Source organism: Moschus berezovskii, chromosome 4 (genome assembly GCF_049115385.1).
Source record: "Moschus berezovskii isolate FMDL1 chromosome 4, NW_MosBer_1.0, whole genome shotgun sequence".
In the NCBI taxonomy this organism is placed as follows: Eukaryota; Metazoa; Chordata; class Mammalia; order Artiodactyla; family Moschidae; genus Moschus; species Moschus berezovskii.
Genome location: NC_142463.1, coordinates 10,760,805 through 11,040,853, shown reverse-complemented (window position 1 = coordinate 11,040,853; position 280,049 = coordinate 10,760,805). Strand labels below are relative to the sequence as shown.

At 43.0% G+C, this 280,049-nt stretch overlaps 7 protein-coding genes, 2 non-coding genes and 2 pseudogenes across 17 annotated transcripts in view; 5 read left to right on the top strand and 6 right to left on the bottom strand.

The window, feature by feature from the left end:
* The window catches only part of MAP7D1 (MAP7 domain containing 1), a 21,817-nt gene extending 18,480 nt beyond the window's left edge, over positions 1 to 3,337 (bottom strand). For 2 of the 5 annotated variants that reach the window (XM_088835137.1, XM_055402592.2), the window contains exon 1: positions 3,026 to 3,337. In XM_088835137.1, the coding sequence (XP_088691263.1) occupies positions 3,026 to 3,071 (46 nt within the window). In that variant the 5' untranslated portion in view covers positions 3,072 to 3,337. The remainder of the gene's footprint in view (positions 1 to 3,025) is intronic. The other 3 variants (XM_088835138.1, XM_055402593.2, XM_055402594.2) reach the window with 2 other exon arrangements.
* A 5,200-nt stretch (positions 3,338 to 8,537) lies between these two features.
* Positions 8,538 to 19,061, top strand: TRAPPC3 (trafficking protein particle complex subunit 3). 2 transcript variants are annotated; one of them, XM_088835136.1, is made up of 5 exons: positions 8,538 to 8,780; positions 16,824 to 16,921; positions 17,166 to 17,265; positions 17,655 to 17,837; positions 18,301 to 19,061. In XM_088835136.1, exons 1-5 carry the CDS (start codon positions 8,538 to 8,540, stop codon positions 18,418 to 18,420), a joined length of 744 nt encoding a protein of 247 aa, XP_088691262.1. In that variant the 3' UTR covers positions 18,421 to 19,061. The 2 variants fall into 2 exon arrangements, with proteins under 2 accessions (XP_088691262.1, XP_055259019.1); XM_055403044.2 differs by having other exon boundaries at positions 8,774 to 8,936.
* A 9,544-nt stretch (positions 19,062 to 28,605) lies between these two features.
* On the top strand, positions 28,606 to 53,640 carry COL8A2 (collagen type VIII alpha 2 chain). Its single transcript, XM_055403362.2, has 3 exons — positions 28,606 to 28,737; positions 48,590 to 48,807; positions 49,494 to 53,640. The coding sequence occupies exons 2-3, from the start codon at positions 48,606 to 48,608 to the stop codon at positions 51,410 to 51,412; spliced, it is 2,121 nt and encodes a 706-aa protein (XP_055259337.1). The 5' UTR covers positions 28,606 to 28,737; positions 48,590 to 48,605; the 3' UTR covers positions 51,413 to 53,640.
* Positions 53,641 to 54,792: 1,152 nt separating this feature from the next.
* On the bottom strand, positions 54,793 to 60,182 carry ADPRS (ADP-ribosylserine hydrolase). Its single transcript, XM_055403302.2, has 6 exons — positions 59,930 to 60,182; positions 57,680 to 57,776; positions 57,213 to 57,420; positions 56,928 to 57,112; positions 56,179 to 56,279; positions 54,793 to 55,597 (listed from the first exon to the last, which is right to left on the bottom strand). Exons 1-6 carry the CDS (start codon positions 60,147 to 60,149, stop codon positions 55,305 to 55,307), a joined length of 1,104 nt encoding a protein of 367 aa, XP_055259277.2. The 5' UTR covers positions 60,150 to 60,182; the 3' UTR covers positions 54,793 to 55,304.
* Positions 60,183 to 61,460: 1,278 nt separating this feature from the next.
* TEKT2 (tektin 2) lies at positions 61,461 to 65,900 on the bottom strand. Its single transcript, XM_055402893.2, has 10 exons — positions 65,761 to 65,900; positions 64,327 to 64,534; positions 64,117 to 64,242; positions 63,722 to 63,927; positions 63,055 to 63,198; positions 62,865 to 62,979; positions 62,589 to 62,696; positions 62,331 to 62,474; positions 62,114 to 62,193; positions 61,461 to 61,942 (listed from the first exon to the last, which is right to left on the bottom strand). The coding sequence occupies exons 2-10, from the start codon at positions 64,480 to 64,482 to the stop codon at positions 61,729 to 61,731; spliced, it is 1,293 nt and encodes a 430-aa protein (XP_055258868.2). The 5' UTR covers positions 64,483 to 64,534; positions 65,761 to 65,900; the 3' UTR covers positions 61,461 to 61,728.
* Positions 65,901 to 67,207: 1,307 nt separating this feature from the next.
* On the top strand, positions 67,208 to 68,218 carry LOC129541511 (dolichyl-diphosphooligosaccharide--protein glycosyltransferase subunit MAGT1 pseudogene; annotated as a pseudogene).
* Positions 68,219 to 71,027: 2,809 nt separating this feature from the next.
* On the bottom strand, positions 71,028 to 73,418 carry LOC148777980 (succinate dehydrogenase [ubiquinone] cytochrome b small subunit, mitochondrial pseudogene; annotated as a pseudogene).
* Positions 73,419 to 75,256: 1,838 nt separating this feature from the next.
* AGO3 (argonaute RISC catalytic component 3) lies at positions 75,257 to 207,431 on the bottom strand. Of its 3 annotated transcripts, none has more exons than XM_055402949.2 (19): positions 207,276 to 207,431; positions 177,473 to 177,644; positions 160,368 to 160,488; positions 155,105 to 155,313; positions 154,020 to 154,156; positions 130,106 to 130,240; positions 126,042 to 126,129; positions 125,770 to 125,917; positions 125,200 to 125,319; positions 120,385 to 120,507; positions 119,955 to 120,088; positions 113,222 to 113,406; positions 100,757 to 100,916; positions 98,653 to 98,743; positions 96,622 to 96,816; positions 96,157 to 96,291; positions 93,502 to 93,603; positions 89,100 to 89,299; positions 75,257 to 88,525 (listed from the first exon to the last, which is right to left on the bottom strand). In XM_055402949.2, exons 1-19 carry the CDS (start codon positions 207,292 to 207,294, stop codon positions 88,417 to 88,419), a joined length of 2,583 nt encoding a protein of 860 aa, XP_055258924.1. In that variant the 5' UTR covers positions 207,295 to 207,431; the 3' UTR covers positions 75,257 to 88,416. The 3 variants fall into 3 exon arrangements, with proteins under 3 accessions (XP_055258924.1, XP_055258925.1, XP_088691261.1); XM_055402950.2 differs by lacking the exon at positions 207,276 to 207,431 and adding an exon at positions 165,771 to 165,835 and having other exon boundaries at positions 177,473 to 177,608; XM_088835135.1 differs by lacking the exons at positions 154,020 to 154,156; positions 155,105 to 155,313; positions 160,368 to 160,488; positions 177,473 to 177,644; positions 207,276 to 207,431 and adding an exon at positions 146,413 to 146,501.
* Positions 138,974 to 139,077, top strand: LOC129541871 (U6 spliceosomal RNA). The gene has a single exon (XR_016037345.1). It is a non-coding gene; the product is annotated as a U6 spliceosomal RNA (small nuclear RNA).
* On the top strand, positions 181,944 to 182,016 carry TRNAD-AUC (transfer RNA aspartic acid (anticodon AUC)). Its single transcript has one exon. It is a non-coding gene; the product is annotated as a tRNA-Asp (tRNA).
* A 6,091-nt stretch (positions 207,432 to 213,522) lies between the features above and the next one.
* AGO1 (argonaute RISC component 1) lies at positions 213,523 to 248,634 on the bottom strand. 2 transcript variants are annotated; one of them, XM_055402946.2, is made up of 19 exons: positions 248,413 to 248,634; positions 243,296 to 243,479; positions 240,221 to 240,341; positions 239,593 to 239,774; positions 239,083 to 239,219; positions 238,724 to 238,858; positions 238,414 to 238,501; positions 237,603 to 237,750; positions 233,704 to 233,823; positions 233,229 to 233,360; positions 232,969 to 233,102; positions 229,710 to 229,894; positions 224,059 to 224,218; positions 223,789 to 223,879; positions 222,522 to 222,716; positions 219,789 to 219,923; positions 219,069 to 219,170; positions 218,542 to 218,741; positions 213,523 to 218,302 (listed from the first exon to the last, which is right to left on the bottom strand). In XM_055402946.2, exons 1-19 carry the CDS (start codon positions 248,435 to 248,437, stop codon positions 218,194 to 218,196), a joined length of 2,583 nt encoding a protein of 860 aa, XP_055258921.1. In that variant the 5' UTR covers positions 248,438 to 248,634; the 3' UTR covers positions 213,523 to 218,193. The 2 variants fall into 2 exon arrangements, with proteins under 2 accessions (XP_055258921.1, XP_055258922.1); XM_055402947.2 differs by having other exon boundaries at positions 233,238 to 233,360; positions 248,413 to 248,632.
* Positions 248,635 to 280,049: the final 31,415 nt, after the last annotated feature.

Below are 280,049 nucleotides of genomic sequence, written 5' to 3'. Positions count from 1 at the left end.
ATATGCGTGACTGCACATTAGGGGCTCATTAAGGCCTCATTACTGGGCCCACCAGCCCCAGGAGGGACAGAAGCTACCAGTGGGAGCTGCCAGCCAGGCTGGCTGCTATATGTGGAGAGGTGCAGAGGCGGCCCATCTTCTTCTCATCAGTTCAGGTCCATCTCAAACACCTCCTCTGTGAAGTCTTCCACAAGCAGATTCCACCAACCACTGCATCAACGGGAGCTCCCTGAGGGTGGTGACTGGGATTCACTTCCCTGTCGTCTGTACAGCCAGGACTGAGCTGGCACAAGGCAGGCATCAATATAGGTGCGCTGGATGGCTGCACCTACCCCCGGCTCTCTCTCCTATTTCCAAATGCCCCACTTCAAGTATGGGGCCCTCTGTTCCCCAGATACACCCCGGCTCATGTCTGTCTAGAACTCATTTCCACCTTGCTCTCTGGCCTACATTTACCTCCTGAAGTTCTAATTAATCACATCTTCTCCTCAGGCCTCCAAAGGAATTAAAAATAATAACAACAAAAATGAATAGCGTTTACTGAGCATTAACTATTTACCAGGGCCTCTCCTAAATGTCTTATGTATTTCTCTAATTTAATGATCCCAATGTCTCTATGAGATCATTTCCAGCATTATTATCATTTTACAGATGGGAAAATTTAAGACTTCAGCAACTTACATAAGTCATACAGTAGTAAGTTATGAAGGGGAGACTTAAACTGATTCCAGAGTCTATACTCTCAAGCAAAGGAAATCCCGACTCCTGCCCCTACTTTCTCCATATTTCGTACCTCCCGGCTGGCACCAGTTCTGATGAGCATGACCGCAGTAATGGTAATAACACTGTGTTGCGGGCATCCATGTGCCAGCTTCCTTTAGGTACATCATCTCTAACCTCTAACATTAACCCCACAAGGCTGATAACAATACCTCCATTTTCCAGGGCCATGAACTCTGTCTGGAGAAGGCAGGTCACTTGCTACAGGCCACACCTGTCCCCTACTCCATGCTGCCTCCTGGTAACGCTCAGTGTGCAAAGGCAGCTCAGAGAGGGCAGGGATCATGTCATATGTATTCAGTGTCTCAGACCCATGCCTCAGACTCTCACAGGGCACATGCAGTGGGCATCACCTTTACTCCCTGAAGGCTCCTGACTCACAGGGCCCTTGTCATCTTTAACTGAAACTGGTACAGACCAGCCACCATCCTGACCCCAGTTCTCATGTAACTCCATCTAGGTAGTCCCTGTGTATAGAAGCCTTCCCAATCCAGGACTTGGTGTGCAGGACCCAGTCAGGTCCCCCTAGCACAGCCAAGCATCCCACCCGTGCCCTCGCATTCAATCCAGATATCCCATTCAAGTGCCCTGCTTATAAACCAGCCACTCACTCCAGCCCTCATCTCTGGCCCAGTAATCACCACCACTCAGGCCCTGATGTACACACCGGTGCCAGAGACCCTCAGCAGCAGAGGGCCAGGAAGCGGATGGAATGGACACGGGCGAGGCCTCCCTGGGTGTCCCCTCTCAGGCTCAGCAGAGCCAAGACAGACCGAAGTGCCATTGTTCTGGCACAGCCTATAGACCTCCTGAACCACATGGGTCTGCTGGCCTCCCCCTGCATCCTCCAGCTCCCACACCCACAGGGTCCCCTCCAAACACCCATAAGGGCATGGGGTGGAGCCCACCCACAACCAAGCGGCTCCACCTTGTTCTGGGCTCTCTGCACCCACAAACACGGTTTCATCCTGGGCCCATGACCCAGGGGGCAGGGAGTTGACGTGGATTAGGCTCTAGGACTCTATGGAGGTGTGGGGTTGGGGCCACCTCCCCCCTGAGTCAGTGGGAAGAGAGCTTGGGTCCTCAGTAATCATGCTCCTCCCTCCCTTTCCAGGAAGAAAGAGAAAGAGAAATCCCTCCCTCCAACCCCAGGCCCAACCAGAAACCTGTCCCCACCCCCTCATCAGCTGCTCCCAGATCCGAATGGGATTTGCAGAAGTCCTGGGAACTGTGGTGGTTGGTGGAGTGAGCGGGGAGAGAGCTTTGATGGTCAGGGGCCTGAGAGAGAGGGAGGGAGGGAGGGAGGGAGTGTGTGAGTGTGTGTGTGTGAGAGAGAGAGAGAGAGAGAGTGTGTGTGTGTGTGTGTGTGTGTGTGTGTGTATAAGGGTAGGGGGGTGGGTATCAGAAGCCTCAGGCTGAGGAATGATGTGGCAGGTCCCTGGAGTGCCGGCCTCGAGCCTTCACACCATTCTCTGGGAAACACTCAGGCCCTGAGATATATACTTCTGTCTCCTTTCTCCCCAGATCGGACTGGGTGGGCTCCAGAGTAGGCCAGGCTGCAGGGGAATCGGCCCACTCCCCAGCTCCCGCCCTCTGCCCAAACAATGCTGCCTCCCCCTCCCCCTGCCTTTATCCGGCGGGTTACTTGGCAGCCGCAGCTAGAGACCTCCCCTCCCCTCCCTCCCCTCCCGGCCGGCGGGCAGCAGCAACAGGCCCTTTGCGCGGCAGCTGGAGGGATGGGGTGGGGGCGAGGTCTGGGCCAGGGCCTGGGCGTGGGGAGGCGGGGGGCGCCAGGGCCTAGGCTTCGGTATGCAAGGCTTCAGGCCTGAGAATCTGAACCCCCGACACACACGTTCAGGCTGGGGTCACATGTGCCCACCAGGAATGGGAGGGGGACTCACGCCCCAGCTCAGTAGACGAGGCCTGGGGTGGATCGGGGAGGACGGTAGGGGCCGGGCAGCCGAGGTGGCACTGGGTTGGGACGGAGGGGTCACCATCAACTCTACATTGGGGCCCCCGGGGATCCCGGCGCCCAGGACGTCCCGGCGCCCGGGGTGGGGGAGGGGCAGCTGTCAGAAGATGCGCCGGTGGCCCAGAGCCGCCGACGCCGCTGCAGCCTTTATTTTTAAACTTCCAAGTGGTCAGAGGGCGCGGCGGGGGAGGGGTCCCCGCCGCGCGGGCTGGCTTCATCCTCGCCCTTTCCGAGGCCCCCCGATCCCCTTCTCTCATCTCGCCTCTGGCATACCTGGGGCTGCGCCCGTGCCCGGCTCCGAACGTGAGCCGCTCTCCATGGCTGCGGCGTCACTGGGGGTGGGGGGGTGTCTTGGGGGTCTCAGCGGCGACGGCGGCGGCGGCCGGCGGCCAGGATAGGGGTCCCGCGGCGCATCACGCCCGGCCCGGCCCGGCGGGCAACGATTCGAAGGCCGGGGGAGCTCTGGCGAAGGTCGAGGCTGATTCGGCTGGTAGCCTGCGCGCTCGCAGTAGCCGGCCGCCCAGTGTCTGTCGGCTCCGGCCTCGATCCTTCTGCCTGCCCGGCGCCGGCCCAGTCGCGGCCACTGCCCAACCCTATTGTACCGCCCGGGCTGGGCCTGGCCTCGCGGCTGGCGCGTACCAAGTGCGGCGCGGGGAGGGCCACCCCCGCAGCGCCCGGGGACCGCGCTCCCGCCCCGCCCGCCGCGCCCCCGCCCTGGGGCTCCGGGCCTGGAGCCGGGGGACGCCTCTCCTGCAGCCGCGGCTGAGGGGACGCTACGGCTCCCGGAGGACGCCGGACGAGCTGCCTCCCCCTGCGGCCGCGCGTTGGTACGCGCCGCAGCGCGAGGCGACTATGTAGGGAGCGCTCGGGTGACTCACGCGCCGCTAGAACTGGGGGGGGAGCGGCGGGGATGGGAGCCCCCAGTCCCACCCTGGAGCCTGCGAGCTCCGGCTCTGGGGCCTTGGCGGCAGCTTCAGATCGGCAGTCATTCCCAAACCCACCTCAAATAAAATCCGCCCGAGGGACGTCGGGAGCCTTGGAGGGTCACAAGAAGACCCCTAAAGGGGCTATGCGCTCTCTCCCCTGGTGATGGCTGGGGTGGGGAGAGACCCGGCCTGGAAGCCTTGATGCGGCCCTTCCTGCATCATCCTACGGTTGGGGCTGTGTCTTCCCTGCTCCTCTGGGAGTAATTACAGGCCTGCACCACCGCCTTACCCAGGTCTCTAATCTGCTCCCGGTCTCTCCCGGCTCCGAACTGGGTGGTCCTGGCCCTAAACCTCCCCTAGACTCATCGGATGACCCCCTTATCTACCCGGGAAGGATTTTCTCCCCTGTGTTCTGTCCAAGGAGGGAATGAATTCCTTCTGACCCCCCTCCCCCAAGTAGTTCTGCTTCCCAGCCCGGGGAAGTAGATCCCCCAATCCCCTTGTTAGTGCCAACTGAGGTGGGCCTCAAGCCAAGTCAGCCCAGCCTGGGCAGAGAGGGGGGAGCTTGCTGGGAAGGTGGATCGATGCTGCTGCTGCAGGGACTGACGGGGCGGAAGGAGCAGGCGCAGCTGGGCCCTGCGCACCCTATCCCTGCCCTTTGTCCTGACCTACAGAAGGTCAGTTGTCTAGTTCTCCATTGCCCAGAGATTAGGCCCAGTGACCTGCTGTCCTCCTGCCCCCCCTTCCTGCCAGTGTCTTCTTCCTTTGAGCAACTCCAGAAAGCAGTCATTTATTTTTTATTTTGATTTTATTTATTTTTGGCTGCACTGGGTCTTGGTTACTGTGGGTGGGCTTTCTCTAGTTGTGGCAAGTGGGGACTACTCTTCATTGCAGTGCATGGGCTTCTCATTGAAGTGCCTTCTCTTGATTTGGAACTTGGGCTTTAGAGTGGGGACTCAGGAGTTGTGGTACATGGGCTTTGTTGCCCCACGACATGAAGAATCCTCCCAGACCAGGGACTGAACCCATGTTCCCTGCATTGGCAGGCTAACTACCACTGGACTAAACCAGTGAACTCCCAGAAAGCAGTCATTTAAGGTGAGAAGGTTGGGAACAAAAGGGTCTGGGTCTCAGGCAACCTGGGAGCAAACAGTCCTGGGAGGAGTGAGTAACTGAAGACCTGAACCCTCTTCCAGAGCCAAGGAGGGCCTTCCCCTGTTCCAAAACAGAAAAGGATGATGCTAGAAGACCTCCAACTAGAGCTGGTAACCTTAAGCTACTGTCTTAACTTTTCTGAAACCCAGTTTGCTCACCTAAAAAATTAGGAAAATAATAATACCATGAGCTATCATGGGTTTGCTGTAAAGGTTAAATAATGCAACATGGATGAAATGCTTAGCACTGAGCCTGGCACATAGGAAGTGCTTAATAAATAAGTATGATGGTGGGCATTCAGAAGTAAAAGCAGATTAGGATGAGGAGCAGAGCCCCATCTTTGTTGTCAGTCATCCTATCTGCAGCGTGAGGCGACCATGTGGATGGTAGAGTCCAGGTAGAGTCCTTTGTGAGGTCAGAGACCTCTGGGCCTGCATCTTCTAGAGCTTACCAGGCCCACACTGAGCCAGGCAGTGATTAGACTGAGAATTCATGAACAGAACCCAGTGTGGGAGAGCCATCTGGGTTCTGTACCCACAGTCTTGAGAGTACAGTAGGAACAAAGACATACATAGGTAGGAATTGTGAGATACCTTCATTACCTGGAGCTCAAGAATAGTAGAGGGGGAAACAGTAACTGAAGATGAAGAGATAGGCCAGGGATGGCCTGTATGAGGTTTGAGTGCCAGCTGGCAACATGAACTACATAATGTAGATACTGGGGAGCTGTCGAAGGTTCTTCAGAAGGAGAAGGGTGAGCAATGCTTTGGAACTGGAAATCTTCCATTGTGTCTAATGATCTAGGGCAAAGAGTCAGTGTATAGCATTAGCCTGCTCAGTGGTTCTCAACCAGAGGCAGATTTCCACCCCAGGGGACATTTGGCAATGTTTAGAGGCATTTGTGGTTGTCACAACTAGGGATGCTACTGGCATCTAGTACTTAGATACCAGGATGTTGTTTAACATCTTGCAATGCACAAGAGCACCTCCTGAACAGTCATCAGGCCCAGAATGTCAACGGTACTGAGGTTGAGGAACCCTTCCCTGGACTGAGGGTGGAGGCACCTGCACTTCCTAGCAAGATGCCAGTTGTTAGGCAACTTGATGGGCAGTTCTCCTGGCCAGCCCCAGGAGGCTTCCTACACACTTGGTGAGTCCACCGGAAGTCCTGAGAGCACTGGTGTCCTGTGACTGATGCAGTTGGAAGAGACAGATGGAGTGGACTCCTCTCCATTTGCCCCCTAACTGACCAGGATCCTTGGTGCATCCCAGGCCCTGGCAATTGATGGGATTTAGAGTGGGTATCTCTGAGTTTGGGGCTGGGTGAAAGTGTTCCATGCATTAGTGCCCCCCAAGCATTAGACATCCCAGAGAAGGAGCAAGCAGGGCACTTGCAACATCATTGGCGACCGAGAATGCCCTGCCTTCTTCAGTGAGGGGCCGGGGAACTCTGTGGTCTCCCAAGTTCCTCCCCTACGGCCCAGGGCAGTCCCCTCCCCCTTCACGGAAACAGGCTTGAATGAGCTGTCAGTCTCACCATGAGGCTGGGCTGAGGCTAGGAAATATGAAATATGTCCCCTTCCTGATCCCACTAGGGGGAGAGCAGGAGCAAGAGCATTTACAACCTCCTAGGTTAGGTGCGGGAGGGTCCAAAGTGGATCTGTCCAAGAGGTGAAGGAAATCACTGGGTGATCTGACAAAGAGATATGAATTGGGACCAAGGCCCTGGAGGCTGTCTCCACTCCTACACAAGAAGGAAGTAGGTGGGGCCTCATGGTGGGTGCAGCTTGAGAGACCAGACATCAGATTCTCACACCAACCCTACCCCCAAGGCACAACAGCAAGAAGGGTCTCTAACCCAGACCACTCTGCTAGGGAACTGTAACCTCCAGGGCTCACTCCCTGGGGCTGGAGGTGGGGAATGTCCTCAAAGGCCAGTGTTGTCACCAGCTGCAACACGGCTTCCCTCCCTCCAGATCTTGCAGAGGGGAAGTAACAGAGAAGGACTGGTGGGAGGAGGAATTCAGATTCGGGATTAAATAGGTTCAACCTGTTGGGTTCTCGGAGGGGGGGACTCTAGTGCTCCTGCTAGGGATGGGGGACTATCCCTGCTGCGTTATTTTCCTGGGATAAGGAGCCAGGGTGAGGCTGGGGAGGGGGGGTGCCTGTTGTTCTTTAATGTCCTGGCCCCCAAGAGGTGATGGAGAAGGACTGGGAGTTGGGAATGAGAGCCCTTGAAGAAATCACTAAGGAGCCAGGAGGAGATCTTTTAGATTAGCCTGAAATGGACCCCGCCCCCACCCTTGATTCAGGACTGGTGACTCTCTCTTGGAGGAGGAGTCCCAAAGAAAAAGAAGCCAAAAGGAGGAATCACAGGCAGAGAGGGGAAGAATCTCCAGAGGCTGTAAGATGGGCAGGGAGAGGCTCCGCCTTCAATCTCTCCAGATCCGCCTGGCCTGACAGCAGGCTGGGTGGGGTCGAGCGGCTGGCTGTGACTGTGACTCAGGTTTCTGTGGGCAGCCAAGGGCAGCCGGCAGGGAGGAGTCCAGACCAACAGACAGGCCAGCCAACTGCAGCTTTCACCTCAGCTGTCCTCTCTCCTGGGAATGCAGGAGGTTCTTCTCTAACTTTGCTGGCCTCTGAGGGCTAGCCCACCCCTGCTCTCTCATCCCCACCCCCAACTGACCCTCATGTTCCTTCCCAGAGCCCTCAGTCCAGGCACTGATACAGGACAGAGAGTCAAAGGTCACTGCCTCTAGGGAGGCCCCAGCATGTCTGTGCCACAGGCAGAAGAGCATAATAATAATTGGTTCTGCACCAAGAGGGACAGACTGGGGGGAATCTTGGGTACTGGTTTTCAGGCTGAGCAGCTTGGGCCCCCCAGCCTTCCCCAGCCAGGATGGCTCAAGTCTGGTCAGGCTGGTTGTCATGGTGAAGACTAGGGGCTAGAATGCAGCTGCCAGTCAGGCTACCAGGCCTAAGTCAGGAGACGGGGCTCAGGGACTCATAGCACAGTCCTCTCAGAACTGACTAGTCAGGCAGGGATGGTTGGAGCTGAAACCAAACAACTATGGTCAGGGACTGTAGGACTTCCCCTTGGTGATGGGTGAGGGTGTGGCCAGCTCATTCCCCTCGTATTTCTGGGGCCTGTTTGCTGGGCTGTGTTTTCAGAGAGTGGCTGAAAGAAAGGGAATGCCAAGTGCTCTGCATACATGTCTCACCAATCTTCACAACAACAGAGAGAGCCAGTAATTTGCCTAAAATGGCAAAGCTAGGATTAAAATCCAGAACTGGCTGCTACCAACGCCAGTGATCTTTCTTTTCTGGGAACCAGTCTCGTTCTAGGAGAGAGAGAGGGAGAAATTGACCTGAACTTTATCAGACTGGATATTTCATCAGGAGGCCACAGTGGTAGGATGCAGGTGCTGGCTGCCTTTGGGGCTTGGGGACAGATGACGGTTCAAAGAGAAAGTCACTGGTGAAATGCTTGCCACATAGTAGGTGGTCATCAAATATTTTTGTAAAGAAGAAGCCAGATCTGTGTAGGAGCCATGGCCAGTTTTCTGGGAGCTTCTGGCTCTGAATTGCAGCAACAGAGGAGGAAGCTAGTTTGAAAGAGGGACTTTCCAAGACCATCCCCGGCGGGAGGAATTTGCGGAGCATCACAGAGTGAGGGTTAGGCAGGGTGGGGAAGAATTGTGTAGATGACACAGGATTCCTGCAAGCTGCGGACGCCACCCAGCGGCCATAAACCAGGCGATAGGGAGCCATGTTCCAAGAGTCCGCTGTGCGCGGAGCATTCTGGGAGTTGTAGTCGGGCTGGACTAAGGGGCGGTGTTTCCAGTGGGGCTGTTGGGTGCTGTGGTCCGGCGTTTATTGGGCGGGAATTACCCTCGCCTGCCGGACTACGAGTCCCGTGGTGCCCCGCGGCCAGCGGCGCAGGCGCGGTGAGTCGGTGCCGGTCAATCCTTAACGCTGAGGGGGCAGCTAGCTGGGTCGAGCAGTGTTGGGAGGGGTTGCCGAGCGGGTCTGTGGCGAGGCAGGGTAAGGCGGCCGGCACCATGTCGAGGCAGGCGAACCGTGGCACCGAGAGCAAGAAAATGGTAACCGGAGCGTGTGACCTCGGCGGGTGGGGCGGAATGGAGGTGTTCTGGGGAAGGGGCCCAGTGCGGGGTGCAAGTCTCAACTGGAAAGGCGCCTCTACCAGCCCTGGGAGGGAGTGGTTCCGCTGGAGGGAAGGAAGGGGCTCATTGGTGGGTCGAGAGCGGAGATTAGCTCTGGGAGCGTCCCGGGTGCGGGGCAGGTTGGAGGGCCGCTGGAGAAGCTCGAAGACCTCTTCCCCCGCCACCTGAGTGCGATTGGGTACGAGACCAACAACGACGGCGACAATAAGAGTAGCTCCCACTGTTGCTCTCTTACCGCGTTAGGCACTGGGCCAGGCACTTTACGCCTATTATCTCATTTAATCCGCAAAATAACTCGTCAGGTGGATAATAGTATCGCCGTTTTAAAATTCAGAGGTTGCATAACTTGCCCCTATTTACAGCTAAGACGAGTTAGTATTTGAACCCATGTCTCTCTGACTTCAAAGCTAATGCTTCAGATTACTGGACTGTAATATCACCCACACTGTGCCGTGGGCATTGTGAGATGCTCAGGTTCTGATTTAACCAGAAAGCAAGAGAGTAAGGGGTGGGCCAGAGTAGGCCGTCAGTGGTCCCGCTCTGGTGAAGGGGGACAGGCTCCCTTCTTGTCCTGGAAGTAGTGGGACACTGTCTATCCTAGAAAGTTTGGTTGCCGATGGGGGCTGGGCCTGGAAAGTAAGGTGGATGATGTTTTTCTCCAAACTAAGGGGATTTCTTGACAGGTGTTTCTTTTCTTTGGCATCTTCTTACTTCCTCTAGAATTCCCCATTTGTCTTTATTTTCCGATTTACAAACTGAGTTATTGAAGGTCGCATGCAGGGCAGATCTGCGGCCTTTTGTTGACACTCTACAGAAGATGACTAAACTTCCATTACACCTTTGTATCTTACGCCAGGAACAGCCACCAAATATGGGCAGCAGGAGGCCCTGTTACTCCAGAGTAGTACTGTACTTTTTCTCTGTTGGATCTCTTTTGAAAAGTTGATAATAGCTGTGGATCTTCTCCCCAGGAATAGTAAATAGACAAACGTAAAATTTAGGGGGAACTTGTGGGCCCTCAATAATACTCTGTGAATCATAGGTAAAGAATTCCTGTTTTGGAGGAAATACGAAGAAAAAGGAAGAAGAGTGTTTTTCTAGGCAATAATGTCATGCAGGTTAGCGGTCCCCAACCTTCTTGGAGTTAGGAACCAGTTTCATGGAGGCCAGTTTGCTAGTTTTCCATGGGGCGTGGGGGTGCGGGTGATTTGGGGATGGTTCAAGCTCATTACATAATTGTGCACTTTATTTCTGTTACTACATCAACTCCACCTCAGATCACAGGCCTTAGATCCCGGAGGTTGGTGACCCCCAATGTATTGTAAAAAGCATGGATATTTGTTGGAATCCTGATTGGTCCTCAGTTTACTTATCTATACAATGGGGAAATAATGCCTTTCTAGGATTAAGTGAGATAACAGTGTAAGATGCAAGGGACATCATAAATATTTATTTTCCTCTTCTTTTCCTCTGTGAGCAGATATCAGAAGTCTTCCTGTTTAGTTTTCATATCTAACTCTTTTTCGTATCTTTTTTTAGAACTTGAAACCAACATTGAAACTTTTAATGCAGTTTTGGCAGGAACCTTCAGTCCCCACCCGGCAGCCCTCAGTGTTCATGTAGTTTTGATGAACTGAGGGAGTTAGGGACCGGCACCAGTGCACTCCTGCTTCAGGAGTTTTGCTACTGCTGTGGTCTCTGCTTGGACCCTTTCGCCCAGAGAGTGTCTAGCTCCTCCTCACCTCATTTACAGGCACCCAGAGGTCACCTCCTCATAACAGGCTTCCCTGACCGCCTGACTAGTTCTCAATCCTCTTACTGTGTTTCTCTTCAAGCACTATTTCATTTAAAATACTTCAATATAAATTATGTGTTTACTTGTTTATTTATAGTCGCCCCATGAGAATGTAACTCTACGAGAGCAAGGGTTGATTTGTTAACTGCTGGACTCCCAGCACCTAAAATGATGCTTGGCACTAGGCAATCTGTATTAACTGAGTGACATGAAGGCTTGGTGCATCCTGTCATTCAGTTCCTATTGGTACCCACCTGAGGCTTGTCACATGATCCTCTTTGTAGCCAACTGGTTTTGACATGCTCCCCTTCATGCCTTTCTGCTGGGGGAGCCTCCCCCTCTAGCAGTCCATTTCCCAATCAGCCCAGCCTTCTGCTAATTGCTGTGTTCCCAGTTAACCCTTCCAAAACTTAAATGGTTAATATGGCCAAGTAATTAGATCTCTGCTTTTAATCTGTGCAAACAGAAACAAACCCATTTGTCTAGCAAACTTTTCCTGGGTCCCAGCTCTGTGCAAAGCATTGTGGGAAATGCAGAGTTGAAGTCCTCGTCCCTAACCCTGAGAAGCAGTCCTCTATGAGAGAGGTTGAAAAATATACAATGCCAGGAGCATAGAAGTGTCTGGGATTGAGCCCTGGCTTCACTGCTTACTTGTGTGACCTTGGACAAGTGTCTTCATTGCTATAAACATCAGTTTCACTATCTTTATTTATTTTTGGCCACACCAAGCAGCTTGAGGAATCTCAGTTCCCCTACCAGGTATTGAACCCATGCCCCCTGCAATGGAAGCACTGGACCACCAGGGAAGTCCCGGCCTCCTTTTTCTTTTTGAATTAAAGTATAGTTTATCTACAACACTGTGTTAGTTCCATGTGCACATAGTGATTTGATGTTATTAGGTTGGTGCAAACATAATTTTTTGTTTGGACTGCGGTTTTGGACTGTGAATTTTAAATCATTATAACTAGGCTCAAACACATATTTATTATAGGAACCAACACATTTTTTGGTTGTACAATCAACACATTTTTGCCAACAAGAAATAAGCATGTTCATTCCTATAGCGTAAAAATCTGTGATTTGGGATTCAACAAACTCTTGGAAAGCATTTTCTGCCTGCCGCTGGTTGTGGAAGCATTTTCCCTGCAAAAAAGTTGTCGAGGTGCTTGAAGAAGTGGTAGTCAGTTGAATGAGGTCAGGTGAATGTGGCAGATGAGGCAAAACTTTGTTGCCCAATTCGTTCAACTTTTGAAGCGCTGGTTGTGCGACATGTGGCCGGGCGTTGTCTTGGAGCAGAATTGGGCCCTTTTCTGTTGACCAGCGCCGGCGGCAGGGGTTGCAGTTTTCAGTGTGTCTCATCAATTTGCTGAGCATACTTCTCAGATATAATGGTTTCGCCAAGATTCAGAAAGCTGTAGTGGATCAGACAGGCAGCAGACCACCAAACAGTGACTATGACCATTTTTTGGTGCAATTTTGGCTTTGGGAAGTGCTTTGGACCTTCTTCTTGGTCCAGCCACTGAGCTGGCTGTTATTGGTTGTGATATAAAATCCACTTTTCATCACATATCACAATCTGATTGAGAAATGGTTTGTTGTTGTTGCATAGAGTAAGAGAAGATGACACTTCAAAATGACGATTTTCTTGATTTTCAGTCAGCTCATGAGGCACCCAAAGTTTAAAAAATTAACCTTTGAGCTTTTTCACCTTTCCAGTTTGCTTCAAATGCTGAACCGTAGAAAGGTTGACATTGAGTTCTTTGGCAACTTCTAGTGTAGTTATAAAAGGATGAGCTTTGATGGTCCTCTCGGTTGGTCATTGTCGTTGCATGCTTGCTGGCCACTGCACTCCTCATGCTCAAGGCTCTTGTCTCCTTTGCGAAACCTCATGAACCATCACTGCACTATACATTTATCAGGTCAAATGTATTGTTGATGTTGCAAGTTGTCTCTGTTGCTTTATGACCCATTTTCAACTTGAATAAGAAAATCGCTCAAATTTGCTTTTTGTGTAACATCGTTTCCCTAGTCTAAAATAAACATAAGGGAGCTCCTCGGTGGTCCAGTGGTTAAGATTCTGAGCTCCCAGTGCAGAGGGCCCAGGTTCGATCCCTGGTCAGGGAACTAGATCCCATATGCTGCAACCAAGAGCTCACATGTTAAAACTAAGACCTGGTGCAGCCAAATAAATAAATATTTTAAAAAATAATAAAATAAACTAAACGTAAAACATCAAGAAGTGTCATTAGCAAAAAATCATAAAGTGAGAAATGCACATTAAAATGATGTATAACATAACCACATTTATTTAGAATGTATTCCAGTATCAAACAGCAGAGTTCAACAGTGTAAAACCACAATTACGTTTGCACCAACCTAACACTGTACACTACAAAATGGTCACCACACAGGCATTCTTATTAGTAAAGATATTAACTAACCTTTGTGTGTTTAGGCCTGCCCTTTTTTTGTGTTGTGACTGTATTCTCCAGAGCTCAGGTGAGTTACAACGTGAGTAGCAGCCCTCAGAACCTCTGTGACAGGAGGCTGGAGAGTGACGAAGAGGGAGGGACTCAGTCCTGTTACTGACCTTCCTTCCCTAGCATCTTGCGGGGCAGTCACACTGGATTATTTGTGTTGACAAAAATAGTAAGTATGACTCTTAATAAGTATCTTGGAACTTTAGTCCAAAGGTTAGCCTCCTAAGAAGTTTTGATGTTTTGTTTGGTGCACTGACTGCAAAGCTGCCTGAAAACCATCAATGCAGTAGTTTACCTGAGTGTAGGGCTTGGCTTAACTTACTCTGCACAGGGTGCCTGAAGTACTTGACTTTGCCAGCATGAAATCACTCCTGTGGTTTCTTGGTCTGCAAAGCATCTTTAAGTCACTATCTCATTAGACCCTCCCCTTCCATCAACCCTGTGATTGGCATGGCAGATTTCACTGTTAGTTTTTTTGTTGGAAAAGATTGAAGTTCAGCAGAGTGAAGTGACTTAGCTAAAGTCTTTCAGCCTGTGACAAGTCTATACTTAGAATCAGGTCTTCTGACTATAAACCCTGTATCCTTCTATATGCCTTACTAATTGCTTTAAAGTTCTTTATAGTGATTCAGAATCTCCCTCTTTGACCCTAGTTCAGAGTGCTTTCTGGCACCACGCCACAGAAAAGCAGTTTAAGAACAAAAATAACAACATCTACTCTTTTCTTTTGGTCGTATGTGGGATCGAACCCATGCCCCCTGTGGTGGAAGTGTGGAGTCTTAACTACTGGACTGCCAAGGAAATCCTACAGGACCTACTTCTTGAGTAGGTACTATGCAACAGGCAGTCTACACACAGTATCTCATTGATAATCCTGAAGGGCAGATAATGTTGTCATCACTGTACAGCTGGGTAAAGCTGATGTTCAGGTAGATTAAACAGTGACTTAGGATGACTTAATAACTTTACAGGACAGTGCTCAGCACTAAGAAGAGTGAGTCTCAGTTTCTTAACCTATCACCTGTAAAATGGGGATAAATAGTGTTTATTTGCTGACCTCTCATGGTTGCTGTGAAGATCAATAAGTAACTGTCTGTGAAGATACTCTAAAAGTTTTATAAATGTTAATGATCATTTTTATTAAACGTAATTAAAACAGTCTGAAAGTAGAAGTTTTGCACAAGAGATTCATGTTTCTGTTGGGAGGAAGAATGTGCTTATGTTCAGTGACGCAATGGGGCTAGTTGAATTATATGACCTTTATGGTACCGTGGAACCTTAAGTTATAAGGGTCTTCAGACTGCAGCCTCCTGTTATTTCTCTGAGTTCCTCTTCTGTTCTGTCTAGGGTTTGCTCATCTCTAGTCACACTGGCCTCCTAGCTGTGTCTCACACATAGCAGACACACTCCCACCTCAGGGCCTTACACTTGCTGCCTCCAATTTTTTCACCTACATATCTTCATGGCTTTCCCTTATTACCTTCAGGTCTTTGTACAGCCATCATCTTAATGAGGCCTTTTCTAACTACCCTGTCTAAAATTGACACCCCCCCATACACATAGAGGTGAACATAAATATTCACTAATCTTTTCTGCTCATTTTCCTCCGTGAAAATGAGCTCTTATACTGTCTGTCAAACCATTTATTTAGTCACTTTATTGCTTGTGTCCCTCCTGTTGGGTAGTTCCTGGTACATAGTAAACCTTGAATGAAAAGTTTTTCCTACACTACAGCTCATTCCTGTTTTTAAAATCTGAAGACCGTTTAAGTTGTCGCGCACAGTTTATGTCATGAGCTCTTCCACACAGGCTTGGTTCATAATTGAGTGGAGATAAACTTAGAAATTAAGAGAGGCTGTGGAGAGTCTGGGTCATATTCCATTCCCAGATTCCAGGCTTATTGATTCTGTGAGCACCGACAGATGTGTTTAGGGCCTTGATTTTTCTTATTGATAAATTGGGGGCTGCTGCATGTGTAAAGTACTTAATAACATCGTGATATGTATGTTACTTGGCATCATGGTGGGCACGGCTCTTGGATTCTCCATCCAAGGACTCATTAATAATGCAAGGAAAGCTCTCCTGATTTAATGCAGCAGCGCCAACTCCATGGACTGGTTACTGCTGGACTGTCTCCATCCATTCATGCCCAGGCCACTCTAATGCCAAACCCCTAACTTTACTAAAAATCATTCTCCTTAATAGCTCCCCTTTAACTGCCATACTTGGTAATATACGCTGATCTTAGAGATACCGTGATCTGTTTTAGTTGAATTCAGAGCGCTTACTTATTTAGAAGCTGATTCTCTTTGACTCCATAGTACAGCTCTCTTTTGTTTTTTTGTGGGGGCAGGTGATTAATACTGCAGTTGTGGGGAACAGTGAACAGAATGAACAGTGGCTTAGAAACTTCTGGTTTCTGTCCCCTCAATTACTTTTGTCAATAATTAGCTGTCCTTGGACAAATTACTGAACCATTCTGAGGCTCAGTTTCCTCATCTCTAAAACCAGATTAGTTCCTGCCCTTTGTGCTTTACAGAGTTAGTGTGGAGTGGAAACTGAAATAATGAAAAATAGAATGCAGTATGTAAGCAAAAGGCATTCGCATTACTATTCTTGCACTGACCTCATCACCAGGCCATGAGGATGAGGTAAGGAACAATGGGCCCTGGGAGTCTGGGCTTTGACTTTAGTTATACTTTCTTCCCCAGAAGACATGCAGACAGAAAGGTGCTCTGCTGCAAGTCTAACAAGCCTCTATTCAGAAGGGACTGGTTGGGTGGCACTTGATTTTCAGTCTTATTTCTATGTAAGTACGTTGACCCAGATGTCAACTCGTTTCTCACTTTGTTTAACTTTGATAATGCCTTTGCTCCAACCTGCTGCTTTTATTCTATAGTCTTGGTATTTGCTGTTCCTTTCACCTTCCCATCTCTCTTTTTTGGTAGGTAAGTGACAGGATTCTTTATCTGAGAAAGAGATTCTGTGATTCTAACTGTGGTTGTAATAGAAGCCAGTCCAGGTCAATATTGTGTTCCAGGCACAGAAAAGATTACATTTCCTTCAGTTACCCCTTTGCTGCAAACACTTTAGCTGAGTCAAGAGGAACATTAGTTTTTCCCCTGTTGGTGACTTAGAGGGGTCATCACTAGTGCAGTGGACTTCATCTGGACTTCATTCCTCCCCGCTCCTCTGCTGCTCCTAGATGAGGCCTTTGGAGTGCAGTTAGGCTTGGCAGCTGTGGTGAGGTCCTGGGTCAGCAGAAGTCACCTCGGTGTGTTGGAAGGGTGACTGCTCAGTGGATGAGGCACCTTTCCCAGCCCATTTTCTAGTGGGCCTGGTTGTAGCCCTGTCGCATTGACTCTAGGGAGCCAGAGTCTTTGACTGCTCCACAGAGGATGACGCTCTTTCCCACCGGACACCAGTAACCTTCCTTTGAATTCTGCCAGTTGCATTGAGGCTGATCTAGACTCTCACCAAACTTTCTCTTTGGTGTGGCTTGCTCCTGACTGCCTTTTCAATCTCTTTTAGAGCTCTGAGCTCTTCACCCTGACCTACGGGGCTCTAGTTACCCAGCTCTGCAAGGACTATGAAAATGATGAAGATGTGAATAAACAGCTGGACAAAATGTGAGTGAACTCCTCTGTGGGAGAGACAGCAATGGGACTCCTGAGCACACTGAATCTACGTGGTCCCTTAGAGCCCAGAACAGGGTCCTCTGTCATAGCCAACACTTCGGGTGCTGTTTCCACTGCTTATTTATTGGGAGGTTTGGGGATTGTCCTCAGTGTCCCGTGACCACCAACAGCATTACATTCAGACATAAGACATTCAGACCCCATAATATAGTCGGTTCTCTCATTTCTTTCCCAGGGGCTATAACATTGGAGTCCGACTGATTGAAGATTTCTTGGCACGGTCAAACGTCGGGAGGTGCCATGACTTTCGGGAAACTGCAGATGTCATTGCCAAGGTCATTATCCTGGGCCACCAGGCCATGCTGAAGAATTGTCACTGGAGGGCAATGCTTCCCACCCTCTCCCTTAGAGAGGCCCTTAGTATTCCAGAAGAATAGCGAGGCAGCTGTTTGGGCCAAAAAGCCTTCCTGGTGGTTTATGACGAAGGGAAGAATGGTTGGGAGCATCCCTGTGGATTAAAGCCCCACTGGAAGGAGGGGGGTGTGGAGTTGTGCACAGTTGCTTTTCCTTCTTTGCCCTGAATACCTGAAGGTTCAATGCCTTGTGGAGGCCCCAGTTTTTTTCCAGAGCCATTTAAGTCCCCTTTCTGGTCCCATCACATCACCTTCCCTGCTGCACAGCCCCTCCTGCTCTTCCCATAGTGCCATTGTGTGTCTCCTGACAGGTGGCATTCAAGATGTACTTGGGCATCACTCCAAGCATCACCAATTGGAGCCCAGCTGGTGACGAATTCTCCCTCATTTTGGAAAATAATCCCTTGGTGGACTTCGTAGAACTTCCTGATAACCACTCATCCCTTATTTATTCCAATCTCTTGTGTGGGGTGTTGCGAGGAGCCTTGGAGATGGTGAGTACAGCTCTTTTCCTTCTGAGACACCTGGAAGGTAGTAGGGTCTCAATAAATGTTTGAACGAACGAATGAGAGTGAAAAGAAGGCTTTAGAGCTCACCTGCTACTTCACTACTGGAAATGGTGATGCTGCTAAGCATAGGATCCAAGTTGGAGATCTCTACGTGATGTTGGTCCTCATTGCTTAGGCTGGGAGGTGGTGCTGTCAGCCCTCAAAGCCCAGGAGCATCCGTTCCCAGATTGGCTTATCTGGTGACAGTTTAATTTGCGAGTGTTCTTTGCTAAGTCTCTCCTGTTGGGTCGGGGCCACTGCCTTTTTCACAGGAACTAGCAACCTTGTCCTTGTGGAAACCAGCCCCCTTGTTTAGGCTGCTCTAGGTGAGGCAGTTATAGCTGCATCCCTAGTGATTTCAGAGGCCGTGGCTAAGCAGCTGCCCCTTCATTTTCATGCTGTCCCCCAGGTCCAGATGGCTGTGGAAGCCAAATTTGTCCAGGACACCCTGAAAGGAGACGGTGTGACAGAAATCCGAATGAGGTTCATCAGGCGGATTGAGGACAACCTCCCAGCTGGAGAGGAATGACCATCCCAGGACTTCAGCGTAGCCAGCAGGAGCACTTGTTGGATCAGAAAGCCTCAGTGCTCCTCCGGCCTTCGAGGATTCAGTGACTCTTTAACGGATGTTATATATTCTTCTAACCTTGTTTCCATTCTCCGTGTTAATAAAGAGCAGACTGTGATATAGTCCATTTACCTACAAGTGTGCACATTCAGGAGGGAAATTCTCTGCCCCCTTTCCCTTCAAAGGGGCTGGATGTAGTCATCCTTGGTTGGACTAGAAGGAGCTCAAACCATTTTACATTCCTGTTTGAATTTTCCAAAGCAGAAGCCACTTTGACCCCATTAAGAGGCAAACCTCGCACACCTATACCTGGGTCTTCGGAAAGTCATTGGTGAGTGACTGTAGGGAGTCCAGGACTCACTGGACAGGGAGGAGAAGATGGCGGGGGTGCGGGTCGGATTTGCTGGCTGGAGTGTGATACACTCTAGTGCTTGCCAGGAAAGGGGAGCCAGTCACGCCAGAAACACTGACTTCTGGGAAACCACCCAGGTCTCTCATTCCTCCCTGCTGTTTGGAGGCAACATCTCCTCTTTTTACAGAGGATCCATCTTTTTTTTCTTACAGATTCTTCAATAAAGACACATTCTTGAGTGAAATCCCAATCATGTCCTGTTTTCTTTCTGCTCGGCCCTGGGAAGTTTGTTACAATGGGGTGTGGAGACCTGCTGAGTCCTGTGCCCTACCTTGATTTTATCTAATCCAGGAATATACTTCTCCCTGTGGACCAGAGAGTCTGGGAAGCCTGGGAGCAAATGAGGCTCCTTCAGAATCATTTTTGAGTCCACTGTCTGTAGCAAAATCTAGAAGCAGACCAGTATCCCAGATGTTCCTAAAATGGGCTATCCTGGGCTCTTGGCCACCATGGTGGGGGATTTGGCTAGAAAGACCATGTAAACCTTGTTAGGGTGCCGTTTAATGAGTGCTTACCAAGTGTCATCACTGCACTGAACACTTCGTATGCATTATCTAATGCACAGTAATACCATTTTTAGAAGGCCACAAGTTGCCCAAGGTCATACAGCTAGTAAGTGGAGAAGCTAGGGTTCCAAGCCCCAGCCAGACCCCATAAGCCCCTTTTTTTTTTTTTCTGCACTGGGTCTTAGTTGTGGTACATGAGGGATGGAACCTGTGCCCCCTGCAGAGGAAGGTGGGTCCTCAACCACTGGACCACCAGGGAAGTCCCCACAGCCCACATTCTTAACCGTGATGCCTGGTTCACACTGGGATGGTGGGGGAGCAGGCCTGCGGATCCCTCTCTCAGTCTCACAGAGCTTTCAATTCAGTTCAGTTCAGTTCAGTCGCTCAGTCGTGTCCGACTCTTTGCGACCCCATGAATCAGCACGCCAGGCCTCCCTGTCCATCACCAACTCCCAGAGTTCACTCAAACTCATGTCCACAGGGTTGGTGATGCCATCCAGCAATCTCATTCTCTGACGTCCCCTTCTCCTCCCGCCCCCAACCTTTCCCAGCATCAGAGTCTTTTCCAGTGAGTCCACGGGTAGGTTTTAAACAGAGGGGTCAGAGGTCATCAGGCCATATTTGGTAGCACTCTTCTTGGGGACAGCCTCAGGCCTTGAGGTCCAGATACTCAGGATGTTGGTGTGAAACAGAGCCCCAGACCTTCCCCAAGGTTAGTGGACAAGCCTGAGATGAGGGGAGCATTGTGCTTGAAGTGTGTCTGGTCATAAAGTTCTAGGGCACTAGAACACCCGACGTGCCTCCTCCAGCTGGGTTAAGCTGCTGGCGAAAGATCACTTCCAGGGCCCATAAAGAAGGCTGAGCGCCGAAGAATTGATGCTTTTGAACTGTGGTGCTGGAGAAGATTCTTGAGAGACCCATGGACTACAAGTAGATCAATCAATCCTAAAGGAAATCAGTCCTGAATATTCATTGGAAGGACTGATGCTTAAGCTGAAGCTCCAATACTTTGGCCGCCTCGTGTGAAGAACTGACACATTAGAAAAGACCCTGATGCTGCAAAAGATTGAAGGCGGGAGGAGAAGGGGATGACAGAGGATGAGATCACTGATTCATGGACATAAGTTTCAGCAAGCTCCAGGAGTTGGTGATGGACAGGAAAGCCTGGCGTGCTGTAGTCCACGGGGTTGCAGAGTTGGACACGACTGAGCGACTGAACTGAATTGATGCTTCCTCTAGGAGCCCCTACTTCTCCAAGCCTCTTTACCTCCCCCTCCAGAGACATACAGTTTGGGGCCCCAGTGCAGGCACCCCATTTTGGTCAACTGCATCCTCAGCGCCCAGCATGGGTTTGGGGCAGTCTCACCAGGGTGGGGGTGAATGTGAGCGTGACTGATGGAGTGAAGGCTGGGGCCCAGATGTGGAAAGCGTGTGGTGTCTGGACCTGCCAAGAGAAGCGCACTGCACCACCCTTTCCTTCTCCAGGGGGCCCTCGCCCTTCCTCTCCTCCCAGTACCACAGCCTACTTTCCAGCAGCTGTTTGTATGGCGTGAGGTTTTGGATATTTCCTTTCCCAGAATTTAACATGGGCAGCATTACAGGGTCGGCAAGCTGTGGAGACAAAGTCCCCTTGGTAAGTCCTCCCAATTACAATTCCACAGTCGTGTGATGCGCACTCAGGGGCTGAGGGAAAGGAAAGGGCTTAGGACTGTGAGCTATTCAGAACATCACCTCATTCTCTCCCCAGATGAGCCAACCGTACAAGGCCCAGCTACCCAACAGCTGCTCCCCCCACCTCTGAAATTAATTAGCTGTAGATTACATTCCCCTGATTACATACCCCTTTGCTTTACTGTGGCTGAGGGTGGACCACCCCCCGCCCCACAACCCCCAGGCTAGGCCATTCCCCATTCATGATGTACTGGCACACCCTCCTGGTGAGAAGGGGCAGGCTTGCCTGGCTATATGGGAATGGCTGACTTAATCAGGTGGCGTTCCCTAAGAGCCTGGGTGACTGGAGCCACATGCTGGTGGCTTTGGGGCTTGGCGCTGGCTGGGCAGAGCGCTAAGGAAAGGCCTTGTCTGCAGCCTTTGGCCACCAGGGGTCTCCAGATCACCACTGTAACATCCTAGAGAGTAACCATGGGATCCCTGGTTTTCAGAATTTGCCAGAAGATGCACCTGATGGAGCAAATCTCAGAGGCTGGTCAGAGCCTGAAAGTGCCCCCTTCCTTTAGTCCCAACCATTTGAAAACAATGCTCCCATGGCTGCCCAGGGCATTGGAAAAAGCACATTGGCAAAGAAGTCTCTGGCTTCTATTCATACCCCATACTGTCATACTCCTGAGTATGAGACATCCAACCTCCTGAGTTTGACGCGCTAGCTCTGAGCCCTTGTCTAACCAACCCCCTCACTTCCTGAGTGGAGACCAGAGTACCAGCCCTCTTCTCCTGATGTAAGAGGGTCCTGTCCCTGCCCCAGCCCCCAACCAGTGACGTTTCCAGATTCAGGGTACCCCTTTCTCTGGCAGATTGGCTGCCCCTACATTTGTCCTGGGCATCCAGATCTGAGAAGGAGGTGGCCACAGAGGCCCAGGAGCAAAAATTGCATTAAGTAAAATTAAAGCAGTCTCCTAACAAGTAGTTCATTGTGGCTGCTAGGGGGTGGTGGTGCAGGAAAGGCATCCTCCGTTCTCCTGGAGCTTAAGTGCTACCATGTGCTGTTCCCTGGAAGCCAGAGGGCCGGTGGGAGGGAGGGGAGGGTGGCGGCAGGCGAGGAGCCTCGCTTTTACCAATCCCCAGCCTTTGATGTAGGGCCAGGTCTGACCCCAGGACGGCCGCTGGCCACTGCCAGGGGAGCTGTGGGATGCAGCGCATTCCTGGGGGCAATTTGCGCTTCTGGCAGAAGGAGAGGAAAGTTTCTACTGTGGGGAAGGGGGTGGAGAGAGGGCGCTGCAGCAGAGTTGAGGGGGTGGGTGCTGTAAGGAACAATGGAGGGAGTCAAGGCACAGGGCAGCCGCCTCCTGACTCAACCTGGCTCACTTAGCCTGTGAGCTCGAGGCCTTCTCCAGGAAGCCTTCTCTGATGGACCCAAGGCACGTGAGAAGCAGTACCCTCAACCCCCACCACACAGGTATTCCTTGGAGATGCTGAGAGAAGCAGCTGTTTGTCCCTCCTGGCTCTGGAGGCCTGGACCATCAGTCATGGGGGCATCTAGGACTGAGCCAGGCTGGAGGAGGGCTGGGAAGATGGCGTGATGAGCATGACAGCATGTGAGTGAGTGCAGACCAGTGTTATTCATAGCAACAGCTAATATTTACTGCAGAGTGACTCTGCCAGTGCTAGTCTAAGCACTTCGCATGCATCTCTCATTGGGCGTTCACAATACTCCTATCACTATTCCCATTTTGCAGATAAGAAAACAGAGATACACAGCTAATACATAGTAGATTCAGGACTTGAACCAAAACAGACCAGTATTGGACACCAAGCTCTTCTCCAGTATATTCTGGGTTGCATACGTGTGTTTTTGTATTTCACTGGGTGACTGTTTGCCTGTGTTCCTTGAGGATGTGTCTGTTATGTGAATTCCTTCATTTAATGAAAATGTAGCCCCGAGTTAAGGGCTGGAGACACGATGCTGGCAACTTTTATCCATGCGGAAGCAGCTGAAGGCGTGTATGGTGATGGGGAGGACAGGTTGAAGCTCTGCCACTTATTGGTTATGTGACTCTGGACAAAGAATTGGAACTCTGAGCCTCAGTTTTTTCATCTGGAAAATGGGGATAATAATGCCTACCGTGCTGTTTTGAGGACAAAACAAAATGAAGTACGTGTATTTCCTGGCCTAGGCTGAGTGTTCCCTAATCAGCAGTTATGATGAACATGATATTTGGGGGAATTATCTTGCAGAATTGCTGTGTGTGGATATATGAGTGTCTGCAGATGGTAATTTTGCAAAATCAGGGCCATGCCTCTATTGTTCATTGCTGTATCCCCAAGTGTCTAGCATTATTTTCAGCACAAAGCAGGTACTCAATAAATTTTTATTCACTGTAGACTAAGTGTAAGAATGGAGTAAGGAGGGCCCATAGAGAGAGGGTGGGTGGGCAGTGTGAACTCAGGGAAAAACGGAAATGCAGAGCCCCTGGTTCAGAAAAGATGACCCAAAAGAGCCTTAAACCAAGCAAGCCCTTCTGAACTGCATGCCCATGAAGCCAGCCCTGGCCTCCCCTTGCCTTTGAGCATCACCAGCCCCCAGCCCTCCCCCAGCCCAGCTGGGAGGGAGTATAAGGAGATTCCGCCCAGGCCGGTGCTTCCCAGGCTGCCTGAGGATTGCACAGTGCGAGTAGGCTAGGAAGGGACTCAGTGACCTGCAGACCTCTTCCCCAGGGAGCCCCTCCTGAGCCAGGCCATTCCTGAGAGCAGCCCTCTTGCCCTCCATCTGTCTAGGAACTTACCCCCCACCCCAAACCACCAACCAGGCCTCTGGGTGGTCTGGGCACATGTGGTCACATTTAGATGTTGATTGAAGCAAAATTGTTATAAGATTAGAATATTTAAGGTAACTTCAATTTCCATGGCATTACTGGGATTTTTGAGGACGGGGCTGAGATGTCCCCGGGGGCAGAAGTGAAGAGAACGGTGGGGGCTGCAGGAAGGGTCTTCATTACCCTAGTTCTGTAAGAGAGGCCTCTGGGGGCTGAAAAGAAAGAAGAAGGGCTCAAGAGAGGGAAGGTCTTCCCAGGAATTGTAGACCCAAGGGCCCAGTCCCCTAGGGAGTCGGGTGGGCATGAGGGTGTGCAGAATCACCAAGGCCCTGGGAGAGTAGGGACAGTTACCAGCACCCACCCCCTCCCCAGATGACTTGCACACCCCAGGCCACACATCTGTGCGAACGTCCCTCTCTCCCCTCAGTTTGCCTGGCAGATGGAAGGGATGGCAAGAGGAAGATTCCATTCAGGCCCTCCCCAGGCTCCAACCTCGAGTGCTTGGAGCCCAGAGAGTTTTCTTACTGACTTGTCAAGACAGAAATCTAGAAGGAATGGGAGAATCATGGTGACAGTAATAACAATTGCTAACATTAATTAAGTCATTACTACGTGTCAGGCTTGGGTTCAGTTCAGTTCAGTTCAGTCGCTCAGTCGTGTCCGACTCTCCGCGACCCCATGAATTACAGCACGCCAGGCCTCCCTGTCCATCACCAACTCCCGGAGTACACTCAAACTCATGTCCACAGAGTGAGTGATGCCATCCAGCCATCTCATTCTCCGTCGTCCCCTTCTCCTCCCGCCCCCAACCTTTCCCAGCATCAGAGTCTTTTCCAGTGAGTCAACTCGTCGCATGAGGTGGCCAAAGTATTGGAGTTTCAGCTTTAGCATCAGTCCCTCCAATGAACATCCAGGATTGATCTCCTTTAGAATGGACTGGTTGGATCTCCTTGCAGTATAAGGGACTCTCAAGAGTCTTCTCCAACACCACAGTTCAAAAGCATCGATTCTTCGGCGATCAGCTTTCTTCACAGTCCAACTCTCACATCCATACATGACCACGGGAAAAACCATTGCCTTGACTAGACGGACCTTGGTTGGCAAAGTAATGTCTCTGCTTTTTAATATGCTATCAAGGTTGGTCATAACTTTCCTTCCAAGGAGCAAGCGTCTTTTAATTTCATGGCTGCAATCAGCATCTGCAGTGACTTTGGAGCCCAAAAAAACAAAGTCTGACACTGTTTCCACTGTTTTTCCATCTATTTCCCATGAAGTGATGGGACCAGATGCCATGATCTTTGTTTTCTGAATGTTGAGCTTCAAGGCTTGGGTTAAGCCCTTTATATTCACTGTTTCTAAGAGGCCCGATAGCATGGTGGGAAAGTGGGGAGACTGGGGAGCCAGCCTGCATGGAGCCACTTCCAGCTCACCTACTTCCTAGCCAGGTGACCCTGGGTGAGTCAGTTAACCCCTCGGTGCCTCTGTTTTCCCATCTACACAGTGGGGACAATACTAATCCATCTCAAAGGATTGGTGTGAGGTTCAGTGAGTCAATCCATGAGAAGTGCTCAGAACAGTGCTTGGTATGGAGTAAGAGCCCCGCAAGGGTTTGCTGTTGTCATCAGGGGTTATCATTATCTCCCTTTTAAAGAGGAGGAGTTTGAGGTTTGAAGAAATGAGGTCACTTGCCCACAGTTACAAAGAGGCAGAACTGCAATCCCAACCTAGGTCTGCGTGACTCCTCGGCCCGTGCTCTGAACGGGGCAGGAGAGGCCATCATTGGCTCTGCCAGGGCTGTGCTAAGCAGGTTATGGGCCTCATCTGGTTCAGTTTAACCAACCATCACATTTCCTACCCCTACTCAGGCCTAGAACAGTCCTTGAATCCTTTTTTTTTGGCCTTGGATTCTTGTGGCTGAGGAAAATGAAGTCCAGAGACGGGCAGCAACTTGTCCAAGGCCACAGAGCAGGCAAGAGCAGGCCACCACAGGTCCTGACCCACTGATATCTGGGCACCACCAGAGACAGACCAAGGTTGAAGCCCCTAGCAGGTGGGATGGGGAACCGGCTGGGCGTCTGGCCTGGCTTAGCCCAGAGGTGAGCCTTGGCAGGAAAGTCTGCGACCTATGGCACACAGACGCTCATTTCCTGCCTTGAAGTTTGCTGGGCCAAGAACTGGTAGAACAGCAGTCGGCTATGGAGGGTCGTGGCAAGACTGTCTCAGCCTTGCTTTGGGGAGGGGCAGCTGAGGCCTGCCTTAAGGATCCAGTGAAGACCAGGGACCACAGGACAACAGGACAGGGCCAGACTTGGCCTCCTAGGCCCGGCTGAAAGGTGCGGGAGCTGGAGCCCTCTCTCCCTGCAGGGCCTTCAGCAGGGGGAGAAGAAGAGAGGCTGGGGGTGTATGAGGCACGTAGAACCAGGCTGGCAGGGGGCTCAGGAAAGTTTAAAGGGTGAGTCAGAAGGATCAGAGGTAGGACCGCATAGGGGACTAAGTGTGTATTGCAGCAACTGTGTGCGTGGAGCCCACGGGAACCCCTTCCCCAGCACAAGAGGTACCTTGACTGCTTGCTTCACCAGCACCCCATCACTGAACTCCCTCCCCTCATCCACTCCAGAACAGTTCACACTCAGAGCTAAAAACTCTACATGGATTAATGGATTTAATCCTCACAACAAGCCTGTGAGAGCTTTCCAGATAAGGAAACTGAGGCTTCAGAGGTTAGGCAACTTGCTCAAGACACACATTTGCTAGTAGTGGCTCTTGGACTTGAACCCAGGCAGTCTGACTCAAGTCCCTGCTGCTTAGCTTCCGCCCCCTCCCTGACCAGTCAGGCCCATCTGATCCCCATCAAGGGCCTGGTTTTCACACCAGCTTGGGGAAGGACCGCAGCTCTCCACCCCAGCCAGTGTCCTCGGAGGCATTCTGCCGCCCAGGCCCCCTCCCCTTTCCCCGGGCAGTGCCCTAGCCTGGTTCCCCTGCAGTCCCTCTGGGCTGGCTCAGGCCAGGAGGCCAGGCCCAAAGACCCCTTGCAACCCCGCCCCACTCTGAGGGCTAGGATAGGAGTGGGCCCACACTCTGGAGGTGGGCGAGGGTGAGAGGCCCCGTCTGGGAGTGGCGGGACTGGTGTGTACCTTGGCAGGGGGACAGCAAAGTGGGAGGCCCTTGGAGGGCAGGCGGTGGGGGAAGGAGGGGGCCATGGAGGTGGGCCCAGACCCAGAGACAGACAGCCGCAGGCCCTTGCTGCTTCTTTTCTGGACCTGTGGATGGTCTTTCTTCCTAGACCAGACAGACAGACAGACAGACACACCCCCTCACCGCAGCCTGCCTTCTAACGTGCCTCCCTGCACCCGCTGCCCCCACCCCCTCCCCAACGGCTGCTCCTTTGGCTCTGCCGCCCGACTCCTGTTCCTTCAGACCCAACCACCAGCCCCCGCCAGTCCCGAAGGACTGCGACATTTGACCCTGGGCCTCCCTGGCCTTCTAGAAACACCCTGCCTTTGCTTTCTGAGTCACTGCTCTCTTGGTTTTCCCCATCTCCCAGTCCCTCCTTCCTAGTCTCCTTTGCAGACTTCTCTTCCCCTGCACGTCCTCTTAATGTTAACGGTCCTGGCCTGAGCGCTTCTTCCCTGAACATCACTCCCATGGCCTCAGTTACCATTTGTCTACCACGGACTCCTAATCTCTAGCTCAGAACTCTGCTGGAGTCACGGAAGCCCACAGGGGTGCGCAGCTAAGTGCATCCGGCCATCTTCCTTCCGAACTACCCGCTCCCCACTGCCCAACCAGAAGCCTAGACTCTGACCTCATTTCTAGGTCTAGGTCCTTTGCCCCCACCTCCAAATCCTGCCTATTCCACCTCCTTGACTCTTCTTACCGTTCTTTCATTGTTTGTTTTTGGGAGCTGCATGCTGGGCATGTGGAATCCTAGTTCCTGAACAGTAGCCTCCTCCAGCGTCCCTGCCTCTGTTTTTCTTCGCAGAGAAGTCAGGGGACTCTTTCTAAAGTGCAATTCTGACCACCTCACTGCACTGCTCCAGAGCCTTCAGTGGCTCCCCATTTCCTTGAAGTGAAGTCTAACCAGCTTCTGCATGGCCTCCAAGACCCCACTGCCCGCCTCTGTGTGCACACAGGCTCACCTCCTTAAACCCAGAATGTGCAGGTCACCAGCGCCCCTCCTCCCGCCACCCCCCTAAGTCCTGGCCTTCAGGCTAGGTCACCATTGCCAGGAAGCCTTCCGACAACTGCTCACGTATGGCCCACCATCCCTTTGCTGGGCTTCCCATGTGACTCCATACTAAAGAACCCGCCTACCAATGCAGGAGACACAAGAGACCGCGATTGTGTTCTTGCCGTGGACAGAGGAGCCTGGTGGGCTTCAGTCCCTGGAGGCGCAAAGAGTGGGACATGACTGAGCCACTAAACAACAATCTCGGTGTTGCCCCTTCCCCACGCTGAGCACACCATGCCCTCCTCGGCGCCAGGTCTGGGTCTGTGTCCCCTTTCGACGGGTGGCCCCAGAGGGCAGGGGGCCCCAGACGCAGGCACAGTGTTTGTTGCATGAGGGTGCACGGGGGCCGCGCTGCGCGGGTGTCGTGGGGTGCGGGTTCCGAGTGGGTCGCGGGAGGGAGGCGGCTGTCGAGGCCGGGCGGGCGGGGTGCGGGCCCTGGCGGCGGCTGCGGAAAGAGGAGGTGGAGGCCCCGCCCCGCCGCGCCCCTCCCGCCGCCCGCCCGCTCGGCAGCCGCGAGGGGCGCCGGCAGAGCGACGCGGAGCCCCGCCGGCGCGGACCCCGACGACGGCCCTGCCTGGAGCCCGCGCGCCCCGCGCCGCCCTCGAGGGCCAGGAGCCGGCCCGGCGGCCGCCGCTGCAGGTAAGCGGGAGGAGGCGGCGCGGCTGCCGGGCTTGGGGTCTCCGAGGGCGAGACCCGGCCTGCGCTTCTCCCGCTTCTCCCGAGACTGTCGGGGACACCAGGGCCGGCGCCTCGGACTCCGGGGTGAGGACGGGATGGGGGCCTCGGGCCGGGGGTCGGCGCTGGCAGCAGGGAGCCCCTCCTCGCTTCCTTCCCAGAAGCGGGGGCTCCAGCTTCAGACAGGCCCCGGGTGGAATCCCTAGCCATGTGGCTCGGAGTATTCATTTCACCTCCGGGAGTCTCCCTTCCCACCTGCGAAATGGGACGACAACGCTTCCATCGCAGGGTCAGGAGGGAGCAGGGGCCTTAGACTCCCCCTCACTCCCTGACCCCAGGCTCTCCTCTCCCCACCTCTCTGCTGGTTCTAGTTAGCTGGCCACCTCCCGGTTTCCCGTTTTATTTTTTTCCTGCTTCTGCCCCCAAGTCCCTCCTATTTGGGGTGTCCTATGCGACGAGTTGACTCACTGGAAAAGTCTCTGATGCTGGGAAGGATTGGGGGCTGGAGGAGAAGGGGACGACAGAGAATGAGATGGCTGGATGGCATCACGGACTCGATGGACATGAGTTTGAGTGAACTCCGGGAGTTGGTGATGGACAGGGAGGCCTGGCAGTGCTGCAATTCATGGGGTTGGAAAGAGTCGGACATGACTGAGCGACTGAACTGAACTGAACTGAACAACATCCCCCAAACCCGAGACTGGGGTTTCGAGGGCGGTCTCTGCCAGAGGCTCAGCACCTTGCTGCAGCTCAGGTTTGAGACTTGCGGAGGGGTGAGGGGGGCTGGTGCCTGACTCAGAGGAGCTGGGATCTGGGGGCCCCAGAACTGCCTCCCCGGTGTCTGTCCTGGGGCTGGAGACATAGTGACCCTGGGATTCCCCTGGAGTTGGTGGGGCGCTGTGGGGAGACACTGTTCAGCCAGAGGAGCCTGGGAGTTGTAAGCTTTGAAGGGCAGACCCTCAGAGTTTGCTTGTTGTGTGTGTGCATGTGTGAGCCTGTCAGTGTGTGCCTTTGTGGGGTGTGAGGGGGACAGCGAGTGTCTGCCGGTATGTCATTCGTGTGTGTGTCAATCAGTGTGTGTTTATGTGAGGTCCTCGGTATGTGTGAGAATGTGCTAGGCTTTTGACACAGAAATACCACTGACCTCCCTCAGGGAACCCTGGCAACCTGGAAGCCCTTCCTCCTGTCTGCCGTCAGCGTCTCTTGCTAAGGTCTGTGCCCTTGTCTGGTGGTAGGGTTCACCCCCTCCTTGGAGCGCCCTTAGTGAAGGCAACCTCCCAGGGAGCTGCCTTGGGTGTCTGGAAGACCTGGGGTCGCTGGAGGGCTAGGCAGTCTGAGGTTTCTCTCTGGGGACTGACTCTCACTGCCTTGAGCAGATGGGGAGCCCTCAGGGAGCCCTCTCTAGATCCCAGAAGAGGAGATGTAGAGGGCAGCAACTCTGCGTGGGGAGTTGGTGGACTCGGGCAGTGCATAGCTGTCTCCACTGGCCTCGTGCTGGGTTGGTGAACACAGATAGGCCCTCGGACATGCAATCACCCCAAAACAATAATGAGGACACACCACAGACATACTCACAGAGTCACGCACAGCTGCACAGCTACACCCCCTCCCATTGACAGTCACACACAACCACACACCAGAACATGCTCTACTGAAACATACACCACGACAGATGCTGAAACAGCAGACAGGGCATGTGTCCGCACGCTCACACACACACCCACACGGACTCCTGCAGACACATGGCAGGCCCCACATGGCCCAGCCAGATGTCCTCAGACAGGACGACACCCACGTGCGTGCGCGCACACAAACTCACACTCTCTCAGTAGGGTCTCTCTCCAGTTTCACTCTGTCTATCACAGTGAAAATGAGTTTCCACTTCCTCTTTGGCTCAGAGGAAGAGGAGAGAAAAGTGGAGGTGAATATATCTCCTAGCAAGAAGAGGGCAGGCAGATAGCCAACAGGGCTGTCAGCCTGAGCACCCCACCTCCTCCCCTGCTCCGGGTCTGAGCAAGACTGAAGGCTGGTTGCCCTGCTGGCCCCCCAGCCCACTCCAGACCCCCAGTGGCAGGCATGGGGCTCCCCTTGTAGGAGAGTGGGGCCTCAGATGAACCAGTCCCATCTGTGGCCTGAGGCACTTACAGAGGCACAGCAGCCTCTCATATGGGGTGCAGCTGTGTCTCAGGGTGCCCAATGAGGTACATGGGGCGAGGCACCTTGTAAGCCAAAGTGTGTGTGGAGGGGCCATCAGGAGAGGCAGCGAAAAGGTGACTCTAGCTGGGGTCTTCAGGGAGAATGAGAACCTTGACAGGTGTAGGGGGAGGAAAGGGTAAATGAGGACATTGCGAAGGTGTGGCGGTGGGAAGCTGCAGAGTTCTCTCAGGGGGTGGTGAGTACTTGCTGGCTCATGGCTCACACAGTGGGGGAGTGAGGTGAAGGGACTGACAACTACTTTGAGGTCAGATTTCCTAGGACCTTGTTCAGAGAAAGGGTGTGAGCTGCAGAGTGGTGCAAATTGGGGATCACTCTGGTTGCTCTGGGGGGCAAGGAGGCCACTTAGGAGGCTGGACAAGAGTTTGAGGAGGAAGATGATGGAGGCTGAGGTGAGTGGTTGCCATGGGGATAAGAGGAAGGTATAGATGGAGAGGAATAAGGAGAGAGACTGGACAAACCTCAGTGATGCTTGACTGTGGGGGTGAGGAGAGGGTGGGCCAGGAACCGTGCTCTGAATGGCTGTGTTCTGACCCCAGAGGAGGCAGATCAAGGGGAGATGTGGGTTTGAACCCCAGGGTCTGGTATGCTTAGGTTCAGGGGGCTGACTGTGGAGTGTGGCTGTGAGTCTGGGGGCTAGTTAGTGTCTGTGAGGCCTGAGTATATATGTTTAGAAGCCTGAGTGGGTGTGTGAGGCCATATGTGTGCACAAGTGCTCCCAGACATCAGCTGGGGAAGTCATGGTCCCAGAAAGGGCATTTCAGGCCGGCTGTATTCTGAGGGCATTTCTAGGGTGGTGGGATGTGGACAGTGGGTCTGAAGTGAAAGCAGCATGTGCAGCGAGGGGAAGAGCTGATCTTGGGACTCAGATCGGGGTTACTTTCCTTGTGACTCTGACCTTGGGACTCAGATCGGGGTTACTTTCCTTGTGACTCTGACCTTGGGGGTCAGATCGGGGTTACTTTCCTTGTGACTCTGACCTTGGGGGTCAGATCGGGGTTACTTTCCTTGTGACTCTGACCTTGGGACTCAGATCGGGGTTACTTTCCTTGTGACTCTGACCTTGGGAGTCAGATCGGGGTTACTTTCCTTGTGACTCTGACCTTGGGACTCAGATCGGGGTTACTTTCCTTGTGACTCTGACCTTGGGGGTCAGATCGGGGTTACTTTCCTTGTGACTCTGACCTTGGGGGTCAGATCGGGGTTACTTTCCTTGTGACTCTGACCTTGGGACTCAGATCGGGGTTACTTTCCTTGTGACTCTGACCTTGGGACTCAGATCGGGGTTACTTTCCTTGTGACTCTGACCTTGGGGGTCAGATCGGGGTTACTTTCCTTGTGACTCTGACCTTGGGACTCAGATCGGGGTTACTTTCCTTGTGACTCTGACCTTGGGACTCAGATCGGGGTTACTTTCCACATGACTCTGAGTAAGGGTCTTCCCATTTCTGTGCCTCAGTTTCCTCATCTATAAAATGGGAATGCTAATGCTGGTCTCCAGGGTCCTTTTGCCTGCAGAGAGGTGAGGAGTAGTCCCAGGTTACACATGATCAGGGTGCAGAGCCAAGAACTTTCACCCAGACTTCTGATCAGAGTCTGTTCCACCCCTCTGGTTGGATCCTGGGAAGGGACGGGGAAGGGCCTGGCCCTGCTTCCATTCAGATTCTTGGAAAGTTTTGAACTGAGAGGTGACTGTCCCCACGCAGGCTGAGATTTCTGGCTCTTAGAGGGCAGAAGAAGCGGGTGGCAGAGGGTTACTGCCTCCTGGAGAGAGCCATGCCAGCACTGCTGGCTCATCTCCTGGACGGGATTACAGAGACTCAGAGAGGAACTCGCCGAGGGTCACACAGCAGCCAGTGGAGGAATTGAGCCCCGAGGATGGGACCCTGGGCACACACAGGCTTCCCTTCCTGCCGGAGGCTGTTCTCCCCTCACAGGGGCCATCCGGAACCTGGGATGGAGGGGACCTAGTCATCAGAGGTTCTCTAACTTCAATTCTTTCTGTCCTCTTGGGAGAGTAACAATAAGAGTTTACTGAGCAGCCACTATGCACCAGGACCTGTGTTTGCATATCTTATTTAGTCCTTATTACACTGCTGCAAGGCAAAGGTCGGTAGCCCATTTAACAGAGGGAGAAGTGGAGGGCTCAGAGAGGCCCATAACCTGGCCAAGCGTCCCCTTTGGAGTGTCAAGCTGGGATTCGCTCCCAGGTCCATAAGGATGTACAGCTCATGTTCTTCCCCGCTGACCTCCCAGGCTACTGCCCCCTCCAGGGCTCGGTTTGTGGGGGGAAGGGAATGGAAACTTAATTGCTTCTTATCGGTCCACCGTGTGCCAGGCACTGTCATACACAAGGTACTTTTTTGAGGAACAGGGAATGTGGGGAGCAGTTATCATGAGAAGGTCCAGCCGGAAGCACGGCTAGGACAGTGAGGGCTGGCACGGTGTTTTCTGGTATCTTGGGATGCGCTGTGGACCTGGTGGGCCCTGTGAGGGAGGGTGGTTTCTGGGAGGAAGGGGTCTGGGCCTCGGGTCTCAATTCTGCCACAGCAGTGAGCTTCCCCCTGCGTCTCCATAAGCCCATCCATGAGCTGGGCCAGTCATGCCTCCTCGGATCTCCTTGGAGCCTGTGATGAGGAGCAGTGTTGCTTGTGGGGTCCTTTCTCTTCTCCTGAAAGGCCCCAGGAGGCTGACTCTTCGGTCCCCGCCCGCCCCCCCCCCCGCAGCATCCACTGCCCTCGCTAACCAGAAGCTCTCTCCTGTCTAGCCTGCTGGCTGCCACACAGCTCTGCGTGGGCCCTCCAGGCCACACTCCCTCTGACAGGCGACCACGGCTCAGCTCGTGGCAAACATTCTTTTCATAGTTCCCGGAGCACAGCAAATCCGGCTGCTTAGCCAGGAATGCACAGCCCCCTCCTGCAGTGGCGGCAGGGGCTTGGGCAGCGGAGCCCCTGGGGGTCAGGCAGGAGGGGCTGAGGGGATGTGGAGGAGCCCCCACCCCCTGCCCCAAACCCAACACATGCACGCATGCATGCATGCTGGCCCTCAGCTCCAGGGAGCTGTGAGGCTGTCCTTATCATCTGTGAACTCACTGGGCTTGGGTCCCAATTCTGGCATCATTCATCACGGGCTGGCTGGTGGACCTGGGCGAGTGACTTGTCTCTGAGCCTCCGGTTCTTCATCTGTAAAATAAGGTTTCTAATTTAATCTCACAGGGATTTGGGGGAGGCCAATCATGGGGAGGGAGACAATAATAGCAAACGTATATTGAATGTTCCCTTAATGCCCAGCGCTGCTGGAAGTCGGCTACGTGAAATGAATGCCCTTCATCCTCTCCAGCGCTCTGCGAAGTAGAAATTGCTCCCACGTTCCTGACCAAGAAGTTGAGGCAGAAATGAATGAGGTCACTGCTAGTAAGAGGCAGGGCTGAGAGAGGAATGTGAGCAGCTGGGCTCCAGAGCGGTTCATACCCTGTCATGATTTTTTAAGCAGGACTCTTAGCAGAGGGCCAGCTCCCGGTAAGGGCTCAGAAAATGGAGACTTCTCCCATGATCCCCGCTCTGGGAGGAGTCGACTCTGCCTCCTGGCCATCAATCCGCACCTCTGTTTGGAAAGTTGGGATGGGGAAGTGGGCCTGGGGCCCTGGCCAGTGTCCTTAGGGAGCCTGAGCTCTCAGAAGATGGTGGGGTTCAAGGGGGTGCAGACTGTCCCACCCACCTCTGGTCTGGGATTTAGCTGGAGGCAGGCACTGTGCAAGGAGGCGATGTCTCCAGGGGAGGGGCTCAGGAGATTAGGGAAGGCAGCTGAGAGCGCAGGTTAAGAACAGAGTCCCATTGAAGCGGGCTCAGGCCCTGCCCTGGCACACCCACCCACCCCACTTTCCTATTTAGTAGGACTGAAGGAGCCTTGGTCAGTTGGAGTGGGCTCCTGGGGCCCGGGATGGGAGCGGCCCACTCTGTTGCCAGCCTTGCTGGTCTCTTTTGCCATCTGGATCGAGGCAGCACAGATGGGGGTGGAGGAGTGGGGATCATTACCGTGGCGGCAGTCTCCAGCAAGCCCAAGTGACCCCGGGTTTGGCCATTTGAGGGCTGGCAAGCCCCAAGGTTCAGATCCTAGCCCTGGTGCTTCACCGTGGAGAATGATGTCACCTCTCTGGGCCTCAACCCTCCTCCTCAAAAGAGTGCTAGAATTCCCGCCTTACAGGGTTATGGGAGAGCATGATTAAGACGCCTGGAACATACCTAGTGCTCTGTCTGGTGCATAAAGTGTGCTTGGGCCTTTTATTTTTAACTTTTTTTATTTTTTGGCCACACTGCATTTCGTGGCATCTTAGTTCCCTGACTGCGGATCGAACCCATGGCACAGCAATGGAAGCAGAGTCCTAACCACTGGACTGACAGGGAATTCCTTATACTTGGGATTTCTAGAGACCATTATTATTAAGGGCTAATGTGTAAAGGGTGTGGAGAGCCAGCTTTAAGCTGCGCTTGGGGTCTCTGATGCTGCTGTTGTTGTTCAATTGCTAAGTCCCGTCTGACTCTTTGTGATCCCGTGACCTTCACTATCTCCGGAGTCTGCTTAAATTCATGTCGTCGGTGATGCTGTCTGACCTTCTCATCCTCTGCCACCCCTTCTCCTTTTGCCTTCAGTCTCTCCCAGTATCAGTCTTTGATTCTGATATTCAAGGCATTTCTCAGGCTGACCTCAGCCAGTTCTCACCTCAAACCATCTGGATTTAGAGAGGTTAGGAGCCCAAGCTTTGGCACCAACAGCCTAGGCTTTACCCATCATGAGCTGTGTTACCTTTGACCACTTACTTAACCTCTCTGTCCCTGGGTTTCCCACTCTGTAAAAAGGAAAGACAAAGAGCAAATACTTCATCAGGTTGGTCTGAGGACTCAATGAGACAGTTCACGAGAAGAGCCAGAAGAGTGGCTGGCACACAGTAGGTGCATAATAAGTGTCAGCTATGATTAGTTAGTTCATTTATTTATTTTAATTGTGTTCACATGTTCATGCCTCCATTCCCTCACACATGCTGTTACTTTAGCCCGGACTGATTACCTCTCCCCACCACCACCCAGTTAAATCTGTGTTCGTCTTTCAAAGGCCCAGATCCAGTATAAGTCACTTCCTCTTCCTGAGCCTCATGGTGAGGGTGGGGACTGGGGCCAGAGAAGCCAGGGTCAAGTTGGGCAGTGAGAACCTCCCACCCATTCTCCGTCAGCCAGGCTGGGCCCTCAGAGACAGCAGCCTCATGACCCACCTCTGGGGTCACAGTGTCAGAGTGGCATGAATGGGGGCAGGGCTCAGCTAAGCGGGAGAGAGGGCCTAGGAGCCGCTGGCTCTGGCAGCTGGCTGCTTGTGCAGGGGGAGGGCTGGGATGTCAGAGTTTCCATGGGAGCGGGCAGAGGCGAGCAAGCAGCTGGGGGAGAGAGTGACGCGGCCGGCAGGCCTCCCTGCCAGGTGGGCTGGCTGGGCATCCCCTCCCCATCTACCCGGGATTCATGTCTGGGCTTGGACTATGGCCCCAGCTCTGCTGTGTGACCTGGACTAGGGCTTATGACAGTCAGGTGTCATGGTTGATTGAGACAGAAATGGGGACCTGGCCATCAAGGGCTGTAACCACATCATGTCCCCTGCACAACAACCATCCATGGCTCCCCATTGCCTCACAGAGAAATGCAAGCATAGCATTTAAGGCTCTTCACTAAATTGGCCTTGCCCTCTCAGCTCCTGCTCATCCTGTCAACCTCATGGCACTTCTGGACCTTCCCTGTATCTGCCAAGCAGCTTCCTACTGCCTGAAATTCCTTTTCTTACTTTGCCTGCCTGTCAGACTCCTACTCACCCTTCAGGATCCAGCCCCTTTCTACATGAAGTCTTCTAGGGAGACTCAAGGGAGGGCAGTATTCCCTGCTGTGTACTCCCATGGCCCAGAAACCTTGGTCAACTGTGTGATGGCCACTTGTCTGATGCCTCCAGATAGTTCAGGGCAGGACAGGGCGCTGAGCCTAGGAGCCAAGGCCTAGTCTTGGGTTCCATACCCAGTAGGAGCTTCCCCAGGTAGAACCCTAGTCTATAGTAGGGACCACCCCAGCCTATGGTCTGGCAGAGTGTAGGGACTTCTTCAGCCTGGACCCTGGCACACAGAAGGGGCTTCCTCAGCCTGGGCCCTAGGACAGGAAGAATCCCAGCAACTCAGGGCCAGGTCCCCTGTGGGCATTGCTGAGTGTGCATGGAATGGATGAAGTCGGTGGGGGAGCACACATCTTGGCTCCCTGAGCAGAGACTGAGGTTGGGGGCCAGTGTTCCAGCAGGGGCTCCTGGCAAAAAGCCCATGGCAGGCCCTAGGGTGGCTGTGAGTTCGGGCAGGAGGCTTCCCCAGCTCCTGGAATCTTCCTCAGTTTCCCTCTTTCAGTTCTCAGGCCTTGTCGCTGCTGGGACCTTCAGAGGTCCCTCCGACCTGAAAGGTAAGCTAGATTTGGGGGCAGGGGTTCTCCAATATCCCAGGCTGCATGAGGCCTGTGCTTGCTGCCGTCTGCTCGCTCCCCCCAGCTACTGCAGAAGCCCCTCCCCGACTCAGGGTGTCCTAGCGGGCAGCCCCTCTTGCAGGTGACCTCAGCTCCCTCCGGCCCAACTCGGAAGCAGCTTTTTCTCATTTGTGAACTATTTCGTCCCAGCTCCTTGGCGCGGCCGTGTTTGCTTGGCCTGCCTGGGTGCAGTGGCCTGGCCATGCTCCCGCCGGGCCCCCTCCCTGCCCAACCCAGCCTCTCCTGCCGACGCTGAAGCTGCCGCCACCACGCAGGGAAGCCGCGAAGGCCCAGGAATCTTGGCAGGCGTGCGAGGCAGCGGGCGGCGGGTGGCGCTCCGGAAAAGGCTGCAAATGTGAACCAGAAGGCAGCTGGGGGGGGAGACTAGCGGCTGAGAAGGCGGGGCCAAGCCTAGGGCCTGGGGGTGCCAGGGTCTGGTGGCCCTCCAATGTCCGGTCTCGCTCAAAAGCTCAAGGCCTCTTCTGAGAAGTGAGCAATGGCACCAGCTGAGGCCTGAGCCCCTGGCGAGGAAGGGCCGGTCCCCTGGCCACCTGCCTGAGGATACACGGCTGCCCTGGCTCCTGTCTGCTGCCAAGCTTCTTCTGGTTCATCTGCCCCTACCTGGCTGTTCCTACCTCCCTGGACACTCTGTTGCCCCCCAAGATGATCCTCCCCAGGGTAGTAGTGGGCTGGCTAGCCTCAGAGATGAGCAGAGACTGGTGGCCTGGGAAGTGGACCTAGTCGCCTTCAGGGAAGGAGGTCAGCCCAAGCCCCCTCCAGCCCAGAGCTGAGAAGGACTCTGAAAGAGCCACCAAGGAAAAGGGACCCTATGAGAAGCCATCTTGCAGGCTGGCAGGAGGTTGGAGGTGGGGTTGTCAGAGGCCAGGAGCCAGAGCACCCAGGCTGCAGACTGTACTGGGCACCTACTGTGTACTGAGCCCCAGCTAAGGATGAGATGGGTGTCGGGGAAGACAGGCCCTAGAGGAGGAGCTGTTCTGCCTGAGGGAGGCAGGGACGGCTGCTTGGAGGAGGAGGCATTTAACTGGGTCTTAAGTGAGGAATGATATGTGTGCCTGGAGAAAGGAAATGGCAACCCACTCCAGTATTCTTGCTTGGGAAATCCCATGGACAGAAGAGCCTGGTGGGCACAGTCCCGGGGGTTACAAGAGTCAGACATGACTTAGCAACTAAACCACCACCCCCTGGAGGAGAAAGAAAGAAAGAAAGGGCAACTCAGGCAAACAGGATCGTGCAGGCAAAGGCGGGCAGTGGGCACAGGGAAGCATCAAGAGGTTTAGGGTGTCTGAATTCAGGATCCTGGTGCTCCCCTCACCCCTAAACATGGGTGACTTCCCTATGGGTGAGCCCATGGCCCTCATCCAGGCTGCAGCAACACCACCAATGAAGCCCTGTTTTTATCTCCAGCCTATACTGCTCCCTTTCAAGTTTCAGACCCACAGGTTCTCTGCCTCTTAGATATTACCCATCCTAGAAGCCCCTCAGTCTTCTTTGCCCACTCAATTTGGAATATTCCACCATCTCTTGCCTTTATGGGCATGTTGAACTCTGATCTGTCCTTAAAACCTCCTTCCAATGCTGTTTTGCAAGTGAAGGTTCCCTGTGGTCTGAGGTCCTCACCTGCAGGGGTGAGGGGTGTTGGGACTCTTGGTGGAACTGAAACTTGGTTGTATAGACAAGGTGGGCAGAGGGCGACACTCCTGTCCTGCCATCAGTCTGGATGATACGGTCTTCTCCAGGCAGCCCTGTCCCGGCCTAGCCAGCCCCCTCCATCCCCCAACCCTAAGATTCCAGGTAGCTCTTTAGCTTCGGAACAGTCCTCACGCTTGCACATTTAAATTTGAGAGGTTCGGAGTCTCAGTGACCTGCAGGACGATGAGGTCATGGGGACTGGACCCTGCAAGTCTCCACCCAGACCTTATGGGGCTGCTCAGGGATCATCTAGGGAGGTCAGCCCCAGATCTGAGGTTAGCGTTAAGGCCAAAAATGCTGGCCTTGTGGAGGCTCCCATCAAGTGACCAGCAGCTAGAGAATTCAGAGCCTGGAACTCTAACAGAATCTAAGTATAAGGCACAAGAGAGCAGAGGAAGACAAACAGGGTGGGCGAATGGGATGGTGACACAGAGATAGGAGAGAGACCTACCAGGAGATGCCTCAGATACACAGGCAGGTGAGGGTCTGGATTCAGAGACACAGACGTGGCGGGCATGTCAATCACCCGCATGGTTCCCACTACAAGCTGGTTCCCAACCCCTCCTTACACACATAACTCTTAGACCTGGAGTGTGTCTCCCCACCAACTGTGGTCTCAGGGCCTTGCCAGCCTCACTCTGATCTTGTCATCCTCTTCGCTTTCTTTATCTGCATTACCGCTGAGTCTAAAGTACAGTCAGCCCTCTGTATCTGCACGTTCCACGTCCATCCTCAAATTCGGCCAACTCTGAATCAAAAATACTTGAAAATCAATTCCCCAAATTTCCAAAAAGCGAAATTTAAGTTTACCTTGTGTCCCAGCAACTACTTACATAGCATTTACATTGTATTCGGTATTATAAACGGTTTAAAGTATATGTGAGGATGTGCATAGGTTATATGCAGACACCACATCATTTTATATAAAAGACTTGAGCATTCATAGACTTTGGTATCCACGGGGGGTCTTGGAACCAATCACCCGTGGATGCAGAGGGATGACTGTATACCTTCTCCAATAAGCCATGTGAACTGCAGAATAACATGGGATTTATCACGTTGGTACTAGGGAGTCATTGGAGAATCCAGAGCGGGGAGGGCCATGGCAGAGCTGTGCCAAAGTGTGGTTCACATATAGGCAGCATTAGCATCACCTGGGAGGTTGTTAGAGCTCCACACTTACTGAATCAGGATCCCTGAGGGTATGGGCTAGGAGCCTGTGTTTTTAAAATCATGTGATGCACACTAAAGTTTGAGAAGCACTGTTGGAGTCTCTGTAGGATGTTCTGAGGAAAACAGAGAAGCTGAGGTTGAGGGGTGGGAGAGAACAGTTATGATAATCCAGGTGAGGATCTGGCAATTTAACAAACCTTTACTGAATGGCTGGAGTGTGCCAGGCTCTGGGCTGTGTGTTGGGAGAGTACAAGGTCTGGATTAGGACAGAGAGACTGGGGGAGGAGGGGAAGGAACAGAAGTGAGAGAAATAGAGGAGACAGCGTCTGCAAGGTTGGATTGGGGGTTTGGGGGCAAAGGAACGGGGCTGTCATGTACAGCTGTGCAGGTCGGTTACTGTTCAAGGACACGGGAAAGCCGATGAGGAAAGCCTGAGTTGGCTGGACGGAGGGGTAGCCTTTCCTACTTGTGCTAAGGCAGTGTATAAGCTAGAGAGATTCCACGTAAGGAAGGAAGGGTCAGAGGTGTCAGGAGTGATGTCCTGATTTCTGGCTTGGGCACCAGGGAGAAGCACATAATAGGGGAGAAGATAATGACAGCAGTTTGGGTGGAGGTGTCTGAGAGACAGCCAGGAGAAAAGGCTTGGCTCATAGTCGAACTCAAGAGTCTGGGGCTCAGGGGAGTGGTAGCTGGAAACAGACATGGGAGTCCCTGGTGCTGGGATTGGAACCGTGGGAGCTGGGGAGAGCTGGAAACTGCAGGAGAAACATCCAGAAAGAAGAGAAGAGGTCTGAGCCAGCTCCTTGGGGCAAGCCTGGGTCTGCAGAGTGGGCAGAGGAAAGGAGCAGAGAAGAATCTGAGGAGGAGCCTTTCCAGGAAGGAGGAAAGCAGGGTCACAAGGCGGGAGGCAGTGCTGGTGAGAAGGAAACACACGAGAGAGTGAGGGGTAGAGAGAGGTCTTTCAAGAAGCTTGGCTGAGAAGGGCTGGAGAAAGAGGAGGCTGGCCAGGGGCGGGCGTGAGGCCTGTATAGACTGGGATGCAGAGGCTGGGACTGGGGGAGGCATCCACAGACAGTGAGCACCCCCGCAAGCCCCGAGGAAGAGGTGTGGAGGGGCTGGGGGGACCCTGAGTGGCAGACAGGACCCCTTTCAGCTGAGACTCAGGAAAGGGGGATGGGAAAGGGTTCCAGATCTCTGCAAGCTGGGAGAGAGGTGGGGGATGGGGGGTTCAGGAACCCTGGAGAAGTGTGGAGTCGCGCCAGGCGGGGGCGGGATGGGGTGGGCATCATGCCCAGTGGGTGAGGAGGGCAGTTCCTCTGCTTCTTTCCAAGATCCATAACTCTGTCCTTGTCCTGAGCAGGCTGTGTGACCCCTAGTCAGCAGCATCTCAGGAGCGTTCAGAGAAAAGGCTGAGAAGCCCAAATAATGGACTTTTAGGGAACTTCACAAGGTCCTGGCCTTTGGCAGCAAGTCACCTGAGGTTTTCAAAGGTTGGTGGAGATGTGGGTTTGCAGCAGGAAGCACTAAGGTTAGACTGAAGGGAGGACTTTCTGGCCATCAGGGTAGGAGAACAGGGCAGCATGAAGGGGCCGATGGCTTAGACCATGTCAGCTAACCCTTTCACAAATGAAGACACTGAGGTTCAGAGAGGTTAAGTTACTTGCCCGAGGTCACACAGCTGGAAAGTAGCTGTGCTGGAATGAGAGGTCAGGGGCAGTCAGAATGTAAAGGGCCTTAGGGCCCCCCCATCCCGCCGAGGGCTGGATCCCTGATAGGGAGAGCCTCAGAAATGCTGCTCACCTGTTGAAGTGGCAGAGACTGGGCTTAGAGAGAGAGAAAGAGAGGCCGAGAGAAATGGGTCAGGGCCAGAGACCCAGGGAGAGAACAGAGCGCGGCCGAGGCGGTGGGGAGACAGGAGGCACCGGGGGAGCAAGCGGGTCAGCCGATCCCGCAGAAATGTCTCCACAACAGGAAGCGTCTCATAACATACCTGTGGTTTGGCCAGGCCCCGGGGCTGCCTCAGCTCCCCGCGGCTCCCTGAGCTGCAGCCGCCCTTCTGGGGCAGGGGGCTTGGAGCAGCAGGAGCCTGCGCACAGCCGCGCTCCATCCACCCACCGGGGGCGGGGGAGGCGGGGGTCGGCCAGGGCCGCACTGGCCACACCCCTGCACGCTCCGCCGGGAACCTGCGGCCCGCGCTCAGGCGCCCCTTTGCATCGCGACCTCTGAGAGCTCACGTGTGCAATGGGATGGGGAGGGGGCAGACCCTTAAATTCCACAGGATCACCTGCCCCCGCCCCCCGCCCCGGCTGCTGATCGTCCCTGGGACGGGACCCTCGAAGAGAGCACTGTTGGGAGGGGACATTTATTGCTGAGGCCCCTCTGCTCCTGAAGCCCTGTCCAGGGAGAGAGGGGTCTGTATTCATGCCGCTTCTTCTTCCTGCTGGGGTCCATTCCCTTTTTCCCCCTCATTGGTCTGAAGGACCCTGGAACGCTACCCTCTCCCAGCCAACCTCCTCTGCCGCCCCCAGGAGGCCCAGGCTGCCACAAAACGCTGACTTGGACAAAATGCTGTTTTACGGGGATTTGTTGAAAAGGGGGGAAATCCCCGTTAAGGACTTGCAGCTGTCCAAACACCGCGTCTACCCTGCTGCCGCCACCGCTCCATCCCCTGAATCAGCGTCTTCTTCTGCATCCCACCTCCTGCCCCTGTCAGCCCCGCCGCTTCCCGGTTGCCTCGGCTCCTGCCTTCCTAAGAGGTCACCAGAGAGGGTGACCGTCTGCCCAAGGTCACACAGCAGAGCCAGGCTTGAGCCTCAGGGCTCTCGCCAACCAGTTCCATGAGGGGAGACCAGGGGCAAGCAAGCAAGTGGATCGGCTGTTCCTCCCTGTGTGCCCCTATTCCCCAAGCGGGCAGCTCTTAGCTGAAGTTTCTTGATGGAGGCCACGTGAATGTCCCACCTGTTCCCTTTCTAGCTGACACATAAGCCCCTCTGAGGGGCTGAAGAGGGGGCTTCCAGGGTCGTGTGACACTTATCTGTGCAAGGTCCGAGTGATCTTTAAATCTGACAGCAAATTGAGTTCATCACACATTTATCTCTGTGCCAGCCAAGGCCTATGCTGGGCATGGAAGGGAGGGGAGGAGCGGGGAGAGAATAGAAAAGCCAAAGAGGGAGACGAAGCTGTGAGGGGGCCCTCCGGGTGTCAGTGGAGCCCAGGGGAGGCATCCAGAAGGCTTCCCGGACTTCTAAGAAGGAGTAAGAGTAGGAGGTGGGCACACAGTAGGGGAACCGCAGGAAGGAACACGTGCAGCGGCCAGAGAGCCTGGGGAGCCTGCGGCGGGGGCAGGCGGGGGCGGAAAGGGATGACAGTGAACCGGAGGCAGGGGCGCCTAGGCACCCTCGGCTCTGCTGGTGGCTGGCATGGGGGGCAGTCCCTCCCACCTGGGCAGCCAGGTGGCCCCATGCCAGGGCCATCGTCCTTTTTGCAGCCCCCTTCTGCGATGTGCACTTCCACTCCCAGCCCCTCTCTCCCCGCCCCCAACCTGGACTGGCATGGCCGCCTCCCCTTTAAGAGCTGGAGTAAGTTTTCCCTCCGCAAACCCACAGGCAGCTTGGAGTTGGAAGAGAGCGTCCCTTTCTCAGTCGGCTTGCCGCGCTATCTAGCTTGTGCTCTCTGGCACGTTCTCCCTGGAGGCTGTCTGTCCCAGCGGTTAAGAGCTCAGGTTCTTAACAGACTTCCGCTCAGACCCTGGCTGCCAGGGGGCGGCGCCTCACTCCTGCTTGTCTCCAGCCTCAGACGCCTCGCCTCATCTGTAGGAAGAGGAGGCACCGCAGCTCCTCTTTCCTGGGGATCAATCGCGAACTGTGACGCAGCACTAGGCGGTGCCCCAGCAGAGGTGTGAGCTGTCATCCTCACCCAGACACGCCTCCCTCCCGAGGAAACACCTGCTCCGGGGTCCCGCCCCACCTCCATGGAGCAGGAGGTGCCAGGATGGGGCAAGTTCAGGGAACCACGGGGGCGTAGGGTGGGGATGCTTCCTGGAGACCCGCCTTGCCAAGGAGGAGTGAGAAGTGGGGAGCTGGCAGGGGACCCTGCCTGGGCTCCTGCCTGGACTGGGGGGGCTCTTCCTCTGGTGCCCTGTGCCCCTCTACAGTTCTCCCCACCCCAGACTCCCTCCCAGCTGAGCCTCCATCAGCCCCGCCTCCGTGAGGCCTCACACAGCATGGGAAGAGGATCAAGGCTCCCCAGTAGTAGTAACAGCAGTACTGTTAGTTGCTTAGTCGTGTCCGACTCTTTGCGACCCCGTGGACTAGCTCCCCAGGCTCCTCTGTCCATGGGATTCTCCAGGCAAGGATACTGGAGTGGGTTGCCATTCCCTTCTCCAGAGGATCTTCCTGACCCAGGGATCGAACCCAGGTCTCCTGCATTGTAGGTAGATCCTTTACCATGTGAGATACAGGAAAGTCCTCCCCGGAGCCAGGGCTGTCTTGAGTCCTCCTGTGGGGGTGCCGTGATTTAGGCCTCTGGCCCACTCAGACCAGAACTGCTCACTGCCCTCCTTCTGCTTCCTGCTACAAGGTCTGCCCCTCTGCCTAACCCCCTGCACCCCTTCCAGGCAGAACATTCTGGCTCTGTGATGTGTGAGGATTCCCCATTCCCCCAGCTCAGGTGGCCAGGTCAGGAGGGTCTTTATCCCGCTCTCGAGAGGCCTCATGGTACAGTGGTTAGCGGCTGGGGCTTAAGAGTCAGACTGCCTGGGTTTAGGCTCTGACCACACTCCGGTTTCCTCACCTGTAAAACAGGGCTGATGAGCCTTGCAGGGCTGAATGTGGATAGAAAGTCAAACTTTGGGGCAGTGCCTGGCTGGAGCCTCCGTCAGCAGTTAACTGAGGGCCAGGCCTCCACAGGAGGAGGTCTAGCACCTGTCATGGTGCAGACAGAGCAGGTGGCCTGTGTTGAGGGCAGGTGTTCTGGGCAAGATTCTTAGTCTAAGCTTCGGTTTCTATATCTATAAAATAGGGGACAGTAATTGTATGAGCTGGTTGGGGGTCGTTGAGAGGGTTAGTGATGTGAAGCCAGGGAGCCCTTAGGTGGCAGGTGTTAATATTATGCTTGGGCTAAGGGAGGCTGAAGACCTGCCCAAGGTTACAGGGAGGTTGATGGCAGAGCTGGGTTGAGAGCTTTACCATCCTGCCCCAGAGCCCCATGTTCTTTCCTGCAAAGCCTGCATGATACTGAGTTTGGAAGAATACTGCGCTGCAGCTCCAGACTCAGCCCTAGGTGCATCCCTGGATGTGCACAGTCCACTGCCACACCTTCCTGCAGCCACACACAGGTGTGGAGAGCCCCTGGGTGGGGTGAGGGGAGCCCAGAGCAGGGGTGCCAGGGCAAGTGGGACCTCCCTGGGGTGTATGAAATGTCAGGCTAGTCCCCTATGCAGATATTGATGGGTACCCGCCTTGGGGTACCAAGATATCCCTGATCATCACAGCAATCCTGAGAAGCAGGTTGTTAGCCTAGCTTGAAAAGAAAATTCTATTTTTTTTGGCCATATCTCCAGGCTTGTGAGATCTTAGTACCCTGAACAAAGATAAAAACTGGACGCCCAACCCTGGAAACTCAAGAGTCCTAACCACTGGACCAACAGGGAATCTCCTAGCCTAGCTTTTTAATTAATTATTATTTTTTGCCACACCTTGCAGCATTCAGAACTTCCCAAATCAGGGATCAAACCTGTGCCCCCTGCAGTGGAAGCACAGAATCTCACCCACTGGACACCAAGGAAGTCCTAGCCTAGTTTTTAAAAAAGAAATTAATTGAGATACAGTTCACATAGCATGCAATTGGCTTATTTAAAGTGTAAGAATCCACATTTTTTAAAGGCACTCACAGAATTATGCAACCATCATCGCAATCAATTTAGAACATTTTCATCACCCCTAATAGAAAGCCTGTGTGTGTCTTATTCACCCAGTCATGTCCGACTCTTGGTCACCCCATGGACTAATGCCTGCCAGGCTCCTCTGTCCATGGAATTCTCCAGGCAAGAATACTGGAATGCATAGCCATTCCCTTCTCCAAGGGATCTTTCTGACCCAGGGATGGAACCTGGGACTTCTGCATTCCAGGCAAATTCTTTACCGTCTGAACCACCAGGGGGTCTCAATAGAAACCCTGTACCTATTAACAATCACCACCCCTGTCTACTTGCCCCAGCCCTAGGCAATCACTCATCTAACTACTTTCTGTCTCTATAGATTTACCTAATCCAAACACATCCTACAAATAGAATTATATGATTTTGTGCCTGGCTTCTTCACTTGCTGTGATGTTTTCAAGACTCATCTGTGTTGTGGCATTTATCAGTACTTCACTTCTTTTTATTGCCGAGTAATATTCCGTAGCCTGACTAGTCCACACTATCCATTCATCAGTTGATGTACATCTGTTGTTTCTACTTTCTGGCTGTTATGAATAATGCCAATATGAACATCCATGTACACGTTTCAGTGTGGACATGTTACTCCATTTTACAGATGAGAAAACTGAGTTCACAGAGTGGACACCTCTTGCTCAGGCTCCGCTACCTGGTGAGTGGAGGATTTAGCCTGGCTATCCAAATCTGGAGCCTGTTTTTCTTCCTAACCCAGTTCTTGTTCTTAGAGCTGAGCTAAATGTTGAGACAGGGCTAGGTCAGGACACTGGAGCGAGGGGTTGACTTTATAGAGGAAGGAGTGACAGCTTCCCTGGGTCTTGAAGGACAAGTGAGGGGAAGAACAGTGCAGGCAGAGAAGCAGCAGGTGCAAAGGCCCGGAAGCGTGAGGCTGCCTGGTGCCTGGGACAAAGGTATGGCGGAGGGGAGAGGCAGAGAAAGGGGCAGTAGATGGTGGCGCTGGAGACACAGATACTGATTAGATGATTAGAACACCAAGCTGGGAGCCAAGGACTTTTACAAAACTTATTGTTTAATTTATAATTTTTAAAAACTTTTTATTTTTGGGGGTATGCATGTAAGTTGCTTCAGTCGTGTCCGAGTCTTTGCGACCCTGTGGACCGTAGCCCACCAGGTTCCTCTGTCCACGGGATTCTCCCAGCAAGAATAGTGGAGTGGGCTGCCATGCCCTCCTCCAGGGGATCTTCCAGACCCAGGGATGGAACCTGCGTCTCATCTCTCCTGCATTGGCAGGCAGGTTCTTTACCACTAGCGCTGCCTGGGAAGCCGCCTGGGAAGTACTGGGGTATAGCCAATTAACAAAATGTGATCCAGTTCCAGGTGAACAGCGAGCGGACTCAGTCATACATATGTATGTGAAGTGAAAGTCAGTCCTGTCCGACTCATGGGCTCTATACCGTCCATGGAACTCTCCAGGCCAGAATACTGGAGCGGGTAGCCTTTCCCATCTCCAGGGGATCTTCCCAACCCAGGGATCGAACCCAGGTCTCCGGCATTGCGGGCAGATTCTTTACCAGCTAAGCTACAAGGGAAGCCCATACATATATGGGAAGTCATACATATATTTGTAATTAATTAATGGCCTCGAGGCTTCTGGGATCTTAGTTCCCCAACGAGGGATCGAACCTGGGCCACTGTCTGTGAGAGCCTCGAGTCCTAACCACTGGATAGCCAGGGAATTCCCACAAAGGACTCGATCCAGAAGATGGTGGGGAACCCCAGAAAGGCCTGGACTTAATGTGAGGTCAGACAGACCTTAGGCAAATCCCAGTGCTGCTTCCTAGAGACCTTTGCTTTAGTCTTGTCATCTGGAAAATGCGGATGACAGTAACAATACCTCGTTAAAGTGCTGGGAGGATTAAGTGAGCTCCCATGCTGGAGAGCTTAGCCTCATGCCTGGCAGAGAGCCAGTCCAGCACGTGGTAGTGGGTGTGTAATCATCAAACAGTGTCTGGCAGGGCTGTGCCAAGGTTAGAGGTGCTCTGGAAGGGCATCTGGCTGCCAAGTGAATGGTTTGGGAAGCTGTTTTCCAGGAACCTCACCCCCACCCCTGCCTGTACTGAGAGCTATGGGCAGGGTTAGGAGAGGCTTAGTATTAACTTCTGCAGACTCTTGAGACTTTGAGAATTGCTTATGAGTAATAATTAAATTTTCATCTTTTTCGTGAGCTCCTGGGCCTGGTGCCAAACCACCCACGGGCTGGCTTGATGGCCTCTCTCCTTCCTGCCCGCAGCACGCCCACGGACGCCATGCAGGGGGCTCTGACGCCCCTGTCTTCGCTGCCGCCAGCTCTGCTGCTGCCGCTGCTGCTGCTGCTGGGGTGCGGGCCGAGGGCGGCTGCCAGCGGTGGGGCCGCCGGGGCAGCGGGGTACCCGCCGGTGCAGTACGTGCAGCCCGTGCACAAAGGGCCCGTGGGGCCGCCCTTCCGCGAGGGCAAGGGCCAGTACCTGGGTGAGCATCGCCCCGCCTCGGCCCGTCCTGACCCCCAGCTCCCTGTCTCCTGACCTCCACTGGCTCTTCCCAGGCCCCTCTCAGCCACAGCCCGTGCATCCCACCAAAGACCTTCCCATCTCCACTGGTTTCTTGATGCGGGTCCAGGGCCCCCCACCCCAAGAGGGCCCCCCACCCCAAGAGGGCCCCCCACCCCAAGAGGGCCCCCCACCCCAAGAGGGCCCCCCACCCCAAGAGGGCCCCCCACCCCAAGAGGGCCCGGAAGTGGGGTGGAGCTGGCTGCCGGAGGTGGTCTCTGGGTAGGGGAGGGGCGGGAAGGTTTGTAGGGAAGCGGGAAGGGGTTGGGGCCGATTGGCTCTAAGGAGGGCTGCTGGTGCCACCTGGTGGCCATTCCACCACAGTTCCTCAGGGATGAGAGGCTGCTGGGGAAGGGAGGCCCAGCCTGGGTAGGGTGGGAACTAGGAGCCCTGGCTGTGGATACCCTGCAGCTCCCAAGACCACCACCAGACCACCCCTAAATTGCATCTTTTGTGAGAGTAGGGAGGGAGGACCAGGGTGGTCTTCATGAGCAGGCACAGAACCCTAACTTCTCGAGTTGCTCCCCATGCTGGCTAGGAAGTAGGAAGATGGGTCCCCTGGCCCCACTGTCCAGGCCCCTGACTGCCTCTTCTCTTTTTCTCTCTTAGAAATGCCTCTACCACTGTTGCCGATGGACCTGAAAGGAGAGCCTGGACCCCCTGGAAAGCCTGGGCCACGGGGTCCCCCTGGCCCTCCTGGCTTCCCAGGAAAACCAGGCACTGGAAAACCTGGGCTCCACGGGCAACCTGGCCCTGCCGGCCCCCCTGGCTTCTCCCGGATGGGCAAGGCTGGTCCCCCAGGGCTCCCAGGCAAGGTTGGACCACCAGGGCAGCCGGGGCTTCGGGGGGAGCCAGGGATTCGAGGGGACCAGGGCCTCCGGGGGCCCCCAGGGCCCCCTGGCCTCCCTGGGCCCTCAGGCATTGCTGTCCCTGGAAAACCAGGCCCCCAGGGGGTGCCGGGGCCCCCAGGATTTGGGGGGGAGCCAGGACCCCAGGGAGAGCCTGGGCCCCCAGGTGATCGAGGCCTCAAGGGTGAAAATGGAGTGGGTCAGCCAGGGATACCTGGAGCCCCAGGGCAGGGGGGTGCCCCAGGGCCCCCAGGTCTCCCGGGTCCGGCTGGTTTAGGCAAACCAGGTTTGGATGGGCTTCCTGGGGCCCCTGGAGATAAGGGTGACACTGGGCCTCCTGGAGTGCCAGGACCTAGGGGGGAGCCTGGGGCTCTGGGCCCAAAGGGGCCCCCTGGGGTGGATGGTGTGGGGGTACCAGGGTCAGCAGGGTTGCCAGGGCCACAGGGCCCACCAGGAGCCAAAGGGGAACCAGGGACCCGGGGCCCCCCTGGCCTGATAGGCCCTACTGGTTATGGGATGCCAGGCCTGCCAGGTCCCAAGGGGGACAGGGGCCCAGCTGGGGTCCCAGGGCTCTTGGGGGACAGGGGCGAGCCAGGTGAGGATGGGGAGCCGGGGGAACAGGGCCCACAGGGCCTTGGGGGGCCCCCTGGACTTCCGGGGTCTGCAGGGCTCCCTGGCAGACGTGGGGTCCCTGGGCCTAAGGGGGAGACAGGGCCTATAGGACCCCCAGGAGTGCCTGGCATTCGGGGCGACCAAGGGCCTAGTGGCCTGGCTGGGAAACCTGGGCTCCCAGGAGAGAGGGGGCTTCCAGGGGCTCATGGACCTCCTGGACCGACTGGGCCCAAAGGTGAGCCAGGTTTCACGGGCCGCCCTGGAGGACCAGGGGCAGCAGGAGCCCTGGGGCAGAAGGGTGACTTGGGGCTCCCTGGACAGCCTGGCCTGAGGGGCCCTTCAGGAATCCCGGGACTCCAGGGTCCGGCTGGCCCTATCGGGCCCCAGGGTCTGCCAGGTCTGAAGGGTGAACCAGGCCTGCCGGGGCCCCCTGGAGAGGGGAAAGTGGGGGAACCTGGCATGGCTGGGCCAACAGGGCCTCCTGGGGTGCCAGGATCCCCAGGACTCACGGGCCCCCCTGGGCCTCCTGGCCCCCCTGGGCCCCCCGGAGCCCCGGGGGCCTTTGACGAGACTGGCATCGCCGGCTTGCACCTGCCCAACGGTGGCGTGGAGGGAGCTGTGCTGGGCAAGGGGGTGAAGCCACAGTTGGGGCTGGGGGAGCTGTCAGCCCATGCCACACCCGCCTTCACCGCTGTGCTCACCTCGCCCTTCCCTGCCTCGGGCATGCCCGTCAAGTTTGACCGGACTCTCTACAACGGCCACAGCGGCTACAACCCGGCCACGGGCATCTTCACCTGCCCCGTGGGCGGGGTCTACTACTTCGCGTACCACGTGCACGTCAAGGGCACCAACGTGTGGGTGGCCCTCTACAAGAACAACGTGCCAGCCACCTACACCTACGACGAGTACAAGAAGGGCTACCTGGACCAGGCGTCTGGCGGGGCCGTGCTGCAGCTGCGGCCCAACGACCAGGTCTGGGTGCAGATGCCCTCGGACCAGGCCAACGGCCTCTACTCCACCGAGTACATCCACTCTTCCTTTTCGGGGTTCCTGCTGTGTCCCACATAACCCGTGCTGCCCTGGCCTCCTCCTCTTTAGCGGTAGAGAGACCTTCTCACTTACCAAGAACCTCCACTTAAAGAAAAAAACCAAAGACTGAAACAGAGGCGGGCACGAAGGCGGCCGCGGCCTCGGCCTGGGGAGCTGACTTGGATTCTCTCCACGCAGGCTGAGGTTTCTTCCTGGAAGAAGCTGGCCTGAGTTCCTCTCCCCGACGTGTCTGTGCAGTGGTGGGGGTTGTGCCCGCATTCCTGCCCTGCCTGGCCCCCTGGCAGGGCCCCTGGACGCTCGGCCCGGCTGGTGGAGACCCCTGCCCCCTTGTGAGTCCTGGGCTCTGCCGGGCGGTGCAGTAGGCTGCTTCTCGGTGAGTCAGCGGTGAGAGGGGGCTGAGCGCCCCTCTCCATTCCCCTGGGGAGACACATTCGCAAGCCCTGCCCAGCCTGCTGGCCCCCAGAGGGCACCTGCTCAAGGGATGGGGCGTGGCCTCCCTCAGTTCTTCGCTGGGGCTCTTCCAGTGGCCCTGGGACCTCCTTAGGCTGATGGATCTCCCGAAGAGTTTTTGTTTCTCTCCAGGGGAAGGGAGAGGAGGGGGACCGTGGCGGTGGCCAGTGTGGACACCCTGTCAGGACTGCAACCCTAGTGGTGGGGCTGTGGCTGCAGGCCTGTCCTGGGTGGGTACGGGTGCGTGACCGCTCCTGCTGGCTCCTGGGCAGTTCTGACCCCCACTCACTGCTCAGGCCGCAGCCACGGAGAACAGTGGCTTGTGAGGGGTAGGGGCGTGGGCCTGGAGCAGGATGGCCGTTCTTCACATTCATCTCCATCCCCAAGGCTGCCCCCACCAGCGTTGGTTTTGTTTAGTGTGAGGGCAGCCGCCCAGGCCCCTGGGGACCGCCACAGGTGGCACGAGGCAGGGCCAGCAATCAGCGAGCCTGAGTATTCCTCCTTCTCTCGCCTTTCACCTGCTGAGGGAGAGCTGCTTTACTCAGACAAAACTGTAAGGGGTGCTTGCCAGCCCCACTCCCAGTAGCCCCATGGCTGAGAGCTTCCTGTTCACCCACAGAGCAAGGCGCACACAAGCTCGTGGATGAAGGCAGCGCCCACTTCTCCTTAGTAAGAGCCAGATGGTGGGTGTGCGTCGACTCCCGGGGTTAATCTGCAGGGTCTTCCTCTCCTTCCACTCTGGTTCCAATTTCCTGTCCAAGGCAGGATTAGGGCCCAGAAGGCTGAGGCCCTGAGAAAAAGGGTGTCAACAGGCCCCTTTGGGATGAGTTGGACGTTACTGCCATTTCCCCCAGAGCTCCCCTCTGCAGGAAACAGGCAAGACCTCCTGCCCTCCCTGTGGCCCCTAGTTCAAGCTGAGTGGATACCACTGAGATGAGGACCCGGCATGGAGGTGCTGCAGCTCTGGCCCTCTCCCCGCCTGCCCGTGTTGAGGAAGGAAGTTGATCACCGACTTCCGACTTGTTAGGCTGTGGCTCCCTCAGGCCCCTGGGCTGGCCTCCTCCCCACCCACAACTTCTCCAAATCAAGCAGACCCTTTGACCGCTTGTTTTAACTTTCAAAAGGAGAAAAGAAAACCCAAATCTGCCCAAGTGGCACTTCAAGAGCAGGTTGGGCTAAGGTTCCTGGTGGGTTTCTTATCTATCACCACCATGGGAAAGTCTTAAATCATACCTCATGGGGCCACCTGCTCAGCATCCTTATTGAGTCAAAGCCACTGCCATTTGACCTGTTAGGAAGGGTTCTGATGGGTGGAAATGCACCAGCTCCCAGTAAAGTCCAGGGCCCTGAGGAGGGTACGGGGAGCCAAAAAAAAACAAAACAGTACAAAGGAGCTGTTTCACAGAACTGAGTTTCTGCTGTGTCATTCCTGAAGCCTTTGGGGAGAGGTGGGTGGTGCTTCCAAAATGTCTATGGGACTTTAGTTCCAGGTGTCCGCTTAACTGACTAGCTTTGATAAACTATGTCAGGTTTCAACAATGAAAACTACATTACCTTGTGCATTTTTGTATTCTAATTCCTTTTTTTTTTAAAAAGATTAAGGTTTAAATGTTTTCCATTAGTAATTTCATTTCTAATCTGGTATAGGAGGCTTAGTTCCCTACATAACTATTATGTGCCCTGTGTCACAGGAGATTCAGGAAAAATGCACTTGGGAATCAAAGAAAATGGAACTTCTTTTTGAAAAGAAAAACAATGGTATTGACTGTATTGACACAATCTCAATAAAGCCTGTTGTATAAACAGCACTGTGTTGAAACTGGCCTTGATACAGAGGTGTCTTGAGCCTCTGGATTTCATAAAGCACCTTGGGAGCTCTCCGGGACTCTTGTTCTGCACCTTCTCAAAGAGCATGCATTCTTGCCCAGCCCCCAGCCAGGGGTTCTATCACCACCGCGTCAGAAATGCTCGATTCTCCAAAGCTGTGTGGGCTCTAAACCAAGTAAATGCCAGGAGGCGTTTTAAGAAACCAAACTAAGGCAGTGGCTGGAGCTGGGGGAGATGGGTCAAGCTTCCCTGGAACATTCCTGCAAGCTCTCAGGGGTAGTGGAGCATGACAGCTGGCTCAGGATCCTGAGGGCCAAGTTTCAACATCTGATACACATTATGAATGAAATCAGGGATCTCTACTCCTGTGGGCGGGGCTGGTGCCAGGCTCAAGGCGGAAGGCAGGGCTTGGGAGTGGTCCTGGGAGAAAGCACCTGCCCCACAGCCTGCCACATGCTGGGGATCTGGACCGCAGACCTGAGGCCAGTCCAGGCCCCCAAAAGTCCTGGGGTTTTCCCCGGCCTGGAGGAACCCCATCCCGACTGAAAGGAGACCTGCCCAACAATCCTAAAACCTCAGGCTAGCTGCAGTGCTGGGCATAGATCTCTACCGAGGCTGGAAGAGCCCTCAAGTTTAAGGGAGGGTGCCCTCTCCATTTCCATTTTCCTTTCTTCAAAATGGATGGTGTGGAGAACTTCCCAGCAGGCCAAGGCCCTTGATGGAGGTCCAAGATGCAGAGGGAGGCCCCCCTTACCTAAAGGTCAGCAATCTGGTGATTCAAAGTTCCCTTCACACCCTCCCACAGGGTTCTGGTTCCTGGCCCAGTGGGGTCTGGGTCCTATCTGGGGGGCAACCTATTAAGTCGTCAGGTTCTCTAAGAGCAGTAATATCTGACTTCTTCCTGCCCACTGCCTGGGCCACTCTGAGGGATCTCCAACAGGAAAAAGCACCAAACTATGCCTGCTCTCTTCCTGGCTGGACAACTGGAGGAATTTGCCTCCACCACCCAGCAGGTGGGTCCCTGGCTCCTACAAGTGAGGCTCAGATAGGTGCTAGGCACAGAAGGTCAAGGGAAGGGGAAGAATCCATCCTTTATGGAGGAGAAACACAAGAAACGGTGGTGGGGCTTACCAAAAACTGTTTATTGCTGATTTTCTCTGGAAGCTGCTCACAAGACCCACGACGGTCAAGGGCCAGGTGTGCATCTCGACTGGCTAGACCCATGTGCCCACCTCCTGAGCCACATAAACTGAGCACTCGGGGCCCAAAGACAGGCTTCTGGCAAACTGGCTAAATCCCAACAAGGAGAAATGATGCTGCAGATCATTTCCATCTCCCCAAATCCCATGCCTTAGATAATCAAGGAAAACGCCACAAATACTGCTCCAAAATAAAACCTGCCCTGGTCCCTCACGTCTGACTGAGGAGCCAGGAGCGCCAAGGCTCTGCAGAAGGCAGGAACCCAGCAGCAGAAGGCACCCGTCCCTCCCTAGAACAGACTCTGGCCCCAAGGTACACTCTGCCCATGCGGCAGGAAGACCGGCAGGAAGCCGAGCCTAAGAACGCCCAGGGTTCCCAATGTGAGCTGTAGCTGGTCCTGCTGCACGTGGCAGGGCCTTAGCAGCGGAGGCCCTCACAGATTCTTCTGGAAGACCCGGTGCAGGCTCTGGGCCAGGACATCAGTCTCCTCATAGCCTTCACAGCTTTGTTGCCAGCTTTCTGGCACCTGTTCCATCCCATAGTAGGCGCCAGCGATGGCCCCGGCCATGGTGGCAATGGTGTCCGTGTCCCCACCCAGCGAGATGGAATAGACGAGAGTCCTTTGGAGGCTGTTGAAGGCAGAGGGGATCTCCGGGTCGGGCTCCATGCAGCGCAGGAAGCAATAGATGGCGGTGGGCACAGATTCAAAGGCGGCAATGCCATTTCCTGTGGGGAGGCCACAATATGGGAACTTGACCCCTATTCCTGTGCCCCATGGTGTCCCCAAGTTTCCTGCCATTTGTCACAAGTCAACTCTCTAGGCTTCAAGTTAGGCTGGGATTAAGATCACAGCCTGGATTTAAATCTCGGCTTGCCCACCTATTGACTATGTGATTCCTGTATCTTGGCTTTAGCTCCATGTGCAGAGAGGGAATAAAGTTAGGAAATTTCGCAGGGCTGGTGTGTGAGGGTGAAATGAAATCCTAGAGGTAAAGCACTCTGCAGAGTGCCCAAAACACAGTAAAAGTGCTATGTGAAAAAACATCAGTTATCACCATTATCTGTAAAAACAACTAACAGCCAGCTGCCATTTCTGGATGTTGCAGGCTGAGGGTACTGTTGCCCTAGAGAAGAAGGTGCTGTGCCCACAGCCTGCCAAGGACCCTCCAGAGTATGGTGATCGTGTTACAGCAGCCCCAGCAAAAGTGTAACGGTGGCAGGAGTGACTCCAGGTACCCCTCCCATCCCATCCATGAGCCCAAGACTAACCCTGAAGGATGATGGGTGGGGGACAGGGGGCTACCCACCTAGCTCGGACACCACCTCCTCTCTGGTCACTGAGTCCTGCTCTAGAAGCTCCCCGATCTTCTTCAGTCGGCTGGAGTACGGACGCTCCTCCATGCCCAACCTGTGGACGGGGGCGAGATTGCAGGGAGGTCGGAGCCAGCAGGGTGGAGACGGCAGGATGGGGAAGGGTGGGGCAGGGATGTGGTCAGGCTGATTCCCAGGCACAGGTGCCAGGGCAAGAAGTGGGAAGGGCTGGGTGGGAGCTGGCTGGTTTGTTCTCTGGGACCCAGAGAGCCCTGAAGCACAGCCCAAGGAAAGGGCTCTTCCCACCCCTCCTTAGGACCTGCAATTAAAGAAGGAAGGTTTCAGAGACTTCCCAGGTGGTCCGTGGCTAAGACTCCACACTCCCAATGCAGGGGGCCTGGGTTCAATCCTTGGTCAGGGAACTAGATCCCACATGCCGTTAACTAAGAGTTCAGACGCTGCAACTAAAGATCCCGCACGCTGCAAGGAAGATCGAAGATCCCTCATGCCGCCCCTAAGACCTGGCGCATATAATATTATTAACATTAACATTCAAATTAATAATACTTAATATTTAAAAGTTAGTACTTAATAGAAACATTTGTATTCATTAAATATGTATTAAATAAGTAGTAACACATATTTGGTAAATACATATTTTAAAAAAGAAGGTTTCCACTTGAGGCAATGCCACCCCACCAGCATACACACGCACAACAGACGCGCCCCCAGCCCGCCTACTCACTCCCTGGCATCCAACACGGACTGGGCATCACTCTCCAGCTCTTCCATGTGGCCCAGGAGCTGCTTGAGGAAGTGCTCACTGGACGACTCACCCTGCAAGGCCAGGTGCACAGCCAGGGCCTGCAGGATGGCACCATTGTAACCCAGGGAGGAGGCGTGTGTCAGCTGGGCCGAGAGCCGGGCAAACTAGGGCAAAGGCAAGGGAGGCGAACACCTGTGGTCATGGCACCCAGGCTGCGCAGGAGGGAGATGAGAGGGCCCAGAAGCCAGCCCACCCAGACTATACCTTCTGCACATCCTGGACGCTGCAATAGGCCAGGGAGATGCCGGCCACCCGCATGGCACCCCCATTGCCATAGGAACCTTTGCCACTAAACTGGGCACGGGCAGGCTCAAAGACATCCCGGCATTTGGGGCTTAGGAGCTTCCTGAAGACAGTGATCACTCCAGCACCGTAACCCCGGTCAGGGTCCTTCTTGTACTCCTGAGCAAACCTAGGGGCGAAAAGGCCACAGGATCACAATTTAAGAGATGCCCTCCACGGCTGGGAGAGAAGAAACCTGGCTGGTTTGGGAAAAGAGGAATCCTGGAGCTGTCACTTCTAGTTTGGGAAGCTGCCGAAGCCCAAGAGACGGTGTCCCGCTGCGGGGTCTGGGGGAGGGTGTCCTGGCATGCACGGACGTCGCCGCGCTGGTCAAGGGGTGCACCAACTCCGCCCACCCGCTTGGCCTCACCCTGGACCACTGCCCTCACCTGTGCGCCATGTCCACCTCGTCGAAGGCCTCCTTGGCCAGCAGGGACTGCACCAGCGCCCTGGCCATGGCTGTGTCGTCTGTGTAGCACAATGCTTCTGCAGGGAGGGCAGGGGGCAGAGATGGAGCTGCAGGGCTCGAGGGTGGCGGTGGCGGCCTCCTGTGCATGCTTTTTATGACTACTTCCAGAAGGCCTCAAGTCAGCCTCTCACTCCCATCCAGTTTCCCCAGCCATGGGATTTTCGGCAGTTCCGTATTCTGAGTTGGTCACATGTCCTGCTGATTTCAGATCTCCCAGGTCTTCCCCACCCTCCAACCTGGCCTATATGTGCTGCCAGAAAATTCTTCCTAAGAAGTAGAGCATCACTTTCATCATCACACTCTCCTGCTGAGATGGCTGGCTCTCGCCTTCAGGATGAGGTCCCAATTCACTGCCATGGCCATTTGAAGCCCTTCCTTCCTTACCCATCTTATAGCCCGCTGTTCCCCTCCACCTCCTCAGAACCAATCCTGGAGCCTGGGTCACGTCCTTCCCAGCTGGGGCTGCTCGTCTCCCTCCACCTGCCTCCTCTCCTTCCTCTAGGTGCCCGGGTCCTGTGCTCCGGCACTTGTAACACACATCACTGGTTTTGGTAGCTTCTCAGGCTATAAGCCAGCTAGGGACAAGGACTTGCTTGTGTCTGAAGAAGACACAGCTCTAGAGAGCAAAGCGCACTCCCTAATGAACCCCTTCTTATTCCTCACATCTGACATCTGCCCTCAGCCCCCAGCCGCACCCTGCTCTGGGAATCCCAAGCTCCAACCCTGCCCTCTCTTTCCCTTTCACTCTCAGGAGGCCCCCACTCTCTACTTTACCAGCAAGAGGTCTAAGGCTCCTACCCGCAGCCACACGCTCTAGTCTCCCCTCAGAGGGACTGAGTCTCTCCCGCAATCTACCCCCAGCCTAGTTCCTGGGGGACCGTGCATTTCCTTTGTCTCCTCAGCTTCTCCCTCTGTGATGCAGCAGAACCCAATCCCCATTCAACTGGTCCCTGGCACCCAGTTTTCCCCCAGGGAACCACTTCTCTCCCACTCCCAGCCCAGATGATAGGAGATGGAGCCCATGCCACCTCCAGCCCAGCCAAAAGCACATCCCGTGCCCTGGGTCAGGGATGGATGAATGGGTGACCTAAGCCAGGCCAGTGAGACCATCAGAGACTTCTGCTGGGGCTTCTGTAAAGAGAAACTTCCTCTGCTGGAGATGCTGAGCTAGGAACTGCTGAGGGCTACCCCGTGGGAAGGGTCTGTCAGGCTGAAGCCCACCCAAAAGAACGCAGATCTGAATCAGGAGAGGAACTGAGTCTTGAGGACTCCTTTTTCATTCCCTCCTGAACCCACTGAAATATAACTTCCAGGTTTCAACCTTCTACTGACAATGCTTTCCTAAATCTAGACTTCCCCCCTACTTAACTTCTCTGTAGCCTCACATCAGTAACCAGTGTCTTCATCTTGAAATTCCTGAGTTTCATTGTTACACACCTCCCGTGCTTCTCCGACAAACTTTTTCCTTCTCTAGCTCCTTTTCTGAAACCTGGAGAAACCAGGTTTCTGGGTGTGGCTCCTTTTTCTTACTGTTCTACGTGATCTCCCGGAAGAATCATCCTCGGCCGTGACACTGCACTGAGTTCTGAGTGATGAGCTGACCGCACAGGGCAGGGAGAGGCTGAGGGAACAGAGCTTTACAGGCAAAGGGACAGCAGTACATGCAAAGGAACTAGAGGAGGCACGCAGTGCCAGGAACCGCAGCACAGAAAGCAAAGCCAAAGGTGCTATAAGATGGAACTGGAACCGCAGGCGAGGGCAGGCCAAGCAGGGTACTTTAAGGTGTGACTCTGTCCTAGGGTAATGGACAACTACTGCGGAGATTCAGGCGCAGGGCGGCCTCCATAAGATCTGTTCTCAGAACTGCACTCCAGCTGCGTGGAGATGGACTGGTGGCGCAATGTTCTGAGAGACTAGGGTAAAACGGGTGAAACTGGCAGAAGGGTTAGATACTGGAGTAGGCGCAATCTAGGCAAGGCTGGGAGGACTGTGTAGCCGTGCCCCGAGACGGCGAACGTTCGGGGCGAAATGTGAACACGGGGCTCGGATCCTGGACACGCTGAGTCCGAGGTATCCCCCGTCGTGCAGACCGGGCCCCTCCGGCCGCGGTGCCCTCCCTGCCCGAGTCCCTCGCCGAGCCCCGGGTGCCCGCGGCGCCGGCCCCGCCCACCTGTCCGCGCGCTCCCGGGAGAGCCGGGCTCCGGCTCCAAATCCTGGACCTGACGCAGGACTGACGTCAGGTCGACGGTGTCGCGCGCCTCGTAGACGGCGCCCACGCAGTCCCCGAGCAGCGCGCCGGCCAGGCAGCCTCGGAAGCGGGAGAGGGAGCGGGCCGCCCCAGCCCCTCCGCAGCCCGCCGCCGTCATCGCTGCCGCCGCCGTCGCCGCCATCCGCGCGGACTCGCCCCCACTTCCGGCGCGGCGGGCGCGCGCCCCCACTGCGCGGCGTCCCCGGCCCCACAGCGCCGCCCCGCGGCCCGGAGTCGCAGCGCCCCCGCGGGAGACCGGGGGCGGTCCCCAAGCCCTGGTCAGATCGGGCCGGCCTCTGTCTTTAGCCCGTATTTCCCCGACTTGTAAGGGCTTCCCTGGTGCCTCAGATGGTAAAGAATCCACCTGCCTTCTTTACCATCTGATAGGAAGATCCCCTGGAGGAGGAAATGGCAACCCACTCCAGTATCCTTGTCTGGTGAATTCCACGGACAGAGGTGTGTGTGTGTGTGTGTGTGTGTGTGTCATGGACAGAGGAGTGTGTGTGTGTGTGTGTGTGTGCGCCTGGAGAATTCCATGGACAGAGGAGTGTGTGTGTGTGTATATTTCATGGACAGAGGAGTGTGTGTGTGTGTGTGCCTGGAGAATTCCATGGACAGAGGAGTGTGTGTGTGTGTGTGTATATTCCATGGACAGAGGAGTGTGTGTGTGTGTATATTTCATGGACAGAGGAGTGTGTGTGTGTTTGTGTGTGTGCCTGGAGAATTCCATGGACAGAGGAGTGTATGTGTGTGTGTGTGTGTGTGTGTATTTCATGGACAGAGGAGTGTGTGTGTGTATTTCATGGACAGAGGAGTGTGTGTGTGTTTCATGGACAGAGGAGTGTATGTGTATATTTCATGGACAGAGGAGTGTGTGTGTGTGTGTGTGTATTTCATGGAGAGAGGAGTGTGTGTGTGTGTGTGTGTTTCATGGACAGAGGAGTGTGTGTGTGTGTGTGTGTGTGCCTGGAGAATTCCATGGACAGAGGAGTGTGTGTGTGTGTGTGTGTGTGTGTGTATTTCATGGACAGAGGAGTGTGTGTGTGTTAGTCGCTCAGTCGTGTCTGACTCTGCGATTCCATGAACTGTAGCCCACCAGGCTCCTCTGTCCAAGGGATTCTCCAGGCAAGAATACTGAAGCGGATTGTCATTCCCTTCTCCAGAGAAGGTGCTTACAGGGAACAACTTAACAGAGGAGCCTGGTGGACTACAATTCATGCGGTTGCAGAGTCTGACACAACTGAGCAACTGACACTTTCACTTTTCCCTGGAGTTGTAAAGGGCATCACAGCCGGCTGGTCGGCCACTGAAGGGTCCTGGAGAGCTGGGCACCGAGCCAGACCTTTGGGTCACTGCCCCCCCTCCCCCGCATGGTCGGCCAGCTGTCCGCTGGTGGCCCCTACTCAGGCCTGGGTGCCCACCTCCAAGCTCTCCCCGTCCCCCTAGCCCACTCTGAGCCTCCTCTAGGTATGGAGACGGGGCAGAGCTGGTTAGAGGTCACACCGCTGGAGTCCAAGGGTGCTGGCTTTAGAGATGGTGTTTCCCATCTTTGCCCCTCCACGCACAGGAGGGTCAAGAGCCCTCTCCCCTGCTGGCTACGTGCAGGGGGAGCAGAGACCCCTCTGGACTGAGAACCCCGACCTTTATTAGATTTGTTCTCTCCGCTCCCCCCATCCCATTCCATTTTCAACCAGCCTTCCTCTCCTCCCTCAGCCCCCTGCCTAGGCCAGCTCCAGCTGGCAGGTTTTGAGTGGACTCAGGGTGCGGTTAGTGGTGCGGGTGAAGGTGTCCACCTCGGGCACAAACTTCTCAGCAGGCACGGTCAGCTTCCGACGGGTGTCCATGCACTTGGTGTCCAACAGCATGGAGTTGGCCTTGCAGGCGATGTCTGCCTGCAGCCGGGCCAGATGCTTGTACAGGGCATCCAGAGCATCCCTGGGGAGCAGGGATTAACAGCCCACTGCCCCCAGCATGAGGCTGAGAACTCAGAGCTGACTGAGCTCACCAGCCTTGAGCCAGGAAGCCAGCAGGGAAGCCCACAGGCAGCCAGGGACCCCAGTGGTGGGAGGTATCTCCCCGCCCCTCCTGCCCGCTCCCTAGACCTACTGTGCCTGCGCCAGCTTCTGCTTCAGGGCGGCAATGGTTGCCTCTAACTGGTGAACCTCGTCGGTGAGGCCATACTGTGCCTGGAGGCAGAGGGGCAGGTTGGGAGTCCCAGGTCAGCCATACTCGTCTTCTGCCCACAGGCCTGGGGAGTGGTTGCCCTGTACCAGCGCCCCTGCTCTTAGCAGGGGGCCTGTGCCCCTCTGGGGTGCCCTTTCACCTGGTCCCTGCAGAGTTCCACGTTGGGCCGGTAGGTCCTGGCCTCTAGCCGTGTGTGGCACAGCTTCAGGTTCTGTAACTTTCTGCGCAGGTCCTCCTCCAGGCTCCGGATGTCCTCCTGCAGCTCTGCAATCTCCTCCAGGGTCTGCGGGGACAGAGCGCCCAGTCTCCACCTGGTCACCCAGTCCAGGGCTTCCTGGCAGGGCTCATCTCACAGCCAGAAGTCCATGCCCCAGGAGACCACATGGAGAAGGCTCACATTCTTCTCTTGCCACTTGAGCTCACTGTACAGTTTCTCCATCTCCCGTAGCCGCTTCCTGAAGGCGAATTCCGTGGCAACCCTCTGGGCTTCCAGCTCGTTGTTGGTCTGAGGACAGGACGTAGGCAAAGCAATAAGCTCTGGCCACCTGAGGGTGTCGCTTAGGTGCGGGGAGGGATGCCATAAGACGGGGACTGAAAGACAAGGGCTTGTGAGTGCCCGCTGGGGCCAGCTCTTAGCCGTGGACGATCGAGGTGGTGGTGGTGGGAGACTCACCTCAGCAATAGTGAGGGCGATGGCCTCCCTCAGCTCGATGGCCTTTTTCATCTCAGCCTCTCCCCGGTCCTTGTTGAACCTACTGAAGTCATCCCACTGCTTGAGGGTGGTGGAGCTGCAGGCGGCAGGAAATAGTAAGAGCGTGGCCTCTGCGGGGAGGAAGGGAGAGGGAGTGAAACGTCCTTCTTACCCATCAGGCACCCGTGTGGGATTGATCTTCAAAGAGATGTTCGGGGACGCGAGGTTGAGAGAGAGGCAGCCTCGGTCAATGTCCAGTGTCTCCATTTTGCCACGATGGTCAGAGTTGAGCTGCTGTCGGGCTTCCTGCAGGAGGCTGGGGGGCAGAAGAGACTGGATCTGCGAACCGCCCCTCCAAGGCAGCCCTGGAACACAGTCCCCAACCCTGGTACTGAAGGGACAGGGAGGGATGGGAAAGCTGAGGTGACAGAGCTGCCGCTGCAGTTGAAACAAAGATGGACACAGCTGGATGAGCCCCTACAGACAAAATCAGGGCACCCAAGTGCTTGTACACACCCACAGGGCACACTCAAATAGCTACCCCCACATGGCTCATGTGCCCAGAAAGTCAGGGATGATGGCAAATGGACTCATCCCTCATGTTTCCAATCAATAGATAACGGCTGCCGAGAGCAGTGTCACGAGAAGTATTCTGAGACCATGTCCAGGTGGTGCAAAAATGCTATGATCAGTGAGTGAGTGGTTTCTGCCATGGACACAGCAAGGGGCAGAAGGCAGCCTGAGAACCAGTGACTAGTTACCCATGATACACAGGTTCTGCGTTGAAAACACAGCCTCCCAGGGCAGGGGAACATGAGAATGCCGTGTCTTTCTCTTACAAAAGCTTCTCAAAGGCCTGGCTGATCTTCTGTTGCAAGGCCTTCTTGGTGGCCTCAATGACCTCCACTTCTTTGTGGAGCTCCTCCTCCACGGGGTCCTTCACCACATCAATGTCACGCCGACTCTCCCGCAGGGTCAGGCATTCAATTGCCACATCCAGAGGCAGGTTCTTGGCCTGCAGGTTTTGCTCTGCTGACTCTTTCATCTAGAAGAGAGAGGGCACAGGGGGCTGGTGGGGCCATCCCACTGGGAAGCAGTTCTCATCACCACTTTAGCCAAGGGGACAGTGAGTGACTCAGATGGACAAGCCACCAAATACCCAGACCCGAAAGAGGGGAAGGAGAGGAGGTCGTCCTTGAGCAGGGTCTCCGGGCACCCTGCCCTGGCTCCCTGCCTGTGCCAGGGCGTCGATCTCCGCATCTAAATCCGTCAGACACTTGTCCAGCATCTCCTTCCATCGGTTGACAGTATCGATCCTCTCTGCCAGCCGCGTCCTGTTATCGTGTTCATCCCAAATGGTCTGGAAGAAACAGACACAGATAAAGAGGCTGTCGGGGGCTGGGAGCTATCCCTTTGCCACCCAGCTGGGCTCCGGACCCCCAACCTGGTTGTTGGTCTCGTTGCGGAGGACCCGGGCCTCCTGGCGGATCTGGTGTGAGGCATCTCGCTGGCGCTCAGCGTTGGTAGACAACAGGTAGCTGTTGGTCTGCCAGTCCGGCAACCGGAAGCGTGGACTGGGCTTGACGCTCAGCGTGGCCATGGTGCAGGTGCTGAAGGGTCAGGCCCCCAGGCCTGTTCCAGGACACCTAACTCTGCAGGAGGGGGCAAACAAGGTGGCAGGAGACCATGCAGGAGAGCCTCTCCTGGACTGCAGCCCCTCTAAAGGACATGTTCCTGTCCATTTTGCTTCAATTCTCTTCCTTCTGGAAGCCTGCTTGGGAACAGTTCTCCCTATATTCAATTTTGTTTGAGCCATTAACTAAGTTTCCTCCCACCCATCCATCTACAGACATAAACTGTGGCACCCTTACCTTACTGTGGCACCTTCACCCTGGAGCAGGTGAAAGGGGATAATGGGGTCCCTCTGGGTGTATGTTAAACCAAGTGCTTAGTAGGGCTTGCAGAGTGGGTGGGTAGCAGGGATTGTTGTTTAGCAGGAATTGTTGCTGTTTAGTCACTGAGTCTGGTCCGACTCTTTGCAACCCCATGGACTGTAGCCCTCTGTCCAAGCGGTTTCCCAGGCAACAATACTGGAGTGAGTTGCCATTTCCTTCTCCAGGGGATCTTCCGGGCCTAGGAATTGAACTTGCCTCTCCTGCACTGGAAGGCTAATTCTTTACCGCTGAACCACTAGCGAAGCCCTAGTGTTAGTTGCTCAGTCATGTCCGACTCTTTGCGACCCTATGGACTGTGGCCCGCCAGGATGTTCTGTCCATGGAATTCTCCAGACAAGAATACTGGAGTGGGTAGCCATTCCCTCTCCAGGGGATTTTCCCCACCCAGGCGCCGAACCTGCGTCTCCTGCACTGCAGGCAGATTCTTTACCATCTGAGCCACCCGGGGAAGACCAGGGAAGCCCTGGGTAGGAGGAAAAGTAGACCTTAATCCAATTTCCACCCCTACTTGCAGCAACCAAGTCCTGTGGATTTTCTTTTCTTTCCCTGCCCTAGCTTTGGGACAAGATCCTGAGGGATCGGAGAGAAGGAGCCCTGTTCTCCGTCTGGAAAAGACAGGCTAGTCTCGCCGGGGGCTACATGTTGGCTCCAGGGAATTGGGGGTGGGGGCGCTGGTCCCCTCCCCGTCACGTTCCTTCTCGCCGCCCTCTGCTGGAGGAGGAGGAGAAGGGAGCAGTGAGGGATCCCCACTGGGAGGAGCCGGGCTCTGTCTGGTTCCCAGCCCAACCCCTCCCGTCCTCTCCCAGGACAGTCATCTTTAGTTTATATTACTACCCCGGCCGACCGAAGACAGGAGCGGGAGGGAGTTCGGCCCTGGGTGTGAGCACCCCGCCCCTGCCAGCCCGGTCCCCACGTCCTCTCACCTCCTTCCCCGCTCGCACTTCCGCCTCTCTTGGCCAGCTCCTCTGTTAAGCGCCCCCGGTTGCTAGGCATCCCGGTTGCTAGGCACCCCGGTTGCTAGGTACCCCGCTCTCAGCGCGCCATTCACCTCCGCCCGCCTGTTTAGCTTGGCCACCGCGGGGCGGCGGCGGGCTTTGGGGCCCAGAGGCCTTCCAGGTAGGAAAGGGCCGGCGGAAGGGCTGGTGCTGCGGGAGGTGCAGCTTGGAGGGGAAGGGCGTCAGGATACCGCACTCACTTCATTGACAAGTTAACCAGTTTTATTTTGATAAAGGTCACCCACCGACATGGCAAAAAAATATTACCAGTCATCCTCAGGTTCACTCCCCAGTAGGTATCCTTCCAGAATGTGTATATATTTAACACTATTTACACACGTTCTTCTGATCCTATCTTTCCCAACAATTTCATCATCTGCGTGACGTCATAAAAGGAATGATCATTATTTTTGGAGAGAGCGCGTCCCTGGGAGAGGTCACTGAGGTTTTGGAAGTACTTCACAATTCAACCATTTCTTTAAAAAGGAGAAGGGGAAAAAATTCAACCGTGCCAGGACCGTTTTAGGCATTGGAAAATGTTGATCGTTAATGTACATAACTAATAGGTGAGGCAGGCATGACCCCCATTTTCGCCAGCAACTAAAGAGCCTGGCGAGGATGGCAAGTTTGGTCCCTAGGTCTGTCTTCTCTCAGTCACGACTCCACACTGCCTCTAGTGGTGGCGCTGGGCAAGAGGGTGGCAGCTGGGCAAGAGGCTCAGCTTGCCGGCCAGCTACTGGGCTGCGCAGAAAGATCCTAGGAGGTGGGTGCTCTGATCACCACCGTCTTACCGGCGAGGAAACAGGCTCAGAGAAGTGAGGAACCCTGTGCCCAGGGTCACATGGCTAAGTGGTAGAGCTTGGATCCAAACTCAGGCCGTCTGCTCCAGAGACTGAGTTCAGGTTTGATAGATGCAGGATAAGAGAAGAGTCCAATAGGACTCCTCAGTTTCAAAACAGCCGCGAGGGCGGGGTGGGGGCGAACCGCGTCACAGAGAGAAGAGAGGTTAGAGAACCCAGGGCTTGGTAGGCAAGGGGATGATGAGGTTGGTTTTTGAGTAGTTTGAGGTGATTGTCGAGGATCCGGTTCTGCAGTCTAGCAGACAGAGATGTGAGTCTGGAACTCTGCAGAGAGACTGAGGTTGGAAACATTTCCAAGACTTCTTTAATCACAAAATTTTTTTCCCCACAGAATATTTTCTAAACTCTAATACATGGCTCATAAGCCAGACATGCATGGAAATTTGTGATATAGCTCTTTATACAGGATTAATTAAGACAGAAAAATATAAACCCCTGGACAAATTAATTGTTAGAAAAAATGATCAGATTTTGGCAAAGATATTTGGAAACGTAACCAGAAGAAGTAAACAAATATGGAAGAATGGTGGTGGCTTCGGCGTGTATCTCTGACTGTGGTGGCCTTGGTGTTCATGACTCCTGAGGCTTCGGCACATCCTGACCAGGGAGAGAAGGTGCTGGAAGAAAAGGTCAGACAGCTGATGGACTGGACTAAGAGAGACAGAGTGATGAGAATGAACACTGCCGCGTTCAACCATTTTGTATTAGAAAAGCCAAGAAACTATTCTGTTATTGCGATGTTTACTGCCTTCCAGAGGTTTAGATCATGTGAACCATGCAAACTTGCTGTGGAAGAATTTCAGATCTTGGCAGGTTCCTGGCAATTCTCCAGTGCCTTCAGCAACAAGGTATTTTTTGCTATGCTGGATTTTGATGAAAGCCCTGAGGTCTTTAAAATGCTGCAGGTGAAGGGAGGTCCAATTGTCCTCCATCTTCCTGCTGAAAGTCAATTCACAGCAGATGACATTTATAATTTCCAAGTAAGGGACATCGCTGTGCAGCATATGTTCACATGGGCAGATGCGAGAACTGGCAGATGGATGGTCAATTTCACAACCAGACAGCCGATACATGTTCACTATCCCTTCAAGTTAGGCATATCATTGACTCTCATCGGTGGACTTGTGTGTGTACTGAAATGGACTAGGACATTTATTTTTAGCAAAAATTTTTGGGCAGTTTTAGCTCTGTGTTTTGTGATCTTGATGTCATCTGGTCGAATGTGGATTCATATACGAGGAGCCCCGTTTGCTGAAAGCAAAACTCACACAGGACAGACATATTATATTCAGGACATGTATTTCCTTCAGTATGTAGCAGAAATGTACATCATTTCTCTGTTTTATATGTGCATTACCCTGGGAATGGTGCTGTTAAGTACAGCTGCCACCTCTCGTATGAACATTAGAAGGAGGAAGATAATGTCCATGACTGGTATGTGTCTAGTTGTCATCTTCTTCAACTGGCTGCTTTCTCTCTTCAGACTTAAATATCGTGTCTATCCATTCAGAAGTCTCATGGACTAAAAAGGATCCTAGAGATGTTAAACAAGGAAGCAAGAAACTTTTTTTTTTAATGTGGAGACAAAAACATGAAGCAGAATATGAACTCATAACTTCTTTAAGTGATTGAGATTTAACCAAAGGAGACATGTGGTGCTTTGGTAATAACAAGCTGTTTTTTTTATTTTCCTCAAAATCTGTTATGGTATGTATCTCCTCTGTTCTCAATTTTCTCCTCCCAGTAAATGTCATATATTACCTTACTTAGTGAATTCCAATGACTAAGACCCTCAGAGTGTATACTTTTTCTCAAAAGAGGACCATGTTTTAAAGTCCCTTGATTAATACTTTGTCAGCTGATCTTATTCTAACATGAAGAATGTCTTGATAAGGTATCCATCCCCACGTCTAGTTACTGAAGTTATACCTGTATTACCTTTCTTGGAGGTGTGTATTTGCACAGCTTCCTTAGTGCGTTGTTCCCTGAGCCTTTACTTTTCTTTAGCGTGCACTTCCAGTGTCTAAGGCAGAGAGAGTATACTTGGTGCTCCATCTCCCGGGTCTTTCCTGCTGAAATACGTTCTTGTGCTTCTTGATGGTTGTAGATATTACAAACTAATTAAATACTGGGTTATTTATCCATGATTATTACTTTTTTAACCGGAAAGGGTTCAGATAAATTCTTTTTATTTTTCTTTCAAGAGGACAGTTTCTAACAAAATAATAGTTCCTATTTTGGTCTTGATGTGAGGTTGTTTTCGATTAAATCCAAGGGAAAAATAAAGACAATTCAGAGGATGAATGATGATTTTATTCATCCTTTTCTGTTTGGAGGCATGCTAAAATATCAGGTTATTTCCAATAAGCAGAAATGTAAAACGGAACATCTTAAAAGTGGTTCTATTTCAGCCTTTTTACCCTCTTAAGTGGAAAAACAAAGTACAAATTTGGAGATCCCCCTCCCCCACTGTTTAACTGTTTACCATTTTTCTGTTTTATATAGATAATCAAAGTTAAGTCCTAAATAGTTTATTAATCTTGGCAAATGACAGCCAAGTTGTATTTTACTATTAAACTCTCATCATCCCTCTGGAAATTTATATTTTAGAAAAGTTAGAACTTTGTGAAAATGTTTTTCAAGCAACAATTTACTGTTACATGAGAAGATTTCTGCAGATTTTCAAATTAATCCCAAAAGGGTCTTTTTTTGGAGTACAATAAATTTTTATTATACAGCAATTTTTTAAAAAAGACTTTATCATCGTAGAATTCATCTTCACATTAGAGATTCCCACAGTTAGGGAACAACTTATTACTTATAATTTTATATTTGTGGACAGATTATTTTAGGGCAAGTAAACACATTTGACTTTGGCCACCTCATGCGACGAGTTGACTCACTGGAAAAGACTCTGATGCTGGGAAGGATTGGGGGCGGTAGGAGACGGGGACGACAGAGAATGAGATGGCTGGATGGCATCACCGACTCGATGGACATGAGTCTGAGTGAACTCCGGGAGTTGGTGATGGACAGGGAGGCCTGGCGTGCTGTGATTCATGGGGTCGCAAAGAGTCGGACACGACTGAGTGACTGAACTGAACTGACTGAAACCCATTTGAGGATTAAGTCTTGGTTTAGCATCTGTAACAATTTGAAACATATCTAAAGGGACCTCTTCCCTCCATGAAACTTCTGTATATTCAGAGTATTCAGAAAATCTTCAGGCTCTTCTTCCTATGATTTAGAAATCAGTAATGTGAAATATCAGCATTTCTAATTTTAAAATTTCCCTCAGACATGTAACTATCAGTAACTAGTATCAACTGAACAGGGCTGGGAAGTTTGCAAAAACTAAATACTGCCTAACTTTTTGCAAAGTCTTTAGTCTTGAATTAACAGTCTTTCCCTTTCTCTACCATCCTAGGACAAGTATTGAAGTCTGATCAGATGCTGAGAGTAATAAAGCTGAATTCCCTTTGAAAGTTTGATAAATTAAAAGGCAAAGGCTCATATGTAACCTTTAGTTATACTGTGAGTCTTAAGAGAAGCTGAGAGATACCCCAATAACTCCCCAGCATACAGAACTCAGTCTGACAATTTCTTGGTTACAATGCCTCTCAAATCTTTCTTCAAAGATTAAATTCTAAAAACAAGCAGGGGACCTCTGTGATGGTCCAGTGGTAAAGAATTCGCCTTGCAATGCAGGGGATACGGGTTCAATCCCTGACTGGGGAACTAAGATCCTACAGGCCTCAGGCAACTGAGCCCACACACCACGATTGCTAAGCCCGTGTGTCATAACTAGAGAGTCCATGTGCCACAACAAAAGCTTCCGCATGAGGCAACGAAGATTCTGTGTTCTGCAACTAAGACCCGATGTGGCCAAATAAATACATTTTTTTTTTAAAAAAGAGATACTTAAAAAAAAAAAAAAACCAGGTTTTGGTCCAGTGGTTAATAATCTGCCTGCCAAAGCAGGGGACACAGGTTCAATCCCCGGTCTGGGTAGATCCCACATGCCATGGAGTAACTAAGCCCATGTGCCACTGCTGAGCCCACACTCCACAAGAGAAGCCACTGGAATCAGAAGCTCATGGAATGTAACTAGAGAAAGCCTGATCACAGCAACAAAGACCCAGTGCTGCCAATAAATAAATAATACATTTTTTTAAGTTACAAAATAACCAGGTTGAAAAAAAAATCAGGTGATTAAGAGATTTGTCTCACCAATGGACTTTTATCTATTATTGCCTTCTTATTGTGAGTTGAAGAGCATGACAGCAGAGGCAAGGAGGTGTACAATCAGTTCTCAAGGTATTTAAGTCTAGAAGGTCAGGGGTTCCATAGCATAGCCATGACTTCATAGATGCCCACATCATGATGGTTGAAATAACAAAGCCCCACAAAAGTGAAAGTTGAGAGCCAAAAAGCCTGCTGTGACAGCTTTCTGTGATGCCTCCACTGGAACATAGTCACAAATTGTCCAGTGCCCCAGTGACTGTGAAGAGGGAGGGCTGCAGCCAGTCCATCACAGAGCAAGGATTCAAACATGCTGCTGGAAGTAGGCCTCAGGGTGAAACTCTGACAGCCCTCTCACCAGTCCAGTGGAGAGTTGCAACCTTGAATCCAGAATGGTGGCTGCATGTTGGGTGAACAGCCTGTATCCCACACACCATCCTAGAGGTGGTCAGTCCTGGAGAAACACTGAGATATGCCTGGGTCTGACCACTGGTGTTTGGAGGAACAGAGCCTGTATTCCTAAGGCACCATAGAGGACACTCGGCCACCAGAGAGCTGCTCTGTCGCTCCTTTAAAGGGTCTTAACATAGATACTAGTAATATTTTTTAATTAAAGATTTAAAGCACATCTTCCAATATAGTAAAAAAAAAAAAAACTATTCAAGGGAATACCACAAATGGCAAATTTTTATAACCTAAAATCTTTGTAAGAGGACAAAAACAAATCAGAAAAATTAAACTAATAAAATGGTTCGGCAACTTTAATTTTACATTTGTATAAAAATATTACAAGTGGGGCTTCCCTGGTGGCTCAGTGGTAAAGAATCCACCTGCCAATGCAGGAGACATGGGTTTGATTCCTGGTCTGGAGATCCCACATGCCACAGAGCAACTAAGTACCTGCGCCACAACTACTGAGCCTGTGCTCTAGAGCCAGGGAGTCACAACTACTGAACCTACGTGCTACAACTATTGAAGCCCACACACCCTAGAGACTGTGCGCCACAGTGAGAAGCCTCCTCAGTGAGAAGCTCTTGCAATGCAACTAGAGAAAAGCCTATGCAGCAACAGAGACCCAGCACAGCCCCCCCGCCAAAAAAAATTACAAATGAAAACCATCCGAATGACGGTTGTGACTGAAATCCTGTTTAGTAAAGCATCGACACTATTCCGATGTTTTTGGTTTCAGTTTTTGCAACATAATGTGCAAATTCCGTCTAGCAGTCAAGAGTACTTTATGCTGCAGTAAAGAGTAATACAGGAGAAGGTGATGGCACCCCACTCCAGTACTCTTGCCTGGAAAATCCCATTGGGGGAGGGCCTGGTAGGCTGCAGTCCGTGGGGTCGCAAAGAGACACGACTGAGCGACTTCACTTTCACTTTTCACTTTCATGCATTGGAGAAGGAAATGGCAACCCACTCGTGTTTGCCTGGAGAATCCCAGGGTTGGAGGAGCCTGCTGGGCTGCCATCTATGGGGTCGCACAGAGTTGGACATGACTGAAGTGACTTAGCAGCAGCAAAGAGTAATACTGTACAGTTAGCAGTAGCAAGTATCTTTGAACTGGGCTGTTTCTGAGGTCAGTTAGTGAAAAAGTCTATTAATAATGTGTTTCAGTTGAGAAGCAGACGACATATAAAGTTTCATAATTCATAAGCCATGAATATGTCTGCTTTTCTTTTTAAATAAGTAACCCAAGTATTATTCTTAAAGGAAAATATTTTAATGGAGAATAGTATGAGAAAAGTGCTGCTCTATAAAGGCATCGCAAAGATCTTTATAGATTGTAGAAATTATAGAAGTAACAAAAGTGACAAGGTAGAAAAAAGTCATCTTTTTTCAATATTTAGATAAAATATTGAAATATTTTTCAATCTTTAGATAAAAACTAAAAGATTCTTGTCCTTTATGCGACGAGTTGACTCACTGGAAAAGACTCTGATGCTGGGAAAGGTTGGGGGCGGGAGGAGAAGGGGACGACCGAGAATGAGATGGCTGGATGGCATCACCGACTCTGTGGACGTGGGTTTGAGTGTACTCCGGGAGTTGGTGATGGACAGGGAGGCCTGGCGTGCTGTGATTCATGGGGTCGCGGAGAGTCGGACACGACTGAGCGACTGAACTGAACTGAACTGATGAAACATTTTATCAAACATTGTAAAAATGATCCTGTCCTCTCTTGGCACTGACGGATTAACCTAATTAATTTTCTTAAAGCAGCTGCAAGCTGTGCAAGTCTCAGCAGCCAAAGAATTTGTCAAATGATCAAAGACTGAAACATGGAAACTATGAGAACTTAAGAGTTCAAGATGTACGCCGCCCCCCCGCTACCCTGCAAATGAAAAACCACCTTGGAATTTTCCTTAGACAACCGCCTCACTTCTGTATGTCTTACTGTAGTGCTCTGAGCACCCTTTTCTCTGAAAAAGTTTCAAGCAGCTGGATTTTAATAGAATTGGTGACTTGTTCTGTCCACTTCAGCATGTCTTACTAATCAATCAGAGCAACTGGTTGATTACTGTTTCCCGAGATAACCGTCATGATTTTCTGGTACAATTGTGTATGCTACCAGGCTTCTCTGGTAAAGAAACTGCATCAGCCTGCAAGGCAGGAGACTCAGGTTCAATCCCTGGGTCAGGAAGATCCTCTGGAGAAGGGAAAGGCTACCCACTCCAGTATTCTTGCCTGGAGAATTCCATGGACAGAGGAGCCTGGAGGGCTACAGTCCATGAAGTTGCAAAGAGTTGGACACAACCGAGTGACTACACTTGCACTTTTTCACTGTTTACTACAGCCTGGCTTATCAGAGCATGCCTTATGAATCTGGCTATAGTTACTGAACTTATATCAGTGGTTTTGGGGCAGGACTGACATTAGAGTGATTCTATTTGTCAAACAGCTGACACACATAGTTAAAGAAACTCAACCCATCAGCATTTATTAAGATAACCAGTGCTGCTTCAGCATCAGTAACAAGATCCTTCAAGAACACAAACTGTACTGTTAGGGTTGCACAGAGTCTGGGGACATGGAGGTGGGGGAAGCCTGGGGTACAGGATACAGAATGGCAAGATAGCATCAGACTGAATTCTCTGATGTTCTGGAGAACATAAATAGGGTAAACATATAAAGAAGGGACACGTTTTTAATATTTAGGTTGGAATCCTTCAAAGTAGTGAGTTCCTCCTAGGGTTCCTTTGAGTCAAACATTTGCCCAGTGCAGCCTGGGCAAAGAGCAATGGGGGCTGTGGAGTCTGCTCCATCCAAAGGGGGCAGCCACTCCTGAGCTTCCCCTCGTGGCAGCTTCTGAAGCAATAATGAAACTGATGAATTGCTTAACCTTTGAAGGGATTTTTATGTGAGATCTTCTGATTTTTAAAATGTTCAGTCAATTCAGTCCAGTCACTCAGTTGTGTCCGACTCTGTGACCCCACAGACTGCAGCACATCAGGCTTCTCTGTCCATTGCCAACTTTTAAATGATCAGTTCAGTTCAGTTCAGTTGCTCAGTTGTGTCCGACTCTTTAAATGTTAGCAATCAATAAAAATATTTTCAACACCAAACAAAAATTATTTGCAGACTGAAACTGGCGGCCAACTTGAGACCTCCGAGTTTAGTCTGTTAACCTCAATTATGAAATGAGAAGAAATATAGCTGAGATCACGCAGCCGTGCCTGTTGAGAGCTGGTTTTCAAACTTTCAGTCCAGTGTGGTCTTGCCTGCCTTGCCTGGCTGTGTGTCCACCTCTGGGCCTGTGAAGATTTCTCCAGTTCATCTCTGTTTCTGTCTCTCCTACCTGTGGAGCTCTTTCACCGCTTGGCAGTTGGCAAGCCTGACTTCTTGCTTACTCCTCTTTCCACCCCGCCCAGGAAGGAGAGTCTAAGAGACCCAATGTCTTATTTAGATGGAGGAGAAAGTTTTTTAGTTGTATTTTACATCGCTTTATTTCCCCCCCTATGGAGTTCCAGACCCATCAGAGTTGGGTTTTTTTTTTACATGCATAACTTCCCTGACCAGGGCTCAAACCTGAGTACTCCTTGCAGTGGAAGCACAGTCTTAGCCACTGGACCATCGGGCAAGTCCCCAGGGAGAACCTCTTTAAGCCCTGAGTTCCATCTGCATGCCCAGCACTATCAAGTACTTTCCAACTATTAACTCATTGAATATCCCAACAGCCCTACTATTATTTAGAAGCATCAAGGAACGTGTCTAGAATCCAGGACTTTATGATTCTTAAAGCCTAAATTCTTTCTACTCTTTCATACTAACTCCCTTTACCTAAGTCTGTAGTGCAGTAATGATGAACACACACCAACAGAAAGTTTGGAGCAAAGCTTTTCTTTTTATTGCAGTTATTAGTGAAAGTTACACTTCAAACTGATGCTAAGCAACACTAAAACCATTAATATTTTAAAATCAAGGATTAAAAACAAATACAACATAGAACTCTTCCAATACACAGAATGGCAGAAAAAAGAGGAGTGGTTCTGTCACAGGACACTTTAGTGACAGTTTGGCTCAGAAAGAATCATGACAATTTCTTTAACATAAAATATTGTAAGTGACTGAACTTGCTTAAAAAAGCGGCTTGAAACTTCTCAATCTCAACCCTAGGTTTTTTGTAGTAAAGATTTTTTGGGGGAACATAATTTAAATACCCCCCAAGCATTTTTGTTTAAAAACTTTATTTGCCTTCTGCTCATCTTAATGACATACAGTCTTCAAGGAATTAAAATGACAACCATATCCAAAGCCTGGCCCCCAAGTACACAGTGATAGGACTCGACATTTGGTGTTTCTAATTATACAGTGATTACATATATATCATAGATTAGCTCCCACCCACCATGTAATCCAATTTCCTCTTAATAATATGCAGCCGTCAAGTTTAATATCAGTCAAGATTTTATCTTACAGCATATTACGAACTCAGACTCACTCCACTGACTCACTCCACTGTTTTAACTAATGTGACTGTGTAACCAAACATTAACAAAGGAAGGCTTACAGATAAACATTTTGAAATTCTGCAGTCTCTAAACTACAGTAAATTGTTCTTACTTATGAAAAGCCAACAAAAAAAAATGTAAGGCCAGACCGGGTATAAGACAGGATAGGGAAGATGAAGAAGGAGGTTTGAGTGTCCATCGTTTTACCATGCTGAAACTTGGTTTTGGTAGAAATATTTGGCAAGAATAGTTAGTGTGGAAAAGGAGGATGGAGAAAGAGGTTACTCTGATTTTATGTAATAATTCAGTTTCAAAACATACTGATATTAACCCCCCCAAATATTTCACATCTGCAGTACAAATAGGCACACACGGTTAAGATGGTTAAAAAGTAAAATTTAAAAAGCTATTTGTCCATCTGCAGGACATCTGCAGATGGCCCCACCCTCCCCACATGTCCTATATTTACATTTTACTTTTCAGAAAAGCCCCTTTAAAAAGAGTGCTATTTCCTCCTCCATTATTTTGTGTTTTAAAAAAAGCAGCAATTATCTAAAGTGGGAGCAGTTAGCCACGCTTTAGGGGTGTGTATCTGTGTGTAGTATAAATGCTCTCTAGAGTGAGTGGTCAGATTACACTGGAATGGTTATATTACAATTTTAGTCCCCCAAAACATTAAAGAAACACGTTTTTCCTATATAAACTTATGTAATACACAGTGTTATAAACATAGAATATTTACACAACACGCAGACACACACACACACCACTGCTTCCCACAGCCTATGAATGCATCCACATAGTCCACAAGAATGATCTTTATTCATAAGATACAGTAATACTTTCATGGGTCTATAACTGAAGACAGATATTAAAGCTACACATTATAGCAAAAACTGTTTAAAAGTATTCCTGAAATATCCAATGTTCTCAGCTATCTCACCCAGCAAGGTGGATTTTTTTTGTTCATTTTCCAAGCATGAACCTCCCCAACTTTTCAGTACTTGTAATTTTTATTATCCTATAAAACTAAGGCAGACATCACCCATGTTAGCGATGAGCTAAAAGCTCAAACTGCCTGCAAGAAGGGGAGATCAGCATCTATAGAGATAAAAAATAAATGTTGTATGCATTCATACCCTGTGTACCTCAAATGCATCCTTTATTTCTTAACAAAACAAACAAGCAAAGGAATTGCTTATACAACCTGTGGTGATGTGCCCTTTGTTTTTTTCCTAGAAACAGGAGCCCCTTACCCCCAGGAAAGTGGGTAAGTCTGTAAAAATGTAAGGTTCTGCCCACAATCCATAAAGATAACTGGGTCAGACACCAACAGGCTGCCTAAAATCACCTGCAGATGCTCAGAACTGAATTTAAATGAAGAAAAAAACCCTTTTAATATGATTTATTACAGGTACATGGTGATTGGAAAGCAAGGTCAACTCTGTGAAGTGTTAAGTGAAAGAAGCACACTTTCCTTCTTAAAACCTAACCCCATACTCCAAAAAAAGGTACAAAAAAATCTGCAAGAAACAAAGGAATAACAAATGGTTAACTATCTGGTTGTACAACAGCCTCTGATGCCAGTCCACAGCAAAAATGCCTGACGGCAAAAGGCAAAGTTAGTTAATTTTTGATTATCTGATGGTTTCATCACATTAATCTAACTCGAAATACAATCACAGCTGCCACAGCACCACTAAAAGGAGTTTGGTTTTTGGAGTTGCACTTTTTCCAAAAATGATTATATAGAAAAATTCCCCTGTGCGATAGCTAGCAGGGGAGAAATTGACCAGGATACGTTTGTAGGCGAACACCCTACCATGATAAAGCCTCAGTTTCTCTTACATTTGTTCGATAAAATGATCCAGGGTGGTAACTAAAGATACTTTCATAGAGGCAAACTGGAAATGAACACTTCGTACAACAATATTCTTTTATCTTGAACCTCTGAATCACTTTTCTTTTAGAGAACTCAAGCACTGTCGCAAATATCATCCTATTCTTAGAACTACTTTGTGAGGGAGGTGAGGCCAGGTATTATCAATACCATTTTACAAGAACCTAGGCATGAAGAGATTAAGGAATTTGCCTTAAGGACACAGAGCAAATTAGTGGTAGAGCTGACTAAACTCCAAGTCTCAGCTCAAGTTTTAGAGGCCTTTAAGATCCCTTGGGGAAGGGAATGGCTACCCACTCCAGTATTCTCGCCTGGAGAATTCCATGGACAGAGGAGGCTGGTGGGCTACAGTCCATGGGGGTGCAAAGAGTCAGACCCGACTGAGTGACTAACACTTTCAATACCCTCAAAGGCAACAAGTTCTCAACCATCTTTTTCCGGTTGTGATCTTCTAAAAGTTCTGGTATTCTAAACTTATTTTGCTTTCTCCTTTTAGTTCAGATTTGACTACAAAATGAATTTTAAAAAACTTTGGAACTTTGCACACACTAAGAGGCATATAGGTGAGAGATATATCTACAGAACTAAGGTCTGGAATAATATGTAAATTAAGAGGACATAAGAGTCTTAAGTATTCATTTAATATAATTTTTATATATTTAAGATGACAAGTCAGAATCAGTTACAAATCTTCTGATGTTTAAATCAGAGTCTGACTCATTAAAACCAGAAGCTATATTAATTTTCCTTAAGAATATGGGCACCACTGTTGCAAAAAACTGAAATGTTACTTTCAAGGATAATTTTCTCTATTACTTTGCTATAACATCCTATTTCAGATACATATTCTGTACACATTCTCACTCTACAGGTAGTAAAAACCTTTATGGACAGAGAGAATAGTTGCAGTACTAACAGTTTCAATCTTAATTCTCATACAACCAAGTTAGGATTTCTCTCTATCATTATTTACTAAAGTTACAGTCTAATGATTCTTACTATCTTTTTTCTTTTCTCCCTCCCCCTTTTAATAGTGTGTGTGTGTTTGTGTGTGTCTGTAAGGGGGAGGAGAGAGAAGAACTGCACGATTCATAAATGGCATAAAACACGGACAACATCTCCAAACAAAATGATGGCACTCAAGTAAATCAAAGAATGGTATGTCAAAGAAAAAACTTCAGAACCCAAACATGAAAACAGTATTCGGAGAGTCTCTCAATCAAGCCGTAACTTGTGGTATGTGATCTTTCTTTCCAAAGTATTTTAAAGACATTTACTCAAAGCAGAATTCTATATAAACTGCCTCTAAATCCTTATTCTTTCTTTTTTAAAGAGAAGGGTTGTACTCTGGGCTAAGAAATGAGAAAGCTCATGGAAAACTTTTTAAGAATCTTATGGGGGGACAAAGTATTAGATTTTGGTTAGTGCTTGCTAGACTTGATTTCTGAATTAGAAAAACAGAACATGCAGGATCATCAACATTATGAGATCACTCCCTTTCTGTGAAACAGGGAGATATTCGCAGTTAATCACCACCAGAGATCCAAGCCTGTTGCTACCAAAACCAAACATTTACCTGCTACCAAAGGTTCCTCTTGTTAAACTCCCTGGGATCAAACTGTATCCATTAACCTGGCTGGACTGTCTATGTTAGGCAAAATTCCCTCTTCATCACATCCTACCAGTGTTTTCCCCAAATCTTTTATCAAAAAATATATTTTTTTACAGGAAAGACTACCTTGTCTGGGAAGGTTCTGTGTTTTTTATATAAAGGGAAAAGCTGGAGAAGCTTTGTTGATAGCAATGTCGTGGCTCAATTTAATAAAAATACTTCATTTTAAAATTACAATTCAGAAGCAACGTCTCTAATGAAGACAGATGTACCTTTAGATCTGGAACAACAAACAACATAAAATACATTTAGTTTACAGAGACACTTTCTTAGGTTCAAATAACAAGAGTTCCTCTTTTACAGCGTGACTATGAGAAATAGGTAAGTATCAAACAATTTAAGGTTTCTGTCCAAAAGGATTCCAGCAAAGAAGCCTTTTCCTTTTCCTCATTTTCCCCCTACTACATACTCTCACAAACCCACTAGTCCATTTCTTCACAAAGCTCTCCCATCACACCTGCAACATCTTTTGTAGAAAAGTTCTTCCTTCTTTGGTTCTAAAAATAAAGGGCCAAATTAAAGGATTTTTGTTTGTCCTTCCAACTAAAGCTATGAAGTAAATAAAGCTGGAAAGTTTTAGGCATTAAATACCAGAGTAATCTCCCTCTCTAGTCTCTGGCACAGCCTCTTAAACTTATAACATTGTAGATTTGCATATAATCAATTTTTAGAAATAAAACATCACACAAAAAAGCAAAGTTCTAATGACCAATATTCCTATCTGTTTCCTACTCAATAAGACTATTCATGACAGCTCTAAGAGGTGACTGTAAGCTTGAGCACGTCACCCAGTATTTCAGCATGATAATTCAGCACTGATGCTAGGTACCCTGATTTATGGAGCCAACCATAAAGAACGAAATAAGCTCTATATGTCAGGTTTCTAAGAGCTTTTGGAAGGAAAAAAAGAAAATAAAGGAGGACTTCTACTTAAAGCTGCCTTAAAAATATTGGCCTACAAGAATTATATGCCTGCCAAACTGGGCAATGTTGAAGTATAATGAATAAAACTATTAAAATTATGACCACAACAAATATCCGTAAGAGGGGGGCATATACTTGGAACAAAAATATATCTGACTGCTTAAAACATATTTAGTTTTTTAGTATCAACAAATTCCTATAATCAGAATCAGTTTAGTTTAGTTCAGTCACTCCCCATGAACCACAGCGTGCTAGGCCTCCCTGCCCATCACCAACTCCCGGATACCAGCCTTCAATTACTACTTGATGTCAGGGTAAAGGAAGTAGCTTAGTGTATTATGAATATTTAAAAACCCACTGAAACTGGCAAAAATGTGGGGGGGAAGTGATATAACTAACATCTATATGAAATCACACGTTGATTCATTTTAAATTATTGTTTCACATAACATAAAAGTAACTTTTCCGATTATAATTACTTGAAACTTTCTCATTTACCCCTCTCAGTGAAAGAATATAATATGGCAAAATGTCATACATCAAACTCTGATAATTTAGAATTTAAAGCTCAGAGGATGGGATCAAGTTTATCTTTTAATTTCTTACAGAAAAAAAATGGCTTACCAAGAAAATTCACTGTGTAAAAATACAATGGAAATGTTTTACCTGTTTAAGAGAATTCACTTTTTCATATACCTTTATAAAAAGTTAATGTCAATACAAATAATCTTGATCTCTTCGTCCATGAGGTCACAAAGAGTTGGACACGATTGAGCAACTGAACCGAACTGATTCGCTAGGAAACTAAAGTGACTATATTACACTTGAAATTAATATCATATAATGATACTTTTAACTGTCCTCCAATTAATTCAAATTCATAATTATTACTTAAGTGTTTAACTAGCTCAAATACAGTATTAATCAGTCTTTATCTTAAGTTTAGCTACTTAAACTCTGTTTCTTCTTGATGAAGAAGAAACAACTTTAAAAGTATGGTAGGGTTAAAACAATTTTAAAAGCACAGTAGGAAAAAGATCAGGGTAGCAAATCTTCCATATAATATAATTATGGCAGGGGAGGGGACACCCCATTTCAAAGTCAATTATCACTGACTTCTGGATCATTTGCTATTTGTTTTCCAGGTCTATAAAAATGGTATCATAATCCTAATACTGAATGATGTAACCATATAAGCAGTTTCAACTGTAGCTGAAGTTAGAAAAAGAAGTGTAACAAGCTGGCCCCAATCTGCAGATCAGGTGAAATCAATCCAGTCTGTTAGTTTGATACTTAAGGAAAGGAAATCTAACTTTTAGGAATGTCCCACTTCCCCTCCACATTTAGAAATCTGTCTAAAGACTGTCTTTTTTAATGCCCACTATATAAACAACATTAAATATTCTAAGTTAGAAAATAGTGTTAATGGTTTATTGGTAAAAATCCAAACTCTAGAGTTTATGGAATTAGTAGTTTGGTTGGTATGTTAACATTCCATCTTAGCTGATATTATAAAGAAAGAGGAAAAGCTAGAAATATCTATAAAAATAAAATACCTTAAAACCAATATCTAAGCAAAATATAAAAGTTGCGCACAAATTGTCAATAAATATAAACATCACAATAGAAAAATTAATATTAAAAAAATAAACCCATAATTGCTATTATGACATTATAAAAAATGAGAAAGTTTAATGTGCATGTGTATTTGCAGACAGACATAGTACACTCCAAACAATCAATATAATTTCACTATCATTATTACATAATGCAGCATACAAGGTTACTGAGGTGTGGTGTTCTTTTGTCTGTTTTTTAAGTCTATCCTTTTCTGGAAGAGTGCTCACCAAGTTCACAAGCAAGAACTGGTTAGGTGATCATTTACTGCTGTTTACTACTTCTAGTTCAGGAGAAAATTGCTTTCTGATAGATTACTACATTTCCAACCAGTAGGAATAATTCTGCTATTAGCCTTCCTTTTACTTATTTCCTCCAAAGCCTAATTTTTACATATTCTATTTCTAATTAACCAATCGTATAGACGCACTGTCATCATTTCTCATCTATGCTAGAAAAAAAGAGGGAGCCATTTAGAATATATCTTGCAGCCTGAAAGAGAAAAAATTTCCCTAAAGATAGAGAAATAATCATTTTACTTTTCCTATTTCCTTGGTGAGTTGGCTCTATCTTTATATGCAGTCTTCTTTAGTAAAGAGTAATTAGAAAAGGCCACCAATAGATATTTACAAAAGGGTCAATATGCTGGAGGGGGGAGAATAGCCTATGACATAATTTCTGGCAAATTACCATTGACTTTGGGGGTTTACTACTATACTAGTACCCTTGCTAAAAAGTTAAGCAAACTCGCTGTTTTATGTGCCATATAGATTACCTTCAACACAGCTGAGAACTGAAAGGGTTAATTCTGTTAAAAACTGTGTTTTTAAACCTACAAAATACATTTGGTGAGCATTTACTTAGATACTTTACTGAGTAAAAGCTATATTTGGTTCCCTTGGACCAGATTCAGGACAACAAATAACATTATTTATATGAAACGGTCATACTCTTGGAGTTCTAAAATAATTTATCTTTTAAATTTTTAGCCGCATGCTATTTGAAAAATAAAAGTGTACAGCACCATCTTCTGAAAAGGCACTTTCTAAGAACCGCCTTGCTCTAAAAAACGATTTAAAAATTTAATTCTGCGTTTACCCTGAAGAACATCTTTGCTTTAATGATACCCTAACATAGACACAACATTAGAGTTTGGTTACCTCAGATATTGATTTCAAAAAGGAAGGGAGACCAATGGTTGGATGGATGATTCAATAGCATCTTAATTTTGTCATTCTGTTGGCTACCTGATACTTCAAGAGGGCTTCTCATTGGTAAATCTCAATCCTCCATATGAAATTTATTAACCTTCTATGTTTAATTCAAACTAAAATCTTTAGTTTCCATACTTCAAGAGCAAAATATTCTGACGACAATGTAAAAATACAGAGCACTATCTTTGATGGGTAAAGAAAAATAAAATTCAACTAGTAGTAGATAATATTAGCACAAGCTTTGACCACTGTATCTCAGTTAAAAGAACTTATTTTGATCAACATGGAAAACTATAAACTGAAATGTACCACTTTTAAAAGCAGGAAAAAGTAAAAAATATTTTTCCCTTTGAGGCTATATATATATATATATATAGAGAGAGAGAGAGAGAGAGATACTGAATTTTTCTTCCTGTGAGTCAGCTTAGGTTTCACTAATCACAGTATCATTTCTAGTCTTGCCACTGATCAAAAATGTTCTTAGGGTAAGTAGGAATTTTTTTAAAGAAAATTCTCACTTTCCCATTTATGTACTGATTTTACACATTATTCTTTGCTTGTTTTTCAACTCCTATAGAACCACAAAGTGCTTTATATGATCAAATGAGAGGAGAAAAGGAAAATATAGACAGAATCTAGAGTCAGGGTTATACTGCCACTCACAAAGGTCTCACGTGGTATAAAGTCTCCCAAGTATTATATTGAAGCTTTACGATATCCATGAATTCTCAAAAAGAATGAAAAGGATTAAAAAAGCCAAAATAAAGATACCAGTCCAATGGTGTCTTTTTACAGCTTGACTGATAACTCATAAAAGATAATTTAAGTAGCAAGCTACTGTTAGCGGCAACTTGTCTTTAAAAAGTATTCAATAGGAAAATATCTAAGAGGATGAGTTAAAATAACGATTTAAACCAGCTTTAATAATACTAAATAAAATTTACATAGACCTGTCAGTTAAGCCTCTTGGAAAAACATCACTATCAAGTTTTAATAGCAAGACTACAAAATATTCTAGCTGAATCCAAGTGGCGAGCTTCATGAATTTCATAAAAATCACTACCTATGGTAAATTCATGTTGGCCTCTGAATCAAATACCCACAAAATTTCTTGGATAAGAGTCTCTAATTCCTATTCTATAATTCATCAGAAATAGATCCTTCAGATTTATTACTGGCATTCTGAGTGTTCGCCTATTCCTTAAACATTGAGATCCTCTGCCAATCATTTCTAAGGAATGGCAACTCAGCTTTTACTTTCCTAGACATAGCTTAAGTCTGTCATGACTAAGTCTGTCATGAGGTCTGTCATACTAAAAGCCATTAGAGAATATATAAGTAAACTTTAGGCAGTGGTGAGTCATTAGAGAACCTACTGCAGTTTGGAAAACTAGTATAGGTGTTTAGAAGGCTAGGAGTCTCCATGCTAGAAGGAAGAGATGAATCTTTATCAAGTGCCTTCTAAAACACCCAGTATATTCCTACTAGAATCCCACCTAGACTCTCTTCAAGGAAGATAAATAAATTAATAGGTTATAACCAGGAAGATTTTCATAGACAAATACTTTTTCTGAGAAATGTGTTAAAAGGTAAACATTAAGAAAAAAATAAAGGGCATCTGTACGTCTGTGAAAATAAGCCAAAAACCAGTACTAAGGAGGCTGAGGTACCCTTTTCCAAAACTCCTAAAGTAAAAATCCACATTTCTAAAACAAAGAAAGAGTATCCTGACATTAAATTGAACCTAAATTGGCAGCACCCTTTGTTATCTTGATATTTCATGTTCTTAAATCTTATTTAGGAAAAAAAAAAAAGTTTAACACTAGCCTTGAATCCTGCTCATTTCCTTACTGTTTACTGCAGTAACTGTCAGACTCTACACTTCATTAAATAAATATAGCAGCTACAGTATTATAAATGCATGGTCCTCAATGCCATTAACTTGATACTGTAATATAAAACATGTATCAGCACTTTACATATTTGCCATCCAGAATATACATTAAGCTCCCAATTCTTCTTCACATGAAAATCTCTTACACCAGTTGCTGGGACTGACATTTTAAAATCACTCACATATCACAGAAAACAGCAGAGAGAAATTTAGCATTCACTGTATGTATAGTTAGTGAGCAAGGGCAGGAACAGAAAGGTCACTGTTGAGTTTCATGACCATTTAAACTCAAAACAACCTTTTTTTTCTTCTTTTTTTAAATAAAAAAATCAGTGATTCTACATCAGAAGTACAATAACAAAACAAATTTCAAAAAATATGTGCCATTTAGTCTTTTATCTTAAAATTCTAAGCACAAAGTTTCTTATAATTAAGTTTGATATACCAATTTGTTAGTAAGCAAAATAGAAATATACTATACATATTCTTTCAAGTTAACCAACTTTAAACTAGCAATGCTGAAACTCTAAGAGCACCCTATAAAGAACTCATTTCAAAGGTAAAGCTTTATGTTAAAAAAATTTTCTTTCCCTCTGTAAAATTCCTTCTAAATAGATTTAAATTGTGGGCTTTACTTTAGCACTGAGATTAGGTGCCTGAAATTAGGTAAACAGGGGAAAATTATCTAGATTCTTCCCTAGATCCTAAAGTCTCCCACAGGAATCTGTGAAACTCCCACTGATAAAGGAAGATGTTTTACTCATCCTGAGCAAACATACGCCATCAGGTTTTTACCATCTAAGATATACTATTTCCTTCTCCTGTCTATGTTCTGGATTATATTCAGTGAAATTTCAATGTAAAAAAAAATACAACCTTTATAGACATTTTTTGAAGGAGGAGAGGCGGTTGGGAGAAAAACATATATACTACACAAATATTACCTTATGTAAAGAGCTTTGAAACAGTGTTGTAAATTGCATCTCAGCAACTTCAATATAATAAACATACAAAATACAGTACTTGCTTAGTTTTCTGGCAGGGGGACAAAAGATTTCATACCTGTTGGAGGACATGGGCTCAGATTTTAGGCTCAAAATACAGTAAATTGGCATCACGTGGGTAACAGGTAAGAGAGAAACTAAAGAGCTAATCCATTTGTTTTCATGTGCAGATGGAATTCTGAAAGGTTAACAACAATGCCCACTGGAAACAATCTGTAATATCTACACTCTGAACCAGTGCAAAAAAAAAAAAATTTTAATGCAATTCTCATGAGTTACAAAGTGCAAAGCTCCCTTGAATCCAAGGTTACTGATAAACTCAGTTTTGACAGCTCTATAGTATTTTTTAATATCTTAAAGTGAAGTTAATAAAACAAAAGTTCTGCAAAAAAGTTTTTCAACATTTCAGTGATTTCACTCATTTCAAATGATCAAAGACCTAACTTCCTTTGTCACCATCTCCCTAATTTTAAAAGGAAAGTTACACTAGTGATGAATTAGCAAATAAAGTTTTAAAAATATCATTTTGTATTTTCCTGACTCATTTTAGTAAATGAAAACTGGCACCTTACCAGTATGATTCAATAAACACGAGCTCTTTTCAAAAATTTAAATATCTTCTATATCTTAAGCTAGTCATTGTCATTAATTAAATCAAAGTTCTTCAACTTTATTTCTAATATTCAAGGTCAAGACTCATTTAGGAAATTTAACTTCCTTCATTTTCATAATGATTTTTATAAGACATGCTTTAAACTTGAAAATTATAAAACTTTCCTTCTGAAATTAAGGCTGTATTACTTTGCCCTTTTAAAATTATGGAGGTGCCTGTTTGTTTCTCCCACGATTGGTGGTAAAGATGTAAAACAGACACAGCTTTCTTTTAAAACTGCTTATTGCACTAAAAGAGAGCAAAAACGAATTGTCAGTTCTTAAAATAAACATGATTATATTTCTATAAAAGATGTTGCCAATACGATCCTATTAAAGCACTATTCTAATAAATATAAAAGAAAAGAAAGCTATACTTCAAAACACATACATATATGTTTATATATACAACACATATATATAAAAATATATATATGAAAATCACATTAAGGTATGACAGGCAGCAAGTAAACCAGCAAAAAAAATTAAAAGAAACCTCAACAACCCCTTCTCTCTACCCAATTTCAGAGACCTCAACCCTACACGATTCCAATCATGTAAAACATTTACCCTTTATAAAAGCTTTAAGGGATTTCCATGTATAACACATAGAAACAGAAGGCTTTAGAATAGTAGCATCAGTTATAGAGTTACAACTTTTGACAAGTTTTTTTTTTTTTTTAATAGCAGCTTTAACAAATTCACTAAAGAAAAAGAAGAGTTTAGGTGCTACTGCTTATGTACACATTGCACAAATGGCAAATTTAAGTTGAGGGCTGCAAGGGGCAGACATTCACTCTCACAAAACCATATTTTATATATATACGTATATATAAAATAATTTTGTTTCTTAGGAAAGCAATACCAAGAGTTGAGGACTCAAAATTGTGTATGAGACAAGAGACAGGAGTAGGGTGTGCAAAATAAAGATCTAGTTTGTCATGCTTCATATTCAAATGAACCAGATACATGAATACTTGAATGTCACTGGTAGCATCAGGGGAAAAAAATGTAGGTGATAAAGGCAAGGGAGGTAGAAAAATGAAAGTGGTGGTGGGAGAATAATAAAAGGGAAAGATGGCTCCCGATGGAATGAACTATAAAATATATACAGAGATACATATATATCTACTATCAGTATAGATCTAGATATATATGCATATGCAGTATGCATGTATATATGTAAAATATACAGATAAATTTTACAAGAATACATGAATGCACATTAATTTTTTTGCACACATCATTGTGAACAATCACTTTGATTATTCATATAGGTGTAGTTTTTTTTAAAAAAAAACAAAAACAAAAACATCATTTTCTTTTTTTTTGCAAAGAGTTGTGCTGCCAAGCAACTTGAGGTAAAGGCATTAAAAGGGTTAGACTACAAGAAAGTGAAAACAAAACAATCGCGATACTTCCTACAGGAGACCGCACAAAAAAGCAGTTGGCTGGTTTCATATTGCATAATGGTGCTGTGTTCCTTGATGAAGTAAACAATCTTCCTGTATCAACATAAAGATTAGACCCTGGCCCCCACACAGTGTTGGTTTCTGTATGGCTGGAGGCGTCCTCACCCAGCTGACTCCACTGGAAACATAAGTTGCATGTCGATTCATCTTCCAGTTCTTCCTCTCAGAGAATACTCTTAGACTTTTTAAGCAAAGTACATTGTGCGTAAGGTATCTTGGTGAATCTGTACAGCCTTGGCAAGAGCTTGTGGATCTCGTCCATTGCTCTGTCCTGAAACGTGACTTCCTTCAGCACTGTAAGAAAAGTGACAATGAGCACAAAACCAAACCCTATTCTTATGTAATAATTCTGAAGAATATTATTTATAGAAAAATTTTTTAAAACTAAAAACAGAGGCCAGTGTAATGAACTTTGACATGTCTGTCATCTAGTTTCAATAACTATGACCTCAAGGCCAATTCTGTTTTACTTTTCTCACCTCCCCAGGATTATTTAGAAGCAAATCCAATACATCCTGCAATTTTGTCTGAATATATCACTTTTATTACCAATAATCTCTCCCCTGAACTAATGGTAAAGCAACAAAATCACTACATCACACTATTACTAATAAGCCTAGACTGCACATCTTAATAGGAACCCTCACCTTGGACAGTTAGTTCTATCAGTGCTTTTTATTTGGCTCATTGACTCTTTTACTAGCCTGTGGAATGTTAATTCTAAGTGGCAGTACTTTATGGCAAATAGAGAGGCACATATATGCTCACTTACACATAAACATTTTAAAAGACATTTTCCAAGAAAGTCCTAACACACAGCATATTTGGATTTGGGTGAGAATCTGTGCTTGTTACGCTTCTATATTACCTGTCATGTTCTTTGTCCACGAGATGATATCTGGCTCTAAATGCCACTAGGTGAGCATAATATGCTGGCGCAGGTATAGAAACAGACCGTGTACAGCGCACGTAAGTGTGGCAGAGCTGGTAAGTTAGCAGCTGAAGTTCATCTGCAGTAAAGCAGTTATCATCCCATAAAACATGATAGTGTGAAGGTCGGCTGGTACCCTATAGGAGGCAATGGAATATTCTGTTGATTTCTAAACTTATAAATAAATATTTAGCACAGCTTTGTACATTAATAAAATATATCTTAGTTTAATAATCCAGTGGAAAAAAAACCACAACATTTAGCTGATTCTGGGTATATCCAAAAGAAGTAAAAACAGGGACTTGAACAGATCTTTGCACACCTGGGTTCAAAACAGCATCATTCTCAAAAGCTAGGAGGTGGACACAATTCAAGTATCCACTTATGGCTGAATGTATAATAAGGGAGTGTGTGTGTGTGTGTGTGTGTGTAATGGAATACTATTCAGTCTGAAAAAGGAAGAAAAATCTGCCAGATACTGTAACATGGATGAAACCTGATGTTTCCGCACAGTTCTTTATATTTAAGTGATAAAGGTCAACTTTTGTCTGTGTATGTATGCTCAATCCTGTCCCACTCTTTGTGACCCCAATGACTGTAGCCTGCCAGACTCCTCTGTCCATGGGATTTTCCAGGCAAGAATACTGGAATGGGTTGCCATTCCCTTCTCCAGGGGAATCTTTCTGATCCAGGGATTGAACAGGCATCTCTTGTGTCTCCTGTACTGGTAGGCGAATTCTTTACCACTGTGCCACCTAGGAAGCCTTAAACTTTCATGATGTTATGCTAAAACCAGTCACAAAAGTACAAATGTTGTACAATTCATTTATATGCTGCTGCTGCTAAGTCACTTCAGTTGTGTCCGACTCCGTGTGACCCCATAGACGGCAGCCTACCAGGCTCCTCTGTCCCTGGGATTCTCCAGGCAAGAACACTGGAGTGGGTTGCCCATTTCCTTCTCCAACGCATGAAAGTGAAAAGTGAAAGTGAAGTCGCTCAGTCATATCCCACTCTTTGCGACCCCATGGACTACAGCCTACCAGGTCCTCCATCCATGGGATTTTCCAGGCAAGAGTACTGGAGTGGGGTGCCAGTGCCTATGAGGTACCTGAAATAGTGAAATTCACAGCAGACAGAAAGTAGAATGGTGATCACCATGGGTTGGAGGTAGGCGGGAATGGGGAAAAGTGAAAGTTGCTCAGTCGTGTCTGACTCTGCGACCTGATGGACCATACAGTCCATGGAATTCTCCAGTAGAATTCCACTATGGAGTGAGTAGCCTTTCCCTTCTCCAGGGGATTTTTCCAACCCAGGGGTTGAAGCCAGGTCTCCCACATTGCAGGTGGATTCTTTACCAGCTGAGCCACCAGGGAAGCCCAAGAATACCGGACTGGATAGCCTATCCCTTCTCCAGTGGATGTTCCTGACTCAGGAATCGAACCGGGGTGTCCTACATTGCAGGTGGATTCTTTACCAGCTGAACTACAGGGAGTTAGCATTTAATGAGAACAGAGTGTCTGGAAAAATGAAAAAGTTCCAGAGATAGAAGGTGGTATGGGTGCACAATAATGTGAATTACTTAATGCCACAGAACTATACACTTGAAAACTAGCTACAACTACATTGTATGTCATGCGTTTTTTAAAACCTAGAACATTTAACTGAGTGCCTATATATTAGTTACTATGCTACAGATTATGAATTGCAAAGAAAAACAAAGCAAACAAAGTCAAAGGTTTGTCCTCTCTTGGAAAACATCATTCAGTAGAGGAGTAAAGGAAACAGAGCATCTACAATTATAGAGCAACCAATAAGTGGTTACAGTATTATTGGTACTTAGTCCTATATAAGAATACCAAAGGAAGTAACTGTGAGAGTGAGCCCTAAGGGTTCTTCACCAAGAAGGGAATGAGGGATATTTGGCCTTTTGGGGGTGGGTGGGGTGAGCAGACAGTAGAGAGAATGAATGGCCTTAACAAAACACAGGGGGCATAAAACTCCATGGCAGATTTAGGGAACAGTCAATCAACGAAGATGAAGACAATATGGAGCCTACAGAGAAAAAAATGAAATTGAAATGAACATCTGGAATGAGACTGAATGATATGCTTAGGAATTTGAACTTTCATCTGTAGGCAGCAGGGAAAGCACTGCACAGCTTTGTTTAACAGGAAAGATTTTAGGTGTGATAAGACTGGGGGTTTATAAATTATCAATAACGCCAGTAGTAAGAAAGAGGATGGGTTAGAAACAGAATCACAATGAAGAAAACAGAAAATCTGAACAGACTGACTACTAGTGACTGAATCAAATTGATTTTGATGACGAGTAATCAAAAATCTCCCAACAAACAGAAGTCCAGGACCAGATAGTTTTCCTGGTGAATTTTACTAAACATTCAAGGAAGAATTAACACCAATCCTCCTCAAACTTCCAAAAAATAAGAGGAGGCAACTCTTCTAAATTCAGTTTACAGGGTTAGCGAGCATCACCCTTCTACCCAAGCCAGACAAGGACGTCTCAAGAAAAGAATTACAAGTCAATATCCCTGATGAATACAGACACAAAAATCCTCACAAAATATTAGCAAATCAAATTCAGCAATACATTAAAAGGATCATAAACCATGACTGAAAGTGAAAGTCACTCAGTTGTGTTCAACTCTTTGCAACCCTATGGACTGTAGCCTGCCAGGCTCCTCTGTCCATGGAATTCTCCAGGCAAGAATCCTGGAGTGGGTAGCCACTCCCTTCTCCAAAAAATAACAGGGGGCATAAAACTCCATGGCAGATTTAGGAACAGTCAATCAACGAAGATTTTTTACAGTCTGAGTCACCAGGGAAGCCCAGATTTATTCTAAGTTGTGAGGATGGGTCAATATCTGCAAATCAGTCAATGTGACTTGATCACATTAACAAAATTAAGGATAAAAATCATATGATCATTTCAATAGAGGCAGAAAAAGCATTTGGCAAAATTCAACATCCATTTATAATGAAAACTCTCAACAATGTGGGTATGGAGGGAACATACTTCCTTTTTTTCATGGACATGCTTTGCAGCATGGGGGGCCTGAGTTCCCCAACCAGGGATCAGATCTGCACCCACTGCAGTGAAAGCATGAAGTCTTAACCACTGGATTGCCAAGGAAGTCCCAAGACTTCTCTTTTTGATCTCAGAGAAGTCTGAAATTATAATAAATCTGGGAAGACATGTAAAGAATGGTCTCTGGTCCCTGTGAAAATTCCTGGTTATTTGCTGACTACAGTGAATTTTCAATTTGGTGTACCCCCAAAATACTGGTCCCTAAAGTTTCTGGTTAAATACATTGGAGAAATAGTCCTGGCTTGAAAATTCTTAATAACCATTTGCACGTGAATAGCATCCAGAAGTTCTAAAGTAAAAACAAAACAAAACAAAAAGCCCCCCACCTGTTTAATCAGCATTTCTAAAATTTACATGAACAGAGAGTCTTTTTTCCCTTCTGTTATATTTATTAAGGAGTTACAGCAGTAGTGTTCGGATACGTGGAGGGAAACATAAGGTTAAAATATATACTCAAATGATTTTAGCTCAGAAGGTACTTTTAACTTTGTTTTGTTGACTGTTACACCCACCATAAAAATATATCACACTGATTGTAAAGAGGAGCAGATATAAGAAATATAGAAATGAATGGGACAATAATTTTAAAGCCCTAAGAGTAAAACTGGGGTTAGTGTATGTGGAACATATAAAGCTTTAAGATATACAGTTAGGTGCACCTTCCAGAACTTTCTATTTTAATCAATAGCAAGTATCTAACATAGTTTAGGGCTACAATCTCTCAGACATCGTGGGAATGTGGATTCACTCTCTGTTGCTGAGCAATTTGAGAAGCACTGAATTACAGCTTACGTGGTACTAAGTATAGCTAACAAATTGACAAAAACATTTTCTGAAAATAAGAAAAGACTTAAAAAGTTATTTAACTGAAACTTAAAGTTTGTAATTCTACAATTAAACTCTCACATGCTCAATATCTGCCAATAAATGTCAAAGTTTTCTATGAAGTATTATTATTAAAAAGAATATATCAAAGGAACAGTAAGGTTACATTAAATTGAAGACCCAGTTTCGGGAGATGACTTCTATTAAACTACTTATAATCTGGTATTTTCATAGAAATAAGTCCTTCTCAGTGTGAAAAAGGGGATACGATTTAGTTACTGAGAGTTTCATCTAACTTCAGATGGAAACAATCTGAAGTGCGGAAAAGAATATTTCTTTCTCCTTTTTCTGAGATGCATAAGAATGTAAGTTCCTGAACTGAATTACTTCACCCAAAGTCTGGGCTTACCTGTATCCCAGCGTGACTACAGAGGTAAAAATCAAACTCATACGGGTGGGTAATGTCTGTGTCGACCGTTGTTCCAGCTGGGATATTGCCACTTCTTCCAACCTAGATTCATTTGGTCAAAATTTAAACAAACAAGTCAAAGATAAAGAATGTATCTGAAAGCACTTGTAAAAAAATAAAAATACACAGGCTGATCCCATGCTTCACTACTTCCAGCTTGAAATAATACTTGAGAAGGCATTAAGAGTAGACCTTATTCTAGTCCTAGTTCCTATTCTTAAAAGTTGCTAAAAGTGAGAGCTGATTAACAAAGTTTTATTCATCTCCATGGATGCTTAGCTGGTAGTTGATCTCAATATGGGTTGATCACTTAAAAAAATTTTTTTAGGAAGTAACTTTAAGTGCTCCAATTTATAACATCCATGCACGGCAGGTTCTCTGAATGTGTAATTCTTATGAAAATTAGCATTTTTCTCAGAGAACCCTATATTTTTAGAGTGAAAGGATGCTGACAATAACATCAGCTAGAGTCACCATTTGGTAGTTATTTATATGTCAGGATTTTACATACATTATTTCTAATTCTGATAATCCTGCAAGTTAAGCATTATTCCCATTTTGGGGCAAACTATGGCTCAGGAATGCAAAATAACTTGCCCAGTAGCATACAGTAAAGACCAGGACAGACAGTCAAACATGGAAATGACGACAAAGACCCTATTTCTTTTATTTCATATTAGCAGGTTCAACATTTTATAAGGAAATAGACACCATGATTGTATCTAAGTAATACATGATGTGAATGAAACAGGTAGAAGTTCCTGATAATGAAAGGCTCCTAACAAAAGAATTTAAAATGCATATATATACTTACCTCTACCTCCTTATCCCTAACACATTTAAAATCATTAATTATAAGTCAAGGTTTATAAGGCTAACAAATCAGAAACTATCCTACTGACTCAGATATTCTTTCTGCTGTGTGAGGGACACTACCAGGTGGGGGCTTGAGTTACAGCCTTGAGGGGCAGCCAGCTGCTGCTGCTGCTGCTAAGTTGCTTCAGTCGTGTCCGACTCTTTGCGACCCCATGGACTGTAGCCTACCAGGCTCCTCCACCCATGGTATTTTCCAGGCAAGAGTACTGGAGTGGGGTGCCATTGCCTGGGCAGCCAGCTAGCCTTCACCAAGTCACAAAACAAAGAAAACAGTTCATAGTTTTATTAAATTATGCCTATTCTTAACACACAGATCTCCTTATTAATACATATATAAACAGTTTTACTCTATTTACAGGGGCAGCAGAATGCCTGGGTTCATATCACAGCGCCACCAAGTTTCTAGTCATGAAATCTAGGACACAGTGTTTTCCTCTTTTATAATTATCTCTCATCTATTATCATTAGGAGGTATTGAAAGCAAAGGTGAAAGAGAAGCAAATAAATGAAGGAAAGGTACAATTAAACACCAGTTGCAAGAAATCATTAAATCTAACTCAGATTTTCCTAATCCAACTTCTGAAGAAAGCTTTGGTTTCCTAGGTATAGAAATGTAGCTAGTAATTTGGGGCAAAGGACTTTAACAACATGGAGGCCAAAATAAAACTACCATTACTGCTATGAGAGATGTGGTAAAGGACAGTATTAAGAGCACCCTGGAGCCAGATTGCCTAATAAGCTTGCCTAATTTGAGTCCCAGCTCTGCCCATTACTAGCTTTGTAACCTTGGGAGGTTATTTAACCTCCATGTGGCACAGTTTCCTCCTGTGAAAAATGGGGATAATAATAATAAAGTACCTCATAGTGTTGTTTGTGAGGACTAAATGAGTTAAACTTATAAAAAAGACCCAGACCAGTGCCTGTCATGCCCTCTTTCTCTATCACAACAACCATTACCACCATCCTACAACTAGTTAACTTCCACCGAGTGCTCAGCTAAGCACCGTTCTAAGTATATTACATGTTTTAATTTTTAAAAATTCTTTCAAAAACCCAAAGTAAGGCAAATATTAATGCTATCCAAACCTTGTTTAGAAAAAAAACAGGCACAGAGATTTTAAGTTATTTGCCCAAAGTTATACAATGGGTATAATCAAAGACCAGGTATCAAAATATATACCAAAGACAAGACACATTCCTCTCTTTCTCAGTCTTTTCTAATGATCCCCCTTCCCAAGAGGACACTAACCCTTGCAATCCTCAGATTTCTCTGCTCTAAGGTTTGCAAGACGGAGGCAAAGCACTGGAAATGAAAGCTAGCCTGCATGAATTTTCACTAATCACTCTAGAATGTCCCTCATTTGTAAAATTAATTTTTACAAGAGATTTTGAAACTAGGACATAACTTTTTTCTTCTGAACATTGAAGGAAAATATGAATAAAAAGAATAATTTTAAAACTCTAAATTTCTTCACAATAACAAAAAAGTATAATGGGATTCTGAACATTTGGAGTGCTCCCAGAAATTCTAGAAGGTTAAAAAAAAATTATCCTGTTTTGATGCTTCTATCTATACTCATAAGCAAGCTGTTTTGTTTTAACCTACTACCATATGTTAGAAATCCTGCTGTTGGCAGAGAGCCTTTGTTAAGCACTCTATGAACCATATGATATAACCTTTGCTCGGGACAATAAGTGTTATAACAGATGCAAGATTACCCTTTCAGTTCTATCAGCACAAAACAGTCGAGTGTGGTGTCTCTTCTGAACTACAATGTAGGTTATTCCAGGTTGATAGTCTTTCTCCAAACTGATGCAGGCTTCTCGAATTGCTAGGAGTTCATAATATAATACCTAGAGAAGATGAAATGGGAAGATTTGATAGTCAGTTGTTCTATACATACTTCAAAGTAAGATTCTGATTTAGACTCAGTTTCTTAACTCATTAATTTATAGCTAACTATACTTCTCTATTTCATCCTGACTACTACCAGAGCATGGTCTTAGTGATCAAGGCTTAAATATCCACAATAAACACTTTAAAAGGGAAAATCTAAGGAAGGGTCAAAATTTGACTGTAGGAGCTCTCAACTTAATTAAGCCTTCTAACTTCAGAACTAGACACCACATTATAAATATAGTACTTGATATAACCATAGTATGGGAGAATCCCTGGCAACCAACCTGCCTGAACTGCCCCTCTGAAACACCATCCCGATAGAAGATGATACGAGTAGGCTTGAACCGAGTTGACTTATAAAACTGAATGAGAAGTTCTCGGACCATGGAGGCGAGGTCCTGGATGATCTCCTGTCGGGGTCTCTGAACTCTTACGGTAGCACAGTATCTGCTTGGGTGGGCATCCATACTACCTACAACCTAGGTTGGAAGAAGTAAAGAAAAAAATAGAAATTAAGGTAATCAAAAGTGTATGAATATGAATTTTACCACAAAAAAATTGAAAAAAAGTACCTAGATTTCATTTAAATGTGTATTTTACTATAACCTTAAAAATCACTGTTCATTTTGAAAGTAATGAAACAAAATTCTGTGAAGAACAGAGTAAAAGACCCAGTCTAGGGTCGAAAACTATTTTCCTCTAAGTAGGCTACACTTTATATTCAACAATTTGCTTCTAGTTTACAGATGTTGCTGGCAAACCTAAATATTGGTAAAGATAGACAAAAAGATGTATATAAAGAGAATAAGAGGAAGAAGAAAAGTAAAAAAGAGGATCCATACAAACACCTGTGTTTCCCTGGTAGCTCAGTTGGTAAAGAATCCTCCTACAATGCAGGAGACTCAGGTTCGATCCCTGGATGGGCAAGATTCCTGGAGAAGGAAATGGCGACCCACTCCAGTATTCTTGTCTGGAAAATTTCATGGACAGAGAAGCCTGGCAGAGACCCCAGTCCATGGGGTCTCCAAGAGTCAGACACGATTTAGCAACTAAATCACCACCATTCAAACACCTGATTTCTCTTACAGTTTAGCAAACCATCCCAGAAGTCATACTCAGATGATTTTGGCATCATTTTTTGGGGGCTTCCCTGATAGCTCAGTTGGTAAACAATCTGCCTGCGATGCAGAAGACCCTGGTTTGATTCTCGGTTGGGAAGATCCCCTGAAGAAGGGTAGGCTAGACACTCCAGCATTCTCAGGCTTCCCTGGTGGCTCAGCTGGTAAAGAATCCACCAGCAATGTGGGAGACCTGGGTTCGATCCCTGGGTTGGGAAGATCCCCTGGAGAAGGGAACTGCTACCTACTCCAGTATTCTGGCCTGGAGAATTCCATGGACTGTATAGTCCACGGGGTTGCAAAGAGTCAGACACGACTGAGTGACTTTCACTTTCACTTTAAGAACTGCTATGCTTCCTAAATTTTAAAAGAGTTTTTCCTCTTTTACTGCAATACCCTAGATAAAAAATCCTGACGCTATACTCAGTCTTATTGTGTTGTATTTATGCTTTGTATCTGGTCACTAGAGAAGTTAATATTGATTTTGAGAGTAGCTATCTTAATTTTTTCTTTCTGTGTCTTAATATTGTTATGTGTTTGCAGCCCATGCATTGCAATTAGTGAGTAGCCCCCACTCACTGCAACTAGAGAAAAGCCTTTGCAACAATGAAGACCCAGAACAGCCAAAAATGAAAATTAAGAAATAAATAAAGGTAGGCAAGAGATAGAAGAGACAGATGTTAAGAGAAGCAGTATTAAAGAATTCAAGTGCAAAGTATTAAACCGGACAAAGGTGAAGATATTTTATACTGGAAAAAAAGCAATGCACCAAACTTGTATGTGATACATCTTTCTGTAACAATGACATGACTGAAATACACAAACTCTTCGAATTATAAAAAGTAACTGAAAACATGCAACTATGGAGAGGCCAAACAGACAAATTTCTGTGTAGGACACAGAAGAGTTGAGTAATACAATTAATAAACTTGATCTAATAGATATATATGGAACCTGTAGCCTCCGAACTAGAGAATAATCATTCTTTTAAAGAATCCAAAGAACATTTGAAAGTTGACTCTGGATAGATCTACATAAAGATGCATAATCTGCAAAACTTCACAAATGTATTTTTAAAACTTTATATATATTTACAAAAGCTATTTAAAAGAAAATGTCATTAAAATTCAGAAAGTTAAAACAAAAATGTTGATCTTCATGTAAACTTGAGATAAGATAAACCTGCCTGATACTCACAGCAGCAATAGAAGGCTTCTTCCCATCACCAGCTGGCGGATGAGTGACATCTGCTCCCAAAAAGATCACTGGTTGCTGGAACACAGAAGGTCTTAAACACATTTTTAACAAGAGTTAGATAAATTTTTTCATTATGCTTTTATCTGTCTCACACTAGGGCAGCACAATTGCAAGTTGTTGGTCTAGCACAGAGAAGATCCTTTTTAGACAGTTTCCGCCTTAAGCAGCTGTGCTGATGGTTGTAAAGGGCAGTTGCTGCTAGCATTCTTCATAATAGGCATAAAATGATAAAATTTCCTCATATGAACCCATCAATTTATATCAACCTTTCTTTAATCTACTTACATTTTAAGCCAATGTAATCTTGAAAGGAGATAAAGAATCATTAAACCATACCGGAAGGGATTAAGGGAGTCTACTACTCCCCCGAGAGTGAACAAAAGTGTAAAATTTGAGTAACATATATTTAATAGTCATAAAGTAGCTAGTGGTTCATTTTATTTTAAAATTGTATTCTTGAAAGTAAAGTTACTATTTCTCTTAGTTCTTGGGTTTAATAAAATTCTATATTCATCTATGAATCTCATATATATTTAATAGGGATGGGAAATAGAGGCAGTACAGAAAAACAGGAAAAAAAGAGCTTTTGTGTCAACAAGACATTTAACATTTTAGAGCCCTAGTTGCTTCAACTACTAAAAGGAAACCTACTGTTTAATTCTCCAAATAACATTATGCCTCTTCCCCAGCACCCTATTTCTAGGTCATCATGTCTCATACTTCCTAAGAGCTCTTAGACATGATGGCAAAGTAACAGTAACATCTGTTGCCCCACTGACCGCAACAATTGATATGACTTATTTAACTGATTTACTTAATTGACATGCCCCCTCCCCTAACCCCTGGGCTTCCCTGGTGGCTCAGCTGGTAAAGAATCCACTTGTAATGCAGAAGGATCCCTGAGTTGGGAAGATCCCCTGGAGAAGGGAACGGCTATCCACTCCAGTATTCCAGCCTGGAGAATTCCATGGACTGTACAGTCCATGGGGTCGCAAAGAGTTGGACATGACTGAGCAACTTTTACTTCACTTCACTTCTCCCCTAACCCTACCCCAAATCCCTAAAGGAGGAAGAAAGGCTTCCCTCACTTTCTAGGTGAGTAGCTTCATGACACCAGCTTGAAGATGACTACTGGACTTCCTTGGTGGCGCAGTGGATAAGAATCCCCCTGACAATGCAGGGGACACGGGTTCGAAAATACCACACATCACAGGGCAACTAAGCCCATGTGCAACAACTACTGAGCCTTCGCTCCAGAGCCCGGGAGCTGCAACTACGGAGCCCATGTGCTGCAACCACAGAAGCCCGTGCACACAGAGCCTGTGCTCTGCAGCAAGAGAAGCCACTGCAATGAGAAGCCCAAGCACCACGACAAAGAGTGGCCCCCATCCAACGCAACTAGAGAAAGCCCGCCGAAAAGCAACGGGGACCCAGCGCAGCCAAAAACAACAAGAAGGTGACGACCAAACAATGAAAACGTTTTACAAGCTGCATGCATCTGAAAAATAAAGTTCTCAACACTTTCTAGTGAGAGCTGAGGAACTTTGCGTACTAAATGAAAATGGGATTTTTCATAAAGCATTCTCTTAAATTTTGCCAATCAAAACTCTTTACTTTTTGCCAAAATTTCTACTTATCTCCTATGGCAGGAATCACCAAAGTTGTCTCTTACATAGGTCTTAGGTATGGCTGCTGCTGCTAAGTCGCATCAATCGTGTCCAACTCTGTGCGACCCCATAGATGGCAGCCCACCAGGCTCCCCCGTCCCTGGGATTCTCCAGGCAAGAACACTGGAGTGGGTTGCCATTTCCTTCTCCAATGCATGAAAGTGAAAAGTGAAAGTGAAGTCGCTCAGTCATGTCCGACTCTTCCGACCCCATGGACTGCAGCCTACCAGGCTCCTCCGTCCATGGGATTTTCCAGGCAAGAGTACTGGAGTGGGGTACCACTGCCTTCTCCTAGGTGTGGCAATACATAGAAAAATTAAGGTATGAAAATTAATGGAAAAAAATGAATATCTTTTTAGGTGATTAGCTTATCTTACCTTTGATGAGGTACAAGAATATTATTGATCCCTCCAAGTTTAACATTTATCTTCAGGCACAGGTTTGAGAGAGTTTGAGGGGATGTCTTTATTACATTCTTGACTTGAACACATTGTGTAGCCATACCCAAAAGTGTATCTCCGACACGTTTCACCTCCGCTAGGAAACAAATACAGACATCTCTAGTTAAAAAAGGTCAAATTTTACTGACCATTAAGCTGCTTTGTATGTTTCCCCCTGTGAAATATATCACTGTATTACAGGATACCCCAAATTATACCAATGCTAAAATAATGTTACTAAAATTTAAGGTATATTGTCTTTTTTTGGGCAACGCAGTGTGACTTGTGGAATTTTAGTTACCAGACCAGGGACTGAACCTGGGCCTTTGGTAATGAGAGCCTAACCACTGGACTACCAGGGAATTCCCTGCTGCTGCTGCTGCTAAGTCACTTCAGTTGTGTCCGACTCTGTGTGACCCCATATACGGAAGCCCACCAGGCTCCCCCTTCCCTGGGATTCTCCAGGCCAGAACACTGGAGTGGGTTGCCATTTCCTTCTCCCTGTACTGCCTTATTTGATTACATAAATGTGTAGTGTCTTGAGGGCATTCAAGAATGCAATTAGTAATATAATTTCTATCTTAAATGTTTTAAACTGATGTCGAGACAATTAAACTGGATCTTTTGAATTAACTCCTTCCAGGATTTCTGAAAACTCTGTTCTAAAATAGACAGTTATAAAATATGAAAAATACACCTAAAATTACTGCCTTGGAGATCCGCTTAAGCATTTAGTGATTTTTCCAGTTGTTTTCTTCACATATAAGAAACTATATTTTTGTCTTCATGAAAATACTATAACCACAACTGAAAAACCAGAGAAAATATATCATACATAGACCCTTATTAGTATTTAATTGTACTTTCTTCCAGTAATATTCTCATCTGTATTATTTTAATGTGGTTATAATCACAGTATACTTAGAGCTTTCAATCCTATTCTCCAAAGTTTAATTTAGAAATACAGAGGTACTACAGTATAAAGGCTTTTATCCTGTCCCTTTCTTTAACCTGTTTCCTTTTCCTATCTAACCATTCACACCATGACATATTTTTGAACTGAATATAGGTTTCTATTATATTTCATCAATAATATATCAAATAGATTTCTATTATTTCAAAGAATATTATGAATAACATCTTTGTATACTTACTTTTGTTTGGTTGTATAACTATAGCTTCAGGATAAATTTCTACAGGTAGAATTTTTATAGATACTGAAAAATCACCCTCCAAAAAGATTTATTAATTCATTTAACAAATATTTGTCGAGTCATCTGATACATGCTAGCACTGTGTGAAGTTCTGGGGATACAATGCTGAGTTAAGAGAGACACTGTTTTTGCCCTCACAGAATTTATAGTCTAGTCAGAGAAATAGGCATTAGTTAAATAATTTTAAATTGAACATCACAACTGTGAAACAACATAAAGGAGTGGTAACAAGGTGTTAAAAGACAATAAATGTTAAAGAATTTGACCTTGTCAGGGAGGTCAGGAAAGGGAAGGGATGTCTGAACTAAAAAAGAAAGTGAGTTTACTTGGTGAACGGTGGAAGAGAGTTATGAGAAGCAGTACAGGTAGAAGGAAGAGGGTAATCAAAGAGTTCCTGTGGGGAAAAAAGCATAAAGCGAGAAGATGAATTCTGAAAAGGTAAGAAGTCATGGTTTAGAACATGCAAACCCTTGGAAGATAATCTTAAATGTCAATTTTATCAATTGGATAATGAAAAACTACTGAAGCGGGGGGTGATAGGGAAGGTGGTAAAATCAGATCTGTACTTTAAAAACAGTACTCTGGACACTGGCTATAGCACTAACACGTAAAAGATAAGAAGTCATCACTTCCATCCACACAACAACAGAAAAAGCTGAACAAAACTGAAAATCAATGGTTTGTCTCTGTCTTAGATCCATCAGAGAAATGAGGTAACAAAGTGAACTGCCACCCCCGAAACAGGTGAATACAATGAATCACAGTCAAGATCAGCTTATTAGAAGCAGAAACTGATGAAGCCATTGACTGCAGGAACAATTAAACACTAACTCCTGGGAATTCTATGGCAGCCCAGTGGTTAGGACCCCAAGCTCTCACTGCCAAGGGCCAGGGTTCAGTTCCTGGTCAGGTTGGGGAACTAAGATCCCACAAGCTGCGCAGCGTGGCCAAGAACAAACAAAACAAAACAAAACACACCGGCACAAAACCACACACACTAACTCTTATAACTCAATAAGAAGAAAACCCAAGCAATCCAAATAAAAATGAGCAAAGGATTTGAATAGACATTTCTCTAAAGAAGATCTACAACTGGTCAACAGACACAGGAAAAGATATTCCACATCACTAATCATTAAAGAATGCAAATCAAAACCATAATGAGATACTACCCCATACCCAACAGGATGGCTAAAATAAACAACAAGTACTGGCAGGAATGTGGAGAAACTGAAACCTTGCTCATTGCTGACAGGAATGTAAAATGGTGCAGATTCTGTGGAAAACAGTAAGGCAATTGCTCAAGAAACTAAAACAGAATTACCATATAAGCCAACAATTTCACTTCTGGGAATAGATCCAAAAGAAGGGAAAGGAAGGATTGGAACAGAGAGCTGTATGCTCATGTTCAAAGCAGCATTATGGTGGAAGTAATCCAAGTGCTCACTGATAGACGGATAGATAAACAAAGTGTGGATATACATGCAATGGAATATTATTCAGCTTTAAAAAGGAAGAAAATTCTGATACATACTCTAGCATGGATTAACCTGAGGGACATTATACTAAATGAAATAAACAGTCACAAAAGGGCAAATACTATATAATCCATTTATATGCAGTAACTAGAATAGTCAAATTCATACAATCAGAAAGTAGAGTTAGGAAGGAGAGATGGGAGTTAGTGCTGAGTTTCAATTAGGGATGATGAGGAAGTTCTGGAGATGGATGGTGGTGATGGCTATACAACAACATGAATGTACTTAATGTCACTGAACTGGATACTTGTTAAAATGGCAAATTTTATGTTTTATACATATTTTACCACAAAAAAAAGGGGAATAAAATTCTTATACATACTACAACATAGATCAACCTCTAGGACATTACCCTAAGTACTGTACGAGTCCATTTATACAAGTTACTAGAATAGGTAAATTCATAGAGACAGAAAGTAGAATAGAAGCTACCAGGGTTGGTGGGGAGGAGAATTGGGAATTATTGTCTAATGGGTACAGAATTCTGTATGAGATCATGAGAAAGCTTTGGAAAAGAACAGTAGTGATAGTTGTACAGTGCTGTGAATATACTTCACGCCACTGAACTGTGTGCCCTAAGATGGTCAAAATGGTAAATTTTATGTTATGTCATGTATACACACCAAAACTTGTTAAAAAATAGTTAATTCAAGAACATCCTATGAAAACAGTATCTCAGAAAGAATGAAAACTCAACCAAAATTTGATGCCAGGGCATTTCTTGGTGGTCCAATGACTCCAGTGCAGGGGGCACTGGTTCCATCCCTGGCAGGGGAACTAAGTACCCACATGCTGCATGGCAGGGCCAAAAACAACTGACACCAAGCGACTGATTGACAGAGAGCCTCACCTATACCAAATGAGATAAATGCAGAGATTCCAGGGTTCTGGCCAAAGAGGGAGGGCTACAGCAGAGGCTGAAGTACAGGCAGCAGCACTCAAGAAATAAATATTAAACTTAAAGTGGCAAATCGATGAGTTTTTCTATGAGAAAAACAAATAGGATGAAGGCTATGAAGGTGCTGGTTTTGAAAGATGAGAATTCCAGAACAATTTAACAGTTGAAACTATGGGAGTGGATAAACTGATTTATAAGTAAGCATGAGGGAATATATATATTTTTAAAAGTGAAGGGGGCTTTCCTGTTGGCTGAGCGGTAAAGAATTTGCCTGCCAGTGCAGGAGACATGGGTTTGATCCCTGGTCTGGAAGGATCCTACGTTCTGCAGAGCAAGCAAGCCTGCAAACCACAACTGCTGAGCCTGTGCTCTAGAGCCCATGCCCTGCAACGAGAAGCCTCTGCAGTAAGAAGACCTCACGCCACAACTAGAGAGTAGCTCCCGCTCACCATAACTAGAGAAGAACCCACCTAGCGATGAAGACCCAGCACAGTTGAAAATAAATAATTTTTTTTAATAAAGAGGAAATACGACAAATAAGAACTAAGGGAATCTGTTGATAGTAGATCTGCCTGGAAAGAAATGATAAAAGTATGTTTTCTAGAGAGAAGGAAAATTATGGAAGTCCAGACCTATACATACAAAAAAGTCAGGGAAGGAATAAATAAAAAATAAATTTTTTTATATTCTTATTCTTAATTGAACTAATAGATAGTTGTTCAAAATAATAATGTCAACAATGTATTGTATGGAAACGAATGACAGCAACACTGGAAGGGACAGGAGGGAGAAATCAGGAATATTGATAACTCTGTTAGAAAGTATCTACACTATCTGTGAAGTGGTACGGAATTAGTGAAAGCGAACTTAAATTACTAGTAAATGTATACTGCAAACTTTAGGGAAACCACTAACATTTTTCACAAAAGGGTAATTCATAGAAGAGAGAAAACAGAATACAGAAAATACTCATTTAAAGCCATAAAAGGGAAAAAAAGGGGAGAAGATCATGGACTGTAGCCTGCCAGGCTCCTCTGTCCATGGGGTTTCCCAGGCAATAATACTGGAGTGGGTTGCCATGCCCACCTTCAGGGGATCTTTCCAACACAGGGATGAAACTGAGGTTTCCCACATTGTACGCTGATGGTGTCAGGGGCATTACCCTACTGTCATGGAAAAGTGGAGTGTCCTTGTGGTTACAGCTAAGGAGTAGCAGAAATATCTGCTCTAGTAGGCAGAGATCCACTTTGTGATCTCTTTTACATGGAATGTTACATGGAATGTACCAGAAAAAAACTGAGCAGACAGCAGGATTTGTGAGTCATCCCAACACACACAGGTTAAACCTACGGTCAGCCGGGTTCAACGTTTGAAAATCAATTAAAGTAACTGATCCCATTTATATGTAACCAGTCAATCCTAAAGGAAATCAACCCTGACTATTCATTGGAAGGAATGAAGCTGAAGCTCCAATACTTTGGCCACCTGATGCGAAGGGCCAACTCACTGGAAAAGACCCTGATGCTAGGAAAAGACTGAAGGCAGGAGAAGAAGTCGACAGAGGACAAGATGGTTGGATGGCATCACCAACTCAATGGACATGAGTTTGAGCAAGCTCCAAGAGATGGTGAAGGATAGGGCAGTCTGGCATGCTGCAATCCATGGGGTCCCAAAGAGTCGGACATGACTGAATGACTGAACAAACAGACTGATCATATTAAGAGAAAAAACAGAAAAATCATATGATCATATCAAAACATGTAGAAAAAAAATCTATCATCCATTCATAACACAAACTCTCAGCAAACTAGGATTAGAGGGGAACTTCCTTAACTTCATAAAAAAAAACAACTAGAAGGTTTACAGCTTTCATGTTCATTGCTGAGAAACTAGATGTTTCCCCCCTAAAGTCAGGAACAATGTAAGGATGTCTCATCTCACCACTGCTATTCAACATCATACTGGAAGTCCAAGCTATTGCAAGGAAAAGGATATAAAAGTATACAGACTGGGAAGGAAAAAATAAAACTGCCTTTGTTCACAGAGAACATGACTGTCTATGCAGAAAACCCCCCAAATGGACAAAAGCCTCTTGGAACAAGTAAGTGACTTAGCAAGGTTACAGGATACAAAGTGAATATACAAAAAATCAACTGCTTTCCTAAGTACTAAAAATGAAAAACTAAAATTTAAAATTAAAAGTGCAATACCATTTATACTAGCAACAAAACAAAAAATATATACTTCAATATAAATCTAAATGAGGAAAACTATACAACTCTGATAAAAGAAATCAAAGAAGCTTTGAACAAAGAGATACTCCTTGTTCAAAGATAGAAGATATCAATTCTAAGATGTCAATTCTTCCCAGTTTGATCTACAGACTCAATGTAATCCCAGTAAGTCTCAGCAACTTATTTTGTGATTACTGACAAACTGATTCTAAAGTGTATATAGAGGCAAAAGACTTGTATTGTCAGCTAATACAACAGGGAAGAAACAGGGAAGAAAAAGAGTAAAGTCAGAGAACTGACACTACCTGACTTCAAGACTTATCACAAAGCTAAATTAATCAAGACAATGAGGCGTTAGCAAATGAATGGACACACAGACAGATGAAACAAAACAGAGTCCAGAAACAGACACACACAAATATAGTCAATCTTGGACAAAGCAGCAATTTGATCTCTGGCTCCTCTGCCTTTTCTAAATCCATTTCTCCATTGCTTTAATGGAGAAAGATAATCTTTCCAACAAATGGTGCTGAAACCACTGGAATCCACATGCAAAAAATAAAACAAAAAAACTAGATATGACCTTATTCCTTTCATAAAAATTAAGTAAAAATGGATTATAAACCTACATGTAAAAAAGAAAACTATAAAACTACTAAAAGATTATACAAAGTAAAACTTAGAATATAACACCAAAAATGATATGTGAAAGAATATATTGACAACTTCATAACATTTTAAACTTGTGCTTTATGAAAGACATGCTTCACAGAAGACAAGCCAGAGCCTGGGAGAAAATATTTGCCAAGTAGGTATCTGATAAAGAACTTGAATCCAAACATACAAATAACTCTTAAAAGTGACCAATAAGAGAACATACATATCAATTAAAAAATGATCAGAAGACTGGAATAGACATTTCATCAAAGATATACAGATGGCAAAGAAGCACATGAAAAGGTGCTCAATATATATATATACACACACATATTTTGGCCATGCCACGCATGTGCAGTATCTTAGTTCCCTGACCAGGGACTGAACTCATGCCCCCTGCAGTAGAAGTGCGGAATGTTAACCAATGGTCTGCCAGGGAAGTCCTGGTGCTCAATAATATGTGTTATTGTCGTTGTTCAGTTCCTAAGTCATGTCTGAGGTTGTTGATATTTCTCCCAGCAATCTTGATTCCATCTTGTGAGTCATCCAGCCCGGCATTCTGCATAATGTACTCTGCATATAAGTTAAATAAGCAGGGTGACAGTATACAGCCTTGACATACTCCTTTCCCAGTTTGGAAATAGTCCGATGTTCCATGTCCAGTTCTGTTTCTCCGTGTTCTGCATACAGGTTTCTCAGGAGACAGGTAGGGTGGTCTGGTATTTCCATCTCTTGAAGAATTTTCCAGTTTGTTGTGATCCACATAGTCAAAGGCTTTTGCATAGTCAATGAAGCAGGAGTAGCTGTTTTTCTGGAATTCCCTTGCTTTTTCTATGATCCAACGGATGTGAGCAATGATCTCTGGCTCCTCTGCCTTTTCTAAATCCATCTTGTACATCAGGAAGTTCTCAGTTCACATACTGTTGAAGCCTTGCTTGAAGGATTTTGAGGACTTCCTTGCTAGCATGTGAAATGAGCACAACTGAACGTGTTCAAGTATGTATTATTAACAAACTTCAGAGTAAAATTACAAGATACTACTACATACCTATTAGAATTGCTAAAATCCAAAACTGTCAGATATTGAATGCTGAGTGAATAGGTGCTCTCATTAATTGCTGATGGGAAAATAAAATGGTACGTCACTTTGGAAGACAATCTGACAGCCTTATTGTTGTTCAATCACTAAGTCATGTCTGACCCTTTGCAAGCCTATGGACTGCAGTAACACCAGGCTCCCTGTCCCTCACTATCTCCTGAAGTTTGCCCAAGTTCATGTCTATTGAGTCAGCGATGTTATCCAACTTCTGCCACCCTCTTCTTTTGCCTTCAATCTTTCTCAACATCAGGGTCTTTCCCAATGATTTGGCTGTTTGTATCAGGTAGCCAAAGTACTGGAGTTTCAGCTTCAGCATCAGTCCTTCCAATGAATATTCAGGGTTGATTTCCTTTAGGATTGACTGGTTTGATCTCCGTGCTGTCCAAGGGACTCTCAGAGAGTCTTCTCCAGCATCACAATTCAAAAGCATTAATATTTTGGCACTCAGCCTTCTTTATGGTCAAACTCTCACATCTGTACATGACTACTAGAAAAACCATGGCTTTGGCTACATGGACCTTTACTGGCAATGACGGCTCTGCTTTTATTAATAAGCTGTCTAGGTTTGTCATAGCTTTCCTTCCAAGTGTCTTCTAATTTCATGGCTGCAGTTGCCATCTGCAGTGACTTTGGGGCCCAAGAAGAGAAAATCTGTCACTGCTTCCACTTTTCCCCATCTATTTACCATGAAGTGATGGGACTGGATGCCATGATCTTAGTTTTCTGAATGTTGAGTTTTAAGCCAGATTTTTCACTCTCCTCTTTCACCCTCATCAAGAGGCAATTTAGTTGCTCTTTGCTTTCTGCCATTAGAGGGTATCATCTGCATATCTGAGGTTGTTGGTATTTTTCTTGGCAATCGTGATTACAGCTTGTAACTCATCCAGCCCAGCATTTTTCATGATGTACTCTGTATACAAGTTAAATAAACAGGGTGACAATATATAGCCTTGTTGTACTCCTTTCCCAATTCTGAACCAGTCAGTCAGTCAGTTGTTACATGTAAGGCTCTAATTGCTGTTTCTTGACTCGAATACAGGTTTCTCAAAAGACAGGTAAGATGGTCTGGTATTTCCATCTCTTTTAAGAATTTTCCACAGGTTGTTGTGATCCACATAGTCAAAGGCTTTGGCACAGTCAATGAAGCAGATGTTTTTTCATAATTCCCTTGCTTTCTCTATGATCCAGCAAATGTTGGCAATTTGGTCTCTGGCTCCTCTGCCTTTTCTAAACCCAGCTTGTATATCTGTAAGTTCTTGATTCAAGTACTGCTGAAGTCTAGCTTGAAGGATTTTGAGCATAACCTCACTAGCATGGGAAGTGAGTACAACTGTCTGGTAGTGTGAACATTCTTTAACACTGTCTTTCTTTGGGATTTGGATGAAAACTGACCTTTTCCAGTCCTGCTGCCACTGTTGGGTTTTCCAAATTTGTTGACATATTGGGTGCAGTACTTTAACAGCATCATTTTAGGATTTTAAATAGCTCAACTAGCTTTGTTGGTTACAGTAATGCTTCCTAAGGCCCACTTGACTTCACACTCCAGGATGTCTGGCTCTAGGTGAGTGACCACAACATTGTGGTTATCCCAGTCAATAAGACCTTTTTATATATGTCTTCTGTGTATTCTTGCCACCTCTTCTGCCTCTGTTAGGTCTTTACTGTTTCTGTCCTTGGCAGTTTTATCATTTGATAAAACAATTGTGCTCCTGCTTGAGTTAGAAACTTCTGTCCACACAAAAACCTCATGTGAATGTTTGCAGCAGCATTATTCATAATTGCCAAAGATTGTTAAGAAATCAAGATATCCTCCAATAAGAAAATGTATAACAAACTGTAGTACTCACAGAATGTAATATTCAACATTAAAAAGAAATGACTTGTAAGCCACAAAAAGACAAGATAGAATCTTAAATATTGCTAACTGAAAGAAGCCAGTTCAGAAAAGGTTACATACCGTGTAACTCCAACTATACAACATTTTAGAAAAGGCAAAACTATAGAGATTTAAAAAGACCAGTGATTGTCAGGGGTTTGAAGAGATTGAGGGAGAGATGAGTAAGTAGAGCACAGGAGATTTTTAGAGTAGTGAAACTGTTCTTTGACACTGTCATAGTAGATAATGATATTATGCATTTGTCAAAACTCACAGACCTGTACAAAGAGTAAACTTTAATGTAAACTGTGGATAATATGTAATAATAATTTATCAATACTGGTTCATTAAATGTACCACTCTAATATAAGATGTTAAAAATAGGGAAAGCTGTGTACAGGGGAAAGAAGGTATATAAGCACTTTCTATATTATCTGCTGAATTTTTCTGTAAATCTAAAACTGTTCTAAAAAGTAAAACCTATTAGAAAAATCACTCACTGAACCCACTGAGTGAAGCAGTGTAGAAAATGGACTGAAAGTGAACTAAAGAGAACGCAGGCCAGAAGATCAGTGTGGAGGCCAGGATAGTATCAACTTCCTCTCCCAGCAACAGTGTATGAGAGTGTACTTACTCACATCTTTGTCAAAAGTAGCTATCATTGTTGGTGAAAAATAATTTATTCTAATTCACATTTCTTTAATGTCTATGAGGCCCAGCATCTTTTCATAGATAACTGACCATTTGTATTTCTTTTATGTCCTTTGTCTTTTTCAGTTATTTGTTCTTTCCTTGATTTACAAATTCTTTAACACCTTCTGTATTTTTTCTTTTTCTTTTATTTTTTAAATTATGAAACTATGATAGCACATTTACAGGAGAGTTGGAAAATACAGAACAAAGTTACATATAGTTCCACTATATATTACAGTTATTTTCTAAGTAGATAAATTAAAATTTTTAGTTGGAGTTTCAATATCAAACTCTCAAAATTTAACAGAACAAATATACAGAAAAGTAAAAGGATACAGTAGACCTGAAAAGCACCATGATACAATTGAACACAATGAAGATTTATATAATTTTCACACAACAGTAGGGTATAAATTCGATTCAAGATCCCATAGACTATAAACTAGGAGACACGAACATATCTGGGGACACAAAACAAGGTAAAACTTTCTGGATTTTATCACAACTTAAAAAATATCTTTTGACTTTTATAACCATCATTTTTAATTGCTACATTGGAGAGTCGGACACGACTGAGCGACTGAACTGAACTGAACTGAAACCGAACATATTATTTCACCACTAGAAACTATTTAAAACCAGTTGTTCGTAGTTTTTTAATGTCACAGATATCATTATGAAAATTTTGTGCACAGTTTTTTTATATTATGAATTCCTTCCTTTGAACATATTTTAGGAATAAGAAATACTTAATTTGTGACTGAAAACACATTTTTATACTTTCGATGAAAGGATATTATCAATTTGTACTGTCATCAGCAATATGTTAAATACTAGATTCACTGCATACTCACAATCACTAGGTATTACAGTATTTTAAATATATTTGCTAATTTAGTAGCCTAAAAATGTCCTTTTATCAATTTGTACTTTTCTTTATTTCGTTATTGGTATAAACCAACATATTCTCAAATATTTATTTGTTTTTTCTTGAGAAATTTTGGTTTACTTTCTTCATTTATTAATCTAAGGGAACATAAAAATTTTTTCCTTTGACTACAATAACAGATCCATTAGAATACTTTAATAATAAACTATAGCCTTTTGTTGTTTCCATTTGCTGCAAATATTTTTGATGTTCTATGGTTTCCTTTTAATTTCAGTTATACATCTGTGATATACGGAAAATTTAATATTTATGCAGTCAAATACATTTTCTTATGTCAATTCTATTATAAGCTTATATGATTATAGTCCATTCAGTAATTTGAAAACTATACTTTCTTTGTGTTTTTCCATGTTTAATTGATTTATTTTTAATTTATTACTCTCATAAACTTTACCTTGTTTACACTAATAATAGCTAACATTTACTGAGCATTCACTATACCACAGGTGCTATCATAAACCTGTTTACATAAAAGTGTTTGTGATCCCATGGACTGTAGCCCATCAGGCTCCTCTGTCCATGGAATTCTCCAGGCAAAAATACTAAAGTGGGTAGCCATTCACCTTCTCCAGGGGATCTTCCTGGCCCAGGGATGGAACCTGGGTCTCCTGCACTGCAGGTAGATTCTTTATACTATTTTAGCCACCAGGGAAGCCCTGTTTACATATGGAAATTTATTTAACCCTTATAGCTACCTTCTGAGGACTGAATATTTGTAGTACACCAATTTCACAGATGAGGAAACCCAGGCTTTGTGTAGTTAAGTAATTCAGGTAGTATCACATAAGTGGCACACCTGCCAATTAAGCAGCAGAGTCTGACTCTAAAGCCTGTGCTTTTAACATTACATTATACTGATACTCAAGTTATTTCAATGACATTTTTAATCAACAATTCTTCTCTTAATCATTGTTTTGTAATGCCTCCTTCACTGAAATTCTTTTCAGAGAGTCTTGGACTATTTAGTTTGCTCTCCTGATTTCTCTTTTTATAGTAACAATACATGGTTTTAAGGACTATAGTTATAAAATGTATTTTTATGTTTGAAAATTTTAGGATATGTGTTAATATAATTTTGAAAGGAATTTTTTTTTGCAAGCAGGATCTTCGATCTCTGACTAGGGATCAGACCCATGTCCCCTGCCTTGGGAGCATGAAGTTTTAACCACTGGATCGCCAGGGAAGTCCCTGAAAGGAATAGAGAGTACCTGAGGAAAAATGCAATCTTAATACGGTATCTTTACCATACACTGGCGTCTTCCCGGGCAGGATGACGATAATGAGCTGCAGCCCTGAGTAGGTGTTCTTGAGATGCCGGAACATGGGCTCCACGCTGTCTGCCCCCTGCGCGTATTTGCAGAAGCAAGGCTGGCCCTGGATGGGCATCCCTGCATCCTTGGAAATCTTCCGCAGCTGATCCGTGAAACCCCTGGAAGGAGAAATCACTAAAAATAAAACTTTTGTCTAGTTATCAACATCTAAAAAGTAGTAATGGAAAGTTTGGGAAGGGAATGGAAGACAAAGCAAAGATCTGTTTGCTGCATATAGCAAGAGGTCACCAGACTAGTGATGTGAAAGGCCAACAACTGGTCAGTAATCTATTCTGCAAACCAAGAACACTATTGTATGGTTATTTTGTAGTTTCCAAAGGATATCAGTAATAGAGTGTGCTGGTTAAGAGCTCAGCTCTAGAATTAGCATGACAGGTTCCAGTTCTAATTCTGTTACTTGCTAGCTATAGAATTTTAGGCAAATTTTTTCAGTTTCTCTCACCTGTAAAATGACTGCTTCCAATACAGGGTTCGTGTGAAGATTAAATGAGATAATACACATTAAGCACTTAGTGCACTGCCCAAGACCTGGTGTAAAAGCTTGATAAATTTAAGCTATTATACATTTTCTAATTTGATCTTGACAAGTTTCTTAAGAAGGTGGTAGGGTAAGGTGTTATTGCCATTTTACAGATCTGGAAATAGCTTCAGGGCCATTAAGTATTAGATCAAGGTCAAATGCTTAGATGAGTGGCAAGACCCAGAACTATGACCTAGTCCAGAATTTCTTTCTACAATAATACCTATTTGTAACGAGGATAGCAGGAAAGATTCTGTCCTCAGAAAAGATTTAGAAAAAAAAAAAAAAGAAAACATTAAAAAAAAGAGGTAGACAGCACTGTAATAATTCTGCACTTAGTCTGGATAAATAAGTAATAATATTGAGCTTTAACAATCACTGTACTTGGTTTTAAAACAAATACATCCCTAAGTCAAGGATTTGAATGGTCTTTGCTCAAAAACTCTGATTCCCTCAGGACAGAGATGGAGTTTGTAGGAATTCCCTCCTCCTCCTTTTCCTTATTAGTATCTAAGAAAGTATGAAGTTGAATATTTTCAGTTAGCCTGAACAAGAGCCATAAGCCCAATGATTATGAAACTTCTATCAAGCCATGAATAACAAATGTAAAATGAAAAGAGTACCTCAAAGCTTGAAAAACAATTGGAGGTGTTTTCTTTGGTCTCTGGAGGTCAAGAAAGATAATCGCAGCATTGTATTTAACTGTGCTCCAGATATTTTACTCGAAAGTCAGGGGATAACAACTTCGGAGGAAAAAAATATACTAAGTGAACCTCAAGACAGATATTTAGCGATCTGGAGCTAATAAAAAGGAGGTGGCACTAGTGGTAAAGAACCCGCCTGCCAATGCAGGAGACGTAAGAGATGCAGGTTTGATCTCTGGGTCAGGAAGTTCCCCTGGAGAAAGCCATGGCAACCTACTCCAGTATTCTTGCCTGGAGAATCCCATGGACAGAGGAGCCTGACGAGCTATAGTCTACAGAGTCGCCAAGAGTTGGACACGGCTTAGCATGCACACATGCATGAATAGAACTAAATAGAAAAAAAAATTTTTTCACATGAGGGAGGCAAAACAAATTCTGAATTGATACTGGGGTAAACTGATCTCTACATCACTGAAGAACTATTCATTATAGGCATATAGGGTCTGTTAGTGGACTTATATCAGATAATAATCATTTTTCTTAGGAAAATTAGATTCTAGAAAGGAGATAAGAACTTTACACAAATATTATAATTTTAATTTACACAGGCAGTGACAAGTACAAATGGAGAGGACATGGATAAACTACTAAGTTTACTATTATGGATTATTTCCAGCATTGCAAATCACAGAAGACTGAGTATTATTCAGAAGAGTAGAGATAGAATGGAGGCATTTCAGTAAAGAGCAGAATTAGTGGAAATGGAAAAAAACACCAGAGAGTTTGAGGGCATACAGTGTTCAGTTTCTGTGTCCAAAATATATGAACATGGAGAAAGGGTTTAAAGAGACAAAATGAAAAACTTGAAATATTATTCTTTGTTAATCAGAAGCCAAAGTTTTAGAATGGAGCTAATCACAAGTGGAGCTGGCACTCTCTTCACCATAGCATGACTCCTCAAACAGGAGTAACAGCAGAAGCCCTCAAGAGGGCCAGAGCCCCAAAGATTGGTGTTCCAAAGGAGAGGAGACAGAGGAGAAAGGAAACCAAAGTGATAAAAAGAAACCAGGAAGGCAAGAAAGGAGAGATGGTCAGTAAGACAGTCAATTGTATCTAATGCTGCACAAATTTTGAAAAAATAATGGTTCAGAATCAGTACAGTTGCTCAGTCATGACCGACTTTTTGCAAACCCATTGACTGCAGCACACCAGGCTTTCCTGTCCATCATCAATTATCGGAGACTACTCAAACTCGTGTACATCAAGTCAGTGTTGCCATCCAACCATCTCATCCTCTGTCGTCTCCTTCTCCTCCTGTCTTCAAACTTTCCCAGGATCAGCGTCTTTTCAAATGAGTCATCTCTTCACATCAGGTGGCCAAAGTACTGGAGTTTCAGCTTCAGCATCAGTCCTTCTAATGAATATTCAGGACTGATTTCCTTTAGGATGGACTTGTTGGATCTCCTTGTAGTCCAAGGGACTCTCAAGAGTCTTTTCCAACACCACAGGTCAAAAGCATCAACTCTTCGGTGCTCAGATTTCTTTATAGTCCAACTCTCACGTCCATACATGACTATTGGAAAAACCATAGCCTTGACTAGAAGGACCTTTGTGGGCAAAGTAATGTCTCTGATTTTTAATATGCTGTCTAGGTTGGTCATAACTTTTCTTCCAAGGAGCAAGCATGTTTTAATTTCATGGCTGCAGTCACCATCTGCAGTGATTTTGGAGACCAAAAAAATAAAGTCTCTCACTGTTTCCATTGTTTTCCCATCTATTTGCCATGAAGTGATGGGACCAGATGCCATGATCTTAGTTTTCTGAATGTTGAGTTTTAAGCCAACTTTTTTACTCCCCTCTTTCACTTTCATCAAGAGGCTCTTTAGTTCTTCTTCACTTCCTGACATAAGGGTGGTGTCATCTGCATATCTGAGGTTATTGATATTTCTCCTGGCAATCTTGATTCCAGCTTGTGCTTCATTCATCCCAACATTTGGCATGATGTACTCTGCATTCAAGTTAAATAAGCAGGATAACAATATACACCTTGACGTACTCCTTTCCTGATTTGGAACCAGTCTGTTGTTCCATGTCCGGTTCTAACTGTTGCTTCTTGACCTGCATACATATTTCTCAGGAGGCAGGTCATGTGGTCTGGTATTCCCATCACTTGAAGAGTTTTCCAGAGTTTGTTGTGATCCACACATTCAAAGTCTTTGGCATAGGCAATAAAGCAGAAATAGATGTTTTTCTGGAGCTCTCTTGCTTTTTCGATAAGCCAGAGGATGTTGGCAATTTGATCTCTGGTTCCTCTGCCTTTTCTAAATCCATCTTGAACATTAGGAAGTTCACAGTTCACATATGGTTGAAGCCTGGCTTGGAGAATTTTGAGCATTCCTTTGCTAGTGTGTGAGATGAGTGCAATTGTGTAGCAGTTTGAACATCTTTGGCATTGCCTTTCTTTGGGATTGGAATGAAAACTGACCTTTTCCAGTCCTGTGGCCACTGCTGGGTTTTCCAGATTTGCTGGCATATTGAATGCAGCACTTTCACAGCATCATCTTTAAGGATTTGAAATAGCTCAACTGGAATTCCATCACCTCCACTAGCTTTGTTTATAGTGATGCTTCCTAAGGCCCACTTGACTTCACATTCCAGGATGTATGGCTCTAGGTGAGTGATCACACCATCATGGTTATCTGGGTCATGAAGTTCTTTCTGTATAGTTCTTCTGTGTATTCTTGCCACCTCTTCTTAGTATCTTCTGCTTCTATTAGTCCATACTATTTCTGTCCTTTATTGTGCCCATCTTTGCATTTTCCCTTGGTATCTCTAATTTTCTTGAAGAGATCTCTAGTCTTTCCCATTCTATTATTTTCCTCTATTTCTTCGCACTGATCACTGAGGAAGTCTTTCTTATCTCTCCTTGCTATTCTTTGGAAGCAAAAATATTCTTTTGTTTATTCAAATGAGTATATCTTTCCTTTTCTCCTTTGCCTTTAGCTTCTCTTCTTTTCTCAGGTGTTGAGAATAGACCATTAGAACTGATAAGCACAAAGATACTTTTGTGCTTGAAATTGATTCCAGGAATCAATTTTAGTAGAGCACCAAAACTTCAAGGAAGGAGACTAAATGGAAGCCTAGAATCCTGAGAAAGTATTAAAGTAAAGTGAAGATTTGTTTTAAACTTAAACAGAAGATTGTTGAGGGAAAGAATCTGGAGAAGATGAAAAGTAGGTGAGATGGAGGCCAAATTTTGGAAAGTGAAAATGAGAATTTAAATGACTCTTTCAAGGAACTTAATTGAGAAATAAGGATGTTATTTAATTCTCATTCAGGAAATAAGTACTATTATCTCTATTTTCAAAAGGTAAAAATTGAAGCATAATAAGATTAAATAAATTATTCATGGTAATAAAGTTCAGTTCAGTTCAGTTCAGTCGCTCAGTCGTGTCCAATCTTTGCGACCACATGAATCACAGCACGCCAGGCCTCCCTGTCCATCACCAAATCCCGGAGTTCACTCAAACTCATGTCCATCAAGTTGGTGATGCCATCCAGCCATCTCATTCTCTGTCGTCCCCTTCTCCTCCCACCCCCAATCCTTCCCAGCATCAGACTCTTTTCCAGTGAGTCAGCTCGTTGCATGAGGTGGCCAAAGTATTGGAGTTTCAGCTTTAGCATCAGTCCTTCCAATGAACACCCAGGATTGATCTCCTTTAGAATGGACTGGTTGGATTTCCTTGCAGTCCAAGGGACTCTCAAGAGTCTTCTTCAGCACCACAGTTCAAAAGCATCAATTCTTCGGTGCTCAGCTTTCTTCACAGTCCAACTCTCACATCCATACATGACCACTGGAAAAACCATAGCCTTGACTAGACGGACCTTGGTTGGCAAAGTAATGTGTCTGCTTTTTAATATGCTGTCTAGGTTGGTCATAACTTTCCTCCCAAGGAGTAAGCGTCTTTTAATTTCATGGCTGCAATCAGCATCCGCAGTGATTTTGGAGCCCAAAAATATAAAGTCTGACACTGTTTCCACTGTTACCCCATCTATTTCCCATGAAGTGATGGGACCAGATGCCATGATCTTTGTTTTCTGGAAACAAAGAAATAGATGGTTTTCTGGAACTCTCTTGCTTTCTCCATGATCCAGCGGATGTTGGCAATTTGATCTCTGGTGCTTCTGCCTTTTCTAAAACCTGCTTGAACATCTGGGAGTTCATGGTTCACATATTGCTGAAGCCTGGCTTGGAGAATTTTGAGCATGACTTTACTAGCGTGTGAGATGAGTGCAATTGTGCGATAGTTTGAGCATTCTCTGGCATTGCCTTTCTTTGGGATTGGAATGAAGACTGACCTTTTCCAGTCCTGTGGCTACTGCTGAGGTTTCCAAATCTGCTGGCATATTGAGTGCAGCCCTTTCACAGCATCATCTTTCAAGATTTGAAATAGCCCAACTGGAATTCTATCACCTCCACTAGCTTTGTTCGTAGTGATGCTTTTTAAGGCCCATTTGACTTCACATTCCAAGATGTCTGGCTTTAGGTCAGTGATCACGTTATCGTGATTATCTTGGTCGTGAAGATCTTTTTTGTACAGTTCTTCTGTGTATTCTTGCCACCTCTTCTTAATATCTTCTGCTTCTGTTAGGTCCATACCATTTCTGTCCTTTATCGAGCCCATCTTTGCATGAAAAGTTCCCCTGGAATCTTTAATTCTCTTGAAGAGATCTCTTGTTTTTCCTATTCTGTTGTTTTCCTCTATTTCTTTGCATTGATCACTGAGGAAGGCTTTTTTATCTCTCCTTGCTATTCTTTGGAACTCTGCATTCAGATGCTTATATCTTTCCTTTTCTCTTCTCTTCTTTTCACAGCTATTTGCAAGGCCTCCTCAGACAGCCATTTTGCTTTTTGGCATTTCTTTTCCATGGGGATGGTCTTGGTCCCTGTCTCCTGTACAATGTCACGAACCTCCGTCCAGAGTTCATCAGGCACTCTATCAATCAGATCTAGTCCCTTAAATCTATTTCTCACTTCCACTGTATAATCATAAGGGATTTGATTGAGGTCATATCTGAATGGTCTAGTGGTTTTCCCTACTTTCTTCAATTTAAGTCTGAATTTGGCAATAAGGAGTACATGATCTGAGCCACAGTCAGCTCCTGGTCTTGTTTTTGTAATAAAGTTAGGAAGTGGCAAACCTGGGAATTAAATCTAACCTATTTGCCATCAAAAGTCAATGGTACTCCTGCAATACCATATAAACCAGTCTATTAGAATGCCTATAAGAACCAATCAGTGACTTGGATATGACCAAAAAATTAAGAATCTTCATCAAAGTACTGAGAAGAAACATTTTTAAAGGTTCATTGATTAAATATTGAGGCAATGCTGGTTAGAACATTAGCTGAATAATTTAAAATTGAAATACAAAATTTAAACCCAAAATGGTCCCAAAGTGAAACTAATGACAAGCCTTACTTCAATATTTCTTCTCTACACTGCCTCTGTGTGGCAAAACAAGCTATAGCCCACATTTTGATTTCAACTCCTGTGTGGAACTGTTTCCCTCGCATGTCCCATACTCCATGGCTTGGTGTTGCTACAGTCCGGTTCTACAGAGAAAGAGAAATAATAAGGCAAAAAAGAACAAACATTTAATATATAACTTATTTGAATGAGCTGAAAATAAGCATTTCAAATTGCTGGAATAGGTTTTTCTAAATCAATATTTTATATTTTTATCACAGAAAAACAAAAGTTCTACCAAGTTCAAGCAAAGACACTCATCTTGAAACAAACTGTTGGAATGAAAAATATTTTCTAAATTCTAGACTCAGCTAGGATGTCCTCCTCTCCAAACACAGAAACTGTATGTTTATAATTTAAACATGATATCAAGAGGTTTTACCCGGCCTCCATATTGGAGCATAGGTGCTGGAAGTACACGTCCGGTTACATGAGCCATTTCATCTCGAACTTTAAATTGAAACTCTTGAACAAATGGATCTGTTTCATAATTTGCACTTCTTACCTAACAACAGAAAAGGTTTGTAGTTACTTTCAAAATTCTCCTAATTTCCCTTTAATTTTTTTCTTCACTGTGTCAACAATGTTTTATAATAGGTCTAGATAATGGTACCCAAAATATAGAGCAGATTCTTAACCTGGGGACTACAGACCATGAGTGGACAGTAGGAAGTCTGTGAACTTCCTGTTCATTTATAGAATATTTAAATGTATTAGGTTGGATAATAAGAAATTTCAACTATTTATGACTCATGAAAATGGTAATTTTATATGGTTAAGTCTAATACATTTTGGGGAGGGTGGTCAAGAGATTGGGGCTTCCCTGGTGGCTCAGAGGTTAAAGCGTCTGCCTCCAATGCGGGAGACCCGGGTTCGATCCCTGGGTCGGGAAGATCCCCTGGAGAAGGAAACGGTAACCCACTCCAGTATTCTTGCCTGGAGAATCCCATGGACGGAGAAGCCTGGTAGGCTACAGTCCACGGGGTCGCATAGAGTCGGACACGACTGAGCGACGGAACGGAACGGTCAAGAGATTACAAGAGAAATACCTGACCTAAAAATGGTTAATTACTTCTAATCAGAGGATCTGGACATATACTATTGAAATTTTATGTAGAGCTTGATAGCAAATATCAATAATCCTAAGCTTTTTTCCCTAACTGATAACAAGTTATATAAAATCTACTTGAATATTTTCCGATAAAACATAGCAGAAGATAAAATTTACTTAAGAGATACACGAAACAGACAAGAAAGCCACGATGAGATGCAGATTATAATTTTTACATAATATACCAGTATATGCAAAGAATTTATTGTAATCTCAAAAGTGTAATTCATGCTCATAGTGTGCTATAATGTGTTTTTCAAAACATATTTTTTTAGTCTCAGGGTAAAGGTCAAATAAGGTTACAAAAAGGGCAACATTCAAGTCTTTGAGTAAAAATTTAGTAAAAACACTATATAAATCTACATATATAATCCCATAATAAGCAGGAAAAGTGTTCTAAATTATGCACTAATGATTCTTTTCTTCAAGCTTAAATGCCATTCATTTCAGTAAGATTACAAAAGAATAACAACTATTTACCAAGACTTGCTTGGTGATGTGCTTGGTGTGAAATGCTTTATGATTAATTTTTAAATAAGTCTTTTATACTTTTTATTTTACAGAGGATAAAACTAAAGCTTAGTAAAGTGAAATGACTGGTCTAAAACCATATAGATGAGCAAGTGACATATAATCTGAAATCTGTACATTCTGATTCTAGAGTTCCTACTCTCAGTCACTGTTCTAGCCTACCGGATGCTATAATTATAAATATAGTAAGGGACGGAGGAGCCTGGTGGGTTGCCATCTATGGGGCTGCAGAGAGTTGGACACGACTGAAGCGACTTAGCAGCAGCAGCAGCAGCAACAGTAACAGTAAGTGAGTAAAGAAGTTAGACTTTGAATCTAGAGCTGTTAAGATTCCAAGTGCTAGCCTGGCGGGCTACAGTCCACGGGGTAGCAAAAAGTCGGACATAACTAACTCTCAAGATAAGATCCAGGTGCCTTTATTTTTCACTTTGCCCTAATTCCATCGGTTTTATCATGTACTAATGTCTCTTTCCTCCCCATTTAGAATAAGGAGAGCTTAGAGACCCCATATAGAGAAGGAAATGGCAACCCACTCCAGTGTTCTTGCCTGGAGAATCCCACGGACAGCGGAGCCTGGTCGGCTGCTGTCTATGGGGTCGCACAGAGTCGGACATGACTGAAGCGACTTAGCAGCAGCAGTAGCAGAGACCCCATAAGGCTGGAGCTGTCTTATACTTCTTTATTCATCCTATACAGTTACCAGTGTCGATACTGGGGCTAAGCAACCCTGCTGCTGCTAAGTCACTTCAGTCGTGTCCGACTCTGTGTGACCCCATAGACAGAAGCCCACCAGGCTTCCCCGTCCCTGGGATTCTCCAGGCAAGAACACTGGAGTGGGTTGCCATAAGCAACCCTACTTGGTGTGTTAAGCTTCTCACTGTTGCGAGTCATAAAACCTTGACTTTCCTTTCATTTTAGGTGGGAGGTGATCAAAGACCAGTTCTCTAAACCGAAACATTAGTTCTGAGATTATCTGTTCTGAATCTAACTAAAGAGCTTGGGGTTAAATTAGAAGGCACGGAATGAAGCAGGGCAAAGGCTAATAGAGTTTTGTCAAGAGAATGCACTGGTCATAGCAAACACCCTCTTCCAACAACACAAGAGAAGACTCTACACATGGACATCACCAGATGGTCAACACCGAAATCAGATTGATTATATTCTTTGCAACCAAAGATGGAGAAGCTGTATACAGTTAGCGAAAACAAGACCAGGAGCTGACTGTGGCTCAGATCACGAACTCCTTATTGCGAAGTTCAGACTTAAATTGAAGAAAGTAGGGAAAACCACTAGACCATTCAGATATGACCTCAATCAAATCCCTTATGATTATACAGTGGAAGTGAGAAATAGATTTAAGGGACTAGATCTGATTGATAGAGTGCCTGATGAACTCTGGACGGAGGTTCGTGACATTGTACAGGAGACAGGGACCAAGACCATCCCCATGGAAAAGAAATGCAAAAGAGCGAAATGGCTGTCTGAGGAGGCCTTACAAATAGCTGTGAAAAGAAGAGAGGCGAAAAGCAAAGGAGAAAAGGAAAGATACAAGCATCTGAATGCAGAGTTCCAAAGAATAGCAAGGAGAGATAAGAAAGCCTTCCTCAGTGATCAATGCAAAGAAATAGAGGAAAACAACAGAATGGGAAAAACAAGAGACCTCTTCAAGAAAATTAGAGATTCCAAGGGAACATTTCATGCAAAGATGGGCTCGATAAAGGACAGAAATGGTATGGACCTAACAGAAGCAGAAGATATTAAAAAGAGGTGGCAGGAATACACAGAAGAACTGTACAAAAAAGATCTTCACGACCAAGATAGTCACGATAACGTGATCACTGACCTAGAGCCAGACATCTTGGAATGTGAAGTCAAGTGGGCCTTAGAAAGCATCACTACGAACAAAGCTAGTGGAGGTGATGGAATTCCAGTTGAGCTATTTCAAGTCTTGAAAGATGATGCTGTGAAAGTGCTGCACTCAATATGCCAGCAGATTTGGAAAACTCAGCAGTGGCCACAGGACTGGAAGAGGTCAGTCTTCATTCCAATCCCAAAGAAAGGCAATGCCAAAGAATGCTCAAACTACCGCACAATTGCACTCATCTCACATGCTAGTAAAGTCATGCTCAAAATTCTCCAAGCCAGGCTTCAGCAGTATATAAACTGTAAACTCCCAGATGTTCAAGCAGGTTTTAGAAAAGGCAGAGGCACCAGAGATCAAATTGCCAACATCCGCTGGATCATGGAGAAAGCAAGAGAGTTTCAGAAACACATCTATTTCTGCTTTATTGACTATGCCAAAGCCTTTGACTGTGTCGATCACAATAAACTGTGGAACATTCTGAAAGAGATGGGAATCCCAGACCACCTGACCTGCCTCTTGAGAAACCTGTATGCAGGTCAGGAAGCAACTGTTAGAACTGGACATGGAACAACAGACTGGTTCCAAATAGGAAAAGGTGTACGTCAAGGTTGTATATTGTCACCTTGCTTATTTAACTTATATGCAGAGTACATCATGAGGAATGCTGGGCTGGAAGAAGCACAAGCTGGAATCAAGATTGCCGGGAGAAATATCAATAACCTCAGATATGCAGATGACACTACCCTTATGGCAGAAAGTGAAGAGGAACTCAAAAGCCTCTTGATGAAAGTGAAAGAGGAGAGTGAAAAGGTTGGCTTGAAGCTCAACATTCAGAAAACTAAGATCATGGCATCTGGTCCCATCACTTCTTGGGAAATAGATGGAAAAACAGTGGAAACAATGTCAGACTTTGTTTTTTTGGGCTCCAAAATCACTGCAGATGCTGATTGCAGCCATGAAATTAAAAGACGCTTGCTCCTTGGAAGGAAAGTTATGACCAACCTTGATAGTATATTAAAAAGCAGAGACATTACTTTGCCAACCAAGGTCCGTCTAGTCAAGGCAATGGTTTTTCCCGTGGTCATGTATGGATATGAGAGTTGGACTGTGAAGAAGGTTGACCGCCGAAGAATCGATGCTTTTGAACTGTGGTGTTGGAGAAGACTCTTGAGAGTCCCTTATACTGCAAGGAGATCCAACCAGTCCATTCTAGAGGAGATCAATCCTGGATGTTCATTGGAGGGACTGATGCTAAAGCTGAAACTGCAATACTTTGGCCACCTCATGCGACGAGTTGACTCACTGGAAAAGACTCTGATGCTGGGAAAGGCTGGGGGCGGGAGGAGAAGGGGACGACGGAGAATGAGATGGCTGGATGGCATCACCGACTCTGTGGACATGAGTTTGAGTGAACTCCGGGAGTTGGTGATGGACAGGGAGGCCTGGCGTGCTGTGAATCATGGGGTCGCGGAGAGTCGGACACGACTGAGCGACTGAACTGAACTGAACTGAACCTTCATAGAACTCACTAAGATTTACCCCTAGACTACCACTAGAATACTTCCATAATCTTGTTTAATTCTGACAGCCCATGAAATGATAATACCACATGAGTTGATATGGTGGACATTCTTCTTTAGTAGCTCACCCTAATATGTTTTTAATTTCTATTTCTGAGGTTAAGTACTAACCAATCTGCTAATTTCCTCTTGTCTATCTGGTGCAGATCTTGCTGTGGCTTTGATCATAGTGGAGGTTTGATTGTCCGTTAGCTTCTTGATACATCGCTGCCCTGCCACAATATTACAGACCTACAAATGGAAAAAAGTTTTGTACTAGATATATATATCTTTCTTAAAATTGAGTGCAATTAAATGTAACATTTTAAATTTTAATTTATCTTAAAATTTAAAATCTACTCCATTAAGCCACTTCTGTTTAATATCATTTCAAGGAGAAAAGCAGTAAACAATACCGCTTCACAGTATGATTACAATCAGGTAAAATGGATAAAAAACACTGGATAAAAAGGCTGAAAAGTGTACCAAAATGCTAACAGCAGTTATGTTTAGAAGGGCAGGACTGTGGATGAATTTTTTTTCCCGTACTATATCATAACTGAAAATTCAGAATAAATAAGGAAATTTAAAGACAGTTCAATTTAAAGATAAATGTGAGCATATGAAGTAAGTTACAGGTCATTTAAAACCTTAACAGAATGATGAATAAGAGGATATTAATAAGCAGCCTAAACACATTACTTCTAGTGGCAGGTAGGTATGTTTCTGTTCCTGCCCCACTTGCAGACAGGGAAGGTGTGGGTACTTCAGCTGAAGAGTATACTTTTCTCTGAAATACTGTGCTACTGTTCTCTCCACAGTTTGGCCATTTTCTAACTGTAAAGGAAAGCTGGAAAAAAAAAAATCATACATTAACAACTCATCCCATTAGGAGCAAGCAAAACTGCCAATCTACCAACTAGAGTAAGCTGCCTCACATCATCTCTGTTCTGACAAACACCAGCGTTTCTTACGTTTGATGACTGGCAGGCCTTCTTGTTACATTACAAACACGGTATTTCCGTCTCATTGTTCCACAATGAGTCACTTCAACCTTCAGACCTGTTCCCAACAAGAAAAACTGAGGTTACAGAACTGTCACAAGTGACATATTCATAACTCTAAAGCCTGTTCACCACTATAAAAACTCAAAATTCTAAATAGAAAATCTGTGAAATAGGCGATATGATTAACAAAGGATTATATATATATAAAAAACATAGTTAATAATGGGTACAATCATGACAGACCTAACTCCAAACCATTTCCCTATTCTATCAAGCTATAAAAAATAGCATAAAATTTGCAAAGCCTTTAGATTAAGGGATAAAGTTCTTCATTAATAAAAAAAAAAAAGCCCTGCTTATATTGCAGGATTTTTTATGCTGGGAGAGGGAAGGAGCAACGGAAAGGAGGTTAACGATAACTCTCAAAACATTCTGTAACCTTCAAAGCATGTGATATCTCAACTCCCCAGGCATCACATACTGACTGAAGATCATAATTTCATAAAGCTCAAGAAGAAAGTTCTTCAGAGATTTTTAAACCAGGAAGAAAAAAAAAAATCCCAGGCCCTTTTTAATAGAAGTGGAGTGGCAATTTTGTTAAAGGATAATATAGTGATACAGTTCTTTCACTACTGACCATTAGAAATCAGGGCAAAATATCAAATGCAACCAAACTAATTCCTACAGCAAGTAATCCAGACCTTCTTATGGAATCAATGACCCCTTTGAGAATCTGATAAAAACAATAAATTCTCAGAAAAATGCAACATATACTTAATGTAGCATATGAATTTAGATGTTACTGGATCCATGAATCCATTTGTGGATCCTAGGGGTTTGAGGATCCCAGGTCTGCTTTAGAAGGTGAAGCTGTGGGCTTTTAAACTATTGGCTGAAATTCTTTGGGATGAATTTTCCTAAGCAATGGTGTCCAAAAGGATTTTCTGAGATGATACGATTTCTATACCTGTACTAAAATCACTAGTAATGTTCCTGAGCACATGAAACGTAGCTACTGTGACTGAAAATTTTTAATTTTTTTTTCCTTTTGTATCTATGTATCCCATAGTGCAGATGTTCTCAACCTGAGGTGACTCTGACCTCCAGGGAAGATTTGGTAATGTCTGGCGACATTTTTGGGGGGTTCTCTGATTGTTAAAACTGGGGGTGCTATTGGCATCTAGTGGATGCTAGATTTAGGAATGGGTGGATCCAGGGATGCTGCTAAATTATATTGCAATGCACAGAACAGCACTACCTCCCAACCCCGACCACAACAAAGAATTATCCAGCCCAAAATATCAATAGTGCCAAGGTTGAGAAACCCTGCTACAGTATAACTTATTTTACTATCTACTAACTGCAGAACCAAACACAAAGTTCAATCACAGTAATATTTTCTTATGACATATCAGCACAAATTAAGATGTTAAATGGACACAGTGCCACTATACCAGACTGGTATGAGGTTTTTTGAGAAGTACTCTTAACTGAATCAGTAAGAAGTAGTTTTTGTTAGTAACTATCTTTATAAAACTAAAATTTCAGGTCAATCAGAGCATTTATTATGCTTCTATATTATAAATGAAAATAGAAAATATTACCAAGAGAAGGTCTTTCAAGAAGGAAATACCAACTATATGAAGTAAACAAGATGTAAAAATACTGTTTTGGGGAAAACATGATAGAAAAATTTAAAACAAACTTCCATTATCTATACCACTTAGAAATCTGTTTTCAAATCTTCCCTTTGAATTAAAAAAAAAATTATCAGTAAGGTTCTATAAGCCTACTAAGTAAGTTTTTATCAAAAATAAAACTGACACTTACATACATATGGTACTTTTACCATAAACTTCCTCCAATATTTCTGCTATTTAACTATGATGAATTATTGCACAAAGAAACCACCCTAAAGTTACTATTAATTATTGAGGAAAAAGTTCAACTGGAACGAAATTAATATTGTACTAGGAAGTGTATTCATTATACCACAATTTGTACCATTATTAAACAGTTTTCATCAAATTTCTCATGCTGACTAAAAATTAAACTCAACTATATAGGATAAAACATGTAACTTTGATTCTCCTGTGTTACTTAGATAGGAATACATGATGTACTTTAAAGAGGTCTCTCTCTCTCTTTTAAAAGCCTTCTTGACTTTGAATGGAGGAAAAAAAGCATCAGTTTGTCAATCTGATCTAACTCATATTTTTCTATCCCAAATCTACAGTCATAGGTGCCTAAGGGTTAGATCCAAATTCAGGGGTTAGCAAAGAGTTGAAATTTTAAAAAGAATGGACTAGATAATTCTCTGCCCAGGTCCCTCCCCAAACCCTCCATCCAACCGAAAAATGTTTTTGGCTTTAATAAATCAAATATTGAACCTATAAACTTGGCTTTACCTTCACTATAACATCAACTTTATAATGCTTTCTAGTCATTTTTTCAGTCATTTCTTTGGCCCCCTGAGCAGTTGAAGTTAAGATCGAGTCCATGCTCTTCGGGCAGCAGTTGAATCCTTGTTCTGTACATCTTGTATTTTCTGTGATAGAGTGGTGATATGAGTTGATTGCATAGTTACCGCAAAATAATGTGAGTGACTTCATGATATCAGAGGTGGTAACTAAGCAGCAACTCCACTGGAAACCATGGCATTTAGATGATCACATATTAATGGTGGGTAATGCACTACCTTCCAACAAAGCTAACTGTGCAGTTAATATAGATTATGACAGGACAATGGTATGACTGCAATACAAGAATATATAACACTTTCTTACTCTGACAAGAATCTTGAGATAAATAGATGCTTATCTTCAAAGAAGGAGGGAAATTTCTTTAAATGTTTTATTACAATGACTATCTCACTCTTGGTTACTGAATGGCACAGAATAAATGATTACTGGAGCTAGCAGGATGTATTCAACTATACTAACTGATTTGGGGGACTGAAAGATGTTCAGAAAACAAACTTCAATGCTTCGTTTAAACCACAAGCTGAAAATTACCTGCAACAAATAGGTAAAACCTTAAAATTAAACAACATAACTACTTCTGACTATTTAAGATGTAACACTTATTATAAACAGAATTTATATTATTCATTCTAATTAGAGAATATCAAATTTCTCTTTGTGACTAAATAATAAAGAACTAAATACAGTGGAGTCACATCTTACATGAGGACTAAGTTCCAAAGTGATGAACAAGGCAAGAATCTTACATAATCAAAATTATTCTTGAAAAATCCCTTAAATTGCTGATAAAGTACACTGATATTAAATTAAATTGCTGATAAACCCATTGTATATGGGTTTGCACATAAAACTGTATATTTACATAGAAAGCTACAATTATATAAAGAATAAATATATACAAAATATAAATTTTAGAATATAACTGAAATTAATTTTTCATTTTTCTCTTTGGAAGACCATGTAGAAATGAATTTATATTAGTAAAATATATATATTATGTAACACCACTGTATAAATTTTAGTCCTAACTATAAAACAGGCAAGATCAATGGTCAACTAAATAATGCACATGAAGTTACTAAGTTTCAACTCTAGAACAACACATGAGACAGGCTAGTCCCACATCTATAAATTGACAAAGAAATAAAATATTCTGCTATCATTTCAGAAAAATAAAAAAGTCACTATATTAAAATATGTTCAAAGAATGGCTTCAGTCCTGAAATGTCAATGTTTTGGGAATAAATTTCCTATTTTAAACAGTATCATAGGAGCATTTTTCTGTGAGAGTACCTCTTTATGCCTTCAGCTAGTAAGGGAAAGTATCAACAAAATATGAGCTAGTATTAATTCCATTACTTGGTATTTCTTTCATTGAAACACTACCTAAGATGTTATGGCAATGAACTTAATGTAACATTTTAAAATTAATCCGTATTTTTACTGGTGATGTTACATGAACAGATTTAAATCTTAAAAAATTTCCATGAAAGTTTGTTATATTCATGCATTTTACAGTTAAGTTGTTCCAAATGCTAATTAACTCACCTTTTATCTCTTTGGTGAATTTTACCCGATGAGAATCAGTCAGAGGTCTTGGTTGCTCATCAATATTATGAATATCAAGAACTTCACACATGAACTGAATTACAGGTTGTGCTTTGTAGAAGGCAGTGGCAGAAACTGAGAAGAAAAACACAAAGGGTACAAATTAATGTTTCCTGAAAAAAACTCAATCTAAGGCTCCATGATAACTACTTATAGAGTTAAAATTACCCTCTTACATATACCTATATATCAATACATATAAAAATATTTCCAAAATTAAGCAGTTTCAACTCGACCTGTTTGACTACAAGCACAACAACAGAAAAACCTAATATTACAGTTTTTATAATCTCTTTCATCATGGGTAACTGAATCATTCCATTCCCCACTACATGTACAGAGCAGTGTCCTGGCTATGAGACAAGGCCTATAAAGGGACAAAGGCCAGAGTGCCTCAGAAGACAAGGTTAGGTATTATTTCTTAAACAAAGCCTTTCGTGCCACCCCAGATTGCTTATCTGTTCTAAGGAGAGCTTTCCCTGTCTTGTACAGATTTGAGAAGACAATAGTATTAAATGTTGCTAGCGCTAATCCAAGCTACAGGTAGTAACAATATTTGCCCAATGTTATCTAGCTACAATCAGCAGTCTTTGAGGAGCCAACTAATATGACTTCTTAATCCTGGATTTTGGAACTAGAAGAGAGCTTTACCAATAGTTAGTACATCACCATCATTCATTTCATAAATACTTGGGCTGCTATTATGTGCTAAAAGATACTGGGGGTACAGTGAAACCAAAACAGACAGTAGGCTGAAAAGTGAAAAGTGCTAGTCTCTCAGTTGTTTCCGACTCTGTGAGATCCTATGGACTGTGGCCCATCAGGCTCCTCTGTCCATGGAATTCTCCAGGCAAGAATACTAGAGTAGGTTGCCATTCCCTTCTCCAGGGGATCTCCCTAACCCAGGGATTGAACCCAGGTATCCTGCATTGCAGGCAGATTCTTTACCACCTGAGTCAACATGCTACCATTTTATTTCCCTACCTAACACACACATGTCCACAGTGGTGCCTTTCTCTTATTCTCCTTGGTTTAGGTTTAAATGTCTTCCACAAAATGTCCCTCATCTCTGGAAGGATATTTAGCAAAGCTTTAAGTAGTTAGGTAGTGAGACTATTGTGGCTATTTTTTTTCTTTAAATCTTTGTTTTTTAATAGTGAGCACATTTTGTATTTTCCTTTATTTCAGAAATAATATATGAATGAAGTCTCAGCATAAAAAATTTAAACATAGATATAAACAATAAAGACTTCTGGCCTCCAAGTATCTTTAAGAAGTAACCATTATTAGTAGCTAATAACTACTGCATGTACTAATTATGGGCACGGACCTACTACATGTCCCTAAAAATAGATAGCTATGTTGGTTTTGTACTTCTATATCTTGTTCTTTTAATATACACTTAGAGATAAAAATGGATATATAACTTTTAAAAACATGATATCAGATAATAAATGTTTTACGACTTGCTTTATTGTTTTATTGTTATTTTAAAACTAACAATGTCTTTCCATGTCAATAATTTCTTTTTAATGGCTTCATATCATTCTGTAGTTTGGGTGCATGGTAATTAAGTGAATATATATCGCATTCCTCTCTTAATGAAAAATAACACAAGTGATAAAACATTAGAAACACTACTCTGGGCTTTGATTTCTTTTCCTCGTTATGTCTCTCAGGGATGGATCTTATATGCACTAATATGGAACTACATCACTCCTTTTCACACTGCAGGCTATCTTACCACCTGGACCTACTGCACGTCCCTAACGATGGATAGCTACGTTGGTTTTGAATTTCCACCCAGAAAAACTTTAGAAATACCTTTACAATTTCAAGCTAACTAAAAGAAGAGAGACTGATAAGACTGTGCCAGCATTCTGGGTATCTTATTTAAATCGTATACATTAAAAAACTGTATACCTACATTCTTCTATTAAAAATGTGAGAGTACCGTTGCACATTAAAATGAGGCTGGCAGGAAATATATCAAATAAACATATACTGCTTCTGTGTTAATTAAAAAAATAAGTGGATAAAGGAAAATAAATATATGGTCATTAACATGCTTATTTTGTCTTTCCTTTAATCCTACAGGTAAACTTTCTTCACTGGATTATTATACTAGCACTCACAATTAATTCGTCTTATCTCACAGAGCTGAAACTACTAAACAAATATTATCCTGTTTAACATTCTATTAATTTTCCTTAGTGTTTACACTTTTAATCATTTTACTATTTACCATCTTCCCTACAGAAATGTAGGCATTTGAGGTGAAAGTTCTTACAAAAGATGGGATAAAATCAGTGAGTACAGCTGAATTAGGCATGAGTTTCAAAGAGCAAGGATCTGTCTCTCTGTCCCTAACATTTTATAAACCTACATATACATGCATTTTTTCCCTTAGTTCCCTTTCACAAATCAACTTGGTTTAACTGAACAAGTAATATTTACACTTAATATTTTAAAAACCTATTAACAAAATATACCACATTAAAACACTAAGGGGAATAAATGTACAATCATTTCTATAGATAATTGCTCTGAAAAAAGCATCAGATAAAATTCAGCACCGTCACTAAAACTTTCACAGTACCAGGACTAGACCATAAAGGAGCTCCCTTAATTTGATAAAAGTTATTCACGAAAATCTATGGTAAATTCAACTTAAGTTAATAGAGAGTGCTAGCTGGCACAGGAATGCAGTTAAAAGAAATAAAAGGACTGGAAAGGAAGAAACAAATTATTCTTCACAGTATGATTGTTGAGAGAGAAAACCCTCTAATCTATAGATAAATTATAGAATAAGAGAGTTCAGCAAAGCTGCTAGATTTAAGATCAACAGATAAAAATAAATTATGTTCTTATATAGTAGCAACCAACTTAAAATGTAATTTTAAAAAAGATACCACTTAAAAGATACCGCTTAACATCACAACAGAGAGTATAAGACACTTGGGATGAAATCTAAACAAAAGATGTAGAAGACTTACAGAAATAACAGGTGTCTTTACTACCATAGAAGATCTAAATATTAATAAATGGAGCAATATACCTTATTAGTATAAATTATTTATAAATTAATCTGTAAATTCAAAGCAATTTCAATCGAATACCAATAAGATATAACCCTCCTGACCTCTGGAACTTAAGAAGCTGATATTAAAATTAACAGGAAAGAGAAATGAAACCAGAACAGCTAAGAGAGTTTCTAAGAATAAGGTCTGCACTAACATTCATCAGGATTTGTTATAATCCTATTCAAGTCAAGAGACTGTGGGGACAAACACAGAGACCAGCAGAATATCCTTCAAAGTCTACCTTATACAGTATACGAAAGATTCCCATTTAGAGAACTGAACATGGAAAGAAAAACAGACATGTAAAGGAAAATACAGAACATCTTTATGACCATGAACGCAAGAAAGAATTTCTTAAGATACAAAAACTATTAAAAAAAAAAAAGTACCACAAACAAAGCTAAAAAAAAACAACAGGAAATGGGTATGCATAATAACACACAACAAATGATTACTATCCAGAATATGTAATGAGTGCCTATAAATCAAGCTTAAAACAGTAACAGTGCCAAAAGAGACATGGCTAGGTATTTCACAGAAGAGAAAATCTGAATGTCAAAAAACAAATTTTCACTATTTCATTTGTAATAAAGGAAATACATATAAAAACTCTATTGAGCTATCATTTTATACCAATCAAAATGGGCCAAAAATGTTACAATGGATAATACAAGCTGACAATAAGCCAAAGGAAGAATGAAGAATGAAAACTCTCATACAGTATGTAGGAATATAAACTAATATAGTCAAGAGCAAACGGTAATTTACAATAAGTTTGAAGAGCATATTTTCCAACTCAACAATTCTACTCTACTGGAATATATGCTCTACAAAAATCCTGTATCTGTGAAAGGCAACATGAATAAGAATACTTACTGTAGCACAGTTTATAATGATAAAAAGAATGGAAACAATCTAAATAACCATCAGTCAAATGGATAAATTTGTATTACATTCATATAAACAAAATAAATGAGCAGGTGCTAGAATTCACATAAATAAAATGGAGAAATAAAAAACTTGAGAGGAATTTGTACAAAATGAGATATTACCAGCTACTTAGATTGCTAGTATCTAGATATGTACAATACACAACTTAGGCAAAAATCATTCTAATTTCATTAAGGTTTTGTGGTACTGTATAACTCACTTAGTGATAATTGATAAAAAATTGTTTTACTGTTGGAAATGTATTCTCTTTAAAAAAAATTTTTTTATTTGGCTGTCCAGGTCTTAGTTGTGGTATGCAGGCTCTTTTTTTTGTTGCTGTTGCAACATGTGGGATGCAGCTCCTTGACCAGGAATTGAGCCCATGGCCCCTGCATTGGGAGATTAGAGTGTTAGAAACTGGACCACCAGGAAAGTCCCTATCCTTATTTTTTAAATTAGGTTTATTTTCTTCTTTTCATGGGTGGCAGCATTAGAATAATGAGAAAAAAAATAAGCTTGGAAATGAAACAGACTTTAATTCTAGATCTAGACTTACTAATTACCATTTTTCAGAATTTCCATTCATTCACATGGAAAATTAGCAAAACACTCATTACTTACAGTATTAGTGTGAAGATTCAATGTAAGATACCTACTTGTGCCCAGAACATGGCAGAAACTCATCAGAACTCTTTTTCTCATTTTTTTGAAGAATTGTCTACTCATGTCTTTTGTGCTCTGATTTATGGAGGTTTTAATTCTAGGCAAAATCATTCTGTCAATGTAAACTAACTCCTTGAAGAAGCTGAATGGGAGAATGTTCTATGAAGAAGTGATTAGGATTCTTTAGTTTGCACTTTACTGTGTCAAAACTGAAATTTTCTGTTAGGATGCAGCTAAAGTACAGATGTGAAAAAAATAATATTTACCATATTTAAGGTAATAAGGACTACGTGTTCCAAATTAGTCCAAGTCCAAATGAAGAGTATAAAATAAAGCAGTAAATAATGTTGGATCCAGGTAAAAACATAACTACAGTTATACTTCAACCTTCTGAGAGGTTATGTGCCTCAATTTTGTATGTTTACTTTCATGGCTCTGAAAGTATAAGAACAGAAATTAAGGTCATTTATTATACAAGGACTTCCCTTGTGGCTCAGCTGGTAAAGAATCTGTCTGCAATGCGGGAGACCCGGGTTCAATCCCTGGGTTGGGAAGATCCCCTGGAGAAGGGAAAGGCTACCCACTCCAGTATTCTGGCCTGGAGAATTCCATGGAATGTATAGTCCATGGGGTCACCAAGAGTCGGACACGACTGAGTGACTTTCATTTCATTATATGATGCCTTTTTATGGTAATAGTGAGCAATTTAGAGGCCATGTTAGACATCTTTGCATGTCTATCATTAACTAGCAAAGTATTACTGACATAGTACTCAGGAGATACTGATAAATCAAAGGGTTGGGTGTTTTTTCTTTTTCTGTTTTTAATAAAAAATATATTTACTAAAGGGTCACTAAAAGGTCACTAAATTATAAAATGAATACAAATATTCACATAACCAACACTCAGATCAAGAACTAAATATTGGTAGTATTCTGGAAACCGCTTCCCTGTCCCCTTCCCAACCTTAATTTACACTTCAACCCTCAAATCCTGGTTCTTATGGTAATCACTTTTCTTTTCAGAATTACAACATAAGTACAGATCACTAAGGACAATTTATTTTTTCCAGTTCTTCAATTTTGTCTAACTGGAAACATAAAACATACAATCTTTTTGAGACTTGCTAAACATTGTTTCTAACTCATTTAAACTAAATATAACTATTTTCTTCATTTCCATTGCTCTGCCTAACACTCCACTGAAGAAATACACAGTTTATCCACTTTAATGTTGGTGGACAGTGGACAGAACTTTGTGCTTTCACTGCCAGGGGCCAAGTTCAACCCCTGGCCAAGCAACTAAGATCCCACAAGGTGTCCTGTGGCAAAAACCAAACAAACAAAAGCCTGATTATTAATGGTGGTGGACTATTTATGCTGGCACTTTCCTTTGGTTATTAGAATAATGTTATGAATATTGTTATAGATGGCATTTTTGATATACATACACATGTATATTTCTCTAATAGAAAAGGTGGTATCTCAGTTGAATTGCTGAGTCTAAAGAAAGCTGAGCATCGAAGAATTGATGTTCTTGAACCGCGGTGTTAGAGAAGACTATTCAGAGTTCCTCAGACTGCAAGGAGATCAAACCAGTCAATCCTCAAGGAAATCAGTTCTGAATAGTCACTGGAAGGACTGATGCTGAAGCTCCAATCCTTTGGCCACCTTATGCAAAGAACTGACACATTAGAAAAGACCCTGATGCTGAGAAAGATTGAAGGCAGGAGGAGAAGGGGACAACAGAGGATGAGATGGTTGAATGGCATCACTGAATCAATGGACGTGAGTCCATTGATTTGAGCAAGCTCTGTGAGTTTGTGATGGACAGGGAAGCCTGGTGTGCTGCAGTCCAAGGGGATCACAAAGAGCTGGACATGACTGAGCGACTGAACTGAACTAAGGATGTGTATCTCTAACTTTCCTGGATAATGCCAAAATCTTCCAAAGTGGTTTTAAGAACTAACTCTCTCACAAGCAGTTTAAGAATTTAATGTTAGCCTTTCCGGGGATGTGACATCTCATTTAAAACAACTATTTGAGGTATAACTTACGTACAATAAAATGTATTTTAACTGTATAGCTCAATGATTTTGACAAATGTATACCTCAATGCTATTTGTGGTTGTTGTTCAGTTGTTGAGTTGTGTCCAACTCTTTCCGACTCCATGGACTGCAGCATGCCAGGACTCCCTATCCTTAACCATCTCTTGGAGCTTGCTCAAAGTCATGACCATTGAGTCAGTGATGCCATCCAACCATCTTGTTCTCTATGCTATTATCACTCCAATTAAGACAAAATATTCATCACCCCCAAAAGTACTTTCCTGCCCCTCTTTAATCAGCTTCCATCACATCTGCTGCAGGCAACCACTGATCTGATTCCTTTCATAATAAATTTGTTCCAGAATTTTACATAATGGAATTATACGGTATACAACATTTCGTTTAGCTTTTTTGCACATCATACTTGAGACTCGTCCATACCATTTTATAGTTAGTTTTTTTAAATTGCTGGATAGTATTTCATCGTGTAAATAAATCACAATTTGTTTCTCAGTTTACTTGTTGCTGGGCATTTGGGTTGTTTCCAGATCCTAGTTATTATGAACATATACAAACCTTTGTATGGACCTATTTTTTCATTTCTCTTGGGGAAAGACCTAAGAATAGTTAGGACATATGGCAAGAAAATATTTAAATTTTAAAAAATCTGCCAAAATATTTTTCAAAGTTGTTGTACAGTTTTATACTCCTACCGTTCCACATTCTTGCCAACACTTTACATTGCTGGGTTTTTTACTTAAGGCTATCTAGCAAGTGTGAAGTGATATCTCATTGTGGTTTTTATCTGCATTTTCCAGATGACCAATGATGTTTAATATCTCTTCAGGTGCTTATTGACCATTCCCATAATCTTTTGTGCAGTGTATATTTTTGGCCACTGTTAAAAATAGTTTGAGTTATGCAAGTTTTTCATATATTCTAGACACAAATCTTTTGTACAGGATATATTATGCAAATATTTGAAACTTTTTCAAATTTCAGTAGCTTGCCTTTTTCATCTTAACAGTGTTCTTAAGAGATGGTTTTCACTTAGATTAGGTTTCCAACATACAAAGAAATCTTTGCTTACTCCAAGGGCATGAATATTTTTCCTCTTTTCTTAGAAGCTTCTCAATTTTAATGTTTTTTTGTACAAATACCTAACTGTTCTAGTATCATTGAGAAGACTATTCTTTCCCCATTGAATTTTGGCCCCTCTGTCAAATATCAATCAACCACATAAGTGTTTATAGCTATTCTAATTACTTTTTAGCTTTTTGGCTAGGATCAAGTGTAGTATCTGCAGCCATTCTGTAACTTGATTTATATGTCCATCTTTACCCTCAGTATCACAGTTTTGCTTACTGTAGCTTTACAGCATGTCTTGAAATCAGGGATTATAAATCTTCCAACTCTGCTCTTCTTCAAAATGGTTTTAACTGTTCTAGATTCTTGGCATTTTCAAATAAATCTTAAAACCAGCTTGCCAATTTATATGTATTTTTTAAAAAGTGAGATTTTTGGTGAGATTCTTGGATTGTATTGGGTCTACAGATCAATTTGGGAATAATGAGCATTCTAACAATTTGAGTCTTCTGTGCCAAGAACATGGTCTGCGTGTGCGCTAAGTCACTTCAGTCGTGTCCGACTCTGTGATCTCATGAACTGCCAGGTTCCTCTGTTCATGGGATTTTTCAGGCAAGAATACTGGAGTGGGTTGCCATGCCCTTCTCCAGGCGATCTTCCCAACCCAGGGACTGAACCTGGGTCTCCTGCATAGTTCCGTTCCGTCGCTCAGTCGTGTCGGACTCTATGAGACCCCGTGGACTGTAGCCTACCAGGCTTCTCCGTCCATGGGATTCTCCAGGCAAGAATACTGGAGTGGGTTACCCTTTCCTTCTCCAGGGGATCTTCCCGACCCAGGAATCGAACCCGGGTCTCCCGCATTGGAGTAGTAGGCAGATTCTTTATCATCTGAGCCACCAGCGACATGGTATCTTTGTTTATTTATCTTTCATAAGAATGTTTTATAGGCTTTCAGTGTAGAGGGTTTGTGTACACATCTCTTTTAAAATCTATTCTTAGTGCTCGCTTTGGTACTACATGTACCAAAAGTGGAATGATACAGAGATTAGCATGGCCCCTGTGCAAAGATGAAAAAAAAAAAATCTATTCCTAAATATTTTAAAAATATTATGAATGGTACATGTGTTTTTCATTTTCCAACTGCTGAATGCCAGTATTATTTATTATACTGCTAGTATTATTAGGCAACTAGTGCCTTGTGATCTGCTTAAATGCATCTATTAATTCTAGTAGGATTTTTTGGGGGGAGTAGATTTCTTAGGATTTTTTTATGTAGACAATTATGTCTTTTGCAAACAGTGATAGTTATATTACTTCCTTTACAATATTACACCTTCATTTCTCTTGGGCACCAGCACAATGTTGGATAGAAGTAGTGAGAGTAAGCATCCTCCTCTTAATCTTATGGCAAAGTCGTTCACTCTTTTTGACACTGAGTATGATGATGAGATGGCTGGATGGCATCACCAACTCGATGGACATGAATCTGGGTAGACTCTGAGAGTTGGTGATGGACAGGGAGGCCTGGCATGCTGCGATTCATGGGGTCGCAAAGTCGGACACGACTGAGCGACTGAACTGAAGTGATGATGATGCCTGCATGCTTTTCTAGATTCTTTGATCAGGTTGGAGAAGTTTCCTTTTACTGCTGCTAAGTCACTTCAGTTGTGTTCAACTCTGTGCGACCCTGTAGACAGCAGCCCACCAGGCTCTGCCGTCCCTGGGAGTCTCCAGGCAAGAACACTGCTAGTGTGTTACAAATTTTTATCATGATAACATTAAAATGTGTCAGATGATTGTTCTGTCTGTTGAGAAGATTACATTGTTTTGGTCAGGTGTCAGATTCAGAGGAATACAATCTCATAAAATTGAGTTGAAACCCCCTTTTTCTTCTGTTTTCTGAAAGAATCTGTGTAAGATTGGTATCATTTTTTCTTAAATGTCAGATAAATTTTAGCAACAAAATCAACTGGGATTGGAGTTTTCTTTGTTAGAAAGGATTATGAATTCAATTTCCTTAACAGATAGAAGGCTATTACAGTTTTCTTTGAGCTAACTTTTTAACATTGTGTTTCATTTATCAAATTAATTAGTATAAAACTGTTTCTAACATTCCCTTATCAACCTTTCAGTTCTGAGAGATCTTTAATGATAAACTCTTCTTTAATTTTTGACACCAGTAATCTGTTTGGTTTTTTCCTTTTTTTTTTTATTAGCCTTCCTAGGAGTTTAAAATTTTTATTAACTGTTTAAAAATAATCAACTTTTGGTTTTACAAATAATAAAATAAGACTTACTCATCCATTTAAATATTCAAGTATCTACTATATCAGGGACTCCTTTGTGGGTTGGAATTTAAAGATGAACCAGGCAAAGCCTCTCCATTTTAAGAACAGATTCTGGTCAAGCAACTCAGTTCATTCCTTCCCCAAACTCCACTAAAACTCAGGTAAGAAATTAAGGAGGAAAAAAAAGCATAAATCTAGAAGGAAGGGAGGATCAAAAATAGAAAATGTACCATTTTAGAAGATGAAAAACAAGTAGACAAGCTGTAGCTGACAGAGCAGATAGAATTCTCAAAAGGTGTGAGAAATGGCAGCATCAGGTACCTCTGAAACCGGTGATAAAAGAATGAAGGTGGTGCAGAGAAATTTAAAAAGCTGTTTGAGAAGCAGGTAGAGTCCTAGATTCCTGTCCATTCACATTGTGGAACAACTGCCTCATCTTTATCCTGGCATAATCTGTAAGTCTATTCTCTGGAAAAAGTAAAAGACTTTTAGGAGGGATGATGTCAGGCACAGCTGAGGGCACAAGACTGTACCCAAAACAAAGAACTAAGTGACCATAAATATTAATTCCTGAATGCAGACACTCCCCAAGCCAAAATCCCCAACTTGGCTTCCAGAATGCAGGTAACAAGACTATTACCCTTCAGGCAGGAGTCTGGAAGTCTCATCTCTGGGTAACTGACCAACTAAGAGGAAAGACCTAACTAAGATCACTAACATTATAGGTTCCCCAGGATCAGCCCAATAAAACCACTCTATGATAAAGCTCAAAGTCAACTAGTCCCACTAATGAATTCAAAGCATCGAGTCAATGTTTTAGATTCCCACTGCATCATGAAGAAATAATCAAGGACACCATATACTTGAAGGAAGCTTCCGAAATGGAGGACCGTAATCAAAACAAATAAACAAACAAAACAGAATGTGGAGGAAGCATAAGCATGTGCAAGAAAAAGAAAACTCTAAGATAAATTATCTTCAGTGAGCACAGAGAAGATACTACCATATGTGAAACAAGAATAGCATGCTATTATAAAATAACATTCAAGAAATAAAAAAATGATTAGAAATTAAAAGCATAATAGCAAAAATGAAAAAGTGAAGAGGTTTAGAGGATAAAGGTAAGTAAATTTTCAAAAAAGCAAAGTAATATAAGGGAAACAAAACTTCACCAAAGCTATTTAAAAAGTGGAACATCACTTTTAAATTTATGAAGGAAAAATTATTTCCAACATAGAAACCCAGATAAGCTTTCATTTAGGTTTGTTGATACATTTTCCAATGTGTAAGGCATAAAAAATTTTTGCTTCTTGTATACCCTTTCCTCAAGAAACTTCTAAATATTAAAAAATGAGGGGTAGGGAGAGAAATGGATACAGAGAATGATGTTTGATCCCAAGAGGACAGCTGTGCACCAAATATGAAGAACATACTCAATTAGCCTGAAGCAGTATGAATCAAGAAACAGATTTGTTGGAAACTGTCACTGAAATTCCTGCTGGAAAATACTTTTTCTAAAGTGAGGTTAGACTAAATAAGCCTGATACGGGTATCTTTACTTGGCTGAGTCTGGCCAGTGTTGATAAACCTGCTGCTTGCCTGTTTCACCCTAAAGAAAGGTTCTGTTTTGTTCTGCTTCTGGGGACTAATTTGAATACTATAAAAATCAAATTGTCAACTTTCACTTTCACTGAGGGATCTTATACCTGAACTTAAGGCAATCATATGAAACAAGCAACACTAATATTGTGATTAATAAATTACTTATTGGAAATCTGTTTTCCTTAAACAAGCATATTTAGTGTGAACTTCTGATTTAAGCAGAATAAATTATAATTATCAAATTCTGCTTATATACTCTGACCATTTTCTTCTAGCAGCAAAACAGATAGTGAATATTCTATAGAAACCTACATTTTACTGAAAAGCACAAAGAAGCAAATAAAGTATATAAAAATAAAAAAACATTTCTCAACTCAGATGTCCTGGGTCAGAGATTTGTCCTGTCAGGAAACTTGCTTCTTAAAGGATACAGGAAAATGCTGTGAATATTAAGAGCATAAGTTTTGGAAACAGAAAAGTTGACCTCTATCACTTAAATGTAAATGACTGTGCCTCTACACTTAATAGGTTACATTACATATACAGTAATATAAATATAAAATACAAACTATGTGATCTTTAGAGGGAAAAAAGTCACTTTAGAGAGAGAAAATTTAGAGATTGTGTCTCTAAACTTCAGTTGGGGGTATCACCTAACTCATACAACTGTGATGAAGTTCAGATGAAATACAGTTGTCTCTTGGTTCTTACGGAAGATTGGTTCTGGAACTCCCTTTGTACATCAAAAAGCGGTGGATGTTCAAGTCCCTTATACAAAATAATGCATTACAGTTAGCCCTCAGAATCCATGGTACCCAGGTAACAAGGGCTGACTGTAATTAATGTAAAATGTTTAGCATTCTATCTGTGACAGGTATCTTCAGGGAGATACAACTAATAAATATCAGATTCTTTTTTTTTTGGCTGTACTGTGACTTGTAGGCTCTTAGTTCCCTGACCAGAGATTGAAACCGTGCCCTTGACAGTGAAACCATGGAATCCTAACCACTGGACTGCCAGGGAACTCCCTATAGTTACTCTGGTACTCTTTAAATGCATACTTAGAAAAACAAAATGCAAATTGCAACTGAGTCTGGCCTAACATAAAAAAGTCTACTGTATTTCACTGACTCTAAAAGCCCGATTACGGTAAGGTACATCAGTACTATATTTGCCAAATTTTCCAATTAAATTGTGACAAACCATCCACTGCAAGACATCTCCCAATTTCAGAGATGATGAAATGTGAAAAAAAAATTTTTCTTTCTTGGATTGGTAAAATTCATTAAATTTAGTTATATAGTTGAGAGTTAAGATATTATATACCATGAAAACAATCATTTTGAAGACAAGATGAAGTCACACAATTAGAATTAAATTGCTTGCTTTCTTAAAGTACTCTTCCATGTTTATCATCACCACAAATTTTACCTAAGCTCCCAATTGTCACTTCCTCAGAGAAAAGTTCCTTTAACACTGAGACTAGAATGGATTCCTTTGTTGCACAGTCCCACTGTATTTATTACTTGTCCGTAATACTCATCATATACTGCTCAATACTAATCTTTCCAGTTGATCTCAAGTTCAATAAAGACTATTTTGTTCAGTAAAATATACCAAGTGCAAAGGTTGCAAAATCATACAAACGAGAAAGGAAACATAAGCAAGTAAGGTGGTCAGTGCAGTACATTCCCTCATGATTTTTCACAGCACCAGTACATATTACTGACAGTTTAAAAACAAACCCATTTAAAATTTTAGGCTTTATTTCATTTCATTAAGATAACAGAGAACTTTAAGAAAAATCCATGTTGATGTACGTATATTTGGTTCATTCATTTAACTTATATATAATAGTATATACCACAATATGACAATATTTATGTACTCATTCCAATTTTGCTTATTCTGTTATTCACAGGAATCAGGATGCTTCTAATTTTCTGCTACAGCAAAAAATATCTCGGTATGCAAGATACCTCTATGGTATATTAAGGGTTTTAAGATATGCTCAATTTCATTTTCACTTCATCTTTTCTAGATATTGAAAACTGCTCTCCAAAGTTGTATCAAATCATACTCGTACAAACATTGCATAAGATATTTCCTTATACTTTATCCTCACCAACAGCTGTTAAAATTTTATAAATCTGATAGGTGTCAAATGGTACTGATCTCACTTGCATTTTTCTGACTAATAATGAATTTGAGAATTTGATTTTCATGGGTTTATTGACCATTTGTGTTTCCTCTTTTGTGAATTAGCTATTTTTTTTTTTAAACTGATCTCCCTGTAAAGTTTTTGGTTATATATACTGTAAATACTCTCTTAGCATTTTAACTTTTTTTATGATTCATCAGTAACAAATAAGTTTTAAATTTTGATGCAGCCAAGCTTATCAGTATTTTCTTGACAAGAATTTTAAAGCTCTGCTTTTCAAATTTTAGATTATAATCTACCTACAAATAAATCTGGGATATGATATGAGATGGATTTAATTATTTTTTTCTTATAGTTAACAACTGTATAAATACCATTTATTAAATATTTTACTCTTTCCTCAGTGATCCAAAATGCCAACTTAAAATTAAATTACATTGATTTTTCACAGTCACTTATTTTTCCAAATAAATCTTCATACTGACTTTTCAAGTTTCACTATATGCCCTACTGGGATTCTACTTAAAATTCATTTACAGATTAATTTTTGGAGAACTGACACTTTATCAAACAGAGTCTTCTCAATAAGCTTAATATACTTAATTCATTCAGATTTTTGCTTATATCTTTCAATAAAGGTTTTTACTTTAGAGACCTCTCAGAAATTTTTCATTCCTGTGTATCCCCCTTTTGACCCAAACTCCTGATGTCATCACATTTACAAAAGCCCAGCTAAGATATCATTTACTTCTACAAATATTTTCCTAACTTTCCAGATTCAATTAGACACTCCTCCTCCATGTTCTTAATTTTATTTATTCATTCTTTACTTAGTATGACCAAGAGTTGTGTCAGGCACAGAGGCTATATATATACCGGTGAATAAGGTAGACAGTCCCTAGCTTCATAGAGCTTCATTCTAACAGGAGACAAAGAATAATAAACACATTCGAAGTGACACATGGTATTACCAGGGAAGTATACTGTGCTATAAAAATACTTGAGAGAGATATGTAACTCTTGGGGGATGGTTGGAAGCAGGGGAGATGGCTGGATGGGGGGGAGAAGGTGTCAATTACTGCTTTTCAAGGAAGTAACATGTAGACTGAAACCTGTAAGAAGAACAGAAGTTTAGCAAACACAATAGTGACTAAATATCATGGCACTGACATCCCTGTCTTACTCTTGATTTTACTGGAAGAGCTCCACTGCTTAACTGTGAAATCATCTATTCTCTGAATATGTTTCCTCCCTTGACACCATTTCTTGGCTCTAATACTGCCTACAATAATCATTAATTGCTCTCTGGTTCTTCTTTCTTCCTTAAATGCTAGCATTCTCCATGGCTCTCTCCTTTTCATTTCTTTTTTCAATCTAAATACCATTTCTAAAGCAAATTTTCCATTTTCAGAGTTTCAAATATGGATTTATGTACTAAGGACTCCCAAAACTTTTACCTTTACCTCACTCCACTACAGATTTTCACATGTGCATTTCCAACTACATACTAGATGACTCTCTATATGTTCCACAGAATCCTCAAGCGTTAGACATATTAACATTTGATCTTTTTAGACATGGTATAAACTTCCAACTAACCAGTGAAAGCAGATCTCCCTCCCACATTCAGAATCATCATTCATAATGATATGAATGAGTCACTATTCTGAATGTATGTTGGTGAGTATGCTCTTCTTGAAAACCAGTTTATAAAATAAATGCAGTTACTAAAGGTTTAGGAATATGAAGGTTGTTTCAAAGACTGAATAATCACAGAATTTTTTACTATTATTATATTTTTAACCATAGAATTTTATAGGCCAGGTATGAGTTTATTTTTAAATTTTTTAATATATAAATATGGCTAGGCTACTAGTTGCCATTCAATCAAACACAAATCTAGATATTGCGGTGAAGGTATTTTACAGATATAATTAAATTCCATGATCAGTTGACTTTAAGTAAAGGAGATTATCCTGGATAATGTGGGTGGACCTCATTCAGTTAGTTGAAAGGCCTTAACAATGGGGCTGAGATGTCCCTAAGAGAGAAAAGAAACTCTACTTATGGACAGCAGCTTCAGCCCACACCCATTCATTCTAGCCTACCCTTCCTGATAGCCTACCCTAAGGACTTCAGACTTGACTAGGTTGCCCCTACAACTGTGTAAACCCAATCTCTCTCTCTATATTTTCTTATGTCCAAAAACCAATTCCTTCAAAAACCTAGTTAACCTTCTGGTCTATTCGTTTCCAATCAGTTCCATGTACCAGTGACTACACCCAAACTTTTTTTCTGGACATGGTTTTTAAACCTATTTTTTCATCTTAATCTTATAATATATTCCTTCCTCTCCATCCCACATTAGACCATCACCATCTCTTACCTGAACTAGTGATTGAAAAAGCCTCCTAACTGGCTTCTCAGATTAGATTTTTTCTCCTCTATCTATTCTCCACACTGCTGCCAGAGGTCTCTTTCTGGAAAACAAATATGATCATGTCACTATCCTTCTTTAAAATTTTTGAAGTCTTCCTATGTACAGGATAGAGGTAAATTTGTTTTCTATTTCATTAATTTTTTAAAACTCTTATTTCCTTCTATTTTTTTTTGCATTTAATTATGTTATTTTTCTAACTTATTAAGATGAATATATAGGTCATTGATGCTTTTCTCCCTAATAGAAGGTTTTAAATTCTCTCTAAAAATTGCTTTAGCTAATCATATCAATTCTGGTATGTACTATTTTCATTACCCTTTAGTTTAAAATATTTAAAATTTTCTTCGACCAATGAGTTATTTAGAAATTTCTGTAATATCCAAAGCAGAACTTTGTAAGTTCCAATAGGAAAATAGCAGCAGTTTATTTCCAAAACTTCCCACTTTCCCCCTAGAACTCATTACAGAGCAACAAAGATAATCTGAAAAGAGAGAGTGAAAAGAAAAGAGAAGAAACCCTATATCTTCAATGAACCTAGGAGACAATTAAAAACTGAAAGTGCCAAATTGTAAGTAAATACGGCCCAAAATACTTGGGATTAGTACTAGTAGAACCTCTGCAAGGGAGAAAGTCATGAAAGATGAAAGAAAGTCTAGTGGGGCAGCAGCAGCAAATTTTTACTCCAGAAAGAGGGTCTTATCCTAAATGGGACCGCAATGTTCAGTACTAAAGCTGAATGGGGGTCTCGGAAGGAATTAGAGCAGAGTGCAGGAAGGGTCACGAGTGCCAACTGAGGGAGAGCTAGAAGCGACAGGCCTCAGAGAGGACTCCCTTTTAAAACCAAAGCATGCGTTTTCCCTCTGCAATTTCAAACATGAAGAAGTGTTAAATGAATAGTACAGTGAACTACCATACACCCTTCACAGATTCTTTAACTGTTAACATTTGAGCACGCACTTTAAAAGGCAAGAGCTGAATTCCTTGGTAGCAGAAAGTCCTTAAACATACATGATTGAGAGGCAAAGGAGATGTGGCTTTATTCTGAAGAAAGAATCCATCAGAACAGAAGAGAATAGAGGTCTTGAGCAGAGAAACCTGGAAAACAACCTTGCTCCTAATGTCCTGTCCCACCTCCTTCTCCCACTCCAGTCTCTTCTAATAGGTGGTTTGAGAAAACTGATCTCTTTCAAATACGAGTAACAAAAGTGGCAAGTATCCATACAAAAATACCATTTAAAAAATGTAAAAAAGCAGCACAACATCCCAGACAAAGAAAACTCAACAGAATATACCACCACAAAATAGATAAAACTATAACACTACTTTTCAATATGAATTTGAAATTGCTTAATGCAGCTATGAAGAAAGATCTCAGCGCAGAAATTTAAGAACTCAGGCAAAGACAAACAGGTAAGAGGAGAAAATGAAATAAGCACTGCAGAACTCATGAAAGAAAAGGAAGAAAAAGACTTTTTAAATTAAAAAAATGAAGACAAAACTACAATGAGCAAATGGTAAAAATTATACCATAAAAGAAACAGTAAAGAACAAGCAAGACAGAATTTTTTTAAAAGAAAATAAAACGACAGATTAAAAAAAAAAGATAAGAGTTGAACCTACATCCTCAAAGGGGATCCCATGTTTTAAATAAAACTGACTCAAAATAGTCAACATTGAGTAAAAAAATCTAGCAAAATAATTGTAAAAAATATTTTCAGCAACCAGACAAAAAAAGAAGGTACTTATAAGGGACAAGAAAATCAGCTGACATCATAATTCTCTACTGCAAATTCAGTGTCAGAAGACAGTGGGAAAGTATCTATAAGAAACTCAAGAAAGTATGATTCAGATAAGCCATAATGGAAAAGAATATTAAAAAAAAGAATGTATCTATAGCTGAGTAACTATGCTGTACAGTGGAGACTGGCACAATCTGTATATCAACCATACTTCGATAAAAAAATAGAATTAAAAAAAAAGTGTGATTCAATCATTTTATGTCTAACCAAGCAGTCCCCTTTAGAAATAAGGCTATAGACAAGTGGTTTTCAATATGCAAAAACTCAGTTCTTACTCATATGAGCCCTTCCTGAAGTAACTTGAGGACAAACTACAACCAAGGGATGACAGGAAAAATTTCAGCAAAAGGACTTGCAAGTAGCACCAATACACATAACTGTAGATTTAAGATGAAAACAAATACACATACAGGTGACAGAATGGAATGTAACTGTTACATGCTCAAAAGCCATGGGAATAATAGTATATACAAATACATGAAAAACAGAACAACCATAAAAAGTAGAATAAACTTACTGATTGCACACTTTACAGCAACAGAGTCAAAGTTGAGAGTCAAGCAGTAAAAATTTAAGTAAAATCATAACGAACAATAAAATAATGCTATATTGGCTAAAACTAGTTAATAAAGGAGAAGAAGGGAAAGAAGAGAATAAAGTTAATATAAAAGTTACTTGTTAAGAAAAGCAAAAGATACTGCTTTAAAGAGGGAGAAAGATGAGTATTAAATGAAAGTATGAAGGTAACCACTGATGGGGTTTTAAAAAGCACAGAAAACAGACCACATGGATTGTAATCCTTCTGTTAAATAATGTAGACTTTTGGCCCAAAAAGTACAAAAAAAAGTCACTTTATCATTGTAAAGGTATAAATTACAACAAAGAATAAAGATAGGTATACATATGCTCCCAATACTATGGTAGCAACATTAAGAAAGTGGAAGTATAAAAAGAAATAGAAACACAATAGGAAGTTTAAATTTATTTCTCCCATTCTGAGACAAGTAAACAGAAATAAATAAGGAAATAGATGATGTAAACAACATAATCAAAAGTGAAGAGCTGAATGATATTCATTTAACTCTATCCTAAAAAATGACTGTATCTTATTCTCAAAGAGCTACTGAACTTTCATTTCATAAATTCTGATTATGTTAGGTTACTAAAATAAAAACCCTCAATAAATTCTAAAAACAGAAATACAAACTACATTCTGATAAACAACGCAATGAAACGAGAAATTTACAACACTATCTGAAAATAAAAATATCTTCAATCGAAAAGTCTCTCAAACAACATTGGATAACAGGGGAAATGAAATCTGTGGTGTTTTGAGAAAATAATATAATCCTGTGGGATGCTAGTTCCTTGACCAAGGACAAAACCCAGACCCTCAGCATGAAAGCATGGAGTTCTAACCACTGAATTGCTAGGGAATTTCCAAAATAATCATTTTAAATTCTTTTTTCAATGAGAAAAATGAAATTAACTGAGTCACTGCTATAGTTCAAAAAGTTAGGAAAGGGACTTCCCTGGTAGTCTGGCGGTAAAGAATCCGCCTTCCAATGTAGGCAATACTAGTCTGATCCCTGGTCTGAGAACTAAGATGCCACATGCGAAGAGGCAAATAAACCCACACATGGCAACCAAAGAGGCCCGCTGAGCCACAACGACTGAGCCAGTGTACTCTAGAGCCCACGCGCCACAACTAGAGAAAGCTGGCGGGCCACGAGAAAGACCCAGTGTAGGAGAGAAAAAAAAAAGTTACGAAAAACAACTAAATTAACTGAAGAAAAGTAGAGGAAAAAATTTATTAAGTTAAAAGAGAAATTAAGGAGTCAGAAGACAAAGCCAGAGAGCTAAGAAAAAATTTCATAAACCTCTTTGGCGGAGGCAGGTGGCAGAGTGAGGAGCAGAAAACAGGTTGATTAAAGTACTACCTCTCCTAATTAAGAGTAAAAAGGACAAAGCACAAAGATTAAAAAGAATCAAGGGGGATAAACCATGGAAATAGATAAAAATTTAAAAAAGAGACTACTTAGTAAAGATATAGATAAAATATATAATTTTCTAATAAGATATAACATACCAAAACTGAATACAGAGAGCCTAAACAGACTGACTTTCACAAAATAAATGAAAGCTTTAAAAGAACTATTCACTGAACAAAATGAAACAAACCAGGCTACAAAATTTCACATGGGAATTTCATGAAATCTTAAAAGAGCTGATAATTTTAATGCTATTTAAAAACTGCTGTACATTTTAGAGCACAGGCAACTTCCAAATTTTTTGTGTAATTAAACATTAATACCAAAACTTGAAAAAGACTGCATAAAAAAAAGAGAAGATTGCAGATCAGATCAATCTTGCTTTTTTTTTTGCAACTTGATTAAAAAGGTAAACTGTTAAAAAACAGAATTCAGCACCACATTAAAAGAATCTAGAAACACAAATTTAGTTCAGTGTTTTTTAAAAAGAGGAGAAAACAGCATATAAAGAACTCCCCAGATACTAAAAAGACAACTGACAAAAAACATACATTATTGATCGAAAGTACTCAATAGAAACCAACAGAGGCTTCTAAGCATATACAAACATACATGCACCCATCATACTTAATGCAGAAACACTGAAGCATTCCTTCTAAAGTAAGGAATCCAAAGAGGATGCCCACTACTCCCTAACAGTTAACACTGTTCTATCTAATTAGTCAATATAACCTGATAAAAAATATTAGAGGTGTAAAAATCCAAAGAGGTAAAACTATCACTACTGCAGACAAAATGATTATAACCTAGAAACTGCAAGGAAATAACTTGAAAAGTTAATGGAATTCAATAAGGCAGAGAGAAAAAAGTTACTATATAGAAATTAAAAGACTTCATGTATATAAACAATAACTAGTTGGAATATAAGTTCATTCAATAAGAAAAAAAGAGAAAGAGAGAGAAAATATCCAGGAATGATAAGAAACGGCAAATTTTATGTGAAAGTGGTAGTCACTCAGTCGTGTCCAACTCTTTGTGATGCTATGGACTATAGCCCACCAGGCTCCTTTGTCTATGGAATTCTCTAGGCAAGACTACTGGAGTGGGTTGCCATTCCCTTCTCCAGGGAATCCTGCCAACCTACGGATTGAACCCAGGTCTCCTATATTGCAGGCAGGCTCTTTACTGTCTAGGGAAGGAAAACTTTAAAACACTCCAGAAGGGAAAAAAAGTAATCCTGAACAAATGGAAAGGCACAGAATTTTCTTGGACAGAAAGACTCAATAACTTAATTAAAAAATATAATAGAGTCAAAGTAATAGCTCATCCTCCCACACCCACTACATCTGACAAGGTGTTTCTAAAGCTTATACAATGATATACACAAGAACAGCCTAGAAATCTTAGAAGAGAAAAATGACACCAGCCCTAGTTGATATTAAAACTTACAAAAGAAAGGATCGACTGAGACACACACCTGTCACCAAAAGAAAAATTTCTACATGACAAAAAGCAAAAATAATATCAAAGATTAAAAGACAAATAACAACCCAGGGATAATATCTGCAATTCATACCACAGAGGGCTAATCTCCTTGATTTAGAAAGCTCTCTCAGTAAATAAGACCAAGAATTCAACAGAAAAAAAGGAGCAAAGGACATAAAGAATTAATTTTTTAAAAAAGAAATAAGGTGATCCAAACATATGAGAAAAGATGACCAAATGCAAAATAGTACATAAAGAAACTATTTCTTCCAAATTTGATTGACAAAAATCTAGAGTTTGATACATCTAGTGGCGAAGGTACAGGGAAACAGGTAGCCTTATTTACTTATGCAAAATATTTACAATCTCATTGGATGGCAATCTAGCAGTAACAATCAAAATTAAAAACATATCTGTCTTTGACCCATCAATCTCATCTCTTGGAATCTATCTTAAAAATACAAATATATGAATGATGTTCTGAAATGGAAAAAAAACAAAAACATATCTAGTATAACACCTAAATGAAAATGAAATGTTGGTTGCTCAGTTGTGCCTCGACTCTGCGATCCCATGGACTGTAGACCGCCAGGTTCCTCTGTCCATGGGATTTTCCAGGCAAGAATACTGGAGTGGATTGCCATGCCCTTCTCCAGGGGATCTTCCTGATCCAGGGATCAAACCCTGGTCTCCTGCATTGCAGGCAAATTCTTTATCATCTGAGTCACCAGGGAAACAGTCAGTATACACCTAAAGATGACTTTAAAAAAATCTTCTCAATACATCTTCACAATGGCAGATGCAGCTGAAAATGATGATGAGACTATGCACTGATGTGGAAAGTTCCAGGGATCCTTGGAGGAATGGCTGATGCCAGGTACAGAGGAAGAAATATAGGATGAATCTGGAACATTCTGCTGTGCCAAAAAGCAAGAAAGCTATCAAAGACAATGAATTACCAACAAGACAATGTACTTTTCCAAATAGGAATTCCATCTAATGCAAAAGGAAGAACAGTAAGAAAAAATTCTAGTTGGTAATCCCCACTGAAATAAACGACTCAGGTGACAATAGTCAATGAATGGAGGATCAGGAACTGAAAGACTGATTGGCAAATGCACAGTGGAGAGCTCTGGCGTACTGATCTCTGGACACACTGATCAATCTTAGTTACCAGTGAAGCCGGATCTACTACATACTGGGTGCCTCCTAACCCAATGCACGATGGAGCACTTATCAATCAGAAGTGAATCAAGCTTCAAGCACCAACTTCCATTTCCAGGGAATATAGGAGATAAAGGAACAAGGGAATGACACTACAAGAAAACAAAAGATAAATCCAGATTTTTGGATATTCTAGAGGAAAAGTGAAAGTTTCTGCAACAAGTCAATGACATAAAATAGGAAAAAACAAAACAAGAGGAAAGGAAATGGGACTACTACATTTTTAAAAGGCTAAGTAGCCAAATATGATGTGTGGATTTTGCTTGCATCCTGATTTGAACCAATTAACTACAGAAAGATACCTTTGAGGCTATCAGGGAAATCTGATTATGGACAGGGAATTAGAAGCTATAAATAAATGATCAAATTTTCTTACATACGATGGTGGCACTATGACTGTGTAGGAAAACATCCGTATTTTCAGAGGTGCATACTGTAGTAGGGACAAAGTAACATGCTGTATGGGATTTGATTTAAAATTACTACAGTAGAGGAAGAAATGTATATAGTTTAAGCAAAGGTAGAAAAATCTGGACAATCTCAATAATGGATACACATAGCAGTTTATCATACTAGTCTCTCTACTTCTACATGCGCTTAAAAACATTCTTTAAAAAAAAAACAAATAAACCTAAAAATGAGAATACAACTAGCGCAACATTAAACATCAGTGGCAGGCATAATCTACAGGTCACGAAGACCAGCAGTCTTCTTCTCTTCCTTTAAAATATGTATTTCATAATGAAATACTGACATCTAGTTAAGGACAAAAATGAGTTATAATAGCTCAGGTGATCATGTCACAGCTTTTATATTTGTTTTCATTTGTTTACTTCATGTTTAATAGCATTCCAGGAGGAGTTCTGTATAAATGTTTTCTAAATGAAATGTAATAAAAAATAAAGGTTTTTCTTAATATATGTTTGTCTTAATATATGTCCAAATATTAAGTCAAGACACCAGTACGTATAATTATATATAAAACGTATACACACACACACAGACCATACAGAAATCAACCACCCAACACAGAATATGGTTTAAATTCCCTTACCATCAATATTAAGCATCATTTTCCACATGGCAGGCCGAACAGACTGATGAAATCCAAACCAAACTTCCCTGCCCCCTCCCAGAGGGTGGTCGTATCCTTCTGGAGCTGAGAAAAAGGAACGTCCCACAGGTGTATATCTACAAGAATTAAAATGGCATATTCAATCTTTTCCTTCTCATTAAATATTTAAATCTGAAGAACAGGTGAGTCTAGAGTACATAATCTGAACTTATCATAGTAAAATGCCAAGCATTATGAATATATGAAACTAAATGTTTTCCAAATTTGTGAAAGCAAAAAGCAGCTATTCAAAATGAAAAAAATCCCTCACTGAAATTCTCTATACTTAAAACTAACATTAGTTTGAGTAAGGCTTAATTTTATTTAAAAAGTTTTAAACAATAGTTCGAATCTTAAAAAATGCCACAGAATAAACAATCACTGACCAAAAAGCTACTTCGATAAATGTGTTTGTAAGACAGTATTTTTCTTCTTTGGCCGCACTGTGCAGCATGTGGGATCTTATTTCCCTGACCAGGGATTGAACCCGCGTCCCCTGAATTGAGAGCGCAGAGTCTTAACCACTGACTGGACTGTCAGGAATCTCAAGACAGCATTTTTCTTTAAAAAGACACACTGATCTTTTACATACACACACAGATACATACATACATGTGTGAGATGCTAATGAAATTAGAAGAGTAACAATTTCAACATAATTTGATACTGTTATAAACATAATGAAATCACCTTTAAGACAAGGTGATTTAACTAAAATACTAAAACTGAAAATGTATCAGTTACTCAAGATGGATAGCTCCTAAGAAAAAGGGTTAGACATTTTTTTCTGAAAAATATCCAACAGAATAGCTAAGCTAATGATGTACACTTACTTTCATAAGTCAGAAAATTTTATGTAACTTACTTCTGTCATCAAATTGGTATGGATGCTATTCCTCAACTGAGATAATCAAAATATACAACATCTGAAGGTTAGCCAAGGAAAGACTGCAAGACCTATTCTTGGGAAGACAGCTTTCCTACTTAAAATCTAAAGAGGAAAAAAAAAAGCCAGAAGCACCCACTTCATGGAAGGCAGATGTCGTAGCACCACGTCAACGGCATGGACAGGGTTAGTGCTGATTGGCTTGTCTAATTCCAGTGGTTCGGGCAAGGTCCGTCCTGTCAGTACTTCATGGAGTAGGTGCCAACTCACCCGAGACACAAATTTGATTGACACTTTGAAAGGTCGATCTTTTCCACCTTCTCCAGGTAAAGTAACATCTAAATCTACCTGTTGATGGGAAAAGAGTCAACTGGTAAAAGTTTTAAAAGATAAATATAATTATTTGTAAGTTTAACGTATAAAAATATTTAAGAGAAAAGGCAAATACAAAAAAATAACCAATCTCAATGTCAAATCAATAGACTAAAATGTCAGTAAGTCATTTATGCTAGCACTCTTTGTCACTGAAAAACATGGAAATGACTTAAATGCCCATTTAGGCATTATAAAAAAAAGAATGAGGAAGGCCTGTTGGAACTCCTATGGAATAATTTCTAAGCAATATTGTTAAAAAGCAAGTACAGAAGATTATAAATAGTATGCCATCTTTTGCGTGAGAAAGGGGGAAATAGAAAAACATTCATGTATCTGCTTGCTGCTGCTGCTGCTAAGTCACTTCAGTCGTGTCCGACTCTGTGTGACCCCATAGATGGAAGCCCACCAGGCTCCCCCGTCCCTGGAATTCTCCAAGCAAGAACACTGGAGTGGGTTGCCATTTCCTTCTCCAATGTATGAAAGTGAAAAGTGAAAGTGAAGTCGCTCAGTCGTGTCCGACCCTTAGTGACCCCACGGACTGCAGCCTACCAGGCTGCTCCATCCATGGGATTTTCTAGGCAAGAGTACTGGAGTGGCTTGCCATTGCCTTCTCCGATGTATCTGCTTATTTCTGTAAAAAGAAACAGCAAGCATGAATCAGAAACAAGAAAAAGCAGCTAACTTTCAAAGGATAGGAAGGAAAAGACTGGAAGAAATAAGTGAGGGATCAACAATTCTGAGCATATTTTCCAGTGTAGTTTTGATTTTTGGAAGCATGTTAAATTAAGTTCTACAACAACAAAAAGTCAAATAAGGATGGATGGGAAAAGATAAAATTGAATAGATAACAAAATCAAATGAAACCAATGCAATTCAAACAAATAACAGCCAGATTGAAAGAATACTAAAAAAAATAAAAAACACTAATGCAAAACTTCTGAACATAATAACATATGTTGACTACACTTTCAGTTAGAGGTGTGGGAGAGCAGTGAGTGGGAAAGAACTACATACAAAATAGAACCTTAAATTCCTACTATCAGATTTGTTTTCTATAGTGACATCATGCAGTAATTCAGAAACTATTTTATATGTACTGTATGAATGAATAAACGCGTAAAAGTGGTGATATTTTGCGGAGTCGGGTTTAAAGGAAAAGAAAGTTACAAATATACAATGTAAGGAGTAAAGGAAGAATCCAGTGGGGATAGATTAGAACTAGTAGAATCAGTTTGAACTCAGCAATGAGCACATCCAGTAACCAGATTTTGACTTCTAAATTGAATTCCTCAACTAAAAGAAACCAGTGCACCTTTGAGATATGGCTAGTTGTAGGACTATCAGAGGGAAAACATAAGATGAACCTGGAATATCTTGGGTCCAAAAGTAAGGAAGTACTCAAGAAAAAAAAGATGTATCATGACACACCAATTTAAAGGGGCTCCTGAAGGACAAATCTGGGACAATCTGGGCAAATAAATAAGGATAAATAAACAGAAGAGAAGAAAATGTGCTCCCTTACAGTAGAATAGCAATTATTAATGTAGAAGGAATGACAGAATTAGAAAAATAACCACTGTTATATAATAATAATCCTTCCAAGCAAGAATCTTCAGTTAATAAAAGTCTAATGAGAATCAGGATTCTTGAAAGTATCTCCCTTATTAATTAAGTATCTTTGTAAGTTTAAAGATAATCAAAAGAAACAAGCTTTGAGCACTTCAAGCACTTTCTATAAGCGCTTAAAAATATCTCCTTTTCTTAAAATTTTGGTGCAAAGAATAAAATCAACATAGTGAAAAAACAACCTATGGAATATGAGGAAATATTTTAAAACATATATCCCATAGGAATACATAAAGAATTCCTAAGACTCAACAACAAAACCAAATAACCCAATTAAAAAATGGGCAAAGGAACTGAATACACATTTCTCCAAAGAAGATACAGAAAAGGCCCATAAGCATAGGAAATGGTGTTCTTCATTAGTCATTAGGTAAATTCAAATCAAAACCATAATGAGCTATTACCTCACACCCATTAGGATGACAGCTATCAAAAACTGACAAACCCACAAATGCTGGCAAAGGTGTGAAGTATTTGGAACCTTTGTACACTGTTGATGGAAATGTAAAATGGTATAGTTTCTAAGACACTATGCTAAGTAAAAGAAGCCAGAGACAAAAGGACAAATACTGTATGGCTCCACTTATATGAGGTCCCTAGAGTAAATCCACATTCAAATGGGAAAGCAAACCAAATGTCCATCAACAGATGAATGGATAAGTAAAATGTGGTATATTCATACAATGGAATACTATTCAGCATTAAAAAGGAGGAAATTCTGACACATGACAAGATGGATGAACCCTGAGAATATTATGCTGAGTGAAATAAACCAATCACAAAACACAAATACTGTATGATTTCACTTAAATGAGGTACTGAGAGAGGTCAAATTCACAAAGACAGTAAGTAAAAAGATTGTTGCCAGGCACTGAGGGAGGGAAAATGGATAGTTAACTGTTTCATGGGTAAAGAGTTTCAGTTTTATAAGATGGAGATTTACAGTGGCAATGGATGTGAATGTACTTTGCCATTGAACCATATCTTAAAAATTGCTCAGATGATAAGGTTATGTGTGTGTGCATGCGTGCTAAGTTGCTTCAGTTGTGTCCAACTCTGCGATCGCATGGACTGTTTGTTGCCCACCAGACTCCTCTGTCCATGGGATTCTCCAGGCAGAATATGGGAGTGGGTTGCCAAGCCCTTCTCCACGGGATCTTCTAACCGAGGGATCAAATCTGCGTCTCCTGCAGCTTCTGTACTGCGGGTAGATTCTTTACCACTGAGCCACGAGGGAAGCCCAATGTTATATCTGTTCAATGTTCAGTTGCTCAGTTGTGTCCGACTCTTTGCGACCCCATGAATCGCAGCACGCCAGGCCTCCCTGTCCATCACCAACTCCCAGAGTTTACCCAAACTCATGTCCATTGAGTCGGTGATGCCATCCAGCCATCTCATCTTCTGTCATCCCCTTCTCCTCCTGCCCCCAATCCCTCCCAGCATCAGGGTCTTTTCCAATGGGTCAACTCTTCACATGAGGTGGCCAAAGTACTGGAGTTTCAGCTTCAGCATCAGTCCTTCCAATGAACACCCAGGACTGATCTCCTTTAGGATGGACTGGTTGGATCTCCTTGCAGTCCAAGGGACTCTCAAGAGTCTTCTCCAGCACCACAGTTCAAAAGCATCAATTTTTTGGCGCTCAGCTTTCTTCACAGTCCAACTCTCACATCCATACATGACCACGGGAAAAACCATAGCCTTGACTAGACGGACCTCGGTGGGCAAAGTAATGTCTCTGCTTTACAATATGCTATCTAGGTTGGTCATAACTTTCCTTCCAAGGAGTAAGCGTCTTTTAATTTCAAGGCTGCAATCACCATCTGCAGTGATTTTGGAGCCCAAAAATATAAAGTCTGACACTGTTTCCACTGTTTCCCCATCTGTTTGCCATGAAGTAATGGGACCAGATGCTATGATCTTAGCTTTCTGAATGCTGAGTTTTAAGCCAACATTTTGCCTCTCCTCTTTCACTTTCATCAAGAGGCTTTTTAGTTCCTCTTCACTTTCTGCCATAAGGGTAGTGTGATCTGCATATCTGAGGTTATTGATATTTCTCCTGGCAATCTTGATTCCAGCTTGTGCTTCTTCCAGTCCAGCGTTTCTCATGATGTACTCTGCATTTAAGTTACATAAGCAGGGTGACAATATACAGCCTTGACGTACTCCTTTTCCTATTTGGAACCAGTCTGTTGTTCCATGTCCAGTTCTAACTGTTGCTTCCTGACCTGCATATAGGTTTCTCAACAGGCAGGTCAGGTGGCCTGGTATTCCCATCTCTTCCAGAATTTTCCACAGTTTATTGTGATCCACACAGTCAAAGGCTTTGGCATGGTCAATAAAGTAGAAATAGATGTTTTTCTGGAATTCTTGCTTTTTCGATGATCCAGCGGATGTTGTCAATTTGATCTCTGGTTCCTCTGCTTTTTCTAAAACCAGCTTGAACATATACTTTACCACAATTATAATTAAAAAAACAAAATAAAACTCTACTCCCCACAAAAGAATGAAGAATAACTTCAAAGGAGAAACCTGGCAGATACCAACTTTACCAAGTGATCAAAGTTAACCTCACCGTTAGTGAAACAAATATATATTATGTGCCTCCTGATATGATACACTATAAGGAAAGAACACTTATGCAATTTTCCTGCCCCAGAACCTCAATCAGAATCTAATCAAGAAGCTCCAGAAAACCACAGAGGGACATCCTACAAAATAACTTGGCTGTAATCTTCAACCATGCTAATGTCATAAAAGAAAAAAAAAGGCTGGGAAATTTTCCAGAACAAAGAAGACAAGGCATCTAAATACATTCAGGTATGGCAGAAACCAACACAACACTGTAAATTTCCTTCAATTAAAAATAAATAAATTAAGAAAAAAATAAATACATTAAGGAACTTGGATTGGATTCTGTACCAAAGGGGAAAAAAAATGCTAAAGGAAATCACTGGAACAAATGACAAAACTGGACTAAGGGCAGATCAGACAAAAATTTACCAACATAAAATTTAGGGAAGTTGGTAACTGTACTATGGTTTTTATCCTTGTTCTTAGGAAAAACACACTAAAGGGTATAAGGTATGAAACCTACTCTTGAATGGTTCAAGAAGAAATAAGTATGGATATGTATCTTTATATATAGCTGTCTCTATAGACACAGAGAGAGCAAAAGAAAAAAGAAGAATGATAAAACAGCAAACTGTAAGAATGCAAATCAATCTGGGTATATATGAGTTCTCTGCATGAATCGTACAACTTTAAGTTTGAAATTATTTAAAAATAAAATGTTAAAACTGATAAATGATACATACAGACCATAACAAAATGGTCATAAATGCATTTAAAAGACACTGCAAATGTACAGTTTCCTGATAAAGGAATGCATCTTAGCATCTTACCCCTGTAGTTGCCACCGGAAGTGGATTGGCTGTGTAAAGGCTTCTTTTTCCATCATAAACTGGTCTACGGTCCCCAAATATAGTCACTTTAAAATGCTGAACCATTGAGTCAACCACCTCCCTAAAAAAGGGGAAAAAAGCATTCATATAATCCTCTGCATGATGAAATACAAAAATCTTAACTAAAGTAGTTTCTTACACTATTTAAAGCTGTCACAAAATTCTAAAAGATCATTATATATGACAAAGATTTTCCCTTCTGGATTATAGTTTAGGATACCAGAAAGACTGATTTCTGGGAATGATTCCAGTGAATCATTTAATTATTCTGGGACACAGTTGACCTGCAAAATATTATCCTTATAGATGATCTAAAGTCCCTTTCACCATTTAGGCACTAACTGACACATTTATCAAAGAATATGGCGCTCAAATAGCACCTAGTACATATACCTTTTAGAACACTCACTTCACTGTAGTATTGGTATTATATACTTCTACTAGACTGTGGGATTTTAAGAGCAATAAACACACCTGTACTCTGTACCCCTCCATCCCATTCCAATGGTATCCAGCCAACAAAAATGTTTTGAAACCTCTATTTTTTACCCAGCAAATATTTTTATCCTATATAGTTACATGGAAAGATATTTTAAAAGTTTCTTTTTGAGACATTTAAAAAAATTGCAGACTATAGAGAGAATAACACCAAATATCCACAAATCAATATTTATCTTTACACACACATAATTTGCAAAAGCAGCAGAAATATATCTAGAAGGGTATGTACCACATAGATACAGTTGTTAGTTACCTCTGGAGAAAGAAGTGAAGAAAAGAATGATTTTTTATTTTGTTTATATAATCTAAATATATTACAATGGCAGTATACTCACATAGTACTAATATAATTTATAGTACATTTAAAAGAATGAGAAAAAAATTTTCAATTCTAGCCCAGTCAAGTAGAAGAGAAAGGAGAAAGAAGCATTTTCTGGAACAAAATTAAGCTGATTTGACACCCAGAGAAACTTTCCAAATGCTCAAAGTTTCTATTTCCCTCAACTTTCAATTTTATTTTGCAAGTATTTCTTGCACCACTCTTTTACTTTCTATTCCAATTACCGCCAACCTAAAACCTCATGTCCTACTACCTGGATTATTTTAATTTTTAGGCCTTTAATTTTTTCTTCTCCGGCCCAACTTTTATACCACTGCCACATGAGCCTCCAAGCCTCACTTTTACTCTCCAGATACAAAAGGTTAAGTTAATCATGCTCCTCGGTTCATTGCCACATTATCATCATTCATCCATTAAGACCCCTAACTCTCTTCTCCTTCCATATCCATTTCCCTATTCCTATTCTTCTCAATAAATTATTTTCTCTAACATGTTTGATGAACATCCTTCTGTTTGTATACATTCCAACTTTACCCTCTGCATAAGGTTTTTAAAATCTATTTACATTGCTGTGGGCCACTTGGTTCATTGTTTCTGACTGATACTCTTGGACTGCAAGGAGATCCAACCAGTCCATCCTAAAAGAAATCAGTCCTGAATACTCACTGGACGGACTGATGCTGGAGATGAAACCCCAATACTTTGGCCACCTGATGCAAAGAACTGACTCATTTGAAAAGACCCTGATGCTGGGAAAGATTGAAGGCAGGAGAAGGGGACAACAGAGGATGAGATGGTTGGATGGCATCACCGACTCGATGGACAGGAGTTTAAGTAAGCTCCGGGAGTTGGTGATGGACAGGGAAGACTGGCATGCTGCAATTCATGGGGTCACAAAGTCGGACACGACTGAGCGACTGAACTGAACTCTACATGTTGTTTATCTGGTCTCCCAGCAATACAGACTCAGTATCTTTAACAGTTAGCCACCAAGACAATGCATTATCTCCTTCTATGTCCCTTTATGAACTTGTGTGAGAATAATCTCTGGCTATATACACTGAGGCACAGAACTGCTAGGTCCAAGTGAATTTTATCAACTAAATGATGAAGGACTGCCAAACTGCTCTTCAGAATGCCTGCACTAAACCATCCTCCTGGAGGTTCCTATTTCCCTACTTCTGTGAACTCCCTGTTTATTTCCTCTGCTCATTTTCCATTGGGTGCCAGTCTTCTAGCTGAACTGAAGGAGTTTCTTTGTTATTCTAATATTATTTCATTAACAGGTTTAGTTGTTGCAAATATCTTCCCCCCAAATGTTATCTGCCTGTTAACAATGTCTATGTATTTACTGAACTGAAAACGTTAATGCTGTATCATCAAATGAATCGTTTTCTTCAACTTATGGTTTCATTTTTTAAGGATTTAAGAAATACTTGTTAATATTAAGTCACAAAGATGTATTATGCTTTATTAACTTTATAATTTTATAAGTTTTCCCACACTGTCTACTAAACAGTCTATACTTAACTGATCAATTTTAATTACAGTTTACCTTAAGTTCTGAACTGAGTTTTCTATGTTGTGCCAGCGGTCTACTTGTCTGTTCCTGGACAAGTATCATACGCTTCCATGATTACTGGGGTGTTTTATTAAATTATAATGTGGGGCAGGGGAAGTTCCTTTTCTTTCTCTAAGTTAACTTGGATATTCATGGAAACATTTATCAAAATAAATCTGTGAAGTTCTCCCCAAACTATTAATACAATAAGCAAAAGAAACATCTAGCACCCTACATATAATAAGCAATCAAAAAATATCTGTTGGTTAAGAAACTCTCAAATGATACAAACACAAGAAAGGCTAGTATGCCAAAAACAAATTAGTAATGTTAAAAGCTACTGACAAACTGCAACAATAAACAAATGAAGATGAAATATAATAAGGGTAACTGTAAAGTCGAAAAACTTATGTTTGAAAAGTTCAATGGCAATAAAAATAAATTAAAGGATCTGAACTTATCTACTGCTTTCATGCAAAAGGGCTTTGTGCCCTGCTTAGTCACTCAGTTGAGTCTGACTTTTTGCGACTCCTTGGACTATAGCCCGCCAGGCTCCTCTGTCCATGGGATTCTCCAGGCAAGAATACTGGAGTTTGTTGCCATGCCCTCCTCCAGGGGGTCTTTCCAACCCAGGGATAGAACCCAGGTCTCCTGCACTGCATGCGGATTTTTTTACCGTCTGAGCCACCAGGGAAGCTTTAGATGACTATAAATCCAAAATCAACTAATATTGTGATGTAGTTTCTTCAAAATTAAAGTCAGGTTGCATATATTTAAAAAGTCAGTATAAAGCAGGTAACCTTCCCACCATCTATTACACAGGTCATTCCATTCAATTTGGAAAAAACCTAAGACCATAAAAGATGAAACACAACCAGAAGAAGATAATTGTGATAGAATCTCACATAATATAAATAAAAATAAATCAAAGTAAAGACTCTTAGTCTGGAAATAGGAAGGAGTCAAAGGAAATTAGAGAAGTCTTCAGTTATTTTGACAGACTGTCATGTGAAAACCTGAGTATCTTCCTTGTATGGGAGGACAGAAATCAGACAAATAGTTGGAAAATATAAGGAGCAGTATTTTGGAACAAAAATTTCCAACATTTTCTAACCACCAGAGTTATTCACAAGTGGTTTACACTATCTCATAAAGTACCTGAGTTCATCCTTGCTAGAACTGTTCAAGGAGCTGTTATGCCAGGGAAGATACCAACTAGAAGATCGAAATGAATAATGTCTACAATCCCCTCTAACAGTAAAATTTAATTAAGAGAGTATCAAATATGAAATTGTAGATTTTATCATAGTATAAGATTCAGAGACTCCTTTATGTGTAATTACACCAAAAATTTATTTGAACTCGAGACTTCAGAGTCTTTACAGAATGGTATTAGAATTATAGATACATTGAGCAATTTTAACTTTAACCTTTCACTAATACAATGTAATTTGACTTTTAATGGAATTTTATTGTTCAAGTTAACAAACTGACAAATCCAGGGACTGCAACTTTTCGTTTTTTATCTCAAATGATACAGTGGCAAAGGGTAGTTTATCAGAATGTCCATCAGGAAGGGATGTAAAACTGGAGGAAAAGCTCTCCAATATACTAATTTATCTAGAAGTCATCTAGTCAGCTAGAGCAGCAAAAATACTCACTGAATTATGAAGAAAGTCTGAACTGAGAAACGGCCAATTTGAAAAATCTTTATAATATGTGGTAACATAATTACTGGAGAAAAAATAAGCAGACAAGAGGTTTTAGTCTCATTCTGCCATTAAATTGTTAGGAAATTTACTTGGCCTCTCTGAATTTAGTTCCTTTATCAATAAAACTGAGGTAATAGTCTTGGACTGTTACAGGGATGACGTGGGATATCAGTGAACGTACCTTGGGGGAAAAAAGTAAATATGAATGGTATTATTTTTATATAAAAATTTAAGCATAATTACCTCAAAAACGTGCTTCAACAATTATACTGATGTACTGAACTCTTCCAAACAACTAACAGATACATTATAATGTACCAGCATCAAATACTGTAAATAATACAAAGAATGAATGCTGGTAATTAACAGAAACTGTGAATGGAATTTTCTCCATAGTGTAGTTGGGGAACACTAGGCAATGGCAGCCCACTCCAGTACTCTTGCCTGGAAAATCCCATGGACAGAGGAGCCTGGTAGGCTGCAGTCCATGGGGTCGCAAAGAGTCAGACATGACTGAGCGACTTCACTTTCACTTTTCACTTTCATGCACTGGAGAAGGAAATGGCAAACCACTCCAGTGTTCCTGCCTGGAGAATCCTAAGGACGGGGGAGCCTGGTGGGCTGCCGTCTATGGGGTCGCACAGAGTCGGACACGACTGAAGAGACTTAGCAGCAGCCTTTTATTATAACAACTGGGAGGGGGGTGTCTTTTGTTCAAATGTAGAAATTTCAGAACAATATTTTAAGTGTGTATTGTTAAGCCAGCTTCTTAGCTTACAATAAAAAGTAAAGCTGCTGCTGCTGCTGCTAAGTCACTTCAGTCGTGTCCGACTCTGTGTGACCCCACAGACTGCAGCCCACCAGGCTCCTCCATCCGTGGGATTTTCTAGGCAAGAGTACTGGAGTGGCTTGCCATTGCCTTCTCCAAAAAGTAAAGCTACAATAACCAAAATACATAAAATATTTTAACTTCTAAAACAGCATGCAGGAAAGAAAATCTAAATAACTGGGAATAAGAATTTCTAACCACTTTTCAGTGGCTTCCTTTTACTAATAACCTTAGTCTGAAGAAGGAAGAATTCTTGCAAAGAATAATATGATGCACTTCTGATGAACCTCAGGATACAATTTTTAAATTCTGAAGAATATCTGGCAGTCACTACAAAGATGGAACCTACCTGAGTACATTAGGTCTTACAAAGGGCTACAGCCTACCTTCCCACTCTTACCTCAACCACCACTTCCTACATTCTGGTACCAAGTCTTTTGATTCCATCATGCTCTGGTGCACAGACTGTAAAGTAAAATTTAATATTGGTTTCAGTAAGTTCCACTTTATCACCTGACTCATACAACAGAAAAATGGTAGGAAAGGGAAACTTTAACATAAAAAGGAGGAGAGGAAATTATTTTCCTTTCCTGTTAATTGTTACTATAAACTCACAGACATCCATCTTCATTCATCTCATTTTTAAGTACCTCTTAATTCTCTACTCCCTAAAGGTAAAATGGGAACTAATACATTAGTCTTTAGGAGAAGGCATGAAACAGTATATTCCTCTAAAGTGACTTTTCACCTTAATTTCGTATTCCCCGCTAATAAACTAATCTGTGACTACAGCACAGACAGCATAAAGGAAGATGGCTAAAGTATGTGCTGTGCTGAGTCACTCAGTCGTGTCCGACTTTGTGACCCCACGGACTGTAGCCCTCCAGGTTTCTCTGTCCATGAGGATTCTACAGGCAAGAATACTGGAGAAGGTATAACAATACTGCTAAGATACAACAAGATGCTGAAATCACCTAGTGGTTTATAAAACACAATGAAAACAGCTCAAAAGTCTCTTCTAGTATCCTTCCAACTTCTAATTTAACTTCATACCTCTGTGCTAAGTAGCAGAGAGGGTAGCCAATAAATACTTTTGTGTCAAGATAAAGTTTAAAGATGCAGAGTAGAGTTATACTTTAGATCAAATTTTTAATACTTTACAAAATTCATAGTACATCAGAGCATTTCAGCATAAACTATCTTCACTGCCAGTTCACATGGGTGTGAATTCTTTCATAACCTTATACAACCACAATAGTTAATTTAGTAACTACTTCTAGTATTCACAAATGATTGACAGAATAGATTGAATAATAGATTTTTAACTCAAGGTGGCTTACACTAACAATTCTCTTCTAGAACACTCTCCTTCAGACCACCACTGACTTCTCCAGACACAGTCTCTTTTCAGTCTCTATATTCCTGGCTTCTTTGAGCATCTGCAACTGTGATCTATCCTTGAAAATCATGATACTTGACTTACTTTCTCTGAAACACCTTCTACTTTGTCCTGGTTTTCCTACCTTTCCAAACTCCTAAGTGTCTTCATTGACAAACCTGAGTCTTATCCCGGGAATCTACTCTCAGTCTTCTTGACTCTATGCACTCTCCCTAGCTTTTAACTATCACCTCGTTCCTGGTGGCTCAGTGGTAAAGAATCTGCCTGCAATGCAGGAGATGTGAGTTCGATCCCTGGGTTGGGAAGATCCCCTGGAGAACGAAACGGCAAGCCACTATAGTATTCTCACCTGGGAAATCCCATGGACAGAGGAACCTAGTTGGCTATAGTCCATGGGGTTGCAAAAAGTTGGACACGAATTAGTGACTAAACAGCTGCAGCAGCAGCATAAAATATTAAACAGTTCAGCAAAGAGGACAGCATAGGGAATTATAACCATTATCTTTTAATAAACTATAATGAAGTATAATTGCAAAAAATACTGAATCACTAAGCTATACACCTGAAACTAATGTTATAAATCAACTATACTTCAAATTTAAAAAAGCAAGTACTAGAGGTGCTAGGGGGTATGCTGGAGTATGAGAAAAAATCGTTAGAAGTATTAATATTTAATTTTCATCTAACAATTACTAATTAAGATGGACTAAAATCCTTGAATAGAGATTGACACGGGTGCCCTCACTTAGTCCACATGAGATGGTCAGGTGTAACAACACATGTAGGTACACAAGAAATCCTAAGGGAATAATGGGATTTCTGTAATGTGGGTTAACAGTGAAACGCTCACTCATTCATTCATTTTCAGCAAGCTGTAACTTTTTTCTGTTCAAGTGTGTAGCACATATTCTATCAGGTTTCTGGTACAGAAATCAGAACATTTCAAATTACTATAGTCTTAGTTTATTTCAAATATTGTTTCCCACCTTTAATTTTTTGATAGTTATGCAAAGTTAGAATAGTAGTATAATTTTTTTAATTAAAAATTTAATTTCTGTGTATAAATATATATGTTTATTTATTGTTGAATGAGTGTGTGAAGCCACTCAGTCGTGGCCGACTCTTTGCGACCCCATGGACTGTTTGTTGCCCACCAGGCTCCTCTGTCCATGGGAATATGGCTCTCTACTCTTTCTGAATTCACAAGCCTTAGCATGGATTTAAGATCCTTCATAACCTATTCCCTGGTCAACTTTTCAGACTCTTTCTACTCTATTTATACTGGCCGATTTCTGTTACATAAACATGTTATACCTTTACTCATGTTCTCAATATGGAATATTCTTTCCCCTGTTCCACCAGGTAACTATTCAGCTCAGATAGCATGTCATCTACTCTATCTGCCTCCATAACCAAAATCGGGAATCAGAACTCTTTTATAAAAAGCATACACCACACATCTCACAGAACTTGTCACTCAACACAGACTATAAAATCCTTGGCAGGAATCATGTCTTATTTATCTTGTTATCTTCAGAGCTTAGCACAGTTCCTGACACAAAACAGAAGCACAATACATTAAACAGTTAAGAAAACACAGGGAAGATTTTTTAAATGATCTTTAAGTTTTAAAAGTTACTGTAGGATTTAGAATTATAGTACTAGTCAGATCCATAAATGTTGAAATCTAGTACCAATAGCATTCTTAATTGGTACAATAATATAGCACATTCAGATAACTGCTTTAAATTAACTCAGTCTAAGGAAAAAAAGGAGAAGGCTAGAAGTAAACAATCAAGGCACATCCTACACTGTAATTTAATTAAATCTATATAAATGGATAGATGTTAAAAATAAACCCTACCTACTAGTCCCTATGTTTAGACATATCTTTATTTACAACAGTATCTTTGAAAAGTACCTTTGAATTTCAAATATAGGAACATCAGCCAAAAGATTAGTGAGTAATTTATTTAGATGCTACTTTAAAAGAACTTTGAGATTTGAAATATTCACCATCTATTAGCTTTCTTATCTTACAAGTGACTAACAACTAACAAGGCAAATAAAACTTGCTTTTAAAAAATTATATATTTTGTATGGTATAGTTTCCCCAAGACAGCAGAACATGCAAAACTAAACCATTTAATTTTCACTGGTAGTGTTTTTTGGGGGTATGACTTCTAAATCATTTTAATCAGAAGCATACCTCTCAAAACACACTAAAAGAAAGGCTAACAAAAGAAAAAATAACTAGACTTCATCAAAATAAAAAATGTGTTTCAAAGAAAGTGAAAATGCAAAAGGAATAAAGCCAACATTTTACTTTTTATGGAGTATAATCTATTAAATGCCAAATCATTATGTTGTACATCTGAAACTAATATAATATTGTAAATCAACTATATCTCAATTTCAAGAAAAAAGAAAAATTTTTTAAGGGAAGTAAAAAAGGCAAGGTGCAGAAAAGGAGAAAACTTTTGCAAATCATCTTATCTGAGAAGGTATAAAGAACTCCTACAACTTAGTAACAAAAAAGGCAAATGATTTAATTTAAAAATGGGCAAAAGACTTGGACAGATATTTCTCTGAAAATATGCAAATATCCAATAAGTACACAAAAAGATGCTCAACATCATTAGCCATCAGGGAAATGCAAATCAAAGTAACAATGTGATACTACTCAACACTTACTAAGATAGCTAGTGAAAAACAGGTAACAAGCGTTAATGAGGATGTAGAGAAATCGGAATCACCACACAGTGCTATCAGGAATGTAAAATGACGCATCCACTTTGGAAGATTCTGGCAGTTCCTCAAAAGATTAAACATCGAGTTACTACTTGATTCCACTCTTGGGTATACACTCAAGAGAAATGAAAACATGAATGTGAATAGCAACATAAATCTTAAGAGCCAAAAAGTGCAAACAACTCACACGTCCATCAATAAGTGAACAGAAACACAAAACATCCATATAATGGAATATTATTAAGTAATAAAAAGTAATGAAATACTAATAGATACTACAACATTAAGGGACTTCTCTGGTGACTCAGACGGTAAAGAATCTGCCTGCAATGCAGGTAGACACGGATTCAGTCCCTGGGTTGGGAAGATCCCCGTAGAAGGAAGTGGCTGCCCCACTCCAGTATTCTTGCCTGGAGAATCCCATGGACAGAGGAGACTAGTGGACTACAGTCTGTGGGGCTGCATAGAGTCGGGCACAACTGAGCGACTTACACTCACTTCTTTCTGTTACAACATTATGTGAAAACATGTGAAATGAAAGAGGTCAGTCACACAAAAGGCCACATACTGTATGATTCCATTTACATTGAAATGTCCAGAAAAAGCAAATCTACAGAGAAAGAAAGTAGGCTAGTGTTTCCTCCCTCCTCCCAGGGATGCAGGGAGGGAGGAAATGGGGAGTGACTGCTAATGAGTGCGAGATTCCTTTGGGAGAGGACAAAATGTTCTAAAGTATGACTGGGGTGATGGTTGTACACTATTACTGTAAACATACTAAATAACACTGAATTGTACATTTTAAATGAGTGAATTGTGTACCATGTGAACTGTATATCAATAAAGTTGTTATTTAAAAAAAGAATGTCCCTTTCTTGGAACACTACCCTAGTATAACACTGTCAATAATATTCCTAATAACAAAAGAGAGTTTCTTCAAACACTCTGACTTGTGATGATTTCTACATAAAAGTCAAAATCTTTTCAATATAGATTTATTTTTTCCTTCTAAAATTCAACCATCAGAATTATATTACATCTGCATGCGATATGCACAAATATTCAGCACTATGTCATTAATCGTAATAGAATAGTAATGAGTAAAGAATCCGCCTGCAATGCAGGACACATAGGAGACGCAGGTTCAATTCCTGGGTCAGGAAGATCCTGTGGGGAAGGAAATGGCAACCCATTGCAGTATTCTTGCCTGAAAAATCCCATGGACAGATGAGCCTGACAGGGTGGCAAAGAGTCACAGCTGACACGACTGAGTAAACACAATCATACTAATATAATGACTGTAAGATATTTAATTTATGAAAGGAAAAAAATTTGATCACTCTATTACCATTTCAAGATTCCTTCAAACCTTTATACAAGTAGATCTTGCATTTATAATCATGCTGCATATACAATTTTCACACCTATTTCACTATTTAACAACTTTGAATAAGTACACTGACAGTCTACTGAGGATTTACCCTGATATATATTTAGTAGTTGGACAAACGAGCATAAAAATCTCAAGTTACAGATTTGACGCTCTAGGTCATAATACTTCTAAAAATTAACTTTTAGTTATTAATACCATTCACTTGTAAAAAAGCACATAGAAACATGTGAAATCTGCTTTACTCTTTTAACCAATGATGATTTTAAAATCAAATAATTTAATAGAGAAAAAAAGAAACACATAGATACACACTCCGCAAAGAAGTGAGGGAAGGACAAAAAAAGCAACAGAAAGAAAATCTAAGGTAGAAAAATTGACTCACAAGATGATTCACAAGCATTTCCTGCATATTTTGTCCAAGAAAACTCTTCTGACTAAAGTGGAAACTTGCTTGGCTGCAATACATCATTCTACTAGTATGATTAATGCCATAGTTCCAAATATTTGAGCATGTGGCATATGGACAAGAGAAACCTCATATGTGTTGACTTAAATACTGCTACATTTTGGCTCATAACTATTTAGTTAATATTGAAAGGGAATTGTAAAATTCTATTCAGTTTCTTTTAACTTTTAGAATTCTAGTTTTTGAACTGAACCAATTTAGGAAGCCCATTAACAATTTTAACTGACTAGTTGTATGTAATACTGCAAAAAGTGAAAACAAGAACTAGTCTCCTGAAGAAAACAAAAGGAATAAGTTTTGTGGATGTTGACATAAAATTAAGTCAATATTATTAACAAAGTATAAAGTTGGTTAATGCCAATTTTAGAGTTCCAAAGAAATCCTCTAGCTCCTGTCAAAACTCAAATAAAAGGTACCTGATAAAAAAAATTTCCATTTGGAAACATCTTAATTACAGATCCTCTACTTCTACTGACAAATAACATAAGAAGACAAAGCAACATAAAGATGAAATACAATTAGGGATGTCAACAGGGCCGTAAGTTAAAACCAGAATGTACCACACTAATTTATTATATATATGTTCCTCTCAAATTTAACCAACATGTTGAAACTCTATGGTACACAACTTCATATACACACATATAACATGTGATTATTCCTTTACCAAAAAAAGGTAGGAAAAGGAACAAATCTAATATAAACAATTTTGATCTTTTTTACCCAATATTATTGCTACTGCCTCAGTCTCTTATGAGACTCATCTGAAATACTAAAAAAAAACCTTAACTGACATACCTCTAAGTCCCAAGCCTCCAACTCCTATCATTCCCTCAATTCCAACCCATTTTGTCTTCAGATGATTTTGTTGTTCTAACACGGTTGTTGTTCAGTCGCATAGTCGTGTCCAACTCTTTGCTACCCCATGGACTGCAGCATGCCAGGCCTCTCTGTCCCTCACCATCTCCTGAAGTTTGCCCAAGTTCATGTCCATTGCCCTGGTGATGCCATCTAGCCATCTCATCCTATGACGCCCTCTTGTCCTTCTGCCCTTAATCTTTCCCAGCATCAGGGACTTTTCCAATGAGTCAGCCGTTTGCATCAAATGATCAAAATACTGGAATTTCAGCTACAGCATCAGTCCTTCCGATGAGTATTCAGGGTTGATTTCCCTTAAGATTGACTGGTTTGATCTCCTTGCTGTCCAAGGGATTCTCAGGAGTCTTCTCCAGCACCACAGTTTGAAGGTGATCTGCCTTCTTTACGGTCCAACTCTCACAACCGTATGTGACCACTGGGAAGACCATAGCCTTGACTATATGGACCTCTGTCGGCAGAGTACTGCTTTTTAACACACTGTCTAGGCTTGTCATAGCTTTCCTGCCAAGAAGCAATCATCTTCTGATTTCATGGCTGCAGTCACCATCCACAGTGATTTTAGAGCCCAGGATGAGGAAATCTGTCACTGCTTCCACTTTTTCCCCTTCTATTTGCCATGAAGTGATGGGGCCAGATGCTGTGATCTTAAGTTTTTTTAATATTTAGTTTTAAGCCTGCTCTTTCACTTTCTTCCTTTACCCTCATCAAGATGCTCTTTAGTTCCTCATAGCTTGCTGCCATTAGAATGGTATAATCCAAATATCTAAGGCTGTTGATGTTTCTGCCGCTATCTTGATTCCAGCTTGGATGAGTTCATCCAGCCGGGCATTTTTCATGATGTGCTCGGTGTACAGGTTAAACAAACAGGGTGACAGCAGACAACCCTGTCCATATAGGGTTCTAACTGTTGCTTCTTGACCCACAAATAGATTTCTCAGGAGACAGGTAAGATGGTCTGGTATTTAGCTTTCCACAGCTTATTATGATCCAGACAGTCAAAGTCTTTGGCATAGTCGATGAAAGAGAGACAAATGTTTTTTTTAATTCCCTAGCTTTCTCTATAATCCAGCAAATGTTGGCAATTTGATCTCTGTTTCTAATGTTATCATTATATAATTTTCCTATTCAATAAATAACATATAAGAATTCTCCACTATATATTGCTAAAGTTAAGGATAATTCCTTCAGGCAGGGCAAGGTGGAGAAGCAATAAGAAATTCAGCTAAGAAATATCTGCCTTAGACATTCTATCGGTTAAGAGATTTCTTTAGATTAATAAACGCCTTTAAAAAATGTAAACATCTACCAAAAAGGTAAGGATTATCCTTTGCTCAAATTTACACATCAACACCTTAGTTTTGAGAAACAAGAAAAAGGGAATTTGAGAGTGCAGCATGAGATGGGTGATCCCTGTAAGCACAAAGACAGACAGAAGAAAAGGATACTATGATAAAGACTAACCTGCATATTCTAGGAGAGAGGATAGGGCACTGAACATCCATATCTAGGCATATGAAGCCCTCTATAATGTCCAGTTCTCTTTCCTGTCTCTCACCAATACACTCATCCCCTTTTACTTTTATAAGCACTTTGTTCATTTTATTGAGTATTTCAGTCAGTTCAGTTCAGTCGCTCAGTCATGTCCGACTCTTTTTGCGACCCATGAATCAGCACGCCAGGCCTCCCGGTCCATCACCAACTCCCGGAGTTCACTCAACCTCATGTCCATTGAGTCGGTGATGCCATCTAGCCATCTCATCCTCTGTCGTCCCCTTCTCCTCCTGCCCGCAATCCCTCTCAGCATCAGAGTCTTTTCCAATTAATCAACTCTTCGCATGAGGTGGCCAAAGTCACTGGAGTTTCAGCTTTAGCATCAGTCCTTCGAGTGAACACCCAGGACTGATCTCCTTTAGAATGGACTGGTTGGATCTCCTTGCAGTCCAAGGGACTCTCAAGAGTCTTCTCCAGCACCACAGTTCAAAAGCATCAATTCTTCGGCGATCAGCTTTCTTCACAGTCCAACTCTCACATCCATACATGACCACGGGAAAAACCATAGCCTTGACTAGACGGACCTTTGTTGGCAAAGTAATGTCTCTGCTTTTTAATATGCTATCTAGGTTGGTCATAACTTTCCTTCCAAGGAGTAAGCGTCTTTTAATTTCATGGCTGTAATCACCATCTCTCTGTGCCAATCACTGAGCTAAGATCAAGGTTACAAAGATGATGATAAAGAATATAACTTTTCATGAAGAGGTTATGCTGAGAAAAGAAAGTAGCAACAAATATTGTACTAAAAATATTATAACAAAAGTGCATACCAATCAAGTACTACAAGGTCATAGTAGAATGAGCTGGCCTTTTGGCTGGAACCACCATCCTCCAGCATTTTTCCAAAATGACCAACACGAAGGGAAAGAGGAGGGGTACTCGCTATATGTTCTGCGGTCTTTTAGGAAACATGGAGTTGCTCCTGTGGCTACATACATCACGCAAATCAATAAGAGAGGTGGTATTGTAGATAACAAGGGGAGGGCACCATGCGTGACAAGGAATGCCCCATAAATGTTACTGTGGCAAAAAAACTGGAAGAGTTTGCAGTGTTACCTAGCATGCTGTTGGCATCCGTGTAAACAAACAAGTTAAGGGAAAGATTCTTGCCAAGAGAATTAATGTGCACATGGACCACATTAATCAGTCTAAGAGCCAAGACAATTTCCTGAAATGTGTAAAGGAAAATGATCAGAAAAAGAAGGGAGCCAAAAAGAAAAGTATTTGGGTTCAGCTGAAGCACCAGCTTGCTCCACCCAGAGACACACACTATGTCAGAACCAGTGGGAAGGAGCCTGAACTGCTGAGTCCATTCTCCATGAATCTGTGTCACAATGGCTACAAAGAAAATAAAAGACCTGGACTGTATGTTTTTCCTGAGTAGAGTGTTGTGTCCCTTTTCCCAGAAATATTTAAGGCACGTTTTAATGATGTCCAGATTCAGTGGGTGATGTCTTTATTCTTCAAATCTAACAGTTTTTCTTCCTGAAAGATGTGAGGGAATTTGTTGTACAATATACTCCATCGATTAATAAACTGCCAGTTATTTTTTATTTTAAAAAGTGAACTACCATCTGACAATGGAGTTCAAAAGGTTTGTCTTGAAAAATAATGGAAGTTTGCCAGATAGATAAAGGCAGAGAGGGCATTTCAGGTAGGAGTTGCAGAATATGAATAAAGATAAAGGTTAGAGCCTAACTAAGAAGAGCATACTATCCTAAACGTGGGATGCTGTTCTGTAGGCAATAGGCAGCTGAACGCATTTAAAAGCAGGGGAATGAAATAATGAGATTTCTTACTTAAAAGGGTAACTATGCCAAAAGTGTAGATATGTAAGGAGAATGGAGAGAGAAAGAGATGTTAGGGCAGACAAGGTCATTACAATAGTCTAGGCAACAAATAAGGGTCTGAAACCAAGGAAGCAGTAATGTGGACAGAGGGGGCCAGATTAGGGAATAATTTCTGAAAAAGAAGCAATAGGACATGATCACCAATAGGAGGAAAAGGAAGTTCTAGTTTGGGAATTTAGGTAGAGAAAAAGAATACAGCAACATGACCAGAGTGTGGGGAGGAGGACTCAGAGAATACGTTGTTTGAAGTCCTTTATAGACAGTAAGGTGTCAGTCCAAAGCTCAGGAAAGAGGTGGAGGCTACAGCAAGGTGAGGTAATCAACTTCTCACAGATGGCAAGTACTGCAGTAACTGACTAGAACCTCCCCTTTAAGCCTGGCTTAGTTCAGTACACCTGGTTCTCCTCAACTGCCATACCTTTGTTGCTGTTCAGTCGCTAAGTCATGTCTGACTCTTTGCGACCCCATGGACTGCAGCGTGCCAGGCTTCCCTGTCCTTCACTATCTCCTGGAGTTTGTATCTTTGTTACTGCTGCCTTATCTTAAAAAAAAAAAAAAAAAAAAGTGCTTTCTTTACTACAGCTATCTGCAATTCTACCAACTCTTTAGATTAATTCAATCCCTTCCCTTCTTGGGTTACAAATTATTTCTTAATGACTATCAAGTCAGGATTCTGGAGTTCTGGTCTCACATTTGCTATTAGCAAGCGTTGTTGAATAAGCCTCTCAACCTTTCTGGATTTCAGCTATAAAAAAGGTATCGGGGGGAAAAAAGGTATCAGATTAGTTGATACCTTAGGTTTCTCCACTTCTAATACTCTACAATTTGCTTCTTGACCTCAGAAAGAACTCTGTATTACATGTTAATTATAACACTCATATGACAGGGGTTTTCCGTTATATGTTTTTACAAAGTTTCTTAGTACTAATTTATTTCATATTTCTTATGGATCTTATCTCACAGGAGGGGGCAAGGAGAGGGTGGTACAAACTGAGAGAGTAGCACTGACATATATACACCACTGTGTGTGAAACAGACAGCTAGGGGGAAGCTGCTGTACAGCACAGGGAGCCCAGCTCAGTGTTCTGTGATGACCTGGAGGGAGCGGGAGGTGGGTTCCAGAGGGAGGGAGTATATGTATACTTATAGATGATTCATGCTATTGTACAGCAGAAACTAACACAACATTGTAAAGCAAGTATACCAATTTAAAAAACCTCATTTGTGGTATACATCATGTCATAAATTCCTTTCACATTTCCTATATTACCTAAACCATATCCACATCCATAGTGTTTGGAGGGAGTGAGAGAAGCTTATTAAGAGCAGACTGCAAATCTTTATATATCATATATACTTGTTACTATATAACAGTAGGGAACAGTTAGAGGAGTTGAGGATGGGAAGGCATAAAACCATGACAATCACCATCGTCTTAAAGGGAACATTACAGAAGGGGTAAATAAGTTCAAGGTGGGTGGGAAGTGAAAAGAAAGCACAGATAGATATTACCTAATAGCAAAGGAAAAAAAAGCTCAGTCTGATTTTCAGAGCATGTAACAGTGAGTTGGACCTTTTCTATTATCACAGAGAAAATATATGAGGTTACTATAACAGAAAAATTTCAAGACTATTTGGAGATTTCCCCCATTATCACACCTCTGAAGTACAGTCAATTTCCAAGAAAGTTACCATGTGTTCTTGGTCAAACTGTTAGACATTAAACACTGCTATTTAGACATACAAGATAAACATAATTTCTAAAGCAAGGACAAAAACCAACAGCAAAAGATCTCTGTGACTTCTTGATTCTTACCTGTTCACTCTCCTAGGACACTTGTCTGGTTTAATATCTACCTCATAGAGGTAGACATCAATCTTTGGAATTTCAACTTGAAAACAGTTAGCCAGCAATTTAATGGGTTTGCCCATGGTGCCATAGCCAGGTCTTCTGGGCACCATGAGTAGGGGCTGGGCCCCAACGGGTCCTGCCAGGGAAGGGAAAAAAAGAGAGACAGAAACACTGTTACAAGCTGCGTTTGATAATCTTGTCAACTAGAGTAGGTTAGAATTTTAAGTACAGCTGATAATGATTAAAGCCTAGTGCTGAAAAATGACGTCAATTCTAAGACCCCTTTCTTTCACTCCAATTTACTTTCTTCATTAAAACATACAGAGAAAAAATGGGGTACCTCTGAAAAACTGTTTTGGAAGGGGTGGAAAAAACAATCACACAAACCCAGGTGAGCATAGTTCAGTTCAGTTCAGTCGCTCAGTCGTGTCCGACTCTTTGCGACCCCATGAATCATAGCATGCCAGGCCTCCCTATCCATCACCAACTCCCAGAGTTCACTCAAACTCATGTCCATCGCGGAGAAGGCAATGGCAAGCCACTCCAGTACTCTTGCCTAGAAAATCCCGTGGATGGAGGAGCCTGGTAGGCTGCAGTCCATGGGGTCGCTAAGGGTCAGACACGACTGAGCGACTTCACTTTCACTTTTCACTTTCACACATTGGAGAAGGAAATGGCAACCCACTCCAGTGTTCTTGCCTGGAGAATCCCAGGGACGGGGGAGCCTGGTGGGCTTCCATCTATGGGGTCACACAGAGTTGGACACGATTGAAGTGACTCAGCAGTAGCAGCAGCATGTCCATCGAGTCGGTGATGCCACCCAGCCATCTCATTCTCTGTCATCCCCGTCTCCTCCCACCCCCAATCCCTCCTAGCATCAGAGTCTTTTCCAGTGAGTCAACTCGTCGCATGAGGTGGCCAAAGTATTGGAGTTTCAGCTTTAGCATCAGTCCTTCCAATGAACACCCAGGATTGATCACAAATCCACAAACCACTCGTATCCAAAGAGTGTGTGACCAACAGCAGAATAATCTTATAGAAGGGTAAGGACAAATGAACAAAATAAAAAACAATATACAAAAAAAAAAAAAAGGATCAACAAAGGACAAAATCAATTACTTGAAAAGATAAATAAAGTGATAAATTCCAGACAATACAAACTTTCATAACATGAGAAAAAAGGTTGAAGTAACCAATATAAATGGAAAAAATGTATTAGACAAATACCAAAGACATTACAAACACTGTTAATAAATTTGAAAGTTTGATGAATTAGACAAAATCCTAGAAAAATACAGCTTACTAGTACACAAAAGCAGATAAAATTGGAAAAATTGTTGATAAAATGTAAAATGGTATAGCTACTTTGGAAAACAGTAGAGTGGTTCCTCAAAACATTAAAAGCAGACTTATCATATGAGCCAATAGATCTATTATCTATACTTCTGGGTATAAACCCAAAAGAACTGAAAGCGGGCTCTTGATAATTATATACCTATGCTCATAGCAGTACTATTCACAATAAACAAAGTAAGTGTGTGTTAGTCGCTCAGTCATGTCCAACTCTTTGCGGCCCCATGGACTGTAGCCTGCCAGGCTCCTCTGTCCATGGGATTTCCCAGGCAAGAATATTGGAGTTACCATTTCCTACTCCAAGGGATCTTCTTGGCTCAGGGATTGAACCGGCCTCTCTTGCACTGGCAGGTAGGTTCTTTACCACTAGCGCCACCAGGGAAGCCCCTAACCACTTGCTCTTTGTTACACAGTTAATAGCCCTTAAATTCTACTGCCTGATCTATAAAACGGAAATAATATCTAATCTGCCTCTTTTTCATGAATCTTGTCAGGATCAAATCAGAACATAAACAATAGATAAAATTTACCAAGCTCTTACTACGTTTTATAATAATTTTTCTAATTTTTTAAACATTACTGCAGTACAGTTGATTTACAATGTTATGTTTAATTTCTGCTTTACAGCAAGGTGACCCAGTTATACATATATCCATTTTCATATTATTTTCCATTTTGGTTTATCACAGGATACTGAATATAGTTCCTTGTGCTATACAGTAGGACTTTGTTGTTTATGCATCCTACATATAACAGTTCCCATCTGCTAATACCAAACTCCAGTCCTTTCCACCTCCAACCTGCTTCTCCCTTGGCAACCACAAGTTTGTTCTCTATGTCTGTAAGTCTGTTTCTGTTTTCTAGACATGTTCATTTGTGTAGTATTTTAGATTTCACATATAAGTGATATCATATGGTATTTGTCGCTTTAAAAAAAAATTATTTATGTTGTTGTGCCAGGTCTTCACTGTAGAATGCAGGATTCTTTTAGTTGAGGTATGTGAACTCTCAGTTGCAGCATGTGGGATCCAGTTCCCTAACCAGGAATTAAACCCAAGAGATCTGCATTGGGAGAATGGAGTTTTAGCCGCTGGATCACCAGGGAAGTCCCTGTCTTTTTCTGACTTGACTTTGCTTAATATGATAATCTCTGGGTCCATCCATATTGCTGCAAATGGCATTATTTTGCTCTTTTTAATGGCTGAGTGATAATATTATGTTACATATATGTAACACATCTTCTTTATCCATACATATATAATGCCTTAGTAATATTCCATGTATGAAGAAGTGAAGTAAAATGAAAGTCACTCAGTCACGTCCAACCCTTTGCAACTCCATGGGCTATACAGTCCATGGAATTCTCTAGGCCAGAAAAGTGGAGTGGGTAGCCTTTCCCTTCTCCAGGGAAATCTTCCCAACACAGGGATCGAACCCAGGTCTCCCGCATTGCAGGTGGATTCTTTACCAGCTGACCACAAGGGAAGCCCATATATGTAACTCACATCTTTATCCATTCATCTGCTGATGGACATTTAGGTTGTTTCCATGCCTTGGATATTGTAGATAGTGCTGCTATCAATTAGGGGTTCATGTATCTTTTTTAATTATAGTTTTGAGCGGGTTCTCACCCAGGACTGGGATTGCTAGATTATATGATAATTCTATTTTCAGTTTTTGAGGAACCTCCATACTGTTTTCCATAGTGGCTGCAACAATTTACATTCCCACCAATGCTGTAGGGGGGTTCCTTTTCCTCCACACCCTCTCCAACAACGTGCAGGATGGCCATTTTGATGATGGCCATTCTGACTGGCGTGAGGTGATACCTCATTATAGTTTTGACTTGCATTTTTAATTAGTGATGGGGAGTATGTTTTCATGTGCCTGTTAGCCATCTGTATGTCTTCTTTGGAAAAATGTCTATTTAGGTATTCTGTTTTTTTTTTGAGTGGGTTTTTTTTGTTGTTGTTGTTATGGAATTGTAGGAGTTGTTTGTATATTTTGGAAATTAAGCCCCTGTTGGTTGAATCATTTGCAAATATTTTCTTCCAGTCCATAGGATGTCTTTTTGTTTTAGTAGCAGAACTGGGATTGGAACTTACTCTGCTGTGCTATTTTGTTTCACTGATATATCTATCCAGATTTTTGTCAATAACATATGCTATCTTGATTAAGATATTTTACAGTAAGCTTTGAAATCAGGTATTGTCAATCAGTTCTGTGACTTTAATCTCCTTTAATATCATGTAGCTCTTCTGGTTGGAGAAGGAAATGGCAACCCACTCCAGTGTTCTTGCCGGGAGAATCCCAGGGACAGAGGAGCCTGGTGGGCTGCGTCTATGGGGTCGCACAGAGTCGGACACGACTGACGCGACTTAGCAGCAGCAGCAGCAGCAGCAGCAGCTCTTCTGGATATTTTTGTCTTTCCATATAAACTTCACAATCAGTTTTTCAATGTCCATAAAATAACTTGCTGAGATTTTGTTTGGAATTGTGATACATACATAAATCAAGTTGAGAATGACTGAGATCTTTATGATAATGAGTCTTCCTACCCATGTATCTCTATTTAGATTTTCTTTTGGAGAAGGAAATGGAAACCCATTCCAGTATTCTTGCCTGGGAAATCCCATGGACAGACGAGCCTTGCAGGCTATATAGTCCATGGGGTCACAAGAGTCGGACACAACGTAGTGACTACACCACCAAACCACAGATTTTCTTTTTTTTTTTAAATCAAAGTTTAGCAGTTTCCTTCACACACATCTTATACATATTTTGTTAGATTCATACCTAAGTATTTCTTTTTGATGCTAATATATAAGACTACAATAATAGAAATAGTGTAGCTTTCATTAAAAAACAGAAAAACAGATCTGAGGAACAGAACTGATAGCCCCAAAACTGAACCACACAGTCAACTCATGTTTGACAGAGGAGCAAAGGCAATTAAATGGAAAAAGGACATTTTAAAAATACGGTGCTGTTAAACAAATGGATATCCACATGCTAAAGAAAATAAAGGAGAAAAGAATCTGGACACAGATCTAAAACTTTTTTCAAAAACTAACTCAGGGTATTCCTGGTGGTCCAGTGGTTAGGACTCTACACTATCACTGCTGAGGACCCAGGTTCAATCCCTGGTCAGGGAACTAAGAACCCACTAGACACTCAGTATGGTAAAAAACCCCAAAGAAAACAAACTCAAATGGCTCGTGAACCTCAATGTAAAATGCAAAGCTATTGAACTCCTAGTTCAAAACATCAGTGACCTTGATGATGATTTTTTTAAATGTATTTATTTTTAATTGGAGGATAACTGCTTTCCAGTGTTGTGTTGATTTCTGGCATACAACGATGTGAATACATATGTATACATGAAGTATACATATATCACCTCCTGTTTGAACTTCCCTCATACATCCTATCCCATCCCAGCCCTCTAGGTTGTCACAGAGCACTGCACTGAGCTCCCTGTGTGATACAGCAACTTCCCATTAGCTGTCTATTTTACATATGGTAATGTATATTAAAAAAGACACATGTACCCCAGTGTTCATTGGTGATGACTTCTTAGAAGAAGCACACAGATACCAAAAGCACAATACATTAAATAAAAAATTGGTGTTTTCATTAAAAATAAAAACCTGTTTTACAAGAGAATGAATACACAAGACATAGATTGAGAAAATATATTTGCAAAACACATATTTGATAAGGGGCTAATACTTAAAATACATAAAGAACTCATACAACTCAACAGAGAAAAAAAATCCAATTAAAAAAATGGGCAGAGGATCTGAACAGATATTTTTTCCCAAAGAAGACATGCAAATGGACTACAGGCACATGAAAAGACACTCAACATCATTAATCACCAGGAAAATACAAGTCAAAACCACAATAAGACATCACCTCACATCTTAGAATGGCTAGTATGAAAACACAAGAAATAACAAGTGTTGGCAAGAATGTGGAGAAAGGAAACCCTTGTGCATTATCGGTAGGAATGTAAACTGGTACATGTACCATGAAAAACAGAATGAAGATTCCCTTAAAAATTAAAACTAGAAGAACCACATAATCCAGCAATTCCACTACTGGATATTTATCTAAAGAAAAGGAAAACACTAACCTAAAAAGACATATCCGCTCTCATGTTCATTGCAGTATTATGTACAATAGTCAAGATATGGAAACAACCGAGGTGTCTACTGGATGAATGGATAAACAAAATGTGCTCTATATACCGGAGAAGGCAATGGCAAGCCACTCCAGTACTCTTGCTAGAAAATCCCATGGACGGAGGAGCCTGGTGGCCTGCAGTCCGTGGGGTCGCTACAAGTCGGACATGACTGAGCGACTTCACTTTCACTTTTCACTTTCACACAATGGAGAGGGAAATGGCAACCCACTCCAGTGTTCTTGCCTGGAGAATCCCAGGGATGGGGGAGCCTGGTGGGCTTCCACCTATGGGGTCACACAGAGTTGGACACGACTGAAGTGACTTAGCAGCAGCAGCTCTATATACAAAATGGAAAATTATTTAGTCATAAAAAGGGAAATCTTGCCATCTGAAACATGGATGGACCTTGAAAACACTATGCTAAGTGAAATAAATCAGACAGAGAAAGACAAAGGCCACATGACCTCACCTGTGTGTGGAATCTAAGAGAGAGAGGAAAAAAAAAAAAAAAAAAAACCCAAGCTCACAGATAACAGAGAAGAGACTGGTGGTTGCCAGAGGTGCATGCATGCTCAGTTGTGTCCGACTCTTTGTGACCCCATGGACCACAGCCTGTCAGGCTTCTCTATCCATGGAATTTTCTAGGCAAGAATACCAGAGTGGGTTGCCATTCCCTTCTCCAAGGGATCTTCCCATCCAAGAGATCAAAGCCAAGTCTCTTGCCTCTCATGCACTGGCAGGCAGATCCTTTACGACCATGTGTGTGCTCAGTTACTCGGTTGCACCTGACTCTTTGCAGTCTCATGGACTGTAGCCGTCCTCTGTCCACGGAATTTTCCAGGCAAGAATACTGGAGTGGCTGCCATTTCCTACTTCAGGGGATCTTCCCAACACAGGGAACAAATCTGAGTGTCTTGCCTCTTAAGCACTAGTAGGCAGACTCTTCACCACTAGCGCCACCTGAGAAGCCCTCTTTACCACTATGGGAGTAGGCAAAATGAGTGAAGGGGATCAAAAGTACAAACTTTCAGTTACAAAATAAGTAAGTCTTGGGGATGCAATGCACAACATGATGACTATAGTTTATAACACCGTACTGCATACTTGAAAGTAGAAAAAAAAGTGGATCTTAAGCGTTCTCATCACAAAAAATTTCTAACTAAGTATGTTGACAGATGTTATTACCTCCTTATTGTGGAGGTAATATTTACAAATACTGAATCATGTTGTACATCTGAAACTAACATATATCAATTATATTTCAATTTAAGGAAAGAATGCAGTAAAATGATAATTTTTAAAAAGCTCATCTATTTGTCATGTACTACTCACAAAATAACTGTTTATACCCAACCATATTAACTATCGTGATCAGGAAAGATGTTCCTAAGCATTTTACATCTTAACATGACACTCTGATCGATGTACAGATATGTTAATAGACTTTAGTTAGTTGTTACTGTTCAGTTGCTAAGTCATGTCCAACTCTTTGAGACCATAGATTGCAGCACACCAGCTCCTCTGTCCACCACTATCTCCTGGAGTTTGCTCAAATTCATGTCCAATGAGTTAGTAATGCTATCTGACCATCTCATCCTCCGCCGCTCCCTTCTCCTTTTGCCTTCAATCCTTTCCAGCATCAATTTCTCATTTGGGAAAATCAGTTGAGGTTAGGCCAATATCTAACACATTATACCTTTTCCCATTTAAGATAATGGCAAACAGTCTCCCAACTAGTGGTTGTGACGCAGAATGTCTGATTTTCAGCAACATATTCTTAATTATTCCATGCTTTTAAGAAGACATTTTGTTCTATTTCAGATATTTTAGTTTTCTTTAGTGGGAGTTCTGAGCCTACTCTATACTGAGAAAATTCTATAGCTACTTAACACCTGTATTTTCATATAAACTGAGTGATCTGAGGACAGAGTTTGTGACTGATTGATATTTCTATCCCTAATACTTATGAGTGCCTCATATTAAGCCCCTTTTCCTGATTCCACAATTACAGAGCAATCTTCTAATTATTGTCTGGATGCCCATATAGACCACTGGAGGGAGAAAAGTTTGCTGCCTCATGACTAGTCAATATGAATCTGCTTGTTGCTCTGGAAATAATATTTTTCTTTGCAAATGATTAACTTAACACTATGATTTATATATCAGTTTCCTGTGAACTTTGGTTAGCATCAGTCAGTTCCTCATGGTGATGATGGTTTCTGGATGCCTGGCAAGATGAAGGGTCAGGATCTACAAAGTTAGGGACTAGACTTTGGACCACAGTGACCCTCTGTCAATGCCGTTGTTTAGTCTTTAAGTTGTGTCTGACTCTTTGCGACCCCATGGACTGTAGCCCACCAGGTTCTTCTGCCCATGGGATTTCCCAGGCAAGGATACTGGAATGGGTTGCCATTTCCTTCTCCAGGGATCTTTCTGACCCAGGGATCAAACCCGTGTCTCCTGCTTGAAACTCAATCCTCTGTCATATACCTTGTAAATTTGTTTCAGTAATCTGAATTTTCAAGTTTCACAGTAGCAAACACACTGTATATTAAATGTTATATTCTGTTCCCATTTAATGTAGCATCATGAGCATATCTTCATATGTTATTGTGTAGTAGCTAAGTTGTGTCTGACTCTTTTGCGATCCCATGGACTGTAGCCTGCCAGACTCCTCTGTCCTCAGGATTTCCCAGGCAAGTATACTGGAGTGGGGCGCAAAAATTTCCTTCTACAGGGGATCTTCCCGACACAGGGATTGAACCTGTGTCTCTTACATTGGCAGGCGGATTCTTCACCACTGAGCCATCAGGGAAGCCCAAGGTCTTAATAACCATAATTTTAACAGCTATTTAATAACCCATTAAGTTGATGAACTACAACTGACCAAGCTTCACTCCAGGATATTTAGCTTGCTTCCAGTTTTTGACTATTATAAACAGTGAAGCAAGCAACTGCAGTGGATATTCATAAGACTGCATACCAAGCACAACACCATCCTTTCCCTCTGCCTCATGGCTACTCTCTTGAATACTGTACACTTTCCCAAGTACTGCAGGATTACCTGCAGCTGATACGTTCTTACATGAATTTGCCCCACAATTGACTGGTCCAGGGACAGACACCAGAACCAAGACAAACTAATAAGCAGTCCTTCCCCTGGGACTTTTTTTTATTTTAACTTGGGACCTAAACAACCATCAGGCATTTCCTCTTCAGGGACTAAATGGCTGTGAGATATAACAGCCACTGGAGGTCAAATGTTCTGATATGTAGAAAAAGCCAATCAACAGTAGGATAAAATGGAAACTACATATAGTAGAGCTACATGTACAGTGAAATCAAAATAAGAGATGGAGTAGTCTGATACCTGGAGTTTCTAGTTCCAACTGCTCCAGATGTGAGCCAGTTGCAAATCTTCCTATTGCTACTCAACCTTCCTTAAGATTCCCTGAGTTAATAAACCCCTGTTGCTTTAATTAGTTTCAGCTGGATTTCTGTTATTTGCATGGATAAGTCTGAAGGGCAGTAGGCTAAACTCTTAACATATAAAAAGAGTAATATATTAAATTACTTCAACTGAAGTATGGTCTCAGATCTGAGTTCAAATTTCAGATCTAACGATCAGGGAAAAGGCACAACCTCTGACTCACTTGCCTATTAATTTTCTAAATGATATTTACAGCATACAACATGATAGTTTGATAAACCTGTACACTGTGAACAGATTCTTCCTACCAAGTTAATTAACACATCCATCACCTCACATATTCACCTTTTTGCAAGGAGGGGAGGATTTAAAACACTGAAGTTCTAAGCTCTTAGCAAATTTCAATTACGCAACACAGTATAATGAATTCTAGTCACTATGGTATACATTAGATCCCCAGATCTTACTTATCTTATAGTACGATCTTATTCATCTTAAAGTATGTACACTTGTACCAACCTTTCCCTATTTCCCTCATCCCGTGACCACCATTTTTCTACTTTTTTTTTAAAGACTCCATATGTAAGTGATACCAACCTGTATCTGTCTTTGTCTTATTATACTTAGTTCACTGCCCTCCAGGCTCATCCATGGTCAGAAATAACAGGATTTCCTTCTTTTTCAAAGGTTGAACAATATTCCTCTGTGTGTGTGTGTACACACATACCACATTTTGTTTCAATTCATCCAATGATGGACATTTAAGATAGTTTCCATACCTTGGCTACTGTGAATGCTGCAATGAACAGTCAAGTACAGATACTGCTTCAAGATAATGAAATGGTTTCATTTCCTTCGGATATATACTCAGAAGTGGGACTGCTGGGACATATGGCAGCTCTATTCTTTGTTTCTTAATATTGGAATACAGTTGATTAGCAAAGTTCTGTTAGTTTCAGATTGCAGAGTTCCCTGTGTTATACAGTAGGTCCTTGTTGGCTATTTTAAATAGTGGTGTGTACATGTCAATCCCAAACTCCCAATTTATCCCTCCCCCTACTCTTCCCCTGCTGGTAAAGGAGCATATGGTAGCTCTAGTTTTAATTTCTTGAGGAACCTCCATACAGTTTTCCACAGTGGCTGTACCAGTTTATGTTACCACCAACAGTGTATAAGGGTTCTCTCTTCTCCACACTCACACCGGCATTTATCATCTTGTCTTTTTGATAAAATGTCATCCTAACAGGTATGAGGTTATATCTCATTGTGGTTTTGATTTGCATTTCCATGATAACTGGTAATGCTGAGAACCTTTTATGTACTGGTTGTCCATTTGCATGTCTTCTTTGGAAAAATGTCTATTCCAAGTCTTTTGCCCATTTTTCAATCAAGTTATTTTCTGCTATTGAGTTGTAAGAGCTTCTTGTATATACTGGATACTATGGCAACCCACTCCAGTGTTCTTGCCTGGAGAATCCCAGGTATGAGGGAGCCTGGTGGGCTTCCGTCTATGGGGTCACACAGAGTCGGACATGACTGAAGTGACTTAGCAGCAGCAGCAGCAACCCTTTATCAGATACGTGGTTTGCAAATATTTTCTCTCATTCTATAAAGTTTCCTTTTGTTAATGATTTGCTTTGCTGAGCAGAGACTTATTCTGATATAGTCTCATCCACTTATTCTTGCTTTTGTTGCCTTTACCTTTGTTTTTGGCATTAAATTTAAAAAAAATCACTGTCAAGACCAATGTCAAGAAGCTTAGGTGCTATGGAGTAAAACTTCTAGGTGTTTTATGGTTTCAGGTATTCTGTTAGTCTTTGATCCATTTTAATTTTTATATATGGTATAAGCTAGGGTCTAGTTTCATGCTTTTGCATATGGCTATCCAGTTTTCCCAACACCATTTGTTGTACAGACTACCCTTTCCCCGCTGTGTACTTTTTGCTCCTTTGTCAAAAACTGAGTAGATATGCATGGGTTTAATTCTAGGCTCACATTGATCTATATGCCTCTTTTTATGCCAATACCACACTGTTATGATATTGCTTTGTAATATAGCTTGAAATCACGAAGTGTGATGCCTCCAGTTTTGTTCATCTTTCTCAAGATTGTTTTAGCTATTGCGGTCTTCTGTGGTATTGCTTTTTCTATTTCTGTAGAAAATGCCACTGCAATTTACTTTTTTGCCATTGCAATTTTGATCTGGACTGCACTGAATCTGTAGATAACTTTGGACAGTGTGGACATTTAAACAATATTAATTCTTCCAATCCATGAGCATAGAGTATCTTTCCATAAGCTTTTGATGCTACTGTAAATGGGATTTTTAAAAATTCTATCTTTTTGATAGTTGTTAGTATACAGAAATGTACTAGGCTTTGTATATTGATTTTGTATCGTGCAACTCTACTAAATTCAATTATTATTTCCAACATTTTTTCACAGTTTAGCGTTTTCTATATATAATAGCATGTCATCTGCAAATACAGTTTTACTCCTTCCAATCCAGTAAGAATGCCCTTTCTACTGTTTTTCTTACCTAATTGTTCTGGCTAGGTTGTCCAGCGCTGTTGTTATTTTTAAAGGTATAAAAGTCAATTTTCTCTTTTGCTTATTTCTTTGTGGCTATGCGGGGTCTTTGCTGTTTTGCTTGGGCTTTCTTTAGTTGCAGTAAGCAGAGGCTCCTTTTCACGGTGTGTGGGCTCCTCACTGTGGTGGCTTCTCTTGTGGCGAAGCACAGGCTCTAGCCACACCGCCCGCGGCAGTTGCAGCACACAGACTCAGGAGCTGTGGCTCGAGGGCCCTAGAGTGTGCGGGCTTCAGTAGTTGTGGCACGTGGGCTTAAATGCTCTGCAGCATATGGAATCTTCCTAGACCAGGGATTAAACCCGTGTCCCCTGCACTGGCAGGCGGATTTTTATCCAATGCGCCACCGGGTAAGTCCCCAGCACTAAGTTGAAAAAAAGTGTTGACAGTAGGCATTCTTCTCTTGTTCCTGATCTTAGAAGAAAAGCTTTCAGTTTTTCACACTGACTATGATACTAGCTGTGAACTTCAGCAAATATGGCCTTTATTATGTTGTAGTACATTCAATTACCTTATTTTAAAAATGAGATAAAATGATTTATATATTCTAGATGTGCCAGGCACAGAAGTCACTAAAGAAAGCAGTAGTTCTTCAATAAATATTAATAAACTCCTACAACATGTCATATAAATATGCTAAGAAAATTTCTCTGCATTAAGCACCTACTGTTTTATTTGGGGGAACTAGAGAGGGAAACTGGCATATAGAAAATTTTCTCTCAGACAAATGTCAGAAATAGACTTACCACCAGGTCAAAGGACAGGAACAGAAACATATTTCTGACTTGGTATTTTCTGCCAAACTGGCATATGAACACATTACTATCATTAGATTTCTTTCTCTCCTATGCCCTCTCTAGCATTAGGCATTACAACTTTTGAAAATATTTTATGTGTTACAAAAAAAACACATCTTCTGCTGTTTTATTTACATGTGATAACCATCAAGATTGGCTTAAAAGTGTTTTATTATTCTATATTCATTATTCTCTCATGAAACTCATTGCACCCACAATTTTTTTTTAAAAATCAGAACTATAAAAGGTCATTTATCTATTCTATTTATTGAACAAGTATTATGTTCGAGGTTTTATAGATACATGAGTTAATAAGTCACAATTACTTTACTGAAGTAGTTCATAATATAATGGGGGACATCCCCAAATTACAACAATAATAACAGAAACATATACAGAACATTATACATGTGATATACATTTGGTGATTTCTTACAACGTAACTTTTGAATCAGATACTATATTATAATGAGGAAACTGAAGCACAAGGAGATTAAAAAAAAACATGTTCACAGGAAGAAAGTGGCAAAGCTAGGATTCGCAAATAAGTAGTCTGATTTCAGAGCCTGCAGTTTTTATCAGTACATTACACTGCTGCTGCTGCTGCTAAGTCGCTTCAGTCGTGTCCAACTCTGTGCGACCCCATAGACGGAAGCCCACCAGGCTCCTCCGTCCCTGGGATTCTTCAGGCAAGAACACTGGAGTGGACTGCCATTTCCTTCTCCAATGCAGGAAAGTGAAAAGTGAAAGTGAAGTCACTCAGTCGTGCCCAACTTGTAGCGACCCCATGGATCTCAGCCCACCAGCCTCCTCCGTCCATGGGATTTTCCAGGCAAGAGTACTGGAGTGGGTTGCCATTGCTTTCTCCGTACATTACATTACAAAATAACATTTGCTAAAAGTCTATTATTCATCAAGTCATTTATTTGCTGACTCATAAATATGTTCAACAAATATTTACTGTATATTAAGTGCCAGGCATTGTTCAGGTTAATAATAATTTTAATAAATATGATAAAGACCTGATCCTCATGAAGATTTTACAGGGGTGGGAGGATATATTATACTATATTTCTTTTTTGCCAGTTAGGTAATAATAACTGCTATAAAAAATGTGTGTGTGTGTGCTCAGTTGTGTCCGACTCTTCACAGTCACATGGACTGTAGCCCACCAGGCTCCTCTGCCCATGGAAGCTATACAAAATAAGATGGGTTAAAGGGATAGACAGTACATGTGTGGTAGGGGGTAGCTAGCCATATTAGGTTTGTCAAAAAAGTCCACTTTGAAAAGGTGACAAGTGGGCAGAAAACCAGACGGTCAATACCAAAATCAGATTGATTGTATTCTTTGCAGCTACAGATGGAGAAGCTCTATACAGCCAGCAAAAACAAGGCCAGGAGCTGACTGTGGCTCATAAACTCATTGCCAAATTCAGACTTAAACTGAAGAAAGTAGGGAAAACCACTAGACCATCCAGGTATGACCTAAATCAAATCCCTTATGATTATACACTGGAAGTGACAAATAGATTCAAGGGATTAGATCTGACAAAGTGCCTGAAGAACTACGGATGGAGGTTCATAACACTGTACAGGAGGCGGTGATCTAAACCATCCCCAAGAAAAAGAAATGCAAAATGGTTGTCTGAGGAGGCCTTACAAATAGCTGAGAAATGAAGAGAAGAGAAAGGCAAAGAAGAAAAGGAAACATGTATCCATCTGAATGCAGAGTTCCAAAGAATAGCAAGGAGAGATAAGTAAGCTTTCCTCAGTGATCAATGCAAAGAAACAGAGGAAAACAACAGAATGGAAAAGACTAGAGATCTCTTCAAGAAAATCAGAGATACCAAGGGAACATTTCATGTGAAGACGGGCACAATAAAGGACAGAAACAATATGGACCTAACAGAAGCAGAAAATATTAAGAAGAGGTGGCAAGAATACACAGAAGAACTGACCTAGATAAGCAGGATGGTGTGATCACTCACCGAGAGCCAGACATCCTGGAATGTGAAGTCAAGTGGGCCTTAGGAAGCATCACTACGAACAAAGCTAGTGGAGGTGATGGAATTCCAGTGGAGCTATTTCAAATCCTAAAAGATGATGCTGTGAAAGTGCTGCACTCAATATGCCAGCAAATTTGGAAAACTCAGCAGTGGCCACAGGACTGGAAAACGTAGGTTTTCATTCCAATCCCAAAGAAAGGCAATGCCAAAGAATGCTCAAACTACTGCACAACTGCACTCATCTCACACCCTAGCAAAGTAATGCTCAAAATTCTCCAGGCCAGGCTTCAACAGTACGTGAACTGTGAACTTCCAGATGTTCAAGCCAGATTTAGAAAAGGCAGAGGAATCAGAGATCAAACTGCTAACATCCACTGGATCATTAAAAAAACCAAGAGAATTCCAGAAAACATCTATTTCTGTTTCATTGACTACTCTAAAGGCTCTGACTGTGTGGATCACAACAAACTACGGAAAATTCTGAAAGAGATGGGAATACCAGACCACCTGACCTGCCTCCTGAGAAACATGTATGCAGGGCAAGGAGCAAAAGTTAGAACCGGACATGGAACAATGGACTGGTTCAAAATTGGGAAAGGAGTACGTAAAGGCTGTATACTGCAAACCTGTTTATTTAACTTATATGCAGAGTACATTATGCCAAATGCTGGGGTGGATGAAGCACAAGCCAGAATCAAGATTGCTGGGAGAAATATCAATAACCTCAGATATGCAGATGACACCACCCTTATGGCAGAAAGCAAAAATGAACTAAAGAGCCTCTTGATGAAAGTGAAAGAGGAGAGTGAAAAAGCTGGCTTAAAACTCAACATTCAAAAAACTAAGATCATGGCATCCAGTCCCATCACTTCATGGCAAATAGATGGGAAACCAATGAAAACAGTGACAGACTTTATTTTCTTGGGCTCCAAAATCACTGCAGATGGTGACTGCAGCCATGAAATTAAAAAACGCTTGCTCCTTGGAAGAAAAGCTATGACAAACTGAAACAGCATATTTACAAGCAGAGGTATTACTTTACCAACAAAGTTCTGTCTGGTCAAAGCTATGGTTTTTCCAGTAGTCATGTATGGATGTGAGAGTTGAACTATAAAGAAGCTCAGTGCTGAAAAATTGATGCGTTAGAACTGTAGTGTTGGAAAAGACTCTTGAGAGTCCCTTGGACTGCAAGGAGATCAAACCAGTCAATCCTCAAGGAAATCAGTTCTGAATATTCATTGGAAGAACTAATGCTGAAACTGAAGCTCCAATACTTTGGCCACCTGACGCGAAGAACTGACTCATTGGAAAAGACCCTGATGCTGGGAAAGATGGAAGGCAGGAGGAGAAGGGGGTGACAGAGAATGAGATGGTTGGATGGCATCACTGACTCAATGGACATGAGTTTGAGCAAGCTCTGGAAGTCGTGATGGATAGGGAGGCCTGGTGTGCTGCAGTCAATGGGGTTGCAAAGAGTTGGACATGACTGTGTGACTGAACTGAACTGAGGCTGAAAACACAAGTGAGAGAAAAAGTCATGTATTATAGATAGCTGAAAGAGTATTCCAGGCAAAGGAAAAATCAAGTATAAAGCAAAAAGCTTGCCTGGTAGTCAACGAACAACAAACAGACCACTCTGCCTGGAGCAAAGTGAACAAGAGAGAATAGCAGGAGATGAGATCAGAAAGATAATGGGAGATCAGATCACACGGGATTTGCAAGCCATGATGAGGTTTGGATCTGATTATGAGATATGAGAAATCAACAATGGGTTCTGAAACTATAAGCATTATGATCTGACTTAAACTTTTCTAAACAATCACTCTAACTGCTGTCTGAAAAATGATGTGTAAAAGCACAAGCAGGGAGACCAGTTAGTAGGCCAGTCGACTTTCCAGGCAAAAGATAATGTTGGCTAGGGCAGCAGTGGTAGCAGCTATGGGAATGATGTCAATGTGGAAAATATTTAGACAAGAGACCTAGTGGGAACTGCTAATGGATTAGGTGTGGGGTATGAAAGAAAAAAGCTCTAAAAGCTTTTTGGTCTAAGCAACTAAAAGAATTTGAAATGTCACATACTGATAGGAAAGACTCAGGAATAACGGAAAGCTCTGAGAAGAAATCAAGAGGATTGTTAGGACACTTTAAGAGGTATAGGGTGGAGATGTAGACATGACAGTCCTTGGCATATTAGTGGCTTTTGAAACCACTGAACCAGAGGCGATCACGCAAACTGTGGCAGGATACAGAAGAATATTAATAAATCCTGACAATCTCCCAATGTTTAGAGACTGGGGAGATGAAGATGAAACAGCAAAGGAAGAAAAGTAATAGTCAATAAGGTTGAAGAAGGACCTAGAGAATGTGGCAGCCAGGAAGACAAGTGAAAAAGCAGTGTTTCAAGAAAGAAGCAATGTAATCAAATATGGTTGAAGAGACAAAATTAAGATTTGGGAACTGACTAGTGGATTTACCTGGCTTCCCTGGTGGCTCAGATGGTAAAGAATCCACCTGCAATGCAGGAGACCTGGGTTCAATCACTCGGTTGGGAAGATCCCCTGGAGAAGTGAAGGGGAGACAGCTACCCACTTCAGTATTCTGGGCTAGAAAATTCCACGGACAGAGGAGCCTGGCAGGTTACAGTCTATGGGGTTGCAAAGAGTCAGAAATGACTGAGTGACTTTCACTGGCCTTAACGAATAATTTGTTGACTTTGATAAGAGAAATTTTAGCAAAGTGCTGGGAACTGACTACAGTTAAGTTCAAAAAGAATGCTCTGGGGGGACTTCCCTGGTGGCCCAGTGTTTAAGATTCTGTGTTCCACTGCGTGGAGGTTCAATCCCTGGTCAAGAAACTAAGATCTCACATGCCACAAGGCGTGGGCAGAAAGAAAGAAAAAAAAAATGCCCTGAATCTGATCAAGCTTTTAGGTCCTGGTTCAAAATTGAGAAAGGAGTACGTCAAGGCTGTATACTGTCACTCTGCTTATTTAACTTAAATGCAGAGTACATCATGCAATGTCAGGCTAGATGAATCACAAGCTGAAATCAAGACTGCTGGGGAGGGCATACACACCGAGGCAACCAGAATTCAAAGAGACACGTGTACTCCAATGATCATCGCAGCACTGTTTATAACAGCCAGGACAAGGAAGCAACCTAGATGTCCATCTGCAGACGAAAGGATAAGAAAGCTGTGGTACATATACACAATGGAGTATTACTCAGCAATTAAAAAGAATACATTTGAATCAGTTCTAATGAGGTGGATGAAACTGGAGCCTATTATACAGAGTGAAGTAAGCCAGAAAGAAAAACACCAATATAGTATACTAACGCATATATATGGAATTTAGAAAGATGATAACGATAACCCTGTATACGAGACAGCAAAAGAGACACAGATTTACAGAACAGTCTTTTGGACTCTGTGGGAGAGGGCGAGGGTGGGATGATTTGGGAGAATAGCACTGAAACATGTATATTATCATATGTGAAACGAATCGCCAGTCCAGGTTCAATGCATGATACAGGATGCTCAGGGCTGGTGTGCTGGGATGAACCAGAGGGATGGGATGGGGAGGGAGGTGGGAGGGGGGTTCAAGATTGGGAACACATGTACACCCGGGGCAGGTTCATGTCAATGTATGGCAAAACCAATACAATAATGTAAAGTAATTAGCCTCCAATTAAAATAAATAAATAAATAAAAGACTGCCGGGGAGAAGTATCAATAATCTCAAATATGCAGATGACACCACCCTATGACAGAAATCAAAGAGTAACTAAAGAGCCTCTTGATGAAGGTTGAAGAGGAGAGCAAAAAAACTGGCTTAAAAGTCAACATTCAAGGAACGAAGATCATGGCATCTGGTCCCATCACTTTATGGCAAATAATGGGGAAACAAGGGAAACAGTGGCAGATTTTATTTTTGAGGGGCTCCAAAATCACTGTGGACAGTAACTATGGGCACAAAACTGAAAGATGCTTACCTTCTGGAAGAAAAGCTATGCCAAACCCAGACAGCATTTTAAAAAGCAAACACATCACTTTGCCAATAAAGGTCCATATAGTCAAAGCTATGGCTTTTCCAGTAGTCATGTATGAATGTGAGAGGTGGACCATAAAGAAGGCTGAATGTCGAAGAATTGATGCTTTTGAACTGTGGTGTTGGAGCAGACTCTTGAGAGTCCCGTGGACAGCAAGGAATTCAAACCAGTCAATCCGAAAGGAAATCAACCCTGAATACTCATCAGAAGAACTGATGCTGAAGCTCCAATATTTTGGCCACCTGATGCGAAGAGCTAACTCATTCGAAAAGACCCTGATGCTGGGAAAGATTGAGGAGCAGGAGGAGGGAGCAACAGAGGATGAGATGATTGGCATCACTGACTCAATGGACATGAGTTTGAGCAAACTCTGGGAGATAGTGAAGGACAGGGGAGTCTGGCGTGCCTGCCGCAAAGAGCTGGACTCGACTTAGTGACTGAACAACAACAAAAGTTTACAGTAAACTTGGAGAAACATGTTAAATTACACCATGAAGACAGAACTAGCCAAATCCAGACCATGAGTAAGTCCAGAAGAACAAACAATCTATAAATTGTAAAGGGGAAAAGGGTAGAAACTTTACAAATTAAGAAATACTTAAAATATGTATCAATCATTTACAACGTGGGGAATTTATTTGGATCCTGATTCAAAAATGAAATATATTTTTAAAAGGCAAACTGTTAAGGAAAAAAAGTATAATATCTGAGACAAGCTAAAATTTGAACACCGACTGGATATTTGATATAAATGATTATGCTGTTATTATTCTGCTGTAATAACGGTACTGTGGCTTATTTAAAGAGTACATACCTCTCATTTTTTGGCTGCATCTCACAGTTGTGGGATCTTATTTCCCCAACCAGGTATTGAACCCACGTCCCCAACAGTGGAAGCCCAGAATCTTAATCACCAGGGAAGTTCCCTCTCTTTCTTAAAAACAAAACAAAATTATTTATTTCTTTTTGGCTGTGTTGGGTCTTCACTGCTTTGTACTGGCTTTCTCTAGTTGGGTGAGCAGAAGCTATTCTCAGTTGCAGTGCACGGGTTTCTCATTCTGTTGGCTTCTCTTGTTGCAGAGCACGGGCTCTTGGCGTGCAGGTTTCAGCAGTGGCAGGTCTTGGGCTCGAGAGCACGGGCTCACTAGTTGTGGAGCACACGCTTAGTTGCTTCGCAGCATGTGGAATCTTCCCATAACAGGATCTGAACCTGTGTCCCCTGCACTGGCAGGCAGATTCTTTACCACTGAGCCACCAGGGAAGTCTCCTGTATCTCTTATAGATATACTTAGTTCAGTTCAGTTCAGTTCAGTCGCTCAGTCGTGTCCGACTCTCTGCGACCCCATGAATCACAGCACGCCAGGCTTCCCTGTCCACCACCAACTCCCGGAGTACACTCAAACTCATGTCCACAGAGTCGGTGATGCCATCCAGCCATCTCATTCTCTGTCGTCCCCGTCTCCTCCCGCCCCCAACCTTTCCCAGCATCAGAGTCTTTTCCAGTGAGTCAACTCGTCGCATGAGGTGGCCAAAGTATTGCAGTTTCAGCTTTAGCATCAGTCCCTCCAATGAACATCCAGGATTGATCTCCTTTAGAATGGACTGGTTGGATCTCCTTGCAGTATAAGGGACTCTCAAGAGTCTTCTCCAACACCACAGTTCAAAAGCATCCATTCTTCGGCGATCAGCTTTCTTCACAGTCCAACTCTCACATCCATACATGACCACGGGAAAAACCATTGCCTTGACTAGACGGATCTTGGTTGGCAAAGTAATGTCTCTGCTTTTTAAAATACTATCTAGGTTGGTCATAACTTTCCTTCCAAGGAGTAAGCGTCTTTTAATTTCATGGCTGCAATCAGCATCTGCAGTGATTTTGGAGCCCAAAAAAATAAAGTCTGACACTGTTTCCACTGTTTTTCCATCTATTTCCCATGAAGTGATGGGACCAGATGCCATGATCTTTGTTTTCTGAATGTTGAGCTTCAAGCCAACCTTCTCACTCTCCTCTTTCACTTTCATCAAGAGGATTTTCAGTTCCTCTTCACTTTCTGCCATAAGGGTAGTGTCATCTGCATATCTGAGGTTATCGATATTTCTCCCAGCAATCTTGATTCCAGCTTGTGCTTCTTCCAGCCCAGCGTTCCTCATGATGTACTCTGCATAGAAGTTAAATAAGCAAGGTGACAATATACAACCTTGACGTACACCTTTTCCTATTTGGAACCAGTCTGTTGTTCCATATCCAGTTCTAGATATCTTTAAATGAAATATTATGCCCAGAACATACTTCAAAAAATACAGGAGAGAGGAAAATAGAATGGACATGACTGGATACGGGTTAATGAATGTTGGGTTTGGGTGATGGATATATGGGTGTTTATTACAGTTCTGCCTATACACCCTCAATCTTCTAAAATAAAATGTCCTAAATAAAAATAAAATTAGGAAGTGAAGAATGTTATTTCCTTTGCATACTGAATCTCTTTACTATGCCATTATACAGATCAGGCGGAGAAGGCAATGGCAAGCCACTCCAGTACTCTTGCCTAGAAAATCCCATGGACGGGGGAGCCTGGTGGGTTGCAGTCCATGGGGTCGCTACGAGTCTGACGTGGCTGAGCGACTTCACTTTCACTTTTCACTTTCATGCATTGGAGAAGGAAATGGCAACCCACTCCAGTGTTCTTGCCTGGAGAATCCCAGGGACGGGGGAGCCTGGTGGGCTTCCGTCTATGGGGTCACACAGAGTTGGACACAACTGAAGTGACTTAGCAGCAGCAGCATACAGATCAGGAAATTAAGGTTAAGGAAGATTAAATGTACTACCCCAAATCACAGCTAATTCCTTTTAACAGACTTTATTTTTTTAGAGTAGTTGTGTGTTCACAGTAAAACTGAGCAGAAGGCAGAGATGGCCCATATGCCTCCTACCCCCACGTATGCACAGCCTCCCCAACTATCAATATCCCCACACCAGAGAGTTACCTTTGTTACAACAGATGAACCTGCAATGGCACATCATCATTATGTTAATTTGAGAACCAGGATTTGTCTCCAAAATCCATGCTTTCTACACTATATTACTGTCAATTTTATTCTCCATTATCATTATTTTGCTGATACTTTTTATACAAACTGGTAAAAATAAAAATTCTGTTTCATGAATAAGCAATGCAACAGAACTCTATTGACCATAAAATCATCAAAGTATTAAAAAGTTAATGTATATTAATGGAAGAAGTAATTCTGTCAACACAATAAATGAAACTTCCACTGAACCATATTTTAGTTATTTAACAAACACATATATTGTCCACTAGAGTTGAAAATATAATTACATAGACATAAAGAGCACTGTCAGGAATCTCTACCCCAAACTTTTCTTTGGTAGCTATATCAAGTACTGGCCAAATAACAACTAACCACATGAACCTCAAACTACACATTTTCAAAGCATACGTGTGTGGCGTTCACTGACCTAAGAATTTAACACGTTCTAAGCGAAAAGCAAAGGAGAAAAGGAAAGATATAAGCATCTGAATGCAGAGTTCCAAAGAATAGCAAGGAGAAATAAGAAAGCCTTCCTCAGCGATCAATGCAAAGAAATAGAGGAAAACAACAGAATAGGAAAAACAAGAGATCTCTTCAAGAAAATTAGAGATTCCATGCAAAGATGGGCTCGATAAAGGACAGAAATGGTATGGACCTAACAGAAGCAGAAGATATTAAGAAGAGGTGGCAAGAATACACGGAAGAACTGTACAAAAAAGATCTTCACGACCAAGATAGTCACGATAACGTGATCACTGACCTAGAGCCAGACATCTTGGAATGTGAAGTCAAGTGGGCCTTAGAAAGCATCACTACAAACAAAGCTAGTGGAGGTGATGGAATTCCAGTTGAGCTATTTCAAATCTTGAAAGATGATGCTGTGAAAGTGCTGCACTCAATATGCCAGCAAATTTGGAAAACTCAGCAGTGGCCACAGGACTGGGAAAGGTCAGTCTTCATTCCAATCCCAAAGAAAGGAAATGCCAAAGAATGCTCAAACTACCGCACAATTGCACTCATCTCACACGCTAGTAAAGTCATGCTCAAAATTCTCCAAGCCAGGCTTCAGCAATATGTGAACCGTGAACTCCCAGATGTTCAAGCAGGTTTTAGAAAAGGCAGAGGCACCAGAGATCAAATTGCCAACATCCGCTGGATCATGGAGAAAGCAAGAGAGTTCCAGAAAAACATCTATTTCTGCTTCATTGACTATGCCAAAGCCTTTGACTGTGTGGATCACAATAAACTGTGGAACATTCTGAAAAAGATGGGAATACCAGAACACCTGACCTGCCTCTTGAGAAACCTGTATGCAGGTCAGGAAGCAACAGTTAGAACTGGACATGGAACAACAGGCTGGTTCCAAATAGGAAAAGGAGTACATCAAGGCTGTATATTGTCACCTTGCTTATTTAACTTATATGCAGAGCACATCATGAGGAATGCTGGGCTGGAAGAAGCACAAGCTGGAATCAAGATTGCTGGGAGAAATATCAATAACCTCAGATATGCAGATGACACTACCCTTATGGCAGAAAGTGAAGAGGAACTCAAAAGCCTCTTGATGAAAGTGAAAGAGGAGTGAAAAGGTTGGCTTGAAGCTCAACATTCAGAAAACAAAGATCATGGCATCTGGTCCCATCACTTCATGGGAAATAGATGGAAAAACAGTGGAAACAGTGTCAGACTTTATTTTTTGGGGCTCCAAAATCACTGCAGATGCTGATTGCAGCCATGAAATTAAAAGACGCTTGCTCCTTGGAAGGAAAGTTATGACCAACCTAGATAGTATATTAAAAAGCAGAGACATTACTTTGCCAACAAAGGTCCGTCTAGTCAAGGCTATGGTTTTTCCCGTGGTCATGTATGGATGTGAGAGTTGGACTGTGAAGAAAGCTGATCGCCAAAGAATTGATGCTTTCGAACTGTGGTGTTGGAGAAGACTCTTGAGAGTCCCTTGGACTGCAAGGAGATCCAACCAGTCCATTCTAAAGGAGATCAATCCTGGGTGTTCATTGGAAGGACTGATGCTAAAGCTGAAACTGCAATACTTTGGCCACCTCATGCGACGAGTTGACTCACTGGAAAAGACTCTGATGCTGGGAAAGGTTGGGGGCGGGAGGAGAAGGGGACGACTGAGAATGAGATGGCTGGATGGCATCACCGACTCTGTGGACATGAGTTTGAGTGAACTCCGGGAGTTGGTGATGGACAGGGAGGCCTGGCGTGCTGTGATTCATGGGGTCACGGAGAGTCGGACACGACTGAGCGACTGAACTGAACTGAACTTGTGAATCCAAAGCTAAATTACAGCCTACAGCAAATATGACTGATGAAAAATAAGCAATGAAAAACAACAACAACAAAAAATAAGCAATGAACAAATCAAAATCAATTATAGCCTATTATGATAAATTCCTAGAAGCAGAATTGTTAAAATGAAGTATCCCATGAATATGGAAGTAAGAGTTCCCAATGAAAATCCATAATTATCAAACTCTTACTTCCATATTCATGGGATACTTCATTTTAACAATTCTACTTCTAGGAATTTATCCTAAAGCAATCACTGGACCACCATACAAAGATGCGTATATTAGGATACTTACCAAAGTTTCAGTTAAAATTTTATTTTAAAAATGGAAAAAAATCTAAACACCATCAGTTAAGACTGACTAATAATATAAAGTTAAATGCTAGAATTCCTTGGTGGTCCATTGGTTAAGACTGTGCTTTTACTGCCAAAGGTTCAATCCCTGGTCCAGGAACTATGAACCCATAAGCCAAATGGCATGGCAAAAAGTAATAATAAAAATTTAAAATTAAATGCTATACATTAATAAAAATTATATTGCTACATAGATATAAGTAATGATAAGGAAAAAATATCCATGATACATAACTGAGTAGAAAAAGTAGGGTAAAAACAATTAATATGATGATGGATAGACATATAAGAAAATATACAAGAAAAAATTAACAATGGTTTTCTCTGGATTATGAGATCATATTATTTTCATTTATATTCTAGATTTTCCTATACTGTTTGCTTTTTAAAAAAGAATAAACATATATTTTTACAATCAGGAAAAATTTTCTATTTTTGTTTTGAAAAAATAAATATATTGCGTTGACTTCAAAACTTGACATAATTAAATGTCTGTTTACTAGTTAAATCCACAAGGCATGAGATTTTAGTAACTTCCTGTCTACTAATTCTACCTATTTTTTCAATGAACCTGTACAAACACAGTGTACTATATCAGATTACATTTACTATATTCACTGTAGCTAAATCAGCACTCTAGAACATTCAGACTGTTCAGGGTTAAATTTCTCAGATGCCATATGGGGAACCATTTTTTCAAAGACATTCCCCCACCATGCCCTCCGCCACTTCAGAAAACATGCAGTCAATGCACTATGGAAATGCCTTGAGATTTAGTTTATAATTAAAGTTTGGGTAACTTTAGAAAAACTTATTATCACCCAAGCAAAAATTTAGAAAAATCTGGGTAATTTTACGTCAAATATACAGATAGATAGCAAGTCCCAATTCAGAAGCTAGAAGTTTCTTCAAACAAAAGGACTTCACTGCTAAGATACAAGACTATTTTGCAATCTATTCTTCAACTTTTTTAAAATTCAGAGATACACTACTGAACTTCTGCTGTTAGATTTAGAAATCAGTTAAAACATCAAATATTGGTAATGACTCAAAAGGAGCATTATGTAAGCCTACAATTGAGAACATTTTCTTGCAAAAATGAAAACTACACAAATATCTCATGTCTATATTCTATAGATATATTCTGATTTCTCAAGAACTCAATAATTTAGAAATAATGCAGAAAAAACTGGCTGATATAAAACAAAGAATTCTTCCCTATGATTTCATTAAACTAACATTCTAGATTAATGTATATAATATTTTATTGCAACCAAATCACAAAGAGCCCACATTTAAGATATAAGAGAAAGCATCATTTTTTTGACAAGATTTTGCTCTCAGCAGTCTTTTTTTTTTTTAAGCAATGGGTAGCCAACGAAAGTCATTAATATTAAAAACACAGATAATGGCAGAAAACTACAGAAACTCCAAACACAGAAAGGCTGTTCATGTATCCTAACAGCACAACCACTATGGTTGAAACACCACACAATATTCTTTCTCACATCTGTTTTGTTAACGAGCCAAGAATGAGGGTCTATTGAGTATCCCAGACAACTGAATGAGAAGCAGGAATGTCTGGTGAATGCTGTTCATCCCAACAAACCAAGACTACACAGGTTTGGAAGGAACACTTTTCTTAAATAAATTATCTTTTTAGTTTTACCTTCCTGAAAACAGATCACTTGTCTTTTCCTCCCAATCCATTAAAACAAAACAAAACTACACATAAATTAGTTAAGATCCTAGTTTTAAATATTATAAGAGAAAACATGTTACTTTCTTTTTCCAGATTCATATAATTATTTAATGACTTTCAACTATGTAACATGACGAGGCAGCCCTCTTTTTTTTTCTTTTCTAAAAAATTTTGTTGGGGTATACTTGCTTTACAAGACTACAACTTTGTTTCAGATTATGAAATATTTAATTCATCTTTCAGGGAGATCCTCAAATATTTTACTTAAGACTATGAACCCAATGTGAAGAAAGATGGCTGTGATTTAAAATAACATAGTATTCAATTAGAACCCAAGATTATGACAATTTGACAAGAATTTTATCCTGAGGCAGGGTTTTTCCATATACAACAGAGAACTTTTCCAGAAATGTCCCCTTTACAGGGCCTCTGGCCTCTCTGCATACTATCGGATCAGGCATATAGAAACAAACAAATGTAATGTTCCCACTGGAAAATAATAAATTAAGTCTAAATTATCAAATTATTACATACAATTCTCTGAAGGAGCAAAAACAGCATTTAGAAACCATTTTATTTATTCCAACCACTTTCCTAAATTACTCAGCTAAAAAAAAATCTTTAACACATTTATTAACTTGGAATTTGGTTTAAAACTTTAAAGAGTGATTATACCAAGGTGATGAAATCAAGGATAATTTTTTAAAGTCTTATCATGTCAACTGGATTACATTTGAAGATTTCATATGTTTCCCACCCCCCTTACTTTTAAGTCTTTGTTTAGAAGAAAACAGTTGTTTCTTGTTTCCTTTTCAGTATTCCCTCAGGGTGTTCCATCACTGTCAGAGGAATTAAATTCTAAAACAAAAATCAAAATAATCTTGTACATTTTTATAACTCCCAATAGCAGTCAAGAGCAGCAAATACTAGGGAAAAAACATTACAATGGCCACTTCAAAGCAGCACTGGCTAAACTTTTCCATATTGCCTCTACACAGAGCAGCATTTTATCTTCTTCAAGACAAAACTCTACAAGTGAGAAAATCCATATAACAATAAAAACATTTCCCAAGCAATTAAAGAAATACTAAACTGAGAACCTAATGGCATTGTATATTTCAGTACTTTGAATCCACAACTTTTATTCATCTTATTCAAACTTAGCTTCCTTTATATCCTTTGAAATTTGTTCTCAAATGACTTTTCTTGATTTTTATTACATAAGAAATGCAGAGTCCTAAAACAACTACATTCAAACAGGAAATCAAGAATATAACTAAGAAACACAGTCTATTCACTTCTGCAAGATTGTATAAAACAACTACCAAACTACTTTGTATTATTCATTTAAGATAACAGAAAATGTTTTTCTTCCAACTCTCTATGCCTTCAACACTGGTCTGATTTTACCTAAAAATACAGACTAGAATAGTGCAGTCCTAAAAAATAGCTACCCAGGAGAACTGTTATCTCAATGAACATTTCTACTTCTTTTATTCCCACTTCATTTGGAATGAAAATATAACATATACAATCTTAGACCAGCTGTAATTAAAGCATAAAAGAGTTTCATCAGAAGTTCCCTAACTCAGGAGTCCTACGCACAGATGTCAAACTATTATCATTATTTAAAAACCAATTGTGCCTGGCAGCTTTTTGGTTAAATCAGAGTTCACACAGCACTATGTCAGTACATTGTACAGGACACCCTTTAAAAAATCACTTAAAATACTATATGCCTTAAAGAAGAATAGACAAATATTAAGTGTTAGTGAAGAACATTCACTAAGCAGCACATATATAGAATTGATATCTGAAGTCCTTTCATGTAAATAAATTTAAGTTTTCTATGTATCCACCTAACAACTAGAATTCAATACATTTTGCCATAAGTCAATTCCTGAGAATCTCAACAAAAAAGAAAAACTTAGAATTGGAGAGCCAAGATCCAACACTGACTCAATAGACTATCAGAGAATATATGCATCTAAAATTTTCAAAAAAATATACATCTGTCAAACTTGATTTTAAACTTTGTTGTACATTTTTCCCAACTATGCTTTTAATTTCACATGCAGCATAACAATTACATGAAAAAAGTCTCAGGAAGAATGAAAATTCTGTTTTTGATGATGACACTCTTAAAAATTATACTTTATCTTATTAAATTACAGTCAATCATGTATAAACTGCACTGAAGAATAACCTTTGTGTTCCAAGATGTCCAACTATATGGCTGATAAATCTAATTATACCTCCACAGATGTGAAGACAGTTAAATGGGTATATATTTCAGCAATGGCCCATGCAAGAAGTAAAACTTATCTATAGCTCAAGAGTTCATAGGAGAATTTACTGAATCATACTTGGCAAGTTGGATCCACTGGCTAGGTCATTTGACTTCAGAAGTATTTTCTAAAATGTTGTTTGTGTATTTGGGAGTAATTTCATTTGAAAAACCCAATGATGAAAAAGAAGAAAACCTTAAATTTTTAAATTCTTTTTTTTTTTGAGATTTAGAATAATTAAGGAAGTATTTAAATTCCATGCTTGTTCTCCAAGCTTAACAATGAACAATTATGTAAAAATTATGTATATCTCCCAAATCATCACATTCCCTAAATACTGTATTAGAAAACTGAAAAACAAAGAGAGGACAGTTTTGGAAATATACTAATCACTGATCAAACCAGAGTAAACCTCTTCACAGTCTAGACAAACTTTCCCTTTTCAAGAAGACATGAAAAGGAAAAAAAAAAAGATGGAGCATGCAAAAGAGAAATGGTAGATATTGATTAGAGAAAACTCCATAAAATAGTAATAAACCCTTCTCCCCAGTCCCTCTCTACAACTTCTGTTTTTCGCATCTACTTGACAATTATACTCCTTAACATAGCCAACAAAATTTTTATTGTCATTATGTCACTGGTTTCTCATGTAAGCTTTTCTTATCTCATATTCAGTTGCCTCATCAATTGACAAATGCGATATGAAATTCAGGGACTTTTGGTATTATTAGTAAGAAGACACCAACCACTTTATATTTTCAAAATTACTTTATAAATCTGTGACTGGATGAAGCATACTTCCAAATTTAACATACCAAATATGATCATTTGGAAAGCAAACTGTTATGTAACACCTACTTTATGTCCTTCAACTAATTACAGACCACAAAGAGTGCTTTTTCTTTTTTTAAATATAAGCATTGCTCATGTTGCAATTTTTTTCTCAACACTATCATTTTTTTCCCAAGGAGAGAAGCAGTTTTCTTAAATCCTAAATTTTCAAGAATATGACAGCCGATTCTCTAGGGAATAAAAAGGAACAAATACATATATAGTCAGCAATTTTAAGATCTACCTCCTCACATATGCAGTGATCCAGGCTGATATGACATTTCCAAGATACTCAGGAACTGTATACCAAGCTGCCACGAACATCAGACGAGAACTCAGGGATGGAAGAAATGCCATCTTGCATTTGACGTTGCACTAACATCTATTTCAAATTCAATTCTCATCTGTTATCTTAATGTATCTTCACAACTACCTTGAGACAGATAAGGGAGAAAGCTGGCCACCCACTGTCTCTACGGGACACACTACACAGGTAAAGGACACACACCCGTTATATCTTCAACTGGAATAACGAAAACGATGGCAAACCCTTCTAGACTCCGAAGGGAAGAGAGTAAGACCGCCTAAGGAATCGCAAACTTCCATCGCTAGAGCGGCGCCCCCTCCCCGCAGCGTCGCCGACTCCGGGGCCCCGGGGAACTGCGGCGGGGCTGCGGGGAGGCGGAGGAAGGGCTGGGCGGGGGGCGGCGGGGGCACGGCGCAGAGCTCGCGCGCCCGGGCCGGGGCGCCGGGGGCGAGGATGCTCTGGGGCTGCCTGCCCCCACCGGACGGACCGGCGACTCGACTCACTCACCTGCGGAGCCGATTTCCATTCATGGAGCTGGGGGGAGTGCTTCGAGCGAGAAGGGCGCCCGCCACTGAGGGCAAGGAGGCGGCGCAGGGGGCGGCGCGGCGCGACAGGAGCCCTGACTCGGCCCCGAGACGGGGTGGTGACGGCTTCTCCTCAGCCACCGCACGCCGAAAGCTCCGGTCAGGACGAGCGGCCGTCGGGAGGCAGCGCGCGACTAGGAGAGAGGAAGAAGCGTGAGGCGAGAGGGGAAGAGCTCTGTGCGGAACTTGCGTCGCCCACGGCCGCTTACGCGCCCACTGCCCCTCCACGACTGCGGCGCCGCCGCCGACCTCCCCGGGGGCCGCCCCCGGAAGCCCGCTGGCGTCAGTTCCGCCGCGCGGGCTCGCCAGACGTCCAGGCCTCGCCTCTCCGCCCCGACCGCTCGGGCGCGACGTCGGTGCGGGCGCGGCCGGCGCGGTGGACGCAGGGGACGTGCCGCGCCGCGGGCGCCGAGCCTGGGCGGAGTCTGCGGCGACCGCGGCGGCGTGCGACCCGGGACGGCGAACCGGACCCGGCCGTGCCGGCCGGAGACAACCCCAAGGTGCTGGACTCCTCCCGCCGCCCCGGTGCAGGGCCGTGCCGGCCAGAGGCGCAGTCGTGGAGGGCGGCCTCGCTAACCTGGACGAGAGCCTCCTTGGAGTTTGGCTGGTTTGAGGTGCAGGAGCTGTGAGCGCCCCAGACTGATCTTGTCTTGGGGAGAGGTCCCACCTTCTTCTTGAGGCCCTCCCGCCACGCCCAGTTGGGACCACCCCACGAGCCCCCTCCACTGCAGGCGGTCGAGTGACTCCACATTTGTAGTTGTTTTGACAATTTCTGGGGACAATATTTCTCGTACAATCTAACTCGAGAAAAGATGACAAAAACGTCAGATCGAATAATTTCCATGTTAAAAACTCTTTAATAACGCCTGGTCACACTAACGCCCAAACTCCATTCCGGGGCCAAGCTAGAGGCCTAAAGTGAGGTTACCTGCCTTTCCCTTCAAGCGAGACTCTTCCTCATCATTACGCTACAGCTACCGTGGCCTGCTTACCCCACACTGGGCAAAGCGCTTCTCTATTACACTTGAATTTTCTTGACCAGGCGCCCTCTCCTTTCTCAGGCTTACCCCATCCCCTGTGCCCGCCAATCGCTCTTCATAACTCAAAGAGAGTCATTTCAGATGCCTTTCCTGGACATATGGTGAGGCCTTCCTGTATACTACTACAATATTTCCTTAACAAACCCTCTCCCAGTCTGCAACTTGTTTACTGTTGTGCAGCCCATTAGTGTTTGTTGCCTTACAGAAATGATAACTATTTCATTCAGGTTGAGAAATGATTAATGATCTTTCCCTGTCCCTAGTATCAGCAACGTTTAGACTGTTAATAATCAAAATAAATAAATAAATAAACCCTGGGACAAAGAGGAAAAGGAAAAAGATATCCTGGAGAAGGGAAAGGCTATCCATTCCAGTATTCTGGCCTGGAGAATTCCATGGACTGGACAGGCCATGGGGTTGCAGAGTCCGACAGGACTGAGCAACTTTCACTTTCATCATATCTTTAGTGCCCTCCCAATCACTATGGGGCTTCAGATCAGTTACTTGAGCCTCTGGGCTTCAGTTTCCTCAGTTGTGAAGTTAGGGAATGGGCATAAAGCACTGAGAAAATCCTCCCTAAATGTTAGTGAAGGTATTTATTAGTTATTTCAAAGCACTTATTAGATGCATCTACTATACAGCAGACAATAAATGGACGGGATTCAAGCCCACATCTAACTCCAATTCTGCCTCACTTCTTCCTTCTCATCCTTAGCCCTTTCACTGAAAATTCCCTGGATTTTACATTATCAGATGTCACTAGTTTCTAAAAGTTATTTTCAATCCACTATACACAAGTGCTTAGCAACATTTAACGGGGATTAATACCAACTCTTTTGCAACAGCCTTTCACACCCTCAAATCCCTACAACTGGCTCCCTAAATGACTGCAGGTCTCTTGGGTGTCTCCTAGAATAAACACAGTGATGAACCCTGGAAGCGGGCCACTGTATTCTTTGTTGACATGGATGTAACAGGATCTGGACCTTCTAATTCAGTCCAATATAATAAATGTCAATAATACTTTCCCATCTACTGTTATCTAGGGACCTCACATGTGAGTTCATAGCAAAGGCTCATGAACTGTAATATCAGGATGTAGGAAGGCAAAAAAGTTTGAATGATTCTGCCAAAAGCCAAACTGTATGAGGCTTTCCCAACCACACGCATTTCCTAGTTCTGGATAACCTTATTCCCAAATGAGTCTCTTAAGGGCATAGTGCAGGTTTTTGTGTATCCTAATTGTCATAGCCCCAGTGCCTAGAACAGTTCCAGTGCCTGGTACATAGCAGCATCCCATCAATATTTGTTGGGCAGGTGGACAAAGAGAGAAATAAGTGAGCTTCAAGAATGGTAACTCTGCCCTCATCCCTTGTGGTACTGGCTGCTCTCAGAGGAAGAACTAAAATAGTACAGAAATCTCGGGGGCAAAGAAATCGGTGCCCTCTGAAAGTTGCTAGAAAAAAAAATCAATGAGGAAAGAACTGGGTAGTATCCTTTCCTCTTGAACGGGCTTGACACTTGAAATCTCTTCTAGATAAGCAGTTTTTACGCAGCACGAAGTAAGTTACTCTGTACTGCAGCAGAACACAATATAAAACATACTGGCTTTAGGGACAGTCAGAACTGACACCGAAGGCTTTTGCTAGTCACCTCTCTGAACATCACATTCCTCATCTGTAAAAACCAGCTCACCTACACACAACACTGCTGGACGCCTAACCGGCAGTCCTTATCCCTTCTTGCCTAGCAAACACAACTTGTCTTTTTAATTCACATGACTCATAAGATAACTTGGAATTAATCTAAGCCACTCATGATGAATGATCTCATTTGCTTTGCCAGTGACAGAACAGTGGAAAGATGACCCATTTCTAGCAGATGAGACATTAGGCCAGATCTGTTGGGGCTTCCAGGGATTTCCTTTCTTTAAAATGAAACACTGGGAAAAATTACTCCCTCTTCTGCTAGACTTTGTCCTGTCAGCATTTCCTTCCTGGAATTATACAAGCAGTCTTGGGATTTTGAGGTGAACAAACATGAGGATAAGATAACACAAAGGATAGCAGAGCAAGAATCTGTTATGTTGGTATTATTACTGAGCCATTGAAATATCCAACCTTAGAGCCACATAAATCAGCATTTCTTGTCATGTGATAGTTTCCTTATTTAAACCAATTTAATCAGGTACTGTTACATGCAGTTGAAGGTAACAGATAAATTACTTCATGTGAATGCTGTGAAGATGCAACCAAATTATAAAGGATACTGTACAAAACACCTGACCAAGTACTTCAAAGTACCCACTTCCTATTCCTTTTCCAATTCACCTCCATTCAACAACCCCAAAACCTGCCTTTTTTATAAGGATAGCTCCTTGCCTATGGAAGGTGAGGAAGGTTCCTAGAAAGGTTCCTCAAAATTTCTTTGTCCCCAAAAGACACTGCCAAGAGGATAGTGGTGAAGCTGCTACAGTCCAGAGTAAGAGGACAGTGGGTTCCTGCAGGGTAAGCCTAATCTGGTACCCTGGGAAGGTAGTTATGGTACTTAAATGGAGAGCTTCCAAATACACCTCATCCTCAGCAAGTCCACTTTTCCAGCTACTTCACATTGCTGCTTTAAGAGTGCTTCTGTCAAAAAAAAAAAAAAAAAAAGAGTGCTTCTGTCATGCTCTGTGCACTGTCTAAGCCTGCAAGGTTTCCTCAGCTTATCGCCAAAGGAATAAAAATCTTGAAAGCTAGGATCAAAAACAGAGCTGATTTTCCAATTCAAAGCTACTTCACATTCAAGCAGTATAGCCAGTAGTCTGAGGATGCCCCAGGCTCAGAACTTGAAAATATTCTTCTTTTTGCACTATAAAACCCTTTCCTTTAGCTGCCAAACCTACTCTGTGATTCTGGGGTCTGTTAAGCCAAGTGATACCCAACAAATATACAACCTCAGTCTATCTTAAAGGCACTTGACTGTAGTGACAGAAAAGTGCTACAGTACATTCTGCCAACTGAAAGAACAGAGGGAAGGCTGCTCAACCACTCCTGAAAAGGGATATCCACGGGTGCTAGCAACACCTGAGTAGCAACCATCAGCCAAATCCTGAACATTTTTTTAACATCAATCGTTTATGGCAATGAAATTTATGGTCAAAATGTGGTATAATGATCATCTTCTCATTTACTCTGCTAAACACTTGCTACTTCATTAATGGTCTTAAGTTTAAGTCTTGTTTCAACTGGGAAACATTTCCTACGTGTTCCAATTTGCTCTTCAACTCCAACCAACCTCACTACTCCATGCTGCAGAAAAGAACCATGGGTTTGGCTGGCTTGCTTCCAAGAGAATCTGGCAGGGGTAGCCACAGGTTGGCACTGCAATTTGAAGTCCACAACACTTGGCCTCCAGAGGAATGAGAGGCCCGCTTTTGTACGTTCTAGCTGCCACTGAAATTTCTCACTGGGCCCTGTGCCAGAATCCTTCCCTGTGCCATCTTCTCCCAGTACACAGAAATAACCAATGCTCTAGGAGTACCAGGGAGGAATGCTGAACTTACATGCTTGATAACTGCACCAAGAACTTAAGGCATAAAATCACAGACCCTCAAGGCTAGAGTGAGTGAGAAAAGGTGATGACAATCTGGTTCAAAGTTTCTGCTTACCTGAAGATTCAGGAATGCTGAGTCCATCCTGCAGACTCAATATCACTTCTTGAGTCTCCCCTCTGTACTCAAGAATCACAGATTTCTAGCTCATTTCAATCCTAGTCATAAATACTGACCCCTCCTGATATACACTATGGCCCTGAGAGGAAAAAAAAGAGTCGTCGTTTCTGTGGCTAGGAGTTCACAGGCTCTGGGGAAAACAAGTCATAAGATAAAATAGAGCAAGCTGCTAAGTGCTACCAAGTGCACTGGAATACGATCTAGGACACTGGATAGGAACAAAATTAGGTTTGTTTATTTTATTGTTTTACAAGTATCTCCTGAGGATAGGAGGAAGCTGGAGGTGGAGGTAGTGGTGGTGGCTGTGAACAGCTTGGAAGTCTCAGTCTTAGCCTGATTTAAGTTAGGTTTTCCAATGCTCATTTTCAAGAAAAACTGGAGAATGACCAAATAGTTACAGGATCCCAGAGAAGATGGAGTGAAGGATGGTAAAATAAGTAGAAAATAATACCCTCCCCCTCACCGCAAAAGTTTTCCTGCTGTTAATCACGTCGTTGTTGAATCCTATTCCACTCTCCTCACTACTCTCCCACCTCATTAAGTCAGTCAAAACCATACAAGCTATCTACGAGTGATCTGACAGTCATCTTAGGTTCTATTTCCTGATCTCTTGTTTCCTAGAGTTGTACACTAGGTTTCTCTTGCCCTACTCTTTCCTAAGCCATCCTGTTCATTCCTATGCCTTTAACTACTATCTCTATGATTATGAATCTCATATCTGTAACTGCAGTTTTGGAGTCTTCCCTGAGCACCAAAATATAAATGTTTACTGGAAACCTGGGAACCTCAAAACTCAGTCTATAAAAGGCTAATGGTCTTTCTTCACAAAATTCACCACCTTCCTTCTATGGTCTCCCTTTCTCCCAATCTTGGCTTAGAGGAATGTCCCAACATACTCACTTGCTCCAGCCAAGTGGATATTAGCCTCTACTTCTTTCTTCCCATTCCATCATCCATTGAGTCCTATTAATTTTACGTCCTGAGTGTCTCTCCTATTTGCTTTTTCCTTTCTATCTTCATTGCTGCAGCCTTATAGCCTTCTTCCCAGTCCTCATAATCTAACTGGTAACAAAGAACCATTTGGCTACTCATATCCCCAACCAAACTTTTTAAGCTCCTTAAGGACAGAAACACTGTTTTCCTCATTTTTGAATTGTGCCTTCTTACTCCCCAACAAAACTGCTAGACACAGTGCTTTACATTTTTGCTGAATGAAGAATAAATGGAAACCCTGTGAGATGATTACATATAATCGGCAGGTTCAACACTCTGGGATTTGTTTTACCCACTTCACTCCTTTAGAAAGTGATAATTCTGCTCTTCTCACAATCTATTATTCTAATGTAAAATCTATCAGAGACATAATTAATCCCAACGGTTTGCTAAGAAAAAAAAAAGAGAGAGAGAGACCGCACTTTAGAAATAGAAGCCACTGTTGTCTTTATAAAACACAGAATTGTGCTGCTGCTGTTGCTTGCTTCAGAAGAAACTGTACATTACAGCTGCTGGGATAATTTTACAATGGACTGGACAAGGTACAGCTCAAAGCAGGACACAAACACAAGTCTCATAGGGAAACAAATGCAAACAAGTACACAGCTGTGGGGCTCCAGGGACATTTCCCCATCCATGCTGGACTTGAGAGGGATAAAAAGTTTAGAAACTAAAGTGAAACCCAGAGTAGTCACACATGCCCACCAGATGGCTGCTAAGTGCAACATCACACACCAATCAGGCTGGACTGTGTGCACAGGAAAGTCATTTCATTTTTCCTTATTGCTACTACACCAGGGGAGTCAGTGCATTTGACACATTGTCTTTATTTGCACAATCCTTGGAGGGTTTCCTATTTTCCTTTTTAAAGAAGGAAATCTGCCTTTCCTCACCTTTTTCTATTTTTTTTTTGTTGTTGTTGTTGTTTTGAGCCCATTGCCTCCACCACCTTTCTTGGGCTCCCGAACAGCAGCCAGAGGTTCTAAGTCAGAAGGAGTAGAGTAAGGGGAGAGCACCAACCTAGCCTCTCTCCCTGCCCAGGGAGAAGGCAAGTCCTAATATATGGGAGAGAAGAGAAAACCAGAGAATCCTTTCTCCCTGATCGGCTTAGAAGGCCAAAGAGGAAAGAGAGCCCTGCAAAACCCTGCCACAATCAGACTTTAAGAAGGAAGGCATCCCAGCTACCATCCAGGATTGGCCATGGCCCAGCAAATATAAAAATAACTTCCCCCTGATGTAGTTTCCAAAACTGCATCTTAGTCAGTTTGAGATGACTTTCTACCCTGAAGGGGAAGGACCATTCACCTTTCTTTGTTACACATAATGCCAAGTCTAAAACACTGTCCCACTAGCCTTGCAGATATCCTATGGGTCAGCTGAGAAATCACTGTGTCCCCTTGGCTGCCCATCTTGCCAGCCTCATTTACAGAATTCTGGACAAGAAAAAGAAAACTATCCAAAAGCATCAATGTTTAGCCAGAGGAGGCTACAGAGGAGCTACTGAGTAGATGGGAACCAGGAGTTTTTTAGGGAGGTTTCACACTTCTAGTTACCTTCTTTTTCAACATTAATTTAAGCCTAAGTTCCCAGCAACAACAGCCTCATGCTTACCCCCAGAGGCCAGCAGTAGCACCTCGGCCCCAATGAGTCAGGCTGGACTGGAAAAGTGATCAGTGAGCAGGGCTCTCCTTTCCCATGTTTTAGCCAAATTCTCTCCATTCTCTTCCCATCCCTCCTTCCCCCATGTCTATCCCCTAACCCTTCAACCCTGGATAGCCAAAAAGGTCAATGCTAGGACATCCTCAGAAAAGGGAAGCCCCAGGTAGAGAGAAATGAAACCAGATCTAGAAAAAGCAACAAGAGAAACCAACTCCAGAGAGTGGACAGATGTGGAAGTTGCCAGAAGCCTTCCTGATTTCATGCCAGATGGGCAGGCCTTCTGCTAAACCTTCACATAAGTTTGAGGGCGGTCCAATCCAGGAAGGACATCACTAGGCTTGGAAAGCAGATTCTTGGTCTTCTGCAGCCAAGGAGCTAAGCCTGACCTTGCCAGCTAACAGTGGGATCATTGTAGCCATGCAGAGAATTCATCATCACATAGGCAGATAGGCAGGCAGGTCAGCAAGCAAGCTGAATGAAAAGAAAAAAATAAAACAAGGCCAGGGAAAGAGAGAGGAGGAAAAGGAAGGCAAAAGAGTAGAACAAATGGACCAGGAGACTTGTCTAAGAGGATGAGGCTGGGGTCTCCCCAGCACTTCCTCTGAGCTTAAGTAAGAAGCACCACTTTAACCAAATCAAAGAAAGCCAAGCTTGTTGCCAACACCACTTCTCAATCTGCATGCACCACCTTTCGAAGAAGAATCCTCAAGGTAAAGGGTGTTTTTCAAGTCTCAAAGATAAAAAGAAAGAAAGAAAATCACAGCAAGATGTCATGTTCTTGCCATTGCCCAAGCTGTTTCTTTCATTTATTAAATGGCACGTAAATGCCTAAGGGCTAAAAAATGCCAAGCCTCAGCTCAAGACCCAACTGGAGAGAGTGAGGCAAAGAGAGAAAAAGGAGAGAACACAAACTCGTTGCTGAGAGTAGGTGGCTGCCACCAGCTCTCAATGGACATTTGCAAATGCTGGTGAATGACTGGACCTTCTAGGAATACTGCCCTGATCCTAGCCCCAAAACACACCCAAGAAGAAAACACTCAGAGCCCACTGTCCCAAGAGAGCTCCTCTCCCCAAAGGGTGACTAAACACGAAGTAGACAATATATGAAGGCGATGGACAGGGCAGATGGGAGTGTTGGCATCACTCTCTTAGGCACTTGTGTAAGGAATGTAGGCTCTCCAGTGAGCTGCCTCCTCCCAGAGCCCTCCATTCTGTTTTCAGCTGGGCTGTGCCCACAGGGCACCCCATATTGTAGCCAGTAGGAAAGAAGTAAAGGAAGAGTTACTCAACAGTCCTGATGCCTTCTCCATAATCAATGTTTGTGCTACGTTTTGTGAAGTTGCTGAACAAAGTAGCCAACCAGAACAGAACCTGGGATAGACTGTTTTGCATAGCAAATCTGGGTCTGTACAAGGGCTGCTGGGGAGGGGAAATGGTAGCTCTACTGCATAGGCCCATATTCAGACCGGCCTTCTGCTGGCTGGCCTTGAGCCTGAGCTAGGTCTAAAGAGTCATGGCTTCATCACCAGATTGGGGTAAACCCAAGCCCAGGCTCCTCAAAAAGAGGAATTTCCACACTGAAGCTGCAACTCCTCATCCCAAGCAGTGGGACAGGAAAAAAGGAACAGTTGAGGAAAGAGGAAGCCTTGCTTCAAGGCCAACAGGCCCCAAGCTAGAACCCCCTACTTTTCCAGTTCTTCAAGACAGCCAAACCCCATCTCTACCCAGGAAGACAGGAAAAAAAAAAAGAAAAAAAAGCCCATGCCATCCACTCACATGCCCTAGTGGGAAATCAGGAAAAAGTCATTTGTGTAAACAGAAGCAATAGGGAGCAGCAAAATCCCCAAGCCTATCCACAGGACACACTGAAATCTGGGATAAGCCAAGTATCAGAGGATAGTCCAGAGGAAGGAAAGATGCACTTGCAGGAAAGAGTGCAGGGCAGTGCAGCAGAGGTGCCTGCAGCAAGAAAAGGGTACTATTTGCACAAAGGGTGGAGCCTGAGCCCCACTTGTGGAGATAACCACACCCTACAGAGCCAAGCCAAAGCAGGCCAAAGAACAAGTCAGGTACATAGTTCCTTTGATGGCTCAATGTTTCTGGGATGTAAACTCACTGGGCATGGGAGGGATTTATTTCCAGATTTTGGCAATAGACTCAGGTTATGGTACAAAAATAACATTTAGTTTTTGCTTTTTTCCCCCCTTATTTTAGACCTAAAGATCATCTGTTGTAAGTCACCCCAGTTAAAAAATATTGAAACATAAAGAGGCTTGACCATCAGGGAAAAGCAGCCAAGAGTGAGAATGCTATGAAAGTTAACTCCAGACCCAGGCAGGTGGGGAGAAAGCGGGGACAAGAAGAAAGGAAACATAAGTGGAAAGGCCAGGGGCCAGTCATCTCAGCAGCTCCTAGACTTGTCATGTCTGAAAGTGCAAATGTCAATGGATTTTAACCATCTTGAGGTCAAGATCTTTTTAAAAGCTCAATGAATGTGGAAGTCAATTCCTTCAAATGCAAAATAGCTGGCGCTCTGGCTGGAGGCGTGTTGGGTACAGGGTATTTCATCCCAACCTACCTCCTCTCCCACCCCCACCCGGTCCCCACCCCCCAAAAGGTACAAAAGGTTGCAGTTCTGCAGCATTACCATTACAGGGAAGGCACTGGTTACCCACCAGCAGGCGGAAGGAAGACAGGGTCGTGTCACTTCAGAGCTAAGTGCCATAGTGCCTTAAGTCTTACTAGGGGCTGGATGTCTGTCAGGTGTAAGGTGCGGTAGAAAAGGTAGAGAAAGAGGAATAAGGGAAAGGGGGGGGTGGCAGCTGGGGGAGGGGCAACCAAAATCATTAGCATTAAAAATCTTCCTACAAGCTGGATTCTCAACCCATTAAAACATCTAGTATCCTAAAATATTGATCTGCATCTGATTTCGTTTTTCTTCTTAAACAAATCTAGACCTTTTCTGATTAAGGCTCCTAAAAAAATTCTTCCCTCCTCCCACCCACTTCCTCAAGCCCCTCACTTTTCCATCTAAAGTATCAAACCCAAACCTACCAGCTTTTGTCCGCAGGGCTGCAGAGCCGACCTTACCAAGCTGTCAGGCATGAGTCTTTAGCACTGTGAGCCACATGAGTCACCTGTGTGTATGGTGGGCACCACTGCTGCCTCTCTTGGTCCAGTGGGTTCAGGGCCAGATATAACAAGATGGGATGTGGGGTTGAGGGCATGAGGTGAATATCAGAGATTTCTGGCTGGTGGTCTGGCTTACTGGCCCTGTTCCCCACCCTTTTAGCCCCCTCTGCAGAAGGAAACAGGGCCTTCTGCATTCCTCCCTACCCCACCTCCCTCTTCCCTGCTTCCTCTGGATTTGGGCGGCACAGCTCTTGGGGCTTGGAAAGCTTTCTTCTATCCAGTGAGGTAACAGCGTTCTGCCTTCAAGCGAAGTACATGGTGCGCAGAGTATCCTGGTGAACCTGCACGGCTTTGGCCAGGGCCTGGGGGTCCCGCCCATTGCTCTGCCCCGATATGTGGCTCCCCTCTCCACTGAAAAGGAAAAATGAAAGAAGTCCTTCCTGGTGAACTGAGCTGCCACTAACCCTTCCCCCACCCTTAGGGTGCCAATTCCCATACCAGTTAAGAGAAAACCCCAACCCAGATTTGGGCTGACAAGCCCCAGGACACCAAATTGGACAATCCTCGTTTCCTTCTACCCAAGGAAAGTTGAGAGGGTCTGGTACCAGAGGCTGAAGCAAAAAGGAAGCCAGCCTGATTCCAGGCCTCACCTGTCATGCTCTTTGTCCACTAGGTGGTATCGTGCCCGGAAAGCCACCAAGCGGGCATAGTAGGCAGGTGCTGGAATTGAGACGGAGCGTGTGCATCGTACATAAGTGTGGCACAGCTGGTACGTCAAGATCTGGAGCTCATCCGCTGTGAAACGGTTGTCATCCCAAAGGACATAGTAATGGGATGGTCGGCTGGTGCCCTGGGAAGATAGGAAGGTGAGGGGCCCCAGGTTGAGCAGACGGGATGGCTGACAATAAGGAATAGGATTACCATTATGAGTATGGCTGGGTTGGAAGGCCCACCCATGAAAAGGCAGACACAAAGCCACCTTTGTCATAAAGCACCTATTGTCTGGGCAACCTGACTAAGATGTTGAAAGTACACTTATGTTCAAGTGCACAAAGGGCTTATTAAGAGAACAATCCTGATTTGAATGCCACTCAATGATGAATGATATATTCTAGAGGCAATGGGAATGATCAACTATCTTTGACCCACTGGATACCCCAGGACATAGCCCAGCTACCTGGATGCCTGCGTGGCTGCACAGATAGAAGTCAAACTCAAATGGGTGGGTGATGTTGGTGTCCACAGTGGTCCCAGCTGGGATGTTACCACTCTTCCCAATCTGTATAGAAACAAAGACAACCAAGATCCCAAGACCTGCCTGGCCCTAACTAGGGCCCCGACTCAATTCTAACCTGATTCCATCAGAATCCCAAAAGTAAAGTAGAAGTTGCTGTTCCCAGAGAGAGTACTGGGCCTTGAAATAACAGGCTTCTAAAGGTACACAGACCTGTGTTTAAATGCTGCTTTCACCATTTATTAGCTGTGAGATCTTAGCAAGTTATTTAACCTTTCTGAGGTTAAACTGGATTTAATAACAGTACCTACCTCACAGGGCTGCTGTGAGGAAGACGCCGTGCACAGTGTCTGGCACATAGAAGTTCAATAAATGGAAGTTCCCTTTCCCATCTCTGGGAGCTGGTCTATATATGGGGTCTATAGGCCAGGGAGCTAGGAGGAGGGAGATCAAGTATAAGGGAAGAAGGGAAGGAGGGGAGAAGAGGGAAACAAAGGAAAGGAAGCAGCAGAGGAATGACCACAAGAGTTAGGGGGAAGAAAGGTGCCAGGGGCAATGGACAGGCCAAGGACTAAATCCCCAGATTTTATTTCAACAGCTTCTTTCATACTAAGAGAAGGGAGACAGATAAGGGTACAGTGACTTCCTCAATCCCTCACTCACTCGCTCATTCTTGTCAGCACAAAAAAGGCGGGTGTGATGGCGTTTCTGCACCACAATATAAGTGATTCCGGGCTGGTAGTCCTTTTCCAGTTTGATGCAGGCATCACGAATGGCCAGCAGCTCATAGTGGAGGATCTAGGCACAGGGTGAGGAGGGAGACAAAGAGACATACAGCTCCTCTTGAGTTCATCCATCTTTCTGAACTAATGGCTTGCCACTTGTAATACGGCTTTTTGTTCAGCCTCCCTTACCTCAGAAATATTGCAGGTTAAATTCCAGACCACTACAATAAAGTAAGTCACACGAATTTTCTGGTTTCCCAATGCATACAAAAGTTATGTTTATACTACATTGTAGTGTATTAAGTGTGCAGTAGCATTATGTCTTAAAAAAAAAAAAGAAACAATGTGCATACCTTAATTTTAAAAATACTTTATGGCTAAAAAATACTAACCATCACCTGAGCCTTCAGTGAGTCATAGCAGCAACATCAAAGATCACTGACCACAGATCACCATATCAAATAATGAAAAATCTAAAATATTGCAAGAATTACCAAAATGTAACACAGAGACATGAAGTAAGCAAATGCTCTTGGAAAAATGGTGCCGACAGACATGATGGATGCAGGGTTGCCACAAACCTTCAATTTGTTAAAAATACAGTATCCGTGAAGCACAAGAAAGTGAAGAGCAATAAAACGAGGTATGCCTGTAGACAGTTTACCTGATATGTTCCTATAAAACCTAGCTGGGAGGCTTAGTATCAGCAGACAGCACTCACCTGGTTCCTATGCATAGTGAGATCTAACATCAAGACATAGAATCAAGGTTCACAGAAAAATCATAATGCCCAAGGTAAGGACAATTTTAGGATTAGGAGGAAAATGGGCGTTCCCCATAGGAGCAAACAAGGTTGGGGCCACCACAAAAGAGTAGACACAGAGTTCAGGAATGGCTGCAGAGGGAGTAGATAAATTCAGTTCTAAAAAAAAAAAAGCAGTATCATAAGAAAACAGACTCGTTAAAGAAGCCACAGGTGAAAAACCATAGGCAGTAGCTGCCTTGTGGCCTTGGATGTCAGATATAGGGAGTAAAAACTATATGGTAGAAGTAAATAGAATTTAGAATCAATTAGAACTAAGTTTAAACCCCAAGCTTTATCTAATTTTATTACTTTGAGCAAGTTGCTGCTGCTGCTGCTAAGTCACTTCAGTCGTGTCCGACTCTGTGTGACCCCATAGATGGAAGCCCACCAGGCTCCCCCGTCCCTGGGATTCTCCAGGCAAGAACACTGGAGTGGGTTGCCATTTCCTTCTCCAATGTGTGAAAGTGGAAAGTGAAAAGTGAAAGTGAAGTCGCTCAGTCGTGTCCGACCCTTAGCGACCCCACGGACTGCAGCCTACCAGGCTCCTCCATCCATGGGATTTTCTAGGCAATAGTACTGGAGTGGCTTGCCATTGCCTTCTCCATTGAGCAAGTTACTTAACCCCTTTAAGTCTCATTTTCTCCACATTTACTAAAGTTACTAATAAGATCATCCTCACAAAACTGTCCTGAAGACTAAAACAAATAATTAAGTGGAAGCATAAAAAACCTAATAGGGGCTTAATGACTGCTGATTGCTTTAAATAAGCAGTTTGAATTTTAATCCTAGGCTACCTGAAGCCACAGGACATCTCTGAACAGATACATGTTATAAATTTATCTGGTACTTTAGGAAACATTGTATGACTCGGAGGAAATTGAACATAATAGTTAAGAACATGAACTCTGCAATCTGACCAACTTGTCTGAATCCTAGCTCCACTGCTTATTAGCTTGGATGACACTGAAGAAATCATTTAACATTTTCAAGCCTCAGTTTCATCATCGATCAGGTGGAATAATAATTATTTCATAGGATTCTTATAAGCACTGAATAGAGCACAAAGTGGTTAGCACAGTTCATGGCACATAAGAGATACCCAGTAAATGGCAGTTATACTACTTTTTATTAAATGGTAGAAAAGGAGATCAGTTCAATATATTAGTCTAAACAATAAACTATGAAGGCTTAACAGGGAGATAGAATGGAAAGAACACTATAAAGGTCAGTAGCAGTGTGGCCACCAGATCAGCAGGATCACTAAGAACCTATCAGAGCTACAAATTTTAATGCCCCATCCTAGAATCACTGAAGCAGAAATTTTAAGAGTGGAGCTCTGCAAACTGCTTTAATAAGCCCTTCAAAAGATTCTGATGGATGCTAAAGCTGGACAGTGAAGTGAAAGTCACTCAGTCGTGTCCGACTCTTTGCAACACCATGGACTATACAGTCCATGGAATTCTCCAAGCCAGAATACTGGAGTGGGTAGCCATTCCCTTCTTAAAGGGATCTTTGCAACCCAGGGTTCAAACCCAGGTCTCCCGCATTGCAGGTGGATTTTTTACTAGATGAGCCACCAGGGAAGCCCAAAGCTGGAGAACCACTGGTCTAAAGAATCAGTCTTCAACATGAACTAACTAGTAAATAGGCACTGAGGGTCTTTTATTACAAGAAATGTCTATCAATTACTGTACACACTATCTCTCAGTTGGGATCTCTGCTTCTAAGCCTATTCCATTTAGCAAACCTCCATAAGTAGAAGCACCTCCCAGTCCCAACAGCTTAAGAAAGGGAGCAGTACTCTCTGCTACCATTAGGCCCTATGGCCTCAATGCAAAGGTTTTCTTGACCTATTGTGGGCCCTACCTGGGGAAGCTGGCCTTCAGGAACCCCATCTCGGTAGAAGATGATGCGGGTAGGCTTGAAGCGGGTGGACTTGTAGAACTGGATGAGCAGCTCACGTACCATGTAGGATAAGTCTTCAATGATCTCCTGCCGTGGTCGCTGCACCCGCACAGTAGCACAGTATCGGCTGGGGTGGGCATCCATGCTGCCTACCACCTGATAATCAAAGAGGCAGATCAGCTCCTAAAACTTCCACCCTCCCAACACTGTTAGTTCTGGGTTTGGGGAAAGACCTCTTCACACACACACACACAAAAACCTACGAAATCGAATGCATAGGTCTTTTGGATTCAATAGACCTGGTTTTAATCTCTGTTCTATCACACACACGGAAGTTATTTAACCCACCTGATCTTCTTGTTCATCTTCTCAAATGGCGATAAGAGTAACACCTGCTTGCAATACTGTTGTGGCACACGTAAGTCATCATGCACAGGACCTCACCCACAGTAGGGACTAGATAAATTTGATTTTCCCACCCCTTACAGAGGGGCATGTGATGGTTCAGCACTATCAGCTCAAAGAGTGACCTCATCCAAAAAGCAAGCTAATCTTTTCTTCAAGAGCTAATCTGCCCAAGGAAATACAGTGAACAGTGCTCTTGTGGATGGTAGGAACAACATTATTTTCTAAGGGGACAGTGGCCAGAGACTTAGGATGGATGGCCAAAAGGAAAATAAAGATAAGCATAGTATAGGGTTTCCCATATTTACTGAGATAGGCCCAGTCTGCCTAGAGAAACATGAAAGTTCAAGAAAAAGAAATGAGAAAGAAGGCCTGGTCCAATTAGTCAACTGAGAAGCCCTGTGAGACAGGGAGCAGCGATGTCAGGAGAGGAATTAAAGAGCAATCTAAGCTACTAGATGGGTCAGGGGTACAGGTAGCAAAGAGTAAACTAAGTAATTCACTTAAAAGGGATTTCGGAGAGGAGATATGGTCCTTTCCATATCCCAAAAGTGGGCACAGGAAGAAAGAGGGAAATTCAAACACAGAACAAAAGTGATGGAGACATAACCAAGTCTCTGGCCCCAGTCTACTCTCTCTGAAAAGAAGATATCATACAGAGTTAGCTTTATTAAAAAAACCAAGAGACTGGTTAATGGGGATGATCAGTTGAAATAAAGAGATCTTGTGAAGGATCAAGCACCACAGTTGAGGGAAGGAAATCAGGTGTAGTCTTGGGGGCTCAGAAGAGAACCTTACGAGGAAGTTGGAAAGTATCACTCACTGCTGTGATAGAAGGCTTTTTCCCATCCCCTGCTGGTGGGTGTGTAACATCTGCTCCCAGGAATATCACTGGTTGTTGAAAGACTGCAGAGCTAAACAAGGAAAAGAAAACAAATGGTGAGGAGTTGGTCTTCTTTTCCTGGCACCATCTGCACCCACTTTGGTCCCCTCTCCCCTGTGACTCACTCTGCCTGGAGAGTGTCCTATCTTTTCATCAATCTCCAGTATATTACCTTGCTTGACAAGGGCAAGTAAGCAACAGAGTTCATACCGCTGGTGTGGGACTAGGATGTTGTTAATGCCACCAAGTTTGACATTGATCTTCAGGCAAAGGTTAGACAGAGTCTGAGGCGAGGTCTTGACCACGTTCTTCACTTGCACACACTGTGTAGCCATTCCCAACAGAGTATCTCCAACACGTTTCACTTCAGCTATGAGCAGGGAAAGAATTGATTAGTGCATTCAACAAATATTTACTGAATGTCTACTTGATTCTAGGAAGTATACAAGGTGCTAGGGAACACAATGGTGACCAGAAACACATAGGGTCCCTACTCTTATAGTGCTTACTATCTAGTGACTAATTTTAAAAATCATAAAAAGCATAACAATGATAAACGCTACAACAGGAAACTTCACAGAGGTATGACATAAAGAACACATGGTGTAGTGTAACAACCTAGCCAGGAAAGGATTCTTCACAGAACTGAAATTTAAAGGTAGAAAAGAACTTACAGGGGAGAGAGAATATGGAAGAGAGCATTCCAGGCCAAGGGACGAGCCGGCAAAATGCACTCTGATAGGGGACAGAAACACAAACTGAAGAAACTGAAAGGTCAAACCAGCTATAAAGGAGAGCAAAGGAACTGCCATGTGAGAGAAAGAAAGTGGTGATTAGACCGACCTAGGAAAGAATGAGGGTAGGTTAAGAAGGCAGTTGTCAGGATGGAGAGACACAGATTCAAGAGACTATGTAAGGGAAAATAATTTTATGGATAACTTATGAGTTTCTAGACTTTTGTAATAGAACAGACAGATCTTAAGTTCTTTTTGAAACATTTTGTGTTTGAAGTGCTTTTTGGTCATCCCAGTGAGTATATCAATCAGGCAACTGAGTACAGCAATTGGAAGTTCAAGAATAGTCTGAAATGGAGATGTAAAATATGACATATTTAGGTACAGGTAGTAATTGAAGACATGATCTTGAGATCAACATGGAAAAGAACGGAGTGAAAGAAGAGGGCTTAACCTCGATTCTTGAGGAGCTCACAATACTTGCAGAACAGGAAGAAGATGAGTCTGCCAAGGACAAAAATCCAGATATCTAGGAGGAAGATCAAGACAGTGTTGCAGCATGAATGCCAGGGAAGAAAGAGTGTTTCAAGAAGGAGTAAGTGTTCAACCAAGTCAAGTGCTGCTAAGAGTTGTAAAACGAGGACCAGAATTGGCAAAAATCAATGGACAGAGACAAAAACTATTTTTGGTAATATCAAATACCATGGAGGAAACATGGGATCAATAAACAGTACAATATATTTTCAGTGGGAGAAATTTGAGACTATTTAAAAAGCTAAGGGATCATTTCTATCTCCAAGAGATACGGTCAGAAGGAAACCAGTGTCTGTTGAGAACATTCAGGAAAACCAAATAAAATTCATAAGTCATCTTTCTGAGGGCAGTAGAGAGGCGCTAAGACAAAAGAACTGGAAGAGCTAACACTTCAGAGAGGAAGAGAACCTCACAGAGGTGAGCCATGCTGCAGCTGCTTTGCCCTGGGTACGTCTGCTGATTCCAGATGTGGGCAAGAGACTGAGATTCTAGGCTTTGCACCAAGAAGAACCACTGCCAAGGGACAGAGAAAGCAACAGCCGTTTCTGGCAAACACAAGCTAGTGCTAAATGTGAAAGGTTAAAAAGACATTTAAAAGAAAACACAGACTTGTATCTTCGTGACCTTAGGATTTCTTAAACAGGACTCAGCAAGTCCTAGCCATAAAGGAAAAATATTGATAAACAGGACAACATTAAAAATTTAAATTTCTGTTCAACAAAAGAACCCATTAACAAAGTAAAAAGGCAAGCTACAGATATGTGTAGTACACATAATATTTAATAAAGGAATTATAAAGAACATCTAAGCCAATAAAAAAAGAGAAAGACTTGAGCAGGCACTTGTCAAAAAAGGCCAGTGAAACAGCCAATAAAAATATAAAAAGATACTCAACCTCATCAATCACCAGAGAAATCAAATTGAAAAGCACAATGCAGTACTAACAAACATCCACATAAATGGATAAAATGAAAGTGACAATACCAAGTTTGATAAGGATGTAGATAACTAGAACTCTCATTTTGCTGCTGATGGAAGTATACATCTGTACACTTAAAATCCCTCCTAGTTACACACGCAATAGAAATGGGCACATATATTCAAAGGACATGTACAAGAATGTTCACTGAAGCATTATTTATAACAGTAAAAGCCTGAAACAACCCAATTATGTTCATCAACAGCAGAATGGATAAATACATGTAAATTGTGTTAAAATCACATAATGGAAAAACTATAACAAACTACAATTAAACAAACATGGACAAATCTAACAAACATAATGTTGAGTGAAAGAAGACAGACACATAAAAAGGTACATGATATATGACTCCATTCATATAAAGTTCAAAGACAGTCAAAACCAATCTATGGTGTTAGAAGCCAAAATAACAGTGGGTATCACTGATAGGAAGTTATAGTAATCAGTAGCCTGGGATTGTGGTAATGTTTTACTCTCAGAACTAGGTACCCCTGCTGTGACACTCTATGAGAATTCATTGAACTGACCACAAAAGATCTTTATATGTATATTATACTTCAATAAAAAAATTACATTTAAAAAATTATATCAATTTAGTGGACAGGAAGGAGTTAGAAATACTAAGGACAGAATGAGGCATGTTAGCAGATTAGAACTGGAAATGTGACACCGTCCTTTTACACTTTTGGGGCAATTACAATGCATGTGGGCCTTGTTTTGACTATCACTTGGCCTCTCAGGAAGGACGGTGAAGGACCTTTCAAAGAATCTGACTGTTCCTCCTATGTACAGGCTTAATTCCTAGTCAAATGCCCCCATTACCTAAGTGGTATAATCAAAGAAGAACATGTAAGTGAAAGAAACCCAAGGTCATAATCAAGGTATGAAGCTGGAGAGAGGTATAACATGACTGAGCCCAGGGTAGGGAAAACTCTCTGAGTAACACCTGACTTCTCCAAGCATGCCACACTACACTACACAGGGAGGCCAAAAATATTGGATTCTCCCTTTATGGAGGGAACCAGAAACATGGCTAATTATTCAAGGAAATTCTCCTAAAAAGCATCCTTATTTTCTAACCAAGGGACATCAATTTAAGGCCCAAGAGAGATGTGATTGGACATCAACCAACTTTCATAAGTACTGAGTATCATGTCAGCGGAAGGCTCTACCTTGGGTATGTATGTACAAAGGGAAGAAGATTTTGAGCAGAATCAGATCCACTCCATGCTCAAAACAATTAATTGGTCAGCAACGGGATGCAATTTCTAGATGAATCCAGAAAGAGACCAGTTAATCTTCTAGGTAGGATGAAAAGAGAAAGCTTCCAGGAATAAGTACATTTAAATCAGAATTTGAAGGATAGAGAGAATTTTAAGGGCAAGGTGGGGCATAAAAAGAGTAGATATTCTAACCTAAAATCACAGTCTATCTCTTTCTATCACCTTATCCTTCCTTTACTTTCTTTACACCTTTACCCTTTCTTCACAGCACTTCTTGTTTTGCTCCTCGACTGCAATGTAAACTCCTCAGGGCACAACTTTGTCTTGCTGCTGAAGTCCTAGCATCAAGAAATGGCCAATACATGGTAGGCTCTCAATAAATACCTGCTTGGAAGGAAAAAAGACTAAATAATTAAGAGCTTCTGATTTCCAGGCGTTAGAAGTTGTGCTTGCTTGCTTCTATTTTGCTGTTAATCTGTATCACATTGAGACCAATGACATGATGACTTGTGTGTGAGGAAATCGGGATCACTCCTTGCAAGGTGGCATTACCCAGAATGAAACCTAACCAAAACGCTGTCCTACTGGAAAAATACAGATACTAAGAGCAAATAAAACAAAAAAAGTATTTAGATATTTCAGGCAAAGGCAAATGATGTTAAGCAAATCCAGAGACAGGAAAGCACAGAAAGAAGGCGCATTTAGAGAGCATCCACTAGGTCACAGGCACTGTGTTAGATGCTGTCTTTTATATAATTAATTAATGAGGTTGAGAAAGGTTAGGTAACCTAAGACAGTAAACTGGCATAGTCAGGATTAAAATCCAGCTCTATCTAATTCCAGAACAAGTGATCTTTCTGTTATATGTAGCGAAGATACGTACAATATGAAGCTGAAAAGGTTAAACTAAGATCAGGGCCCCAAAAAACTTCTATTTTGAGAATGGGGACTAATGAAGGTTTTTTTTTTGAGAGTACCATCACAAAAAGTCTCATCCAGTAATCTATACAAGAAAGACTTAAGAAGAAATGTTAGAATTAAATTGAGAAGAATGGGTGGCGAACAGGGAATACCTCTTAACATTGTATTAAAAAAATAGCATTAGAGGTAAGCAAAGAGAAGACAGACTGCCCCCAAAGTTTGGATAAAGGTACCCAGAAGCAATTGTGATGCCAACACAGAAGAGAAAAGTAAAGAGAAGGGCTTACTGGTAGACAGAGAAGACAAGCTACCAAAGAGACAGTTCACCCAAACACTTTATAAAAGCAAAGGGCACAACTGTTTTACCACGAATGTATTCAGGATCTATCAGTGCTTCTTTTCATACACAGTACGTGATCAATGAACTCTTGTGGAAGGAAGAAATAGGAACTGCAGAGAGGTCAAGTGTTGAAGGAAGATTTTAATAATACATGATAACATCTAACAACAGTTGATGACCCAAACAACTGAACTGTGGAGAATTTCACTAGAATGAAAAGAGAGAAAATGAGGGCAGAGTACAGAATTCTGGAAAATGCCAGGCATTCCTGGTAAAGACAAAAACAATTAAAGAGAGACAGGAGAAAGTATCCAGAAGTCAAAAGGAAAAAGGTCATTGGCAACCCTCTGCAGAGGAGGTTTAGGAGAATGGAAGAGGTAAGATAAATGAAAAAAGCTAAGCAGTAAGTGGCTGGTGAGGAAGTGGGGGTAGAAAATGTACAGAACACATTTAAAAACTCTTCAAGTTTTTTTTTTTTTTCTTGAATAAAAGCAAGAAAATAGAAAGAAAAAACCTAAAGGAGATGGCATGACTGTGGTAATGTACTCTAAAGATGTTTGAGGGTTAAAGTGTCCCAAAGGTAGCAGGATGAAAGAGAAACAAAGAGTACACATGAGTTGAATAAGATCAGAGGAGAGACACCTCTTCATTTGAAGAGGAGAGCTGGAGAAGGAAAAAAAAAGGTGAGAGAAAAACACTGAGTCAGAGATGGATACAGTCATTTCCATTCTTAAAAGAGAGGAAAACAGAAGGAAAACTTCTCAAAAAGTCTAAGTCATTCCCAGCAAGGGAACACCAATAGAACCACCGCAAATTCTGCTTGGGTGTGCTGCCCTGTGGCCTGACAGACAATGCGCTCCTGAGGACAGGCACCCGGACTGGCCTATCTCTGCATCTGGCTCAGCTCAGCCCGGCAGAAACGCCACACACAGGATTGCAGTAAATGACACTGAAAGCAAGGGTGAGCAGGTGAACAAGACCAGACACCTCTCCTCCAAGAGGGGCACCGACACTAAGGAACAGCTCCGGCGAGGGCCAAGGACCCACACTGCCTCATCCCCAGGATCTCCCAGGAAGCCACCCTGGGGAGTCCTCTCACTGTAATCACTACTCCAAGAGAACTGTACCATACACTGGCGTCTTCCCAGGCAGGATGACGATAATGAGCTGCAGCCCTGAGTAGGTGTTCTTGAGATGCCGGAACATGGGCTCCACGCTGTCTGCCCCCTGCGCATATTTGCAGAAGCAAGGCTGGCCCTGGATGGGCATCCCTGCGTCCTTGGAAATCTTCCGCAGCTGGTCCGTGAAGTTCCTGCAGCACAAGCATGGTCACGACAAGAGGCAATTAAGTCCCACTGGAATACTTCTAACCGAACACCTCCATCTTAGGTCCCCAGCACTATGACAAGCACTAACAGATTCTAAGAGGAATGAGACATCATCACATCTAGTATAAAAACCACATTTATAGTTGCGTAGAACAAGGTAGGACTTGCTAAGTGTTCAATGGTATAAGCAGAGAGCTGAGGGAGCCCAGAAAAATGGGAATTCTCAAAGTCTCCCACCTGTCCCACTCAAGCAGCTGGTTCCTGTGTTCTAAGTCTACAGCAATAGGAAGATGTCCAAGAGGAAGGCCTCTTGGCTTAAATTAAAACAAATGAGCTTCCAACAGTGATCAGAGCACAGGAGATGCTTGGAAAAAAATGTGCTCCCTCCTCCCCTATGGATTGTTTGAAGCCTGAGAGCAAATAATTAAACAAGCTTCTTTCTTTTGGCTTTAGAGCTTTACCCTAAGAAAAGAAGACAAAGTTGGAAAAGAGGGTACACATGCAATAGATTTTTTAAAAAAAATCAAGCTACATAAATATGACAGACTGAAAGGAGCAGTAGGAAATTCAATTTGTGAAAAACCTACATTGAGATTAAAAGCAACAAGGTACAAATAGAGAATAAAAGCAATTGTTGAAGGGATGTTATCATATCGCACACAAACATCAATAAGATGGGTTTAAAAACCTATGCAGTGAGAAAATAAATTCTTTCAATCAGTTAAAAAAAAACACATGAGATTAATACAGTACAACACTGTTGCGTAAAATTTTAAACCACTTATATAGGTATATAACACATATAAATTGAATAGAAAGGTTACAGTAATTCAAGAAAGTGACTGAATCAGAAAGGAGAAATGGGACTAGAATGGAGGATACAAAGGACTGTCAAATTTATCTGAAATATTTTATTTACTGTTTAAAAAGGATAAAATAAACATGACAATATTCTGGATGACAGACACATGGATGTTTTCCATATATTTTTTAAGTTTTTCAAATAAACATTAGAATAAAAAATACAATCTATTATTTCATATAACTAAGTGCCAGGTCTCTGAAGGACTACTAAGAATGTTTCTTCCACTTCTCTGCTTTGCATACAACTACAGCATAGCTATTAAAAAAGCCGATGTGTTAACTAGCTTCCATTAATAAGTGGGTCTCTACTTCAAGGAAAGTGGTATTCCCTATCTTCTATTACCAGATCACACTTGGGATATTATGTCCAGTGCTGGGGGCCACAAAGTGTTGAGAGAACTCTAGGATGGGGACTGTCTTAAAATCTTGTCCTAAAAGCGACACAGCTGAGGTAACAGGGCCTCTGAGAGTTGACCCTAGGATTCCCTTATCCATCCCCAATTACCAATTTCTCTACCTCCACGGCCATCTTCATCTCTTCCCCTTATGTCTCAGTGGAAATGATGGCTTTTCCTGTGCTCTGGATCCCATTCCTTCATACACACGTAGGAACTTTGTTCTATCTCCTTTCTAGTTTTTCTGGATTCTATTTTCAGCCTCTGTTCACTATACACATGTTCCATAGACAATCTCATCCACTGCCACAGCTGAAAACTCCCAAATCTTAAATCTTTGGCCCAGGACTATACAAGCAACTGGCCCAGGTATACAAATCACATATTACCCCCCTGCATCCAGAGATCACTGCAAGAAGGTTATTGTCTGATGAACCAACTACTTCCAAATCAAAGATTCTAGGTTTGTCAGGTTCCGTGCCCCAAAATATCCAAACAACAAATTGCTTCTCAAAAGAACAGGACAGGGGAAAGACATGAGAATGAGAGAGAAACAAACCCAGAATAGAACAACCAACAAGGTAACACAAAGGCACAGAATTGACAGCCTTTCTAATACTGGTTAAGAAATCAGCCCTCCAAAGCCTGGCCATGGCTAAGAGCAGGCCTACATGGGGCCAAAATCCCAAGAACTCAGGAAAGGAGATAAGAGATACTCATTCAAGACAACTATAATTGTGATGGAGGCAGCTGTGCATCTGTGAGGGGAGAAGGAGGGCCACAGTCTCCACATTCATCAGGGGCTGCTGTGATTCTTATGAAAATCCCAGGTGAACCCACCAGGGCACACATCTGTACTGATTCCCATCACTGCCCAAAGTGGTCAGCTCCACTGATTCTTTCTCAGCTCCAGAATGCACTGACCTTACTCCAGATCCAGAGAAAACAAAGAGCTAGCACTTCAAAGGACAGCAGAAACTGAACTGCATACTTCTAATGGGTAAATTTTGTGGTATTTGAAAAATAAAAGACTGCAGGGGGAGGGTCAGTGATTTCTTCACTTATTCACTCACTCATTCAAGACCATTATCCCCCTAACCGATTCCTTTAAGCCGCCTGGCTGTACGTCTTAATTGCTGTCATCTACTCCCAGCCACTCAGCCACAGGTGGCTCAGAGGCCCTTACAACTCATGTTTACCTAACTCAGGTCGCTTGGACCCAAATGAACAAATTCTGTCCATAGGAAAGGACAGCTCAGAGTACCAGCTGAACTTTTATTTCTAATTAGAAATATAAGCTCTGAAACTTCAGATCTGATTTGGCCCCAATTTGACACTTTCTTGATAATGCAAACCTTGTACAAGTTACTTAACCTCTTTGAGCCTTAGACTGAAAACGGAAATACCACCACTACTCACTGTGAAGATGAAATAAGAGAACATAAAATTAGGTACAATGTCAGCATAAATATTATAGTCATGACTACTACTATTTCCTACCCATGTTAAATACTGTAACAATAGAACAATTCAGGTCTCCCTTAGGAGGTTCACATCCTAAAATTATCATCTGACACAGATATGGCTCCTTATCAAGACTCCTGACCACAGAGGGACAGAAAAGAAGCAGGGAGAAGTTTAAGCCAGATAGCACAGGGGGCAAAGTCAAAAGTCAAAAAAAAAAAACAGACTACAGAGCAAATCTTGGCCCCTTGGGAGTAGAGGAATTTAGGCAACTCGCAGCAGCAGCAGCAGCAGGGTCCTTCCCACCTTTCCACCCATACATTCAACCTCCTTACTTGAGCACTTCTTCTCGACACTGTTTTTGGGGTGCGAAGCAGGCGATGGCCCAGACTTTGATCTCAATGCCATTGTAGAACTGTTTCCCCCGCATGTCCCAGACACCCTGATTGGGTGTGGCAATGGCCCGGTTCTGGGGATAGGCAGAGGGGGCGCCCAGGTGAGCTTCAATAGAGCCAGGTGGGTAGGGGAGCAAAAGCCACTGGCTGTAACAACCCAACCTCCCCCCAAAGCCCCAGAGACGTTGTCTGGCCCTGACCCTGCTCACCCGGCCGCCATACTGCAAGATGGGCGCCGGCAGCACTCGTCCCGTAACCTCCGTCATGTCATCCTTCACCTTGATCCCAAATTCCTGGATGTAGGGATCTAGGTTGTAGCTGGCATTCTTCATCTGCAAGATAAAAGAAGGGGATCTCAGGAGAGCAGTAGCTCACCCTCCGGGTCCCAAGCAGAAAGCCCTGAAGAGCAGCTGAGGCTGGTAAGGAATACCGCTAGAAAGGGGGAGAAAGTGGAAGATGAGCTAAGTGGGAGCAGATAACATAGGGAAGTAATACAGGAGAAAAAAAGAGATAGGAAGCAAAGCAGCTATAGGGTCAAGAAGCAAGAGCAGTCCCAGGTAACCAATCCAGACTTGTTTTCCTAAGAGTCCTGCCAAGTCAGAGAAGCATCTACTTGCTACCAGGGACTTCCATGACTGAGCAACCAAGCATACGTTTCTCTGCATCCTCACTGACCAGGCGGCTAATCTCCTCTTGTCTGTCTGGGGCCGATCTAGCTGTAGCCTTTATCATGGTTGAGGTCTGGTTGTCAGTCAGCTTCTTAATGCAGCGCTGCCCAGCCACAATGTTACAGACCTAAGGAAACGAGAAGAAGAGGTAGCGCTGGCTTGAGTAGAGTCTACCCTGTACCCAGAGCCCCACAGAAAGGCCCTGGCTGCCAGTTCTGAGAAATGAACTACAAAAATCTCTTGTTCACAGACAGGTAAGTTAGAAAACATTCATGTGCAATACAAAAGTCTATATAGCCACTCTGTGATTAAGGGCTTAGGATCCAGAGCCAGTTGCGGGTTCAGGGCTCATATGTTAAATACAGAGAACAGTAACAATTGTTTGGAGACTAAATAAAATAAAGCACTTAAAGAATCAAGTACAGTTCTGAACATAGTCAACACTCAGTGGTGGTGGTTTATTCACTAAGTCGTGTACGACTTTTGCAACCCCATGGACTGTAGCCTGCCAGGTTCCTCGGTCCATGGGATTCCCCAGGCAAGAATATTAGAGTGGGCTGCCATCCCCAAACACTTAGTAAGTTGTAGCATAAATTATTATTTACCAAAGGACCTAACCTAGAACTTTTTTGAATACTAAGAAAACTCAATATACACAAACTGGATTCTTAGATAGTAGGCAGCTGTCCAATGGTAGCAGGCAGCAGGTTGTTCCATCCTGCAACACACCAGAACTAGACCTGGTTAGTTCTTAAGCCCCAGTATACAGATGATCGCTGAGCCCTTGGACTATAGAAATCACTGTCTCTGTTGACTGACAGTGTCCTCTGCTGGTATGAGGAATATCTTACCACATGGTTCCTCTGTACTGGGCCTAAGAGAACACAATGGAGACCAGAAAAGACTTTCTAGTGATATATAAGATTTCCATTCTATTGCTTCCTGAATATATATGATATTCAGGAAGCTGTGAACAGGAAGCCTTTTGGCAGAGGAGAGAGAAACAACAGGTTTGGAAGACTTGAGTATGAAGTCCAGCTTTGCCAATTCTAGATGATGTTACCTTGGGCAGGGCTCTTAATCACTCTAAGACTTTGCTTCTTTAATTTTAGTCACAGGAAAAAACACTAGCTGTCTCTTAAAGCTGTTGTGAGGACTGAGATGAAATGAAATGTAAAACTTGCTCCCATAGGGCCAACACTCTTAAGTACTGATCCTCTGCCTAATTTCCAGAGTTCATGAACAATGGTAGGGAAAACCAGGACCAGGTCACCTACCCTTAAACTCTGTATTTCAAAGAATACACATTAGTCAATTTACTTAATGAAAACCCAGAATTGTTAAAATTTGTGAGGTTGCTCTCTTGAAGGCAATTTACAGGTGCAGATAATTTCAATTACAGAATCAACACTAGGAAAAAAAAGCAGAGATGTGGAGAAACTGGATCTCTTGTGCATTGCCAGTGGGAATGTAAAACGGCACACCTGTGTGGAAAACAGTATGGTGAGTCCTCAAAAAATTAAACACAGAATTACCATACAATCCAGTAATTCCACTTCTGGGTATGTACTCAAAAGAAAAGAAAGCAGGGACTAGAACAAATATTTGTACATCTATCTTCACAGCAGCATTATTCATAATAGCTAGAAGGCGAAAGCAACCCAAGTATCCATCAATAAATGAATGGGAAACAAAATGTGTTACATACATACATGGAAATATTATTCAACCTTAAAAAGGGAGTTCTGACATACATTACAACATAGATGAACCTTGAAGACATTATGCTAAGCAAAACTGGCCAGTTTAAAAAGGCCATGTATTATATAATTTCATTTATATGAAATGTCCAGGATAGACAAATCCATAGAGACAGAAGCAGATTAGAGATTAGCAGGGGCTAGTGCGGAGGATAGAAGGAATGGTAAGTGACTATTAATGGGTGTGGTCTTTCTCTGGGGGAAGATGAAAATGCTTTAGAATCACACAATGGTAATGGTTATGCAACTCTGTGAATACACTAAAAACCACTGAATTGTACATTTTAAGAGGGCAAATTTTATGGGATGCAAATTATGTCTCAATAAAGCTATTCTGAAGAAGATATATCACCTACAATAGACTATATGATTTGACCCTGTACCTCTCTCCAAAATCATCTCCTACTTTTCTCACCATAAACTACATGCCATTCACTATGTCCTTCTATCTCTCTCAAGAATATCCAAGCTCTCTGCTGCCTACGTATTTGCTATTAAACTCATGCCTGAAAGGTTCTTCCTTCAGGTTGTTAAAAGATTGGCTCTATCTCATAATTTGGGACTCAGTTCAACTGTCTCCTAAAAGAAGCCTTCCCTGACCACAGAAACTAAAGTGAATCTTCAACTCCCTCCACTTTATGACTGTTCCCTTAACCATATGGCACTTACCACCAACTGAAACTATCTTATTTGTCTATTTCCCCCTTCTAGATTTCAAGCTCCATGACAGCAAGGACCCTGCCTCTCTTGTTGCCTTCCTGGCACCTAGGAGTATAGGACTTTTGTAGGAGCTCAATAAATATTTGTTAAATAAACAAGCAACAGTAAAAATCAAAATATGTCATCATATAAGTCATTCACCATGGAAACTACTGTTTAAACAGAAATCATGGCAATTTGCTAACAGATCTCAGCTTGCAATAGATATTACCTAAAGCCTATCTACTTAGCTGGAACTGCCCCTAAAGACTTCTGCTTCCATCTCAGAGAACATGCTGTCCTCATCTCATTTTCTATGCATCAGCAGCTATTAACTGTATCAGAGTTCTTGGGTTTGGGGATCTCTTCTTTCTCCCTTCAGCCTAATTTCCTCTGGTTAGTTCTGAAATCCCAAAAGTTCACAGAAGGCTTAGGTCCCAGATATCTGACTCCCACCGCTAGAAGAGAATAAGACGGTAATCTAGGCTCCAGTGCTTCGTCAACATAAACATTCATATTTGACAGAATCTTTGGAGTCTGTAAAAAGAGATACTGATAAAGCAAGTCTAGGTGGAACCTGAGATTCTGCATTTCAAACAAGCTCTTAGGTAATAACTATGCTCTTGGTTTGCTGACCACACTTTGAGCAGCATTGGACTAGAGGTAGGTTCTCAGTAGACATTCTGGCTGCCAACAGGGAGGCCCTAAACATTATGGCTAGTGCATAACAAACCAAATACCGACTAGTGGTTCTCCATTTGCATTCTATGACTTAAAGAGCATGACTATTCTTTCTTTAATTGCAGAATTTCAAAGGTTGGCTGAAGCATAAAAATATGACAAATCTTGGTTAAAACTTTTTCAAAAGGAACACATTGATTACTGGGGAAACAGGATTCCCATTACAGGTAACATTCACCTCCAATATCTGTAAAATAAAGTACATTTGTATCTTTAGGTTATTTAGGATTCCCAGCTCCAGATAGGGAAAGAGAAATTAAGAGGACATGAGTGTATCTTAGAGTGTTCATTATGTTTCTTGTAGTGATGTCAAAACACACCAAATGGTACACTTAAAATGTGCAGTTTATTGTATGTCAACTATAAATAAAGCCATACAGAAATGAAAAAATAAATAAATAAATAAAGGACATGCATGTAGGTATCTGCAGTCTCTGTCCTGAATGAACTAATTACTTATTAAACAGTAAATACATACAGCTTCACCTCTGCCTGGCAGTCCTGAAAAACCATAAGAGCAGGACAGAAGTTAAGTAAAGAATTCAGCAGTTAAGAATGATGACTGCGTTTCGCAGAATGACCTCTCAGAACATCACTTTTCCAAGCCTTAAAATGATGAGACTATAAATGGAAGAACAGACCTCTGACGATCTGTGTGCAGGTACAATGCCTGTTCCCCAGCCCAGCCATTACTTGGCAGCCTCACCTCTAGGGGCAGGTAGGTATGCTTTTGTTCCTGGCCAACTTGCAGGCAAGGCAGGTGGGGATACTTGAGCTGCAGGTTATATTTCTGCTTGAAATACTGGGCCACTGTGCACTCCACAGTCTGTCCACTCTCCAGCTGCAGAGGAAACCTGTTTGGGGGAAGGGAAAGAGGTGTCATAGTCCAGCATTCGATAACACCTTTCTAGACCTATAACCATGCACAGGGCCAGACTTGACTTCATTCCTTTCCAGCCTCTGTGAGCATTCCTGCTACTCATGGGAAAGCAGAGGCAATACAGGGCTCCAAGAGTGAAGCCAAAGATTTGAAAAACAAGTTACACAATGGTCAGATCATATCCGATTCATCTGTATTTCTAATGTTGAGCATGAAGTCTGACACACAGTAGTCACTCATGGTCCAGCACAGTCTGAAGTGAAGATTTTAGACAAAATCAGTGATAACTTTCCCCAAGGTCTAACCCAGGATCTCAGCTTTCTTTTTCAGGAGTAAGTTCAGAGAGATTCTAACATTTATAGAACTGAGAAAGAAGCCAGAGAAAGACACTTGCTCTACAGTAAAGTCCAAGAAGGAAAGGCAGAGACCAAGAAGGTAAAAATGGTAGGGAGAGTCTCTATCAATGGATCTGGGAATGTTAGGGGAGGAATGCCAAATTCCTACAGTTTATCTTCAAAAACAGAGCTCATCCTCAGGGCCAGGTGGGGGGATAGAGAGTGTGAATGGAGTATGTTGAAATATCTTCCTGGTGGCCCTCCTCCACCAGTGGTATGGCTTAGCAGCCCCATCAACTTACGTCTGATGGCTGGCAGGGCGGCGGGTAACATTACACACGCGGTATTTCCTCTTCATCTGTCCACAGTGGGTCACTTCCACCTTCAGGCCTGGGATATACACACTGCTTGTCAGAGTTGGAAAAGGTTGCTCATGTGCCCAGGCTTGGCCTCTCGCCTGAATATATCCCAAGGGGATTTCCTTTTAGAACTAAAGAGAAAGTAGCACTGATTCCCCTCCCCACCTGGTTGGGTCCTCACCCTTGATCTTCTTGGTGAAGTGCACACGAGAAAGAAGCACTGATTCCCCTCCCCACCTGGTTGGGTTCTCACCCTTGATCTCCTTGGTGAAGCGCACACGCTGAGAGTCCGTGAGGGCTTTGGGCTGCTCGTCTATGTTCCTGATGTCGAGCACCTCACACATGAACTCAATCACTGGCTGTGCCTTGTAGAAGGCAGTGGCTGAGACTGTGGGGACAGGGTAGGTACAGCTCAACTCAGATTCTGTCTTCCAGAATAAAGGGAGGCACTGCTCTTTACACCCTCTTCCTCATAGGGTATAGGGATTGGGGAGGGCTCCCAGGGCTGCAGGGATTAGACTAGGAGTGTGGTTACAGAGCTGGGAGGGATGAGGCTGGGAGTGCGGTCACTGGACTCAGGGTGCCCCTGGCTCCATAGCTCTCCCCACTCACCATCAATGTTGAGCATCATCTTCCACATGGCAGGGCGCACAGACTGGTGAAAGCCGAACCAGACCTCGCGCCCACCCCCCAGCGGGTGGTAGTAGCCCTCAGGCGGTGAGAAGAAGGAGCGGCCCACAGGGGTGTACCTGGCAGGGACAGGCAGAGAACTGGTCCCTCGGGCACAGGCCCCCCCCCTGTGAGGCATCCTGGGCACGGAGGAGCCCTGGCCTGAAAGGCAGGACACCAGGGCTTTAATTCCAGCTCTCATCTTTTACTAGCTGTGTGACTGACCTTGTACGAGACTCTACCCTTTTTCTGCGCTGCAGAGACAGATGGGGTGAGGTCCAAGAAAAACTAAAAGGGACAGGGCCAAAGCTTTGTACCACCTAAATGTATATGCACGTTTGCCTGGCATATTGAAAGGCATACTGCGGGACCTTACAATATACGCTTATTTCCCTCCTCCTCCCATACACTTCTGCCACCACTAGTAGCCCAGATATTAACTACACCAAGTACCTCATGGATGCCAGGTGCCTCATGGCTACATCCAGGGCTTGCACAGACTCCAGGGGAACAGGGATCTGGCCACTGACCAAGGCTTCATGCAGCATGCGCCAGCTCACAATGGCCAGCCACTTGATGGAGACCTTGAAGATTCGATCCTTCCCTTCCCCAGGGATTGTCACCTCAAAGTCAACCTTCAGTAAAGAGAAAGGAGTGAAAGATTTCCAATGCTTTCCCACAATTCAATGTTCCTTGCCCTGCCCCTACTGCCCCTAACCCCTAAGATTTGCCAAGAATCTGCTCCTTAAGCTGATAAGGACTCACAATGAAGACTTCTGAGTATATCCAGCCGCTAAGTCTCCAGCCACCTTGGCTCAGTGTATCGCTATGCCCCTCTCAAACACACTTAGTAGTAAGTCCTTTAGGTCTATTTTAAGTCTAATCTCAGTCTGTTTGGGATACGGACAGACATACAGTAGGCTAAATAAACATAAGCACCTACCCATCCCTCAACCTAAAACACACTTTCTCAGCACAAACAATGAAAGGGATGTCCGGACACCAGACTCCAAATAGGCTTACTTGAGCTCTGTCCCTCCCCAGACCCTTGACACAGGTCCAGCATGACTCCCGACCGTACCCGCTCGTTGCCAATGGGCAGCGCTGTGACAGTGTAAATGTTCTTCTTTCCATCATACACGGGCTTGCGGTCACCAAAGATCTGAGGCTTGAAATGCTGGACCATGTATTCCACCACTTCCCTGTGGAGAACGGGAAAAGCCAGAGGAAGCTGAAGGTCTACTATTTCAAGCTCCTGGAAGTAATTTAAAGTCCAGGCAATGTCCCATCTACTTGCTGCTGCTGCTGCTGCTAAGTCACTTCAGTCGTGTCCAACTCTGTGTGACCCCATGACGGAAGCCCACCAGGCACCCCTGTCCCTGGGATTCTCCAGGCAAGAACACTGGAGTGGGTTGCCATTTCCTTCTCCAATGTGTGAAAATGAAAAGTGTGAAGTCGCTCAGTCGTGTCCGACCCTTAGCGACCCCACGGACTGCAGCCTACCAGGCTCCTCCATCCATGAGATTTTCTTAGGCAATAGTACTGGAGTGGCTTGCCATTGCCTTCTCCGCCCTAGAGCACTACCAGGCTATTATTTTCCCAACACGGCCTTTCCTCCCACCCATCTACCTGCTGCTGCTGCTGCTGCTGCTGCTACTGCTGCTGCTGCTAAGTCACTTCAGTCGTGTCCGACTCTGTGTGACCCCACAGACGGAAGCCCAACAGGCTCCCCCGTCTCTGGGATTCTCCAGGCAAGAACACTGGAGTGGGTTGCCATTTCCTTCTCCAATGTGTGAAAGTGAAAAGTGAAAGTGAGGTCAGTCAGTCGCGTCTGACCCTTAGCGACCCCACAGACTGCAGCCTACCAGGCTCCTCCATCCATGGGATTTTCTAGGCAAGAGTACTGGAGTGGCTTGCCATTGCCTTCTCCCCCATCTACCTACTAGCTACTAATTCTGTCCTACCAGCTACTAATCTCTATAACAATGCTTCTCAAGCTTCATATGAATCACCTGGAGATATAAAATGCAGATTCTGATTCAGCAGATTTAGAGCTAAGTCTGATATTCTACATCTCTAACGTGCTGTCAGGTGGTATTTTTGGTCCTTGGATCACCAAGGCTCCAAAGGACCCAAAAGAGTGATTGTGAGTGCCTTCTGAGGGGAGAAGAGCTTAATCTCAGGGTCTATCCAGAATCAGGAACAAAAATCCAGGCTGCTCCAATCCCCAAGATGATAATCAAAAAAGGTAGAGGAAGAAGCCTGAATTGGAATAGGAATAAAGTGTGGAAGAAGAACCTCATCTCTTCTATCTCTCTCTGAAGCCTTTAGTTCTACCATCCTGTTTTCTCTCCATTATTATCTCTTTCTTGATTTCACTTCCTATCCTCTGATGTTTAGATTCCAAAGTATCCATCTATCCTTCAAAATCCCAACCCATCTGACCTCTTCACTTTCAAAATCAAACATCTTGAATACTACTGGATAAAAAGACTGAAAATACACATTGGAAGCCAACTGTAAACACATGCTTTCAATGTCAATTAGGCCTCAGTGCTGCCCAGCAATCTTTTTCTTAACTCTGATCATTCCATCCTCGTAGATTGTGTCAAACCTTCTCCACTACACCCGTAACAACAGAACCCATTCCTACCTCAGATCAAAAAGCATCTTTAATAATTTTGAAAAGAGTACAGTGTAGAAGGCAAGGCCACCCTCAAGTTTCCAGACATAAAAACAAATATATTTATATAGACAAGCTTTTCCTTTTTCTTTCCTCTCACACTTGAAATATCCCTTCTGTGTATAAATTTTTAAGTATCTTAAAATATGTTCAACATCACTCATTAGAGAAATACAATTTAAAATCAGACCAAGATATAATTCTCTAGTTACCAGAATGCCAATAATTAAAAAACCCAGTATACTGAATTGGTGCAGATATGGGGGGACACCTTACTAATGGGGATAAAAATTGGTACAACTTACCTTAAAAAAAAAACTGGCACTACCTCAAAAATTGTAAATGTTCTGTGCCAGCAATTCTAGTCCTAGGACTTTATCCTACAGATACATTCATGCTTGAGAGCAAAAACGTATCTCTATTAATATTCTACACAGTTTCATTTTTGTAGCAAAAGTTTAGACTTGACCTAAATGTTCCTGAATAGATTATTATTAAATATCTTATAATAAAGAATGAGGCACCTGTAGGTACTGATATGTATCACTTTCCAAAATACGTTGCTCAGTGGAAAAAGCAAGGTGCAGAGCAAGATATATAAGATTCTGTATTCCGTGTGTTTTAAAATATTTGTATACAAATATGCTTGTATATGTATAGAAAAATATCTGGAAGTGTACTGAAGGGTAATAACGAATGCATCTGGGGAAAGGGACTAGGGGACTGGAGGTCAGGGTAATAGGAGACATTTTTCACTGTTACTCTTTCTGTAATATTAAAAACTTTTTTTATACTGTGCATGAATAGTTTTCAAGTAATAACAAAATAATTTTAAGAAAAATGATTAACTCTTCTAAGGCTAATTCTTCAAATTGTGTATCCCGTGTGTCCTCCTGCCTTAGCCGGAACATCCCACTCATCCCTTCCTCTCTGTCCTGTACCTTTAACCTCTCCTACACTAGCTCCTTCTTGGTTTATAAACATATCCACGTCTCATTCTTAAAAACTGTTCATTCATCCATTTCAACAAATACTGAAATGCAGCAGGCTTGAGACCTGTAATCTTCTCAAGCCAACATATTCCTTCTCTCCCATGCTTCACTGTCAATTTATCTAGAAAAAAGCGATCTGCTCTCACTATCCCTACCACAACCATTCACTTATTTCTTAACTCACTTTTACCAACTGAGCCACCAGGGAAGCCCCTATTCCTTAACTTACTCTTAGATTACTAGCCCAATTCCTCCACTGGAACAGCTGTAGTAAAAGCTATCAATAGTCTCAAAACTGCCAAATCAAGTGATCTATGTCAACATTTACCTTAAGTTAGAATTTCTTCCTTGAAAATGTTCTTGAATTTGGTGATATCACCTTCAACGAGTTTTTCTTTTACCTCTCTGGATTCTTTTTAAGCTGTGAGACTCAGGAAAATAAGGACTACCGAACTTGGTGGCTTAAATGTGCATCACTTACCGGTTGACTCTGCGAGGACACTTATCTGGCTTGATATCCACTTCGTAGTGATAGACGTCAATCTTAGGGATGTCCACTTCAAAGTAATTGGCCAGGAGCTTGATTGGCTTCCCCACAGTGCCGATGCCAGGCCGGCGAGGTGCCTGGAACACCTGCTGCAGGGGGGGCAGGTAGGCGCCTGCAGCTACAAGACAGAGCGCCTGGTGAGGGTGAAGTCTGGTAATCTCCTTACCACTCCGGTCAGAGAGCACAAGGCCTCCAAGAGTGACAGCAGCAGGGTGCAGGGAAGCCTCTTTCCTGCCCACCCAACCTAAATGAGGACTTCCACTGGGGGAAACCCAGGCCCTTTTTTAAAAAAATTCTTTCCAGTTAGGAAAATTACCCTTGTGATCTACCTTAAATTCATCAAGTGAGTACATAATAACTTCCTATTACACGTTAAATAAAGGGAGTAAATTTGGCTCTTTCTTTCCTCTACTACATTGAGACATCTGCTTCCACCAGGTATCCAGCAGACCCTATTATCTGTCAGCTAGATGCTCACTTCACTCATCACCATCCTGAACACACAAAAAAGCATCACTTAAAGCTCCTCCAACTGCAGGCAAGAGGAAGACCTAAAGAAGGCCAAGTGCCAGGGAAAGGGGTGGGGCGGGGCAACAAGCAAGGAAGAGGGCCAATGTCTGGGAAAGGCAACAGAATGACTGAGGTTGGAAAAGGAGAAAAGGCTAACAGGACAGATTCTGGAGACCAAGGAAAGGAGAGAGGCTGAAACGGAGCTGCTAAAGAGGCTAGAACTGGAGGTCACAGCAGAGAAATGCTTGAATTGGGAAGGAGGAAAGGCTGGAATAGGGGCTGGGGCAAGACAGGTTAGAGCTGACAGCCTAGGCAGGAAGTAAGGCTCCAAGTAGGGAGAGAATGAAGCAAAAGTTCAAAAGAAGAAAAATCTAGGGAATGAAGGTAAGCTAAACACAGGTGACTAAAGCAAGAGCAGGGTAGAGTAGAGGACTTAGGAAGGAGGGGCAGCAATTATCATGCTGGAGATGAGATTACTGGCTCTGTGAAGAAGAACACAAGATTCTCTCCAGGCCCACATCTCCTTCCACACAGAGGGCCCCAACAGTTGCATTAGGGATCAAGACACCAGAGGCCCCCGAGAAAGGGCGAGTGCTGGGCCAGCTCCCACTACTTTCTCCTCTATTGCCACCAGCCTGATTGCTGCCCCTGGTTTTATTTTCTAGCTTGAGGTGAAAGGGAAGAAAAAAGGAAAACTGCCTAAGAGAACCCTTTGTCCACATCTACTATTGTCCTGGCCAATAGAGGACCAGCCCAGTTGGGAGGAGAGAGGTATAAAACAGCGGAGAACCTCCCATTATCAGAGATCTGCTTTCACAGTTGGCCAAGCTGGGGGGATGGGGCATATCCTCCTCTGGGGGGGGTCAGGAAGAGGTCAGAACCCTTCAAGGGAGGGGCATGCTTCCTAGAGCTAAGCTGCCTTGTCTCCTTCTAACCACCTGTCAAGCCTACCCTACAGGGAAACTTAAGAGAAATGGAGGCCCAGCCTGTGGAGAAAAGGCCTTCAGAACTCAGCTACCCGGGGAGGTAAAAGCTTAACTACTAGCACCTAGCCACCTACTGTAGAAAGAGCCGGACAGAAATTATATACAAGCCACAGTCAGACATACACATCCACACACACACTTAGAACTGGACAGTTTACCTTCATACACATACCCCTCACCAACCTAGATTGTGAGTTCTTCAAAGATACAAAGACTGTATGTATCTACCTTGGTCACTGCTGAATCTCCAGTGTCTGGCATACAGGAGGTGTTCAACACACAGATAAGAAACGAATTAACAAACAGACTGTAGACATACCACAAAGAACACACAAGCACAAGCGCACACGCACACACACACACCTGCAAACTGCTCAGAAACAATTATAAACCCAGTTCAGAACAAACAAGACCCTAGAGGAAGTAGCTGGTAAGAGATACCCTTCCCCTCTGCAAATTCTTACATTCCATTCACCTCCTTAGCCTCCCAGGCTGAATAATTGTTTGGAGTCTTGGGAGAAAGACATCCCCTAGAGCTAGGGGCTGGGTAGAAATGATGGGGGATGGGAAAGACACTCTAGCCTCAGAGTCTTCTCTTCCTCAGAAATAGGACTACACACTAGGCTTAGCCTTAGGCACCCTCCATTCCTAGGACGCTCTGGGAAAACAGGGAGGCCCCCACCCTCTCCTTCATACCCAAACTAGGGAAGGCAGGAGGAAGCGAGAACCTCTCTCCCACCTCATCCTTCTGTAAGTCTTACGGCAGTACAAAGTTCCCCCAAACCCACCCAGCCCCCAGCTTTTAGTCTGAGAAAGGGAGACACTTCCCTTCAGACCCAGACAGGGACAGACGGCCACTTTGTGATGCAGATGAGGGCCCCAGCACAGAGGACAAAGCTTGGGCCTTGGGGGAAGGGGGCGGGGCCGTCCTCTGCAGACAAAAGCAAGGAAGGAGGGGCTATGAAAAGGACACTCCCCCTCCCCCATCCCCAGCCAGCCCTGAGAAGGAAAAGTAACAGCCGAAAGGCCTGGCTCAGGGACCCCTTCCCTGCAGTTCTGAGGCCCACATACCTACCAATAAGCTAGACTGCCCATTCAAAAGACAAACTCAAGGCTGGGTTAGCTGTCCAGTAAGCAAAGATGAAGAAGCCAATCTCTCCAAAAAGAATTTATCCACACACTAAGTACACACAAATTAATAGATATCCATACAATGTACTTAACCACTTATGTTCACAATGGAATGTGACTCAATTCAAAAAATAAAGATGTACTTGTGTCAAGGCCTAGACATTAGCTGGTTCTGCAGATAAATAAGGCACCTACTCCACCCTCTAGGAGCTCCCAGTCCAGTATATGTGCTTGAAACACACCTAAGCACAGACAGCGCATCTGGCCTTGAGCCCAGTGAAGCCAGAAACAATACACTGCTTTGTGTACTGTGTCCTCCAACCTCCAAGAAAAGAGTCCTAGCCTAGGAAGGAGGCAGTTATGGGATCCCTCTACTCACAGGTTCCAGAATGAATTTCAATTACACCCTTTCATGAGGTAAAGGCTGCCCCATTAGGCTACAACCAACTCCAGATACCAGGCTCTAGTTCCTTCCCTAGAAGCTTATTTATTGTAACAACAACCAAAAACAAAAAGTCAATTTTTTCAGCACTCTCAAGACCACTAGGAATTCATCAGAATAAAATCATAAGCCGTCTGGTATGGGTGCCATCTCCTATTAATCAATCTGGACTTTTGTGTCCTACTACTCTAGTTCCAGGGGTTGTTGTAAGTAATCTCTAGCCCAGAAAACCTAGAGAGTTCATGGAAAGGAGAAAGGAGCCTAAGGGAAAAAGGAAGTATTAACAGTTTTCTGAAGTCAGTTGCCCCCTGCTTTTCACCTTAAGGCTTATACAGCCTTTACAAGGTTGTTTCCATCTTGGTGAAAGTAGTCACTAAGTACTTAAAGATCACTGAGTGAATGACTTGAATGAGTTGGCAAGAGTTATTTCCTTAAGGGTATTAGATCTGGTACAAAAAACAAAGATGCTTGCTTCAACCAGAAGTGAAATTCATGTCCCAAATGGAAATTCTATTCTCCCTTCAGATCAAACCGAAGTAGTGAGACAAGATCTAAAAGATTCCCAGGTCCAGACTACTCCTTCCACCAAAAAGATAAGACACCTAGGACACAGGAGGTGCCACCACCTGCACCCCATCCAGGGACTCTGGCCTTCTTGGGACAGCCTTGCCTCAGTTTCCCCTCTCTTTTTCTCCTGATTGTGAATAAGAAGAAGTTATGGCTATCACCTGGGACACACTATGGTGAGGACTATAAACTTCCCCCAACGCCATACAACTTATATATGACAAAAGGCTAGCCTGACAACGCTGGGTCTAATAACATGGCTCTGACAGTTTCTGGGGAGTAGAGAGAGCAAAAAGAAAAGATACCCAGTAGGGGACAGCAACCATAAAAACATTAAGGCACAGAAAGATTAGGCTGTCAACTCAGGAAACATTCAAAAGAGAGGTCATTATCCTTGGATTAAAAGATCCCAACTCTACTCACTATTGAACCAGAAACATGCAAACCAGGCAAACAATCCCTTCTACGGAAACCTGGTCCTGGCTTGGTCCCTCAGCAACCAATACATTCTCTAAGGCCTGTCTTCAAGTAAGACCTGTCCCTAACCTAAAACATTGCTCCCATCCGTCTTTCCTCATCCTAGTGGCAGAATAAGAAACTTGTCCATTTCCCTCAACCTATTCTTGGCAAATTGAGACTGAAGGTTTCAGAGCCAAGCGAAAGACCCCCAAGATGGGGAAGGGACCCATTTCCATTTGTGTCCTGCCAGCATAACCTAAGAGAGACTACACCCCATCAGCGCGCTCCTTTTACCAAGTCAACCTGGCGAGATTAGGGGTAGGGGTGTTCGGGCGGCCACGCCCCCACCACATCGGGCAGCCCCTTCCAGCTGCCACCTCCGCGCATGCTCCAGCGCCTCCACTCCAGCTCCCCAGACTTAACGGGGGGAATCCCAGGGCTGGATCCCCACCCACTGCCCCCTGACCCTCGCCCCCGCGTCAGGCCCGGCTGGGGCGGAGCTCACAGTCCAGCTCTGGCGCCTTCAACCAAAAGACATCAACCCAGCCCAACCCATACCGGCTGAGCCCCAGCCCAGGGCAAGCGGCAGCTCTGGGCCCATTTGTGTCGAGCCCCCTCTCCTGGACACCTGGAGCCCGCCCCCTGCCACCTGCCGGGCCTCTCCCTAGGCCTCCCGGTACCTCCAGGAGTCCTCCTGTGCGTTCAGGCCCTTCTCCCAAAGCACTTCCACCTCCACGAGTGCATACAGGCTCCTTTGATAAATGGCCCCCGTCTCAGAGCTCCCTTCGCAAGGTTTCCCCCGGAACTGCACACAGCCCCCTTCAAACTGGGCCCCCATCTCAGAAGAGCCCTATTTCCCACTCAGGAAACCCTTCCTCACTCCGAAACCCTGCTCTTCACGCGAGAGTCCCCTAGTCCTTGGAGCATGCACCGTCCCCGCTCCTGGGGGCCCTTACCTGCTCCCGAGGGTCCCGCTTCCATCCCATATACCCGTGCGGAGGTCAGGCGGCCCGGAGACTGTGGAGTCCAGCGTGAGGGGCCTAGGTACCCCGCACTTTAGCTGCCTGGGCTCCCGGGCCGGGCTCGGCTGCCCCTCCAAGCCCGGCCGCTCGCGCCGCCGCCCCCGCAGCCTCCGTTGCCGCCGCCGCCGCGGAGCCTGCAGCAGCTCCCCCTGCGAGCGCCCGGCCAGCTGCCAGTGCGCAGGCGCGACCGCCAGGCCCAGGGGGCGGACGGGAACGAGTCAAACGGGGCGCTCCGACGGCAACAAAGGCCAATGGAGAGGGGCGGGGGCACCGGGGACCGGAGGCAGCGGCCCCTGGCGGTCACCCATCGCCATGCAGCCCGGCGGGAGGGCTCCGGTAAAGGCGCCGCGGAACCGCGCAGTGGCGTAAGTGGGGCGGGGCGGGAGGACAGCACACCCCCCACCCCCACCCCGCAGCAGCCTTCGGCCTTGTCTTTTCCCCAAACGTGTTCCTCCAAGCCTACACACAACCTCCCCACATTCGCACAGAGCCACGCGCACATTTCCACCTCATTCCCAGGCCACCCTCACACACTCCGAGAGCCCCATCACCCAGGGGTCCTGCCTCCCACCTCTCCTCCCAATCACCCTCATCCTTCAAGCCTCGGCTGCAAAGCGACTGCCTCCGCGAAGCCTTTCTCCGTCCCTAGTCACGGAACTCACTGACGCCACCCTCTCTTCCAGGCCGAGTACTGGGCGCTGAGACCAGAGATATGAAAGAGACCCTGCCTACCCTGGAAGATGTCACCGTCTCAAGTGCATCTACTGAGCTCTACCTACGGGCTGGGAAGCACCTGTCTCCACTTTCTCACAGCTCACGCCTGAATTCTGTCAATCCACTTCTGACCTCAGCACGTCACTTAAAACACTTTTTGTGTCAAAATTCAAAGGATAATTTTGAGTCTTTTATTTGGCTTCAGCATTTTCTGAGGTTTCCTATTGCCTAAGTCCTTTTCGGGTTTCTTCAAGAGCCCCCGCCCCCCTTGTTTTTGATCCATTAAAAAAGTGTTCACCTTGTTTTCAAACCTAGCTGTCTTCTCATTCTACTTTCCACTTTTTTGCTTAAAGGTCTTATCCATTCTTATGGCTTAACTATCCTTCCAAATCTATCTCCAACCATGTCTCAGACTCATATTTCCAAGTGTCTGCTGGACAGCTCCACCTGAATCTACCAACACTTCAAATTAAAAGAGTTCAAAACCAAACTCTTATCTTTCCTCCCACAAAAGTACTTGCCCTATACCTCCTGTCTCTACAAAGGGCACCTTCATCCCGGAAATGACAGTTTCTTTCTCTCCCTTGCTTCTATCCTTACACAGCAGTTCACAAAGTCCTGACCTTTTACCTGCTCACATGATCTCCTGACATTCTTGTGATGGCTCCTTGTGCTGATGCAGACCCTTATCATAGTCTTGACAAAAGTATCACAGTCACCTCCTCCTTAGTCTCACAGTTTCTAGGAACATTTATCCTATTCAGTCTGCATCAACTGATAGGTGCTAAGAGACCCAGCTCAAACATCACTTTTCCATATATTCATTCATATGTATTAATCCATCTGTATTTTTGATGCCTACTTTACACCAGATGCTAGGAACTCAAGAGAGAAGCCATACCCAGTCGCTACCCATTAGGAAGATTAATTTCTGACACTTTTCATAGTATGCTTTTTGCTTTTCTCCTGGAGAGGTTCTCCAACAGCAGAGCAGGTACCACCTGCAGGGCTTGTTTAAACACTGATTAAACACCACCTCCAGAATTTGTGATTCAGTAGCTCTTGAGTGGGATCCAAAGAAAATATGTTTCTAATAAGTTTCGAGATGAAGCTGATGCTGCTGACCTGGGGGACCACACTTTGAGAACTACTGCTCTACAAGATAAAGTTAAGAACAAAGACTCCAGAGCCACAGTGTTTTGCTTCCAACCCTGATGCAGCCACTTACTTCAGTATTCTTGCCTGGAGAATCCCATGGACAGAGGAGCCTGGCAGGCTATGGCCCCATATTGTCACAAACAGTCAAACACAACTGAAGTGACTGAGCACACAGCATGTGTCACAATTTCCTCCTCCTCCATTTTAGAGGGTGAAAATAGTACCTACCTCATTGGACTATTATTAATACATATAAAAGCTTAGAACATTACCTAGAAGAATCCAGGCAAAGTATTGGCTGCTACCATAATTACTGTCTGCTTCTTGCACTACATTCTAAATTCTTTAAGAACAAGGACTATGTCAAGACGCATTTCAGTCTCCCTTTAGTGCTTCGCACAAGCAGTGCCCAGAATGACTACTAAATCTAGATAGATCTGAATCAAGGCATCAAAACATCCTCAGAAACAGCAAGGTCTTTGCCTTGGTGTAACTAAGCTGGAAGCTCAGCATTCTTTAAGAAGAGTTTGAATCTCCTGTTCTAAATGCCAAGCCTCACTGTGTGAAAGGCACCCTAACTTTGTGGAAAGGCACTGGTCACTATTCTGATCCACCTCCAAAGTTGCTAGTGGAGTCAAGCCTGGCTCTGGCCTTGAGGGTCTTTCTGCAGAGTGTCTTCATCATCAAGGATTTCACTCTTGGCTAGGCAAAGTAGTAACGTATAAAGGAATTCCAGACAGCATCTTGTTTTTTTTATGCAGACAAACTCTTCCAATAATTCCTGATGTACCTTCCCAGAAAGCTACTGGCTCCTTCTGTCTCCAGTTTAATCCCTGCATCTCAATTCATAGCTAATTCACACCCAATCGCCTGTACTATGTGGGCCAAAACTCAGGTCTTTCCACTTACACACCTTCTCTAAACCTATGTTTCTGGCCCCCAAACAGTAAGAATGGCTTAAGAAGAAAAACTCTATCTCCATCAATGTTTTCTTTTTAAAAATACTTAAATAACAGCCTAGGTGGAGAAGGAAATGGCAACCCACTCCAGTATTCCTGCCTGGAAAATCCCATGGACAGAGGAGCCTGGCGGGCTACAGTCCATGGGGTTGGGAAGAGCTGGACACAACTTAGCAACTAAACCACCAACCACCTACCAGGTCTGGAGAAGGGCCTGAGAACCTGCATTTCTGAAAAGCAGTCCAAGTGATGGACAACTCTTTGAATGCAAGGGTCTCAGTTCAGTGGTGTTCCCATTCACATTTTTCAGTGTGTCTGTAAATTTGCCCAAAATTTAGAAAATACAGCCCAAACAGATAATCAGAGTGGCAAAACTATTCTCCCTAAAGCTGAATTCCTTAATGAATACTTTGTTATAAAAATACATGTGAGAATAGAGCATCATTCAGTATCCATTTAAAAAAAAAAAAAACAGCCTAGGGACAATGAAATCAAGGTAGCATAATAAACATAAAATCGTATACCCTTCTATAAGGAAATGAATCACCAACACTTCCAGCATACACCATTTCTTTTTATCAATAATAAATGTATTTCTTATTTCAGGAGAAATTTTTAAAAATCAGAAATCATGAACAATGGAATTAATAAATGTCAGCTTGTACTTTGGGAAGAGGAAACTGATAGACTTTTAAAAGTTAGGGTATCATTCACATAGGTAAAATACAGATATACAAAATATAAAATTTAATCAGTCCTAATATATGTCATGAGAGTCCCTTGGACTGCAATGAAATCCAACCAGTCCATTCTAAAAGAGATCAATCCTGGGTGTTCATTGGAAGGACTTATGCTAAAGCTGAAACTCCAATACTTTGGCCACGTCATGTGACGAGTTGACTCACTGGAAAAGACTCTGATGCTGGGAGGGATTGGGGGTAGGAGGAGACAGGGACAGCAGAGAATGAGATGGCTGGATGGCATCACCAACTCGATGGACATGGGTTTGAGTGAACTCCGGGAGTTGGTGATGGACAGGGAGGCCTGGCATGCTGTGGTTCATGGGGTCACAAAGAGTCAGACACGACTAAGCGACTGAACTGAACTGAACTGAATATATGTATCCAAAGATCATGGCATCTGGTCCCATCACTTCATGGGAAATAGATGGAAAAACAGTAGAAACAGTGTCAGACTTTATTTTTTGGGGCTCCAAAATCACTGCGGATGCTGATTGCAGCCATGAAATTAAAAGACGCTTACTCCTTGGAAGGAAAGTTATGACCAGCCTAGATAGCATATTAAAAAGCAGAGACATTACTTTGCCAACCAAGGTCCGTCTAGTCAAGGCTATGGTTTTTCCTGTGGTCATGTATGGATGTGAGAGTTGGACTGTGAAGAAAGCTGATCGCCGAAGAATTGATGCTTTTGAACTGTGGTGTTGGAGAAGACTCTTGAGAGTCCCTTGGACTGCAAGGAGATCCAACCAGTCTATTCTAAAGGAGATCAATCCTGTGTGTTCATTGGAAGGACTGATGCTAAAGCTGAAACTGCAATACTTTGGCCACCTCATGCGACGAACTGACTCACTGGAAAAGACTCATGCTGGGAAAGGTTGGGGGTAGGAGGAGAAGGGGACGACAGAGAATGAGATGGCTGGATGGCATCACCGACTCTGTGGACGTGAGTTTGAGTGAACTCCGGGAGTTGGTGATGGACAGGGAGGCCTGGTGTGCTGTGATTCATGGGGTCACGGAGAGTCGGACACGACTGAGCGACTGAACTGAACTGAACTGAACTGAATATATGTATTCAGAGAAGGCAATGGCAATCCACTCCAGTACTCTTGCCTGGAAAATCCCATGGACGGAGGAGCCTGGTAGGCTGCAGTCCATGGGGTCGCTAAGAGTCTGATACGACTGAGCGACTTCACTTTCACTTTCATGCATTGGAGCAGAAAATGGCAACACACTTAAGTGTTCTTGCCTGGAGAATCCTAGGGACAGGGGAGCCTGGTTGGCTTCCGTCTATGGAGTCGGACACAACTGAAACGACTTAGCAGCAGCAGCAGCAACATATGTATCATCTTTCAGTGGCCCATCTTTTTGCCTTTTCATATTGTTCATGGGGTTCACGTTCATCCTGTTCATGGGGTGATAGAATTCCAGTTGAGTTATTTCAAATCCTAAAATATGATGCTGTGAAAATACTGTACTCAATATGCCAGCAAATTTGGAAAACTCAGCAGTGGCTACAGGAGTGGAAAACATTAGTTTTCATTCCAATCCCAAAGAAAGGCAATGCCAAAGAATGCTCAGACTACCGCACAACTGCAATCATCTCACACGCTAGCAAAGTAATGCTCAAAAGTTGCCAAGCCAGGCTTCAACAGTACATGAACCGTGAACTTCCAGATGTTCAAGTTGGATTTAGAAAAGGCAGATGAACCAGAGATCAAGTTGCCAACATCTGCTGGATCATGGAAAAAGCAAGAGAGTTCCAGAAAAACATCTACTTCTGCTTTATTGACTATGCCAAAGCCTTTGACTGTGTGGATCACAACAAACTGTGGAAAATTTTTAAAGAGATGGGAATACCAGACTACCTGACCTGCCTCTTGAGAAATCTGTATGCAGGTCAGGAAGCAACAGTTAGAACTGGACATGGAACAACAGATGGGTTCCAAATAGGGAAAGGAGTACATCAAGGCTGTATATTGTCACCCTGATTATTTAACTTATATGCAGAGTACATCATGAGGAACGCTGGGCTGGAAGAAGCACAAGCTGGAATCAAGATTGCTGGGAGAAATATCAATAATCTCACATATGCACATGACACCACCCTTATGGCAAAAAGCAAAGAAAAACTAAAGAGCCTCTTGATGAAAGTGAAAGAGGAGAGTGAAAGAGTTGGCTTAAAACTCAACATTCAGAAAACTAAGATCATGGCATCTGGTCCCATCACTTCATGACAAATAGATGGGGAAACAGTGGAAACAGTGACAGATTATCTTTTTGGGCTCCAAAATCACTGCAGATGGTGACTGCAGCCATGAAATTAAAAGACACTTGCTCCTTGGAAGAAAAGTTATGACCAACCTAGATAGCATATTAAAAATCAGAGATGTTACTTTGCCAACAAAGGTCCATGTAGACAAAGCTATGGTTTTTCCAGTAGTAACATGTGAATGTGAGAGTTGGACTATAAAGAAAGCTGAGCACCGAAAAATTGATGCTTTTGAACTGTGGTGTTGGAGAAGACCCTTGAGAGTCCCGTGGACTGCAAGGAGATCTAACCAGTCCATCCTAAAGGAAATCAGTCCTGAATATTCACTGGAAGGACTGATGTTGAAGCTGAAACTCCAATCCTTTGGCCACCTGATGCAAATAATTGACTCACTGGCAAAGACCTTGATGCTGGGAAAGATTGAAGACAGGAGCAGAAGGGAATGACAGAGGATGAGATGGTTGGATGGCATCACCAACTCAATGGACATGGGTTTGGGTAAACTCCAGGAGTTGGTGATGGACAGAGAGGCCTGGCATGCTGCAGTCCATGGGGTCACAAAGAGTCAGACACAACTGAGCGACTGAACTGAACTGAACTGAACTCAACCTTTGAAACCATCATCACAATGAAGACAGTGAACATATTTATAGCCCTCCAATTTTAAAACTCATGATAGAGATTTAATAAATAAAAGGCAATTAATTATTCACTCCAGTGAGCTTCCCTGGTAGCTCAGCTGGTAAAGAATCTGCCTGCAATGTGGGAGGCCTGGATTCATTCCCTGGGTTGGAAAGATTCTCTGGAGGAGGGTATGGCAACCCACTCCAGGAGAATCCCCATGGACAGAGGAGTCTGGTGGGCTACAGTCCATGAGGTTACAAAGAGTCAGAGATGATTGAAAAGCACAGCACCCACTCCAGTATTCTTGCCTGGGAAATCCCATGAACAGAGGAGTCTGGCAGGCTACAGTTCATGAGGTCACAAGAGTCAGACACCTCTGAGCGACTAACAGTTTCAAGGGAATTTTTTACATAAGTATAGACTAATGAATTTGATACTTGATCAAACTTATAAACTACATACAACTTTTTTCTTTAAAAACTGCAAAGAAAGAACTAAGAAGCAAGAATTAAGCAACAGTTAAAGAGAATACTGAGAAAGTTATCAAAAATTATGGAAGAATTTCTGGCCAAGACGGTTTACTGTATAATGCGTCCAACCATTCCTTAAAGAGATAATTCTGCTCCATGTTATATGAATGGTTCCAGAACATGAGAAAAGGGGGAGTTTTCCCAATTTGTTCACAACGGCAGATAAAGATCCACATCTCTTATCATACAATGATATTACAAAAAGAGATCTCAGGAATATGGGTGTGATAATGACAAGCCAAATACTAACCTACAGAATTCTATAAGAGATTTATTAAAATTATGATAATATTAACACCTAACGGAGAAGACTTTTGAGAGTCCCTTGGACTGCAAGGAGATCCAACCAGTCCATTCTAAAGGAGATCAGTCCTGGGTGTTCATTGGAAGGACTGATGCTAAAGCTGAAACTCCAATACTTTGGCCACCTCATGCGATGAGTTGACTCACTGGAAAAGACTCTGATGCTGGGAAGGATTGGGGGCAGGAGGAGAAGGGGGCAACAGAGAATGAGATGGCTGGATGGTATCACCGACTCGATGGACACGAGTTTGAGTGAACTCCGGGAGTTGGTGATGGACAGGGAGGCCTGGCGTGCTGTGATTCATGGGGTCACAAAGAGTCGGACACGACTGAGCGACTGAACTGAACTGAACTGAACTGTTCCAACACTTTACATAAGTTAACTCACATAATCCTAACAAAGTCCTGGGGTATCACAGAACATACAGGTGAGTTTGGGCTAAGGAGCACATGCAGGATATTTTATTATCATTAAAAATAAAGACATAGAGAAGCTAAGAAGCTTGACCAAGATCACACAGTTTGCAACTAGCAGAGGCAGAACATGAACCCATGCTGGATGGTTCCAAAACCAACATTCTTAACCACAACATTACATGATATTATTATTAAAAGAACAGCATATCACATACATAAGGGTAATTCAGAAGTGGGTCAAAAATAAATATATACCATATACGTAGATTAATAAAAAATAAACCTGATAATTGTAATAGATAATAGTATTTGATAAATTTTAATCCCATTCTTGGGCTTACCTGGTGGCTCAGCTGGTAAAGAATCCTCCCGCAATGCAGGAGACCTGGGTTCAGTCCCTAGGTTGGAAGACCCCCTGGAGAAGGGAAAGGCTACCTACTCCAGTACTCTTGCCTGGAGAATCCCATGGACGGAAGAGCCTGGTAGCTACAGTCCATGGGGTTGCTAAGAGTCGGACACGACTGAGCGACTTCACTTTCACTTTTCACTTTCATGCATTGGAGAAGGCAATGGCAACCCACTCCAGTATTCTTGCCTGGAGAATCCCAGGGACAGAGGAGCCTGTTGGGCTGCTGTCTATGGGGTCGCACAGAGTTGGACACAATTGACGCGACTTAGCAGCAGCAGCAGCAGTATAGTCCATGGGGGTCGCAAAAAGTCAGACATGACTGAGTGACTTTCACTTTCTTTCAATCCCATTCTTAATAAAAATAATTAAAATCAATCACCTTAACAAGATAATAGAATATCTATCTTTAGCTAGTGGAGAAGCAGAGATGTTTTCCTGTTTTTAAGGAATAAATGAGGTCACTCTTTACTACTATTTTAGTACTGGTTTAGATATTCTAGCCAGAACAGAGAGAGAGAGAAATAAACTTAAACACATAAGAAAAAAATCTTTATTCTAGTTGCAATTATATAATAAGAATATGCAGTCTCACTAATTTTAAAATTAGTAAGACTAAGTGGAAAGATTCAAAAAATAGCAAAAATCTACAGCATTCACTCCTAGAACAAGTATTAATTAACTAGAAACTATAATGGGAGGGATTGGGGGCAGGAGTAGAAGCAGACGACAGAGAATGAGATGGCTGGATGGCATCACCGACTCGATGGAGGTGGGTTTGAGTGAACTCTGGGAGTTGGTGATGGACAGAGAGGCCTTGCGTGCTGTGATTCATGGGGTCACAAAGAGTCAGACATGACTGAGAGGCTGAACTGAACTGATAATGGTAAAATAGCTAATTTAAAATACTTAGGAATAAAGTTAATGAGAGATGCTTGCGTTCTAAGAGAAAATCTGTAAGAATCAATAAGAAGACATATAAAAAAAGCCTGGGTTAAGTAGAGAGAAAGGCCAAGTTCCTGGATGGAAAAACCAGACCATGTGATGTCTGTTGGACCCTTGCTATTCCAGGCCCAAGTTCTGAGGACTAGCATCAGGTATTCCCATCATTCCCTATGTATTATGCTTTAGAAATATAAAGAGATAAGAATGTATTTGAGTCAGTTCTTACCCTTAAGAAGAGACAAACATACAGATGAGTGCTAGTCAATATAAATATCATGTGAGATACATATATAATTTTAGATTTCTAGTAGTCACATTATAAAAAGTAAAATGTAATGTTTTATTTAATTTCCAAATATCATTTCAACATATGATATTTGTTGAAATATCAAAAAATATTTGATATTTCAAATATCAAAAAATATTTTAAAATATTAATATTTTACACTGTTAAAATATAAGTCTTTGAAATCTGTTGCATATTTTATACTTATAGTATATCCTAAAGGAAATCAGTCCCAAATATTCATTGGAAGGACTGATGCTGAAGTTGAAACTCCAATACTTCGGCCACCTGATGCAAAGAACTGACTCATTTGAAGAGACCCTGATGCTGGGAAAGATTGAAGGCAGGAGAAGGGGACGACAGAGGATGAGATGGTTGGATGGCATCACTGACTCAAGGACATGAGTTTGAGTAAACTCCGGGAGTTAGTGATGGACAGGGAGGCCTGGCATGCTGCCGTCCATGGGGTCACAAAGAGTTGGACACAACTGAACAACTGAATTGAACTGCTGCTGCTGCTGCTAAGTCACTTCAGTCGTGTCCAGCTCTGTGCGACCCCATAGACGGCAGCCCACCAGGCTCCCCCGTCCCTGGGATTCTCCAGGCAAGAACACTGGAGTGGGTTGCCATTTCCTTCTCCAATGTGTGAAAGTGAAGTCGCTCAGTCATGTCTGACTTGTAGCGACCCCATGGACTGCAGCCTACCAGGCTCCTCCGTCCATGGGATTTTCTAGGCAAGAGTACTGGAGTGGCTTGCCATTGCCTTCTCCAGAATTGAACTGAGCACATCTTAATTCAGACTAGCCACAAATTTCAAGGCATGTGGCCAATGCCTACTGTACTGGACAGCACAGATGGTCATTTCAATGCAATTCTAAGTATGACAAAGGCAAGCATGGGTGCCATGGGAACTATGAGAAGATAGTCTAACTCAGCCTTGGGTAATCAGGGTAGGTTTCCTAGAAGAGATACCTACTTAAACAGGCCTAGGAGGATTAGCCAGGCAAAGGAAGGATGGGAGAAAGACATTCTAAGAAGCATCAGCTGATAGTATGAAGGTGAGAAACAGCACTTATACCAGGAACTCTCAATATTGCTATCCTAGCACAAAGAAGGAATCAAGAAACACTGAGAAGAGGCTAGAGAAGTACACCATTCCTGAATGTGCCCATTCTCTCCCCAGCCTAAGCCAGAGGAGGGGCCGCCGGGGGAGGGATAGAAGGAGCTGTCCCTGGTTCTGACATCCAAGGCAGATTTGCAGCGTAGTGCCACCCAAGCTGGAACTGACAGAGATCAAGACTATTTCTTTGGGTCTTCTGAAGCACACATGGAAGCCCCCAAACCCTACACTTAGCCTGGTAGAACAGGAGAGTCCTTTGGACAGGCTAGCCCTTAGTGGGTTAGAGAATTTTAGGAACATCCAAGTCTAGGAACAGAACTCTGGGATACTGAAGTTTAGGGTCAGATATGTCCAAGAAAGGCATCCTCTTTAAAATAAAACAGATGCAGATCTACTATACCAAATGAATCTAAAAAATGGCAGTCACCCTGTGTTGTCCTATTTTAATCCCTTAGTGAATGTAAACTACAGCTCAACATTCCACTCAGAATCTATCTGGTTCTGTTCTGATTCTCAGAATCTATCAGTTACCAAGTTGCTGATTAATGGAAAGGACAGGGGCAGAACTAATACTTGTTTTCTTCCTTCACCTCCATTAATGTAGGGGGGCGCTCAATGGAAAAGTATTTATAACGATGCTAAAGCTGAAACTCCAATACTTTGGCCACCTCATGCGACGAGTTGACTCACTGGAAAAGACTCTGATGCTGGGAGGGATTGGGGTCAGGAGGAGATGGGGACGACAGAGAATGAGATGGCTGGATGGCATCACCAACTCAATGGACATGAGTTTGAGTGAGCTCCGGGAGTTGGTGATGGACAGGGAGGCCTGGCGTGCTGCGATTTATGGGGTCGCAAAGAGTCGGACACGACTGAGCGACTGAACTGAACTGAACTGAACTGAAGGCCTCAGTGTATCACTGGGCCAAGGAAAAGGACAGTCTGCACAAGCTCAACTATATAATTATCATTCATTCATAAGAAAGTCAATATAAAATAATAATCCTATATCTATTAATTCAAAATTTTTTCTAGATACTCATTGAGCAAGGTACTGTTAAGGAACTGGTACACTGGCATTTTATACCAGTAGGATCTTTTGGAAAGCAATGTGGCAATATTTATCAACAGCTGTAACAATGTTTCTGCTCTGTGACTTACAATATGCCACCCAGTTACGTATTGAAACACTTAGTATCAGACAAACCTGGGTCAAACCTCTTCCACATGTAAACATCTGACCTCAAGTCCCATTATTAACTGTAATTTCCTCATTTGTAAAAATTTCATAGAGTTGTGGGAGGATTCACTTAATGAACTGAATTCATTTGCGACCCATGGGGTCACAAAGAGTCAGACAGGACTAAGCAACTTTTACTTTCACTTTGGGTTTCCCTGATTGCTCAGTTGGTCAAGAATCCACCTGCAATGCAGGAGACCCCGGTTCAATTCCTGGGTGGGGAAGATCCCCTGGAGAAGGCATAGGCTACCCACTCCAGTATTCTTGGGGTTCCCTTGTGGTTCAGCTGGAAAAAAATCTGCCTGCAATGCGGGAGACCTGAGTTCGATCCCTGGGTTGGAAAGATCCCCTGGACAAGGGAACAGCTACCCACTCCAGTATTCTGGCCTAGAGAATTCCATGGATTGTATAGTCCATTGGGTCGCAAAGAGTCAGACATGACTGAGTGACTTTCACTTTCACTTTGCTTTCAATTAATGAATGTCAAAAGCTAAGCACAGAGGTTAGTATTCATACATGCTGAATACCTGATAATTCCCATGGCCCTCTGCTTTTTTCCTGGGGCAGGTCCTTATTTCTTTTCCTTCTACCTCATCACAATCATTTTCATGGCTTTACTTTCTTTTATTCTTTTGAAAACAGAAAACTAAGAGGAAAGAAAATTAATCACACCATTTAAAGGACAGTTTCTTATACCCCTATTCCCTCCTAGGTTGGGCTCCAAAAGAACCCCTATTACGGGTTAAGCAAGTAGAAGGTTGTCTGGCGTGAGCAAGTGGAAGGTTGGGGGTGCTGTATCCTAAAACACTAGTGGATTGAAAACACTAGTGGATTGAAAACACTAGAGAAGCAGGTTTAGAAAGAAAGATAGTGAATGTAGCGTCTCACAAGTTTGAGTGCCTGAAGGATGTCCTTTGTGGTTAAAAACAGAGTGTGGAACCCAAAAATGATGTTACACTTAAAGATACATATTTGAAAGTTACAGGCATATAGAGAGTATCTGAAGCCACAAGCATCAATGAGAACTTTCAAAGAGGGGATGTTGCACGAAGACAGAGGAGAGCAAAGATAAAACCCTAAAAAAACAAAACATTGAATGCATGCCCTCCTATCAAAATGGTAATAAAGTCCAGTAGATTCTACCTCCTAATATCTTTCGGTCCTCTCTATTTTTCTAATCCCTACCACTATTTATCCAAGTCCAGGTTACCCCAACTCTTACCTGGATCAGTGCAAAAGACTCTTAATTCTCTACATCTAGTCTTGCACCCTCAGATCCATTCTCTAATTGCATATAGGGTGATCTTTCAAAAATAAAAATACATTCAGTATACATTTACTAAATGCCTCCAAAGCAGTGAACAAAGCAGACATGTAGTTCCCAGCTCTCACAAAGTTACAGTGACACAGACAATCAACAAGTAAGAAAAATAAAATTCATTTCAGTATAAATGCTTGGAAGGAAAACAAAAGATTGATGTAAGGCAGAAAAAGAAAATAATCAGAGATGGCAACTAGTTGATATCAGTTGTCAGTAAAGATGGAGGTATTTCACAAGTAGGATAGAACTAAAATATTGATCATCAACATAACTTGTGAGGTGGCGTGATCAGGATTAAAGTGTTCTAAAGGTCCCTGTATTGTTTAGGACAAGGATAAAGGTGTTGATTCATTTCAGAATTTGGTAAGCATACATGACGAAACTTCAAAAAGCTATTAAAAGAATAGAAACAGAATATAAAAGAACAGAACTAAATCTAGTATTTTTAATATATTTATATATGTGTGCGTACATGCTAAGTCGCTTCAGTCATGTCTGACTCTTTGCAACCCTATGGACCATAGCTAAGAAAGAAAATTAAGAAAAATGGAATTTCTCAAACTATTAAAAAGTATCTACCAAAACCCTGTAACAAACACTGTTTTAATTACTATTATATTGTGAAAATGTTCAAACATACACAAAATTAGAGTGACTGGTATAATGAACTCCCATGTACTCATCATCCAGAAATGACAATGATACTTTACTTTTTTTTTTTTGGCCATGCCATGCAGCATATGGGATCTTAGTTCCCTGATCAGGGATCAAACCCACGCCCCCTGCAGTAGAAGCTCAGAGTCTTAACCAATGAAAAACCAGGGAAGTCTCCAGAAATCAGGATTATAAGATGCAAACTTTATTCTTAATAGTAAAACATCAGAAGCATTCTCTTCAAAATCAAGAATAAAACAAACAGGCCCTTACTTCTTTCAGCACTATACTGGAAGTCCAGCCAACACAGTAGGACCAAAGAAAAAAGAAGAGTAGAAGGGAAGAAATAAAATGGTTATTATTTTCAGATGATACACCTGTCAAAACGAAAACTCCAAATACTCAGAGTTTTTAGGAAGACTGATTAAATAAGAGATTAATATTCTTTAAAATCTACTGTATTAAAAAGATGATAATTTACAATAGTAACAGAAATAACAAAGCACTGAAGAATAAATCCGGAAAGAGCCTAGACAGAAAAAAAGTTATAAAAATTCTACTGAAAAATATTTTAAGAGACTTAAAACAGAGAGAAAGGAGAGAAAAACTACTCCCAGATAGGAGCAGATGTATTGGACAGGAACAGACATAGATGTATTCTCAAATTCATCTATAGATTCAGGGTAATCATAATAAAGGTTCTACCAGGTTTGTGTGACTTTGTGTATATATAACTAGATAAGCTTATTTTAAGGTGTTTATAGATGAACAAAACCCACAGAATAGCAGAGACACAAAGAAAAACAAAGTGGAAGAATTTGTCTTCAGTTCAGTCACTCAGTCATGTCCAACTCTTTGTGACCCCATGAATCACAGCACACCAGGCCTCCCTGTCTATCACCAACTCCCGGAGTTCACTCAAACTCATGTCCATCGAGTTGGTGATGACATCCAACCATTTCATCTTCTGTCGTCCCCGTCTCCTCCCGCCCCCAATCCCTCCCAGCATCAGACTCTTTTCCAGTGAGTCAACTTGTCGCATGAGGTGGCCAAAGTATTGGAGTTTCAGCCTCAGCATCAGTCCTTCCAATGAACACCCAGGACTGATCTCCTTTAGGATGGACTGGTTGGATCTCCTTGCAGTCCAAGGGACTCTCAAGAGTCTTCTCCAACACCACACTTGAAAAGCATCAATTCTTTGGCAATCAGCTTTCTTCACAGTCCAACTCTCACATCCATACATGACAACTGGAAAAACCACAACCTTGACTAGATGGACCTTTGTTGGCAAAGTAATGTCTCTGCTTTACAATATGCTGTCTAGGTTGATCATAACTTTCCTTCCAAGGAGTAAGCGTCTTTTAATTTCATGGCTGCAATCAGCATCCATTTGTCTCACTAAATATAAAATCTTATACTCAACTGTGGTAATCAAGACAGGTAAGTAGTGGCCTTGGGTTAAACAAATCAACTAGTGTAACAGATTAGAGTCTGGAAACAAATCCATGCACATGTGGAAGCAATGCAGGTATGATAGAGGTGGCATTGCAAACCACTAGGCAAAGAACAAACTAATCAATAATGGAATGGGGACAACAGATTATCTACATGGAACAATATAAAACTGGAGACCTACCTCACTCCACACACAAAAATCAACTCCTGTGAAAAAGCAAGTCTTGAAATGTGTAGGAAAAAAATATAAGCTACCTGAGATTGACAAGAATTTCTTCTCTTATTTTAATAAATTTTTCTTTAAATTTTTGCCACACACTGCATGGCATGTGGGATCTTGGTTCCCTGACTAGGGATCAAACCCCCACCCCCTGCATTGGGAGCCACAGTCTTAACCACTGGACCACCTAAGTCCTAAGATAGGGAAGAACTTCTTAAGTATAACCTACTAACCAAAAATATACTAGCTATTAAAAAAAAAGACTATGAATTCATCTAGATTAAAATTAAGAAGTTAATCAAAAGACATATAAATAAAGTGAAGACAAGGCAAAACAAATATATATAACCAGCAAATTATAGTATCCAATACATATTAAGAACTCCTACAGAAAGTTTCCGGCAGTCCAACTGTTAGGACTCGGTCCTTCCTCTGCTGTGGCCTGGGTTCAATCCTGGGTCAGGAACTAAGATCTCATAATCCATGCAGCATTGCTAAAAAAAAAAAAAAAAGAACTACAAATCCATAAGAAAAAGACAATTTTTTAAAAGGGGTAACATGAAGAATGAAAAAAACTTTAAAAAGTTCAATCTCACTATAACATATAGAATGGATATGCAACAAAAGTCTACTGTATACAGCACAGAGAACTACATTCAATATCCTGTGATAAGCCATAATGAAAAAGAATGTTTATGAATGTTTCATGTTTACATATGATTCAGTTTATATAACTGAATCACTATGCTGTACAGCAGAAATTCAGTTCAGTTCAGTTCAGTCGCTCAGTCGTGTCCGACTCTCTGCGACCCCATGAATCACAGCACGACAGGCCTCCCTGTCCATCACCAACTCCCGGAGTTCACACAAACTCATGTCCATCAAGTCGGTGATGCCATCCAGCCATCTCATTCTCTGTTGTCCCCTTCTCCTCCCGCCCCCAACCTTTCCCAGCATCCGAGTCTTTTCCAGTGAATCAACTCGTCGCATGAGGTGGCCAAAGTATTGCAGTTTCAGCTTTAGCATCAGTCCCTCCAATGAACATCCAGGAGTGATCTCCTCTAGAATGGACTGGTTGGATCTCCCTGCAGATATTAATACATTATAAATCAACTGTATTTCAATAAAATACTTTTTTTGAAAGTTCAGTCTTATTACTTTTAAGGAAAATAAAAGGTAAGATAACAGTGAGACAATTTCATCCACCAAATTCGATAAAAATTAAGGATGTAGAATGATGAGAAATTTTAAGATACTCTTGGTAAGAGGGTAAAGCGGTACAATGAACACACTGTTTTGTAAAACTGAAAATGTGCATACCCTATAACCCAGCAACTGTGGTCCAGAGAAATTTCTTTTTTGCTAAGAGGAAATACGTACAAGAATGATCTGGGTAGAACTGTTTGTAATAGCAAAATATTGAAAAAATACTAAGCCAATTAATAATAGAATAGGTAAATAAATTATGACACCAGACCTCAGAAATATGACACTAAGTAACAAAACAAGCTGCAGAAGAATGCATACAACGTACCTCTAATTACATAAAATTCAAAAATAAACAAAAGTAAACTGTATGGTTTAAAGATGAAAACGTGTCAAAAATAGAAAAGCAAGGGAACAATAAACCCAAATTTCAAGATGGTAGTTACCATCTGAGAAGGAAAAAATTGGAACTGGATTTCAAAGGAACACAATTCAAAAGGTAAAGCTTCACAAAACCCCACAATGATAAAAGTAATATTCTCTTTCTCTCTTTTTTAGTAAACTGAATGGTTGGACGTTGGGTTATAGGTATCTGTTATAGCATTCTTCTTTATACTATATATACATATACATGTTATATTCTTTTGTAACTATCTATGTGATATTATACAATTAATTTAGTCTTAACTGTGCCTCAGTTTTCTCCTCTGTAAATCAGGGAAAAACAGTAATACCCACACCTACACAGCTGTTGGGAGAATTTAACTGTTTAATACATATTCAAGTGCCTCAATTTAGTATGTAAACATTCACTTACTCTATGCTTTCAGTGTGGTACTCTAGACCTCAATTATACACTGTCTCCCAGACTAAGAGTGTTTTATCCTCTCCAGAGAACAAACTTTCAATCTTCTATCAGGTTGAATATAGAAGAGATGGGCTGTCATTTGACAACTATGAAGTTAGAGAGGCTCTGGGAGCCTAACAGATTTCTACTATTCTTTCAACATACCTTCCTATTTTCTGCCCTACCTTCATCTCCATGTCCAGAGATTCCTGATGTCTCCAATTTTTAACCTGTGTGTGTGTGTGTATCTGCGTGTGTGTATGAGAGAGAGAGGGAAAGCTTGAGAGAGAAAAATAAAGGTGGACTGCAGGAAAAATTAGTTTGCCTTTTGGTTTTCTCCCACATCGAGGGTTTCCCTCGTAGCTCCGTTGGTAAAGGATCTGCCTGCAATGCAGGAGACCTGAGTTCGATTCCTGGGTTGGGAAGATCCCCTGGAGAAGGAAATGGCAACCCACTCCAGTATTCTTGCCCGGAGAATCCCGTGGACAGAGGAGCCTGGCAAGCTACAGTCAATGGGGTCGCAATAGTTGGACACGACTTAGCAACTAAACCACCATCACTACCCACATCATTTTAGGATTTAGCTTTCTGGGACATGCAAATGCAGCTACCATTGGTTCACAGGATTTCTAACTTCCAAAATTTTATTCTTTTTTTCTCCTTTCCTTTTCTATGTGGGTCATTATGGGCGTGTATCTTTTTTTCAATGTATTATTTACTTATTATTTTATTCATTTATTCTTGTTTTGAGGGGTTAGTGGAAGACACAGGTAAATATGGGTGTGTGACCCACCATCTTTAATCAGAAGCAAGTTCTCATTCTTAAATATGAAGCAGTGTAAGCAAAGGAAATCAGGAAAAAACAGCTCCAACAGCTCAACATTTTTTTAAAAAAAAGCAAAACCAAACAACCCAATTAAAAAATAGGCAGATAACCTAAACATTCTTCAAAGAAGACACAAAGATGGCCAATGGTCACATGAAAAGATGCCCATTATCAGAGAGCATCTTGCTAAATATCAGAGAAATGCAAATCAAAACTACAGTGAGGTATCACCTCATACCAGTGAGAATGGCCATCATCAAAAAGTATACAAATAATAAATGCTGCAGAGGGTGTGGAGAAAAGGGAACTCTTCTCTCCTGTTGGTGGGAACATAAATCGGTGCAGCCACCATGAAAAACAGTATAGAGATTCCTTAGAAAACTAAAAACAGTGCCCAGCAATCCTGCTTCTGGGCACATATTCCAAGAAAACTCTAATTTGAAAAGATACATGCACCCCAATGTTCATAGCAGCACTATTTACAATAGCCAAGTCATGGAAGCAAACTAAGTGTCCATCAACAGATGAATAGATAAAGAAGATGTGATAAATACGTGTGTGTATGTGTATGGAATATTGAAAGTTAAAGTCAGTCAGTCATGTCTGACTCTTCGCAAGCCCATGAACTGGAACATGCCAGTTTCCTCTTTCCATGGAATTCTCTAAGCAAGAATACTGGAATGGGTAGCTATTCCTCTCTCTAGGTAATCTTCCCTGACCCAGGAATCGAACCTGCATTGCAGGCAGATTCTTTACCATCTGAGCCACCAGGGAAGCTCAAATGGAATATTACTTAGCCATTAAAAATGAATGGACTAATGTCATTTGCCTCAAATATGCAGATGACACCACCCTTATGGCAGAAAATGAAGAAGAACTAAAGAGCCTCTTGATGAAAGTGAAAAAGGAGAGTGAAAAAGTTGGCTTAAAACTCAACATTCAGAAAACTAAGACAATGGCACCTGGTCCCATCACATCATGACAAATAGATGGGGAAACACTGGCTGACTTTATTTTTCTGGGCTCCAAAATCACTGCAGATGCTGATTGCAGCCATGAAATTAAAAGACGCTTATTCCTTGGAAGGAAAGTTATGACCAACCTAGACAGCATATTAAAAAGCAGAGACATTACTTTGTCAACAAAGGTCCATCTAGTCAAGGCTATGGTTTTTCCAGTGGTCATGTATGGATGTGAGAGTTGGACTATAAAGAAAGCTGAGCACAGAAAAGATGCTTTTGAACTGTGGTGTTGGAGAAGATTCTTGAGAGTCCCTTGGACTGCAAGGAGATCCAACCAGTCCATCCTAAAGGAGATCAGTCCTGGGTTTTCATTGGAAGGACTGATGTTGAAGCTGAAACTCCAATACTTTGGCCACCTGATGCGAAGAGCTGACTCATCTGATGCTGGGAAAGATTGAGGTCAGGAGGAGAGGGGGACAACAGAGGATGAGCTGGTTGGATGGCATCACCGACTCAATAGACACAGGTTTGGGTGGACTCCGGGAGTTGGTGATGGACAGGGAGGCCTGTGGTTCATGGGATTGTAAAGAGTAGGACACAACTGAGCGACTGAACTGAACTCAACTGAATGACATTTGTAGCAGCATAGATGGACCTAGATATTATCATACTAACTGAAGAAAGTTAGATAAAGACAGATACGGTATCACTTACATAACGAATCTAAGAAAAGATACAAATTAACTTATTTATAAACAGACTCAGAAATACAGAAAACTATGGTTACCAAAGGGAAAGGGGAGGAGGGATAAATTAGGAGTTTGGGATTAACAGATACACTATATATAGATATATAAACACAAGATTCTACTACATAGCACAGGGAACTATATTCAACATCTTATAATAACCTACAATAGAAAAAATTTGAAAAAAATTATATACATATGTGTGTGTGTATATATATATACATATACTTTGTTGTACACCAGAAACTAACACAACACTGTAAATCAACTATACTTCAATTAAATAAATAAAGAGGCAATGTAGAATAGAATAGAGCTTAAGAACACACAACCTAGACAACCTTGATTATCTTGGCTCCACCACTTTTAAACTATGTCAGCTTTGTTAAATTACTCAAGCTCTCATTCCCTTCATTTCAGCATTTATAAATTGCAGGTAGCAGCACCTACTTCATTAGTTACTATGATGATTAAATAAATTAGTATCTGTAAGAGCTTAGAACTTTGCCCACAACACTGTAAGAGCTCAATAAATGTTAGCTAATATTTTTTGAGGAAAGTCTCCAACATGAAAGTCAGAGAACAAAACAAACTGTAAACACAACTCAAAGGCAACAGAGAACATGCAAATGCAACACAGGAAAACTTCCCCAAAAACCATTTTACATTCTCAGAAAGACAGAAGATAGTTCACTCACTAAACAAGAGACTATAACAAAAAGAACGATTTAAAGTAAAATACTAAAATAGCTAACACTGTAAATTCATACATGAAAAGTAAAGTTGAGAAAATTATCCCAGGAAAGTAAAACAAAAAGCAGAGGTAGAAAACAAACGAGAAAATGAAATAAAATTAGAGGTGTCACCTCTTAGGCCCCACAGCTGAACAACAGAAGATCCAATTCAGGAGAGAGGAGAAAAAAAAAATGGAAAAGAAGAAATTATCAAAGATCTCATACAAAAAAACATTCTCAGACCTAACAGGCTGAGCTCCCCAATGGGGAACCATTCTGTGCTCAACACACTGGGAAAAGGGGGCGGCAGCGTGAAAAACTCACATAAGAGCACATCACAGTAAAATTTCAAATTTCAGAGGGAAAAAAAAGAGAGATCTTAGATCACTTAGCAAACTTTCCTATTAATTATTTTGTCTGTTTTCAGTTCAGTTCAGTTCAGTCGCTCAGTCGTGTCCAACTCTTTGTGACCCCATGAATCACAGCACGCCAGGCCTCCCTGTCCATCACCAACTCCCGGAGTTCACTCAAACTCATGTCCATCGAGTTGGTGATGACATCCAACCATTTCATCTTCTGTCGTCCCCGTCTCCTCCTGCCCCCAATCCCTCCCAGCATCAGACTCTTTTCCAGTGAGTCAACTTGTCGCATGAGGTGGCCAAAGTATTGGAGTTTCAGCCTCAGCATCAGTCCTTCCAATGAACACCCAGGACTGATCTCCTTTAGGATGGACTGGTTGGATCTCCTTGCAGTCCAAGGGACTCTCAAGAGTCTTCTCCAGCACCACAGCTCAAAAGCATCAATTCTTCGGTGATCAGCTTTCTTCACAGTCCAACTCTCACATCCATACATGACCACTGGAAAAACCATAGCCTTGACTAGACGGACCTTTGTTGGCAAAGTAATGTCTCTGCTTTTTAATATACTATCTAGGTTGGTCATACGAAGAAGGCAATGGCAAGCCACTCCAGTACTATTGCCTAGAAAATCCCATGGATGGAGGAGCCTGGTAGGCTGCAGTCTGTGAGGTCGCTAAGGGTCGGACACGACTGAGCGACTTCACTTTCACTTTTCACTTTCACACATTGGAGAAGGAAATGGCAACCCACTCCAGTGTTCTTGCCTGGAGAATCCCAGGGACGGGGGAGTCTGGTGGGCTTCCGTCTATGGGGTTGCACAGAGTTGGACACGACTGAAGTGACTTAGCAGCAGCAGTAGCAGCAGGTTGGTCATAAGTTTTATGTGAGGGCAAAGACAATGTCCACCCTCCTCACTGATACATCCAGAGCCAAATGAGCTGCCTGGAGAAGAGTAAGTGCATAATATTTACTAAATCAATCTTGCCTAATATTTAAAAGTACTCCAATCTCTCCACTCACCCTCAGAAACCCCTTATTACTGATGGCAGGCATTTCAAGGATGGCAAAGTCATTGTACTGATTACACTGCTGAATCCCAAAATGAACGTTCAATATTTTTTACATTTTCATTTTGCTTGGAAGGGAACAGCTCAGGGTTTGGAGTCCAAAAGCGCTTAATACGAATCCTGCTCTTTCTTAACTTACAAGCTTGTGTGACCTGAGATTACTCAACCCCTTCAACAAAAATTTTCTGACCACCAGCCACTGGGCAAGAGTACTTTGGTGATAAGTACGAAATAGTCCTATCCCTCCAAGAGTTCACGGTTGAACGAGGAGACCAATGAGATTGAAAAAAATTACCACAGCCTATCGACGGCTCGCTCCCTACCGTCTCGAGCTTATTTTCCATACACTCTCAAAACGAACGCCAGGTTAAGTCACTTACCTGCTTAGAGTCCTTCCCTGGCACTTCTGTACGCTCAGGATAGAAAGCCACCGAGTTCTGGAAGGCCACGCGCTTCTTGAGTGACTCCATCTCACCATGGCGGCCTCTGAGGTCCACTGGCCTCAGCGAGCCAGGTCGTCGAGCCGGGATCTGATTGGTGAGCACGAAGAAAGAACTGAGCATGCGCGACCTAGCACAGCGCATCACCCCTAATTTCAGTCTCTGGGCTGCAGAAAGCTTGCAGTCTTGCAACTGCTCCCTTTCCATTGTACTGATGCTTAATTGGCATTCAATAAATGGGCAATATGATGAGTTTTGACATAAAGTATACACGTATGACCCCATCACCACAATTAAGAAAATGAACATATCCATCACCCTCAAAACTTTCCTACCACCCCTGGTAATCCTACCTCTTGTCTCTTCTTGCCTTCCACTCCGCAACCACCGGTCTGCTTTCATAATAGATCAGTTTTATTTTCTAGTATTTTATATAACCAGAATAAATTCTTCTTTTGGCTGCTTCCTTCTCTCACTATTATTATTTTGAGATTCACCCAAGTTGCTGTGTGTGTGTTATTAGCTCAGTGGCATCCGACACTTTGCGATGCCGTCGTGGACCATAGCTAGCCAGTCTCCCCTGTCCGTAGAATTCTTCAGGCAAGAATACCGGAGAGGGTTGCCATTCCCTTCTCCAGGGGATCTTTCCCACCCAGGGATCAAACACAGGTTTCTCCCGTTGAGGGCAGATTCTTTACCGTCTAAGCCAACAGGGAAGCACCTTGTTGTGTGTGCGAGTCAATTACTTTTCAATGCTGAATAGTTTTCCATTATGTGGATATAGGACTATTGTTTATTCATTCATATGTTTATGGGCATTTGGTTTGTTTTCAATTTGAGGTCATTACAAATAAAACATGAATATTTGTCTACAAGTCTTAGGGACAGTTTGCGTTAACACCTAGGAGTCAAGTGGCCAGGATTTAGGGTAGGTGTGTAACTTTGAAAGAACTTAAAGAACGTTTTAAAAGTAGCCAAACTGTCTTCCAAAGTGACTGCCTCATTTTACATTCTCAGAAGTGTATGAGAATTTCGGGTATCCCTGGTGGCTCAGATGGTAAAGAATCCACCTGTAATGCAGGAGACCTGGGTTCCATCCCTTGGTTGGGAAAATACCCTGGAGAAGGGAAAGGCTACCCACTGCAGTATTCTTGCCTAGAGAATCCCCATGGACAGAGAAGCCTGGCGGGCTACATTCCATGGGGTCACAAAGAGTGACTTGGCATGTACAATGACAAATTATGTTAAGTACCTTTTCAAGTATCTATTTGCCATTTGTATATTTTCTTAGGTGAAATGTCTGTTCAAATCTATCAGTCTTTTTTTTAACTTTTTTGACTGCAGTACCTGTTTGTGAGATCTTAGTTCCCCAAGCAGGGATGGAACCTAAACCCTCTGCAATGGAAGTGTGGAGTCTAAACTCCTGGACTGACAAGGACATCCCTGTCAATCATTTTAGTATGATTACTTGTCTTCTTAAGTTGTAGGAACTCTTCATTTATTCTAGATAATCTTTTATCCAACATACATTTTGCAAATATTTTCTTTCAGGTTGTGGCTTGCCTCTTCTTTTTTGTCGCAGTATGTTATGAAGAGTAAAATTTTTCATTTTCATGAAATCCAATTTATTGATATTTTTGTTTTGTCATTGACTTTTGTGTTTCAAAAATATTTACAAACTCAAGATCACTAAGATTTTCTTCCATGTTTTCTTCTAGAAGTTTTATAGCTTTAGCTTTTATATTTAGTTCCAGCATTCATTTTGAGCTACTTTTTATATATGGTGAGAGGTAAAGTTCAGGTTCTTTTTTTTTTTGGCACAAGTCTATCCAGTTGTTGAGAAGATTCCTCCCATTAATGTGCTCTGGCACTTGTGTTTAAAATGAATTAGCCATTTATATATGGGTCTATTTCTTGACTTTTTATTCTGTTCCATACATGTATATCTTTATGCCAACAACACAGTGTCTTGATTATTGTAGCTTTATAATAAATCTTGAAATTAGGTAGCGTATTAGTCATCTGCTGCTGCATAAGAAATTACCACAAATTTGGAGGCTTAAAGCAATATACATTTATTATCTCACAGTTGCTGTGGGTTAAAGATCCAAGCATGGCTTGTTAGATCATCTACCTAGTATCTCACAGGCAACAATCAAAGTACAGGCCATGCTGGGTTCACATCTGGAGGCTTGACTGAGAAAAAAGTCCATTTTCCAGCTCCTATGCTTGTCATTTGGTTCACTGCAACTGTATAACCAAGAGTTTCTGTTTTTGTTGGCTGGCAGCAGAAGACTGCCCTCTGTGCCTAGAGGCCACTCCCAGTTCCTTGGCACCTTGGCGTCCCAACACAGTCAGAAGGGAAGGGCGGGGAGAGAAGGACTGTCTAGTGAGTCTGCTAGCAAACAGAATCAGACATAATGTAATCACAAAATCCCATCCCATCACTTTTTGCCAGACTTCACTGGTTAGAACCAAGTTATAGGCCCTGTCCACACTTAGGAGGACCCTTTACACCAGGAGGTAGGGACCATGGGGCCATCTTAGACTGCATCCTCCACAGATAAGTTCCAAGTATGTTTTTCTTTTCAAAGTTGTTTTTGGCTATTCTAGATCCTTTGAATTTCTGTATAAATTTTAGAATTAGCAATAAATTTCTATTAAAAACGTCTGCTGAAGTTTTTATTGGAATTCATCTATAGATCAATTTGGGTAACACTATTGAGTCTTCTTTTTCTTTTTTTGACTTTTTTCAAAGTTTAAATTTATTTTTAAATGGAGGATAATTGCTTTACAATATTGTGTGGATTTCTGCCATATATCAACATGAATTAGCCGTAAGTATATGCATGTCCCATCCCTCTTGAACCTCTCTCCCACCTGCCACCTATTATCGAGTCTTCTGATCCATGATCATAGTGCATCTCTTCATTTATGTAGGTGTTTAATTTCTATAGTTCTCAGTGTACAGATCTTGCACATTTTTTTTCAAATTTGTTACTAAACACTTTTATTTTTGATGCTATTTAAATGAGATTTAATTATTTTTCCATTTTATTTTAAATTGCTTAATCAGTAAATTTGGAAAAGTAGGCTCTTCCCTTTGTGGAAAACCAAGCTTTTCCTGTGCTCACCATGACTAGGAAGGCAAATATGTTAAGTAAGTGTGTTAATAGTTCTGTCTTGCCCCACTCTTTAGGACCCCATGGTTTGTCCATGGAATTCTCCAGGCAAGAGTACTGAAGTGGGTTGCCATTCTTTTCTACAGGGAATCTTCCTGACTCAGGGATTGAACTCAGGTTTCCTGCATTGCAGGCAGATTCTTTAGCATCTGAGCTATTAGGGGAATGTTATACTCTCTTTTGCCCTCACTTCTAAGCAAGTCCTCTTATCAGCAATAAAGCTGATATCTGGCTCTTTGCCCCACCATCTGATCTCTATGGCTATTTTTCAGTTGGTTCTGAACAGTTGTAGGGAAAAGGCTATGATTTATTAGCCCCCTAAAACTTCAACATCTACTCCATCTGACTGGTGAAATCAAGGCTTCCTTTGTTCGTGACGACGTCCTGACGCTCCCTCCCATGAGTCCCTGCTCCGCTTCCTGTGGTGCGTGTGGTAACACTTTGCTGCTCTCCTTTATTGATACAGCCTTCTCCTTCCTCCTCCTCCCTTTAAATGTGTAAGTCTCAAAAGCATGAAGAAAAACCATACTTGACTGATCTTTGTAACCTCAGTGCTTAGCACAATGCCAAGCAGGCAATAGATATTCAATAAATGGTTGCCTAGCCCACAAAATGACATGACTTCAGTCTTGAAAAAGGGTAACTGTGCATTATGTAATAGTTAATGAAATAACATAATGCAGAATACTGTACGTATATAAAAATGAGTGTTCATTGAAAGGTGATATGTAAAATAAATTGCCACTGTGTTTGGTATCTTTTTTAAAAAAATTATTTATTTTTGGCTATGCTGGGTCTTCATTGCGGTGTGTGGGATTTCTCTAGCTGTGGCAAGTGGGGGCTACTCTTCTTTGCAGTGAGCTGGCTTCTCTTCTTGAGGAGCACAGGCTCTAGGCATTCGGGCTCAGTAATTGTGGTGCATGGGCTCAGTTGCTCTGTGACATACGGAATCTTCCTAGACCACAGATCAAAACTGTGTCCCTTGCATTGGCAGGTGGACTCTCAACCACTGGACCACCTGGGAAGTCCCTGAGTTTGGTATCTTTTTAACAAGAATTTTTTAAACTTTTCACTGTTGCTAAAGTCTGAATCGCCTACCCCCCAGCACCTCCCCCCGCCCCCAATGCATATGGGTTGTGGGAGGGTAGTTAATGTCACATGGGACACTGAGACTCTAAGGGCAGCCAAGTGAAGGAAGTTGGAGAAAACAGGATTAAAACCAAGAGAAACCAAGTCCAAATGCCAATCAAGTTCAGGGGCCAGGAGCAGGAGCAAGGAAAGAGATCACAGAGATTGGAGTGCAGAATTAGAAGAGGCAGGATCACTGGTGAGCAAAGGTTAGAATGGAGGGGAGTTCAAGCATGACTTTCTTAAATATCTGTGGGAGGCTATGGATTTCATTTGTTTCATGTATGAATTTACAAATTTTTGCTATTTTATTATTTTCCCTCAAGTTGTCCCTATTGTTAAAGTCTCTTCTTGTTTAATGAATACGGTATCTTCTTTCATCTTTCTGAGAATATAAAATACAGTTTGCATTGGGGAGAGCTGTCTTGTGCTCCCTTTGCATGTTCTATTTTCTTTGAGTTGCCTTTACTATTTGTTTTGTTTTCTGACTTTTGTGTTGAGGAACTTCCTCAAATAGTAATATTAGCTAGCATTTGTTGAGCATTTACTATATTCCAGACACTGCATGCTGATTTCACAAAGGTGAATAAGACAAAGTTCTAAGCAGGATAAGTACAAAGATGCCTAGGCCTATTAAAGTAAATGTGTAGAAAATCAAAAATAAAGAAAAGATACTAACAGTGTTACCAAAAGGCTTGGGGTCTGGCTGCTTGCCACTCAAAATCCGATAAACAGGCCAGACTGGTGAAAAGGCAAGTGTTAGTTGCTCAGTCGTGTCTAACTCTTTGTGACCCATGGATTGTAGCCCGTCAGGCTCCTCTGGAATTCCATGGGATTCCATGGGATTGAAATTCTATGGGGAATTCTCCAATCAAGAATACTGGAGTGGGTTATCATTCCCTTCTCCAGGGGATCTTCCCGACCCAGGGATTGAACCCTCATCTCCTGCATTGGCAAGAAGATTCTTTACCAACTGAGCTACACAGGTTTTAGGGGTAAAAAGGAAAGTTTCCTTTATTTCGGATTCTGGCAACTGGGGCGGGGGGTGTTGGACATCTATCCAGAGGCTATCTCCCACCACCGCTCCCAGTGGCAACCAATGAGGTAAGAGTTTTTATAGACAGAAAGAGGGACCTACATATAGAAACAGCACAGTAAGCTCTGACAGTCATCTTCAAATTGGTCATCAGTGGTCTGACCAGTGTCATCTTGATTGTTTGAAGTACAGTTCATCTTCAGTTCCAGGGCTGGTGTGTTTCCATTTCTTTGAGGACAATTCTGGGAATTGTGGCAGCTCATGTCGTGGGTACAGTCTGGTCATCATGTAGTTAACTTCTCCACCTGGTGAGGGTTTCAGTATCTTTAAGACAGCTCACAGGATGTGGCTCAGAATATTATCTATAGCCACTAAAGGCTTTGACTACACTTAATGAGTACATTGTTATTATTTGGTCTCCTCTGACTGTTTTCCTTTGTTTCTGTGTGTTCTCATTTCTCTGATTAAACTTATTCTTTGACTAAAGTTTTCCACAGGCAAAAGGCAGGCAGAGGACATAGCAGGGGAGGGGTGCTGCAAGGAACATAGGATCCTGCCCTGGTTCAAGAGCAGCCTATCCTAATCCGTGTTCCCTAGAGAAACAGAAGCAACAGAGTACGGATGTACATATAGTAGACACGGGTGCTCCAGGTGGCTCAGTAGGAAAGAATTCTCTTGCCAAAGAAGGAGATGCAAGAGACTCAGGTTCAATCCCTGGGTCAGAAAGATTCCCTGGAGGAAGAAATAGCAACCCACTCTGCTATTTTTGCCGAAATAATTCCATGGACACAGGAGCCTGGTGGGCTATAGTCCACAGGGTCGCAAAGAGTCAGATATGACTGAGCGACTGAGCATGAACACACACACACATAGATAGATAGATATACTCACGCCTTTCTCCTTCCCACAAATTTACTTTTTCTGTGCTTACTCTCTCAGTGGCCCTACTATCTACCCAGCTACCCAAGCCAGAAAACTGGGAGCCCTTCTAACGAGTCTACTTCCTCCTCCATACTCTCCAAATCCACTTTCCTGAAGTTCCGCTTCTTCTACTTTCTTTCTTTTCGGGCTGTCCTGGGTCTATGTTGCAGCAAAGGGGCTTCTCCTTTAGTGTGGCTCTCAGGCTTAGTTGCTCCAGGGCATGACGGACCTTAGTTCCCCAGCCAGGGACTGAACCTGCAACCCCCGCATTAGAAGTCAGATTCTTAACCACTGGACCACCAGGGAAGCCCCCTGATTCTTGTACCTTCTGAATAACTCTTGTGTTCATTCCTTCTCTCCAACTGCACCATCACTGTTCAAGTTCATGCCTTATCATCTTTAGCTGAGTTACCACAATAAAACTCTAACTTCCCTTCAACAGAACTTCAGCTTCAAACTACCCACTACACTACAGACAGCAGAAGTAACACAGATCAGACTGTTCTATTCCCTTGTACCTGTGGACAAACTCTAAACTCCTTAGAATGCCATTGAAGTCCTGTCCTGTCAGGAACTGTTGCTTGCCTCTGTGATCCAGTTTTAACACATCACTTCTCCCTGCTACTGCTACTGCTAAGTCGCTTCAGTCGTGTCCGATTCTGTGTGACCCCATAGACGGAAGCCCACCAGGCTCCCCCGTCCCTGGGATTCTCCAGGCAAGAGTACTGGAGTGGGTTGCCATTGCCTTCTCTGTCATTTCTCCCTACACATCCCTTACAATCTAAGAGTATTGAAATTACTTGTAATTCATCCAAACAAGTCATGATCTTTGTTTTCTCCTCTGTGTCTTTGCCCGTGTGTCACGGAAGTAGGAATTCCTACTTTCACCTTGTAAAACTTATTTATTCTTCGTAAGACTCAGTGGTAAAGAATCCGCCTGCAACACAAGAGACCCAAGAGACGCAGGTTCGAGCCCTCAGTAGGGAAGATCCCCCAGAGGAGGAAATGGCAGCTCGCTTCAGTATTCATTGCCTGGAAAATCCCATGGACGGGGGAGGTTGGCAAGCTACAGTCCACAGGGTTGCAAAGAATCAGATATGACCAAGCACGCACACATTATTTCTAAGACAACTCAGTCATCATGTCATCTAAGAAGACTTCCTTAATCTCCCCAAACTGGGTTAGCGACTGAAGGGGTCCCATTCAGTTCAGTTCAGTTCAGTCGCTCAGTCGTGTCCGACTCTTTGCGACCCCATGAATCACAGCACGCCAGGCCTCCCTGTCCATCACCAACCCCCGGAGTTCACTCAAACTCATGTCCATCGAGTCGGTGATGCCATCCAGCCATCTCATTCTCTGTCATCCCCGTCTCCTCCTGCCCCCAATCCCTCCCAGCATCAGACTCTTTTCCATGGTTCCGTGTATATATTTCTCATAGTACTTAACCCTCAAAGCTACCTGCACATATATGGTTCCCAAGTGAACTTTTTAATGGCCAGAACTTTGTCTTTCATTCTTGTATTTCCTGGCATAAAATAGGAGATTCAGGAATGTTTGTTAAAACTAAAATAATTTCTTTCCTTCTCCAGTCAACTTGTAATATAGTTGCTAGTTTCCCCATCTGATTTTTTTTCTTCTCCTTAAAGACATGCCAATAGCTTCTGGAGAATAAGACAATATAAAAGAAATCAGGGGCTTTGAGCCAAGAGACAGAGGAAAAGAGACAGAAGAGGCACATGCCTTGTAACAATGTGTGGCTTCCCTGCTTGCTGACCACGCCGCACCGCCCCCCTCAACAGTGGGCATATGATCCATTGTAGCTGTTGCAACACACGCCCCGTGGACGCACATGAGTGTAACACAAATGGTAGGGGAGGAAGCAGGAGGAAGGCCATTTGGACTCACTTGAAACACACAAAATAATGGGGTTCCCGTAGGAAAGAGGGATTCTATGACCTAAAGAAGTAGTAAGTGAAAGAACTTGGATAGATAAAAATATTAGCGACTATAACCTACTGGAAGGAAACTGTGTCTAGAATCCCCTTGTCCCCTTCTTGTCCACCTGGAAAAGTCTCATGCTTCACCAACTACCCCAAAATTCATGACTCTGTACCGTCTTTCCTGACATCCCATGACAAAAGTTGTCTCCCTTTTTAAGTTCCTGTAGCTTCATGCTCAGTAGCAGGTATAATGAAGTTAGATAGGCCTGGATTCAGATTCTAGCTTTGACTCCTCATCTTTAAAATGGGGCTATCACTATCGACATCAAAGGACTGCTTTGGAGATTAAAGATGTCAATATAAAGTGACTGCATACACTGGGCACTCAGATAATGTTAATCTTGCTGCCTCCTCCTCCCCACCTTATGCTGTATTAAAATGAATTCTTTGAAGAATTAAGTTTTTACTCTTCTGTGTTGCAACCTAGGCCGAACTTGGCATACTCTGGGCTCATGATAAATGATTGACAACAAATATGGAGAAGAGGATACTGTACTGATGGAAAAAATAACTACCTGTAGTAAAGTTGGCTGATAGCAGGACTTGGTCCTCTGGTAAACTATACATTACTTGAGTAGAAGGGCCGCATTGTATAAATCTCTGCATTATCCTTGCCATAACTTAACAAAAGAGCTTTGCTGCTAAAAATTAAAAGACAGGAGATTGGAATGGGTGAATTCGGGCAGCTCCTCCTCTCACAAAGTCAGCCTTATAAAGTATGTGGCCATACTGCCCTCTGGAGCCTGCAGATTT

Bases quoted from the DNA above. Each gene is read 5' to 3' on its own strand.
- TRAPPC3 (XM_088835136.1), top strand. From the start codon at position 8,538: ATGACACAGGATTCCTGCAAGCTGCGGACGCCACCCAGCGGCCATAAA. The intron at 16,922-17,165 runs GTGAGTGAACTC...TTTCTTTCCCAG, and splicing joins AATAAACAGCTGGACAAAAT to GGGCTATAACATTGGAGTCC. The intron at 17,266-17,654 runs GTCATTATCCTG...GTCTCCTGACAG, and splicing joins CTGCAGATGTCATTGCCAAG to GTGGCATTCAAGATGTACTT.
- COL8A2 (XM_055403362.2), top strand. From the start codon at position 48,606: ATGCAGGGGGCTCTGACGCCCCTGTCTTCGCTGCCGCCAGCTCTGCTG. The intron at 48,808-49,493 runs GTGAGCATCGCC...TTTCTCTCTTAG, and splicing joins GGGCAAGGGCCAGTACCTGG to AAATGCCTCTACCACTGTTG.
- ADPRS (XM_055403302.2), bottom strand. From the start codon at position 60,149: ATGGCGGCGACGGCGGCGGCAGCGATGACGGCGGCGGGCTGCGGAGGG. The intron at 56,280-56,927 runs GTGAGTAGGCGG...CCCCGTCCACAG, and splicing joins TCCGTGTTGGATGCCAGGGA to GTTGGGCATGGAGGAGCGTC. The intron at 55,598-56,178 runs GTGGGTAGCCCC...GCCTCCCCACAG, and splicing joins GGAGGTGGTGTCCGAGCTAG to GAAATGGCATTGCCGCCTTT.
- TEKT2 (XM_055402893.2), bottom strand. From the start codon at position 64,482: ATGGCCACGCTGAGCGTCAAGCCCAGTCCACGCTTCCGGTTGCCGGAC. The intron at 62,980-63,054 runs GTAAGAAGGACG...TGCCGCCTGCAG, and splicing joins CCCACACGGGTGCCTGATGG to CTCCACCACCCTCAAGCAGT. The intron at 62,697-62,864 runs GTGAGTCTCCCA...TCCTGTCCTCAG, and splicing joins TCGCCCTCACTATTGCTGAG to ACCAACAACGAGCTGGAAGC.
- AGO3 (XM_055402949.2), bottom strand. The intron at 154,157-155,104 runs GTGGGTGCTTCT...TAATTCTTGTAG, and splicing joins CGACATCTGCCTTCCATGAA to ATATACACCTGTGGGACGTT. The intron at 93,604-96,156 runs GTAATCTTGCAT...AAATGAATCTAG, and splicing joins GTGCTGATAGAACTGAAAGG to GTTGGAAGAAGTGGCAATAT.
- AGO1 (XM_055402946.2), bottom strand. From the start codon at position 248,437: ATGGAAGCGGGACCCTCGGGAGCAG. The intron at 233,103-233,228 runs GTCAGGGCCAGA...GCCTATCCCCAG, and splicing joins ATGGCGGCCGGGTGAGCAGG to AACCGGGCCATTGCCACACC. The intron at 218,303-218,541 runs GTGAGGCCTGGA...TTTCCTTTTCAG, and splicing joins GTGGACAAAGAGCATGACAG to TGGAGAGGGGAGCCACATAT.